The following is a 231,105-nucleotide window of genomic DNA, read 5'->3' on the forward strand; positions in this document are numbered from 1 at the left end:
GTCCCAAAAAGAAAGACTTGGCAGGGGGGGGGGGGGGGGGGGGACGGCAGAGTGGGCAGAACTTGCTGAGCGAATTTCGGCCCTTAATGTTTATTTTGTTTTAATATATATGTTTTGAATTTGTAATATTTGCTGTTTTTTTAAGTCTTTAAAACATGCGTATTCTTGAGAGCGACGCCCGGCGTGAGCGGGGGGCCCGCAGCCTGCTGGTGTGCAGTCCGCCGCGGAGCTGCGCAGGCGTCGCGCAGGCGTCGCGCAGGCGACGGGAGGACGTTTTCGTCCCCGCGGAGAGAGGCCTCGAGCGGTCACTCCGTCCCCCCGGCCTCGCGCCCCTGCGGACCCGGGGGGCGGGGGGCGCCTCCGGCCGCGCGCTGTCCAGCCAGCCTCCCAGTCAGCACGCCGTTCTCAGGCGTATACCGCCGCCTCGCACCTCTGACTGGCTAACGCTCCGTGGTATAGACATACCGCCTTCTACTAGTCCGTCCGTTAGTTACTGGAAATCCAGGGGGTTCTTAGTTGGGCATTATGGGTAATGTTGTAAGACACGTTGCCGGAACCGTGTACTTTTTAAAACATATTTAAATGTTTTTCGTGTTTTGTTTCCATTTATGGTTTTCAGAGTCGGTGTCTTCTCACATCTCCTTGGTAAACTAGTTACATGCTAAAAATTCTCAGGGCACCTGGGTGGCTCAGTCCTTTAGCGCCTGCTGAGTCCTGGTTTGAGCTCAGGGGTTGATCTCCCAGTGTGTGAGACCGAGTCCCGCGTCGAGCTCCGTGCTGGCGCGTGAAGCCTGCTGAGGGTTCTCTCTCCCTCTCACGCCTCCCCACTCCCCCCAGAATAAATTAATAAACATCTAAAAAATAAAGTAGAAATTTCTCTGATTTCTTGCCAGCCTCTGAAAAACCATTTGGTTTTTCACTTTTGTCTCATGTATTTCTAGCTGACAGGTTTCTTCAGGTGATGGTTCTTGTTTGCTTATTCATTCATGCGTGTGTAAATTAAGGGCATGGTACATACTTGGACCACGTCTCCTCTTCAGTTCTCTCTTGCTCTGTAGAAGGTCTCTCTCCCAGTGGGCTTGTTTGACTGACACTAACGTTTTACCTGGTGCGTGCTTCTTCCTGTGTACCCACTTTTACGGTATTGCTTAATCATACTATAATTGTCTTTTTCACAGCTAGAGATTTTAAGAGCAGATGCCTTATTTCATTTTGTATATCCAGCTTCTTTTGGACACTGCTATACAAATAATAATGTTTATTGAATTTCCTATCGCATTACTTGTCATGCATTAAAACTTGTGTTTTTTTTTTTTTTTCTAGAGGCGTGGAGCGATTTCCTATGACAGTTCTGATCAGACTGCATTGTACATTCGTATGCTAGGTAAGCATTACTTATTTTGTACCAATATCAGTTATTTTGTTATCATCCGGTGTTGACTGAGATAGCTTTCATTTGGTTGCTTTTCATTACTGTTTACCATAGAAGTAATCTATTATTTTGAAGTTTAAAAGTTCAAAACCAATATTGAATGTGATACGAATAAAGAGGTATTTTAGAGTCAGAGAGATCTCTGCCTTAATAACTGAGACTTTATTTTTAGTACAAATTTTTAAATTGAATTCTAGGGGTGTGCGGGTAGCTTAGTCAGCTAAGCTTCCAACTCGATTTTGGCCCAGGCCATGACCCCACAGTTCATGAATTTGAGCCCCGTGTGGGACTTTGTGCTGAGAGCACCGAGCCTGCTTGGGATTCTCTGTCTTTCTCTCTCTGCCTTTCTCCAACATGCCTGTTCTCACCTTCTCTCAAAATAAACATTGGAAAAAAATTTGAATTCTGAGCATCCTTCATAAAAAGCATTTTAGGTTTGTAGAGTTGCCAAATACTGAAGAGATGTCCATGCTAACATGGCCAAAGAGGAGGCCATGAAACACCTGATCACAGAGTGCTGTCACTGCATGCATTTTGTTCTCACCTGGCTGGCAAGGAAGACCATTTGTCTTCGTCCAGTCTCTGTTCCTAAATTTTAATGTTTTCCTCAAGGTCCTAAGGTAAAGTGAATTTAGATTAAACATGTATAATTTTCTTTTTCTCCCTCTCTTTGCCAGAATTCTTTCCTCATCCACACCCTTGTCGATCCCTTGTACTTTAATTCAAACTATTAAAAATGTACTATTAAGATTCCAGGGGCACCTGGGTGGTGTAGTCAGTTGAGCGTCCAGCTCTTGATCTCAGGTCATGATCTCACAGTTCATGAGTTCAAGCCCTGCGTCATCATTTGCAATATCAGAGCAGAGCCTACCTGGGATTCTGTCTCTCCTCTCTGACCCTCCCCTGCTCGTGCTCTCTCTCTCTCTCTCTTTCAAAATAAATAAACAAACTTAAGATTCTAGTAGACAGAATTACTTCTCTTTTCTTAAAGGAGTCTTCTATGACTCCTTTCCTCATGCTCAGAATTCTTCCCTTAACTTCTAAGATATTGAGCCATTCATGTTCTTCACCTTTTTCTGATTCGTTTGTTTGCTTTTGCCTTTTTCACTAATTCTTTTTCCTCCGCTGAAGCCTGAGTGCTCGCCAGTGCCCCATGTTTGCCTGTCTTCCTTCTTCCTCTTCTTTACCCCGTATGCCTGCCTCCGCTCCGTTCTTCTTCGGTGCATATTTTTTTCCTCACGAGTGTGTGGCTCCATCTCTCTCTGCAGACATGTTCAGGATTCTGCTCTCCTGAAAACAGACCTTTAGACTCAGATTTTTTTTTAACTCTCTAGAACATCTCCATGTGAGTGTATTATGGGTACATCACATTTACTATGTCTATTAAAACATTTGTGTTGCCCAAGTCTGTTCATTTTTCAGTCTTTCGCCATCTCAGAACATGTAACTCTATTCTTCTAGCTGTCACATCAGAAACCTTCAAATCCTTTTTGACTCTTATTTCTTACCTACTCCATGTCTACTTTATCAGCAAATCCTCTTGGCTAATACCTTCAAAATATATCTAGAATTTCATAGACCAACGCTGTTACCATCCCGATCTAAGCCATAGTTATTTTTTTATTGTTAATTATAGTTGCACTGTAGTACCTTAGATCTCCAGAACTTATCATGCACATCTGACACTTGGTTCCCTCTGAACGGTATCTCTTGATGTCCACCTCCCACCAAGGCGTAGCTATGGCCTCGTTTCTTATGTTCACTCCTTACCCAGCCTCCCTGCCTCTACCTATGTGCCTCTGTTCAGTTATAGTCTGTGTGGCAAAAGTGAACATTCTGAGATAGAAGTTAAATCAGTCTCACTCCTCCCTTCAGAATCTTCTGATGGTTTTCTATCGTAGACGAATAGCCAGAGCTATTATGATGGCGCACAAAGGTCCCACGTAATCCAGGCCTGCTACCTCTCTGACCTCACCTCTCATTCACCTCACTCCGGTCATGCTGGCCTCTTTGCTTGACCTTGAACATACCCCATCTCAGGGTGTTTTATTCATTCTTTCTTGTGCCTGGAAACCTCTTCCTTCAGATAGCCGCGTGCCTCACTGCCTCCCTTCCTTCAGGCCTCTGCTCAGATCCCGCCTTTCCAGTGAGGTCTTCTTTGACCACACTAGTAAGTTCAGCCTCTGCTGCTTCTCCTCCCTGTTCATCTTTCCTTGCTTTAGTTTTCTTCAGATTAGTTATTACCATCTCCCATATGAATGAGATTATTACTTGTTATATTATTGGTCTCCTTAAAAGGATAAATTTCATGGAGACCGGGACTTGATGTGTTTTGCTCACTGGCATATTTGCAGTGCCTGACCTGTAGAGGATGCTCAGTAAGCGCTTGGCTTGTTGCAGGGTGAAGGGATCCCCACATGAGAAAGATGATTTACCATCGTGGGATGGACTCAGATGACATGAGCCTTGTAGGAAATGATGGCTTTATTTTAGAGAAACAAGTGAGCAGGAAGCCCTGCTAGGCAAGCAGAATTCAAGGGACTGAATACTTCAAGGTTATAAAGTTGGAAGTATAGTGGAATACTGTGGAAGTATAGTGGGTAAAGTGCTGCCTTTGGAGCCCACAGAGCACATTTTAAATCCTGACTCACCCTTTACACTAGCTTTGTGGCATGAGCAGGCTATTTAACTTCTCACAGTCTCAATATTGTCATCTATGAAATGGGGGCTAAGATTCCTACCTATCAGAGCTGCACAGAGAAGTAAAATATATATAAGGCACAGAGCGTCTGGTACACGATTGAAGTGGTTATTTTGCTCTTTGGACAAGTAGGTCTGAAAGTTGTATGGATTACATGTAGAAATAATACTGAATAATAAGACCCAACTAAAGGCCTTGGGTATATCCGCTGTCAATGAGAAAAGAGAAAAGATAGATCAAATTAAACATTTATGGCAAAGTCTTTAACATTTTACTTTTCTGTACGTTTATAAAATTATAAGGTGCTTGAGAATAGGTAATATATTTTCTTTCACATCTCTTATAGTCTATAGTATGGCACTAGACACTTAATATTTTTCTTTCTGGATTTTTACAGTTTCATGCTAGGATTTTTTGAACTCCTTGTGAATAGTAAGATGTTAGGTTGGATTGTCATATACTTGTCATGTTTCTAACTTTAAGTTATAGATTGTAATTAATATTATTGTAGGGGAAGATTTAAAAAAACTCCTCTAGCTTTACAACTCAATATTGAAAATTTGTAAACCACTTCAAATAAACCTGCTTTCAGCTACTTATTCCATGTATATCACTAGTAGGTCCTTACTTATGAGTATACCATGTAAACCTTTGTTGCATATGGGAGCTTCTTCCCAAGGGGCAGCCTTCTAAGCTTTTGTTTTATTCTCGATTTTGTCCAGGAGATGTACGTGTAAGGAGTCGAGCGGGATTTGAATCAGAAAGAAGAGGTTCTCATCCATATATTGATTTTCGTATTTTTCATGGTAAGTGTTGGCATATACAGCATTTCTCTTAGGCTTTCAGTAAACTACACATTTTCATTAAATTATGTAATTTTTCAAAGGGAAAACAATACAAGAGAAAAACAATATGTTTGGAATGTTTTCAAAACTTTGGGTCGTGATAAATGACACTGTATTTCTAGATAATGTTAGTAAATGCTTAGAGGCAATTAGAATTGGGAAGTATAAAATATGAAAGCTGATATAGTTTTTCTTTTTGAATTTAAATGCGAAATGACTTTGGTACATTTTTTTTCTTTCATATATATATAAGATTATATATAAATATGTATTTTTAAGTTTTTTTATTCTAAACGTATTGTCTTCACTACCGTAGATAAAATGTTTTGTGCAAATAACATTTTATAAGGTATCTTTGTAGCTAACAACGTGCATCCTGATTTATTTGAAAATACACCTCCACCTTTTAAGTTTTTTGGTAGAAGGGATATTTTGAAAACAAGTGTTGTATGGGTCAGGCCCCATAATGGAGAAAACAGAAAAACAGAACTTCTAAAACTGTTAAACATTAAACACATCTGGTTTTGGAGGAGTTCCACTTTTGGTAATATTGGGTAAATTACTTGGATTAACACTCCAGTTTGAGAAATTAGAAAGCCTGGACAAAGTATGGAAGACATGTATTTGAGTGTATCAGAATGCTAATAATGCAGAGAAGAACCTGGCATTTTAGGCTGCTTTTCCTCTTAGTAGCATCAGCTGATTCTGGGTAAGGTGGATGAGAAGCTGAGCAGAGCTTCTAATGGACACTTCAGGCTAGAAAAACAAAAACGGGGGTTACTACCCCACCGAAGTTGGGGCATCGGTCCTGGTAAACCCTCTATGCTTCCGATGGGACCTCAGAGTGCTATCGTTCAGAAATAAATTTCGCCTTTGAAAGAGTTCAATCTGTGATTAGATGAAGGTGATCTGTGACTTGAGTACCACTAGCCATCCACTTGAAGTAAATGTTAATCCTTTTTGGAGGAAGGTAGCATTTTGAGATAAATCTCAAATTCTCTAAATTTTTCATATGCAATATCAAGCACTAAATTAAAAATAAAAAGGCAAAAGGAGATAAGACTATGATCCAAAATGAAGAGGAAATGATAGAAACATCCAGAGGAAATGCTAATAGTGGAATTCTTTCACATGAGCTTCAGAATGACTGATTATGTTGATGGGAGAAAAAGGAATGAGAATTTCAGAAGCGGACTGAAAATTGTGGAAAAAAAGAATCAAATGGAAGTTTAAGACTGAAAAATAACATACCTTAAATAAGAACTCATTGAAGATAGTTTTAACAGCAAAAAAGACCCAAATGCAGGGAGAATTAGTGTACTGGAATATTAGACCAGAAGGAAATCATTCAGAATGAAACACAATAGGCAAAAGGTAGAAAATACAGAAAGACGTGGAATGTGTTCCACTTATCTATTGCTCTATATCTGTCAAGATTCGTGAGAAGTCTAAGATTTTACCTTATAAGTTAACAAACAAGTTAGCCTGTTAACGTCCTGGGTGCTGGCAGAAGACAGAAGACTCCTGGGTCAGAGACAAAGGGCTGCTTATTCAAGGCACGACGAGCAACATGAGCATCATATTGTATCAGCTCTTCTAGCCCCGCCGTAGCCCACAGTGGCCGCCTGGAGGATTTTATGTGGATGCTGTGCACACAATGAATTTGCATTACATCTGAGGAGTAATGAGCTTGGGGAAGATGCCCGTTTTACAGGAATACTTTGTCCCAGAAAAAGATGTTATTTGTTCTTCAAGGTTGCTAGCTGCAAACACAACCCAGAGAAATGGTCGTGTACAAATTGGTCAGGGCTTGGCGTTCTTGCCACAGCAAGCAGGAATGTATAGGAACACTCAGAAGTGTCCTCTGTGGAGGATTACGTCTCCCAATAGTAACCAGTGACTCCAGAACTTACCAGCATAAAACAGCTTTTTTTATGTTCATGATTCTGAGGTTCAGGAATTTAGTCAGCATTATCAGGTTTGATTTGTCTGTGATCCGCAGTGTTTTGATTTTCAGCTGGGGTAGTTCAGGCAGCTAGAGATGGCTGGGATGGCTCCACTGGGTCCGTAGTCAGGGGCCTTGCTTTTCTCCACATGTCCTCTCCTGGGGCTGGAACATCTAAGATGACTTCTGCATTCTTCTCTGTGGTGCCAGGGTAGGGTGGCTGGAATTTCTGGGGTTGGCCAGCGTTTCTTGCCATACGTGGCAGTCTCAGGGCAGTTGGCCTTCTTCCATGGCAGCTGCCTTCACCCAGAGCAAGCATTCCAAGAGAGGAGGTATGGAGGTATGGGAACCTGGTCTTGGATCTTGCGGGTATGGACACTGGGATATTTTCATATTCGATTGATCAGCTGTGTCACATAGCTTGCTCAGATTCATGCAGAGGACATAGACCCCACTTGTCAAAGGGAGTAAGGTTAAAAATTTTTAAATCTTCTATCCTTAATCTGGCACAAAACGTATTAAAAAGGTCATTAGGTTCCCAGGAGAAGAATGGGGAAATATAGCAGAAATAGTCTTTGAAAAGATAATGGCTGAAAAATCTCTAAAGCTTGATACAACAGGCTAACGTACAGCTTCAGGAAGCATTAATGAATCTTAAGAAAACCACAGTGGATTAGTTCAGTATAACTAAAAACCAAAATCAAAGAAATTATTTCATTTATATGTGAACAAAAACAAATGACCAATAGGGGAGTGAAAAGAGAGGGAGAAAGGCAAACTAAAAAACAGACTCTTAACTATAGAGAACAAACTGATGGTTACGAGGGGGGAGGTGGGTGTGAGCATAAGTGAAATAAATAGGTGATGAGGATTAAGAAGGGCACTTGTTGTGATGAGCCCTGAGTGTAGTGGGAAGTGTTGAATCACTATATCATACACCTGAAACTAATATTACACTGTGTGCTAACCAACAAATTTAAATAGAAACACACATATCTCTGTCTCTGTCTCTGTCTCTCTCTCTCTCTCTAGCATTTTAAACCTGAGAATAAACTCTTTTCAAAAATGGAAAAGAAAAGGGGCCTTGTCTGGCTCAGTCAGTAGAGCATGTAACTATTGATCTCAGGATGATGAGTTCAAGCCCCACACTGGGCATGGAGCCTACTTAAAAAAAGAAAAAAAAAGACATGCAAAATGGAAAAGTAAATCAAATAAGTAAAAGTAGTGAGAGAGAAAGAAAATTATTACCTTCAAAAGAACAGCTCTGAGATTGCCAGAAACAGATTCTGTTTCATTTTCAACAGAAACTAAGAAGCTAGAAGACAAAGGAAAGATAACTTCAAAGTGATGGAAAAAAAATAAGTAACTGTCAAACTAAAATGTCACTCACAAACTCTTCTGGAGAATAAAAGGACACACTTCACAGCTTACGCAAGGGCAGCATAATCTTGCTACTAAAAAGCGGCAGGAATATGACAAGAATAGAAAATGAAAGCCAGTATCACTCACGAATATAGATGAAACATCCTGAGTATAACATACTATCAAATTAAATATGCAGTTTTTAAGAAAAAATATATTTTGACCCAATTTTTATTTTCTCAGAAATATAAGATTGGCTTAACATTCAAAAACCAGACATTGTAATTCTCCATATTTAAAAAAAATTTTTTTTAATGTTTTATTTATTATTAAGAAAGAGAAACAGAACACGAGCAGGGGAGGGGCAGGGAGAGGGAGACACAGAATCCAAAGCAGGCTCCAGGCGCTGAGCTGTCAGCACAGAGCCTGATGTGGGGCTTGAACTCGCAAACCTCCATATTATTAGTAGAATAAAGGAGAAAAGTCACAGAAAGACCAGTGTAAAGAATGTCATTTATCACCTTTTCTATTCAGTATTATTTTGGAGTTTCTAGTTAGTACTGTAATTTAAGAAAAAGAAATAAAAAACATAAGGATTAGGAAGGAAGTATAAAGTGTCACTATTTATGGATGACATGATTATGTACTTAGAAAACTATTAGTAATAAGTGAGCTTGCAAGTTTGAAAGGTGCAAAGTCAATATGTAGTTGTATTTCTATAAAGCAGCATTGACAAAAATTGAAATAATATGTATTTACATCAACGAAAGGTCAAATATGTAGTGATCAGTCTAGCAAGAGATGTATATGGCTCTGCATAGGAAACTATAAGATATCACAGAGGAAAAGAAGACCTAAATAAACAAGTATATATTCATGGACTGGAAGATTCAATATTTTAAAGATGTTAGTTTTTCTTGAATTGACCCATAGATTTAGTGAAATCACAATAAAGATCCCAGCAGGTTTTTTCCCGTTTGGTAGAATCGATGCAGAGTGTAAAACTACAGAAAGATTTTAAAAGCCCAGGGACACCTGGCTGCCTCAGTGGGTCGAGCATGTGACTCTTGATCTCAGGGTTGTGAGTTTGAGCCCTGCATTGGGTGTAGAGGTTACTTGAAATGAATAAAATCTTAAGAAAAAATAAGAACCATGTTGCAGAAGTTCTATAGTCCTTGCAGTTCTAAAGATGTGTAATAAACTATAGTTATAATTAAGGTTGGGCGATACTGGTTCGAGGGCTGACAAATAGGGTAATGAGACACTGTAAAGTTCAGAAACAGAAGCACACATATTGGGCTGGTTTGATGACCCATGGGTTAAATATAGGGGAAAAGGTGATCTTTTTAGTAAATGGTCCTGCAGTTGGTGAGATTGGGCTCTGGGATTCTCTCTCCCTCTCTCTCTCTGCCCCTTCTCTCCTTGTGCGTACTCTTTCTCTTTCTCTCCCTCTCAAACTAAATACTTAAAAAAATTTTTAAAAATAATGATGCTGAATCAATTGGCTACTTATATGGGGGAAAAATGAATCTGGACCCTTCATTCCCATCATAATGATAAAATCAAATTTGGGTGTATTTAGTTTTCCAGATTATACTGATAAGTCAAATAAGATGAGGAATAAGAGTTGATTTAGTAAAGTGGAGGTGGTGGGAGGGGAAACCTGATAATTAAATGAGTTTAAAAGAACAGGAAGATAGATGTAGCAAGACGGACAAGTCAAGTCCTCTAGAGATTTTCACTGCAAAGAAAAGGAAAGAGAGAGAGGCAGCTGTCGAGGGAAGTAGCATCACTAAACACAGAACTTAATCATGAGGCTGGGAAATAAGAAGACCTGGCCACGTGGAAATTCTTGCAAGTTCTAAAATCAATACTTGAGTCAACGAGGAAGTAAAATCTGATTTTGCAGATTATTAAAAATGATAATTAAAGATTACACATAAAAATTGTTGAAGTTCAATTATAGCAGTGCTTATGGGAAAATTCATAGCATTAAAAATATTTACATGAATAAATAGGAAAGAATGAAGTAAGTGAATTAAATAGTCGAGTTCAAGAAGTTAGAAGAAGAGGGGCGCCTGGGTGGCTTAGTCGGTTAAGCGTCCGACTTTCGCTTAGGTCATGATCTCGCGGTTCGTGGGTTCGAGCCCCGCGTTGGGCTCTGTGCTGACTGCCAGCTCAGAGCCTGGAGCCTGTTTCAGTCTGTGACTCCCTCTCTCTCTGACCCTCCCCTGCTCACGCTGTCTCTCTCTCTCTCTCCTAGAAATAAAAAAAAAAAAAAAAAAAAAAAGAAGTTAGAAGAATAACAAAGTACACCTAAGAAAAGATGAAGATAGTAATTAGTAAAGATAAAAAACAGAAGTCAATGAGTTAAAAAACTAAAATAAAAATAAACTAAATAATAACTAGTACTTTAAACAAAATCGATAAACTACTGGCTAATTTAATCAAGGGATTATATTAAGCTGCATTGCATACTTAAAAACTAAGGGGAGGGAGGAATCCTTACAGATTCAAGGGAAATTAAGAGTAAAAATAGACTGCTTAAGAATAATTTTGATTTGGGGTGCTGGGTGGTTTAGTCAGTTGAGCATCTGACTGACTTGATTTCTGCTAAGATTGTGATCCCAGCATCGTGAGATCAAGCGCCATGCTCAGCATGGAGCCTGCTTGAGATTCTCTCTCTCCCTCTGCCTCTCTCCCCTGCTTGCTCTCTCTCTCTCTCTTTCTCTCTAAAATGAAAAAAAAAAAAAAGGAATAGTTCTGATGAAGTTTTTGTTTAGGAAAATACCTTTTTAAAATAAAAATGTTATGTTAATAGGGGTTTATTATATTTAAAAGACTTTATTTTTTTAGAACAGTTGTAGGTTAAGAGCAAAATAGAGAGGAAGTACGGAAATTTACCACATACCTCCATCCCACAAATGCATGGCCTCCTCTGCCATCAACATCAGCACCCAGTGTGATACATTGGTTAGAACTGATGAATCTATATTGACACATCGTCATCACCCAGAGTCCATCATTTACATGAAAGTTCACTCTAGGCGCTGTACATTCTGTGGGTTTGAACAAACATGTAATGACATGTATCCATTGTTAACAGTATACAGACAGTTGTTATTGTCCTAAAAATCCTTTGTGTTCCACCTATTCATCCCTCCTTTCCCAGCCGTTAGCAACTAATGATCTTTGTACTTTATCCATTGCTTTGCCTTTTCCAGAATGTCATATAGTTAGAATCATACTGTAGATGAGTAAATGAATTTAAGATAATAGGAAAATAGGTGTAATAAATAGTTTGTCTGTACTTTTCAGATTGGCTTTTTTCATATGAATAATACGCATTTTAGGTTACTCCTTACCTTTTCATGATTTGATGGCTTCTTTCTTTTTAGCACTAAATACTGTTCCATTGTCTGGATGTACCGCAGTTTATCCCTTACCTACTGAAGGACATCTTGGTTGCTTCCAGGTTTGGGCGTTTATTAATAAAGCTGCTACAGACATCCATATGCAGATGTTTGTGTGGATATAAGTTTTTACTCCTTTGGATAAATACCAAGGAGTGTGATTGCTAGATTATATGGCAAAAAGTATATTTAGTTTTGTTAGAAACTGCCAAACTGTCTTCCAGAGTGGCCGTACCACTTAGTATTTCCCTCTAGTAATGAGTGGGAATCTCTTGCTCCACATTCACATCAATATTTAGTGTTGTATTCTGAATTTTAGCCTTTCAAGTAAGTATGTAATGGTATCTTGTTTTAACTTGAAATTTCCTGTGGATCATCTTCTCATAGGCTTATTTGCCATCTGTATCTTCTTTGATGAGGTGTCTATTAAGGTTTTTGGCCCAGTTTTTAATCAAGTTGTTTGTTTTCTTGTAGAATTTTAAGACTACTATGGATAATAGTCCCTTATCAGATATGTCTTTTGCAAATGTTTTCTCCCATTATGTGGCTTGTCTTATTCTCTTGACGTTGTCTTTTGCAGAGCAGAAGTTTTTAATGTTAATCAAATCCATCTAATCAATTTCTTTCGTGGATCATGCATGTCTTTAAGTGTTGTTTCTAAAAAGGCATTTCCATACCTAAGATTGTCCACACATTTTCTTCTGTGTTGTCTTCTAGGAGTTTTAAAGTTTTGTATTTTATATTTAAGTCTACGATCCATTTGAATTAATTTTTGTGACAGGTGTAAGGTCTGTGTTATATTCGTTTTTTCTTTTTTTTTTTTTTTTTTGCATATGGTTGCCCAGTTGTTCCAGTATCATTTGCTGAAGAGACCTTTGCTCTGTTGTGTTGCTTTTACTCCTTTGTCAGAGATCAGTTGGCTATTTTATTGTGGGCTTATTTCTGGGCTTTCTAGTTTGTTCTACTAATCTATTTGCCAGTACCACACTGTCTTGATTTTTGTAGCTTTATAAGTCTGGAAGTTGGGTAGTGTCAGTCTTCTAGCTTGTTCTTTTCCTTCAATAACGAGTTGTCTAGTCTTGGTCTTTTGCCTCTCTGTGTAAACTTTAGAATCAATTTATTGATATCCAGAAAAATAACTCCCTGGGATTTTGATTGGGATCGCATTGAAACTATGGATCAAGTTGAGAGGAACTGACATCTTAACAATATTGAATCTTCCTATCCATGAGCATAAAATATTTCCATTTATTTAGTTCTTTTTTATTTATTTCCTCATGTAGATCTTGTATGTATTTTATTAGATCTATTGCTAAGTGTTTCATTTTGAGGAGTGCTAATGAAAATGTGTTTTTAATTTTAAATACCAGTTGTATATTGCTGGTACATAGGAAAGTGATGAACTTTTCTGTATTAACCTGTATCCTGCAACCTAGCTATAATAATTGCTTACTGGTTTCAGGAATTTTTTTGTTTATTCTTTCATGTACAGACAATCCTGTGAACAAAGAAAGTTTTCTTTCTTTCTTTCCAGTTCTGTATGTTTTATTTTCTTTTTTACTGCATTAGCTAGGACTTCTAATGTGATGTTAAAAAGAATGGTGAGAGGAGACATCCTTGCCTTCTACCTAATCTTAGTGGGAAAACGTCAAATTTCTTACTATTCAGTATTTTAGCTGTGGGTTTGTTTTGGTTTTGTTTTGTTTTTGATAGAGTGCGTGTGCATGCACGTGGAAGCAGGAAGGGCAGAGGGAGAGAATCTTTTTCTTTCATTTAAAAAATTTAATTTATTTATATATTTTTAGAGAAATAGTGCAATTGGGGGAGAGAGAGTGTGAAGCAACCTCCACTCTTAGCATGGAGCCTAATGTCGGGCTTGATTCCATGACCCTGGGATCATGACCCAAGCCAAAATTGAGAGTCAGATGCTCAACCTACTGAGCCATCCAGGCGCCCTTGTGGGGTTTTTACAGGTATTCTTTATCAAGTTGAGAAAATTCCCAATATTCCTAGTTTACTGCAAGTTTTTATCATGAAAGGGTATTGGATTTTGTCAAATGCTTTTTCTGCATCTGTTGGTATAATCCTGTGTTGTTGTTGTTGTTGTTTTAAGTCTGTTGATGTGATGGATTACATTAATTGATTTTTTTTTTTTTAATGTTGAGCCAGATTTGGATATGTGGTATAAATCTTACGTGGTGGTAGTCTATAGTTCTTTTAATGCTTTTTTGTATTTGATTTGTTAATATTTTGTTGAGAATTTTTGTACCTACATGCATAAGAGATACTGGTTTGCAGTTTTCTTAGATCGTCTGTGCCTGGTTTTACTGTTAGAGTAATGCTGGCCTCATAGAGTGAGTTAGAAATACTCCTTCTGTTGCAGTCTCCTGAAAGAGATCGTAGAGAATTGGTATAACTTCTTCCTTATGGGTTTAGTAGAATTCACCAGGGAACCCATCTGGGCCTGATGTTTTCTGTTTTGGAAGGTTATTAATTACTAATTCCAATATTTTAATAAATATAGGCCTATTCAGATTGTCTATTCTTGTGTGAGTTGTGGTAGACATTTACTGAGGGAATCTGGTCAGACCACTGGAGGTAAACCTCACCAAATTGTTGGGAGGCCCCATGACTGGGTTTCAGAATCGTTCACACTCAGCCTCCAGAAATTTACCAGTTATAGTTTAGATTTCCCTACCCTGGCCCGGGTTCCTAAGGAGGTTTCTGTTTGGGAGTCTGTGCTCCAGTAACTTGCCATTCTCTCTACTCCTCTCTTGGCCTCTCAGATCGTGAGGGAAGTGGTTTGCCCTGTGTCCTCTCCTCTCTTAGGGATCCTAGAAGAGTTGTTGATTTTTCAGTCTGTTCAGCTTTTTATTTATTATTAGGACAGAGTGGCAGCTTCCAAGCTTCTTACATGTGGATACAGAAACTGAAAGTACTGTTGTGTTATTTTTAAATGAAATGATAAACAAGTATTACCAATTTTGTTTTAATTTCTATCATGGTAAATATCAGTAGCTGTAACTCATATAAGCTAGAGCTCTATGGGGCAGTCAGTAATTTTAAGTGTACAAGAGTTATGAAAAGCAGCATGTTTGAGAAGGTTGCACAAGAGTTATGTCAAACCATGTCTAGAGATTGATTTTACAAGCAACTTCGTTTGGATCTTTAGAAGACTGGTGATTATTTTTAAGAAGCAAATATACTCTTACTATATGTGTCTATTAAAAACATTTTTTTGAAAAAAATTTAGCAAAAATTCCAACAGCATAAAAGAACAATAGTCTGGTCTTAGTGGGTTTGTGTTAGGGAAGAATGCAAGCATGATTCAGTATCTAGATTTTGTGGGGTTTGTTTTGTAACTGTATATTGACAACATTGGTTGCTTCCAGGAGGGAATGGGTGGCTTGAGAAAATGAAAGAAAAAAGTTTTTTGTTGTAGAGACTTTTGAATTTTGATTCATGTGAATGTATTATCATTGAAAAGTTTAAATAAAATTATTTGTAAAGATTGTAGTATTTATGAGTTAGGATATGAATAAGGATATCCATAAAAAGGTTAAGTCTAAATATTAACATTATTATAAAAAAAGGTGCAGTTATATTGAGAGTCTCTAGTATAACCCTTTATCTTTTGCTGAATTTACTCAAATAGAGGATTTGAAACATATAATTGTTATAAAGTATTGGAATTTTAAATAAGGGATGTAATGGACCTTTTGGTTGGGAGAGGGAATTTGGAAATAATCAAATTGTTGAAAGTAATCTCTAGTAGAATTAAAATAGGATGGACAGCTTCTAAATCATAACACAACCAAGAGCAAATACTAAAAATTCTAAAGAACAGGGGCACCTGGGCGGCTCAGTCAGCTAAGTGTCCAGGCCATGATCTCACAGTTTGTGAGCCTTGCACCAGGCACTGTGCTGACAGCTGGATTCTGTGTCTCCCTCTCTTCTTTCCCCGGCCCTGCTCATGCTCTGTCTCTCTGTCTCTCTCTCAAAAATAAGTAAACATTAAAAAAAATCAAAAAGAAATAAAAATTCTGAAGGAGAAAACAAGAACAGACCAAAGATATCAATGATAGTAATAAAGATAAAAGTATGAAGTATTCCTTCTAAGACATGAAGATGCTCAGATTAGGTAAAGAATGGAGCCTAATGACAAACACTGGTTAAAAAACAATATGAAGCAGTTCCAGGCTTGAAGAAGTTGCACTGGGTTTGGGGACCTATACTTGCATCCTGATCGACTGATGTAGAACGATTGTAGGATGGTGTCTCACAAGTGTATACAGCCTCATCGTGCTAGCTGTTTACAGAAGGTGAAGACTCTAGGTTGGAAATTGACTGTCACTGTAGAATCGGTCCCGTAGTTACTGCCGAACAAGACCTCTCTAAGCCAAAATGATGATATACTTTGGAGGGGTTTTTTTCATAGAGAAAAAATGAATCATTGTTTCCTACTAGTATAGTAGGTATTGTTTATCACAGAGCTCAGAATTCTTAACAGAAAAAATCTTCATCTAGTATGTTTTGTGAAAAGTGATCTAATCAGAGTGAGCACATGCTGCTGCTATGACTAAAACCTCCCATGAGCCGTCTTCAGGAGCCTTCTCTTTTTCAGACTTGGCAAAGGCACCTACCTACGCTTAAGCAGCTCTCTGGGTTGAGTTTAAACCTTCGGAGGGACTGAAGCATTTGAAAGGCTTTAGTCATGTGTCCTCTCCCTTATAAATACTTAAAAATAAGATTTTACTTTTCACAATGACATAATGTGAAATTAAAATAGTTTCTGTATGTTCGGGTTGCAAACTTCTAGATAGTTGTGTTAAGTGGATCGAAGTTAGAATATCTACAGCTCCTTAACTCAGCGCTTCTGTGCATCTCTGTGGTCGTAACTTAAAGTCACTCTTCATTTTCCTGTTGTAAAACTCCTGTCTCTTTCTGCTCTTTCACTGCTTAAATCCAGTCTGCAGTAAATTCCATGTATTTTGTAACCGAAAATTGTTGCCATACTTCTTTCCTCTCTGCCCTCCTTATCTCTTATCCTACTTGATTCAGAGCTTTATCCCCACTGTCTGGGATTATTCTGGTATTATCTTAACCGTCGTCCTTACCTTTAGGGTTTCCGTCCTGTAATATAACCTGTGCTCTGTACCCAAAGTCAGATCTTTCTAAAGAAAGGGAAAGCTTAAAATGTAGGGAAAAATGCATCACAATAGGTAAAGACATGTAATATGCTATCGGCATATTAATTAAAACTTATTTTTGGGGCGCCTGGGTGGTTCATTCGGTTAAGGGTCTGACTTTGGCTCAGGTCATGATCTTGCGGTTCGTGGGTTCAAGCCCTGTGTCGGGCTCTGTGCTGACAGCTCAGAGCCTGGAGCCTGTTTCAGATTCTGTGTCTCCCTCTCTCTCTGTCCCTCCCCTGCTCGTCTGTCTGTCTCTCAAAAATAAATAAAACATTTAAGAAATTAAAAGTAAATAAAACTACTTTTTGTCAATAATTTTGTGTTCTATGTGTTGTAGCTGCGAGGTGCTGATATTTAAGTGTTGGAATAGTTTTAACTAATTCTGGATTATGACTTTCTCCATGTTGGTATATTATCTTTACTACAATACCTGGCAACGAGACATCTACACGGTAATATTGAGCTTTTCATGCTAAGTTCTTTTGTGCATTTATCAGGTATCATCTTGGTTCTGTGGGGCAAGAAATCAAAAACTTTGCCCAGATGTCGTTTCTCACTGAAGAGATTTTTCTGAAGCAATCTTTTACCTTTATTTTTGTTCTTGTTAACTTTTATATTGTAGCACAAAAGGTAATATGTATCATACATATAAAAATGTTGGTGCTAACCCTTGTTTGAGACCCACTGAGAAATGTCAGCTTTTATCCCACTCTTAAAAGATCCCTAACCTTCAGACCTGTTCTGTCTGGGAATTACTCCCACTAAGGTACAGATTTCTGGCCCTCCGGCATTTAAAAACTGATTCTTGATGTCTTTCATTCAACTAGTTTGGACCTGTTTAGTCTCCTAGTTTTATGGTGTGAAAATTTTAAGTGACGGTAAGCAATGTACAGCACTAACAACTTGGGAGGAAAAAATAACGGGGCTGAGAAGGGAGGGAGAGAGGAATTGTTTGATTAGAGCAAGGGGCCGATGGAGACGTGGGGCTGACAGGAGGGTGGTTTGTGCTGAAAGGCGCTCCAGACCTGTGTCCCCCTCACGTGAGCTCCTGCGCTGTGGAGCGTCACTCCTTACTGTGATGGCTTTGCAGGTCTCTGCCTCGACCCCACTCTAAAGATCAGCAGGAGCCTTCTTGTGCGTAAGGTGCTTACCTTCAGTAGGCTGGGTTGAAAGCCCCAAATATTCCTACAAATATTTTTCTATACCTGGCCTGTTGAAATAGAATATTTTGAGTCTTCAGTTTACTGGACTTGATGAAATGAATTCTGTATTAACATTTTGTCAGAATTTTTTTGTTTGCTTCTAAAATTGTGTGTCCCTCAATTTAATCAATAATTATTTTAGTTACATCTTATTTTTAGCTTATATAATAACAAATCCTAATATCTTTAAAATGTAAAAGAACTATTAAGACACTGCATGTGGACTCAGAAAATTAGGTGTGTTTTTTGAAAGATTCTGGGATGATTATCAAATAGTAACAGAAACTGCCAGCTTGACAGTTACTTCTTTTCATGGAATTCACCAAAGCTTGCTGACACCATCCCGACGAAGGCACGGTCTCTTTGCCAGTATCAGACGAGAAGTAATACAAGGAATATGGGTTGTTTGTTTTCTCACAGCTTTTGTCCACGTCTACACAAATGCAGGTTTTTCCCTTTTGCTCCTGGGACATGATAATGCTTCAGTCCATGTAAATGTGTTTTACCCATTATTTTGAGCTTTTTATTCATTTTAGTACTTTACTCCACCCCGTAACAGGGCAGCAAGGGGATTTGTCAGAATATTTATATTGGAGTCTAAAAGCTCTTACATTTGTAGGATTTTAGTCTTCCTCATTTTTTAGTTCTTGGCTTCTGGCAGCTTCTGGCTCATATTAGAGATTGAATATATTTTTGTGGCAGCAAATTGACTAAAACTATATCTTCTACCAGTTAGATTTTATAGGATACTACTTATAGTTCTCTGAGTATGATCTGAACCATTAACCAAATTCAGGCTGGTTGCTGCCTTTCTTCTGAATCTAATGTCTCATGTTGTCTTTAGTGTAATGACTTGCTTGAAAAGATATAAAACTCCTGGGGCGCCTGGGTGGCTCAGTCGGGTGAGCGTCCAAGTTCGGCTCAGGTCATGATCTCATGGTTCTTGAGTTTGAGCCCCACGTCGGGCTCTGTGCTGACAGCTCAGAGCCTGGAGCTGCTTCGGATTCTGTGTCTCCCTCTCTCTCTGACCCTCCCCCGCTTTCTCTCTTTCTCAAAAATAAATGAACATTAAAAAAAAAGAACCTCCTTAAAACTCTTTTTTCTGAGAGCCTCATGTGTGTTTGATTCGGGGTTGTTTCCTGTCTTCCTAGCAGGGCTGTGTTAGACCTCAGTACTTGTTTTATACTGAGTTATATGATCAGAAAGAACATCTGTTTCTATGTGTTTTTGAGTTTAAAAGCTTATGTCTCACTGATTTTATTGTCTTAGATGATATCAGTCTTCATAGTGACTCCCATACGAGGACAGTTCCTGTTATATTTGGCGGCTTTTTCGGCTTCATCCCGTTAAGTGTAAGAGTTGTTGCTTATCGTTTCCCTCAGTGGTGACTTTGTCTTCGTTACAGAATTTATCTTCTTGTCTGTCCTTCTGTCCCACCTGACCAGTACTTTATTATTTACAAGCATATTTTCTTCAGCCATTATTTGTTTGATCTGCTACCATAGGTATTCATCGCTTGCAATTTAGTCTCATTCCAGCTTCTACGTGCAGCTGTGCTGTTGTGGACGAAGGCCGTCTTTTGCTGGGGATTCTATTTAATTATAGTTTGTTCCCAGTCTTCATCCGTCTTGAAATCATGTCTGTAATACATAATGTGAACAGCATGTCTGTGACAGTTCAGGGAGGCATCACGAGCAGCAAGAATCTGGTCTTTTTTCCCTTTTTCATCATGAATGTCCCTACTTCCAATCCCCTGTACCACATGTCTACACTTGAAAACCACTGATTTTTGTTTCTTTGTCCCAAATTGATATCTTCTCTAACTTCAAAGCATAAATTAGGGAGCCATATGATATGATATGGAATGGACATTAATCTTAATACAGTTTAGTGGTAGTTTAATTCTAATTGTGCTTGGGAGAACTGGGGGAATAGAGGCTTTAACTTTAGGCTTTATTTTGCCTGTTATGCTTTAAGTCTTTGTTCTTTTTTTCTGTCTGTCTTTCTCTTTTTCTGTCTTTCTCAGTTCACTAATAAGGTAATTAAAAATGTAATGAATATGGAGCTATCTTCAAGTCCTGAGTTTCAACATAGACGGATCCAACATATCACATATCCCATCTCTGAAGGGTGGAAATTCCTAATGCATAACAATAATGACAATAATCTTATAATCTTTTAAGAGTTTTATACCAATTATTTTATCCTATCAAAGTGAACATTGAATTCCATAAACTAAGTTTATAAGAATTGCTTAAAGAATATCGATTGTACAGCTTATTCTCATATTAACATTGATCTGATTTTAGATTATGAGTAGCTCATTTATTTCTTTGATTTACATTAAAGCTTGGACTGTTTATATATTCAGTTTAAAATAATAAAATTATAGGGGCGCCTGGGTGGCTTAGTCGGTTAAGCGTCCGACTTTCGCTTAGGTCATGACCTCGCGGTTCGTGGGTTCGGGCCCCGTGTCAGGCTCTGTGCTGACTGCCAGCTCAGAGCCTGGAGCCTCTTTCGGTCTGTGACTCCCTCTCTCTCTGACCCTCCCCTGCTCACGCTGTCTCTCTCTCTCCTAGNTGACTGCCAGCTCAGAGCCTGGAGCCTCTTTCGGTCTGTGACTCCCTCTCTCTCTGACCCTCCCCTGCTCACGCTGTCTCTCTCTCTCCTAGAAATAAATAAAACATAAAAAAAAAAATTAAAAAAAAATAATAAAATTATATGCATATTTTGAAACCTTTTAAGTGTGTGCATTTATTTCTATAGTATATAAAAGTATGCAGTGGTCTTCAGGATGAAGTATGCTATCATGAAGAATAAACTTGGCTTTTGTTAAAATAGGTAGTGTGAGGTCATGTGTTTAAAAATATTTGAACTTGAAACTAATATAGTGTCGCAGGTCAGTTATACCCTAACTAAAAAAAATTTGATATCTATGATAATTATAACCATTAAACATTAATTGTTTATTCTTTCCCCAAAAGGCACATAGCATGTATTATCTCTTAATGTTTACAACAGTCCTGTGATGACTGTTTTACAGTGAGGAAACAGTAAAGACTTTAATAAATAATTTTGCTAATGTCACAAAACTAGTAAAAGTGTTAGAACTGGGATTCAGACTCAGGTGTGTCACTGCACAGCTCATGTGTGTACCCGCCCAGCTGCGCTGCTGCTGCGGATCAGCACTGACTGCTCCACCTAAGCCATTGCTTTACGCACCTAGCTGGGTTTCTTCCCCATTTATCCGCATATGCCAAGTGTAAATATTCTTCCAAGAAAATTTGTCCCACAGACATACATAGATGTAATTATTCAGTATTTTAACAGTAACCCCTCAGATATGGCTCCTGGTGTGTGTGTGTGTTTAGGAAAATTAAAGGAGAGGTTAGAATATAGAATGCCTTCAGGTTTTTTATTCTGTTACCATGCCCCATGACTTGCCCTAGACTACAGTTAAAACTGAATTAAAAAAACATTTTTTTAAAGTCTCCAAGGGTATTTCATGATCTATGTGTTTTTTGGATTTTAAGGTGGCAGATTTCGTGGCTGCAGGGCTCCCTCTTGTGGACCATTAACGCAAGTAGCTGTCAAGTCTCCAGCTCCAAGGGCTTTTCTGTTGAGAACCTCTCTTGTGTGACAACTAAGATCCGTGACCTTATTTTGCCCTGCTACTTGCATGCTAGAGAAGAGAGTCTGGGACTGTCAGGAGTAACACTGCTCAGCATGTGTGATCTCTAGCCCTTTTGTTTCCTTAACCGATTGCCTGTATTTCCTTTCTACTTTCTAATATTAGGAGAAAACATTGTTTCTAAATTAGCCTGCTATTCCACATTCCAGGTTTTTTTTTTTTTTTTTTTTTGGCTCAGAGAATCTAAGAATGGGTGGCTAGAAGTAATCCCCATGATCATCAAGTAACAACACTCATTTAGTTTTCTGGAGGCTGATGAGTCTGTTGATGGTCACGTAGTGAGGTACTCTGGTATTTTAGAAGAGAACCAGGACAGCTACCAGCTGTCTAATAGTAACTTGATTAATCACTGAGCCCTGCTGGCGTTCTAAGCTGGTTGGAATGTAGGTAACCATGTAAACTAGAACAAGCCTGGGACTTACAATAAATAGTCCTAGCCTGGTGGAAGCTGGCCTTTAATAAAAAGACAGTTTTAATCTACTGTGTATTATGCTTTGAAATAAATAATGGCGTGCCTCATGTTACAGAATAAGCACACAGCAGTACTGGTAGCAGGGTCAGATTTTACATGGTTAGAGGGTGAGCTTTTCAGTAATTGTTTGAATGATGGAGCTAAGTTCTCACTCACCCCTCTTTCTAGTTCCCCATGTATTCTGTTTTACATATTCCTAAATGATAACTACTTATTCAACTTAAGAAATTTACTTCTAATCGTTACAGAGAATCTGTGTGTGTGTGTGTGTGTGTGTGTGTGTGTGTGTGTGTGGAAGAGGGAAGAATGGGAGGGGAGCAAACTGGAGGAAACTAAAAATTTCCATCTTAAAATGATGTCATGCTTCATCCTTGATTTATAGTTACTGATCCATTTTCTTAGATCATATTTTGGAAGCTGTTCTAGGACAGTTCTGGAAGCTTCTCTTAATTTTCTTTTAATGTTTATTTTTGAGAGAGAGAGAGAGAGAGACACAGAGACAGAGACAGAGCACGAGCAGGGGAGGGGCAGAGAGAGAGGAAGACACAGAATCTGAAGCAGGCTCCAGGGCTCTGAGCTGTCAGCACAGAGCCCGACATGAGGCTTGGACCCACAAACCACGAGATCATGACCTGAGCAGAAGTAGGATGCTTAACTGACTGAGCCGCCCAGGCGCCCCTCTAATTTTCTTTGAGAAACCATATTCTTCAGTTTATCAGTATGTTTTAGGAGTCATTGAAATGTGCTGCTGTGTGCGTGTTCTACTTCTGAGGGTATATTTCAAGAGAATCAAGTAGGATATGTGGAAAGATATAGTTATAATAATGTTTATTACAGAATTGTAAGGAAAATGAAAGAAACAGCTGGGAAGCCAAAAGAATAAGTTATTATGATAATTTCATACTTTAGAATAATGCATAGCTAGTAAAAATGATGGTACATGTAAGTGTATTTATTGACTTGAAAAAATGCTTAAAATTGTAAGGAAAAAAATTACTATGGGGCACCTGGGTGGCTCAGTCAGTTGAATGTCCTATTCTTGATTTTGGCTCAGGCCATGATCCCAGGGTCGCGGGATCTGATTAAGATTTTCTCTCTCCCTCTCTCCCTTCCCTCCCCTGCTTGCATGCTCTTTCTCTCTCTCTAAAATAAAAAGTTTTTAAATTACTGTGAATTGCTGTGGATAAAAAGAAAAACTATATTCATACATGCATATAGAAAATAATTCATAGAAAAACATCCAGACTGCTAGACTGTTAACTTTGGTTGTTTCCTAACAAATAAGTATTCCCATGCAAATTCTCTCCATTATTAAGCCTTGGTTGAGCAGAAGAGAAGGCTTAGGGCAGCTGCTCCCAGAAAAGACCAGAAAACCCCATATATTTTACTTTATTTTTAGAGTTTATCTATTTAGAGTTTGTGTGTGAACACGGGAGGGGTAGAGAGAGAGAGAGAGAGAATCCCAGAGAGGCAGACTCTGTGCTGACATAGGGCTTGATCCCATGAACAATGAGATCATGACCTGACACAAAATCAAGAGTCAGATGCTGAACTGATTGAGCCATCCAGGTGCCCCGAAGAAAAACATATCTTTTAAAGAAAAGGGACAGATGTCACTTAAAATGACAGAGTAGGATGATCGAGGGATTTATTTCTCTACTAAAACAACCACTAAGCTAGAGAAAAAGACCAGAATCTACTGTTTAAGACTCTGGATCCTGATGAGACACTCAAAACAACCAGGGGAGTACTTGATGAAGGAAGAGGCTGCTATTTGGCAGCTCATTCACAAACTGGTGATCATTCTTCATTCCTCAGCCCCTTACTCATCGGGACAGTGGTCCATTGTTTTTGGAGTGACTTTCTGAAGCCAGGGTGAGCCCTGGGATCTTTGTTCTCCAGAACGTTGGAATTGCGGGTCTAAATCAGTTTGTCAGATCCCCGAGTGATACGCACAGACCTTTGCCTTGGTGTCAGTCTTTTAGCCACAGAGGTTTCACCCAGCAGTGTGTACTGAAGATTCAGAGAATCTCTTCCTTCCCCCCGCCCCACCTTTCTGGAGCCAGACATTTAAAGAAATCTGTGTTAGGTCACTGTGTTGCCTGGTGGTAGAGATAATGGGTCAAGAACTTCAGCAAACACACAACAGGAACACACAAAAGCAAACTAGATACGCAAGATGAAGATAGTTTGGAAAAGTTAAAACCGCTGGCTTCAACCCACAGTAAGCAACAGTAAGCACTATGGTAGGAGTGGAGACGTTAGATTTCCAGTTACCCCAGTAGTAGGATTTCTACTTCTCAAGAAAAGGAAGCAAAAAACAAACTACAGAACATACAAAGAAACCAGAAGGTTTGGCCCATATATACAATTAGAGAATTTCGTAGAAGCCATCCCTGAGGAAGCCCAGACATTGGAATTGCTAGTCAAAGATGTTAAATCAACTATCTTAAATGCGTAGAGCAAACCATGGGCAAAGAACTAAAGGAAGTCAGGAAGAAATTGTATGAACAAAACCAGAATCTCAATAAGAGTTATAAGTTTTAAGTTAGAAGTTATAAAAAGGAACCAAACCAATTCTGGGGCTGAAAAGTACAGTAAATGAAAAATTCACTAGAGGGATCAGCAGCAGATTTGAGTAGGCAGAAATATCAGTGAACTTGAAGCTAAAACCATGGAAATTATCTAAACTGAGAAGCAGAAAGAAAAAAGAATGAAGAAAAGTGAACAGAGCTCAATATGTGAGTCTTAGGAGTCCCAGCAGCCAGAAGAAGAAAGAAAGGGGCAGAAAACGTATTTGAAGAAATAGTGGTGGAAAACTTCCCAAATTTGATGAAGACCTGAATATACCCATCTAACCTCAGTGAACTCCAAGCAGGTAAACTGAGAGATCCACATTGAGACATATTATAGTCAAACTGTTGAAATTCAAACTCAGAGTTTTGAAAGCAGCAGAAGAGAACTTGTCACAACAGAGGATCCTCAACAAAACTGGCAACTGATTTTTCATTATAGAAACCTTGGAGGCCAGAAGAGGGTGAGATGATGTATTTAGAGCCTGGAAGGGGTGGAAAAACCTGTTGACCAACAATTCTATATCTGGCAAAAGTTTCCTTCATGAATGAAGAAGAGTTTTCCAGACAGAAGTTGAAGGAGTTCATTTGCAATAGACCTTCTACAAGAAATGCTAAAGGCAGTCCTTCAGGATGAAATGAAAGGAGCGTAGAGAGTAACCTGAAACCTTCTTATAGAAGAAGAAATAAAGAACCCGGGTGTGGGTAACTACACAGGCAAATATAAAAGCAGTATTACTATACTTTTGGTTTGTAATTACTCTTTTGTAAATCTGTGTTAATAAAAATCTGTGTGCGTACACAGTGTATAAAGATGCAGTCCGTGACAATAACAAGGTAAGAGGGAAGAGTTGGAAATTATAGGGGTGGAGTGTTTGTACAATGAGTTGGTGTTATGCAAACTAGGTTGTTATTAATTGGAGACGTTCGTTGTAATGCCCAAGGTAACCACTATGTAACTAAAAAATATGCTGAGAAGGAAAGAAGGGGAAATCAGAGTGGTACACTACAAAAAATGAGCTAAATGCAACAAGAAGCAATAACTGAATAAGGAACAAAAAATGTATAAAGAATATCCAGAATAATAGCAAAATGGCAGAAGAAAACCCTTCTTTATCAGTAATCACCTTAAATGGAAATAGATTAAATTCTTCTACTTACAGGCAGATTGGCAGATTGGATTTAAAAAAAAAAACCTACAGAGTCCATCTATATGCTGTATAGAAGGGATTCACTTTATTTATTTATTTTTTAAATAGATTATTGTCGAGTTGGTTTCCATACAACACCCAGTGCTCATCCCCACAAGTGCCCTCCTCCCCCATGCCCATCCCCCCCCTCCCACCCCCACTAGTCCTCAGTTCTCGGCATTCAAGGGTCTTTCATGGTTTGCCTCCCTCCCTCTCCCCAACTATTTTTCCCCTTCTTCTCCCCCACGGTCCTCCGTTAAGTTCCTCCTAATCCTCCTACGCATGCAGACATACGGTATCTGTCCTTCTCTGCCTGACTTATTTCGATCAGCATAACACCCTCAAGGTCCATCCATGTTGCTACACAGGCCAGATTTCATTGTTTCTCATTGCCATGTAGTATTCCATCGTATAGATGAACCACATCTTCTTGATCCATTCGTCCATTGGTGGACACTTAGGCTCTTTCCATGTTTTGGCTATTGTTGAGAGTGCTGCTGTGAACATTGGGGTCCATGTGCCCCTATGCATCAGCACTCCTGTATCCCTGGGGTAAATTCCTAGCAGTGCTGTTCCTGGGTCATAGGGGAGTTCTCTATTTTTAATTTTTTGAGGCACCTCCACACTGTTTTCCAGAGGGGCTGCACCAGTTTACATTCCCACCAACAGTGTAGGAGGGTGCCCGTTTCTCCACATCCTCGCAAGCATCTAGAGTCTCCTGATTTGTTCATTTTAGCCACTCTGACCGGCATGAGGTGGTATCTCAGTGTGGTTTTGATGTGTATTTCCCTGATGAGGAGGGATGCTGAGCATCGTTTCATGTGTCTGCTGGCCATCTGGATGTCCTCTTTGGAGAATAATCTGTTCATGTCTTCTGCCCATTTCTTCACTGGATTATTTGTTTTTTGGGTGTGCAGTTTGGTGAGTTCCTTATAGATTTTGGATACTAGCCCTTTATCTGATAAGTCACTTGGAACTATCTTTTCCCATTCCGTCGATTGCCTATTAGTTTTACGGATTGTTTCCTTTGCTGTGCAGAAGCTTTTAATCTTGATGAAGTCCCAATAGTTCATTTTTGCTCTTGATTCGAAGGGATTCACTTTAGATATAGAGACACAAAGAGTTTGAAAGTAAAAGGATAGGAGAGCTACTCCATGCAAATAATAACCAAAAGAGAGCTGAGGTGGCCATATTATTGGTTGTACAATGTAGACTTGGAATAAAAAAAGGTTACAAGAAATAAAAGTCATTGTACATTGATAAAAGGCTCAATCCAGTAAGAAGATATAAATTATAAACATATATACATTTAATCACAAAACCCCAAAATACATGAAACACAAATTGAGAGAATTGAAGGAAGAAACAGACAGTTTTACAGTAATGGGGACTTTAATACACATTTTCAGTAACGAAAAAAGCAATGAGACTGAAGATCAGTAATGAAATAGAGGACTTGAACAACACTATAATCGAGTAAGACTTAGAACACCACCCAAGAGCAGAATACATGTTCTTCTCAAATGCACATGGAACATTCTCCAGAATAGATCATATCTTACACCACAAAAGAAGTCTTAATAAACTTTTTTTTAGAGGCTTACCCAGAAGTATAAAGTTAAATATTTTACTTGCCTCATCTGGTCTGTCATCTGGGTTGAGCAGGAGTAGGTGCCCTCCCCCTGGGCCCAATTAAAGAAATAGCAAAGGCATGTTTGTAAGAAGCAGTCTGTCCCTTTGGCAGAGACGGAGACCACCCCTGGAGTAGGGAAGCTAACCTCACTTCTGTCCCTAGTAAGATTTTCGTGTGGGGGCGCCTGGCTGGCTCACTTGGAAGAGTGAGTTAATGTGACTTAAATCTCAGGGTTGTGAGTTTGAGTCCCATATTGGGTGTAGAGATTACTTAAAAATAAAATCTTAAAAAAAGAATTTGGTGTAGAGGGTTATTCAGGAAAATTTAGTCCATTCAGTAATGACTCAAAAAAAGAATCCTTGAATTACACAAAGCAGAAGAGAGAGCAGAACTTAACAATGATTAAAGAGCACCTCACAGAAAACTGTTACTTCAAACTGATGAAAATTGTGATCGAGTTATTTTGTTTTTGTGTTTTAATTCTCAGGTTAGCTAACATACAGTGTAGTCTTGGCTTCAGGAGTGGACTCCATCACTTACTCATAACACCCAGTGTCCGTCCCCACAAGTGCCCTCCTCAGTGCCCGTCAGCCATTTCCCCGCCTCCCCATCCCCATCAGCTCTCAGTTCTCTCTGTATTTAAGAGTCTTTTCTGGTTTGCCTCCCCCTCTGTCTTTATCTTATTTTTCCTTCTCTTCCCCTATGTTCATCTGTTAAGTGTCTCAAATTCCACATATGAGTGAAATCATGTGATAATCTGTCTTTCTCTGACTAAACTTATTTTGCTTAGCATAATACCCTCCAGTTCCACCCATGGTGTTGCAAATGGCAAGATTTCATTCTTTGTCATCACTGAGTAGTCTTGTGTGTGTGTGTGTGTGTGTGTGTGTGTGTGTGTACGTGTACACATACCACATTTTCTTATTTATTTTTTTAATTAAATAGAAAAATTGTAGTGTTTATTCAGTTTTGAGAGAGCAGGAGACAAAGAATCCAAAGCAGGCTCCAGACTCTGAGCTGTCAGCACTGAACCTGATGCAGGGCTCAAATCCAGGAACCATGAGATCATGACCTGAGCTGAAGTCGGTTGCTTAACCAACTGAGCCACCCAGGCGCCCATATACACCACATTTTCTTAATCCGTTCCATCAGCTGATGGACATTTGGGCCCTTTCCATAATTTGGCTATTATTGATAGCACTGTTATAAACATTGGGGTGAATGTGCCACTTCAAACCAGCATTCCTATGTCCTTTGGATAAATTCCTTGTAGTGCAATTGCTGGGTCATGGGGTAGCTCTATTTATAATTTTTTGAGGAACCTCCATGCTCTTTTCCAGAGTGACTGCATCAGTTTGCATTCCCACCACCAGTGCAAGAGGGTTCCTCTCTCTACATACTCTCCAACATCTGTTGTTTCCCGAGTTGTTAATTTTAGCCACGCAGACTGGTGTGAGATGGTCTCACTGTGATCTTGATTTGTATTTCCCTGATGATGAGTGATGTTGAGCATCTTTTCATATGTCCGTTTGCTATCTGGATGTCTTCTTTGGAGAAGTGTCTAGTCATGTCTTCTGCCCATTTCTTCACTGGATTATTTGGTTTTGGGTGTTGAGTTTGCTCAGTTCTTTATAGATTTTTGATACTAACCCTTTATCTCATACGTCATTTGCAAATATCTTCTCCCATTCTGTCGGTTGCTTTTCAGTCTTGTTGATTATTTCCTTTGCAATGCACAGGTTTTTTAAAAAAATTTTTTAAATGTTTTATTTATTTCTAGGAGAGAGAAAGAGAGAGACAGTGTGAGCAAGGGAGGGTCAGAGAGACAGGGACTCTGAAACAGGCTCCAGGCTCTGAGCTGGTAGTCAGCACAGAGCCCGACGCGGGGCTCGAACCCACGAACCGCGAGATCACGACCTCAGCAAAAGCCGGACGCCTAACCGACTAAGCCACTCAGGTGCCCCTCCTTTGCAATGAACAGGTTTTTTTATCTTGATGAGGTCCCAATAGTTCATTTTTTGCTTCTATTTCCCTTGTCTTTGGAAACACGTCAGGAAGTTGCAGCTGAGGTCAAAGAGTTGCTGCTGCCTGTTTTGTCCTGTAGAATTTTGATGATTTCCTATGTCACACTTAGGACTTTCATCCATATGGAGTTTATTTTTCTGTATGGTGTAAGCAAGTATGACTGAATTTTCTACCACTCACTTAAAAAATTAAATGAAGTGGGGCACCGGGGCGGCTCAGTCGGTTAAGCATCTGATTTCGGCTCAGGTCACGATCTCATGGCTTGTGAGTTCAAGCCCCATGTCGGGCTCTGTGCTGACAGCTCAGAACTAGAGCTGCTTCAGATTGTTTCCCTCTCTCTGCCACTGTCCTGTGGCACTCTGTCTCTGTCTCTCTCTCTGAAATATGAATAAACATTTAAAAAAATTTTTTTAATTAAATGAAGCAATAGCCGTCAGGGAAAAAATTGAACTCAGGGAATAATAAGGCAAGACAACAAAAGTGGTGGAAACATGTACATTCAGAATCAAGAAATAGTAGAAACAAGGGGCACCTGGGTGACTCAGTCGATTAACCATCTGACTCTTGATTTTGGCTCAAGTCATGATCTCACAATTTATGAGATTGAGCTCGTGCTGACAGCACGGAGCCTGCTTGGGATTCTCTCTCTCTCCCTCTCTCTCTTCTCCCCTGCTTTTGCTCGCTCTCTCTCAAAATAAATAAATGTTTAGGAAAAAAATAGTAGAAGCAAAGATCCAAATATATTACAGAAATGAAGGCATTTGGGAGGAGCACAGGGTGTAGACTATGCAGTAACCAAGACAGTGGGCACAGGGTGTAGAAATGACCAAAGCAGTCTCCAGCCACACCACTCTGAGTGTGCCCAAGCTTGTCCGGTCTCAGAAGCCAAGCACGGTTGACCTGGTTAGTACTTGGATGGGAGAAATGGGAAAGGAAACAAAACAAATAAATGATTAAAATGAATTGGAGAGGAAGTGAGATACAGATGACAGGTAAAGGTGTTTCAATATCATATTTTAATCTCTTAATAATAAAGCTAAAATAGTGGAACACAGTAAGTAATTAGACATACAATTCAAGAAGACTCTTCACAAGTAACAGAGGAGTTAAATTGACATATTGAAGGAGCACACCATGTTTCAGGGGAAAATGACCAGAATGGTTAACAGTGGTGTATATCTTAGCAAAGTCATTGGACTTTAAATCAAGAGAGATTCTTGGGCAGCCATGCCAAAAGACCAAGTCACGAAAGGGGGAAAGTAAAGGGTTTGCCTCAGACTTTGCAAATCTCAATACCAGAAGATAATGAATCAGTACTTTCAAATACAGTCAAGGAAGGAAAATGAGAGCCAAGAATTTATATTTAGTGAAGCTGTCAAATACCAAAAAACTACCGTTCAAGGATATATTGTTTGTGAGATACATTGTTATCGTGAAAGAAAAACTAACCCAACATTGGGAAAGGGAAATAAACTAGGATATAGAGTGGTTTTCTCCTGTGTAATAACAAAATATTAAAGGATGATGTCTTAAGCTGACAAATCAAGAAGTGGAAATACAAGTATATTTTACAAAATGAAGGTATTTTTGCAAATCGTAAAGTTGTAGCAGTGCTCTTCAGGGAAGGACAGGTAGATTATGGTTCATGCATATCGTGAAATACTTGATAGCCTCATAAAAGGATGAGGAAGGTCTGTATGTACTGGTAGGGAAGGAGCGCCACGATAAAAAGCAAGGTGCAGAACATATAATGGAACATGGTACCATTTATGTAAAAGGAGTAGAAAAATAGTATATAATGATTTCACATATTTGATGGAAAAAAACTCAGGAAAGATACACAAGAATCTTTAAGAAAAAAATTATCTTGGGGGAGGGCTTGGGAAGAGGTCGGATGGATGACTGGGGAGGGGTTTAGTTTGGGTTTTTTTTTCTTAATGTTTATTATTTTGAGAGCAGGCACAGGCTTGCGTGAGCAGGGGAAGGGGCAGAGAGGGAGAGAGAGAGTCCCAAGCAGGCTCCACACTCTGAGCGCAGAGCCCTAGGTAGGCAGGGCTTGATCTCTCAAACCAGGAGATGGTGACCTGAGCCTCGGTCTGGATGCCCAGCCACCGACCCAGCTGGGCCACCCGGGCGCTCCGGGCTGGTTCTTCACTGTGCTCTCCCCTCCTTCCTTCCCTTCTTTCTGCCTTCTTTCCCTGCCTCCCTTCTTCCCTTCTTGCTTCCTTTTCATTTTTTTAAAGTTTATTTATTTATTTTGAGAGAGCGAGCGAGTGAGCGAGCGAGCACGGGGAAAAGGCAGAGAGAGAGAGAAGCCCAAGCAGTCTCCACACTGTCAGTGCAAAGCCCGATTTAGGGCTCAAACTCAAGAACCTGAGATTCGTTTCATTTTTGAAGTGTAAATGCATTACTGTTACTGACTAGACTAATGGAAATATCAAATATTCTCTTCCTCCTTCCCCCAGAATCTGGTCCCGTATTAAGTCTTAAGCAAAGTTCTGAGGTAGATTTAGCTGCTATTTCTGCAGAGTCTCATGGGATTTTCATTCTTTCCAGAATGTAATCTTCTTAAGTAATCTTCCCCAGGCCTTCTAGGTAAAGAAAACACCCTTCTGTGAGTGATTTGCTGTTTCATCTGGACAGGTTCTCTGTCCTTTCTTAGGTTGTCTGTAAAATAATCAGTACTTATTAAGGCTGGTTCTGTCATTCAATGAAACTCTGTTTCTTATCCTTTGTGTAGGTTATTTATGGGATTAGTCTTGCTGGATGGCATTGGGCTTCTGTGAGTGAGCATTTACCCTTGAGTTAGTGTCTAATATTCATTCTCAATTTAATATGGTCAAAACAGAACTCTTGATAACAAATACCAACTTTAGGATTCTACAAAACAGGAAGATAATTACGTTTAATTTTTGGTTTTCTTTTTTTCACCTAAGGAAAGTGAGACATCAAGAGGTTGTGACTTGTGAGAAATTACTCAGAAAATAGGAGTAAGGCAGGGGACAGGGAGGGTATAGCCATGACCTCGTGAATGAGGCTCTGGCCCCAGACTGCCAGACGTCTCAACCATTGTAGTGTGAGTCCTGCCATGTTGATATGAGAATTTGGCAAAGTAGACTGAGTTATTGGGATTTTCCCCTCAGTTGAGGCTCATTTGTTTTTTGGTCCTTGTGCAGTTAGGCTCCCAAAGAGATTCTCGCATTTATTTCCAGGGTACGTGAGTACAGATGTATTACTTGAAAGCAGTGACGCGGGGCGCCTGGGTGGCTTAGTTGGTTAAGCGTATGGCTTTGGCTCAGGTAATGATCTCATGGTTCGTGGGTTCAAGCCCTGTGTCAGGCTCTGTGCTGACAGCTCAGCACATGGTGATGCAGTTTATTATTTTCATTTTCTTTATTATTATTTTTACTATTATTTATTTATTTCTGAGAGAGCGAGAGAGAGAGAGAGACAACATGAACAGGGGAGGGTGAGAGAGAGAGGGAGTCACAGACTGAAACAGGCTCCAGGCTCCGAGCTGGCAGTCAGCACAGAGCCCGACGCGGGGCTCGAACCCATGAACCGCGAGATCATGACCTAAGCGAAAGTCGGACGCTTAACCGACTGAGCCACCCAGGTGCCCCATGATGCAGTTTAATTGCCAAGAATAAAACTGGTACCTTTTGTGTGTGATTTAAAATCAATTGAAAGGAATGCTCATGAAATCATGCTCATGACTTTGAACTCTTTTCCATAATGAATAGAATACATTCTGCAACATTTTCTAGAAGTGTTCTAAATGCTTTGGCTCAAATGCATTAATTGCATTTCTACTTAGTTTCTAAAGTTATATTTATAAAATGGGGGCGATAATCTTGTCATCTACACAGGATTGTCGTGATTACTAAATGGGATAGCTGATGTGAATGTGCTTTTGTAAAACTGTAAGGTGTCTTATCAAAACAGATGGTGATGCTAGTATATATTAATCTCATCTGCTCCCCATATATTCATACCATTCAATTCTGTCCCTTTCCACTTCACTCTTTTCTAAAAACAGGATTAAAAGGATCATATTAGACTTAAATTCTTGTACCTTAGCTTTTTTTCCTTCTGTGTTTCTTTTTATGCATGATTTCATTTATGTAAAGACAATTTTGAATAATGTTATACACAGAATTTTACACTCAGTAATTAATATACTGTAGAGATGTAATAAAAATTTATGTGTAACAGTGTGGACACAGGCTTTGTAAACAGTTCTGTGTTTTAAAATTCAGTTGTCCTATATTGGCTGCGTGACCATGGGAAGGTTACTTAATCCCTTGTAGATTCAATGTTCTCATGTGTAGAATGAATGATAATATTTATGTTTTTCATTGTTGAGGACTAAACGCCCTTTTGCAAAGCACGTTGGAACGTTGTTTTCACAGAACACTTAGTCTACCCTCATTTCCTCAAACATGCTAATTCTAGTTCAGGCATAATCATTTGATATTAATAGTCTTACCATTTTGGTTGTAGTCCTTTTAATGTAAGTTACTTTGATAAAGATCAGAAAATTAACTCCATAGTTGCTCTAAATACTTTGTTTTAGACTCACTGGAATGAAAAATGAGTACCTTATGAAAAATGTACATAACAGTGTACATTATTTTATTTCTGGCTATGTGAGTATGTGGGAACCTGAAAACATCAGATGTTTCAAAAATAGGATGCATGTGTTCATTATATTTTACACATACCTATTTGGTGCTATTATTAGGCTTTGGGGTAAAGAGATGAAAAAAAAGTAGTTCTTGGCTACATTGGAGGTTGTCCTTCATTAAAGGAGACAGATAAATAAGTGGTGATAATCCAGTACAGAAGTAGTCCGATAGAGATCTGCACGGGGAGCCTGGAGAACCCAGAGGAAGCATCTCCCATGTCTCCTACATGGGGAGTGTGCGTGCAGGGGCTCACACGTACCTCCCAGGGAACGTGACACCTGAAACACGAAGCGTTTTCTTCCAGGCTAAGGAGATGGAGTTCATTTTAAGATGATGTGAAGCCAATGAATGCTTTTATTTAGAGCAACACCAATGGGTTGGGGATTTAGGATAACCACATGGAAGCATGGTTGGAGAAGCAGTGGCATCATATCAATTTCATCATCTTCTACGTTGCAACCAATTACTTAATACCTATTATGTATCCAGCTCATGGATGCATTCTCTCACTTAATTCAGCACCCTTTGAATTGGATATTATTGCCATTACTCTATAGATGTGAAAACACAGGGAAATAGAGGTCAACAGAGGAGTTAGGGACTGGACGCTCAGGGGAGAATATGTTTGTTCACCTGCCGTTCATCCTGGTGGTTTTAAGAAGAGAGGTGATAATTGTTGATCCTTAGTCTCCATTGTCATGTGTTCTATATTATGAGCATTTCACTGAATTTGGTTTGATTCTAGAGTTTAAAGATAATGTGTACCCTGGAAGATGTCTTTTAACCCAAGTCCGTTACTTCATCTGTTACTTAGGAAATTTAGGTTTGTTCTAACAGTAGAGGGAAAAAATGGCTCTTTTCTAGAGATTTTCATCTGACAGGATTTTTGTCTCTATTCTTTAGAATTCTTATAGAGTATGTTACATAATTTTCCAGTCCATCTCCTTTTCTTCGAAATAAAATTATCTTAATATTTGAAATGATATCTCATTGGGATTTGAGATGTTGTAGTTGTGTAATTGTTAAATTCTCATATGTCACTTGGGACCAGGCTTCTCAGTATAGTATGAAGGGTAATTTGAAACTAGATTTTTCTCTTTCTGCTCCATAATGTGTATCCAGTATATTCAAGCAATAGAATGAGAGGTGACAATTCTTCAGAGTTAAGCAAAAACAAAATCCTCATTAATCCAGCCACATTCCTCATTAACTTTCTAAGTCCTGTCAGAATTGACTGTTCATTCTTAGTTCCTTCAGCTCTTAGTTCCTTAGGTGAAAATACAAATGAAGTGCTCCTTCTCTCCTAGAAATGTGCTATAATGATTCATTTTTAAAAAATATTTGTATGTAGGGGCACCTGGGTGATTCAGTCAGTTAAGAGTCCGACTTCGGCTCAGGTCGTGATCTCACAGTCTGTGGGTTCGAGCCCCGCGTCGGGCTCTGTGCTGACAGCTCAGAGCCTGGAGCTGCTTCGGATTCTGTCTCCCTCTCCCTCTGCCCCTCCCCCGCTCGCCCTCTGTCTCTGTCTCTCAAAATAAAGACAAAAAATTTAAAAAAACAATAAAAATATTTGTATATAGCTAGAAAGGGGTATAACAAAGGTTGTGTGTTCACAGTTTTGACTTGCTATACTCTCACCTTTTTCGTCTTTTATTTCAGCTCAATCTGAAATTGAAGTTTCTGTGTCTGCAAGGAATATCAGAAGGTTACTAAGTTTCCAGCGGTATCTTAGATCTTCTCGCTTTTTTCGTGGTACTACCGTTTCAAATTCTCTAAACATTTTAGATGATGATTATAATGGACAAGCCAAGGTGTGTATAACTATTTCAAGAAAACATTAATTTTTGATAAGTTTCATGAAGCCCTTTTTTGCCCATATGGGATTGATTTATTAGAACCTGTTTTTGTATGCAAAACTCAGGGCCATTTTTCAGTTTTTCTTTTAGAGCACGTGTTCATTTTATAATCAGGTATAACAGCAAGGGAAATCTCTGAAGTAACTAAAAGAGTGAAAATATTTTTGTTTATTACAACATTAAGCAACAAGTAGATCAGTAGAACATTAAACTATAAGGTAACACAGAAGCTCAACTCTGGGAAGAGTATTGTGGCAATTCTGATCTAATCTGTATGCTCTGCCTGAAGAATCTGTGGCCTAAGGGGTATCGAGGACTTGTTTGAGCCCACCCGCTGGTTAGCAGTGAGCCCAGCACAGGGCGTTAGGTCTCATAACTTACAGTCAGATGATTTTTTATAGTGTCTTGTGTCACTGAGATATTTTGAAGATTTATACATTTTCTAATTAAACCCAGTGATTGTGAGCATTATTTATATGGTTGAAAAGAAATGTCTTAATGAACATGGAGCTCAGATGACCTTGTTTTTGACCAAATGAGAGTTTTTAATGATCTTATGTTTCTGATATTTTTAAAATTATTTTTTACTTAGTATTTATAGGCCAGATTTTGTAAGTGTGTGTACATGGGGCTAAGGTACCGTCTTTCAAATTACATTAAAGTGAAAAAAAATTACTTTCCTGTTTGATGAAAGAAATCTATAGAAAAGTATTCATGCTTTCTTTAAATTATAAAAAGTTTACAAGTCTTCTTTTTAAAATGAGAATATTGGGGCACCTGAGTGGCTCAGTCAGTTAAACGTCTGACTTCGGCTCAGGTCATGATCTCGTGGTTTGTGAGTTCAAGCCTTGCATTGGGCTCTCTGCTGATAGCCCAGTCTTCTTCAGATTCTGTGTCTCCCTCTCTCTCTGCCCTCCCCTGCTCACACTCTGTCTCTCTCTCAAAAATAAACATTAAAATTTTTTTTAAATAAATAAATAAAATGAGACTATTGTTCTGTGTATGAGTGGTTGTTAGTACTATCATAAATAATCTCTATTAGTAAGAGTATTTATGTTAATTTATTGATAAATGTATACAATAGTGAACTTTCCACAAAAGTTTCACGTTACAATACATGGTGTAAAAATATTATCAGTTTGGCTCAGTTGTTGTGAGATTTATTTGCTCAACTGAAATACACATCAACTTAAGTGTATTAAATGTAATAAATGCTGTTGATTATTGTATAATGATATTTAAAGAATATAAATAAATACCTGTAAGTTGAGAGTTTTTTTTTTTAAGAAAATGAATAACAAATAACTTAAGCATGATGAAGTATAGATTCAAGTGCTTAGGTTCCAGAATTAGACCACCTGATTTAATTACTATCCCAGCTCTGTTACTTTCTAGTTGAGCAAGTTAGTTTCGTTTAGCCCGTTTTCCCATCTATGAATGAGGGTTGAAGACAATGCCTACTTCATAGTCTTGGTATGAATAGTAAGAGTAAGCAAAGCACTTTCAACATTATCTGGAATATAGTAAGTACTCAGCTATTATAAATTATTTTTAAAATCTAGTTTCTAGACCATGCAGTGTATGAACCATGCATGGTTCATGGTGTTAAATTATATTAGAATTCTTGAAAAGTTCATGGGAGTATAGGAATGAATTGAAAGAAGCAACCTTACCTATACATTCATTAACTGGAAAACAAAATAAGATTTTGTTTTCTAAATGGAGATTACCCTTTGGACACTTTTGGAGCCAATTGGAAAGGTCATGATTGAAAGGAGAATGATACTTTGCATTTCTTAAAGTAAATCACTTTGCATTTTCACTAATTTCTCTATGGACTTTCTATAAAAGACAGACTGTTATTGAACTTAAATTACAGTAGGAATGTTTGGTTTTCTTTTCAGTGTATGCTGGAAAAAGTTGGAAATTGGAATTTTGATATCTTTCTATTTGATAGACTAACAAATGGTAAGTGAAGAATTTGACTTACTCAAATTAATGTGTACTCTAGATCGCTGCGTTGATGGTACAGTCACGCGGGAGGCTATAGCTCTCGCTTACGTAGGTCACGAGCCCTCTGCTGCCAACAGAACATCGTTTTGTCCTTTCTTTAGGGACTGATCTATAAGCTCAGAGAATCACTTTCCCAATTCTGTTTTTTCATTACTCTTAGCATTAATCAAAAGTTACCATCATCATCATCACTTGGCCATCTGTCCCTAAGTAACGCTACTATTACAGATAACCCAAAGTGAAATTGTTACCTCATTATTTTATTTTTCTCTTTTGGTTTCTTTTGGATTGTGGTGATTTACACTGACATCTTCTGATACTGTGTTCCAGCTTTAATAGCCACAGATATGTGGTAGATGAATGACATTATAGAGATATCCTTTCTCTTAAATTTATGGCTCTTAGGCTTTTCTTTCTCTGTGCACTTGAGAGATGTGACATGACATGATGTGACATGATCATGGTTCCCTGTGACCCTGCTTCTTCATGGTTGGATGGAGATGAGCTTCTGGCTTCTTTAGGAGAATCTACACAGTATGAGTGGTTTGAAAACACCATTTGATTCTAATCTGTTTACCCCTTCCTGTGTTTTGTTTGGTTTTAGGGGTAAAGGTCTTGCATCGTTATTCTCTTTGGGAACAGGAAAAGGATTCCCTTTGGGAATCATTTTTATCTAAAGAAAAATTTTTGACATAAAAATGGCACATGTAGTTCAACTAGACCTTACTTGTCTAAATATCTTTTTAGTAAGTAAAACAGGGGGCTCCTGGGTAGCTCAGTTGGTTAAGCATCTGACTTGATTTCTATTCAGGTCATGATCTCACAGTTTGTGAGACTGAGCCCTGCATCAGGCTCTGTGCTGACAGTGTGGAGTCTACTTGGGATTCTTTCCCCTTCTTGCTTCCCTTCCTGCACATGCATGCTCTCTCTCTGTCTCTGTCTCTGTCTCTCTCTCTCTCAAAATAAGTACATAAACCTTAAAAAATAAGTGAAGCAGATTGGAAAGTATGCTAAGAGGAAGCCACTTGGGAGTGTTTAGAATGAAGTGGGCTGCCTGGGTGGCTCAGTTGATTGAGCATCCAACTCTTGATTCCAGCTCAGGTCATGATCCCAGGGTTGTGGGATTGAGCCCTGCATGGGCTCTGCTCTGAGCATGGAACCTTCCTGAGATTCTTTCTCTCCCTCTGTCCCTCCTCTCCCCTGCTCATGCTCTCTCTCTTGCTCGCTTGCTCTCAAAAAATATTTAGAATGAAGTAAATACGTAGTTCACTGCTGTGCACTTTGAAATTACCTTTTTGTTTTCTTTTTTTTCTTTGGAATGAAGCTCCTTTCATAAGAAAGCTAAATGTGGGAAATGGAGAAGCAGATACAACTTAATTCATCCTGAGAATCAATGTGGGTCTAGCTTTTTTGTATTACTACATTATTCCCTGTAAGCTGTGTGGCCATGTAAAGTGAAAATAGTTTTGGAATCACCTTCTATTTGTCTGTACCCTGTTGACAGAAAGTAAAGGGGCCAGTCCTAGGCAGAACTGAAAGACAGTGAACTGTTTTCATCAGCACAGCCCCCTCCCACTTCCCTGATGTTTTTTTGTTTTGTTTTGTTTTGTTTTTCTTTTCTCTTTTTCTCCCACCTCTCCTTCGCCCTGGACGGACTGTTCTGCGCCTCTCTCTGACCTGACTTGGGCATGTCCACACGGAAAATGCTCTAGTATCATTTACACAGTTGTCTTTCCCTTCAGCCTTCCTTTTTTTTTTTTTTTTTTTAATGTTTTTATTTATTATTTGCGGGGCTCGAACCCATGAACCGTGAGGTCATGACCTGAGCCGAAGTCGGACGCTTAACCGACTGAGCCCCCAGGCGCCCCAGCCTTCCCTTTTTAAAACATGTAGATAGTAAAGTATCAGGTGACTCATCTTCTAGAACTGGGAAATCCGTTTTATCTAACTTAATGTGAATATTACTTAGTTGTTATCCCAAGATACATGGAGGTGAAACACGCCGCCCTTCGCACCTTCCACGTGTTTCCCGTCTATAAACTCTCGTAGCTCCTCACCTGTTAATCATCTGCTGGGACACTTTCACTCCCTGAAATAGCTCATTGTCCTCTAACTTCCATTTTTAAACAGCACATATCCTGGTAGTCAGGGGTCTTGCTGGTGAAAGTACAGGGTGGGGGGTGGGCAGAATAGCCACTATTTATGTTAGTTAATTTAGCACTTCACATTCATGTTTATCACCTCATTACTTTTTGTGAAGATGAGCGCGAATGGTTTCTTCTTAGGTTTGGTTGTTAGGAGGTAGCTACACACCTGTGATTTTACAGATGGTGATACACATGTTCATTTAACTATAGCCACCTAAAAGTTACAGGAATTCTATACATGAAGAGCAAATGGGCAGAAGAAAATTTTTTTAATTTTTATTATTTGATTAGAAGTGCTTTCCTTTTAAAACTGCTTAACCAGAAATGAATTCTGGATAACATGTGTATATGGCATCCAAGTGTAGAGTTTTCCTTTCTTGCTTATTGATCCAGTGCTTTCTGAATTCCTTACTCTGGTAATTCACCAGATAACATAGTAGGGGGGAGGGCAGGGAAGAGGTAAACTCAGTGATTCCCACCAAGACAAAGGGTCCCAGCTTGTCCACTGCAAGGGGGAAAACTACATATCATCCGGTATAAATATATTTGACATTCCTTTTATAGGAATGAGAGGTTATGTGTAAAACAGCAAGATAGGGTTTGTCACCCCTGAACTCTACCTGGCGTGTGAGGACCCTCGCTGCCAGGTCTGTGTCCTGGCGGCAGCCTTGTCCTCCTAGCTGCCGTCTGTAAGGACCCGTACCTACACCCTGAGCGGTTCTGTCACTGGATACATTTGTATGAAGGTAGCTCTTCTGTAAGCACAATTTTGTTTTCCAAGAAAGTGCACCATTTTTATATAAAATAAGTTCTTCTATGCAAGAAGAATGGGTAAGCGCTACTTGTTTTGAAATGTTTCATTGACTTGTTTTCTTATTTACTGGTATTAAAATAGTCTATTGTTATCTTAAAAACTAGAAATAAGAAACAATATTACATGCAGTTTTCCAGTTAGATATGGGTAGTACACTTTGATAGACTGTTTTCTTTCCGATTCCTTTAAAGTTCTTGGTGGAAGACATTACATGTATTGCAGATTGCCTGAATTCCAGAAGATATTTTGCCATTAGATTGCAGCTTTCTTAATACTTATCCAAGACCTAGAAATTGGTAATTTGTTTCATTAGGTTTGGAAAACAGGTTTGGGAGAATGCTGTGATAACCTAAACACATAGAATGAATAGACATTGTTTTTTATTACTGAGATACAATTGAGTCTCAGATGTACAACATAAAGATTTGACACTTATATACATTACAAAAGATCATCACAGAACTAGTTACCATCCATCACCATAAAAAGTTATTATTATTGCCTATATTCCCTATGCTGTACTTTATTACATCTCTGTAACATATTTATTTTATAACTGGAATTTTGTACCTCTTAATCCCCTTCACCTGTTTCGCCCATTCCTCCACCTTCTTGGCAATCACGTTCTCTGTATCTGTAAGTCTGTTTCTGTTGTTTTGTTTGTTCATTTGTTTTTTAGATTCCAGATATAAGAGAAATCATATGGTATTGGTCTTTATTTGTCTGAATTATTTTACTTAGCATAATACCCTCTAGATCCATCCGTGTTATCACAAATGGCTGAGTAATGTTCTATTACAGTAATATTCCATTGTGCTTTCAGCTCTTACATTAGGTCTTGAGTCCATATACTTTGTTTATTTTTGCACATGGTGTAGGAAAGTAGTCAAGTTTTATTTCTTTCATTCCTTTCATTTCCACTACCCTGAATTCCAGATCACTGACCTGTGCTTCTGCATCATCTAATCTGCTGTTGATTCTCACTACTGTGTTTTTCATTTTAGTAAATGTATTCTTCAGCTCTGATACATTCTTTTTTATATTTTCTATCTCTGTTGAAGTTCTCACTGAGTTTATCTAATCTTCTCTCAAGTCTGGAGAGCATCTTTACGACCATTACTTTGGTAACTCTTCATAAGGTAGATTGCTTATTTCCATTTCATTTAGTTCTTTTTTTTTTTTTAAGCTCCGTCTTGTTCTTTCATTTGAAACATGCTCCTCTGTCTCCTCCTTTCCCCGCCTATTTTTGTTTGTGTATATTAGGCAGATCAGCTGTGCCTCTTGGTCTTGAACATGTAGCCTTATGTAGAGGCATCCTGTGGGGCCCAGAAGCGCCCCCCCCACCCCCACCCCGTCACTCTGCCCGGCACTCCAGGGACTTCCCTGTGTGGGCTGCACGTGCCCTTCTCTGTGGCTGGACCACAGCTTCTGTGGGTGCACTGTTAGGCAGGCCTGCGATCCCCACCAGGTTGGAAGCCGGGCCCAGCCGAGGTGACTCAGTATGGTGGGACAGTAGCCACTTCAGGGAGACACGCGCTGGTCCCCACCGGGGCCGCATGCTGTGTACACGGGGAGACGGGCGCTGGGGGCTGCTTTGGAAGGGTCCCCACCAGGGTGGGAAGGTTGGGTTGAACAGGCCCACAGGGGCATCTGGTCAGGGTAAGCGGCGCCGGCAAGGTGGATGGATGTGTCAGAACTGGTGGCCGCCAGCATCGGGCCAGTTAGGCAGAAGGAAGGCAAGGAAAATGTGCCATTCAGTGCTTCCTTCCTGGAGAAAGTTCCTGCATCCCTGACTCTACTGCACAAGCGCTACAATTGAGTCAGTGAATCTCCTTCAGTTATGGCCAAGGTGCTCTTTAGATTATTGCCTCTGTGCTGGTCTCAGGCAAGTGAGTTTGTGTGCGGGCCCTTGAGGAGTGGAATCCCGGCTTCCCACAGCCCTCCAGCTCTCCTGGACTCAAGCTTCCCTGATTCTCCAGGCTTCTAGACAGACATAAGCTGTGCCGATTTCCAAAGCCAGTTGTAACGGAGGCTTTTCTTCCTGGCGCAGATCCTCAGGGCTGGGGGTGCGCTGTGGGGCTTGACCCCTTCACTTCCCAGGGAGGCTCTTTATTCCTGTGACATTTCTCCTGCTTGTGGGTCGCCGAGCTGGCTGTGTGGGTCCTCACCAGACCACGCCTCTGCTTTTTCTGCCTTTCTTGATGAGGCTTTTTCTTTACATCTTTAGCTGTGGAAGAGCCGTTCTGCTACTCTTCAGGTCATTCTCAGTGAGTTACTCCATGTGGACTTGTGGTTTGGGCCTGTTCCTTGCAGGGCAAGAGCTCAGGACCCTCCTCCATTTTCAGCACTTCTCACCCATTTTCTTTAGATTGAGGTATAATTGACATATTATATTAGCTTTAGGTGTACAGAGTGAGGATTTAATACATGTATGTGTTTAAAACAAGCACAAAAAGTCTGTTTAACATCCATCACTATACATAGTTACATTTTTTTCTTGTGGTGAGAACTTTTAAGATCTATTCTCTCATCAGCTTTCAAATATGTAATACGGTATTATTAATTATAGTCACCATGCTGTACATTACATCCCCCAGACTTAATTTATAATTAGAAATTTGTACCTTTTGAGTCCTTTCACTCATTTTGTCAACACCCCCAACCCCTACCTTTGACGATCACCAGTTTGTTCTCTGGATCTGTGAGATTGGTTTTTTTGTTTAAGAGTCTGCATAAAAGTTAGGCCATGGCATTTATCTTTCTCCCTCTGACTTATTTCGCTTAGCATAATGCCCTCAAAATTCATCCATGTAGTTGTAAATGGCAAGATTTCCTTCATTGTTATGGCAGAATAATACTCCATTGTATGTACCACACCCTCTTTATTCACCTGTCTCTAGCCACTTAGGTTGCTTGAATTGCAAACAATGCTGCACTGAGCAGAGGAATCCTTATATCTTTTTGACTTAGTGTTTCCTTTTCTTTGGGTAAATACCCAGAGATGGAATTGCTCTTTTTAAAATTTTTTTTAAAAAATTAAAAAATTCTTTCCATTCTGTTTTCTATAGTGGCTGCATCAATTTACATTCCCACCAACAGTGCATTTTTCTTCACATCCTCAGCAACACTTGCTATATTTTGTCTTCTTGATAACCATTCTGACAGGTGTAGGGTGGTATCTCATTATGGTTTTGATTTGTATTTCCCTGATGGTTAGTGATGTTGAGCATCTTTTCATCTGCCTCTTGGACATCTGTGTGTCTTCTTCGGAAAAATGTCTACTCATATCCTCTGCCTATATTTTAGCTGGGTTGTTTGTTTGAACTTACATTGTGAAATGTCTATGTATATAACCAAGGAAAAGTGGGTTACAGCAATAATAACAGAAAACAGTTCACTTCTTAACAAATGGTTTTAAACCAGGTGGCCTTCTGTTTGTATCAATAGAGTGTTATCAGGATTCAAATACATTTTAACATTTAATTTTTTTTAATTTTACTTTATTTTATTTATAATAGTTTATTGTCAAGTTGGTTTCCATATAACCCCAGTGCTCATCACCACAAGTGCCTCCTCCATGCCCATCTCCCCCCTTCCCCTCCCCCACCCCATCTGCCCTCAGTTTGACTCGGCATTCAGGAGTCTCTCATGGTTTGCCTCCCCCCGTCCCCCACTATTTCCCCCCTTCTTCTCCCCCATGGTCCTTCATTAAGTTCCTCCTAATCCTCCTATACGTGCAAACATATGGTATCTGTCCTTCTCTGCCTGACTTATTTCGATCAGCATAACACCCTCAAGGTCCATCCATGTTGCTACACATGGCCAGATTTCATTCTTCTCATTGCCTGTAGTATTCCATCGTATAGATAAACCACATCTTCTTGATCCATTCGTCCGTTGATGGACACTTAGGCTTTTTCCATGTTTTGGTTCTTGTTGCGAGTGCTGCTATGAACATTGGGGTCCATGTGCCCCTGTGCGTCAGCACTCCTGTATCCCTTGAGTAAATTCCTAGCAGTGCTATTGCTGGGTCCTAGGGGAGTTCTATTGTTAATTTTTTGAGGAACCTCCACACTGTTTTCCAGAGGGGCTGCACCAGTTTACATTCCCACCAACAGTGTAGGAGGGTGCCCGTTTCTCCACATCCTCGCCAGCATCTAGAGTCCTCTGATTTGCTCATTTTAGCCATTCTGACCGGCGTGAGATGGTATCTCAGTGTGGTTTTGATGTGTATTTCCCTGATGAGGAGGGATGCTGAGCATCGTTTCATGTGTCTGTTGGCCATCTGGATGTCCTCTTTGGAGAATAATCTGTTCATGTCTTCTGCCCATTTCTTCACTGGATTATTTGTTTTTTGGGTGTGGAGTTTGGTGAGTTCCTTATAGATTTTGGATACTAGCCCTTTATCCAATACGTCATTTGCAACTATCTTTTCCCATTCTGTCAGTTGCCTATTAGTTTTATGGATTGTTTCCTTTGCTGTGCAGAAGCTTTTAATCTTGATGAAGTCCCAATAGTTCATTTTGTTCTTGATTCCCTTGCCCTTGGGGATGTGTCAAGTAAGAAATTGCTGTGGTTGAGGTCAAGGAGGTTGTTTCCAGCTTTCTCCTCTAGGGTTTTGATGATTTCCTGTCTCATATTCAGGTTCTTTATCCATTTTGAGTTTATTTTTGTGTATGGTGTGAGAAAATGATCTAGTTTCATTCTTCTGCAAGTTGCTGTCCATCTTCTTCAGTATTACTTTGACTATTCGGGGTCTTTTGTGGTTCCATACAAATTTTAGGATAGTTTGTTATAGTTTTGAGAAGTATGCTGGTGCAATTTTGACTGGAATTGCATTGAATGTGTAGATTGCTTTGGGTAGTAATGACATTTTAACTATATTTATTCTTCCAATCCATGAGCATGGAATGTTTTTCCATTTCTTTGTGTCTTCTTCAATTTCCTTCATAAGTTTTCTATACTTTTCATCATACAGATCTCTTGTATCCTTGGTTAGGTTTATTCCTAGGTATTTTAATGGTTTTTTTGTGTAATTGTGAATGGGATCAGTTTCTTGATTTCTCTTTCTGTTGCTTCATTGTTGGTGTATAAAAATGCAACCGAGTTCTCTATGTTGATTCGTATCCTGCAACTTTGCTGAATTCATGGATCAGTTAGTAGGCTTTTGGTGGAGTATGTCGGGTTTTCTATGTAGAGTATCTTGTCGTCTGCAAAAAGTGAAAGTTTCACTTTCTCTTTGCCAATTCTGATGCCTTTGATTTCCTTTTGTTGTCTGATGGCTGATGCGAGGACTTCCAGCACTTTGTTAAACAACAGTGGTGAGAGTGGACATCCCTGTCGTGTTCCTGATCTCAGGGGGAAAGCTCTCAGTTTTTCCCCGTTGAGGATGATGTTAGCTGAGGGCCTCTCATAGATGGCTTTTGTGATGTTTAAGTAAGTTCCTTCTATCCCGACTTTCTCGAGGGTCTTTATTAAGAAGGGATGCTGTATTTTGTCAAATGCTTTTTCTGCATCTATCGACAGGATCCTATGGTTTTTATCTTTTCTTTTTGTTGATGTGATGTATCACATTGATTGATTTGCGAATATTGAACCAGCCCTGTAACCCAGGAATGAATCCCACTTGATCTTGGTGGATAATTCTTTTTACGTGCTGCTGGATTCGATTTGCAAGTATCTTGTTGAGGATTTTGCATCCGTATTCATCAAGGATAATGGACTGTAGTTCTCTTTCTTTGCTGGGTTTCTGTCTGGCTTGGGAATCAAAGTGATGCTGGCTTCATAAAATGAGTCTGGAAGTTTTCCTTCGATTTCTATTTTTTGGAATAGCTTGAGAAGAATGGGTATTAATTGTGTTTTAAATGTCTGGTAGAATTCCCCAGGGAAGCCATCTGGCCCAGGGCTCTTATTTGTTGGGAGATTTTTGATAACTGATGCGATTTCCTCAATTGTTATGGTTCTCTTCAGGTTTTTTATCTCTTCCCGTGTGAATTTTGGTAGTGTGTGTTTAGGAATGTGTCCATTTCTTCTAAGTTGTCCAATTTGTTGGCATATAGTTTTTTATAGTATTCCCTGATAATTGCTTATATTTCTGAGGGGTTGGTTGTAATAAGTCCATTTTCATTCATGATTTTGTCTATTTGAGTGCTGTGTCTTTTCTTTTTGAGAAGCCTGGCTAGACGTTTGTCAGTTTTGTTTATTTTTTCAAAAAACCAACTCTTCATTTCATTGATCTGTTCAATTATTTCTTTGGTCTCTATGCTGTTTATTTCTGCTCTAATTTTTATTTCTCTTCTCCTACTGGGTTTGGGATGCTCTTATTGCTCTGCCTTTAGTTCCTTTAGGCGAGCTGTTAGATTTTGCACCTGCATTTTTTCTAATTTCTTGAAATAGGCCTGGAATGCAGTGTACTTTCCTCTTAGGACTGCCTTTGCTGCATCCCGTAGAGTTTGGATTGTTGTATTCTCATTTTCATTTCTTTCCATATATTTTTAAATTTCTTCTCTAATTGCCTGATTGGCCCATTCGTTCTTTAGTAGGCTGTTCCCTAACCTCCATGTTTTTGGGGGTTTTCCAGACTTCTTCCTTTGATTGATTTCAAGTTTCACAGCATTGTGATCTGAAAGTGTGCATGTTATGATCTCGATTCTTTTATATTTATTGAGGGCTGCTTTATGTCCCAGTATGTGATCTATCTTGGAGAATGTGCCATGCACACTTGAGGAGAAAGTGAATTCCATGGCCTCAGGATGTAGACTTCTAAATATATCTGTCAAGTCCCTCTGGTCCAATGTGTCATTCAAGTCCATTGTGTCTTTAGTGATTTTCTGTCTGGTCGCTCTAGCCATTGCTATAAGTGGAGTATTAAAGTCCCCTGCTATTAGCACATTCTTATCCATAAGAGTGTTTCTGTTTGTGATTGTTTTAGGTGCTCCCATATTCGGTGCGTTGACATTTATAATTGTTAGTTCTTCCTGATGGATAGACCCTGTAATTATTATATAATGCCCTTCTTCATCCCTTGTTATTGTCTTTACTTTAAAGTCTAGTTTGTCTCATGTAAGTATAGCTACTCCAGCTTTCTTTTGACTTCCAGTAGCATGATAGATATTTCTCCATCCCCTTACTTACAATTTGAAGGTGTCCTCCAGTGTAAAATGAGTTTCTTTTAGACAGCAAATATATGGATTTTGTTTTTTTATCCATGTTGCTGCCCTGTGTCTTTTGACTGGAGCATTCAGCCCATTTACATTCCATGTTATTACCGAAAAATGTGGGTTTAGAGTCATTGTGTCCTTTGTGGGATTCATGCTTGTGGTGGTGTCTCTAGCATCTTGCGTTCCCTACAACATTTCCCTCAGAGAGTCCCCCTCAGGATTTCTTGTAGGGCTGGTTTAGTGATGATGAATTCTTTCAATTTTTGTTTATTTTGAAAGCCTTTTATCTCTCCTTCTATTCTGAGTGACAGGCTTGCTGGATAGAGGATTCTTGGCAGCATATTTTTTCTGTTTATCACATTGCAGATTTCCTGCCATTCCTTTCTGGCCTGCCAAGTTTCAGTAGATAGGTCTCCCTTTGTATGTTAGGGCCCTTTTCTCCCTAGCTGCTTTCACAGTTCTCTCTTTGTCCTTGTATGTTGCCAGTTTCGCTGGGACGCACCCAGCTCTGGCTCAGGTCAGGGCCTCGTGGCTCATGGGGCAAGCTGCACCTCAGGGCTGCGGCTGTCATCGTGGAGCTGGCTTTGAACCCCTGCCCCTCGGTGTGCACTCTGCATGCGCGTGCACACAGGCGTGCGCGCTGCCTCTGTCAAAAGTGAATAAAGATTAAAAAGAGAGAGAACCATTTCACTAGAAAACCATACTGAGATTGCTGTGTAATTGTTGGCTGTGAACTTCGAGTGACAGGATAGAGTTCTGCCTCGTCTGTGCCCACCGCCCCTCCAGCTACTCCGATTTCCTGCTGCGGCGTGGGGTAGGTGAGCGGTTGTCTCGCGGGCATCGATCCCTCCTCCTGGCTCTGTACCTGGAAGAGCAAACACAGCCTCCACTGAACAAGGTGCAGCTACCACCGTTGACTTTGACTGGACATCCTCATACAGCTGAAGTGATGTGGTAGAGGGGTGTCTAGCTGGAGCTTGCTGTACAGTTTTCTAGTGATTCTAAATATTTTGGTGTCTTTCAAAAAACTCATCTATTTGAAAATGCTTATCTTTCAGTTACCTTACTGTAGGAAAATGAAACAAAGCCATATTTCCCCTTAGAATGGAAAAGAGATGTGAGATTTAGAGTTCACAGCTGGTAAATAAAAGCATGTACATTTTAGATCTTCGTGTTTTATATTCAAAACCCATATTTGGAAGCACAGTGAAATTATGCTAGGTTATTATTTCCTACTAATATCTTTTCTTCTTTCATTTTAGGAAATAGTCTAGTAAGTTTAACCTTTCATTTATTTAGTCTTCATGGATTAATTGAGTACTTCCATTTAGATATGATGAAGCTTCGTAGATTTTTAGGTAAGTGATTGTAACCCATTTAACAGTATACATTTGAACAAATATCTGCTTCAGTTTTCACCAGTTTTATCAGTGAGCTCTTGCTCTAAAACAGACTACCTCAAATTTAGTGGCTTGGAATGACACACACTTATTTAGCTTCTGGGCCTCTGGGGCTGCTGAATGCTGCTTGTAGTCTAGCTGAGCTCAGTTACGTACCCGCACTTGACAGCACACAGCTGCTCTGTGGGCCTGGGCTGGGGCCTCAGCTCTGCATGGTCTCCCATTACATTCAAATGGGAGGCAGAGGGAGTTGGCACCTTAATAAATTCACATTAAAAACAAAAAAATGAAGGAAATCTATTTTACGATGAACCGAGCTTGTTCAGAGAGTGACGGGCAGTCTCCAGGAGAGCCCTGGTGTGCCCTGCGTCGCTCCCAGCGCGTGCTGTCGGCCAAAGCAAGTGTGACAGGGCTGAATGACCCCTGTTGGCCAGGAAGCTTTGAGGTTCGAAGCCACAGTGAAGGGCATGGCGAAGAAGGGACTCTTTTACAGTCAGTCTCTTAGGTTGACCACAGCTTTGTCACAAAGATGACACAATTTCTGTCCTTTTTCAAAACTTTGAAGGCTCAGACTTTAAAAGATAAGGCGCATTGCACTTAGGCATTCTCTTTTCCTGATCCCAGAAATCTCTTTACAGTAAACTTTAAATATTATTTTTAATATGTTTAAATATGCAGGGTGATACTTGTTTAAGACCACTCTGCTAAGAAAAAAGTTGAAGTTTTTACTAAATAAATGTTAGAAGAAAATCAGCATGAGGATTATTTACTTTTTTTAAAGAAGAAAGTAATATTTTCTTTACTCTTAAATGCTGAATGAAGATAATTTTATTACCTAGGACTTTTGAGAAACTTCATGCATATTTATTTCTAATTTGTATGCCTATAATACTCCACTAATTGTGTAAATTATAAAACATATATGAAAATAGATATTAAGGAGTAAATAGAAGGCTATTTGAAAAGGTGGATTAAAATAAAAACAGAGTTAATGCTCCCTCCTTCTCACCTGTGAGTCGTGGCTCACCACTGTGGGACTGGCTCACTTTACTGGTGACCAGAAAATTACAGTGTTACACTCTTGGGACTGCTGCAGGCCTGATGGCAGCAGGGATAATCCCCTAACCCTCGTCGCCTCATCACGAGAGCCTAACAGACACGGAGCACATGGTCCGTGGGTTAAGAGGAGGTCCGTCCCTACGTATGAGAACTAATTCCAGATCTGAGACGTACCTCACTGATGATGCACCCATAGGATCATCTTCTTCTACCCCAATAACTGTAATATTTTAGTTTCATAAAGATTTTTGATTATTGATAAATTTCTAGAATCTAACACAGTGCTTGGCACAATAAGTGTTTGTTGAATGAATTGTAATGTCTTAATGAATCGAGAAACCCTATTTAAATTACATTTTAAAGAGGGGAGTTTGGCACAATGATAGACTCACATTTTAAAAGAGAAAAAGAGGGGCACCTGGTGGCTCAGTCAGTTAAGTGTCTGACTTTGGCTCAAGTCATGGTCTCATGGCTCATGGGTTTGAGCCCCGCATCGGGACTATGACAGCTCATGGCCTGGAGCCTGTTTCAGATTCTGTGTGTCACCCTCTCTCTCTGCCCCTGCCCTGCTAGCACTCTGTCTCTCTCAAAAATAAGTAAACCTTAAAATTATGTTTTTTTTTAATAAAAGAAAAAGAAATAAAATATTGTCTTGACATGAAAACCTTCTGATGATTTCAAACAAGTTAGCAGTCACAATGGTATTGATTCTTTGGGCATACATATGAGTTCTGAGGTGATTGTCATCTGAATCTGAATAATTAGCTGATGCCGCATGAAAATTGTCAGGGAAAACTCATAATTATCACAATTGTACTTTGCACAGGCTCCCCACGTACAATTAAATTTGAGATCTTTTTTCTTTGGTGCAGTTATGATTCAAGAAGATTACCACAGTCAGAACCCTTACCACAATGCGGTCCATGCTGCAGATGTCACTCAGGCCATGCACTGTTACTTAAAAGAACCTAAGGTAAGATGCTGACATTTACAGAGGGTGAGAATCCTAAGAAAATTCCTTTGACTTACTTTCAAATCCTTTGCCTTAAATGAGTGATTTGACTCAAAATGAGAGGCTTCTTTCACAAAACGAGACCTGTCTGGCTCACGTTTCCCGTCGTGGTTACAGTCGTTTGTGCAGCAGCTGTAGAACCGGGCGGTTGTTGAGAGAGAAGCCAGAAAGTCCAGGCGAGGTCTTGATCCAGAGCAACTCCCGGCTCTGTGTGAAGACACTTCACTTCCACGGAGCTCCTGTGAGCTCCCGAGGGCTGGACAGCATGAGTCCAGGGCCGTGAGTGAAGGGGGAGCTGCAGAAGGGAAGCAGGAGACTTTCCGACACCCGTCAGAAGCTCTTTCACTTCGGTGCACCGTGAAAGAGCCTCGTGGCCCGAGCCAGGCGAGGAGCCTTGGGGAGAGAGAGAGGTGAACGGTCTGTAAGATCTCTTGGGAGTTAGAGTGTCTGGGCTATGAAATAGGGAGAAGAGTCAATGAAGGCTGTGTGGGGGCAGCTTAGTAGAGTGTGGAATTCTGTGAGAGAAATAATGTAGAAAAGGGAGCAAGTTTTGGAGGTAAGGCTGGTAGATGATGAGCTCCACTCTGGATACGTAGAATTAAATGTACTTGCGTGGTATCCAAACGGAGATGTTGAATAGAGAGTTGGATAAAAGAGTCTGGCCAGAGAAAATCTGTTGGAGATCTAGATGTGGGAATCATCCACTGTAGATGATAATGGAAAGCTGTGTTTGTCCATGGATGTTTCTTACCCCTGAGGGTCCAGAAATTACATTTGCTTACCCTCAGCTTTGTTTCTAAACTCTTCTCCCTCTGGGATCTGAGTTCTGGCTAGATGTTAGAAGGGAAAGCAGGCTGACTAAACCATTTTGTGCTAGCTGATGCCAGTTCTGAGAATATAGCCATGTGGTTGCCAGTCTTAGTATTCAAGAGATGGTGGAATTTTTAAAGTATATACGTCATGGCTTTGTTTAACCACTTCGTTGTGGTATCACTTCTATGCCACAATAAAATATATACATTTTAAGGGTACAATTTTAACAAATGTATATTCCCAAGTGCCCCAATTTTCTAATTGAGCTTTAAAAAAAAAAAAAAAAAAAAAAAACATGGGCCAAGCCTGAAGCCTCTGTTGAGAGTTTTTGGGAGGAATTGATAATCACCATACAGCCAGTAAGTGGAATAATGAAGGTAAGTGTCATGTTCTGTGAGACACAGAGGAGGTTAATTAACCTGGTGCACAGGTAGGTGAAGGCAGCTCCCCTCCATCTTCCACTGGCCACACTGAACCAGAGCCGGGGGCGCGGAAGTAGGGGTTGATGCCAGGCACTGGGCAGTGTGAGAGTGGGGAGGGTGTGGTAAAAAAAATGAATAAAAATGCTGCCTTACCTGTGCAGCTCTGGCAGCACTGATTTTAAACTTTTTTTTTTTTTTTGCCTCTTAGCTCTGATAATTTTTTTTTTTAAGCTTTTCTTTTTTTAATGTTTTATTTATTTCTAGGAGAGAGAGAGACAGCGTGAGCAGGGGAGGGTCAGAGAGAGAGGGAGTCACAGACTCTGAAACAGGCTCCAGGCTCTGAGCCGGCAGTCAGCACAGAGCCCGACGCGGGGCTCGAACCCACGAACAGCGAGATCATGACCTAAGCGAAAGTCGGACGCTCAACCGACTAAGCCACCCAGGCGCCCCGATAATTCTTATTTTAAATACCTTTTGCCCTATGCAGCTTTGATTACACTTATTTAAAATACTTCAGGGCACCTGGGTGGCTCAGTCAAGCGTCTGACTCTAGATTTTGGCTCACGGTCATGAACGTACGGTTCAGTTCTGTGCTGTTAGCACAGAGCCTCCTTGGGATTCCCTCTTCCTCTCTCTCTCTGCCTCTTCCCCACTTTTGAGTGTGTGCGCATGCTTTCTCTCTCTCCCCCCTCCCCTTTCCCTCCCCCTCCCTGTCTGTTTCTCAAATATTAAAAAAAAAAAAAATTTCGTGGTTAACATAGTGAATTTAGTCAAAGCTTCAGTGAAGGAGATAGATAAAATCACTAAGCTCTAAAATGCAAAACTTCCTTTCTCCTTTATTATAGTTTACATTTTAAAATAGAATCACTCAGTTTTAAAAGCCCTAAGATTGTATCTCTTACTTCCTGGGCTTTCACATGGCTTCACACTTTCAAGTGCTTTCATTCAGTACGTTTTCCTGGTGCAGGAATCCAGTGGAAGCAGTCATTAAACAAATAAATAGAATGTTGACACATATTGTAGTAATTACTCCTGTGGAGAAACCTAAATCTAGGAATGTGCTGGAGAGTGACCAGAGGATGGCAAGCATTTACAGGTGTAGATAAAGTGGTCAGAAGCTACGTAGACTGAAAGGGGAAATTTGAGAAGTCACCTGTAGAAAAATGCAGGTACAGAAGGAGTCAGATAGAAAGGTTTAAATCTAGTATTTAGTGGGAAACCTGCTTTTGGGGCATCTGAGTGGCTCAGTGGGTTAGGCGTCTGACTTCAGCTCAAGTCAGGATCTCACAGTTTGTGAGTTCGAGCCCCGAGTCAGGCTCTGTGCTGACAGCTTGCAGTTGGAAGCCTGCTTTGGGTTCTGTGCCTCCCTCTCTCTCTGCCCCTGCCCCACTCGTGCTCGGTCTCTCGGTCTCTTGGTCTCTCAGAAATGAATAAATGTTTAAAAAAATGAAATCTGCCTCCAGTTTTTAGGTATGATTTCTGTCTAAGAGCTAATTCCTGGACTCTAAAGTGCAAAAAGAAATACTCCAAGCCCCCAGAATTGCTAGAAAAGTTAAGGCAAAGTTCCTTCTTTCTGTACTTGACATCAGCTCTAACTTTAGTGTTTACTTTTTGTGTTCTCATAGCTAAGCTTATGTAGATTATAATTTTGTTTCAGTTGAGCCTGTTAGCACCTAATAGCAACAATAAAAACCGTGAAGTTTTTTGTTGAACACGGGAAAACTCACCGTTACTAGTTTGCGATTTGAGAACGGAACTTGATGATGGCTTTGCAGACGTCATGGTCACATGATTGGCAGTTTCTTCTTCGTGCGGCACGTCGTTACTATCTGGCCTTGTCAGATACAGTCCTAGAGATGGACATGACGTTTGCCTTGTTTTTAGTTCACTTTAAAAATTGTCTTAATGCCATTGACTCCTTTGTCTTTATTATAAAGGTGATCATTAATTTTTTACCACTGACAGTTTGTTAATTATCATTGACAGTTTCAGTCAGGTAATTAATTTACTTCTTGTGATTATTTTATTGTATCAACTAAGATCTGCAGTAATTATCGAGAGTAACATTACAATTGCTAGCTTACGTGATCACTTTTTCTTGGGTGAGTGTATTGTGAACACTGTTCTGAATATATCCGTTGTTGGGAGAGGGTTTTCTTACAGAGTGGAGACTGTTCGGGGATTACTCAGTAGCTTGCTTCAACATTAAAGACCTCAGAAATAATGTTACATTTTGGATTCTTAATTGAAGTCCAGTAACCAGTTTGTTGATGGATAAGTACCCTCAGACAAAGGTCTTCTGTAATAGTACACTTAAAACCCTGATAAGAGAGTAGATCTCACATACGTGTTCTTATTGCAAAAAGAATAATAAGTCTTCCGTTGGTAGCAACTACAGTAATAAACCTACAAAAACCTGTGTTTCTTTTAAACCCATTTCTCAAAAAGAAGATTTATACTTGAGCTGTCATTTTAAGTAAACCTTTCTACAACGAACACAGTGTAAGGTGAAGCTCTGTAAACTCTATGTGGATGGGAACGCGCATCCTATCCCACCTCTCTCCCCGGTGCCGTGGTGAGGCCAGCACCTTGCGGGTGCCCAGTGACCCTAATCAACAGTCCGAACCATGAAGGGGAGGAGAGTCGACACTACTATTTGGGGCGAATTCAAAACCACGGCAAGGGTACAGAGTTTATTTCAGGTGTGTCTGTAATTACTTCTTTTGTCCCACGCAGCTTGCCAGCTCTGTAACCCCTTGGGATGTCTTGCTGAGCTTAATTGCGGCTGCCACTCATGATCTGGATCATCCAGGTGTCAATCAACCTTTCCTTATTAAAACTAACCATTATTTGGCAACTTTATACAAGGTCAGTGTGAATTTATCATGCATTCTAATATTCTTGCATTCTGGAAAATGTTTTAATGGAGTCAGAAGTAGTAAACAGATTGTCCATGAACATTAGAATTTTAACCAGATTAATATTACCTACAGATAATTCTTTATGTTCAGAAAGAGACTTGCTATTAAATAACTCCGATATGCCCCTTTTTGTAGAATACCTCAGTACTGGAAAATCACCACTGGAGATCTGCAGTGGGATTATTGAGAGAATCTGGTTTATTCTCACATATGCCATCAGAAAGCAGGTAGGTTGGGCTAAGACACATTTAATTGGTAATAAACTATGGAAATTAAGTTGGCAAAACAGTTTTATAAAGGTTTAAAAGTTATTCAGGTGTGCCACAGTTTTCAGTTTTTGTTTAATGGCTAAATTATTTTATCTTACAAATTTACATCAGAATTCTAGTAATTTAATCCTATTCAGTATAGACAGCAGTATTTTTTTAGTGAATTCTTATGGCTCAGTCTGTAGATTTGGGTATTACAAAATTCACTCCAAATACATAGTGCCTCATAGTTTACTACTTATTTATGTAAATAGTGTTACATATTTCCATTTTATGCTCATTTGAATAAAACCTTATGTTGTTGTAGGTGTAAAGAAATTAGTCATTCTGTATTATAAATACACTCATTAAAAGTTTCAGGAAGGTTTCAAAACTGATTATAAGTAGAAAGAATGCTTTATATCTCAGTAGCATAGCCCTGGAGTCCCTTCTGGAGCTGGAGGCTAAAATGATGATGGAAAGAACAGGAAATAGATTTGTTTAAGAAAAGACCACTTAATGTTAAGCAGGCGATATGAAAGCCTAATAAGCATCAAGTGCAAATGAGCCCATATGATGGTGATTAACAAAATCTCATTGATCCACAAACAAAAGCTTTTAATAATGCCTCACTGAGAGAAGATGCTCTTAAGAAAACCATGTTAAGTGGATATAAGCCATCTAATTCTAGAAACAAGGTGAGGCATAAAAACAGGTTTGGGTACTAAAATTTCAGTCACTCTCATTGTTCTTTCCTTTTTCCCCTTTCATAACTTAAAACAACTTTATTTTTAAAACTTAAGTATTTTGTGTAATGACCATAGCAAAAAGCTGGACTTCATTTTTTATTTTTTTAAATCTTTATTCATGGATACCATTTGGAGTTATGACAATACTTCTGGTAAGTAAAATTGTTTCTTGCTGTAGTAGAAATAGAAAAATTGCTTAAACCATAGTTTTTGTATATATGTTATCCTTTTCTTGATTAAAGCAGATTAAAGTGTTTGCTTTCTTCTTTTTGTCATGTTTTACAGTTGATGATTAACCTTGCTGATAAAAACTGAAAATAAGGAACACTGCGTAATAGCATTCTTTTATGTGTCCTTTATTTAGGATTTGTTTTTTTTTCATATTCAGTATTGTGAGCCTTTTAATATGTTGACCGCTCTTTACTGCTACTTATACAAGGATAATGTTTGCTACCGCCCATTGAGGGGAAAAATGGCAGGGATTTTTTTTTTTTAAGTTTATTTCTCTTGTTACTTGAGACAGTTTTATTTATTTTTTTACTTGAGACAGTTTTAAAAATGATATAAGGTATTTGCATTAACATGTTACCTTTTCCTTTCCAGAAAAGTTGGATATTCATATAGATAATTGGTTCTAGAACTTGACCCTGAAAATACAGTTGCATCTAAACTTTATCAGATTGTTTGGTGGGGTTTCATCAGTATATAATAAGGCATCTTAGGCAAAATATCCACCAGACTTAGTTGTTGAATGGGCTGCTCTTTCTCCATTTGAGCCAACCTTCCGACTTCCAGATACCGGACACCCAAAAAAGAAACCAAATTTGTTTCCCCCTCAGCATATCCCAGTCAAAAAATTTATAAAATAAGATACGAGGCTCATATGGATTCTTTTTAGGCAAATAATTCCTCCTTGGCTGGCAGAATAAAGGCATTCTTTTTGGAATGTACGCATATTTGTACTTTCCTACAAACTCTTTTGGTTTTAGTTTTGATGATTTTATTTTATTTTTTTTAATGTTTTATTTATTTCTGAGAGAGAGAGAGACAGCGTGAGCAGAGGAGGGAGAGAGAGGGAGACACAGAATCTGAAACAGGCTCCAGGCTCTGAGCTGTCAGCACAGAGCCCAGTGTGGGGCTTGAGCCCACAAACTGTGACATCATGACCTGAGCTGAAGTTGGACACTCAACTGACTGAGCCACCCAGGTGCCCCTAGTTTTGATGATTTTAATAGGATTTTTTAATGCATTCCTTAAAATTCATTGTTTTTTTGATAGGTTAAAAGTTGAATGGCAGAGCAGTAAGTTTAAGAAGAAAATGAAGAAGTAACTATTTAATTGAAAGTCTTTTTTCTCTTTATATTTCTCTAATTCCAGGCAACAAATGGAGACTCAGATAGGTGCTTTGATACTAGCCACAGACATCAGTCGCCAAAATGAGTATCTGTCATTGTTCAGGTCCCATTTGGACAGAGGTGACTTATGCCTTGAAGATGCCAGGCACAGGCATTTGGTTTTACAGGTAAAGTGGGGCTGGGAAAGATCTCGTTCTAGGGTAAATCACGTGACTATTAGAATAAAAATGAAGTAGTCTAGTGTAGCTTTCAGAGTGGCTAAATTTTGAGGGAAAGCCGTGAGATTTCCTTCCATTAGTAAAACACTTTACAGAAGGTGACTCTCCTCCTTAGGAAAGCACCATTGTTTCTGTAGTTTCCATACTCAAGATTTCTTTTTTTTTTTAATTTTTTAAATGTTTTTATTTATTTCTGAGAGAGAGAGAGAGAGAGTGCGAGCAGGGAAGAGTCATAGAGAGGGAGACAGAATCCGAAGCAGCTCCAGGCTCTGAGCTGTCAGCACAGAGCCCGACACGGGGCTCGAACCCACGAACCGAACTGAGAGACCATGACCTGATCCAAAGTCAGATGTTTAATCAAATGAGCCACCCAGGCGCCCTTATTTTATTATTTTTTAATGATTTTTTTTTTCAAAATTTTACGTAAATTGTATTAAGTTAACATACAGTGCAATATTGGTTTCAGGAGTAGAATTCAGTGATTTATCACTTGTGTACAACACCCAGTGCTCATCACCCATCCAGCCCAATCCCCACCCACGTCTCGCCATCAACCCTCATTTCTCCTTTGTTAAGAGTCTCTCAGGGTGGGGCACCTGGGTGGCTGAGTAGGTTAAATGTCTGACTTTAGCTCAGGTCATGATCTCATGTTTGTGGTTTTGAGCCCCGTGTTGGGCTCTGTGCTGACAGCTAAGAGCCTGGAGCCAGCTTTGGGGCTTTGGATTCTGTCTCCGTCTCTCTCTGCCCCTCCCATACTCATGCACGTGTTCTCTCTCTCTCTCTCTCTCTCTCTCCCCCCCTCTCCCTCTCTCTCCCTCTCCCTCTCCCTCTCCCTCTCTCTCTCTCTCTCTCTCTCTCTCTCTCTCTCCCCCTCTCCCTCTCTCCCCCGGACCCCCCCCCGTCTCTCTCTAAAAGTGAATAAACATTAAAACAATTTTTTAAAGAGTCTCTTATGGTTTGTTTCCCTCTCTTCTTACCCCTTCCCATATGTTCATCTCTTTCATTTCTTAAATCTCACATATGAGAGAAATCGTATGGTATTTGTCTTTCCCTGATTGACTTATTTTGCTTAGAATAATACAGCCTAGTTCCATCCACGTCATTGCAAATAGCAAGGTTTTATTCCTTTTGATGGCTGAGTAATATTCGTGTGTGTGTGCGCGCGCGTGTGTGTGTATACACAAACCCATATCTTCTTTATCCATTATCAGTCGATGGACTCTGGGGCTTTCTCCATAGTTTGGCTGTTGTTGATAATGCTGCTATAAACATCAGAGTGCATGTACCCCTTCGAATCTGTATTTTTGTATCCTTTGGGTAAATACCTAGTAGTGCAAATGCTGGATTCTAGGCTACTTCTATTTTTAACTTTTTGAGGAACCCCACACTGTTTTCCAGAGGGGCTGCACCAGTTTGCGTTCCCAGCAGCAGAGCAGGAGGGTGCCCATGTCTCCACATCGTCACCAACACCTGTTGTTTCTTGTGTTAATTTTAGCTATTCTGACGGGTGAGGTGGTATCTCGTCATGGTTTTGATATGTATTTCCCTGATGTTGAGTGATGTTGAGCATCTTTTAGCCATCTTTAGTGATGATGTTTAGTGATGTTGAGTATTTTAAGAAATTAGTTCTTGGATCTAAAAATGGGCAAGATTGGGGCGCCTGGGTGGCTTAGTCGGTTAAGCGTCCGACGTTCGCTCAGGTCATGATCTCGCGGTTCGTGGGTTCGAGCCCCGTGTCGGGCTCTGTGCTGCCAGCTCAGAGCCCGGAGCCTGTTTCAGTCTGTGACTCCCTCTCTCTCTGACCCTCCCCTGCTCACGCTGTCTCTCTCTCTCTGTCTCCTAGAAATAAAACATTAAATAAATAAATAAAAATAAAAATGGGCAAGAATAGGATGATTTGTTTGTAGCTTTATGTTTAGTCCAGTCCTGCAGACTTGACTGATAGACGTCATAGCATCATAAAGTTAATATAAAAGACAATGAATTTTCTGTTGCAGTATTTTTTTTATTAAAGTGTCATTTTCCCCATTGTTGGAGTATATTTAAGTTTAATACAATTGGAACTTTATCTTTTTCTTAAAAGAATTTTAATATTTTGCTTGCTAGATGGCTTTGAAATGTGCTGATATTTGTAACCCGTGTCGGACCTGGGAACTAAGCAAGCAGTGGAGTGAAAAAGTAACAGAGGAATTCTTCCATCAAGGCAAGTTACAGTTTTGAGTGATGAGTAGTCTGTTCAGTTCATTTTTTAGCATCATATGAATAAACTAACCCATTTACAGGAGTTGGGCAATAGATGCTTGGTATTTTTAGTGACAGCTAATAGTAGATGTACATGTAGGCAATAATGTACAAATTGAGCATATTTTGGAAATCAGCAGTTCTCGTTTGAAACAATGAGATGTCAGTATTTGCATTTCTAAATAGAAGTCAGGTTGGAAGATTTGCTGTGCAGAAAGATTTCCCTGACTTTGTACCATCCCCCTTCCTGTGGGGGGCACGGCCCTGCACATGCAAGGTATTTTCAGTGATTTAAAGCCAGGAACCAAAGATCTTCATTTCATGCACCTTCCTTGTAGAAATCTAAATTTTAAATTAAAATGCTGACAGAATTATAGTCTTGGGATAACACCTAGTAAAATTTTCCATCTCCTACATTTAAAATAGGATATCAGCTTGGCAATCTTTTCTATGTGTGAATAACTTAAAAATTTTAAAAAGAACTAATTGAGAAGCCATCCTCCCTTGAGGATTAAGTATGTCGTGTTTTTCCTCAGGAATGTGCAGGTGAGATGAAGACTATATCTACTTAAGCAATAGTCATACTCCACGTGAATAATTCTATCTTGCTTTTACAATTTTAGGAGACGTAGAAAAGAAGTATCATTTGGGTGTGAGTCCGCTTTGTGATCGTCAGACGGAATCTATTGCCAACATCCAGATCGGTAACTGTATATACTTCTAGCTCGTTAGAAAAATTTTAGTTTTGCCAAGAGGAGATCTACATTTGAAATATAAATTATTAAAATTGTGCTCATTTCTATTTTTTAATTTGAGAAATTTTACCCATTTTTCCTTTTTTGGGCTCTATTTATAATGTGCTCTCATTTGATCTTAGGTTATGAAAACCATAATTTTTGCAAAGCAGGGAGCAGTGACTTTGTCCTAAAACTGACAGAGTGTATGGTGTGCCCATGTGGAAGCTGTTTTTGCATAATTCTGGGGTTGCCGTTCTAAAGTGAAAAGGGCATCACTGAGCACGATTGTGACGTGCAGCCCGTCGTTGCTTTTCCGTGCCCCTGCCTGTGGGCTAATTCTTCAGCGTCCTGTGCAGGCGTCTTGCGAGCTGCCCTCAAGTGGTCTCCCCAGTTCTCTCCCCAGCGGCTTCCCCTCACAGACCTGGGACTCCGAGTGGTCCCCAAATCCACGGCGCCCCTTCACGCTGTCCGCCTCGCCGCTCCTTCCCACCTGTCTGACGGGCTGACTCGTGTTTCTTAAAGGCCCGGCTCCCCTAGATGCCACTTTGCACTGTCCCCAGGCAGAGCCCATCGCCCCTTTCCCTGCCTCCGAAGCTAGAGGGCTGCCGCCTGGCCCCTGCGGCCTTGCCCGCACCAGGAGGCAGGCGGCGCTTGAGAGCTCTTCGTGCAGTGAGACAGCGCCGAACAGGGACATGTGCTGAGTGAAACGGGGCAGCTTGGTGTGAGAGCGTAAGAGCGGGTGGGGGGTGGGGGGTTTGGAGCATAAGCCAGGGTGGGGACGGCGCGTCAGCAGGGTGTTGCAGGACAGTGTGACCCTGGTGGCTGGTGTGGAGTAGGACTTGAGGATTAGGTCGAACGTAAAGAAATGTGTCCACAAACTTCAGAAAGATAAAGTTTCTAGAAGTCCAGAAGATAGTGCACTTCTGTGGCATAGAGCTCTGAAAAGAGGCCAGTAGGTCAGAGACTCAGAGATCTAATTCTCACACAGCAATTGCAGGGGATCGTTGTGTGGAAGGCAGTGGGTAGTAATGACTTGACTGCAGATGAACGGGGAGGAAAGACAGAGTCAGGCCCAGGGGAGGGGGTGCTGGGCCTCAAGCAGCCGGAAGCCTGAGAAGCTTTGCAGGGACGGGGCTTTCTTTGGAGGAGATGAAAAGACACTTCCGCGGCAGATCTGCGGTGCCCTGAGTCTCAAGTACATAGACCTTCAGATGCTCAAGACTAGGTGAAATCACTCCAGCCCACTCGTTTTTTGTCAGGTACTTACGACCTGAAAGAATGAGGTTAATCTAGAGCCGCAGGTAATGCTAATTTGTTGGCTGTTACAGGCAAGATGCAAACGCTCTCAACCGGTTGGAATAATGAGTGAATCAAATAAGATGAAACTCCCACAAAATCAGGGTAGCCAGGTTCTGCGTGTGGGTATAAAGCCCGTGGCTCACCACGTACCTGGGGCACCAGAGGGGGCAGGGCTGAGTGACGGCTCCAGCCTGGCGCCGTGGCGTGAGGAGGGCTGCCAACGAGCCACCGTCTTCTTTGACCGCAGAGATGCCGTTTTCCTCTGTTGGTTACGTCTTTCTCTTCACCAGAACAGAACTCCTTGAGGGCACATCTCGTCTGTCCTTCACTGCTGCACTCCTGCGGGCCCCCCCCCCCAGAACAGTGCCCATAACTGTGCTCCGTACACCCGTGGAGACAATGGAAGAAATGAAAGGCGTTATTTCCAATATTAACTACTATTTCAGATACCATAATTTGTATACTTTTCTAATTAGAAATACTGGGTGCTAATTGCTTTAACTCCAGAATTTTCTGTTGCCTAAATGAAACCTCTGTGGCCTCTGGTACACATGGTCTTTTGCTGAAAAGAAGACATTTTAGAGATGAAGAAGATGTTAAAACTGTTACATAGCAGTGAACATCACACATCGCATTTGAACATAGAAGCCCCCGTCGGTAGCAGACCAGACGTTGAGGAAATAATGCCAAGTGCCTCTCCAGGATGTGTGATGTGGCTGATGGGGGATTTCCTAGGAGTATGAGACCCACTGTAGTATGAACTCGGGCATAATGTAGGTGTGAGCTGTACAGCGTAGAGATGCACACAACCCGGGAATTCCCCGTCTTCCCTTCCTGACTACGAATTAAGGGAGATCAGTTATAGGAGTTGTTTATAAAGTAGGGCCCTTCACACTTTGAGTGTTCATTTTAATAGCTGAAACTAGTATGTTCTGTTCTTTTTACACTCAGACCTTCAAAACTCATGAGTTTTGGTTCTGTAAATTCTGACTTAAATAAAGTGGCCAAGTGTAACCATGGCCGGGTGTGGGGGCGCATCCCCGAGGGGACGAAGCCCAGCACCGGCCCCCAGGCCCGGCGGAGACCCCCCCCCCCAGCCTGCAGCCGCTGCCTGCTCTCCGCAGTCGAGGGCCGCTGAGTGCTTGCCCGCGTGGGGCGGCCGGTGCAGCTGGAGGGAAGCGTCGGGAAAAATTTGACGTGTTTGTCTGTTCACCTTCACCTAAAGTTCCGTGAGCTGCTGGATAGGTTCTTCAGAGAAGTTACGTACATTTACACATACACACACACACTGAAAACTTAGGTAAAATACTGGAATAAGACTTGAGAATAACCATTGGATAGATGTCCTGAGGATAAAGTTTCAGAATATATGTTAATACGTATTTTTTTGTTTTCTCGAGGTTTCATGACTTACCTAGCGGAGCCTTTGTTCGCAGAATGGGCCAGGTTTTCCAACACCAGGCTCTCCCAGACGATGCTCGGACACATGGGGCTGAATAAAGCCAGTTGGAAGGGGCTGCAGAGAGAACAGTCCGCCAGTGAGGACGCAGATGCTGCGTTCGAGGACTTGAGCTCACAGTTAGGACCTCAGGAGAGCCGGCTGTCGTAGCCCCGGGCCGGGTGCAGGCCGCCTCCTGCAGGCTTTTAGAAATGTGAACCGGGCCGTGCGGCGGGGCTGCGGCCAGACCGCCGCGGTTTCCGGGGCATCGAGGCCAGCGCCGTCCGTCCCAGGGCGTCCCCCACGGGGCCGTGCGACCCCGCCTTTTAATTACAGACCTGAACACACAGCAATATGCATTTGGCTTTCGTGTGAACCTCGAATATGCAAAGCCCGGCAGGAGCGAGTCCGAAAGGAGTGACAGAGGAAGCGAGCGGCGCCGCGAGGTTTTCAGAGCGCTGCTCCTCCAACCGTGAAGCTTGAACTCCGCCCTCAGCAGAAGTCTCTTGGAATGTAACCGGCCTGCTGCAACATTGTGTCCGTACCTTCCACTCAGCTCTCTCTGAGAAAAAGGAAATGTGAAGTGCCCAGCCTCTGCTGCCTCCTGCAAGACTCGATGTTTACAAATCAACTCTGAAATACCGGTTCTAAATTGCCTTGGAGCATGATTGTGAAGGAACCACTAAGAATTTTCAAGATCAAACTTATCTGCAGCTCTTTCCCCTGGTTTGCCTTTTTCTTCTTTGGATGCCACCAAAGCCTCCCGTTTGCTGTCGTTTTGTTTTGCGCACTGGAAACTGAGCGTTTCTCCCAGAGCGCCGCCACGCTTTCACTCCGGTGCCGCTCGGCAATGCAGTTTTTTTTTACCTGCTAGTTTCTGATTTGGGGCGGGCGGGGAAGAACACCAATGTCCTAGCTGTATTATGATTCTGCAGTGAAGACATTGCATGTTGTTTTCACTACTGTACACTTGACCTGCACATGCCAGAAAAAGGTGGAATGTTTAAAACACCACAATCAGCTCAGGGTACTTGCCAGTCTGAGATAAAGTGGGATGGGGAAGTGTGTCCTTCAGAGCAAGGGTACTAAAGCCCCTTTCGCTGCCGTGCGTGCGAGGTATGTTGTGTGTGAATGTGTGGACGTGTGTTTGCGTGCATGTTTGTGCATGTGTGACTGTGCATGTGTTGTATTTATCCATGTGGGAAAGGATTTGAAATGTAAGCTTTTATTTATTATCTTAGAATGTGACAGTGCGCAGCCACACTGGGGGAGGGGAGGTAGGCGAGCTGTACCAGACGCTCCAGTTGCCTTAAACTATGCACAAAGCTAAGTGACCAAACTTCTTGTTTTGATTTGAAACCAGTGCATCGTTTCCTTGTCCCTCCCTTTGATGAAACGTTACCCTTTGATGGGCCTTTTGATGTGAACAGATGTTTTCTAGGACAAAACCTAAGGACTAATTTTAAACTTCAAACATTCCACTTTTGTAATTTGTTTTAAATTGTCTCATGTATAGTAAGCACAACTGTAATCTAGTTTTAAGAGAAACCGGTGCTTTCTTTTAGTTCAATTGTATTTCCCTTGTTACTGTAAAAGACTGTTTCTTGATTATGTTTACAGTTCGTTGCAACAGCCATTTTCTTGGGAGAAAGCTTGAGTGTAAAGCCGTTTGTAAAAGGCTTTGCCATACTCATTTTAACATGTGCCTGTTGCTGTTAACTTTTGATGAATAAAAACCTATCTTTTCACATAGTTATCTTTGATATTTACCTTATAACTCTTGTGGAAATCATAATGCTAAACTACTAGGAAATCAGAGGGTTAGCTTCTTGGTTCCAGCACTCGCTCATCATTATCTAGGCAGAGGCAGGTGCAGGCCAAGCCTTTGGGGTCATCTACCATTATCTGCACCTCACGAGTGAGGGAGCGGCCCCACTGTGGTGTGCTCGCACCTCGACATGGTACAAGTCAGCCTTGAGCCCAGGCCTCTGGACTCCACGGCCTTTTTTGTTCCCGCACTTGGGAAGTGCCTAAGATATCAGCACTCTCGCAAGTACTTACGTACTAGTTGTCATTGCTTTTCTAAAGTAAAGGAATAAGGAATGGCCACTTAATTCTGCTTGATTGATATCCGTGTCAGAAAGGCACCACCGGGCCTCTCCTGTGTCTTCCCAAGTCCAGTGTATCAGGAAGGGCATAGTACGAACTTTAAAATCGAACCTATTGTCATTATTTGCATAGAATGATGTCCGATAGAAATATAATGTGAGCCGCACATACATGAATTTTCAGTTTGCTACTCGCTACGTATAAAAAAGGAAAAACCGATTAATCAATTTTATTAGCTTTTATTCCAATATATCCAAAATATTATATCATTTCATTATGTAGTCATTCTCAGATAACAATTATTGAAATGTTTTACATTCTTTCTTTGGGGGGAGGGTCCCAAGGCTTTGAAATCTGGTGCGTATTTTACACTTACAGCACATCTCCGTTCAGACTAGCCGCATTTCAAATGCTCAGTAATATCCACATGTGGCTTGTGGCTACCATACTGGACAGAGTTGGTACAGAAGCTTGATGGTAGCAGAGTGGACTGTACCTGGGGAAGGCCAGGGACCACTTAAGGTGGCGTCACCCTGGTAGATATGATGCATCTAGTTGTCTGATTAGATCTTTATAGACCTAGTTTGTCAGCAGATGGAGAGTGGAACCATCTCATAGGAAACTCACATTAATCAAGCTCACAGTAACTGATATTTTAAAAAAATGTTAGTACTTCCATTTACAATGAGAAATATAACTATCAATCGTTCTCTCCCTTTAGGCACATCTTCTGGGGATGTCCATTTATGACCAGCCGGTTACATGGTGAGCATGGATTCTGAGCAAGGGAAGCAAGTTGCCTCATGCATCCATCTCCCTGTGGGGATGGATCTGCTGATTTTCATGTTTGTGGACCAGGGCACGCTCTTCCCCTGGATGATTGTAGAGATTCTCTGCCAGTAGTTGCTTCTCCACATCAGCTTGATTGGCACATCCCGTAGGTCTGTCCGCACGTCCCGTAGGTCTGTCCGTACCTTCAGCTTTGTCTCCGTTGAGCCTGCCTGGGCTCCGTCTGCTGGTGTATGATGGCTTAACTTCTGCTCTGATCCATGATGGTTTTTACTGTTTGATAGTCAAAGGATTATCTTCTTCTTTCTATTCTTGGGGGAGACATCTCAGTGTTTCTCCCATTTCCTGCCTACACGTAGAATAAACCCGTTGACAAATTATGTTTTGTTCCATAGATGTGGAAATCAGCATCTGTAGCCCCACTTAAATACAACCGATATTCCTTGAACATTGGTTTTCTAGAAAAATTTGAGGAAACAGTTCAGTAATTTAGATTACACTTCAAATAAGTAAATGTTATGGGACAGAAAAATTCACATGAACTTTTAAAAGGAGACTTCAAAGAATTGTTGAGCATGTCACAGCCCTTTGGGGCTCCAGACCCAATACTTGAGTAGAAGGGGGCGTCTCCTGCTCTGGGGCTAAAGGTCCTTGGAGAGAGAATTTTGACCAGCCTTAGCTTAACGAGAAACCAATCTGGTACCTGGCCAGTATTTGTAGTCTACAAATGTGATGGTTTATAATGACCCTCTTTGTACAAAAGAAGCAAATATTTTATGTCCTTTGCAAACCTGGGAAATATATTTGTACCTGAGGTACAGGTTAGAGGTGCTAGTAATTCTTTGAAGATTCCTATAACGGTTTCTTTTCCAAAATGCTTTCTCGGCTCTTAAAGCTTTCAGTTTTCTTAAAACTCTTAACTTTCACATCAGAGGTTTACAGTGTGTTCATGTGTACTTTTTTTTAATGTATAAATACAGTGTTTAAATTGTCTCCCGATCACTGTCTCCTGCTTGAGAAAATAAACAGTGACCGACAGCTAATATGCATCACTCATGTTTTTACATAAATGTGCATCGGCACACGTCTGAAACATACTGTTGTACAGTTATGTGCGAGGCTTAGTCTGAGCCATTCCTTGCTCGCTCAGGATCTGCAGACAACCTGTGTCTTTTGGAAGGCCCCCGAGGGTCCATGGTCTTTTCCTGGAGGTGAGCTGACGGGGGCGGGGGGGGGGGGCACAAAGCACGTCTCATCCAGCTTCTCGGCTATTAATTAGCACAGGGCCGGCGTCAATTGGACCATCGATAACTGTTTAAACAAGCTAATTCGGTATTAATGTGTTTCCTCTTTAGCCATCAGTCTGTAACATTGAGAAATTACATTGAAACTAATCTGTCTAAACTGAATCGCGTCAGCAGCACCTGGGTTCCCGTTGTGTGCAGACGCTGCACCGGGTGTAATAAAGGCGTTAAAAACCACAAACCCTTGGTCTCTGTTCTCAACATGCCTGAGCGACAAAATGGCGAGACGAGTGCTCTGTGACACAGCAGGCGTCTATGACACGGGCGCACGCTGTGGGGTGTGGTTTCGAACGGTTTCGTTCATGATGAAAATGACACCATTCCTAGTAATTCTTGAATTTTTTTGGTTAATATCTGTGTCTGGTAAAACCACTTGGCTCTCCCATTGGATTCTAAAGTACAGTCTCCGCATCCTCACCAGCACTTATTTTTCCTTTTTGACGACAGTCAGTTTGAGAGGTGTGGGGGGATGTCCCCGCGGGTGCCGCCGCCTGTCCCTGCCCTGCTGGCGACCTGTGTCCTCTGCGGAGAAATCGCTATTCACGTCCTCTGCCCATTTTTTTTTTTAATCAGGTGGTTGGTTTTCTTGATACTAAGTTGGTGAGTTCTTTATGTATTTTGGATATTAACCCCTTATCAAATATATGATTTGCAAATATTGCTTCCCACGTTCAGTTTTGATGGGTTTCCTTTGCTGTGCAGAACTTTTTAGCTTGATATGATGCCACGTGTTGTTAGTTTTTATTGCCCTTGCCTGAGGAGACTGATCCAAAAACAGATTTCTAATATTCTCGCCTGTGGTTTCTTCTAGGACATTATCGTTTTAGGTCTTAAAAAGTTTTAATCCATTTTGTATATGGTATAAAATAGTGGTCCAGTTTTCCAAACACCATGAAGATGTGCATCCTTGTCTCCTCTGTCATAGATTAATTAACCCTATATGCCTGGATTTATTTTTGGGCTCTTTATTCTGTTTCATTAACCTATGTCTGTTTTTATGCTGTTTTAGTTACTAGAGTTGTTTTTTTTTTAATTTTTTAAATTTATTTTTGAGACAGAGAGAGACAGTGCAAGTGGGGGACGGTCAGGGAGAGAGGGAGATACAAAATCTGAAACAGGCTCCAGGCTCTGAGCTGTCGGCACAGAGCCCGATGCGGGGCTTGAACCCATGAACCGTGAGATCATGACCTGAGCCGAAGTCAAACACTTAGCCGACTGAGCCACCCAGGCTCCCCTAGAGTTTTGTAATAAGGTTTGAAGTCCGTGTGATGCCTCCAGCTTTCTTGTTCTTAAGATTGCTTTGTGTTTCCATACAAATCTTAGGATTATTTTAGTTCTCTGAAAAATGCTGTTGGTATTTGGATAGTGATTGCTGTGGATCTGTAGATTGTTTTGGGTAGTATGGACATTTTAACAACATTAACTCTTATAATCCATAGGCATTGGGTATGTGTCATCTTCAGTTTCTTTCATCAGTGTCTTTTGGTTTTCATGGTAGGAGATTTTCACCTCTTTAAATTTGTTCCCAAGTATTTTGTGATGCAATTATAGATGGGATTATTTTCTTAATTTTTTTCTGATAACTCCTCATATAGAACTGCAACTGATTTCTGTATGTTAATTTTCTAGACTGCTTCTTGACTAAATTCATTTATAGTTGTGATATATGAATCTTGGTGGTCTTCAGGACTTTTTATGTACAGTATGTTAACTGCAAATAGTGAGTTTTGCTTTTCCTATTTGGATGCCTTTTTCTTTCCTGACTTCGATTGCTAGAATTCCCAATACTCTGTTGAATTAAAGTGGTGAGAGTGGGCATCCCTGTCTCGTTCTGGTTCTTAGAAGACTGCTGAGTTGGGGCGCCTGGGTGGCTTAGTCGGTTAAGCGTCCGACTTTCGCTTAGGTCATGATCTCGCGGTTCGTGGGTTCGGGCCCCGCGTCGGGCTCTGTGCTGACAGCCAGCTCAGAGCCTGGAGCCTGTTTCAGTCTGTGACTCCCTCTCTCTCTGACCCTCCTCTGCTCACACTCTCTCTCTCTCTCCTAGAAATAAATAAAACATAAAAAAAAAAAAAAAAAAAAGAAGACTGCTGAGTATAATGTTACCTGTCGGTGTGTCATATATGGCTTTTATTATGTTTAGATGTGTTCCTTCCACACCCACTTTGCTATCAAATTGTCAGATGGTTTTTTTCTGCCATCTGTCGAGATAATCATACAATTTTTATCATTTTTAAAAATGTTTATTTTTGAGAGAGAGCACAAACAGGAGGGGCTGAGACGGGGGGACAGAGGATCCTCAGCAGGCTCTGCACGGACAGCAACAAGCTCAATGCGGGGCTCGAACTCAGGAACCATGAGATGGTGACCTGAGCCCAACTGAGCCTCCTTGGGGCCCCCATGCTTGTTTTTGTGAAAACGGTATCACCTTGCTTGACTTCCACCTGTTAATCATCGTTGCATCCCTGGAAGAAATCCCGTTGGATGTGGTGTTTGACCTTTTAACATACTAAGTTCTGTTTGCTAACGCTTTGTTGAGGATTTTTGCATCTGTGTATTGAGGATATCGGCCTGTAATTTTCTTTTCTTGTGGTTTGTCTGCTTTTGTTATGAAGGTAATACTGGCCTCTGATCTTTATTATTTCCTTTCTTCTACTTACTTTAGATATAAAGCTAGGTTGTTTACTTGAGATTTCTCTGGTTTCTTGAGGTAGGCCTATATTGCTATGAACTTCCCTCATAGAACTTTTTGCCGCATCACATGGCGTTTGGAAAGTTGTTTTGGTTTTCATTGGTCTCAGGGTGTTTTTAATTTCCTTTGATTTCTTCATTGACTTATTATTTGTTTAGTAACATTTTTTAGTCTTCATGTGTTTGTTTTCTTCTTGTAGTTGATTTCTAGTTTTATACTGTTGTGGTCAGAAAAGAGATACCTGATATGATTTCAGTCTTCTTGAATTTATTGAGAGTTGTTTTGTGGCCTAACATGTGATCTGTCCTGGAGAATGTCCTGTGTACACTTGAAAAGAATCTGTATTCTTTATTTTGGGGGATGGAAAATTCTGTATATATCTATTATTAAGTCCATCTGGTCTAATGTGTCATTTAAAGCCAATGTTATCTGAATTTTTTGTCTGGATGACCTATCCATCGATGTGAGGTATTAATGTCCCCTACTATTAAAGTATTACTGTTAATTTCTCTATGTCTATGTCTGTTAATACTTTGCTTTATCTATTTACATGCTCCTATGTTGGCTGCCTAGACATCTAATATGTATCCTCTTCTCGGATCAGGCTTTGTCATTAGGTAATGCCCTTTGGTTACACTGTTATCTATTTTGTGATGTGTGTATTGTTACACCAGCGTTCTATTTCTATTTGTACGGAATAAGTTTTTTCATCCCCTCACTTACAGTAAATAAGTAGGCAGCATATTTATAGATGGATCTTTCTAAAATCCATTCAGCCACCCCATGTCTTTTGATTAAAACATTTAGTTCATTTACATTTTTCCAACCAAATGCAACATTTATTAATATATTTGCTACATTCTGGCAGACAGTGGGTCAGATGAACAAACATCACAAGTGAACTTCATTTCAGTTGACAGCCCCACTCAGAGGGGCTGACACTGGTTTGGAAATCGTGTGTGCTTGTAAGACTCGGCATCTCCATGCTTCTCCTCTTTAAAACTACTTCCTAACAGAATTTAGAGACTCTGGGCTGCAGCTCCTGGTAGCCAAAGTAATTAATACTCCCACTCACTTACCGGTTTTAGGTTCATTTGCACTTAAGGTGATTATCGGTGAGTACTTATTGCCATTTTGTTCATTGTTTTCTAGTTGTTTTTGTAGTTCTCCTCTGTTCCTTCTCTCGGTCTCTTCCCTTTTGGTTTGATGATTTTCTACGATGTTTGAGTTCCTTTATTTTTTGTGCATCTATTGTAGGTTTTGGTTTCTGGTTTCCAGGAGGTTCATATATATTGACCTATATACATACTGGTCTATTTTAACCTGATAATTGCTTAAGTTCAAACACATCCTAAAAGCACTAATTAAAAAAAAATTTTTTTGATGTTTTTATTTTTGAGACAGAGCGTGGGCGGGGGAGGGGCAAAGAGAGAGGGAGACACAGAATCCGAAGTAGCTCCAGGCTCTGAGCTGTCAGCACAGAGCCTGACGTGGAGCTCGAACTTGTGAACTGTGAGATCATGACCTGAGCCAGAGTCAGGCACCCAGGGGCCCCAAAAGCACTGATATTTATTCCCCGCCCCCTACATCTTGTGGTTTTGACCTTTCAACTGACATTTTTGTATATCCCTTACACTATTTTAGTTATGATTTGACTAGTTTTGTCTTCAGTCTTCATACTAATTTCTAAGTGTCCGCTTTACTGCCTTCACTATGTATTTGCCTTTACCGGTGACATTTTTTTCCTCTCATATATTTTTTATTTCCAGTTACAGACTTTTCTGTTTACCAAAGAGCCTTTAACATTTTGTAAGGCTGGTTTGGTGGTGATGAGCTTCTTTAGCTTTTAGTTGTCTGGGAAACTCTCTTTCCTTTAACTGTGACTGTTACCCTTGCAGGGTAACATATCCTTGGTTGTGAGTTTTCCCCTTTCAGCATTTTATTTAATGTTTTAAATGTTTTTATTTATTTATTTTTTTTTGAGAGAGACCGAGCATGAGCAGGGGAGGGGCAGAGAGAGACGGAGACACGGAATCTGAAGTCGGCTGCTTAACCCACCGAGCCCCCCCCCAGCATTTTAAATATTATCCTGCCACTGCTTTCTGGCCAAATTTCTGCTGCAAAATCAACTGGTAATCTTAAGGGAGTTTCCCTTTGTATGTGGCTCTGTTTCACTGCCTTTAAGATTTTCCATCTTTACCTTTTTCTATTTTAATTATAATACATTGTGGTGTAGCTCTTGCTGCACACCTTTTTCTAGGTGTCTGTTCCTTACCCAGGTTAAGAAAGTTCTCGGCTGTTATTTCCTCCAGTGAGTTTCCTTCCCTCCCCTCTTCTCCCTCTGGGACCCCGTCCCGCGCACGTCAGTACACCTGTCCCAGTGGCTCCTTAACCTCTACGCGCTGTGTAAACTCTTTCCTTGCCGTTGGCTTGGAGTCTCTGCTCCATCTACCCTCCCGGATCGCGCCCCATTCTTGTGCATCCTCGCGTCTTATTTCCCCCAGTGTGTTTTTCATTTGTTACAGTCGTCAGCTCTGACCAGTTGTTTATAATATTTCCTCTTTGCTGAAGTTCTCTGCTCTTCTCTGATGAGTGTATTTATCATTCGTTTCCAGGTAGATTTTTTTTGGTGCCTATTTCTGTACATTGGGCAGAACAGCTTCCTCTCCCAGGCTTGAAGGCATGAGTGGCCCGTGTAGGGAAGCCTGCGTAGACCGCACGTGCCTGACCACGCCGGACGGTGAGCGGGACCGCGAGCAGGCAGGGGCCAGGTGTGCCCTGTGCACACCACCCAGGCCGAGCTCGTGGGGGCCTGAGCTCGCTGAGGGGATCCCAGCAGGCTGGCTGGCGTGCCTGGACTTGCTGCAGTCTGCACGACTGAGACGGAGGGGGGCAATCACCAGTGCTCCAGCCGGAGTCGCCCCCCCCCCCCCCCCCCCCCCCCCCCCCCCCCCGTTCCTCACCATTTATCTGAGGCTGTGAGGTTAGTAAATGGGTCTCCTTCATTCATAGGCTAGATGCTCTTTATTTATTCTTAAAATGTTTTAATGTTTTGTTTATTTCTGAGAGAGAGAGACAGTGTGAGCAGGGGAGGGTCAGAGAGAGAGGGAGACACAGAATCTGGAACAGGCTCCAGGCTCTGAGCTGGCAGCACGGAGCCCGACACGGGGCTCGAACCCACAAACCGTGAGGTCATGACCTGAGCCGAAGTCAGACACTTAACCGACTGAGCCCCCCAGGCGCCCTAGATGCACTTTAAACCACTGGTGTTTTTGCTCTGCCCCAGGGCGTGCAAGTCTGCATCCCCTCGCCTCCAGGATACCCTTCCCTATGCGGTCTGTTGTGCTGGGGGTGGGCTTCCTGTCATGACTCTCTCCTTCCTCCGTGTGGTCCCATGATCCTTTGTTGTTCAGAAGCTGTCCAATCAGCCCCCGGTTTGCTTTCTATGTGGATTGTAGTTCAACGAGCTTGGCACCCTGGACAACCTCCCAAAAATTTAAACTCGTATTTGCCAGATTCTATCCCACAAAGAAAACTTTTAATTTTGGAGACCTTGTCAGAAGAATGGTTTTCTCCAAAGTATGTGTTTCTGTAGTTACCTCGTGTCGTCGTCTTCACCAGCGACACACACTCGGGAATTTAATACATCGAGGACCGGATCCTGTACAGAAGGCTCTGTGGCTGGAGAGACAACCAGAACTAAAGACTAAATTCTGCTCCGCCCCCAAGCAGTGCAGGGACGGAGGCGGGACATTAGCAGAAAGCAGCCTCCTGGAAAGTACAGTGACCTCATGTAAAATGATGTAAGGAGTCACATACTTCGCTCTCTACCACTCACAGAATCCATTCAAAAATCCTGATTTTATTTGATCCTCGGCAGTGTCTGGAGTGGAGAATGATTCCCGTTTTACAAACAGAGGTATGAGCTGTATAACTTGCACGCGCAGTGCCCTCTGACTCCTATTCAGTAGTGTATACAGTCGGTGCCTGGACTTGTCAAATCCTAGGAGACCAATCAGAGCAGCCCCTTCGCCTCTGTGCTTCAGCTCTCAAGTATGAAATGTAACTATTCTCATCACCTTCACTCCGGCTACTGTGTTCAGTGGGAGAAACTGAATGACGGTGAATAAGTGGCAACAGATGTCCGCTCTAAGAATGCAGAAAACAAAGTATTCTAAAGAAGTTACATGTACAATAGCAGAGACTCTGACCCATTAAAATAGTAACAGACAGGCTCTTATGGTCCAAGGAAAATACAAATTTGCTTTATTTCAAAATAGTAACTTCCTTCAATTGGAGCACTGGCCAAAATTCAATACTGATATAAATATAAATTTCTTAAGAGGTCAAAATACATAATTCAGACAAATTTCTGAATTTCTTTTAAAGGTGGAATTTTTAAATCGTATGAAACAGTAGAAACAATGTAAAGCCACAGTTCCAATTTAAGCTGAGTAACATTTCCTAATATTGAGAACATTGCACATATTTTCAATAACTTAAATGTCTACTCTTCCCATCTCCATTTCTTTTTACTAGATTTAAATAAATCCCCGTATTTACTCATGGCAGGAGACTCTGCGCTAACCACAGCTGAGTTTCACAGAGATAGAGGCCCAGAAAGCGTCATCAGGCACGCGCACGTGGCCGTACAGCGGCCCGCGGAAGCCCCGCTCCAGAAGGGCGCCTCTCCACCCTCTGGTAGCACCTAAGGTTTGCTGCACGACGTGACTCAGCGGAACAGCACTGGGACAGTGATAAACAACTTACAGGAAATTCTTTCGCCTACTCAGTGTTTCATTATAAAGCTACGACATCTGACCAATATTAAAAAGTCCTGAAACTCCATTATGCTACCATTTCCAGTACATATTAACTTAGCAAGAAGCCCTCTATGAGGCCCTTATGAAACTGGAAACACAAAAGATGGTACACGGTGCTTCTCACCTGTTACACGTTTGATTCGGTAATTTGATTTGTCTGAAAGCTACACTCTCTCTCTCAGCACTGGATAGCACTGACGGGAAGCAGCTTTCGTGGTCTCTGACTTTCCTTTAAACGAAAGCATTACAGGATTTTCAGCAGCGATCATCATCTGGTTCCTACTTGCGCCCCCATCTCTAAGGAAACGTGAGAGGGAGTCTAAGGTAAAAGTCCTATTCAAGGCAACAAGGTTCCTAAATGTCTCACTCCAGCAACGTGTGTTATACCCCGTTCCAGCGCCGAGTGATCAAGGGTCGCCGACCACCTCGCCGACATCATCATTACATTTTATGTACTATTTTATACCCAAAGATATGCATATAAAACATCTGCACGGATAAATTAGTGTTAAGAATTAAAACCTCACATCTACAATGTCCTTTTCTTCTGAAATCTATAGAATTATTTTTAAGACTAGAAACCTTTTAACATCCTGGCTACGCATTAAAAACATGTTACGGAAAACTTCAGAACCTTCTCACAAAAAGAAACAGAGTGCTTTTTTATTAGACTTAAAGGAGACTACTGAATACTAAATTCAGGCGTTTACTAACCAGTGTGGATTTCCAGTAGCCAAAGAGTCCTAACAAACCAACGGCTGGAACAAGGAGGGTTTTTCCTCAGCTCACTATTAGGAAGTTGAAACATTTTCAAGCAAAGCCTTCATTTTTCCTGTAGACTTCAACATGTGTGGCCCAAACTACAAAAGAAACAAAGTATAAATAAAGACAGTGGCTCAGGTAACAGTAATGACACGCCCCCGTCCTCAGCACGGATCACAGGTGGATCACAGGTCGGGTGTGTTCTGCGTAAAAACCCAAGCACCTAGATGATCCTAAAACCTTCATGAATTGACAAATTGTTGTAAACATCACACAGCAACAGAATGAAACGCAGCAAAGAGGTAACCAGATTACTTCCTAGGAAAGAAAACTATAATCCTCTTAGGACCGTGAGCTTTAGGCCATTCTTACTTGTCTGACTAAAAGAATGAGGTACAAAGCTTCCTTTTTTCGAGGTCTAAAGTTTCTGAGATGCTAGAATTTCTCAGCTACCTGATTCTCCGGGCTAGTTAGGCACATATCCCACAGGACAGTAAAGCTAACGTGAAAATTAATATCTGAAAGTCCCCATGATCTGCTCGATCTCCACCTGGGACCTGACGCATCTCGCAAGACCCAGGTCAATTCTCACCCTCTCCAGAGGACTTTCCGGGACTCCAAGGGAAAATAATCTCCCTTTATTTTGAATTTCTCAATCACCGAAATTTTATTATAGTGAATTTATAAGCTTCATCGTGCTTATGTATAAACAAAACACAGCACGAACGATTTAACACCGCAGATGCCAGGCAGTGAAGCCAGGGGTGGCTTCTGCTTCCTTTTTCATGTTCTTCCATAACCTCCTTGTGGAGAGGGGCTCATTCCTGCGGAGGCCGCAGCCGAAGGCCTTACAAGATGCAGCGGGGTCTCAGCAGCGGGGTCGCTGCCACGCTGCACCAGGAGACAAGTGTGGCCTAGTACTCACCAGCACTGGCTCCGAGGTGGCCTCTCGTTCAGACTTTGGAATTCCTTTTTCAACTTCCCCTGGACTATCACTTCGGTATCGAAAGGCAAACTTCCTCTTCAGAGCCTCTGCTATGAGGGCGGCAGGGTCAGCAGCGTCCACCGGCCTGCGCTTCGGCTCCTGCTCGGACCTTGGAGAAATTAACAGAAACCGAGGGGACTTTCAATGTGCCGACCGCCCTCCGACGCACCGCTCGGCATCACCGGCCCCCGGCAGGTGCCTGACACGCGGAGAGATGCGAGACAGAAAGCCGACACGTGAGGCTCAGTAGGAGAACGCGACGATGCCCAGAGAAGAGCCGCTCCGTTCTACTCAAGAGCATCGTCGTCGGGGCGCCTGCAGCCCCGGCCTCCTCCCGAGCCTGGCGGCCAGTCGCGGCAGGCGCGCGGCACAGCTGACCGAACGACTGGACAGTAGCAGTAAAGACGTCACACCAGGGCTTTACGTGCAGTAGAAACACCTGAAAATGTCTGCTAACTTCTTAGTTATCTAGGAGACACTGGAGCTCATCTTTTTTAAACTAAAAACTGGAACTATTCATGGTAATCAGGTTATAAAACAAAGCTCTGGGGCGCCTGGGGGGCTCAGTCGGTTGAGCGTCCGACTTCGGCTCAGGTCACGATCTCGCGGTTCCGGGGTTCGAGCCCCGCGTCAGGCTCTGTGCTGACGGCCTGGAGCCTGGAGCCTCTGCTGCGGATTCGGTGTCTCCCTCTCTGCCCCGCCCCTGCTGGCGCTCGCGCTATCTGTCTCTCTCAAAAGTAAACACTTAAAAAAAGTAATAAAAAAAAAGCAAAATTCTCAAGAAGCCTAGTACTTTATTTTACAAGACATAAAAAAGCAAAGGAAGTATGAACTAAGGTAAATGTGTCCTCACCGTTTTACTGAGCGGAGTTTTACGCTGCTCATATCTCTGAGGATCTCTAGCATATTTGGCATATCTGGCTTCGGGGGACTGTTCTTAACCAGAGTCTTTCCAGCACAGGCTTTTCTCTCTCTTCGCTCTTTTATCAGCTCGATGGCAGATACACTTTGGTGAAGCCCTGGTGGGGGGAGGGGCGGGGGGGGTGGGGGCGGGGGGGGTGGGGGGACGGAGGGTGGGGCTGTGGGGACACATGTGGTAGAATCTAAATCACCTACAGAAATAAAGAAAAATCCATTCAATCTTGATGGTAACAGGCAAGTAACTTTTAGCAGCGAAATTATGTTACGGACTCTCATATACCTGAAATCAAGACGCTTAAAACAAACAAACTCCGTTATGTAAGTAAAGGAAGTTTCAGTTACTTGGTTAGAATCTTAAGTGCCTGCACCTAATTCCAAACGTCCCAGCCAGACCCCCGCGCAGTCTGCAGCCGCTTTTACAGGGGAAGTGTGTGCTACATAAACCCCTTCAATAGTCTGACGGTTCAGGACTATAATAACGATTTGAAAAAACTGATAAATTTGTGGTTCACCTTAAGAATTTTTACATAAAGGACTTATTAAGCATTACAAGTTTTAGATGTATTACTCAACAAATTTCTGAAAGAGAAAGAAAGGGGTTATACTTAATTTCCAAAACGTGAAGTAACCAAGCGTTAGAGTGGCTACGAAATAAGGACCTAACAACCCTTCCTTCTGCGCGACTAGAACAGCTGTCCACTGGTTGGACCGTACTGATTGGGGGGCTCGATGAACCAGTTCTACTCAAGGGATTTTCACTATAAATAAAACATCTAACATAAATCTCCAATTTATCTACTCCCAGCAGTTTTCCTAGTCTGCCAGAAGAGGGAGGTAAAGCAAAGGAGAAATGCCGATTTAGAAGTTGAAAGAAAAAAATAAAAGTTAGAAGAAAAGGCAGGACTTCTGGTTTTTAAAGTCACGTGCAAATTTCCTTTAGGTAACAGTCACTTCCCAAGCACTGGGTGCCGAAGGCGTTCGGCCCCGGCCGTCCCGGCCGTCCCCAGGCTGCCGGAGGTTTCCGAGCCGGGGGACATTGAACTCTGGGCGCACGAGAGGCCCAGGGGCAGAGGACGGTGCTCCTCCTCAACCTTCGGGGCGGGCGGATTCCGAGTCTGGCCAGGACTCAGCACGAACACGAGGTTACCGGGCCAGGGCTTCCAGGCTACCCGTGCGCACGAGTAAGGGCGAAGAGGAGCGGGCCAGGAGTCTCGGGACCCGGATCGGCGTCCACTCCGGGCCGGAGGAAGACGGGTGACTGCGAAGGGGCTGCCTCGTGCTGAAGCATCTTACAGAGTGTCCACACTTACTCCCAGAGTGACTCGAAGATAGGGTTACTATTACCCGTTTCAGAGCAGGAAACGGAGCCAGCAAGGCCAAGGACCCAACCCCGTCAGCACCGGGGTGAGAGGGCTCCACGCTGAGGAATCTGGGGCCATTGTCACAAGGTTTCCCGGTGCGTCCGTACGGGCACTCATTCAGCCGTATGACTTCCGGTATTTTCCAAATCCATCCCTTCTGACAGCACCAAGATTGTTTAACAAAGCCCACGTGGGCCTGGCTGGGTGCTGCCCCGCCTACGGAGAGGGCGGCCCTCTGGTTTTCTAACAACCCCACGAATGCTACTTGCTGATACGTTTTAAAAGCAGTGCCATCTCCTCACTCCCAGCCCAGCGGTGAAAGCAAGTGTAGGATTTACAGACCTGCAATGAGACTCTGCTGCTCTTGCAGGGTCACAATCTTGGCAATCTGAGCCCTGAGGGCAGCGAGTTCATTTTCAAGGGCACAGATCTTCTGCAGTGCTTCCTCACTGGCCAGCGCGGTCTTCCGCGGAGGCTCTTCTGGAGACGCGTCTGGTGAGGGACCGTCCCGAAGGGGCTGCCCTGATCTGACCTCTGTCCTGCAACACAACAGAGGGCTGGCTGTCACAGGCTTCGCGAGGGATGCGGAAAGCCGTGGCTGCCCGTTAATCAGAACACAGGAGCTGAGAAACACTCTTCCCACAAGTTCCAAAACAGCAAAGCACGAGTCAACCTGATGTGGGTACAGACCAACGCAGGGTTCTCACTGCCGCCGCTCTTCGTCTCTGTAAGACGCACAAGCCCGCGCCCTCAGGAGGCATCAGATTCAGCGTTTTCGATGACGCATGTTTTGGTTTGAACGAAGGTAAAATAACTTCACCCTCACTGAGCATGAAGCCTGCGTGGGATTTCCTCTCCCCCTCGCTGCCCCTCCCCTGCTCACTCAGGGCCCTCTCTCTCCCTTTATCAAAAATAAGCTTTATCTTAAAAAATGGCAGACTGATTACTGGTTACATTTGACAACAAAATCAAATCGGTAACACATTAGCCTTTCGCCAGGGCCTTGGCCTCCACAAACAATACGGGCCAAACACAGCGGCAGAAACTGAAGAGGCGGGGGAAGAATGCACTGGACCCGCGCAGTGAACCGCGCACGGTGGCTCGTTCTCTCCTGATGTAAAGGTCTTAATACGCACTTCTCCACAGTTTCGGATGTTAAGTCTTTTGAGGCTGAGAATAAAATTCAGATGTCTTTTCAACTGTCAATTATACACTTCGCTATAGCCCCCTATTTCCTCCACTTAGGGTTCCGGGCCTGCAAGCCCCTTCCCAGCTTTACTGAGGGAAAACGGACAGCTGGACTTACGAGCGGCGCGCAGCACGGCCACCTGGGCACACACCGCAATAATCGCCACCGTCAACCTGACGGACACACCCCCGTTCCCCTCCGTCTCGCGTGCTCGTGGCCGAGTTCTGCGGGCCAGACGAGGCAGGCGTGGGAGGCACGCAGGAAGGCTGCGTAAGAGGGGGGCCCCGCGAGGAAGCCCTTCCGCCTGCACCTCCACCCGGTGTGTCCTCCTGAGCCTGGGCTACAGGCGACGGCTGCGCCTGAGAGCCACACAACGAAACGCCGCCCTGAGCGTGGCAGCCCGCGCTGACGGCAGGGCCTGGCTGGGTCCCTGGGGACCCTGTGCAGCCACGGTCAGCGGTGGCTTCCACGGTGTGTCGCTCGCTATCTGCTCCAGAGGTTTCTGATTTGAGAGAAACAAACCCCATCTGGTGGAAGTCCCCATTCTGGGGGCCACTCTGCTACACGTAGCTGAAACTAATCCTGTTAGAAAACCACCATCGAACTCCATTTTGATTTCTACTTTAACTGGACTCTGGGATTTTACTTTTGCTTGAGAGCTGTTACAGTTCTTCATTCTACCTTATGTTCTAAATGAAGGCGTTCTTGGGGTGCCCGGGTAGCTCGGTCAGTTAAGTGACTGATCGTGACCTGAGCCGAAATCAAGGCTCTCTGCTGACCCCCTCTCTGCCACTCCCCCACTTGCTCTCTCTCAAAATAAATAACTAAAAAAACAAACAAACACCCAAAAAGATAGATGAAGGAATTCTTGGAACTTTAGCTTTTAGTATTCACTGAATTCTGTTGTTTTCATCTAATTTTGCTTATGCTCTATTAATTTATTATATAAAGAGGATGCTTGTAAATTGTTTACCTGAATACTATTTTTTTTAAACTATCCAGGACTGACCGTGTTTTTTTGGGTTTTTTATGTTTATTATTTATTTAGAGAGAGCGCAAGAGAGCAGAGGAGGGAAATAGAGAGAGGGAGACAGAATCTCAAGCAGGCTCCACACTGTCAGCACAGAGCCTGAGGCGGAGCTCAGACCCACAAACCACGGCATCGTGACCTGAACTGAAATCAAGAGTCGGACGCTTAACTGACTGAGACACCCAGGTGCCCTTACTTGTAACAGAACTAAAGAAAAATATTTGGAGAATAAATGCCCCAGTTGTTACTTAGCCTTGGCTTAGCTGGCAAGAAACTTTAACCTTCTGTCAGGAACAGTACCTATGTTCTGATTAAACAGACTAATATGCTCTTTCAAAGATTATATAAGTTACAGATTAGATGCATGAGCTCTAATCACCGGGAATAAAGAAAATTATTTTAGTAAGACATTGAAATTTTCAAAAATCACTGTGGCCTTCTGTTGATACCACAGGCTAAATTCTGATTTCTACTTATCTTTCATAGGGTAGATCAAATAATTTTGTTAAACAGCTCCATACATAAATACACAGGGTTACAAGGATAGAAATTAATCTTCTGAATGAAGTTGTTGTTTGGGGGTACATTTACATGGAGGAATTATTTTAATATCAATACAATGTCCAGGATTCTCATTTAACTTGTTTCAACTATATTCCTGATTACATAGTTTTTAATAAAAAAGAGCATGATAATGAATTTTTTCAAAACTATTCCTTGAAAGAACTAGGCAAACTGCTGACAGGTAAGATAGTGGTACTGACAGAATTCACCTGGACAAAATACAGAAATCTCAAATGTCGGGGCGCCTGGGGGGCTCAGTCGGTTAATCGTCCGACTTCGGCTCAGGTCATGATCTCACGGTTCATGGGTTCGAGCCCCGCGTCGGGCTCTGTGCTGACAGCTCAGAGCCTGAAGCCTGTCTCGGATTCTGTGTCTCCCACTCTCTCTCTGACCCTCCACTGCTCGCATTCTGTCTGGCTCTCTCAAAAATAAATAAAACACTAAAAAAAATTTTTTTAATAAAAGACATCTCAAATGTAGAATTCAGTTATACTACTTGTTCAAAACAAGAGTGTAGAAAGATGGAAGAGTAGTAGTGACAGCCTGAGTTTTGAGGAAGGCGTGTTCTCAGGGAGAAAAGGAGAAAGGCGCTGCTCTGGGCGTCAAGGGGGGGGCCTCTAAAGGGTGACACTCACTGCAAGTGGAACTGAGAATAGACGGGAAGAAACTCAGAGCCTGTGGATACTCCCCTCCATCCCCACATCTTCCATTTTCTATCAAAGATCAGCTTTGCTTTAATAAAATGAGCCTGAAAAATGAATATATTCATATCTGGGCGTGGAAGTGAGAATGATGATGCTTTGTTTTCCTGTTATGTATGAGTGCAAACGTTTCATCAAGTCGATACTATAACAGCAAATAAAGTAAAATTTTGGATAGCAGAATATTTAGTGCTACTACTCAAAAATGACATTATAATACTGTTTATTCAAGAACTAGTGGTGGGCGCCTGGGTGGCTCAGCTGTCTAAGCATCAGACTCACGGTTTTGGCTCCGGTCATGATCTCACAGTTCGTTAGGATTGAGCCCCACGTCAGGCTCTGCACGGACAGTGTGGAGCCTGATTCAGATTCTCTCCCTCCCCCTCTCTCTGCCCTTCTCCCTGTTTGTGCACGCTTTCTCTCTCTTTCTCTATCAAAAATAAACATTAAAAAAAGAAGGAGAAGAACTAGTGGTTATTTTTTTTTTTTTTAAGTTTTATTTAAGTAATCTCTACACCCAACCTGAGTCTCAAATTCATGACCCCGAGAATAAGTCACACGCCCTTCCGACTGAGCCAGCCAGGTGCCCCACTAGTGGCCACTTTAGTAGAGAATATATTCCCCCACAGGAATCCACCCCAAAAACCAAGAGCACACTTTACACACTGTATGTTAGTCAATTTGACAATAAATTATTTAAAAAAAAAAAAAAAGTCTTGGCAGATAAAATAAGAGAGAGAATATATTCTCACCTCAAATTCCCCTATCCATCTCAGGATCCAAAAGTATTAAATTGTAAGTTTGTCTTTAAATGTTATCATTCAAGTAAGGCAAAGTTCAAATCCCATGAACATTTACTCTTCAATACCCAGAATTAGACCAAGAAAATATGCAATTTGGATTAAGAGATCAAATCAACTAAAAGTCCTGTTGGAACAGGTTACTTTCTTCAAAATATTTTCTTGTCAAAATAAACTGTAAGAGCGAATGAATGAATGTTGAACAGCAACTACAATGTTGACAAAGAGAATTAAGTTATTAGTACATCTCCCCATAACTCCTAGAGATGAATTTTCCCATTTTTGATTTTCCATCTACTGAAAATTATGGACAAAGCCTTATTATTAATCTTGAAAATCAGTGTGCCAGAATAAAAGAAAAAAGTCTAGGCCTTTAGCAAAATGATTTAAAAGTAACAGTGTCAGATGATCTGTATTTTATGTCTATCCTATTTTTATAAATTTGATGATACAGAGTTTGCATTTTCTTATGTGAAATACTGTTAACAGTATTCACAAAGTTCAAACAAAGTAATTATAGGAAATGTGGAGTTTAAATGTGGATTTTTAGAAGCTGAAGAAGGAGAGTAATCCTGAGGTCATCATGTCTTCTCAAAGACACAGGGTCTACGGCCATATCACCCTGAACGTGCTGGATCTCGTCAGACACAGAAAGACTGGACATTTACAGAAGCTTAAGAACCAAAAACAAAAACAAGTTCTCTGTAATATTCTTGCGTGTGCAAAATACTTACTTACATTTTATGAAATTCCCAGACACATCCCTTCCTTTAAAAATACACACACAGCCTTTTCCCACAGAAATTTCTATAAGACATTACACAGATCATTCTCAGAACCACTGTTTTACCATTATTCAGAAGGCTATTAAAAGCTAGAATGCAGAGGCAGAATTAATCCAAATGACGAGAATTGATCTTTTACAAAATCTGTATGTATAATTCTGAGATACTTTCAAGAAACAAAAGCAAAAGAAAGGGCGCCTGGGTGGCTTAGTCGGTTAAGCGTCCGACTTTCGCTTAGGTCGTGATCTCGCGGTTCGTGGGTTCGAGCCCCCCGTCGGGCTCTGTGCTGACAGCTAGCTCAGAGCCTGGAGCCTGTTTCACAGTCTGTGTCTCCCTCTCTCTCTGACCCTCCCCTGCTCANACTGCCAGCTCGGAGCCTGGAGCCTGTTTCAGTCTGTGACTCCCTCTCTCTCTGACCCTCCCCTGCTCACGCTGTCTCTCTCTCTCTCTCTCAAAAGTAAACAAACTTCAACAACAACAACAAAAAACAAAGTGACAGATGAAAAGAAAAAAACCAAACTGCCTGGTGAAGGTACTAGTATTAATTCAAAATAAAGCAAAATTCCATCAACTCTCATTCTTCTACTTTGTCCTCTTTAATACACATGGTAAATTCACTACCTCACCAGTCTGACAATACGCTTTATCTGGTATATGAAAATGACAAGGCCTTCTCAAAACTCCCTTGCATGATGAGCTGGGAAGATGATGAGATTTATTTTGTCAGCCTATTTATCAGGATGTCGGCCACAGGAAAATACTGAGAATACCCTCCCCAACTATCTACATTACGTACATCTACAACCTGTCAAATCAATGTAGAGTAATACAGCACCACACTACAAAAGAAAAACTCTGCCAGATTTCCCTGGTCACGTGGCGCACATCCCTAGCCCCGGAACTATGAGGCACTCCACTGCCGGCCAACTTCCTGATTCTGGAGCACCACTCGAATTCAACTGGGTTTCCCGTTTCCTTTCCACGGTGTTCAAGTTCAGATCATCTCTACCTAGAGTACTTCCAGACACTCTTTCACAGACCCTTTAAGCAATTATTTTCAACATCGCAAACCAAATCCATTATGTCAAGTCACTTAGTATCATCGCAATCCCCGTAATAATAGCTACCTCAGGTCATATCCTCTGCAAACGCGGCATTTGCTCTACAAGTCCTTGAAGGCTTCTCATTCCAGGAAGATAAGGCAGACTAGTTTTCCCTCTTCTTCCTCTTAACTAGAACTAAAACCCCAACACTATACGTACAGCAAATGTCAGATGACTCTGAAAGGTGGGGAGACAAGACAGAATGGCTGGAACGGTGGGATCCGAAGGGATGACACAGGAGTGGGTTTCCTGAGGGGTTTTTGCTTCATATACCTCAGCCTGGTTGCTGGAGTAATGGGTAAAACTCAAACATGTCAAAAAATGCAGGGGGGGGGGGAGCCCCAACAAAAGTCAGTTCTCCCAGCCAAAAAGCACCAGGAAGAGGGCCGGCTCCCAACACGGAGAACTTCTGTAAAGCACCGCAGACAGCGTGCTGGCCCCGCTTTCACCGCACGCGGCCAAGACGAACTCCCATCCTTATTCGGCTACAAAGAGGGGCCTCACTCTGACGGCTGGGAGGAGGGACTGACAAGGACCCCAGCGTGGGGAGCCTCACGCTACACCCCGCCCGGCAGCGAGGGGGCTCGCAGACCCGCTGCTGGGATCAGGGTCACAAGAGGCCTCATGGGAAGCCGGAGCTCCCACCACTACCCGCCCTCGGGGGGGGGAATGGAGGCGGAGTGAAAAACCTGGATTTCTGCCCCCGCCCACCCGGCAGAAACAAGGTGGCACCCACTCTTCCCCTGCTTCAGTGCTATTAGTGAAAAGTGGCTAAAAGAAAAGGTTTAGATCCAGAATCTCCTATGCCAAAAATACCTAAGTTTTAGTGAAAAATCACTCCTCATACCAAGAACCTGAAAGAACATAAACCGAATGCAAAAAGTTAACAGATGCAAGCTCTGAGAAGACAGAGATGTTAAAAATTATCTGACATATTTGAAAGAGGCTATGGTGAGGCTTCAGGGAACAATTACCAGCACTCTTGAAAGAAATGAACAAATAAGTCTCAGCAAAGAAACAGAAAATATAAAGGAGAACCTCAAATGAAAAGTTTTGAACTAAAAAGTAAAATAACTGAAAAACATAGTGTATAGGATCAAAACACGAATGGAGAAGACAGAGGAAAGGATCAGTGAATTCAGAAACGGAACAGAAATTATTCAGTCTGAAAAACAAAAAGCAAACAGACTAGGAAAAAAAATGAATAGTCTCAGTAGCCTGTATGACTATAAAAGATATCACTTTTTTGTTATCAGGGTCCAGAATGAGAGGGGAAAGAGAGCCATGCTGAAAAGTACTTAAAGAAATAATAGCAGACAAGTTACTTAAAGAAAATACTTACAGAAATAATGATAAAAGACATAAACCTGAAGATTCAAAGAAACTAAGTAAACCCCAAACAGGATAAACCCAAAGATGGCTTTCTTGTGTAAGAAACATCTTACACAAACTTCTGAAAACCAAAGGCAAAGGAGAAATTTTCAAAGTACTTAGAGAAAGAATACTGTACCTATAGGGGAAAAACTCACTCAATGACAGGATTTCTCATCTGAAACCATGGAGGCTTGAAGACACGGCACATTTTTCAAGTGTTAAAAGAACAGAACTAATGGGGGTCTGGGTGGCTTGGTCAGGTAAGTGTCTGACTCTTGGTTTTGGCTCAGGTTGTGATCTCACAGTTGATGAGTCAGGGCCCCACATCAGCTCCATGCTGTCAGCATGGAGTCTGCTTGGGATTCTTTCTCACTCTCTCTCAAAATAAATAAATAAACTTTAAAAAATAATAACAATTAAAAAAATAATAAAAGACTATGAACTCATAACCTCATGTCTAGCAAATACATGCATTTCCCTCAAAACTGGGGAAATCAAGAATTCTCAAATGAAAACAAAAAGCAAACAATTTACAACAAGCACACGTACACTAAAAGAATGGCTGACAGAGTTCTCCAAATATAAAGAAAGCAATAAAAAGAGAAACTGCATCAGGCAGAAAGAAAAACACAGCAAAAATGTGGGTAAATAGATTTATTTTCTCATCATGTGTTTCTAAATTATGCTTGATGTTTGAAGGATATATACTGATGCGATTCCAAATGTCTGTAGAGAAACTTTTTAAGAAAATTATACACAGGGAGGGTACTGGGGCACAAAGAAGTTCAACTGGCAAAATGACACCCCCAGTAAGGTGTGGGAAACTACAGGTACGCAGTGTGACGCCTCGATCAACCACGAAAGGGACTTCACAAAGAGAGACACTCAAAAACATAGATAAATCAAAAAGGAAATAAAAAGGATTAAGTCATCCACAGTAAAGTAGGAAAAAGAAAACAGAGAATGGGGTGGGGGGGAAGGGTAGACTTAAACTCTAATATATTAATAATTACATAAATGTAAATGATTTATAGGCACCAAGTAAAAGACCAATTCGCAGAGTGGGTTAAAAAATTATGATCCAACAATATGCTATCGGTAAGAAACTCACTTTAAACATAATGACATAGGCAGTGAAGAACAGAAAAAGATATATTATGCAAACATTAACAAAAAAGCAAACAAACAAAAAGTCATGACTATATTAATATTAAAGTAGACTTAAGACCAAAGAAAATTATCTGGGACAGAGTAGGACACTATATATTAGTGAAATGATAAGACATAATAATTCTAAATGTGAATGAACCAAATAGACTTCAAAATATGAAAACCAAAACCTATTAAAACAAAGAGAAATACACAAACCCATAAATATAGTTGGAGATCTCAACACCCCCTTTTCAACAGCTGTTAGAATAGACAATCAGGAAGGATGGAGAAAAATTCAACAATGGGACCTCTTTGACATTTTCAGGATATTCCATTCACAATAGAATACAATTTATTTATTTTTAATGACCACAGAATATAAGCCAAAATGGTCCATATATCCAGGACCATTAAAATAACTCAACAAGTTGAAAAGAAGAAAAGTAGATAGCATCTGTTCTCTGACCATAACAGAATCAAACCAGAACTCAATAATGCAAAGCTAACAAAATTCCCAAATATTTGGAAACTGAACAAACTTCTAAATAATCCACAGATCAAAGAAGATACCTCAAGGGAAATAAAAAAATATAGTGAACTGGATTTTTAAAAAACACAGTATATTGAAACATGCAGACTGCAGGCTAAAGCAGTGTTGAGGGGGAAATTTATAGCACTAAAAATGGTTTTACAGTAGTCTCCCCTTACCCATGGGGGGGTCAATGCCAAGACTTCCGGTGGATGCCTGCAACTTTGGATGATCCTGAACACTATGTGTGCTGTGTTCCTGCCTACACCTACCTGTCGATAATAAAGTTTAAGTTATAAATTAGGCACAGTGAGATTAATGATAACTAATAATAAAACAGAGCAATTATAACAATCTACTGTTAAAAATTATGTGAATGTGTTTTCTCTCAAAATGTCTTACTGTACTATACTCATCCTTCTGTGACAACACATAACAAAATGCCTACATGATGAGATGAAGTGAGGTGAGTGACACGGGCACCGTAACACAGAATTAGGTTAGTAGGGACCTTCTGACGATACGTCGGGAGGAGGATCATCTGCTCCTGGACTGCAGTTGGTGGTGGGTAACTGAAGTCGTGGAAGGAGAAACTGCAGATAAGGGTGGGGGGCGCGGGGGACTACCGTATTAGAAGAAAAAGGAAAAGTCTAAAATTGGTAAGGTAAGCTCCTACTTTAAAAACCTAGAAAAATAAGAGCAAAATAAAATCAAAGCGAGTAGAAGAAAATCATTGGAGTAATCAATAAAACTGAAAACAGGAAAAAAATCAACAAAAGAGTGCTGGTTTTTTGAAAAGATTAATAAAATTGACAAGTCTCAAAAAAGAAGATACAAGTGACTAATATCATGAATGAAATGGGTATCACTACAGACCTTATAAACATCAAGAGAAATAGGAACTACTACAAACAACACTACACACATAAATTCAACCATGTAGATGAAACAGACCAATTCCTTGAGAAGCACAAGCTACTACGTCTCATCCAACGTGAAATCGATAAAACAGTCCTATAACTTTATTAAGTAAACTGAATTCACAATTTTAAAACGCACCAAAAAGAAATCTCCAGGCCCAGATGGTTTCACTAGAGAAAACTACAAAATATTTAAAGAACAATTAACACCAGTTCTGTACAATCTCTTCAGAACACAGGAGACACTCTCCAATTCATTTTATGAAGTAGTATTACCTTGATACCAAAACCAGACAAAGGATAAGAGATTTAAATGTAAAACAAAACTATAACATTTTCGTAAAAAGCCACATCCCAACAGCATTAAGAAATCGAACAGGATCTATCAGTGTTCTCCTCCATACAGAGTCTCCTCCAATAAAACTGAGATAATGAAAGAAATCACGCAAAATGGCCCAGTTCAAGCCCTAATGCAAGTCAGTGAAGATTTCTTCCATTATAAGACAGAGGTATGTAGACACATTACCAGAACAAATGAAGAACCTGAAAACTATCAAAGCCTTCAGACACAGGCCATCAAACTCACGGGATGGGGACCTGGAGAGGGGGGCAGGAGGGCAGAAGGAACAATTCTGGACCGCTGCCAATTCCCGGGAAAAGTCATGGGGAGAGAATGGCTATTTCAGGATTCTTTGAGGAGTAAATGATCTGACATTGAGAAGCTGATTATCGCAACTTGGGGCCAACTGACAAGTTCAGATGAAATATAACATATTTAATTTCCATAAAGCCATGAATTTAAGTGACCCCTTAAACTGAAATTAAGCAACATAAGGTTCTCAATGACAATGGAATCTTTATCTTTCACCTAGTTACCATCATGTGCCTCTTGTTTTCTCGTTTCACCCTAGGCTGCAAGCTTCTACTTCCTTTGTATCACTGAGCATATAAAAACACTAACAGAGAACAGCAGAGTAGCTTAATGCCTTTAAAGTTCTCCAGGTGTTTTTATTTTTCTTTCATGATAATGCCCTTTTGACTCTGACATTTCACAAAAGTGTGACAGTGCTTATCTTAAAAGTTCATGGTATTACTTTGTAGAAATGAAGTAGTTTCTGTATTTAACCAATTAGATTTCGGACAAAAAAAAAGTAATGGAAACAAAAATTTATCATCTTTATGACTTTTTTCAAATAATACTTAATTCAGACCTTAAGGTTTGCCAAAAGCAATGGAAATAGATTATAGTTTCTCTCGATAAGCTAACATTTTTTTTTTCATTTGTCTTAACCTAACTTGTAATCTGAACTCAAAAAAGAAAGTAACTCTCCACAAGAAATGACTACTCTTTATGGTGGTTTTCTCTTTCTACTCTGCAGTGGCCTGTGCTGTAAAGAAGATGGCGTCCAGGAGGGAACACTTCCCACCACCCCTCCTGGTTCTTTCGGTCTAATAATTAACAAAGGACAGGTTTAAAAAAAGAGCATGAAAATCTGCAGGCTGTAACTCTAAGCCCAGGGCTCCTACACTGACAGCACAAGCAATCTGTAAAAGAAAAAAATGGATACACTGGATTTCATCAGAATTAAAAGCTTTTACTTTCCGAAAGACTTAAATGAAAGCACAAGCTTTCACTTGCCCTGTTATATGTGGGAGGAAAGATCTTACATACTACATACTGATAAGGACTCCTGTCTAAAATACGTAAGAACTCTTGAAAATATCTCCAATTAGAAAACGGGCACAAGGGGCGCCTGGGTGGCTCACACGGTTAACTTCATGATCTCACGGTTCATGGGTTCGAGCCCCACGCTGAGCTCTGTGCTGACAGCTCAGAGCCTGGAGCCTGTCTTCGGATTCTGTTGTCTCCCTCTGTCTCTGACCCTCCCCTGCTCATGCTCTCTCTCTCTCTCAGAAATAAATAAAACATTAAAAAGAAAGAAAGAGAAAGAAAACGGGTGCAAGACATGAATAGACACTTTATCCAAAAGACAGCAAATAAGGGGTGTCTGAGAGGCTCAGTAGGTTGAGCATCCAACTCTTGATTTCAGTTCAGGTCACGATCTTGCAGTTTGTGAGTCCAAGTCCCATATCAGCACAGCATGGAGGCTGCTTGGGATTCTCCCCCCACCCCCTCCCTGCCTTTCTCAAAATAAATAAATAAAACTTAAGAAGAATAATTTTTTCAAAGAATGGTTAAAAAAAAAAGAGATGGCAAATAAGCTCTTGAAAAGATGTTCAACATCATTAGCCATTAAGGAAACGCAAAGTAAAAACCACAGTATCACTACACAGCTACTAGAATGGCAAGAAAAGAAAAAAAAGATGCTGACACCAAATACTGGCCAAGACAGAGCTAGTACGCCATACATTACTCGTGGGAATGCAAGCTAGTACAGCCACTCTGGAAAATAGTTTGCCAGTTTCTTAAAACATAAACGTGCAACTATCTCATGACTGAGATGATCCAGCAATTGTTCTTATGGGCATTTATCCCAGAGAAATAAAAACTTATGCTCACTCAAAATCCAGTACACAAATGTTTATAGCCAACTTTATTCACAATAGCCAAAAACTGGAATCAATCCAGATGCCCATCAATTGGTGCATGGTTATACAAAATGGTCCATCCACACCAAGGACTACCACCTGAGCTCTAAAAACGAAAAAACTACAGATACATATAACAATCTGGACAAATCACTAGAGAATTGTGCTTGGTGAAAAGAGTCTGTCCCAAAAGGCTGCATACTGTATGATTCAATTTATCTAACATTTTTGAAATGATGAAATTGTGAAAATGGAATAACAGCTAAGTGCCCGGCACTGATTAAGGAGAGACTGGACAGGGAGGAGAAGTGGGTGTAGCCAAGAGAGAACAACATGAGGGTAACTGTCATAGAGAAACGTTCTGTGCCTTGACTTTGAGCAGCACCAACATCCTGGTTGTACTACTTACCAGTTTTACAAGATGTTACCATTGAAGAAAATGGGGTACAGGGTACAGGAAATGTTTCTGTATTATTTCTTACAACTGTACGAAATTATTACCTCAAAATTAAAAAGTTTAATTTAAAAAATAAAACGAACATCTTTTAAAAAGGCTCTTCACCTGCTAATCTGCAACACATGATCTGTGCTCAACTACCACTATGTCTTCACTTCTACGCGTCACTCAAATCATCCATACGCAATGGATTTGCCAAAAGCAATGGAAACAGATTATTGTTTCTTGGATTACTTGATTCCTATTTTGTCCAGTTAATACCACCCAAATGAAATTACTCTTGCTAAAAGTCAATGATAATCTTCCAACTGCAAAACAAAATTGAAACTTGGTATTTTTTTTTATTTTACCTAGCCTCGAAGCATTTGACACTGATGATTAGTTCACTCCCCTTCCAGAAACTCCCCTGCCTCTGCTGGTTGTCTTCCTTCAGCTCTAGCACACTCTCCTCTCGGAAGCCAAACCCCTCTCATCCCACAGTGGCCTTCTGGGTTTATTTAGGAAACTTTATAATATCAACATCACTGATTTTCTTTTCAATCTCCTCTAGCACACCAAATATGCCTAGAAAGCAGGGTCTTATTTTTATCTCCGTATTTCTGAGGCCTAATACGAATGAAGAATTGAACAACAACAACAACAACAAAAAAAAAACGAAAAAAAAGTAAAAGGGGCGCCTGGGTGGCTTAGTCGGTTAAGCGTCCGACTTTCGCTCAGGTCATGATCTCGCGGTTCGTGGGTTTGAGCCCCGCGTCGGGCTCTGTGCTGACGGCCAGCTCAGAGACTGGAGCCTGTTTCAGTCTGTGACTCCTCTCTCTCTGACCTTCCCCTGCTCTGCTGTCTCTCTCTGCTAGAAATAAATAAAACATTAAAAAAAAAAAAAAAAAAAGAATGAAGAGTTGAATATGCTGCATGGCTGTTTATCAGACTGAAGTATAGTCAATAATTTATTCAGGCTCTTTCAAATAAATAAAAGTGCCTCTCCAACTCTTACACATTATACCTTTTTTTTTTTTTTTTAATTTTTTTTTAATGTTTTATTTATTTCTAGGAGAGAGAGAGAGAGACAGCGTGAGCAGGGGAGCGTCAGAGAGAGGGAGTCACAGACTGAAACAGGCTCCAGGCTCCGAGCTGGCAGTCAGCACAGAGCCCGACGCGGGGCTCGAACCCACGAACCGCGAGATCACGACCTAAGCGAAAGTCGGACGCTTAACCGACTAAGCCACCCAGGCGCCCCATATACCCTTTGAAACAAACTCATCTTGACACAGTTTTTAGGAAGCATTCTCCAGTGATTAAACAAAGTCCCTAATATGACCCACACTGATTCCTCTGCCCCAATAAATTCATCTTAATTACTTATCTAATCAAATTTGTGATAGTTGTTTCTGGTTTCATATTAAAATTCTGAAGGGCAGGCAATTCTATAACTCAGAAGGACTTGAGACAGAGTTATAGGTCTCTAGGAACTTTATACCACTAGTTGAGTCTTTAAAATGGACAGAAAAGAAGGCCACCTAAGAAAAATAAGTGGGTTAGTTACTAGACATCCAATTAGGCTACTAAAATGAAATACTGCAAATGTATCACCTTTTAAAATAATAAATACTGCATCTCAGCTCTGAGAGCCTTTCAGACTAACCTTTGTCTTGTTGAACACTCTTCTTCTTCTTCTTCTTTGGCTACCCATCCAACATCAGCAAAAGACACCACTGCATCCTCTCCTGGAGGACTAGGGCTCCATTCTGTTGTGGGGCTGGTAAGCTGTAAGTTACAAACAGTAAAGTTGTTTGTCACCAAAGTGTTAGAATAAAACTTTTTAATCACCTAAAGGAAAATCAGCAGCTCTGGTGTTACAAACACATGAACAGTTTCTAACATTTCCATGGAATGTTCCCACAAAAGGGAACATCAGTTATGTTGTATTGTTGCCTAATAGGCTTATGACAATCCCTGAATTATAATTTAACTTCAGTCAATTTTTATTTTATAGATCAAATGAGACTGGCTTTAAAAACAAACCAAGAGGGCACATGGGTGGCTCTGTCGGTTTAGCATCTGACTCGTGATTTTGGTTCAGGTCATGATCTCGTGGTTTGTGGGTTTAAGCCCCGACATAGGGCTCTGTGCTGACAGTGTGGAACTTGTTTGGGATTCCTTCTCTCCCTCTCTATGTTCTCCCCAGCTTGTGTGCGTACTCTGTCCCTCAAAATAAATTATAAAAAAAATAAAAAGTCTTAAAAAAAAAGCCAACAAAAACCTGCATTCATACTAAAATATTATGAAAATTTTTATAATTTAAGCATTAAAAAATCAATTTTTCTAAATCTATTTAGTCAAAACAAGTATAATAACAAGAAAAAAGCAAGTGACGATCTGTGCTAAATCTGAGAATGTTTTAAAATGGATTAACAGGGGCGCCTGGGTGGCTTAGTCAGTTAAGCGTCCGACTTTCGCTTAGGTCATGATCTCGCGGTTCGTGGGTTCGAGCCCCGCGTCGGGCTCTGTGCTGACGGCCAGCTCAGAGTCTGGAGCCTGTTTCAGTCTGTGACTCCCTCTCTCTCTGACCCTCCCCTGCTCAAGCTGTCTCTCTCTCTCTCCTAGAAATAAATAAAACATTAAAAATTTAAAAAAAAAAAAAAATAAATAAATAAAATGGATTAACATATAGATATGCTGTTAAAATGCTGAAGATACATTTTTTAAAGAATTCTATAAATGTTTATTTTTGAGAGACAGAGCATAAGCAAGGGAGGGGCAGAGAGAAAGAGACACAGAATCCGAAGCAGGCTCCAGGCTCTGAGCTTTCAGCACAGAGCCTGATGTGGGGCTCAAACGCATGAATTGTGAGATCCTGACCTGAGCTGAAGTAAGATGCTAACCCAACTGAGCCACCCAGGCGCCCCTGAAAGTACTTTTAAAATCATTATTTTTAAAGACAAGTACTATTTATATTAAAGAACAAAAAAACAAAAATAGCAGAACAGAATTCTCCATTTAAAGCTTAACCACATAAATGAACAGAATATTCTGAAATACAAAGAAAAAGCATGCAAGTTCTGATATTTACTTTGAAAAGTAGATGGAAAGATAATTTAATTGAATTAAATTTTTCTTATAAGTGTAATGCTTCAGAGCCAGATGGCCAATGACTAATCATTTTAAAATAAAGTTATCAGATTAATACTTCTTAAAGTTAGTAACACTGAAGTTTAAATAAAAAAGAAAATGCAGACTTTTTAATTGAAGAAAAAATTAAAAAGGCCAAAGAGATTTATTTATTGACATTTATTATCAGAAAGGTTGTGCTGTATATAAAAAAAATGCTCAACATCACTCATCATCAGGGAAATACAAATCACAACCACACTGAGATACTACCTCACACCTGTGAGATGACTAACAGGAACAACTCAGGCACCAACAGATGTTGGTGAGGATGCAGATAAAGAGGATCTCTTTGCACTGCTGGTGGGGATGCACACTGGTGCAGCTGCTCTGGAAAACAGCAGGGATGTTCCTCAAAACATTAAAAATAGAACTACCCTACAACCCAGCAATTGCACTACTAGGTATTTATCTAAGGGATACAGGTGTGATGTTCCAAAGGGGCACATGCACCCCGATGTTTACAGCAGCTCTATCAACAACAGCCCAAGTATGGAAAGAGCCCAAATGTCCATCTACAGATGAATGGATAAAGATGTGGTATATACACAACGGATTATTACTCGGCAATGAAAAAGAATGAAATCTTGCCATTTGCAACTATGTGGATGGAACTAGAGGATATTAGGCTAAGCAAAATTAGAGAAAGACAAATATCATAGGACTTCACTCATATGAGGACTTTCAGATACAAAACAGAAGAACCTAAGGGAAGGGAAGCAAAAATAACATAAAACAGGAAGGGGGAAAAACATTGGAGACTCTTAAATATGGAGAACAAACAGAGGATTACTGGAGGGCTGTGGGAGGGGGGATGGGCTAAATGGGTGAGGGGCAGTAACGTATCTACTCCTGAAATCACTGTTGCACTATATGCTAACTAACTTGGGTGTAAATTTAAAAATAAATTATTAAAAAAAAAAAAAGGTTGTAAGCTGACCTATGCTCTTGTTTGAACCTTCTCAATACTATCATTGACAGATCAGGCTTTTGGAAGCTACACTTAAATAATGCTTCTTCCTCAAAGGTAAAATATAACATGCAAACACATAATACTGAAACAGTTAAATATCTTTAATATTATGAATAAAATTTTAATTGAACATACTGGCTACTAGCATGTACACCCATTCTGGTACTATAATTATCTAACATTATCAACTTGATAAAGTAGCATTAGAAAACTTTTATTTTAATAAAATACTAAGAATTTCAAGTATTTACAATGCCTTAAATTATGGCTTCTGGGGAAGACAAAGGTACAGGCACCAGGGAAAACAAGCTGTATTAAAGGAGTAAATATTTAAGGATCTAATCCCAGGCAAGAACAAAAAATAAACAAAAACTAATAATGGAATTAAGATGAAAAGACTTTCAAAATACAAATGTTTTAGGGGCACCTGGGTGGCTCAGTCAGTTATGCGTCCAACTTTGGCTCAGGTCATTATTTCACAGTCAGGAGTTCGATCCCCATGTTGGGGTCTGTACTGACAGCTTGGAGCCTGGAGCCTGTTTTGGATTCTGTCTCTCCTCTCTCTGCCCCTCCCCACTCATACTGTCTGTCTGTCTGTCTCTCAAAAGTAAATAAATATATTTTTTAAAAGTTGGGGGGGGGGTAATAGCACTGCTATTGCTGGGCTCTAGGATCATTTTCTTTTTAAGTTTTTGAAGAACCCCCACACTGTCTCCAGAGCAGCTGCACCAGTTTGCATTCCCACCAACAGTGCAAGAGGGTTACTTTTTCTCCACATCCTTGACACAGGAGAGCTGATGCACAGGGGCACCTGCACCCCAATGTTCATAGCAGCACTTTCAACAACAGCCAAATCATGGAAAGAACCTAAATGTCCATCAATAGATGAATGGATAAAGAAGATGTGGTTTATACGGACAATGGAATACTACTTGGCAATGAGAAAGAATGAAATCCTGTCATCTGTAACACCGTGGATGGGTATTATGCTAAGTGAAATTAGTCAGGCAGTGAAAGACAGGTATCATATGTTTTCACTCACATGTGGATCTTGGGAAAGTTAACAGAAGACCATGAGGGGAAAGGAAGAGGGGAGAAAAATCATTACAGAGAGGGAGGGAGACAAACCATAAGACACTTAAAAACAGAGAACAAGCTGAGGGTTGATGAGGGGTGGGAGGGTGGGGAAAGTGGGTGATGGGCACTGAGGAGGGCACTTGTTGGGATGAACACTGGGTGTTGAATGGAAGCCAATTTGACAATAAATCATAAAAAAAGAAAGTAGGAAAAATTTTTTAAGACAAATGTTTCAAAAATTTTTTAATGTTTTGTTTTTTTTGAGAGAGAGAGAGAGAGCACGAGCGAGCGAGCATGAGTGGGAGAGGGTCAGAGAGAGAGGGAGACACAGAATCTGAAGCAGGCTCTAGGCTCTGAGCTGTCAGCACAGAGCCCAACACGGGGCTTAACTCATGAACCATGAGCTCACGACCTGGCTGAAGCTGGACACTTAACCAACTGAGCCACCCAAGCACCCCAATACAAATGTTTTAAAGCATGTAGGTGAATAACTGGCCATAAAAGAAAAAAGAGTAAACACTTTAGGAAGTACACTGTCAAGGCATACGATCAAAGAAAAATCAAAAACATTTTTCTACTTCTCTCCCATAACATTTTAGAAATTTATCCAAATAAGTCAATAAACACACTGCTATTTAGTCAATGGGTATCTTACAAAACTTAAATTAACATAACTCAAAAAGGCATCACATCTGATCTTAAGAGCCAGAGAAATCTGGCAATATTAGTCGTATCCACTATTGAAAACAGAATGATGGGGGTGCCTGGGTGACTCAGTACGTTGAGAATCCAACTTTGGCTCAGGTCATGATCTTACAGTTCATGTGAGTTTGAGCCCCACATTGGGTTCACTGCTGTTAGCCTGTCAGTGCAGAGTCTTGCTTCAGATCCTTTGGCCCCCTCTCACAAAAATAAATAAATATTATAAAAAATTTTTAAAAAGTAAAGAAAAAACAGAATCATGTATTAACATTCCCATAACACTGTAATAGGGAGACTCCAAGTGGGTTACATGGAAATCCTTAAACAGAAGGTCTCCAAGTCCTGTGGAAACTCCTAGAAGGAACAGTAGTTAATGGGGTATTTTGCACAAGTGAAAGATCAAAGAAGTAAAAACTGAATGATGCCTTCCTAAGATGCTAGCTCAAGAGGATCAATCGGTTTAGAACTACTTTAGATAACAAAATTGTAGGCTCAGTTGGTTAAGCGTTCCACTCTTGATTTTCTCTCAAGGTCATGATAATCTCATGGTTGTGAGATCAAGCCATGTCAGGCTCTGCACTGGGCATGGAGCCTGCTTGGGATTCTCTCTTTCTCCCTCTGCCCCTCTCCCCTGCTCATGTTCTCTCTTAAATCAATTTTTTTTTAAATGGTAGTAAATAAAATGTTATTTCAATACAATTACTAATTTGTAGGAAAAGGGGTATATTTAAGACAAATAAAATGAAGTTTTGGCCTCAAGACTTCTTACTTTCCCACCAAAGTTACAAAAATTACAGTTCTCTTCCTAGATATTTTATAAAAGGAGCAAAATGATACTTTTCTAAAAATGTTTTTTTTTTATTATTTTTTTTAATGTTTTTTATTTATTTTTAGGAGAGAGAGAGAGACAGCGTCAGCAGAGGAGGGTCAGAGAGAGAGGGAGTCACAGACTCTGAAACAGGCTCCAGGCTCTGAGCTGGCAGTCAGCACAGAGCCCGACGCGGGGCTCGAACCCACGAACCGCAAGATCATGACCTAAGCGAAAGTCAGACGCTTAACCGACTAAGCCACCCAGGCGCCCCTAAAAATGAGTATTTAAAAATATAAATCAACCCATTTTTGTAAAGATCAAACAATGTATCTCAATTTTACATCTGTAGTACCTTCAACATATTAAACATGAAATGGTGCTTTCTGCATAGACTTAAAAAAACAAAAAACCAAAATTTTCTGTGACTTGTTTACAATATTACTTAGAAATGATTGTATGTAGTCACCAAAATAAAACCATGTCTATATAACATGTGTTCAATGAGATGAAAATACTGATACTGTCAATAACCAATTCCAGAATTGATCATATCTGTATTATTTCTAATGGACCTCCTGTCCCACAAAACCGTCATCTTAGTATTTACGTCAAGTATGTATAGAACAGTGATTTATGCTATTAAGTAACAAGCAAACAAACAAAAAGGCTAACAAAGTCCCCGGGGAAACGAAACTCATCCAAAAGACAAAATAAAACTGAAAACACTCATATTTTTCTAAAAGGCCATTTCAGTTGTTGAAATGTGCACTGAGTAACAAGAATGGAACAGGAAAGACAATTCACTTAATGAAGCACCAGTTAAGGTAGCATCAATGCAGGCAGGGGGCTGACGGCGTACGGACTGTGGGAAATATAATTTAAACGCCACGGCTGACATGCACGGGTGACCAACGGGAAGTCTGGAAAAGACAAAGCCAACTTACTGAAAGTTCCAGCAAGGTCCTGTTCTATCAGAGCTATTGTTGTGAAGAGGGGGAAAAAAAAAACCCACAGTGAAGAGAGAATAGAAATTTTTTTTTTTCAAAATCAAGGGCATCATAAGATTTAAAAGTAAAATTAGTACTGACTGATTTGTAAGCATCCAATTCCTTCCAGAAAGTATGAAAAATATTTCATTCAGAGCAAAAATTCAGTAGTATTGTATTTTTACTGTTTTTAAGAAGTTTAACTCAACATCTGGTACAACTTAAATTATCCAAAATTCAATTATGTTTCAAAGATTTTACTACAGTAACTTTAGATAATTTTAAATATTCTGATAACCTAAAAATATACCAAAACAACTAATTTAACAAAATGCATGAAAGAAAAATACAAAGCTTGTATAAAAGTTGAAATACTTAGAACAAAATATTAGAAGAGCTAATTTTGTCCTAATGTGACTTTTCATAAAATAAATATACTGGTACTAGGAATTAGGATTATCTCAGTTTCTTGCCAAGAAGGGTATACTAGTAAATAGACTCAGTCTATTTTCCCATCATTTGTTTATATTCCAATGCAAAACATGTAGTCTTAAAAGCGACACAGCAAAATAATAATCTTTAAGAAGTTAACATAAAAATCTCTACACTTGTCCTAAGAGATTTAATTCTTTTTCTACCAGTTCCTCTCATAGAAAAACTGAAAGCAAAATTTCTGTATTTTAATGAAATGACATACAGTGAGCCCAAGAGGACAAGCAGTAAAGCTGCGTAAAGAACACTACATGCAGTATTCCAGCCAAGACTCAGCCACTCATGTCTCTGAGTAGAACGGTCACATTTGAAAAATCGAGCATTTATTAAAGCTTTCTATTCATCATGTGCCTAGAATGAAGGAGGATAGGAAGAGAAGGTGAGGAGGAACAGGGACAGGAAAGACAGCAGAGAGACAAAGGGAGAGGAATGTGTCTCTCTCTCAAAATAACCTAAGGTAAGTAACAGGATCCCCAGGAGAAACTAGTCTTTAGGAAGTAAATTACTGAGAATGAATAAAACATCACCATCATTCATTGTTTACAGACTTAGGCTTCAAATTACGGTGCCACACTACCATATTTATAAAACATAATATTGTATCTGAATCTCGTTCTTAAGAACGACCATTTTAGAGCTAAAATTACCTAGAAGTGAACATCACAGAGTATGACATCACATGCTAGCATATTCCAGAATATTAAAGAGTAACTGAAAAAAAAGTGTTAAGTTTAACAGTTATTTTTAGTACTAATCCAGGCACTTACCTTCACATGGCTCAGGCCCCAAAGACCACCATACCCATGAAGCCCCACCAGCCCTCTCAGCTCCTCAAACAGTAACTTCTGTCTTGCTGGTTCCAGAACTTACGTACATATTCTCTCTTCCACCAACTCCACCCCTCGCCCCAACTCTGAAGAGCTGGCTCTTTCTAATCTTACCTATCATTCCTCCAAATGGGCCTTCCAGAGAAACCATCATTATTACCCTATCCCACGCTATACTACGTTTTCCTTCACTGCAGTTAGTATAACTTGCAATTAGATGTCTATTAGAATATTTCCTTGTTAAATCTCTCTCCCACTGAATCAAATCCCAATAAGGGCAGAGATCATGCCTTTTTGGCCCAGCACTGATTAACAGTACCTAGAATAATGTACAGATTTCAAGATTATTTGCTAAAGACAGGGTGTGACAAGTGGCTATTTTACTTCCAGGTTTCGTCATAGTGGGTGAACTTTAGTAAGAATTTCATTCATTACTTTTTTGTTTACAGAACATTCCCTCCACAGTTCCAACAACCCCTAGCAGCCCCAGGAACTAGGCTGGGGCAGGGTTTCAACAGGGAAGGAAGAAAGTCCAGGTTAAATCACCCAGAGGCCAGTTACAAAGTAGGAAGGCCAACTTCTACACCACGGCCAAGGGGCCCACCCCACTTTTTCTGGTAGTATTCAAGACCACCTTTATTTAATTCTTTTTGCCTTACGGTTCTTTCTTTTTTTAAATTTTTTAAAATGTTTATTTAGTTTTGAGAGTGAAAGCAAGAGCAAGAGAGAGTATGAGTAGGGGAGGGGCAGAGAGAGAGGGAGACACAGAATCTGAAGCAGCTCCAGGCTCTGAGCTGTCAGCACAGAGCCCGATAAAGGGCTCAAACCCATGAATTGTGAGATTATGACCTGAACCAAGGTGGGAGGCTTAACCGACTGAGCCACCCAGGCACCCAAAGGATTTTTCATAAGTAATATTTATCACTCCAATAAGCTGCTTCTGGTCCCACATTTTTTCTTTAACTCATACAATTTAAAATTTATAAAAATGCACCCCCAAAGTGCTTTTATAATGATTACTTTTGTAACCATCAGATAATTATGTTACTGCTTTAAGGAAAACATTCTGTGGCAAAATGCTAAAATACAATGTGTACCTCAAGTCTTCACCTCAGGTGCACAAGAAGCTCCTCAAGAGGTTAAAAAAACAACAACAAAAACCCAGATAAACAAACAAACCACACACACACACACACACACGTATGAAATTGATTTAGTGAGCTTTGAGTGGGACCCATACTCTTTAAAAGCTCTGTGATTTTGCAAGGGAGGTGAGCATATAAAACTACTTGGCAAGGTGAGGCCTGGGCACAAATACTTTTTAAAGCTCCTGGTGATTTAAATATGCAAACAGCACTGAGAACCACTGCGAACGATAACTTCAGCACCCATTCCTCTCAATCTCCCAGAGCTCACTGCTTTTTCCAGTTCTTCCATGATCTGAGTTTTTCTTTTGGTTTCATGAAGCTGGAAAAAGTACTAGGAGAGGAAAAGAAAAAACAAAAAGCATCTACTCTCTCACTTTGTCTTAACCTGGGTTCCTACTCCCAAGGGGGCCGTAACAGTCAAATACACAAAATGCTTGTGGCCAGATGTGTAACTGTGACTCAAGGTTGAAATGTACATGTCTGAAAGCTATAGAAAGGCCAAGGAAGTTTATTTTTCTCTAATTAAAGCAAATGTGAAGGGTCTACTACAACAATATAAAAGATTCTGCACAGCAAAGGAAACAAACAGAACTAAAAAGGCAACCCACTGAATGGGAGATTTGCTAATGACATACCCAATAAAGGGTGAGTAATCAAAATATATAAAGAGCTGATACAACTCAATAACCAAAAAACAAATACTCCAATTAAAAATGGGCAGAAGACATAAACAGACATTTCTCCAAAGAAGATATACAGATGGCCAACAGATGCATGCAAAGATGCTCAATATCATTCATCACCAGGGAAATGAAAATCAAAACTACAATGACAGGGTACCTGGGTGGCTCAGTTGGTTAAGCATCTGACCTTGCTCAGGTCATGTCACCACTGTTCGTGAATCCAAGACCCACATCGGGCTCTGCGCTGATGGCTCTGAGCCTGGAGACTGCTTTAGATTGTGTGGCTCCCTTTCTCTCTGTCCCTTCCCCCACAGAGTGCGTATGCTCCCCCTCTCTCTCAAAAATAAATAAACATTAAAAAAAAAAAAAAACTACAATGAGCTATCAACTCACACCTGTCAGAATGACTGAAATCAAAAACATTTTGGGGCCCCTACATGGCTTAGTCGGTTAAGCATTTGACTCTTGGATTCAGCTCAGGCCATTATCTCAAGGTTAATGAGTTCAAGCCCCACATCGGGCTCTGTGCTGACAGCGCAGAGCCTGCTTGGGATTTTCTCTCTCCCTCTCTTTCCACCCCTGCTCTGCTCATGCTCTCTCAAACAAAAACCAAAAAAGCATTTTAACAAACAGTAAGTGTTGGTGAGGATGTGGGAAAAAAGGAAACCTTGTGTCCTATTTGTGGGAATGCAAACTGGTACAGTTTACCACGGAAAACAGTATGACGGATCTTCAAAACATTAAAAAAAGAACTATTTTATAATCCAGAAATCACACTACTGGGTATCTACCCATAAAATACAAAATCACTAATTCAGAGGGACACATGCACCCCATGTTTATAGCAGAATTATTTACATCAGCTAAATTACGGAAGCTGCCCAAATGTCCGTGAGCAGATGAACATACACACACACACACACACACACTGGAATATTACTTAGCCATAACAAAGAATGAAATCTTGCCATTTGCAAGGACATGGAAGGAGCTAGAGAGTATATAATGCTAAGTGAAATGAGTCAGTCAGAATAAGATAAATGCCATATGATTTCACGTACATGTGGAATTTAGGAAACAAAACAAGCAAGCAAAGGGGAAAAAAAGAGACAAACCAAAAAACAGACTCTTAACTATTGAAAACAAACTGATGCTTACTAGAGGAGAGGTGGGGAGGGGGATGGGTGAAAGACATAATGGGGATTAAAGAGTACACTCACCATGATAAGCACTGAGTAACGTATAGAACTGCTAAATCACTTTATCTGAAACTAATATAATACTGTATGTTAACTATACTGGAATTAAAATTAAATACTTGGGGCACCTGGGTGGCTCAGCTGGTTAAGGATCCAACTTCAGCTCAGATCACGATTTTGCAGCTTGTGAGTACGAGCCCTCCATCAGGTTCTATGCTGACAGCTCAGAGCCTGGAGCCTGCTTTGGATTGTGTCTCCCTCTCTCTCCCCTCCCCGGCGTATGCTCGCTTTCAAAAAACATTTTTTTTTAAATATAAAAACTTAATTTAAATAAGTAAATTATGAAGGTCCTAGAGATCCTTTTTGAGTCTAAAGTAGACAACCAATTTCTAGCACTCACAAAATGAAGTACTAGAAAAGGCTATGGTGTTATTGGCAAGTCTTCTTCAAATAACAAAGCAAAGAAATACTTCGCCTTTTACACTTATTGCCATATTTTATTCCCAGTCCAAAATTTATTGTGCCCATTAACTGGATTAAGTGGATTAAGGTGTAAATAAACGTGTTGGTCTATGTTCTGACTGGTGACTCTTATAAATCTAATTTGTAAAATCAGGGAGTTGAATCACCTGAGTAGCAAGCAAGTAAGTTAATGTCCAACCGTCAGGTGGCAATAATAATGTACTCATGCTGGACTCCTAGACAGTCCAAATACATTCCCTATCAATCAAATCCCCAAATGAGCCAGAAAAATAGCAAAAATGGATTTTTAAGTTTATTACTCTAATTGCATGTTTTTTAAAATCCCACATATTTACATTTTTGATAGATGTAGTTAAAGAAAAAGAGAAGATACGAAGGAATAATAGCCAAATTAAAATATCTAATTAGCAGATAAAATACTCACTTTAATATTGACCTTGAATTTGAAGAGACTCAGATGCTAAATAAAACCACCTGGAAGTTAAAATCTCATTATAAACAAATGTCTTCTGTCTCCCACTATATTCTCAAGTAGGCCACCAGTATTTCTCCGATCCTACTCCTCTATTTATCCATCTTTATTCAAATGCAGCTCCTGTACTAAATCTAGTATTCTCAATCCCGCTCATACTCTTTTAATAACATTGAGAATGAGACTCTCCCCAAGAAACTATACTTGGCTCTAGTATTTCAGCCCATTAACTGTCAAGGCAGATTTGGGCTTTTACTAAAAAATACTAGATTATCTTCATGTCCTTCTACATATCTCTAGCTACATGAACACAAATGTTGCAACAAGTTCTCCTGCAACTAGGTTAAGTAGATACATAAATATACGAAAAGAAAATTTTATAGGAACTGAGCAATCAGAAAAAAGTTAATAAGCCTCAGTTAACACAGTAGTTATTTGAAAGAAGTTGGCAAATGAAGCAATCAGCAATTTGTGTCTAACTGAATCCTCAGAGATTGTGCCTGAGAGAATTACCACTACAGATTTCTACATTTTGATTATTTTTTTAAAGCCTATAAATTGATTTTAAAAAATTATTTCTTGGGAAGTTCCAATCTGTCAATTTCTAGACTGATGCATAAGAGTTTTTCAGTCAATATGCAAGCAGGTTTATGAATGCGCACAGCAATGAACAACCTTGTTAGTCAACTTGAACAAATGCTAATTTCTACCACTTACTTAGGAACAGATTTTTACCTCTACCTACGAGGAGTGCTGACTTATGAGAAAGACAATATCTAATAAGCTTTCAGGGGCACTTCTGAGCCATGATTATGAATTAAATGCATCTCCCACATTTCACATGCTAATCTATTATTTAAAATTGGTATACATATCTGCTGAACTTTATATTCTTAAATGTTGCATTGAAAGGTTTTGTAGTATTACTGTTGTAAAGAATTACTTAAAAACAAGAACATGTCAGGGACGCCTGGGTGGCTCAGTCGGTTAAGCATCTGACTTCGGCTCAGGTCATGATCTCACGGTTCATGGGTTCGAGCCCTGCATCGGGCTCTGTGCTGACGGCTAGCTCAGAGCCTGGAGCCTGCTTGCAATTCTGTATCTCCCTCTCTCTGACGCTCCCCTGCTCACACACTCTCTCTCTCAGAAATAAATAAAAGAATAAAAACAAAAAAACAAGAACATGTCTAACACTATTACAACAAAAAGCCCAAATCAAGAAAATAACAATTTGTCTGTAAGCAAAGAGCAGAGTTGCTCTCAGTTACGGGCCCTAAGAGAATACTAAGACCTAAGCATTCAGAAATATCTCAATTAGGGTTCACTGAACTCATTCTGAGAACCACAATTACCTCTTTATCTTGACACTGTTGTTGCCCAAGCAATGGTTCCTACAATTAATGCTAAGCTTTAAACCACGGATGGAGAAAGCAACTTAGGAGGCATCCAGAGATACATCTAAAAATAAACTAGGGGAACAAAGCGGCTGTCCAGATAAGAAGGTATAATAACTTAAGAAAACAATGGTGGTACCTAAAACCCCCTAAAGTCACATAAGGCCATGTCCAAGGTCACCTGGGAATTAACAACTGCTTGGCTTATGATATGCTTCTAAATCTTTGTATATGTATTCATTCTTAAGAAGGATAAATGTCTTAAAGAGCTTTAAAAAGCTTGAATAATCACTACACAGAGGAAGTAAAATTAGACTTTACTATAGTTTTATTGTCTTCTATTGATAGTAGCATCAATGGGGGAAAGGTTCTAAAATACTTCTAAAGCTGTCTTGACTATTTGTATTTCTAATGCACATGTTAAGTTGAAACATATAAAATATAGTACCTGAAACTGAACTCTTGGACACTGGATCAGAGATAAATTAGTACCAATTTTCCTTACGATACTTCGAGATGAACCATATGGCTTCCCAGACCAAAGTACCTGAGGAAATAGGAAAAACCAAAAGTTTAATTATAAGGGTTATAAAACTATCACTACAAAGAACTGGACAATTAATTGTACATTACTGACACATTAATTATGGATCAGAATGCCTTGTTATGGGAAATGAGCTAATATTTCTCAAGTAAAATTTAAAATATATATATTTAGCTGGTTATGATTAATACAATAAGGTTTAATTTAAGGCATTATATAATAAAGAATAATAGTTGTGAAACAATTACATTTGGAGTAGAAACTTTGCATTTGCATTTGCACTATGTTTTCATACTATTCTGCAAAGGAACACTTTTTATTGCCTCTGCTATAATTTTTAAAGTTTTAGAATTTTAAATACACATACATTTTTTTTTAAAACTATGAGCTTCTGTTATAACGAACTTTTCAAAACAAATCCAAATCAGTACAAAGTTTGGAATCTGAATTTGTACTATTTGGGGTGCTTCATTTTTTGCTACACAAAAATGTCTGCTTAAGGGGAGTGTGGGCCAAAATCCAGCTATACTGCGTCTTATTGTGAGGCCTTATCCCCAGGAAAAAGGTGGTCTTTTCCTAATTTACACAAAAGTACTACGTGGGCTTTTAGTGATCCTAATGAGCAGAATTTTTCAGATGAAATCACAGTACACACAGGACATCATGCCATGCTTAAAGCAAAAAACCCCCAAAAGCAGAAAGCAAAGAAAAAAACCCCACATATGTAGAATGTTAAATCATTATAAAGTACCTGGAAACTTCTCCCCAAGTATATGATTTTTCCTTAAAGAGAAAAACTATCCATCTGTTTTGAGTGCTACACTTGAAAGCCTGGGCAGAGAGGCAAAGAGAGCTGGTATGCTATTAAAAGCAATTTAGAAAGAAAAGAATGAGAATGATATGACTTAATTCATTAAATTTTAACATTCAATCACTTCCTAAAACTAAATAATACCAAATCAGCTGGCATGTATTCTGAGCAACAGACAGTGACCCCTTTTTAAGTCACTCCATGGCCATTCTAATTTAAAGAATGAAATTACCTTACCATATGCAGAATGACCAAGGAATAAATAAATAGCAGTGGCTCCAACACATAACCCAAATTAGACATTTAAACCATTCTAAAAGCATGCACAACTTGTAAAATGAGCATATAAGTAATCTGTTTTCTTAGATTTTAGCAACCAAATCCAATTACAGATAACAGTATGTCTCAATGTGACGATCCTGGGGATATATATGCCTCCAGAATATGCCTCAGCTTTTATATAATTCACCACTTATATGCTCAAAGTTTCACTATTACCCGAGAGAGTTCTAGGAAGTACTGGAACCTATTCTGGCTACTACAAGCAACAAAAACTATAACTTGCTTTGGAAATATAAATTTAGAAGATGGTACACACTGGAAAATAGATCAGTAGAAAGATGACATCGATACTGAAATATGAATATTAAACAAAGAATATAAGAGGCAAAGCTACTGTGAAGCTTAGAAGGGAATTACCTCTAATTCAGGAATGCAAATCATTCACACCAATGATCATACAGAGGATTATCACACAAATAGTGTTAATAACACAAGAGGACTAAGAGAAGAAAAATCTCTTGACTAGCTAGAGAAAAATGGGAAGCATCAGTGTTACCAATTCAGCGTAAGGCCAAGAAAAAATAAGTTCATGGGCAAGTAATTCTAAAGCCATATTTAAGCAAATTCTACCTTATACATGTTCATAGGTCTTCATCTTTTAAAAAGAAATCACAAGGCAATAGCAAGTATACCATTCAATCATTCTCTTCTTGAATCTTGTATTTAGCCAGAAGTCAAAACTCTCCTATGATGTAGAAGTAGTGAAACACTACACATCACACAGTGTGATAGTTACAGAGTCTACAGCTAACCTCCCACATCCCTCCAGTAAGCAAAGAGCTTAACTGGAGTTGGAGAGGACAGAAAGTTCACAAAGAAAAATGTGAAAAGGATTTGCCAAGGTCAGGAACTAATGTTTCTGCCAACTTTTAGCATTTGCTGCTATGCATGCTTCAGGGCTAAGTTTCAACTATTATCTTCCCATCTGTTTAATATCAGAAGGAAAGAAAACCAGGTGACTTCTATAAGAGAAGGTGGCCAAAGATTCAGCTTTTACCTATAAGGACTAAGTAGAATACTCAGGATTCTTATACAAAGTTAAAGGACAGAAAATCTGATTGCTTTATGTTATTCTTTCCAGTACATGCAGTAGACTAACAATGTTCTTCTGTCACCTGTGAATTGCACAACACCTAGCACCAGAGATACGAAGGAAGGCCTATGTAAGGTAATGACTGGAATACTGAGAAACAAGTCATAAAACCTTCACTCAACTGTAGGAAACAGTAAGGGAAAGAGCAGCTAACTTCCAGGAACTCTAAAACTAGGTCCTACTTTATTTTTTCTACTTAGTTCTCACAGAATGGGAGAAATTATAAATGGCTGTGAAGAAATAATGAACAGATGGCACTGAAAAGTCACCGTCTGTGCACTGGGGGACAGCAGGGCCCAAGTGTATCTCCTTCCCTAGGTGGCGGCTGAACTGCTGTCTTGTCAGCATACTGCAGAAGGGAAGACTTCCTCTAACGATAAACTGTCATTAGTGTTTTTTCAGATTTAAGAAAGGGGGCAGGAGAAAACCGCCACTGCTAGACACTTTAAGAAATAAGAATTCAATTCCATTAGAACATAATTAGTTATTAAACAGAGAAACTCCGCTTTGCTTTATTTATAATGACTACTGACAATTTAATCACGGATCTGTGTGCATGTGTGTTTGCGTGTCTGGGTCTAGTAATGACAGTCCGTAACATTTAGCAACAGTGTTTGAAAGTGATGACAGCAAGGAGGAGATGACAACAAGAAAGCAATTTGTTCTTTTTTAACACTGTGAAACGCTATTGTAGAAGTGCTGAAGTGTGAGCTTGGAATCTGAAGCTATCATCTGTCTCATCGCTATGACTGTACTCGAGTTTTATGTGGTGATTCATCTGTTATAGTCTAGTTTAATCTATATTACTATTTGAGAGGTACCATTTAGCAGGAAAAGTACAAACTTAATTCTAAACAAACATATTTTTCTCAAGATAAGCTATTTAATGTTAATACAAAGGTCCTTATTCTGGGGTCCACATATCCTTGAAATTACATGCAAAACTGTGTGTATATACAATATTTTTCTGGAAGAAAGTCTGTATCATTAATCAAAATTTCAAGGAGTCTAGGACCCAACAAAGTACAAATCCTGAACTCCAAGGGAGCCAGGGGAAAATCCACAGCGTGTGTTGGGGAGGGGGGCAGAGATAAGAAGATGAAACTCTGTAACAATTTCAAAATCCCCAATTAAAGATAACACTTCCCTCAGGTCTCGTTTCCTTACTCTAAACTCCTAGCCACATTCACCTTCTTCCTCCGCAGCACAAAAGGTTACAATTCTTAAGTATTACTGGAAATATATTACTAATACAAATTAGATATCTGCTAAAACCGTGGTTATACCTATAAAACAAAAAAATGTTTAGTGAACATACATAATTTATGCAAAAGAACTGAGTACAGTAAACCAATCAGTGACAGCTATTACATCCAGTGGTGCTGATATGTACAGAGAAATACAAAGAGCTAATCATCGTGGTTGTTCTAATGGCAAACAAAACCCTAATCTCAAAGCTTGTATTTTTTCTGTTTAAGAAGATAAAACATGTAAAGGATGAAGGTAGTCTCTGCTCTTGGAATCTTTGATTAGTATCAAGTTCATTAGCAAACCAATGGGAAAATATGTATTTATCACTAAAAGAGAGAACTAAAAAGTTTTATTTCTGCCCAGAAGTAAAATCTTGGTAGACTATATACTTATTTACATTTAGTCAGCACACTGAGATCTAAGAAACTAAATAACTCCCAAGGATCAAATTCCTTCCTTAGAAGAAAACTTGTTTTTATATAGATTTTTAATTAACTCATTGAAGCTGATGATTATACACTACATAAAAAAACAATCTTGCAGTCTCTGGGGTGGCTCAGTCAGTTAAGCGACTGACTTGATTTCAGCTCAGGTCATGATCTCATGGTTTGTGAGATCAAGCCCCACATCGGGCTGTGCGCTGACAGCACTGAGCTTGCTGGAGATCTCTCTTCCAAAGTAAACAAACAAACATTTAAAAAATAAAATCTTAAAAAAAAAAAAAATAAAATATTGTTCCGTTGCTAATACGAAGGGCCCTTAACTGTGATTACAATACAGGGAATAAGTTAATGCTCTGTTACCCGGTCCATTTTTTGATGGATGCATTTTACCACTCAAAACGAACAAAGCTAAATTAAATGAACAAGCTAAAGAATGTGTTATCTGTTCCTGAAACAAAAGCCTGCACTTTTGCCTCAACCATCATTAGTTACATTTGCCTGACTTGGCCCAGGGATGGGGGTGAGTGACAGAGCAAACCACGGAAAATTAAGCATTACTGAATGCAGCTATACTAAGTACAAGCCACTGGAGTAGCTGTTTGACACACAGTCCTTTAATCCACAGGCTAACTCTGCAGTATCGGTTCTTACCTGTAATCCGTAGATGAAGAAAGTAACTGGCAGAGACCAATTTCACACCCAGAGTTGTTTGAATCAAGGACCTATGATCTTTCCACTAAAACTACACTTTCTGTTTTTTTAAAGTAATCTCTATGCCCAACATAGTGCTTGAACTCATGACCCTGAGATCAAGAGCTGCATGCTCTTCTGACTGAGCCAGTCTGGCAACCCTCCACTAAACTGAATTCTTACTAAAATTGGAAATAAATAGGAATCATAAATTGTAAGGCTTGGCTCCTCGGGAATTTTAGGTTGCAAAAGCTTCCCCATCTTTCTGAAACCAACAGAAATTATTTTGCTGTCAGTACTGAAATGTAAATCTACTCTATACAGCCAAATGGTGGTAAATGACAAATGAGAAACACAGTACATAGCTGCCTTAAGTGAAGTCCAAAACAGAGCAAGATGTAACTGAAAAAATGAAAATAGTATTAACTTCACAAATCATTTTCCTACTGCTTCTTCTCAAACTAATAATCTCAAAATTATGCAGATATTTAAATAGGTATTTTTATGTGGTTCTTTGCTTTTTATCTCCAAAGAAAATAGATGTAATTTTGAGGGGGTGGAGGATTTAAAGTTTAACTTTCTCTTAATAAGACATGAAAAGGCAGAAAATAAAAATAAGAGCCAAAGTAGTGTATTAAAAAGTATACCCATATTCAATTTATGTAACCGGCCTGTATCTTTAACAGATAAAATTTAATCCCACTATACAGATGCAAAACATTGAATCTGAAACTGAAAAACAAACATTGCACAAAATACATCTAGCACCACTGCTGCTCTAATAACTTTACACTGGATCTAAAAGTAAAAAATATGCATCAGTAGAAAATACTTCAAATATCAATATTAGAACATCTTTGGCAAAGAGTATTATACTAATTTTCTCTTTATATCTATAGTTGTTATATTTTCAGAGACGTGACTTACCTTAAACAGCTGTATGATAAACCACATTGTAACAGCATTCAATATTAATAGTTCAACATTGAACATTCAGAGTTGTCAAGTGTTAGTCAAACATTTTATTCAGTGATTTCTATATACATTTTTTTCCCTCACTGCTAACAAATGCATTGCTCTGAACAGTCACATGAATGTTGGTGCATTTTCAATGTCCCTCCAGTACTTAGGATGCTAGGTAAAGATTCACTTCTATGACTTAAATAAACATACTGAATTTAAAATGTTGGTCATATATAGATTTATTTCACTTTCTCAGAAAAAAGTCTTAAAACATATAAATGTCTGGATTTAAAAAATTAATTTGGAGCACTCACCGATTGCATGCTTACTCCAACCTGTTGAAAAACCATCCTAATTAGGCGCTTAATCCAGCCAAGCATTTAGACGGCAAAGTCTCTCCAAATTTGCATTTCAAGTACTTCAGGCATACATAGCAGCACATGGTCCAATAAGCACACTAAAATTTTAAAATGCAAATACTAAAATGAAATAATTGTTATTTAGAATCTTTACTGTCTGCAACATGTCTCACAAAGTTCTAGTCTAAAACATTTTAAAACTTAGCATGTAGTTTACTTAAGAGAAAACAAATTTTATTTGTGATCAGTTTTAAATAAATAGTACAATATTTTTTCAACAATTTTTTTTCTGGCCAGGTTTCTTAGTTGGAAGCAATAAAATAAAAACTCACTGTGGCTAATTTAAGTAGAAAATATTTTTATGAAAAGATGTCTGGTAGATAACAACGTTTATAACAGATAACTGATATAGAGGCTACACAAAGCCAGGAAAGACACCCCCCGCCCCCACCCCCCACAGAACAGTCTTCCAGTTCCCACGTTTCTGCCTCACTGGCTCCTGAGTTGCTGTCCATACCGATGGCATTTGCTCGGCCAAATCTACCTGACTATAGTTACAAGCAGATTCTGCCTCTACCAAAGCCATAAAGGAATTCCGGAAATATGGAACAGGAACTCAGATGCTACAAGGTCAAAAATGACAAAAGTCCTTCCACACTACTGGCACTAGAACCTCTGCCCTCACCTCCTTCTTCCCATCAATATACTGTATATCTGATAGAATTAATTTTTCAGAGAGCATGGGAGGGGGGGAGAGGGGCAGAAGAAGAGAGAAAATCTTAAGAAGATTCCACGCTGGCGTGGGGCTTGATCCCATGACCCTGGGATCATGACCTGAATCAAAATCAAGAATCCGGGGCGCCTGGGTGGCTTAGTCGGTTGAGCGTCCGACTTTCGCTTAGGTCATGATCTCGCGGTTCGTGGGTTCGAGCCCCGCGTCGGGCTCTGTGCTGACTGCCAGCTCAGAGCCTGGAGCCTGTTTCAGTCTGTGACTCCCTCTCTCTCTGACCCTCCCCTGCTCACGCTGTCTCTCTCTCTCTCTCTCTCCTAGAAATAAATAAAACATTAAAAAAAATTTAAAAAAAAAATCAAGAATCCGATGCTCAACTGACTGAACCACCCAGGCACCCCTGTACCTGATAGAATTAAATTGTTAACTTGTTACACAGCTTAAACCAGTTTGCTGAAAGCGCTGGTCTCCAATGAAACAAAGAGTTTGAACAAAACTATGTCGATGTGTTGCTTCCTCATCAAAGCAGTCTTGATAAAACCAAACAAAACTGTTGAACAAAATAGTTCAGTGCACTTAAGTATTCAATATTACTAAATGTACTTAGTAATATATTTGATTTACATTCTGATGCAAGCTCATTCCATTATGGACCACAAAAAAAAAAAAAAGGGTTTATGTTCTACACTTAGAGGAAAACTTTATGAACAATTGGGGGAGGGGGAGATAAAAGGTGCCACAAAATACCAGACATTGGGTGAAACATGAACTACAAAGAGCCAAGTCCTAATGACAGATGAAAGTCTGTAACAATTCTTAGCACTGGCAAAAATGTATAATTTACCGATAACCCTGAAATGGTCATGACTAGAATTTTGGTGAGACAGAGATACAGATAAATTTTAATGTCAGCAATATCTATTACTGCTTATAAAAATGCATACTCTGAGAGTTAATGGGAAAAAAATAGAAAAGGTCCAAAAATAATATCAAAGCTGACCAAAAAAAAAAAAAAAATTGGTTGGGAGGAAATAAAGATGGTTTTATGTAGGATTTGAAAACCTATCACTTTTATATATACATATTTTTTTTTTAACCCTTTTCTTTAAGTAGGCCTAATGCCCAAAGTGGAGCTTGAACTCACAACCTTGAGATGAAGAGTCACATGCGCTACCAAGTAAGCCAGCCAGATGTCTCCAAGATGAAATTTATTTTTAAGTTTTATTTATTGGGGCGCGCAGCTGGCTCAGTTAGTTAAGTGTCAGTCTCAATTTCAACTCCGGTCACGCTCTCCCGGCTCGTAAGACTGAGCCTCACTGTCAGCGCAGAGCCTGCTTGGGCTTCCTCCTCTCTCTCTCCCTCTCTGTCCCTCCCGAGCTCACACGTGTGCATCTTCTCTCTAAAAATAAACAAACTTTTAAAAAATTCTATTAAAGTTTTACTTATTTAAGTAATCTCTACACTCCATGTGGGGCTCAAACCCATAACCCCAAGATTAAGAATCACATACTCTTTCAACTGAGCCAGTTAAGCACCCCAGCCTATCACTTTATTTAAATGTAACTTATACAGAAAAGTACACAGATTTTAAGTGTCCGGCTTGATGAATTTTCATATATGTACAGACCTATGTAGCCACCACCCAGATCAAGATACAAAACATTTCCGAAACCCCAAAAGGCCCCTATCTAAGCACTGTTCTAACTTTTAATTTATTTTAATGTTTTATTTTTGAGAGAGACAGAGAGAGAGAGACAGCATGAGCAGGGGAGGGTCAGAGAAAGAGGGAGACACAGAATCCAAAGACAGGCTCCAGACTCTGAGCTGTCAGCACAGAGCCTGATGCAGGGCTCGAACCCACGAACCGTGAGATCATTACCTGAGCCCAAGCCGGATGCTCAACCAACTGAGCCACCCAGGCGCCCCCACTATTCTAACTTTTAAAAAAAATGTTTGTTTATTTTGAGAGAGAGATGGGGGTGCCTGGGTGGCTCAGTCAGTTAAGCATCCAACTTCAGCTCAGGTCATGATCTCCAGGTTCACGGATTTGATCCCTGCATCAGGCTCTGTGCTGACACCTCTGAGACCGGAGCCTGCTTCAGATTCTGTGACTCCCTCTCTCTCTGACCCTCCCCCACTCACACACACAAGGTAGAGAGAGAAACCCAAGCAGGCTCCACCTTGTCAGCACAGAGCCCATTGCAGGGCTCAGTCTCACAAATCTCAGGATCATAACCTGAGCCTAAATCAAGAGTCAGACACCCAGCTGACTGAGTCACTCAGGCACCTCTACCACTATTTTAACTTTTATGAGCATTTATTAGTTTTGCCCACTCTATGTATTCTTTTGTGTCTGACTTCTTTCATTTAACAATGTCTGTGAGATTAATTCAAACGTTTGTAAATCATAGTAACTTTTTGTTGCTGTGAAGTACAACACAATTCACTTACCCAATTTACTGTTCATGAATATTTGGGTTGTTTCCATTTTTTATCTATTACAAATAAAGGTGCTAAAATAATTCTTGCACATATCATAGAAAGGTACACATAAAAACTCATTTCTCTAGAGAATGTGCTCAGAAGTAAAGCTGCTACATCACGAGATATACATACAGACAGTCCCAACTCACAAATGGTTCAACTCAATTTTGTCTTTACAATGGTGTGAAAGCAAATACACATTCAGTAGAAACCATACTTCAGATGTTGCATTTTTATCTTTTCCTGGGCTTTCAACACACGGTAGACAGTCCCACGTGACGCTGGGTGGCAGTGCTACAGCTCCCAGGCAGCCACGGGATCCCAAGGGGGATCAGAATAGACTTCTGGCCTTTCTGAAACCATACAACCATTCTGTTCTTCACTTTTAGAATGGTATTCAACAAATTGCATGAGATATCCAACACTTTAGTATAAAATAGGCTGTTGGATGATTTTGCCCATTTGCAGGCTATTGTTCTCGGCACATTTAAGGTAGGCTAGGGCAAGCTATGATATTCAGTAAATCCAGTGTACTAAATAAACGCATTTTAGACTTATGGTATCTTCAATTTACAATGGGCTTATGGGGACAGAACATCATCATCAGTCCAGGAAGACCTGTATTAAAAAGATATATGGCTCCATCTTTAATGGAAACTAACATCTTTCCAAAGGATGCTCTGATAAGCAAGTAAATGAGAGAGTTCTAGCTGTTCTACAGTCTTTGTCAATACTAGCTTAGTATTGTTGGGGTTTTAAATTTTGGCCATTCTACTAGGCTCTTTACATGTTTTGGGGGCATTTTGGTATCTTCTCCAAAGTATCTTTTTTTAAAAAATTTTTTTAACATTGGTTTATTTTTGAAAGACAGCATGAGTGAAGAAAGAGAGAGAGAGGGAGACACAGAATCTGAAGCAGGCTCTGGGCTCCGTGCTGTCAGCACAGAGCCAGACGCGGGGCTTGAACCCACAAACAGTGGGATCACGACCTGAGCCAAAGTCGGATACTCAACCGACTGAGGCACCCAGGCGCACCTCCAAAGTATCTTTTGCTCATGGATAGGTCAACCAGACAGAAAATCACTAAAGAAATAATGGACTTGAAAGAAACTTTGGACCAGATGGATCTGACAGATATATTTAGAACTACATCCTGAGGCCAAGGAATTTACTTTCTTCTCAAGTGCACATGGCACATACTCCAAGATAGATCACATACTGGGACATAAAGCAGCCCTCAATAAATATAAAAGAATCGAGATCATACCATGCACACTCTCAGATCATAATGCTTTGAAACTTGAAATCAATCACAGGAAGAAGCCTGGAAAACCCCCAAAAACATGGAGGTTAAAGACCACCTGACTAAAGAATGAATGGGCCAATCAGGCAATTAGGGATGAAATTAAAAAACATATGGAAACAAACGAAAATGAAAACACAACAATCCAAAATCTATGAGATGCAGCAAAGGCAGTCCTAAGAGGAAAGTACACGGCACTCCAGGCCTATTTCAAGAAACTAGAAAAAGCACAAGTCCAAAACCTAACAGCTCACCTAAAGGAACTAGAGGCAGAGCAACAAGAACGCCCCAAATCCAGTAGAAGAAGAGAAATAGTAAAAATCAGGGCAGAAATAAACAACATAGAGACCAAAGAAATAATTGAACAGATCAATGAAGCCAAGAGTTGGTTTTTTGAAAAAATAAACAAAATTGACAAACCTCTAGCCAGGCTTCTCAAAAAGAAAAGAGAGAGCACCCAAATAGACAAAATCATGAATGAAAATGGAATTATTATAACCAACCCCTCAGAAATACAGGCAATTATCAGGGAATACTATGAAAAATTATATGCCAACAAATTGGACAACTTAGAAGAAATGGACAAATTCCTAAACGCACACCCACTACCAAAATTCACACGGGAAGAGGTAGGAAATCTGAATAGACCCATAACGAGTGAGGAAATCGAATCAGTGATCAAAAATCTCCCAACAAATAAGAGCCCAGGACCAGATGGCTTCCCCGGGGAATTCTACCAGACGTTTAAAACAGAATTAATACCCATTCCTCTCAAGCTATTCCAAAAAACAGAAAGTGAAGGAAAACTCCCAGACTCACTCTGATTCCCAAGCCAGACAAAGACCCAGCAAAAAAAGAGAACTACAGGCCAATATCCTTGATGAATACGGATGCAAAAATTCTCAACAAGATACTTGCAAATCGAATTCAACAGCACATAAAAAGAATTATCCACCAAGATCAAGTGGGATTCATTCCTGGGTTACAGGGCTGGTTCAACATTCGCAAATCAATCAATGTGATACATCACATCAACAAAAGAAAAGATAAAAACCATATGATCCTGTCGATAGATGCAGAAAAAGCATTTGACAAAATACAGCATCCCTTCTTAATAAAGACTCTCGAGAAAGTTGGGATAGAAGGAACCTACTTAAACATCATCAAAGCCATCTATGAGAAGCCTTCAGCTAACATCATCCTCAACGGGGAAAAACTGAGAGCTTTCCCCCTGAGATCAGGAACACGACAGGGATGTCCACTCTCACCACTGTTGTTTAACATAGTGCTGGAAGTCCTAGCATCAGCCATCAGACAACAAAAGGAAATCAAAGGCATCAGAATTGGCAAAGAGGAAGTCAAACTTTCACTCTTCGCAGATGACATGATACTCTACATAGAAAACCCGACAGACTCCACCAGAAGCCTACTAGAACTGATCCAAGAATTCAGCCAAGTTGCAGGGTACAAAATCAACGTACAGAAATCGGTTGCATTTTTATACACCAATAATGAAGCAACAGAAAGAGAAATCAAGAAACTGATCCCATTCACAATTGCACAAAAAACCATAAAATACCTCGGAATAAACCTAACCAAGGATACAAGAGATCTGTATGATGAAAACTATAGAAAACTTATGAAGGAAATTGAAGAAGACACAAAGAAATGGAAAAACATTCCATGCTCATGGATAGGAAGAATAAATATAGTTAAGATGTCATTACTACCTAAAGCACTCTACACATTCAATGCAATTCCAATCAAAATTGCACCAGCATACTTCTCAAAACTAGAACAAACTATCCAAAAATTTGTATGGAACCACAAAAGACCCCGAATAGCCAAAGTAATACTGAAAAATAAAACCAAAACGGGAGGTATCACCATCCCAGACTTCAGCCTCTACTACAAAGCTGTCATCCTCAAGACAGTATGGTATTGGCACAAAAACAGACACATAGACCAATGGAACAGAATTGAGAACTCAGAAGTGGACCCAAAAGTATACAGCCAACTGATCTTTGACAAAGCAGGAAAGAATATCCAATGGAAAAAAGACAGCCTTTTTAACAGATGGTGTTGGGAGAACTGGACAGCAACATGCAGAAGAATGAAACTAGATCATTTTCTCACACCATGCACAAAAATCAACTCAAAATGGATAAAGGACCTGAACGTGAGACAGGAAACTATCAACACCCTAGAGGAGAAAGCAGGAAACAACCTCCTTGACCTCCACCGCAGCAACTTCTTACTTGACACATCCCCAAAAGCAAGGGAATCAAGAGCAAAAATAAACTGTTGGGACCTCATCAAGATTAAAAGCTTCTGCACAGCCAAGGAAACAACCCAGAAAATTAATAGGCAACCAACGGAATGGGAAAAGATAGTTGCAAATGACATATCAGATAAAGGGTTAATATCCAGAATCTATAAGGAACTCACCAAACTACACGCCCGAAAAACAAACAACCCAGTGAAGAAATGGGCAGAAGACATGAACAGACACTTCTCCAAAGAGGACATCCAGATGGCCAACAGACACATGAAACGATGCTCAGCATCCCTCCTCATCAGGGAAATACAAATCAAAACCACACTGAGATACCACCTCACGCCAGTCAGAGTGGCTAAAATGAGCAAATCAGAGAACTCTAGATGCTGGCGAGGATGTGGAGAAACGGGCACCCTCCTACACTGTTGGTGGGAATGTAAACTGGTACAGCCCCTCTGGAAAACAGTGTGGAGGTTCCTCAGGAAACTAACAATAGAACTCCCTTATGACCCAGCAATAGCACTGCTAGGAATTTACCCAAGGGATACAGAAATGCTGAGGCATAGGAGCACATGTACCCCAATGTTCATAGCAGCACTCTCCACAATAGCTAAAACATGGAAAGAGCCTAAGTGTCCATCAACAGATGAATGGATCAAGAAGATGTGGTTTATCTATACCATGGAATACTACATGGCAATGAGAAACAATGAAATCTGGCCATGTGTAGCAACATGGATGGACCTTGAGGGTGTTATGCTGAGCGAAATAAGTCAGGCAGAGAAGGACAAATATCATATGTTTGCACGTATAGGAGGATTAGGAGGAACTTGACGGAGGAACAAGGGGGAGAAGAAGGGCGGAAATGGTGGGGGAAAGGGAGAGAGGCAAACCATGAGAGACTCTTGAATGCTGACAAAAACTGAGGACTGATGGATGTGGGGGGGAGGGGGGATGGGCATGGAGGAGGGCACTTGTGGGGATGAGCACTGAGTGTTATGTGGAAACTAATTGGACAATAAACTATTTGTAAAAAAAAAACAAAGTATCTTTTGCTCATTTTTAATTTTTTAATCAAAAAAAATTTTTTGCTCATTATTTAAACAGATAGGATTTTTAAAAATATTTTAAAATTATTTTTTGCCAGGAAGAAATGTTTTGCCATCTAAGCTAAGGATTAGAGAGCACAGGCTTAGATAAAGGAGATGAAATCTAACAGTGAATAACTAAGAAAAGAAGCCAGAAGAGAAACCTCAGGAAATACTTAAGGAACTAGCAGTAATAATAAAAATCCCTGGGGGAAAATGATCAAAGGGTAGTAGAAAAATATTAAGAGAAGTGTTGTCAGCAAAGAAACAGAAAGGAAATTTCAAGAAAGGAAATGGTCCTTGTTAAACAGAAACACAGAGAAAAGGTCACATAGTCAGTTGGTGGCCTCCTATGGCTAACAGTCCCTCCAAGCCTCTCCACTGCACTCTCCAGAACCCTCCTTAAAGATAAATGTCCCTTCCTTTCCTGAACTGAAACTGGGCTCTCCCTTTACGATGCTGCTTCAAAGCCTTCCCAAAGCGTTCCTGCTTGCTTACTCTCACACTTTATATCAAAGCTATTTGTAATCAACAACTTCTCTGCATTTTGGCCCCAACAGCACTAGTAAATCAATAAATACATCTATCTGCCAGTGTTCGGTGATTTCAATATTCATAGAGCTGACACATCCCACGGAGTACCGTGTAAGTCCATTCATGTAAAGAACCAAAACAGGTAAAATTAAAAGTAAGCTAATCATAGATTAGATTTTTTCCCCTCAAGTTTTGTTTTGCTCTGTTTTACTGTTGGAGACAGGGGTCTTGACCGGCAGGAGGCCTGGGATGGAGTTCTAAGGGTGCTGGCAGTACTCTCTCTTAACACACTTAGGTGTGTTTATTCTATGAAACTACAGGAGAGTTGAAGATACTGACTCTAGCTTTATTAGCCTTCCATCTACTCATGTCTGCTAGCTCAGTGACCTCCCTGGGGGCTATGTGTGCCTGACCCCTGGGGGATTACCATACATCCCTCAGAAACGCCCGCCAAGGAGGCCTGGCTTGGCCTCCCCTGAATCTGTGAGAGAGACGGGTGTCTCCCTCTCCTGAGGCTCAGATGGCACCACAGGTCTGTTAAAGGTTAGTTAGCTGACGATTAAGTGCCTGCAAGCCCACTGATGCCACGACAACGCCCCCCCGCACACGCCCTCACTCCATAAAACATGTAGGCTAGGATCTGGACTTTTCAGAGAAGAGCTGCACAGATGTCCAGATTGTCATCCAACCGAGCCTGTCAGCAAGTTTTCCTGAATAAAGCTCTGTGCAAACTGCATGGAGTTAGTTGCCTATTGTGTTTTCCAGTCCTAAGTGTCTTCTCAGTTTGGAGGATACTTTATAGTCCTTCCTCCACCTTCCAACAGAAACTTATCAAGATGTACCTTTACATACTTTTCATAATGTAAGTTTTGCCTCAAAAGCTTTAAAAACATACATGGCCTTTGACCAAGTTATGCGACTTTCAGAAATTTCTCTCAAATAAAATCATTTTACATAAAAACACGTGTGTAAAGATACTGTCTACAGTGCTTTTTCTAACCACTAAACTGGGGTCAACCTTAAATGTTCATCAATAAAACAACTGTTAAATTACAGTACTCATATTAGAAAATGCTATGCATTTATTGAGTGAAACCCAGATCGTAATCACACCTGTGATGAGCATAACAATGTATAAACTTATTAAATCACTATGTTGTATACTTAAAAGTAATGTAACACTGTGCGTTAACTATTCCTACATATTTTTTTTTTTAAAGTCACAGTCGGAGTGCCTGGATGGTTCAGTCGGTTAAGCGTCTGACTTCAGCTTAGGTCATGATCTCGCGGTTCGTGGGTTCGAGCCCCGCATCGGGCTCTGTGCTGACTGCCAGGTCGGAGCCTAGAGCACGTTTCGGATTCTGTAACTCCCTCTGTGTCGGACCCTCCCCTGCTCACACTGTCTCTCTCTCTCTCTCTCTCAGAAATAAACATTTAAAAAAAATTTTTTTAAAAAGCGACAGTCTATATAGTGACTTGATGGCATATACATGATACAGGAAGAAAAAAAATTTTTTTAAGGAAGAATAATATGTTAAGTATGATATCATTTCTGTAAAAAATAAAAATTCTCAACCTCCTTTTTCTTTTATGTTTATTTTTGAGACAGCTCAAGTGAGGGAGGGGCAGAGAGAGGGGGACAGAGGATCTGAGGCAGGCTCTGTGCCAACAGCAGTGAGTCTGATGCGGGGCTCAAACTCCCTAACTGTGAGATCTTACCTGAGCTGAAGTCAGACGCTCTACAAACTGAGCCCCCCAGGCGCCCCAAGCCTCAACCTTTTTATTTATGGAAAGATACACATCAAACTCTTAGAACTGGCAAGAGCAGGTAGAAGTGGACTTTTCTTTGTTTGGTTTACTTTTCATTTAAAAACAAAATCTAGGAGTACGTGACTGGCTCGGTCAGAAGAGCATGCAACTCTTCATCCCCAGGTTGTGAGTTCGAGCCCCACCTTAGGTATAGAGATTACTTAAATAAACTTAAAAAAAAAAAAAACCTAGTAAAAACAATCTCACCTTCTGGCTTTCCCTCAGATACTCCTCTGACCTGCTCTGTCCATACTGAGACCTTCAGTCTACTCGCCCCTGCAATTTTCATCAACCTAATCAACCCCTTCCCACCTTCACTTTCTTCTACCCCCATGCAGCCAAAAATCACTTGAGCCACTCTCTGTCAGTATTTTCAACTCCTTATTCTACTGTTCTATTTAGTCTACAAACCAGAACTTGACTAATCCAGCAGACTGCATTTCCTACAGTTGGGCCTTAGAAAAATTACTAAATCTCACATTTTGATGTTGCTACAAAAACATATCCTACCTGTCTTCAAATAGGTCCTTGCTGCTGTCTAGCATTGTAGGAGGCATTCCCCCTGCTATCCAAATCTCTCCAACCCTTCCTCCATCATTTCTCAGCAGAAAAGAAACACACTACTTCAAGTAACAGAGAAGTCATCGAACAGGAAATCCCCAACATCCTGCCACACTCCACACTCTTACCTACATTCCCACCTATTCTGTTCCCCCTTCTCCCGGGTCCCTCCTTTCAACTAAGTGCTCAGGATCACACTCCGCAACTCCCAGGCCTCATCACATCAGATCCACTCTGCACATAAATTCTCTTTCCTGTCCCACGTCAACTTTAATCACATGCCAATTTCCGGTTTCTCCCATCTGCTCTCAAACCAAACTCCTTAATTTTCTTCCTAAATCTGCCGCTGATGTGTTCCCTACCTCAGAAAATGGCACCCATACCATTCAGTTATTCCTTCTTTTTCTTTCATTTTCTACAATCAAGATGTAGGTTTCCTCCTAAGTAGATCAGATTCCATTTCCATTGCTATTCTATTCCATTCCAGCTCTCCAAAGCCTATACTATCATACAAATCTAGTAACTAGACTGTTAGTCACCCCCCACCAATTTCGCTCTCCCCTATCTATTCATTCTTAATACCAAAGTAAGACCTTTATGATCTGGTCTCTGTACTTTCCTATCCTCTGTATCTTTCATAGTCTACTCTTTGATCCAGTCATACAGATAATTCTAGAAATTCAACAGGCTCTCTAGACTTTTCCTTTATTCAGTATTCCACCTCCCTATAGTATCCCTATATCAAGCTAGCTCCTACAATTCCTTTATTTCAGCTTGGCTATCACTTGCTCCAAGAGGTTTTTCCTGATGGACCAGGATTAGGGCCCTCCTGTAAATATTCTCCTATATACCACAGTAAAACAATGTACCTAAACTGCTGATCTCTACGGCACTTTAATAACCTTAAGAGCAAAAACTATCTTATTCACCACAATGACCTCAGTACTCAGATAGTATATGGAATATAAAAGTTGCTAAGTTAATATTAAAATATTAAATGAAGGACATCTAAGCCCCAAGCCAGTGTCTTTTCTACACTACTTCAAATGTAAAAAGATATGTAAGAATTTTGCTTCTATTTAAAGGTGAACTAGGTAATTTCAGACAAACCATCCTCCCAAGAGGAAAAATAAACTGGACAAAATATAAAAATCATCTATTTAAAAGCATAACTGTCAAGGCAGAGAGGTATAACCAGGTCAAGAGTTATTTCCTTAGGGGAAGAAAACAAATAAAAAATAAGAATCAAAAAATAAAAAAGACTGACTTCTATGAAATTTACTGAGAGACAGAAGGTACCTATAAACAAGTATGATGAATGAAAAAGGGAACATCACTATAGATCACAAAGGCGTTAAAAAATAATAAAGGGAGGGGTACTTGGGTGGCTCAGCTGTTTAAGCATCTGACTCTTGGTTTAGGCTCAGGTCATGATCTCCCAGTTCATGAGTTTGAGTCCTGGGTTGGGCTTGACACTGACAGCTTGGAGTCTGCTAGGGATTTTTTCTTCTCTCTCTGGCCCTCCTCTGCTCATGCTCTCTCTCTTTCTCAAATAAATAAATACAAGTCTTAAAAAAAAAAGTAATAATAAAAAGGGGACGCCTCGCCGGCAGTCGGTTAAGCGTCCGACTTTGGCTCAAGTCACGATCTTGTGGTTCACAGGTTCGAGTGCCACGCTGGGCTCTGGGCTGACAGCTCAGAACCGAGAGGCTGCTTCTGGACTGTGTCTCCCTCTCTCTGCCCTTCCCCTGCTCATACACCATCTCTCTCTCTCTCTCTCTCAAAAACAAATAAAAGCATTTCAAATAAAAAATAGAGATTACTTAAAATTTAAATCTTAGAAAAGAAAGAATAAGAGCAAAACAAAGCTATGTGAGAAGTTACAATGGTGGTTACCTTTGGATGGGAGTGGGTCATAGTTTGTAGACAGCATAAAGGAGCTTTCTAGAGTGCAAACAACTTTCTATTTCTTAATGAGGGCACTGATTACATGGACATTTGCTCTTTAATAATTTATTATGTATTCATGTTTGTGCATTTTTTATATTACAGTTTGTGTGTCATACTTAAAAATTTAAAAAAAAAAAAGGCTTAGGGGCGCCTGGGTGGCTTAGTCGGTTAAGCGCCCGACTTTCGCTTAGGTCATGATCTCGCGGTTCGTGGGTTCGGGCCCCGCGTCGGGCTCTGTGCTGACTGCCAGCTCAGAGCCTGGAGCCTGTTTCAGTCTGTGACTCCCTCTCTCTCTGACCCTCCCCTGCTCATGCTGTCTCTCTCTCTCTCCTAGAAATAAATAAATCATTAAAAAAAAAAAAAAAGGCTTAAAAACGATGGCTAAGAATCAGACTGCATTTTGTTTTCTAGGCTCTGTATGAATATGTATATAATTTAACTTCAAGAATTTTATGATGATATAAACTTATAGTCTAGTCTACTCTGACATAGACTGTAAGAAATAGCAAACTATTTGGGGGGAGGGGAGCAGGTCGCTGGCAAAGCAGTAGACAAGACTAAATGAAAACAGAGAAACCTTGAAAACAGACTTTCTCTTCCCTCTACAAATACTATGAAAATATACAATAGTGTATAGTTACACCAATTCAAGCATACAGAAATCAAAGATAACACTAATACTGCTTTCAACAAATGCAGTGTATACTTTTGAGATAGTTATAAAAAACTTTTTGAAAAAGGCAAAAAAAAAATTCATTAGCAGTAAATAGTTTCACAATAACCCTGTTAGTAATAATAAAGTTGTCATTAAATTTAAAATGCCAAAACCTTTAAAAGCTACAACAGTACATTGGAGCTAATTTTGATAAGGTCTTTGGGAACTATTCAAGAAAATGACCATTTAATTATCTTTACATTATGAGAGAGGAGTATGACCATTTTATAGCAGAGGTGGAGGGAGTCTAAAATGATTAAAAGGACATTCTTATTCAATTGGCTAACTTATTAGAATAAGTTTCCTATTCTCAGAATACTAAAAGATTAGATAAATCTATCAATGCACCCCAAATGACAGTCTACATTATAGTGCCAAACAATGATGCAAAAGAAAAATAAGGATCATGAAGTAAAAAATATATATATATATATATATTTTTTTTTCAATTTGAAGTTACTGTTTTTTTATTTGAAAATATATCCTTCTTGCATTTTGGTGAAAAATGCCTTTTCTGTTTGAATATGGGGACAGTATATAGATCTTATTTGATTTTTTTAAAATGTCCCTAATGTCCTTACTCATGACAATGAGAAGCTGTCAATCCTATGTCAATGCCTGCCCTACTTTCTGGAAATTAAAGTTGAAATTAAAACCTAGTGACCACTGCTATACTTCAGTCTGTTGAGGCTTTAAGTCAGAACAGTTTCCCGTACTATAAAACAATGATATAGTATTCAATCCTTGGGTACAATTTAATGGCAATTATTTAGTATTAATATTCTATACTGTTCACGCAAAATTAACTACACTGCTATATTCCCAGTGCCTAGCACAGAATCTAAAGAATAGGAAGTCACAAACACTTGTTTCAGTCCACAAATGAACAAATCTCATGACCACATCTCTCAACAACCAAAAAAAATTTTTTTCCAGATAAAAAGTTTATTAAGACAAATTAATAAAACTTGATGAAATTTCTTTCAAGTAAATGGGTTTTATATATGAATTTACATTAAAAAAATTTTTTAATGTTGTTATTTATTTTTGAGAGAGACAGAGACAGCATGAGCGGGGGAGGGTCAGAGAGAGAGAGGGAGACACAGAATCCAAAGACAGGCTCCAGGCTTTAAGCTGTCAGCACAGATCCCGACATGTGGCTCGAACCCACAAACCATGAGATCATGACCTGAGCTGAAGTTGGACGCTCAACCGACTGAGCCACCCAGGTGCCTCTGAAATTACATTTCTGAAGGGCATTTTTTGTAACATTTTTAAAGGTCTACTTTTCTCTCTGAATAATAGAGATTAGAGGTAGTCTTGTATTTTCCTTTGAACTAAGAGTATACTATTTTCACGTGAGGATCTAGGAAATATAATACTACAATGAATGACATAATTACATATATTTTTCTTGAACTATTTTTAAGTACTTGCAAATAAATTAAGTACTCTGAAATTAATTTTATTTTGATTTTGAAATGTTTAATTTTTGAGTGAGAGAGAGCGCACAGAGAGAGGGAGGGAGTGATCGGGGGAGGTGCAGAGAGGGAGGGGACAGAGGATCTGAAGCTCACTTCAAGCAGACACCAGAAAGCCCAACACAGGGCTCAAACCCAGGAGCTGTGAAATCATGATCTGAGCCAAAGTTGGATGCTCAACCAACTGAGCCACCCAGACATCCCTTCTGGCATTAATTTAAAAACGATCTTTTGAAAAAACTGTTCAGGGGGCACCTGTGTGGCTCAGTCGGTTAAGCATCTGACTTAGGCTCGGTCACAATCTCACACACAGTCTGTGTGTTCGAGCCCCATGTCGGGCTCTGTGCTGACAGCTCAGAGCCTGGGGCCTGGTTCAGATTCTGTGTCTCCCTCCCTCTCTGACCCTCCCCTGCTCACTCTCTGTCTCTCTCTCAAAAGAAAATAAAAACATAAAATTTTTTTTTTTTTTTTTTTTTTTTAAAGAAAAAACTGGTCAGGGGCACCTGGGTGGCTCAGTTGGTTAAGCATCTGATTTCGGCTCAGATCATGATCTCACAGTTCATGGGTCTGAGCCCTGCATTAGACTCTGTGCTGACAGCTCAGAGCCTGGAGCCTGCTTCAGATTCTGTGTCTCCTTCTCCCCCTGCCCTTCCCCTGCTTGTACTCTGTTTCTGTCTCTCAAAAAATAAAATAAATAAAAGGTGATTTTGGTTAAGTTATATAACAGTTAATGTCCCCTGCATATTATGTGTATAAAAAATTAACTTAGGGGCAAAATTCAGTAAATTACACCTTTGTAAATAAATATTATTAGTTTATAAAAGTTAGAAAAGGTATTTACTGAGCATTAGTTAAAAAGAGAAAATTTAGAAGCAAATTAAATGTCCATCAATAGAAAAATAGAATAATAACATACTGATTCTGAGTTTATGGCCATTAAAACAAAAAAGAGTTATACACAAAAATGTTCATAATAAAAAGATACATGAAAGAAGTGAATCCTTTTTCAGTGTGAGATTCCATTAAAAAAAATAAGATAAAGCATACAGGGGCATCTGGCTGGCTCAGTCAGTAGAACATGTGATGCTTGATCTCATGGTGTAAGTTCAAATCCCACATGGGGTGTAGAGATTACTTAAAAATAAAATCTTTTTTTTTTTTTTTTTTAAGTATAGCAATAATGGTAGAATAGATACTAGTTTAAATCAACTAAAAAAGAAAATAAAATAAATTTTAATTTCATCCCAACCAATAATATGTATGCAATCAGTGCTTGTTACTCTAGGATATTTTTCCGAATTCACTTCAAAAACTTCACCATAGGGGCGCCTGGGTGGCTCAGCTGGTTAAGCATTGGACTCTTGGTTTCAGCCCAGGTCACGACCTAGTGGTTTGTAGGCTTAAGCCCCTGCTTGGAATTCTCTCCCCTCCCTTGTTCATGCTGTCTCTCAAATAAATAAATAAATAGATGATTTCACTGTAGGTTCCCCGTCCTATAAGAACCCAAACAGATTGGGATAAAGAGATATCTTGCCTTGGGTGCCTGGATGGCTCAGTCAGTTAAGCATCTGACTCTTCTTTTTTTTTTTTTTATGTTTTATTTATTTCTGAGAGAGAGAGAGAGAGAGGGAGGGAGAGAGAGAGACAGCGTGAGCAGGGGAGGGGCAGAGAGAGAGGGAGACACAGAATCGGAAGCAGCTCCAGGCTCCGAGCCGTCCGCACAGAGCCCGACGCGGGGCTTGAACCCACGAACCGCGAGATCGTGACCTGAGCCGAAGTCAGCCGCTGAACCGACTGAGCCCCCAGGCGCCCCATAAGCCTCTGACACTTGATTTCGGCTCAAGTCATGATCTCACGGTTTGTAAAGTTTGAGCCCCACATCAGGGTCTGCACTGACAATGTGAAGCCTCCTTGGAATTCTCTCTCTGCACCCCCCCCAAAATAAATAAACTAAAAAAAATAAATAAAAGTCCATTAAAAAAAAAAGACACTTATTTACCTGCAACTTGTATATGACGGGCGATTACTCTCCCAAATGTATATACAGTGTTTGTAAATCAAGACGTAAAAGATGAGAAGCCTAATGGAAAAACAGGAAAAGGACGTGTGTAAGCATCCTGCACGTAGAAATGCAAATGGACAGTAAACATGGGAAAATACTGTTGATCTGACAGTCAAATAAACCTTCACTAAAATACCATCTCTTTTTCCCTACCAAATTGGCAAAAATGAAAACGGGGACAACCAATACTGGTAGAGACACAGGCTGCCCAATATTTCTGATGGGCAACCTGGCAATATGTACATACTGGCAATTTCACTTCCAGAAATTTATCCTGTAGAAATAATCTGAGAGCGACAAAAGTCTGAATAGAAAAGCTGTCCTAAGTGCTGTAATAGTTTAAAAAACTGGAAATCAAAACATCTAACAAAAGAGAGTTGTTTAAATACACAAAGGTACCTCATGCACACCTTGAAAGACTAAGCAGACATAAAAAGATGGAATTTTAAGTCTCGTGAGCTGGACTCCAGTAAGAGGAGGCTCCTCACCCTCCCATCCTTGCAGGGTGCATTCCAAGTGCGTCCCCTCCTCCCCGAAGTTGCCCTAAAGACAAAGCCTTGAGATAGTGATAGGGTGTTGAGACCATGTGGGGGTATATGTGACTGAACCCAGTTGAGGCCCCTATATGAAACTTTTAAGATCTGGCAGGCAGGTGTGGGGATCTACGGTCTTGTGGCTTCTCAAGATAAGCCTAGTGAATTCCCTTGTTTATTAAACCCGCTACCTACCAATCCAGAATGGCTTGCTTCTTTCTTCAAGTCTCTCCCTCTCATCCAAGTACTATGTCAGGTTTCAGAACAACCAAGAAGCTCCCTGGAGCTTGTGAACCAACAGTCACAAAACAGTCCACTTAAAATTTATTTCTAACTCCTTACAAATGTAAAAACCACTCTTTGCTCACATACAAAAACAGGCCTCAGGCCAGTTTATGCTGTTGGGCCATAGTTTGCCAACCTCTTGTCTGGGACTTGGGCTAAAACCTCACCAGTGGTTTACCTAATCTGTGTAATTTGGTCGGGGGGGGGGGGGGCCTGGGTGGCTGAGTCAGTTAAATGTCCGACTTCAGCTCAGGTCATGGTCTCATGGTTTGTGGGTTCAAGCCCCACATAGGGCTCTGCACTGACAGTGAAGAGCCTGCTTGGGATTCTCTCTTATTCCCTATCTCTTTGCCCCTCCCCAACTTGCACTTTCTCTCTCTCTCTCAAAATAAATAAACTTTAATTTTTTTCACTAGTGTTTATCTATTTCTGAGACAGAGAGACAGAGCATGAGTGGGGGAGGGGCAGGGAGACAGGGACACAGAATCTGAAGCAGGCTCTAGGCACTGAGCCATCAGCACAGAGCCCGATGTGGGGCTCAACCCCACAAGCCTTGAGATCATGACCTGAGCCCAAGTTGGATGCTTAACCAACTGAGACACCCAGGTGCCCCAAAATAAACTTAAAAAAAAAAAATAATAAACTGTAATTTGTGCCAAAGGCACACAACAAACACACAAAAGAATAGTTGAATAGCTGACAGCAATTAACATTTTAAAGAGCATCGAAGTATATAAAGCAAATATTAACAGATGTAAAAGAAGAAAGTGGACAGAAACACAGTAGCAGGGGACTTTAACACCCATTTACATCAATAGATAGATCATCCAGACAGCAAATCAATAAGGAAACAGTAAATGACATATTAAGCCAGATGGACCTAACACAGAACATATAGAATATTGCATCCATGAACAGAATACATATTCCTATCAAGTGCCCATGGAACATTCTCCAAAACCCCACATTAAACCACAAAGTTTGTCTCAATAAACGTAAGGAGACTGAAATCATATCAAGCATCTTTTCCAAACACAACAGTATGAAATTCAAACTCAATTACAAGAAAAAAAAAAAGTAGAAAAAAAACAAAAACACATGGAGGCTAAGCAACATGCTACTGAAAAACAAATGGGTCAATAAAGAAATCAAAAGAGAAATAAAAAAAATACCTTGTAACAAATGAGAATGAAAACAAAATATTCCAAAATATATGGGGCAGAGAAAAAGCAGGTTTTTTAAAAAAATATTTTATGTTTTATTTATTCCTAAGAGAAAAAGAGAGACAGCATGAACAGGGGAGGGTCAGAGAGAGAGGGAGATACAGAATCTGAAACAGGCTCCAGGCTCTGAGCTGGAAGCACAGAGCCCGATGCGGGGCTCAAACCCATGAACCGTGAGATCATGACCTAAGCCGAAGTCGGATGCTTAACCGACTGAGCCTTCCAGGCGCCCCAGAAAAAGCAGTTCTAGCAGGCAAGTTTATAGCAAGATAGGCCAATCTCAGGAAATAAGAAAAATCTCAAATAAACAATATAATCTTATACCTAAAGGAAATAAAATAAGGAAAAACAAAGCCCATAGTAGGAAAAAAAAAAATACAACTGACACTTGAAGAACATGGGTTTGAACTGTGCAGGTTTACTTATACATGAATTTTTTTCAATATGTCCAGCACAGTACTGCATATTTATTTCCTCTTATAATTTTTTAAGTGTTTATTTTTGAGAGAGAAAGGCGGAGCACGAGCAGGGGAGGAGCAGAGAGAGGGAGACACAGAATCCTAAACAGGCTCCAGGCTCTGAGCTGTCAGGACAGAACCTGACGTGGGGCTCAAACCCACAAGCCATGAAATCATGACCTGAGCCAAAGTTGGACACTTAACCAACTGAGGCACCCAGGAGCCAGGTGTCCCTCTCTCATAATTTTCTTAATAACAGTTTCTTTTTCTAGCTTGGTAGTTACGTTTTTGGGGAGTCAAAAGTTATAGGAAAATTTTCAACTGCATGGAGGGATATCAGGACCCCAACTACCTCCCTTTGTTCAAGAGTCAATGATAATGAGGGGCGCCTGGGTGGCTTAGTTGGTTAAGCGTCCAACTTTCACTTAGGTCATGATCTTGCGGTCCGTGGGTTCAAGCCCCGCGTCGGGCTCTGTGCTGACTGCCAGCTCAGAGCCTGGAGCCTGTTTCAGTCTGTGACTCCCTCTGTCTTTGACCCTCCCCTGCTCACACTGTCTCTCTCTCTTAGAAATAAATAAAACATAAAAAAATAAAATAAAAAAAAAGAGTCAATGATAATGAACATCAGAGCAAAAATAAATGAAATACATTTAAAAAAAAACTGTAGAAAAGATCAATGAAACTCAGAGCTGTTTTTTTTAAAAGATAAACAAAATTGATAAACCCTTAGCCACATTCATCAAGAAAAAAAATTAGAAAGATGTCAAAGAAATATAATCAGAAAGAGAAGTTAAAACCAATAATACCAGAAATACAAAGCATTATGAGATTACTAGAACAATTATAAGCTGCCAAATTGCACAACACAGAAGAGATGGATAAATTCCTAGAAACATACACTCTTTCAAGACTAACTCAGGAAGAAATAGAAAATCTGAACAGACTGATTACTATTCATTTGCAACGGTAATCAAAAAACTCCAAACAAAAGTGCAGGACCAGATGACTTCACAAGTGAATTCTACCAAACATTTTAAAGTTAATACCTATCCTTAAACTATTCTAAAAAATAAAACAGAAAGAAAAACTTCCAAATTCATCCTTCAAGTCCAGCACTGCCTTGTTATCAAAACTAGGCAAAGACACTACCAAAAAAGAAAACTCAAGCCAATATGCCTTAGGAACATAGATGCAAAAAACGTCAACAAAGTATCAGCAAACTAAATTCAACAATACATTAAAAGGATCTTACACCATGATCAAGTGGGATTTATTCAAGGGATGCAGAATGGTTCAACATCTGCAAATAAACGAGTGCAGTACAGCACATTAACAAAATGAAAGATGAAAATCATATGATCATCTTAATAGATGTAGAAAAACCATTTGACAAAAATCAATATTAATGATAAAAAAAATCTCAACAAAATGGTTATAGAGAGAATGTACCTCAACATAATAAAGGTCATACATGATAATCCCACAACTAACATCATACTTAACAGTGAAAAGCTGAAAGCTTTTCCTCAAATATGAGGAAAAAGACAAAGGATGCCTACTCCAGCCTTTTATTCAACACAGTACTGCAAATCTAGCCACAGCAATCAGAAAAGAAATAAAAGACACCCATGTTGGTAAGGAAGAAATAAAAAACTGTCACTACTTGCAGATGACTTGATATTACATATTGAACACCAAAAAACTATTACAACTAATAAATTAATTCAGTAAAGATGCAGGATACAAAATTAATATACAGAAATCTGTTGGGTTTCCAGACATGAATACAAACTATCAGAAAAAGAAATTATATAATCCCATCTACAATCGCATTAAAAAGAAGAAAATACCTAGGAATAAATTTAACCAAGGAGTAAATGATCTGTGCTTGCAAAACTATAAGACACTGATAAAAGGAAACTGAAGATGACACAAAAAAATGGAAAGATACATTATGCTCATGGGTTAGTGGAATTAATATTGTTACAATTTTACCAAATTACCTATTACCCAAAGCAATCTATAAATTAAATCCAATCCCTATCAAAATTCCAATAGCATTTTTCATACAAAAACAAATAATCCTAAAATTTGTACAGAACCACAAATGATCTTCCAATTGCCAAAGCAATCTTGAAGAAAAAAAAAAAAAAAAAGCTGGAGATTTCATGCTCCCAGATATCTTTTTTTTTTTAATGTTTTATTTATTTCTGAGAGAGAGAGAGAGACAGTGGGAGCAGGGAAGGGTCAGAGAGAGAGGGAGACACAGAATCTGAAGCAGCTCCAGGCCCTGAGCTGTCAGCACAGAGCCCGATGCGGGGCTCGAACCCACAAACTGTGAGATTATGACCTGAGCTGAAGTCGGACGCTTAACCGACCGAGCCACCCAGGCGCCCCTATGCTCCCAGATTTCAAATTATACTACAAAGCTATAGAAATCAAAACTAGATGGTATTGGCATAAAAACAAAGAGATCAATGGAACAGAATAGACAGCCTAGAAATAAACCATATGTTGTTAATTAATCTACAACAAAAGAGGCAAGAAAATACAATGGGGAAGAGACAGTTTCTTCAATAAACTGTGTTAGGAAAACTGGACATGTACATGCATAAGAATGAAACTGTACTACTTTCTTACACTATAAACAAAAAATAAGCTCAAAATAGAATAAAGGTCTTAAATGTAAGACCTGAAACCATAAAGCTCCTGAAAGAAAGAGCAGGCAGTAAACTCTTGGACATCAGTCTGAGTAGTATTTTTTGGTACAGCTACCTGTCTCCTCAGGCAAAGGCAACAAAAGCAAAAATAAACTACTGGAACTACTTCAAACTAAAAAGCTTTTGCACAAGAAAGGAAAGCATCAAAGGTGATCTGCAGAATGGTAGAAGGTACCTGCACATGATATAAGGGGTTAAGACCCAAAATATATACATACAACACCACACCAAGAAAACACAATCTGATTTAAAAATGGGCAGAGGACCAGAATAGACATTTTTCCAAAGAAGACATAGAGTTGACCAACAGACATATGAAAAGATGCTCAACATCATTAAATCATCAGGGAAATGCAAATCAAAGCATCAATATCAACCTTACACCAGTCAGAATAGCTAGTATCAAGAAGACAAGCGATAGCTAATGTTTGGCAAGAATGCAGAGAAAAAGGAACCCTCATGCACTGTTGGTGGAAATGTAAATTGGTACAGAGCGGGCCCTCAAAAAATTAAAAATAGAGTTACCATATGATCCATTTCAAGCACCATATTGGGTATAGAGATTACTTAACATCTTAAGGGGCATCTGGGTGGCTCCCTCGGTTAAGTGTCTGGCTCTTGGCTTCGGCTCATGTCATGATCTCACGGAGTTTGAGCCCCACATTGGGCTATGCACTGACAGCACAGACTCTGCTTGGAATTCTCTCTCTGCTCTGCCCCTTCCGCATGCTTTTTTAGTGTATTTTGTGTCCTTAGCAAATCGATCTCTATCAATACCATGATCATGCAGATATTCTCCTATATCTTTTTCAGAAAGTTTTGTTTCACGTTGCATAGTTAGCTCTAGGTACACCAGAAATTCATTTTTATGATTAGCATGAAGTTGGTTGTTTTCTATATGGATATTCAGTTGCCTCAGCACAGGTTACTGAAAGCACCATCAGAATCAAATTCTGAATACTTTGTTCTGTAACACTGTTCCATTTAATTATAGCTCTGTATTGTTTTGCTATCCAGTAGTGTAAGTTCTTTGGCTTTGTTCTTCTTTAGAACATTATTGCTTCTGGTCTTCTGGTCTTACATACTCTGGTCTTATTTGGGAAACTGCCACATCTCTCAATTGCTACAAAACCAAATCTATGCTTAATGAGAATCACAGTAAATTTACAGATAAATCTGGGGAGAATTGACAAATTGGGGAGAATGAGACCTTAACAATATTCAAACCCAATTTACAAAATTTCCACAACCCTCATTTAAGTCTACTTTAATTTTTATCACATTTTGTAGTTTTCCATGTTGAGGGTTTGCAAATATTTAATTACATTTATTCTTCAATATTAGGGGCTTTTTAAAGCTACTACAAGTTTTATGGTTTGTATAATTTTATTAATTTTCAATATGTACTAATTAGTTCTAATAAAGTATATTTTCAAATTTTTATGACAACCATATCATGTTTCCAAATTTTGTACTTCCTTGTCTTTTTCCTGGCTTTACTGAACTGTTCAGAAGTGTTGACAGCAGTCATTTTTGTCTCATTTCTTAACTCATGGAGGGAAATAAATATTTCATCATTAAGCATAACTAGGGATGCCTGGGTGGCTCAGTCAATTGAGCATCCACCTTCAGCTGGGGTCATGATCTTGCAGTCCTTGGGGTGGATCCCAGCATTGGGCTCTGTGCTTACAGCTCAGAGCCTGGAGCCTGCATCGGATTCTGTGTCTCTGTCTGTCTGTCTGTCTCTGTCTCTCTCAGAAATAAACATTTAAAAAAAAAATTTTAAGTATGTAACTATACTGTAACTTTTATAGAAATCCTCATGAGATCAAAATTTCCCGTGACATCTGAGTATGCCTGCTAATGTGATAAAACTTTAAACAAATTATTAATGATCATTAAAAAAAGAAAGAACAAGTGTTGGCAAGAATGTGGAGAAAAGGGGGCCCTTGTGACTATTGGTGGTAATGTAAATATGTACAGCCACTAAGGAAAAGAGTATGCAAGTTGCTCAAAAAATTAAAAATAGAAATACCGTATCATCCAGCAACTCTACTTCTGGGTATTTATCGGAACAAAACAAGAACACTAATTCAAAAAGATATATACACCCCTGTGTTCATTACAGCATTATTTACGATAGCCAAGATATGGAAGCAACCTAAGTGTCCACTGATAAATGCATGGATAAAGTTGTGGTATGTATATACAGCAGAATATTGCTCAGCCATAAAAAGAATGGCATTTTTGCCATTTGCAATCACATGGATGAACCTAGAGTGTAGGCTAAGTGAAATAAGTCAGAGAATGTATGATTTCACCTATATGTGGAATCTAAAAAAAACAAAAACAAACAAACCAAGCAAAGCAAAACAGACTCATAGATAGAACAACTCCTCCGGGTTGCCAGAGGAGGTGAAATAAGGAATACAAGAGGTACAAACTTCCAGTTATAAAATTAGTAAGTCATGGGGATGTAAAGTATAGCACAGAGAATATAGTCAATAAAACTGCAATAGCTTTGTTTGGTGACAATACCTAATCTTACTTGGTGATCATTTTCTAATAGATATAAATCTCAAATCACTTATGTTGTACACCTAAAACTAATACAAAATCGCACATCAACTACAGTTCAGTAAGAAAAATTCTTAAAAACTGCCTAGGGAAATAAACTTGTCAAAACTGAAGTTTACCAGCACTTCAGAACCATGCTATCTTTCCATCCCTCTTATTCAGGCTATTTTTCCCCCCTCTATTTCCTGCCTTATACGTGTAAATTCAACCATTCCCCTCCATTTTTTTCCTATATATTCACCGGGTCAAGTCAATAATCTTTTCAGATCTCAGGTGAAGCCGTCCTTGAGAGTGCCAATTCACTCTTCCTAAGGGATGCTTGCAATCAGTGAGTCACTGTTTTGTTCAAGTTCAAACTCCTTAAACTTGGCACTCAAATTACGTCACATGTGAATCTAACTTTACTTCTAGACTTCTGAATTAATCCCTTACAGTAGGGATCCTAAACTTCAATTTAACTGGTCTACCCTGCTGTCTTCTCAAAGTCCAGCTGTCTCTTCCTAGTTTCTTACTCCTCTAACATGATTTGAAAAAAGATACTGTCTTAGAAATACTGTAAGATTGAGGGGCTGGGCGGCTCAGTTGGTTAAGCGTCTGACTTTGGCTCAGGTTCGTGAGTTCAAGCCCCATATCGGGCTCTCTGCTGTCAGAGCCCACATCAGAGCCTCTGTCCCCCTCTCTCTCTGCGCTCCCCCCTCTTGTGTGCTCTCTCTCTCAAAAATAAACATTTAAAAAAAAGAAATAGCAGAAGATTGAGAAGATAAAAGATATAAAATATTCAATATAAATATCTGGTACATTCTAAATGCCAAAGGAGGTAGAGACTATTCATTGGGGTGTATTTTTCCTGGTTTCCTTTCCCCTTTAACTGAGTTCCCTTTCCTTTCTATATATTATAGAAATTTTAAACACTTGTATATATTGATCTACATTTACATACTTTGATTTTAAAATCAATTCCATTAACCCTTTACCATCTGAGACAAAAATAAAAATACCTATCTTACTATCATACTCCTAAATTCCAGGGTTTTCCCCCCCTTATGTATTTATAGCTCAACAGTAATAATCCACAGCAGTTACATTTATTTCACAATTCTTCAATTACGGTTGAGAGAGCAAGAATTTGGCAGTGACCAGGGTTGACATCCCGAACCCCAGCCCCTCAGCCTTCCCCCCTTACTACATCTGTGCGACCTTGGCCAAACTGCTTAGCGTCTCTTTTCTCTCACTTATAAAATGGGATAATACCTACTTCACGCAGCTTTTGTAAAAACGAAATGACTAGGTGGGAACACTTTCCAGCGCTTCATACATACCAAGTGCTACACGGAAAGAAATGATCAATACTAACATTACTGCCCCAAAGCCATATGTTACTGCCAAGACCAGACTGGCTGGGCCCTCTGTTTTCAGCTATCCTGGAACCGGACTTGGGGGAGTGAAAGTGCTCGGAGACACGACCACACTCCGGCAGCGCTGTCTACACTCTCAAGGGAGCCCGGTTTTACTCCATCCCTCCAGGAAGCGACTGATTAGCAATGACCATGACAAAGCCGAAGACATTTCTAGGAGAGATTAAAAGTCTGGGATTTACTTGCAAATAATCCGGGGCGGGGCGGGGGGGGGGGGGGGCGGGTGGCAAGCCCGACCCCGTGTGACAACTGTTAAAACCGGGTGAGGGGTTCGCCCAGCTCGTCACACACTCCCCTCGACCTCCGTGTTTGAAGATTTCCACGATAAAAAGCGTTTTTAGCGTCCCGAGGACGATGCCTTCTTTGGGGCTTAACGCAAGCCCGGCGCGGGAGGAGGCCCCGCGGGGCGGGCCGGGCGAGCTCCCGGGCGGCTCCCAGCACCCCGGGGCGCCCGCAGCCGCGCCGCCCGCCGCTCCAGTCCCAGGAGGCAGCGCGACGCACCGGGAGCCGCCGCACCGGACAGCCTTCCGGGACCCGCGGCGGACGCTCGCACCGCGGGCCCCGGAGGGCGCGCCCAAAGGCGGCGGGCAGGAGCAGAAGTGCTCGCGTTGGGTCCGAGGTCCGGGGCGAGTCGGCCGCGGCGCAGGCTCCCAGCCGGCCCACGGAGCCCGGGGCTCCTCCACCGCCACCCCGTTACCGGCGCTCCCCGCCGCCCGCAGGCCCACGAGCGCCGCCTCCGCGCCACGCCAACCGCTCTCCTCAGCCCCGGCCCCACTCACCTGGGCCGCGCGGCCGCCCGCAGCCTTCCCGAGCTTGGCTCTCCCGGGGCGCTACTGCCAGTCACCCAGTCCCCGCCCCGAGCCCGGCCCGCACTGGCCAATCAGCTGCTTCCTCCGGCGCAGGGGCGGGCTTGCAGAGCAGGGAGGGGAGGAGAGGCCGCCGCCCCGCGCGCCGGCCGCCGCCGCTCCGTCAGCGTGCGCATGCGCGGGGCGGGCGCTTCCGCGTGGACCTGCTTCTCGTCCTCCCCGCTCTGACCTGGAAGGCGCTTTGTTCCTAAACCCGCTTCTGTAAATGCGTAGCAAGACCCACCTTCTGATTGTAGCCGTGTGTATTACCCTGAAAGACGGTGGGAATCTTAAGCCCTTGTTAAGCCGACTTACGTTGAGACCTTTCTTCCCACGCTGTTGGGACTCGTGTTCACCCGGCAGAGTTTCCACGTGACCCTCGTCTCGGGCGGGGCTTGTTTAAGGGGGTTGAGGGTGCGCGGTGTACAAAGCACGGATGGGGGTGTTACTGTCTTCAGCTACGCCATCCGTTTAGTCGGCTTCGTGGGGACACGTGCTTTTTAATAGTCGAATGTCCTGGGACACTAGGTTTCGAGCAGTTCTGCCGTGAGGAGCGTTACGTGTCACAGCTGAGGGAAACGGCGGTGACGCGGGGGCCGCGCACGAGCGCGTGTGTAGACCCGCGTTTCTTTACGGCCCTCCGAGGGGCGCTGCTGCCCGGCTGTGTCTCGCCTTCCCTGGTCCCGCGGGTCGCGGGCGGCGCCGGGCCGTTGCGGGTCCCCGGTGCCCACGCCCTCGCCGCGAGGCTTCCCAGCTTCAGGAGCCTCGCGCCGTTGAGTCGGCCCGGGCTTGGTGGCCCATTGTGACAGTAGAGTTTATAAAAGCCGCGAGCCACGCCCTGGGTGTGCCTGCGTGCTAACAGGAAGATGGAAACACACTCTTTTAGCCAAATGCTGGCACGGAGGGGTGCAGGGAGCCTGGGAGACCTGCCTCGGCCGGCCCAGCGGCTCGGGAACGCTTTCCAGGGGCTGCTTCAGCTGACGTTTGACGAAAGTGGGTGCTTCTGAGCCGAAGGACTGGAGGCAAAGGGTCCTGGCCTTTCTGGCAAAGTTTAATGGTTTCCTGTGAGGTCTTTAAAGGGTAGATTTACTGAGAGCCAAGTAAAATTTGTGCTCAGGCCCCCTGGCTTGGAGCAGCCCTTCTAAGACCCAAGATGCTAGCACTGAGTTCGAGGTCATCTGTGGTTTTCTACTCTGTAGTAGGAAGATGTCTTAGGAAACCTTCACACAGGTTGGTTCAGACCTACCTTTGTCTTCCCTTCCAGCTTCCTTGTCTTCACACTTCTCTGCGTGCTCCGTGCCCACTAGTAACCCTGGGCTTTTGGGGGATCTGCGTGAACTAGGCTACGTTAGTGACAAGTTAGGCCAAGTCACATGTTGGAACGGCTTCCCAGAATACTGCTAGCCCGGTCGTCTGCCGTCTCGCTCACAAAAGGCCGGTCGTTGTGTCTCCTGGCACTTGGCGCCAGAAGTATGTGGCTGGTGGATGAGAAAGCGTGCAAAATGTGCTGAGCCAGAAAGTAGAGGAGAATCTTCTAGTCATCACACTTGAAATTATGAGCAGGTTGCTTCACTTTTTGCTTTTAATAAACTTTATTTTAGAATAATTTTAGATTTACAGAAGAGTTGCAAAGATAGTTAACAGGTCCCTACTGCTCACCCAGTTTCCCCTGATGCGGACATCTTACATTACTGTGATGCATTTATAAAATTATGGAGCCAACATTCATACTTCACTATTTACTAAATTCCAGGCTTTATTCAGGTTTTATTAATGTCCTTTTTTCTGTTCCAGGATCCAATCCAAGATGCCACATTGCATTCAGTCATCATGCCTCCTTACTTAGATTCCTGGTCTATTACAGTTTCTACATTTTTCCTTTTCATAATCTTGATATGGCTATGACAATTTTGAGCAGTATGGTCAGATATATCATAAAATATGCCTTGATTTGAATATGTCTGCTGTTTTTCTCATAATTAGACCGGGGTTATAAGGTTTGAGAGAAATTTCACACGTTGAGATGTCCTTCTCATCACATCATATCATAGGGTACATGATACTAGCATGATTTATTTCTGCTGATGTTAACTGTGATCATCTGACCAGGTTAGTATTTACTAGCTTCTCCACTATAAAGCTGCACTTAAAAAAAATTTTTTTTAATGTTTTATTTATATTTGAGAAAGAGAGACAGCGTGAGCAGGGGAGGGTCAGAGAGTGGGAGACACAAAATTGGAAGATAGGCTCCAGGCTCTGAGCTGTCAGCACAGAGCTCGACGCGGGGCTTGAACCCATGAACTGTGAGATCATGACCGGAGCCGAAGCCGGACGCTTAAGCGACTAAGCCACCCAGGCGCCCCTAGAGTTGCATTTTTTACCCTCTTTCCATAGTCTCTTCTTTGGAAGCAAGTCACTATACCTACCCACCCAAGGGGTCATAAGAGATTAAGCTTTATCTCCTGGAGTGAAATATGTACATAATTTAGAATTCTTCTCTAAGTATGATTTGTTTATTTTGCCTCTTTATTACATTCAATCATTTATTTCTAACGAGTCGTGTGTATTTTATATTTTGTTTATATTTTATATTATGATTTTTATTTTGTTGCTCAAACTGTTCCAGCTTTAGCCACTGAGAACTCTTTTCGGTCGATTCCTGTGTCTTTTTTGGTTTTTGGTCACATTCTGTTTTCTTGAACTACAAAAGTCTCCAAGCTGATCTTGTATTTTTCCTGCCCCAGTATTAGAGTCAGCCACTTCCCCAAGGAGCACTGGAATGATTCTTAGAAACCAAGACCTGGGCCAATATTAGGTCTATTGGCAATCCCATTTGGTGAGATAGGTTGAATAATTTGCAAGTCTTCAATATACCTTCCTTGAAAATCAAGACTCTTTCTCTCTAGTCTTGCATTTTCTCCAGCTCCCATTGCCTGTCTATAGAAAATACAACATGTTGAAACGTGCCTTAGGAGATTCTGAGTTAGAATCTAGAAAAACCTAACTGGCAAAAGACCATTGGGTAGGACAGTGAAGGGCCCATGTAAGGGGCATTTTAAGTCAAGGTGAGGCTGTATGTGTCATTTATTAGCTGGTTACCTTGAGGCACATTTGTAAGGAAAAGCAAATTGAATTCTTGTTCTTTAATATTTACCAGTTTTCAGAATAATTAACATATATCAACTATTTTGTTACCCTGAAATATAAGAAAGGCAGGTTGGGGCACCTAGGTGCCTCAGTCAATTAAGCGTCCGACTTCAGCTCAGGTCATGATCTCACGTGGGTTCAAGCCCCACGTCTGGCTCTGTACTGACAGCTCAGAGCCTGGAGCCTGTTTCAGATTCTGTATCTCTCTCTCTCTGACCCTCCCCTGCTCATGCTGTCTCTATCAGAAATAAATAAAACATAAAAAAAAAAAAAAGGCAGGTTTATTGCTTGCTTTGATTCTCTTCATTATTAGTTTTCAGAAAAATGAGTTGGTTTCTTCATATTCTCTGAAGGTGACCAGTGATGTTTCTTTTGTAAATTTTGCTAGTATCAGTAAACACTCAAGAATTTTACCATTACAAATTAGCTCTTATCAGGAGAGCAGGTTTTTATACAGAGAGAATTGGGACTAAATGTACATTTATGAAACATCTTTTAGACAGTGGGCTAGGCGTTCTCACACTATTGTTGATTTCTAAAGCAATCTTGGAAGGCAGGTTCTACGATCTGTTTTTTTAGAGGAGATTGAGGTCCTTGTAGCCAAGTGACTAATACAAAGGCATAGAACCAGCATGTGGTCAAAAAGATTTGTTTGACCCAAATGGCACTATGTAGCTTTCCTGAATGAGATCCTATAGACACTGAGTCACTGGGTAAGTCTTTCTGTAACTTCACCAGCCTCCCATCTTACCTCTTAACAATATATACTCCTGCCTCAAGTTTATCACTCTCATACTTGCAAAAGTAGTTCCTTGAAACTACAAAATACCATCTAGATTTTTGTTGATTACATTTCATTTCACTTACATACGATTTTACTTAATGGACATTTATCATATTATGTATAAAATTATATTTACACCCCCCCAATAAAGCTAGTTAATTTATTTTTAATTTTTTTGCATATGATGAGCACCTAGTGTCCCAGATGCTATCCTACCCGTTCAGGTAATATATGCTGAAAACCTAGAGTGTATCTTTCTCTATGTCTTCCATGCTCATAGAATAACGTATAATGATACACACTTACATAAACATGTATAGGATATGATTTGTTAGTCTACAGCCATACCACCCTGAACACACCTGATCTCGTCTGATCTCAAAAGCTAAGCATGGTCAGGCCCGGTTAGTAGTTGGATGGGAGGATATGATTTGTTATTGTTTCCAAAAACAAGACCATAGTATGTATATATACTTTGAAGTAACTTTTATCACTTAACAATCTGGAAATTTCTCTGTATCTCTTCCTCTAGCTCTCATTTCCTTAAATGTTTTCCAATATATTTTTCATAATGGTCCATGGCCTGTAGATATACCATCATTTACTAAAACATTTCACAATTGGTATGTATTCATTTGATGTTGGTTTTTTTTTTTTTTTTTTTGGTGGGGTTTTTTCCCCAATATAAACAATATTGCAATAAACATCTTTGTTCTTACGTCTTTCTTTTTTATTTTAGCCTTTTTTTTTTTTTTTTAGTAGGGTCCACACCCAATATAGGACTTGAACTTACTACCCTGAGATTAACAGTCCCATGTTCTACTGACTAAGCTATCCAAGTGCCCCTGTTCTTATGTCTCTTTATACTGATGATTTTTATGCTTTAGATTCTTGAGAAGATTTGCTGGGTCAAAAAATTTATTATTTTTTAGGATAGATTTTGCTGGGAGGGGGTTGGGGGGTGCCAGGGTGGCTTAGCTGGTTAGGCGTCCGACTTTGGCTCAGGTCATAATCTCACGGTTTGTGGGTTCGAGCCCCGCATCAGGCTCTGTGCTGACAGCTCAGAGCCTGGAGCCTGTTTCAGATTCTGTGTCCCCCTCTCTCTCTGCCCCTCCCGTGCTCACACTCTGTCTCTCTCTCTAAAAAATAAAGAAATGTTAAAAAAAATAAAAAAACAGATTTTACTAGACTGCTCTTTAAAAGTTTATAATTTACATTTTCACAGCAAAACCTGAGAGTTCTCTTCATACCCATCAGTCCCTGACATCAGCTTTGTCATTTTGAGTTTTTGCCATTCTGATCAGCATTGCCATTATTCTCATTGTCACATTAATTTGCATTCCCTTATTATAGGTGAGTTTAAATATCTTTGCATGTTTATTGGCCACATGGATTTTCTCTTGATTCATACTAATTTTTGTTCTTTACCCAATTTCTATAGGGTTGTTTATTCCTTCCTTGACAATTTAGAATCCAATTTTGATTGATTAACCTCTGTCAAGTGAGTTACAAATTTACCCTCATATCTATTGTCTGTTAACATTGCTCATGTATTTTTTTGCCATACAAAAAAATTGGTTTTTAAAACAAATGAAATATGTTCATTTCTTTCTTTTTTAACTTTTGAGTTTCTAGCCTTGTTTAAGGTTTCCTCTACTTCTATATTGTTGTATGCAGTCACCAAGATTTTCTTAAAGGATTTTTGATATTTTTTACACTTGTGTTTTTAATCCATCTGGAATTTCAGGTTTTTGTAAATGTTTATTTTTGAGAGGTGGGAGGAGCAGAGAGAGAGAGAAAGGCACACACATACACAGAATCTGAAGAGGCTCCAGGCTTCTAGCTGTCAGCCCAGAGCCTGATGCAGGGACTGCGAGATTGTGACCTGCGTTGATATCGGAAGCTTAACTGACTGAGCCACCCAGACGCCCCTGGAATTTCAGTTTTTGATAAGTAATGTAAATGGACACAATTTTATTTTCATCCAGATACATACAAGTACGTTTATAATTATTTCTCATCCTTTAAAATTTTCTATTTTGTTATGTTTTAAGTCTACATATTAGTTTGATAGTATGTGTATAAGAATTAAAAAAAATTTTTTTTAATGCTTATTTATTCTTGAGACAGAGAGAAACAGAGTATGAGTTGGGGCGGGGCAAAGAGAGAGGGAGACAGAGAATCTGAAGCTGGCTCCAGGCTCTGAGCTAGCTGTCAGCCCAGAGCCCGACGTGCGGTTCAAACCCACGAACTGTGAGATCATGACCTGAGCCAAAGTCAGATGCTTAACCGACTGAGCCACCCAGGCGCCCCTGTGTATAGAATTTTTAAATAAATAATATACATATAACAGAACTGTGTGCTCAAAAAATTTTTTTAACCTGAAATAACAACTTGGTCAAAAACCACAATATTTGGAAACCACAATACCAGACCACAAACTTAAGGGCAGTGATTATGTTTTCTTGTATTTCTGAATCCATTGCTAAGACTGTCTCTAGCACATTGTATGTGTTCTGAAAATATTTCTAAGATAAGTGAATGGGGTGCCTGGGTGGCTCAGTCGGTTAAGTGTCTGACTCGTGGTTTTGACCCAGGTCACCATCTCAAGGTTTTATGAGATAGATCAAGCCCTGCATCTGGCTCTGTGTTGACAGCACAGGGCTGGCTTGGGAATATCTGTCTTTGCTCCCTGCTGCTCCCCTGCTTGTGCACGTGCACATGCTCTCTCTCTCTCTCAAAATAAATAAACACTTTAAAATAAGTAAATAAATAACTGAAGAAATGAAACTGCCTTTACCTGATTCCTGGTCTTAAGCAACACAGTCATTGAGAAACCACATTCCAGCTGCGTGCTGTGGCAAGCTCTCTGAGGCTCAGAACTACCAATGACTCATAACGGCAGATCGTATAACTTTACTGGTGTCAAGTTCATAGATTTTTAATATAGGAATATAAATTCTTAAAATCTTAAACTTCCCGAGGCTTGTAGTCCATTGGTGATTATGAAATTGTTAATTATATTTTTGTGACCACATCCCCTGTCTTTTAATGCCAGTCATCTAACTCTCTGTAATAGCAGTTTGCGAAGAATTAGTCTTCTCAATACTTTAATGTCAGAGGCATGATTATATTTAACTTTAGATTTTGAACTTCTAAAAGAGAAGGACTCTGTGGAATATATATTCTGAACAGTGCCAAAAATCTGTCATCAGTTGTTAGTTGGGAAAAATCCCAATTGTCTTCTCCCTTTTTGATAAATTGATTTTAGAAAAAATAGCAGGTTTACTTTCCTGGGCTATTGCATTGTTTTTAATAACAATACTGAACAAAATATCATTTACTCAATCAAATGGATTATGTTTAACCTGTCTATGACCTTTGGATTTCCTATATTTTTTACAGCCTTTTTTCTTACTGTAAATGTATCACAATCTCCTGAAAAAATTTTTTTAACATTTTATTTCTGAGAGAGGGCGACAGCGGGAGCAGCAGAGGGTCAGAGAGGGAGACACAGAATCGGAAACGGGCTCCAGGCTCTGAGCTGTCAGCACAGAGCCCGACGCGGGGCTTGAACCCACGAACCTTGAGATCATGACCTGAGCCGAAGTCGGCTGCCCGACCAATTGAGCCCCCCAGGCGCCCCCACAATCTCCTTTTTAACTTTTCCTTTTTTCCCCTAAGTTCCAGCAGTTGGTTGATCTGGCAGATTACTAAAAATCAGGCTGGTGCTTCTACTACTAGAAATTATGCATCACTTCTCACTCGTTTTTGCTGTAGGTGAAATGGTGGGAAAGGGACATTTTTCTATTCTACTTCGCTCCTGTTCTTGAGCTTGTTAGAAGAAAGAGAATAATTAAGAAGAAAGGCAAAGTAGTTTGAGACGTAACTGGATTTTAAATTCGCTTAGAAATCGAAGTATTGGAGACAATTATGTAGAACACAGCCCGAGAGGTTTTTTGGTTTTGTTTTGTTTTTTTTTTTAATTGTTTTTAAACTAAGTTCTATGCTGACTTAACCTGGGGCTTGAACCCGGGACACGGAGATCGAGACCAGCAGGCTCCATGGATCGAGCCGGCCACGCGCCCTGGAGCTATCATTCTGAACCACACTTTCCCCGTTAGAAGGTTTTCGAATTCCCTGAGACTTTAACCCACGAGCTATGTGGCAGAAGCAAATCGTGAAAGACTCTGGAGTCCTCTCGGTGAAGGTATTGCGCGCGGCGGATGCGTCGTTCCCGGACCGGCCTGTGGAACGTAGATGCACGTAAACTCAGAAAGCTTCGCAAGCAGCATCTACACGGGCACAAAACCCGTGACTCTCGCCGATAAAAGTCTGTAAATCTTTACAATGATAAACAAAATAGAAGACAGGATTTTAAAAGTACGTCATGAGAAATTTGAGCAAGTATTGATTAGAAGTCCTTTTCCCTTAAAAAAAAAATCCTTCAAAAAAGACGTTATTTTTTTAAAAATCTTTGAAAATGTTTTTTATTTATTTCTAGGAGAGAGAGAGAGAGAGAGAGACAGCGTGAGCAGAGGAGAGTCAGAGAGAGAGGGAGTCACAGACTGAAACAGGCTCCAGGCTCCGAGCTGGCAGTCAGCACAGAGCCCGACGCGGGGCTCGAACCCACGAACCGCGAGATCGTGACCTAAGTGAAAGTCGGACGCTTAACCGACTAAGCCACCCGGGCGCCCCAAGACGTTGTTATTTAAAACAAAAAACTGTACTTGGCAGCTTTCCCGAGGTTAGGAAGACAGTGGACACTAACAGACGAACGGAACGCCTAGTTTACTGCTAATGTTCTTACCAAAAACGGAAGAAACGTCAAAGACTGTGAATGAAGAGCCACAGAAGCGCACGAAAATCCTGTATTCGAACTGAGCGGCGGTCCGAACAGCAGGCGCGCCCGAGCTCCGGACGCAGCGCACAGGGCCGCCCCCGGCGCCGCACCGCCGGCCGCTGTGGCTGGGAGGCCGCGGCCGCCGCACCCGGAAGCGCGCTGCCCGGCCCAGTGCTTCGTGGACGGAGCGTCGTTTGGTCCAATTCCAGCGTTCTTGGCCTTTCATTGCACTCTTCCGTTTAACACCGGGGGCACCTCCCCAAGTCGCCAATGAGCGCGTTCGCCTAAGAAGGCCTTCGCGTACTGGGCGTCTCACCCTCACGTTGGCGCGGCCTCCGCCAATGAGAGGGCGGGACTAGCGGACGTGGCGGGGTCACGGGGGAGGCCGCGGAGTCCCCGCCAGCGTCTCGCTCTCCGGCCCCCAGGCTTCCCTGCTCGTTTGCCGTCGGCGAGGCCGGGCTGCGAACGGAGGGGCCCGCTCCGCGCCTCCCGGGCCCGTCTCCTCCGTTCGTGCTGCGGCCCCGATGGTGCGGCCGGCCCTGGACTCCTGAAGCTCCGGCGCGGCGCGTAAGTGTCCAGGGGCGGCGGGCGGAGCGGGGCGCCCGGAAGGCCCCGAGGCGCTCGGCCGGCCTCTCCCGGCGCGGCCCCGCGGCGCGTGCCCGCCAGCCCGGGGCGAACGTTAGCTGCGTCCCGTTCCTCGCCGTCCCCACACGCCCGAGGCTCACAAACCCTCCTACTGTTAACGGGCGTCGTCTTCGTCTCTCCAGTTGTTCTCTGGAAACTTGGTGTTTTGTGCCCCTGCACCTACTGCTGAGAATGGAAGGGCGTCGTGTCTGTCCCCATTCAGGGGAAACCGGCGTTCACATCTCTGTATGTCCTAAGGTCTTGGAGGCCTTCGTGCGGTGTGCAGCCCTTTGGTGAGAGTGTACTGATGTGTTAGGGCAGGTACTGGCCGAGTGGAGGTACCCACGAGATTAAGTAGTGTTTGTGTTTGGCAATTGCTGGTGCTGCGCTCTGTGGTTTCAAGTCTTTTTTTTTGGATCCTGACCATCACTCAAGATTATTAGGGGATTCTAACGGGGTAACCCCCAACTTCTCGAACATTTAGTTGCTAATTAAGGGAGAGCCAGATATGAACTCCATGCTTATGATATTTTTTGAAAACTTGCTTAACTGAATATGGTTTTAGGTTGTGGGTGTGTACCCTCTGCAGCTCTTAGTTGTCAGAGACCTCACCTGTTCTTTGAGTTAAATGGTAAGTTTTGGCTGAAAGAAAAGAAAACCTTTCAAGCATCTGCTTAATGACAGTCTCACCTCGGTCACCTACGTTCCGACTTCCAGCAGGATAGGCCTCACCTGGGAGCGCGTTGGAAATGTCGAATCTCAGGCCTCACTCCATCTGCTGAATCGGGTCTGCTTGTTAACAAGATCCCTTAGATAATCGGAGCTCAGTAAAGTTTGGGGAGGATACAGTATTGTCTTAGAATGATCAGTCCAAATTGAACAAAACAAATGAAAAAAAAGTGCATTGTATCTATTTGTTCCAATAGACTAGGAAATATTTTCACAGTTTTCTCATTTGCTAGTGAGACTGATTTTCTTTACGTATGTCTGTATCGTCAAGCTTGGCTTACTTAGAAAAGAGTGTTTAAAAAGCAATTAAAGACTAACTTGTAGCAGGGACTGGCCAAAAAAAAATAAAATGATTGAGACAAGAAAGATGTTAAATACTACTGCTAACAAAGTTTCAAGAACCTTTTGTTTACTCACATACCGTCAGTTCACAAATTCCCCACCATAATTTCCCCCCACAGTTTTGTTCCTTTGATCAGGGGCTTCCAGTCATTTTCTTTGGAAGGAGCCAGTAGGTTTGCTGTTGTTAGTGGTTTTTTGAGTGTATTCATTTGCTTATATGGCAGTAAAACTAAAACATAGTGCCCAAATCACAGGGATGTTGCCAAGAAATTAAAGTATCTTGTAGAATTTTAACGTTCAAGGTTTCATTCATGTGTCTCTAACCATATTAAAAAGAAATGTACTTATCAACCACTGTGAAGTTTTAATTGCTCATATTTGCACCAGGAATCACCTGGTGTGCTTATGAAAATGATGCTTTGGGCCCTGCCTCCAAGAATTCCTAGTGAGGGCTAGGTATGGGCCTTAGAATCTGCATTTTAATAATAATCCCAGTTTAGTCTGATGTAGGTTATCCAAATCCACATTTCTTGGCATTAGTATTTTAAATGAAAAATGCAATTAGAAAGCAAGCTTATTTTCTCTTGAACCTAATGTAGTACTCCTTGTAGAAGAAAGGAAGAGTTTTTAACTTATATTATGGTTCATAGGTTGCTATAAAATTGTTCAGATCAGTATACTTATTTATTTTAATGTTTATTTTTGAGAGAGAGAGATACAAAGTGCAAGCTGGGAGGGGTAGAGAGAGAGGGAGACACAGAATCCGAAGCAGCTCCAGGCTCTGAGCTGTCAGCACAGAGCTGAATGCAGGTCTTGAACCCATGAAGCGGGAGATCATGACCTGAACCGAAGTCAGACATTTAACTGAGCCACCCAGGCTCCCCAGATCAGTATATTTAAAAGATTATTTAAAAATTATCTTGAGATCTGCCAAATTTAGGAATAAGAGAGGGTAGGATAGAATAAATACCGAAATAATGTCATTTAAACAACATTTTTTCCGGCCTATGAAGGCTAACATTTTTATCAAACAACCTGAGTGTGTGAAAATGATACAGTTAATACAGAAAGACTAATTGTATCTAATACATGAATCTAACTTTTACTTATCTGTTTCCATTTTCTCAACTGTTAATAGCTATCTTATAAAAGCTGCTTGTGAATTGTTGTACAGGAATATTGATCATTTAGCAGGATTCAGGCAATTCTCAGAGCAACTTGATATTGGCAAGAATATTAGATAAGGAAAGAAGAATGAACCCTACCTAACCCTGAGGAATTCTCTCTTGGAGGTTTTACAGAAACCCATCTAAGTTGGGGGAGAAATCATAGCTCTGTCTACCTTTCTTTCCTTCAGTTAAGTGCCGAAGGAAATGCAGCGCTTGGCTCCAGCGTCTGCCTGTGTTGGGTTAGGGTTTGGGTGCTTTGTGGTATTCCTGCCCCCTTCCTTGGCAGGTCCGGATTTGAGCCCTCTCCTGGTCTACGGGCTTTGAAGATGGAAAGTTTTAAATGTTTTGACTCATATTCATCTCAAAGGAACAGGAAAGGCCATAACCTTTTCAGTTTCATTCCCACTAAATAGTTACTAACACCTTTTTAAAAAATGTTTAATTTTGAGAGGTATACGGAACACAAGTAGGGAAAGAACAGAGAGAGAGGGGGAGACACAGAATCTGAAGCAGCTCCAGGCTCTGAGCTGTCAGCACAGAGCCCGACGCGGGGCTCGAACCCACAAACCGTGAGATCGTGACCTGAGCCAAAGTCGGACGCTTAACCGACTGAGCCACCAGGCGCCCCTCTAACAAGTTAAGAATGGGGCGCTCCAGTTGTAAGGCCCTGCAAAAGGGACATCATCCAGAGCACTTGGTTCTTAAATGGGATTGGCTCTTCTGCCTTTCAGCCAGTAATTGGCTCTTCAGGTTCCAGTTTTGGATAAGATTCCTGCTGGTGCCAGCACGTAAACTCCTGGTAAGCTAGTTTGTAAACAGGGATGTTCAGGATGCCGATCTGTAGGCACCTAAGAGGCAGCATGCCCCCCAACCTGTCAGTCTTAGCTAGCTGCGTGTTCAGTCTATTGCTTTCTTCTAAATCCTTTTTTAAATTGCTCTAGTAACAGTAATATTTTCATCTTTTGAAAATAACCTGCCAAATACTATCTTGCTAAAGCCCTGTTTTCTCTGAGTCCTTCAGTTTTGCATTTGTTTCCATACTTAGATAATTTAATGTATATTTAATGATTTCTTTTTGCTATGTGGTATGAATTAAATTTGCTTAGCGTGGTTTTAAATTGCTTACAAATCATTCCAATACCATTTATTGAGTAATCTTACAATTTTTTTTTATTGATTTTTGGCTCCATGCAACTTAAAACTGTTACTTATTGAGCATTTACAATGTGTCAGGCACCAGTCTAAACCCTTTTTTACAGGTATTCTCATTTTACTTAGTATACCATTTGGTAGCTGCTGTAATTAGCCCTATTTTACAGATGAAGAAACTGAGACAGAGTAAGGGATTTGCCAGAAATCACATTTAACAAGTAGTGTAGCCTTAGTCTGACTCACTGCTTTCTTTTTTTAAAAAATTTTTTTAAAATGTTTAATTTATTTCTGAGAGAGAGAGAGAGAGAGACAGTGTGAGCAGGGGAGGGTCAGAGAGAGAGGGAGACACAGAATCCGAAATAGGTTCCAGGCTCCGAGCTGGTAGTCAGCACAGAGCCCGACACAGGGCTCGAACCCAGGAACCAGGAGATCATGACCTGAGCCCAAGTTGGACACTTAACCAGCTGAGCCACCCAAGTGCCCCTGACTCACTGCTTTCTTATGTTGAATGTATAGGAATAGCTTTCCAGGGAGAAGTATTTCTCTACTGTCCTGTGCTCCCCCCCCCCCCCCCCCCCCCGCTTTACTGTTTATAGCTTTGTATGTTTCAATACCTGGTAAGGCCAGTTCTGCTTTATTATCCCACCCCCCCAGCCCCCGCTCCCAAATAGTCTTTAATAATAGCCTTTCTGAGTTAGAGAAACATTTTGTCCCTCCTCTCCTTCCCTACTTGTTGTTGTTTATGAAATTGGAATCAAACATCTGATTGGGATGCATGGATGGCTCAGTTGTTTAAGCATCTGACTTCGCTTAGGTCATGATCTTGTGATTCATGGATTCAAGCCCCCATTGGGCTCTCTGCTGTCAGCACAGAGCCCACTTTGGGTAGTCTGTCCACCTCTCTCGCTGTGTCTCCCTGGCTCTAGCTCTCTCTTTCTCTCAAAAATAAATACTAAAAAAATAAATAAACATACTGATTGATTTGTGAAAAGTATTTACACCTTAATATTCTTACTGATAAGGAATAGGCTGTGTCACTTGGTTAATGGAAGTTATTTTTAACTTTCTACATATATGATGATTATTCCTTGATATTTTTTCCTTTGGCTTTTGTATGTCTAGCATGTTATATTTTCTAAAATACCCTGTTTACTTTTGTGGGAAAAAGATATTTGAATTTAAAAGGACTGTATGGAAAAGTGGAAATACTTTAGGAATAAGATTTTAGCCCACTTCTATACAAACAAGCTTTTGTCACCTGGGGCAAGTTATTTAACTTCTGACTGTTTCCTTATCTGTCAAATAAATTACCTCAAGTTCTGTTTCATTCTTCCGAATATGGGGCAGGTGTACTTAGCTTCGGTTCAGATTCACCATGATCTCCCCAACTCCCTGGGCCTCAGACACGGGGTGAGGCTGTTTTGTTCACAGCCTTCTTTGACTCCCTCCTTTATTCTAGGGGAGTTTATCTTTTGTAAATCCAGTATGCTGGGTTTGTTCATAGATGAATAAGAGAAAGGCTTTCAGCTAGCCACCTTTCCCTGAGGCACTTGTTTTAGGCTCCAGAAATGTTCTAGAGGAAAAAAGTTCTGGCAGTGGTGTGATTTGAGAAGTACAGTGAAGGTCATGAGCTTGAACTGTAAAGATCTTGTTTATTGTGACTTTAGTGTTAAAATATGTATTGCTAAACCTGAATTTATTGGAATATTGAAGATGACATATGTTCTTTAAACATTGTGCACACACAAATAACTTCATTTTTTTTTTTTAGTCAGTACTCTTATGTTCATTTTACTTAAACTGTGGAATTGCCAATTCTCAAGTTTTTGTGTGATTTAGATTCATCTGTTTCTTTCTAAGGGTGTTGTAATCCTGAATATTTAACAAATGCCATAATATACCTCAGCAGCCTAGAGCTAATTTTGCAAACCATTTCTACAGAATTTAAGAAGATTTTGTTCATGTGTATGGCATAGAAGATGAACTCTTCCTCCTCCACCATGAATGAAGAACCTGATGCTCTCTCGGTGGTTAACCAGCTACGCGATCTAGCAGCAGATCCATTAAATAGAAGAGCCATTGTTCAGGATCAGGGATGCCTGCCGGGCCTTATTTTATTTATGGACCATCCCAACCCCCCTGTCGTCCACTCGGCTTTGCTCGTAAGTTGCCTTTAGTAATTTCAGTCTCGGTGTTATGGTTTTGCATTTCGGGAGAATTTGAAAATGTTAGATGACCTGGTGAAAAATTAAAGTTGACTATAGAGCAAATAGCAGTGAGTCTGTATTTCTATATGTGCAAACACATACGTACCTTTGACACAAATGGTAGCATATTATATGCGTGGAATGTTCTGCAGCTTCCTTCTTTCACTTAACAAGAAATATTTAGGGTTATATTTGTATGGATAGACACATTAAAAAGAGATTTATTGTTTTGTTTTTATTTTGTAATACCTTCATTAAGGTCTGAATCACATGCCATACAAGTCACTTCTGTAGAGTGTACCGCTCATTGGTTGTTGGTGTACGCACAGCGTTGCACAGCCGTCACTACAGCCCCGCGTTGGAACATCTTCATCACCTCAGGAAGGAAGTCCCCTTCCTGTTGCCCCCCGGCCCCCCGGCCCCTTCCCTAAGTAGCCACTTTCTTTCTGTGTGTTTGCCTGTTTGGGGAAAAATGCCTATATATTTTTTACGTAAATAGAATCATAGAATATGTGGTTTTTGTGACTGGTTTCTTTGAGCATAATGTTTCCAGGGTTCATCTACTTTGTAGCATATATCAGTACTGTGTTCCTTTTTATGGCCAAGTAAGACTCCATTGTAGGGAAATGCCGCATTCTCCTCTGCTTTTCAGCAGATGGACATAGCACTTATTTTAGTGTAAGATGGGAGGGAAGGATAAGGAAAGGAGAAGAACGGAGAAAAACATACAGGATCATAGCTAATAGTGTAGAAGGAACTACCGTGTTATGAGAAATGCAGGAACTAGAGAAATATGAAAGAACACTGCAATCAGGCCAATCTAGAAAGTGATCATTTCTCGAGGACAGATAATCAGGTTGTGTGAACAGTAAATGGCAGTAAAAAGAAAGGCAGCTGGGTGGAAGAGAGGAATAGTAACTGTCAAAGATTAAAGGTGATTTAAGAGAGGCGCCTGGGTGACTTAGTCGGTTAAATGTCTGACTCTTGGTTTCGGCTCAGGTCATGATCTCACTGTTGGATAGAGCCCCCTTTAGGATCCTTTCTCTCCTCTCTGTCCCTCCCTCGCTCTCTGGCTTTCTCGCTTTAAATTAATTAATTAATTAATTAATACACATTTTTTAAGTGACTTAAGAGACATAGCAGCAGCCAAGGATATGTGGACCTGACTTTTGGATACTGATTTGAACAAATCAGCGATAAACATATGATGGCATGGAGCCTGCTTGGGATTCTGTCTCCCTCTGTCCCTCCCCTGCTTGCTCTCTTTCTTTCTCAAAATAAATTAAAATAAACTTAAAAATTTTTTTTAAATAAAATCATAATAAAAATGTTTAAAAAAATTATTTTAAAATAAATCTTAAACTCCTTGGCCTTTTTCTGTTTATTTATTTTTTGAGAGAGAGCAGGGGAGGGGCAGAGAGAGAGAGAGACAGAATCCCAAGTAGGCCCACATTGTCAGTGCAGAGCTGGACATGGGGCTCAAACTCACGAACTGTGAGATCATGACCTGAGCCGAAACCAAGAGTCATACGCTTAACCAATTGAGCCACCCAGGTGCCCCACAAACTCCTTGCCCTTTACCTAGAGACTCATGAAGAATCCCCATTTGGTATAATTTTACAAGTTTGTACAGAGCAATAATAAATGCATTTTCCCTTTCAAAAATCAAACTTCATAATACAGATTTTCTATTTTACCTTCATAGAGTGAAGTTTAACAGAGACAAGTGAATAGAACAAACGGGAAACTTTCCATGGCCCCTGGTTTGGTTTTCTTTCGGTGTGAATCACAGTGAGGATAAGAGAGAGAGAGTTGGTCTCATAGGTATTGGGGTAGAAGGAAGAAGGTGTGGGGTTTGTTTTGTTTTGTTTTTTGGTGGACTGGACTTGGCCCTATTTAAATTCAGAAGGCTAGGGGCTGCCAGAGTGGAGGCAGTTTGAAGAGGAGGCGCTTACAATTGCTACGGAAAATGGGACAGGTTGCGAACTGAAGAGAGAAAGGGGAGATTGTTCAGCAGGTTTGAGGGCCTGACTAGCTGGGTAACACTGGATTCACAGGGTGCCTACAGCTCACAAAACCCTTTTTTCACCTCCTTCAGGCCGCTGTAGGCCCTGGGAGGCAGATAGTTGGATTTGTTCAGGATGGATCCTTGGCCAGGTAAGTTACACAGAAGGCTAGGAAGGGGCATTTAGGATTTTGGTAAGAGAGTGGTGAAAATGACAGACTGTAGATGCCAGGCTGACCAGGAAGGGAAGTCAAGTCATGGAGGGACAGCGAGAGACAAAGTGGGGGGTGCGCAGGTGCAGGTTCCCACTGGGGTGGAAGAGCAGCAGGGCTGTTTTTAAAGTTTGTCTTCACGATTGGCTTATTAGCTATACTCTTTCTTTTTTCTTTTTTTTTTTTTTTTAATTTCTGAGAGAAAGAGTGTGTGCAGGGAGGGGCAGAGAGAGAGGGAGACACAGAATCTGAAGCAGCTCCAGCCTCTGAGCTGTCAGCACAGAGCCCGACGTGGGGCTCGAACCCACAGACCGAACTGTGAGACCATGACCTGAGCCAAAGTCGGACGCTTAACCGACGGAGTCACCCAGGCGCCCCCCAATACTCTTATGTTTCGTATGATTTCTAATAAGACTGCTGTGCTTCTTTGTTCCTCTCTACATAATTCCTTTTTCTGACTGCTTTTGTGACTTTATCACAGCTTTTCAGCAAATTATCATCATGTGCTTGGTATGGATGGTTTCCTTTGTGCGTTGGTTTTGTTCTCAGTCTGGGATATGTTGAGTTGCTTGGTTGGGTCTGTGGTTTTATAGTTTTTATTAATTTGGGGAGACTGTCATCCGTTATCATTTCAGGTTCTTTTTAATGCCTCCTCACTCCCCTCCTGGGACTCCAACTACATGCATGCTAGGCATTTCATGTCGTCCGAAGGGACATTGTTGTGCTGCTTTTTTTGTTTTTTCCTTTTAAGTCTTTTCCCTCTCTGTGCTTCATTTTGGATGGTTTCTATTGCTACATTGTATTTATTTTATTTAAAAATATTTTTTATATAGGAGCAGGGCATTTTTTTTAATGTTCGGTTTTTGAGAGAGAGAGACAGACAGAATGTGAGCGGGGGAGGGTCAGAGAGAGAGGGAGACACAGAATCTGAAGCAGCTCCAGGCTCTGAGCTGTCGGCACAGAGCCCCACACGGGGCTTGAACTCACGAACCACGAGATCATGACTTGACCAAAGTCAGATGCTTAACCAAAGTCAGACACTTAACCAACTGAGCCATGCGTGTGCCTCTCTATTGATACGCTTTAAGTTCACTGATCTTATTTTCTTTAGTGTCTAATCTCTTAACCCATTAAAGGTTGTTTTCATTTCAGGTATTATGTTTTCATCCTCTAGAAGTTACATTTGGGGATTTTTAACATCTTCCATTTCTTTCCTCACCATGCTCATGTTTTCCTACTCATCCTTGAGCATATGGAGCATATTTCTAATAGCTGTTTTAATGCCCTTATTTTCTAATTTTATCTCTGTCACATCTTGGTCTGTTTCTACTGCTTTTTCTTCCCTCCTGGTCAGGTCCTTCCTCTCCCCTACTCTGTTCTGCACATTCTAGCCGCCGGGGGTATGTCCTTACACCAGCCAGTTCTCACTTTCTGTGTGGACACCAGCTCGGTGTCCAGCAATTCAATTCGATTCTGAAACTACCCAGCTGGAGTTAAGTGTCAGACTCCCCCAATTTAAGGCTCATTCCCATGGGAGTGTTCACTTCAAAGGCCAGTCGCCGGTATCAGGTCCCCTGTATTTCTGACTGAGCAGCTATAAATTGGGTGTTCCAGGCTCTACCTCCTCAAGTTTGATAATTTATAGAATGTCTCCAGAGCTCAGGAAGCCACTTGACTTAACATTTACCAGTTATTGTAAAGAGCACAAATGAGTAGGTACACAGGGCAGGTCTGGAAGTGCCCTGAGGACAGTAGTGCTTGTCCCTGTGGGGTTGGGGTGTGCCTGGCGGGTGGATGTCGTCGCCGGTTCAGAAACTCTGGACCTCCTTGGTCAAGAGTTAACAAAAAAAATTTTTTTAAAGTTTACTTACTTATTTTGAGAGAGAGAGTATGTGAGCAGGGGGAGGTGGAGAAGGGGAGAATCTCACGCAGGCACTGTGCAGTCCGCACAGACCTTGTGCAGGGCTGGAACTCCCGGAACTGAGATCCTGACCTGAGCAGAAAAACCAAGAGTCAAACCGATGGAGCCAGGTGCCCCTGTTCAAGAGTTTTTAAAGAGCTTAATCTTCAGCACCTCCCTACCCCAGTCAGTGGGTGGGGTTGAAAGTTCCCACCCTCTAATCTCTTGGTCTTACTAGTGACCAGCCCTATTCTGAGGCTATCTTGGAGCCTCAGCCTACCTCAGTTCTTTTACATAAACCCAGGTGTCATCAAAAGGGCTGCCTTACGAATAACAAAAGAAACTGCTGTCACTCAGAAAATTCCAGGGGTTTTAGCTGCTTTGCACCAGGGACTGGAGAAAGACCAAATATTGGTTTTTATTTCTACTGCACCACCCTAACCTCCCACCTCTGATCTCTGCATCCTTAACTCAGCAAGACCACTGGGCTCCATTTGGGTTCCCCCTCCCTGTGCTAGTCTGAAAACCGCCTCCAGAGCAGTAAGATGGGGCACTTATAAGGCCCCCTCATATTTCTCTTCTCTCAGAAATTACAGTCCTTTGCTGCCTCTTCTTAAGTGTGTTTAACAGATGTTGACCTGTTGGCTTTTTGTGGGTGGAGTGCGGTTCCCCATGGCAGTTAATCTTTTATGGACTGAAGTGAATGAACGTCAAGGTTGGGAGGAGATGCAGAAAGGATAGATTTCATAGATGGTACCATTTTCAGTAATTACCAGGCACTTGGGAAAGGTAGTCCAGACGACCAGTAGAAAATGTGAAGGTCAGCAGGCTGAAATGGCAGAGTTGTGGGTGTATTCCTGAGAATCTGGTACCAAAGTATTTGGTAAATGATTGAGATTAGGAGATCTGTAGAACAGCTAAATGAAATCCTTAGAGAATCAGCACGTGAGGAAATACTTGCAAAAATATACTTTGTTTTAAGAGAAAAGCATCCTAGAAAAGTTAAACTCACAAAGTAGAAATTTGTGTGAGTTCATCTTTTGTTTTTCAATAAAAAAGGACATTAAAATTTTTATGTTTTATTTATTGCTGGGAGAGAGAGAGAGCATGAACAGGGGAGGGTCAGAGAGAGAAGGAGATACAGAATCCGAAACAGGCTCCAGGCTCTGAGCTGTCAGCACAGAGCCCGATGCGGGGCTCGAACCCATGAACTGTGAGATCATGACCTGAGCCGAAGTCAGACGCTTAACCTACTGAGCTACCCAGGCTCAGTTTTAATATGTCCAAAAAAGGATATGTTAAAGGTGAATTATAAAACTAGAGACAGTTTATTCTGTAAAGGTGTTTGTATGTTTTGTCTCACTCAGCAGTTTAGTTAATATGTAAAAAGCATCTAGGAGGAAATGGTGGCTATTGAGACTACTCCCTAAAAATATTAAATGGAATGTGGTTCCTTCTCTCTCTGTCGAGATGAAGTGGTGAAAATAAAGGCGGAGCAACCCAGTTTTGACCTTGCAGGTAAGTTAGGGACCATTATTTCAAAGAGCAGATTCAGATACTTTAGCTTGAAGGATCATTTCTTCCCTAGGGGACTGCTGGGATTATTGCGTTTAAAGAAGAGTTTCTAAATACTTCAAAACCATTGATTCTAAAAACAAAAACCTATTTTTCATCTTCTTTCCTCTTGTGGTAAGTTAGTAATGACTTTAGTTTTGAACAGTCCGGAGTTGTAAATTAACCTGCCACTGCTTTCGCGCAGGCGCTTCGGTACTTGGCAGAATGCCGAGCCAACAGAGAGAAGATGAAGGGGGAGCTGGGGATGATGTTAAGCTTGCAGAGCGTCGTGCAGAAGTAAGTACGGTGGGCGGCATCTTCCTGTTCCCCGAGTGCTGGCTGTTAGTTACCACTTCGCTGAAGTTTTCATTCTAATATGAAGGCACATTTTGTGGGTTATATGTCCAGAAATGTTCAGATCGTCAGTGTCTGATTCTTTTTTTTTTTTAATTTTTAATGTTTTATTTATTTCTGAGAGAGAGACAGTGTGAGCAGGGGAGGGTCAGAGAGAGGGGAAGACACAGAATCTGAAGCAGCTCCAGGCTCTGAGCTGTCAGCACAGAGCCCGACATGGGGCTCGAACCCACGAACCGTGGGGTCATGACCTGAGCTTAACCGACTGAGCCACCCAGGTGCCCTGTGTGTTCTGATTATTCTTAAACATTGATATTAATAGTATTTATCAAAATGTTCAAATTTTTATTTAAAATGTTGATAAACATGGTTCTTATGAATCATATTTTTATAAAGAGAAAATTTTACCTTGAAGTTTTGTGAGACATACATAAACAGAGCAACGCAGGTTACTAATCACATTTGAAAGTAAGCAGTTACCACAGTACCTTACGAAGTTCTTTTGCTACTTCATCCCTGTCTTACTCAAAAGGACCGTCAGGAATGGATAATGAAGATGTGGTGTACACACACACACACACACACACACACACACACTGGAATATCACTCAGCCATCAGAAAGAATGAAATCTTGCCATTTTGCAACAGTATGGATGGAGCTAAACTATATTATGCTAAGTGAAGTAAGTCCATCAGAAAGACAAAAACCATATGATTTCACTCGTGGGAAGGTGGGGAAAAGAGGGGAGGGCAGCAAACCGTAAGAGACTTAACTGTGGAGAGCAAGCAGGGGTGATGGGGGTGGTGGGGGGGCTGGAAGGGGACAGGTATTAGGGGGAACTGCTGAGGAGCACTGGCTGTCGCATGTGAGTGATGAATCACTGAATCCTACTCCTGAAAACAATATCGCACTGTATGTAAGCTCAAATTTAAATTAAAAAAAAAAAGCTTCATCAGTATCATGGCAAAAAAGTGCTTTTTATAAGATTTTCCGGAGCATTATTAAGACATTTCTTAGAGACTTGGAGCTATTTAATTTGAATATTAGCAGGTGGGTGGTTTTTAAGTGTACCTTTCAGCTTACTAAGCTTTTCGCATTCATTGTCTTGTTTTGTTACAACTGCTGAGGTGGCTTGGCAGATAACAGTGTTATGGGGGAGGAAGACACAGGGCGTCCCGTGACTCGTCTGCAGGCCGTCGGGGGCGCCCGGTTTTGTTCCTCTTAGTCCTGGCTCCACCCACCGGCCCAGCTGGGTCTTCTGTTTTTCATACTGCTGCTTAAAAAATTTCTGTTTATTTTAAAAGGTTCTTGGGTGGCATTTCAGAGTCTCTATTCCCCTTCAGTGTCTTGCAAGTGTGATGCAGCTCCCACGTCACCGTCCGTCACAGCTAGTGTCTGAGCTACGGCAGTGGGACGCCCAGTCCATTCACGACCCCACCTCGCCTTGGAGGGTTCAGCTTGTCAGCTGCTCGCCTCGCTCCAGGCCACACCTAATCTCACCTCAGTCTCTGACGCGCGGGTGCTGCCGCTTCCGCACAGATTCCGCATGGGAACCTCACAGCACGCGAGGGCATAAAAGGGTCACGAATAATAAATACCCACGTAGTGGCCACTTTGCAGTTTCTTTGATTTGAGTGCTCACAGAAGTTCTTCTGTACTTCTGCTAAACGGTAAAAGTGTATCAGTGAAGAATCATGTAAACAGATTTCCAGGGCAGTGTGCTTTTTTTCTTGGTGTTCTTGGCTTCTGGACACATTTTGTTTTATTAATCTTATTTTTCACAAATCTCTAAAATCTTTGTTCTTATGGGGTCAGCTGCCTGATAGGATAGTGCTGGGGTACCTTGATCTTTGATAATGACCAGATAAAGACTGAAGGTTTTTTTCTTGTTTTTATTCAAGTGATCAGTTAGGAATAACAGAAAATATTAACTGCCATCAGTTCTGTTAATTACTCCCTGTGGTTTGAGGTCAGTTCCACCAGTAAAAATCTGGATTCTAGTTCTTTTTTTTTTTTTAATGTTTTATTTATTTCTAGGAGAGAGAGACAGCGTGAGCAGGGGAGGGTCAGAGAGAGAGGGAGTCACAGACTGAAACAGGCCCCAGGCTCCGAGCTGACAGTCAGCACAGAGCCCGACGCGGGGCTCGAACCCACGAACCGCGAGATCATGACCTAAGCGAAAGTCGGAAAGTTGGACGCTTAACCGACTAAGCCACCCAGGCGCCCCTGGATTCTAGTTCTTACTTGAGACAAAGAATCTCTTTGACCCTAAGTTTCCTTATCTAAAGCCTATGGTAACACCTGCAGAGTGATCGAAGATCCCGTGGGATAATATCTGTAGAAACGTTTTGTATATTCTAAAATGTTGCATAAAATAAAAAGGTTTCATGATTCTTGTTTCTAGTATGCTTTAATGCCATGTAGTTAACTATTTTTTTCAATGTATATTTTTGAGAGAGAGAGAGCGTGCACACAAGCAAGCGCACAAATGGGGAAGGGGCAGAGAGGATGGGGAGCAGGGAGCCCGAAGCGACTCTGAGCTGTCAGCACAGAGCCCCGTGCACGGCTTGAGCTCTCGAACCACAAGATCATGACCTGAGCCAAAGTTGGACACTCAGCCAACGGAGTCACCCAGGCGCCCCCGTACAAATTAACTATTTTTAGCTGGCATATTAGCTCTTTTGGAAACAGTAAAAGATTTAAGCATAATATGGATGCTTCTGTAGTGCAGTTTTATTCAATGACGAATTTAAGATTGTGTATTCCTTTAACAGGAATCGTTATTGAAGTTGAAAATATGTGGTAAAAATTATTTAAGTGTAAGGTATTAGATAAAAAATTAATGTTAATATGTTAAAGTGTACATTAAATTCAAACTTTAAAGATTTAGAGCAAGTTTTAGAGGTTCCGTAGATTAAACCTGTAAAATAATTGTTTTGATTGGCTAAAGTTCGTGTGTGTGTGTGTGTGTGTGTGTGTGAGAAACGTTTATAAATAGACTAAATATTTTTGTAAGAGAAGTGGTATGTCAATTCAGGTCTTGATCTTGGCATATCATCTGGAAAAGATCAGTTCAGGTCATTATCTTGGCATAGCATCTGGTAAAGAGGTCTTGAAATGGAGTAGAAATGGAAGAGGTTTGCTGTGGGGTAAGGCCTGTAAAGCTGTAGGAGGACGAAGCAGCATTAGGTGACGGGCTTTAGACTTGGATGCAGATCTGTCGTCTGTAAAAGGATAGTGGACAGGAGACTGAGGGAGGCGAGGAGTCCCAGGCTGCCGTGCAGATCTGAGATCAGCTCAGTGGGGAGCTCCAGAGCAAGGGTTCCCCTGCGAATGAGTCTAGGACGGGGCAGAAGTGGCCAGGCCCGGGTGTCCCCACTGCTCAGTCCTTGGCTGGGGGCTGCCTGGGAAGAGCCAGGCCTTGATATAAAGGCTTGGATGATGTGATGGATCTCAAAGCAGCAGCTGGTGGCTCTGCTACTCCACTCTCTGCAGCCAAAGGGCAAGCTTCTTTCTTAAACGGTGATCCATGCAGTGTATCTCCTTGGCTGCAACAAGTGACTCTGCTTTTTAGTTCAAAGTATAGTTTTTAGGACAGTGTGGTGATCATCTTAGAAATTTGTTGCTATATTTAAATGTTTTTAGAAGGTTAATAAAACTATATTTTGACTTGAAACATTAATACTATGAAGTATTAGAGAAGTATTAGATCAGATTTCGGTTCAGCATGTTTAACTTTGTGTTGTGAACTGTCACATGGCTTGGACTTGATTTTCTTTTAAGAAATTAGGTTGCGCTGGCATTTTTCTTATCTTTTCATCTACTTGGTTCTTTTGGGTACCTTTATTAAAATCAGAACATGGGGCACCTGGGTGACTTAGGTAGTTAAACATCTGACTTTGGCTCAGGTCATGATTTGGTGGCCTGTGGGTTTGAGGCCCGTGTCAGGCTCTTTGCTGACAGCTCAGAGCCTGGAGCCTGCTCTGGATTTTGTGTCTCCCTCTCTCTCTGCCCCTCCACAGCTCATACTCTGTCTCTCTCTTTCTTTCTCAAAAATAAATAAACATTGAAAATAATTTTTTTAATCAGAATGAAAAATTCTCATATAGGGCAGGATGAGTTTCATATATGCATAACTGATTTGGTAAATATGTGTTCTTTAGACATTATTTTGCATTGTGTCTTCTGTATTACTAAATACAGATTACTGATTTATTGATGTCCTAACCTAACTAGTTTGTGAATGACTGGCACCCCTTTATTATCTAGACCCCTTGGTTAGCCAGAGCACAGGAGATCTGTATTATACACCCTAGTTGCTTCCTTTGACGTGTTTATGACAGCCAGCCAGTCAGGATGGAATTCCAATCAGTATTTCCGTTTCGGAGTACTGAGCTGAGGAGAGTGTTAGCTCTGATTCCATGGAACTAACTCTGCAACTAAGGAAGCATAAAAATCTCCCCATACTCCAGAAGGACCCACGGAACATGATACTATGTTGTGGAGGGATGCTGCTCTCTCGACTGAAGGGAAACCTTCCATTTGGCAGTGATTGAAGGGGAAGCCAAAGAGCAGAAATAGGTATGGAAAGCAGACTTTGGTCTTCACATGGGAAGCCAAGAAAAATAGTTTATAAACCAGGAGAAATTCTGCATACTACAATTTTCACCCTTAATCACTATCTTATGTTTTGTTACAGAATTTTGCTGAGATTTTAACATTTATTCAACAGCAGGTTTTACTTGTATTGAGGTCAAATTGATGCTTATGGATTGATAGTTGAATTGACTTCAAAGTCACTATTACTTTCAGTTCTCTGTCATTGAGAATAAATCTGGCATTATGTTCTAATTTTTAAATTTTTTTTAATGTTTTTATTTATTTCTAGGAGAGAGAGAGAGAGAGTGAGCAGGGGAGGGTCAGAGAGAGAGGGAATCACAGACTCTGAAACAGGCTCCAGGCTCTGAGCTTGCAGTCAGCACAGAGCCCGACGCAGGGCTCGAACCCATGAACCGCGAGATCATGACCCAAGCAAAAGTCGGACGCTTAACCGACTAAGCCACCCAGGCGCCCCTAATTTTTTAATTTTTTAAAAATGTTTTTTTAAAATTTATTTCTGAGAGAGCATGAGCAGGGGAGGGTCAGAAAGAGAGGGAGACACAGAATCCGAAGCAGCCTCCAGGCTCTGAGCTAGCTGTCAGCACAGCCTGATGCGGGGCTCGAACCCATGAACCGTGAGATCATGACCTGAGCCGAAGTCAGACACTTAACCGACTGAGCCACCCAAGCACCCCCATTATGTTATAATTTTTTTTTTAAATTTTTTAAAATTTATTTCTGAGAGAGAGAGACAGCGTGAGCAGGGGAGGGTCAGAGAAAGAGGGAGACACAGAATCTGAAACAGGCTCCAGGCTCCGAGCTAGCTGTCAACACAGAGCCCGACGCGGGGCTGAAACCCACGAACCGCGAGATCATGACCTGAGCTGAAGTCGGACGCTCAACCGACTGAGCCACACAGGCGCCCCTGTTCTAACTTTAATTTCTTTCATAAATAACAATTCATTAGATGTTAGAACCTTTTTACATTTTATTTTTTAGTTTTGGATTCCTTTTTGGAGGTAATTTGTAAAATGTCAACTTAGGGGAACATCTAAATCTGGTTTCGACAACTTGTATTGGTATTTATAAGACATTGTAATTTATATTTTAGGAATAATAGTTCTGGTATAAGATGCATTTTAGAAAAGTATTTGTGAATATCTAGTATGAAATATAAGTAAAAGCTACTTCAATAAGATGTCGCATCTCAACTTTATCTCATTTCACCTGGAGAACTCAGAATCCTAGATTTTGAAACAGTGCCATAGTAAACAGTAGTATTCTTGATAAAATCTTGGATGAAAAGTTTGTGCTTTATTTCTTTGTGTCCTTAATTTCCTTACATGTTTTTTATTTCTTGTTTGTTCTTTTTTAAAAGTAATTAAAATTTCTTTGAATCCACTTATTATTTATTTAATGTACATTTTATTTTACAGAGAGAGTGCAAGTGGGGGAGAGAGAGAAAAGGAGAGAGAATGAATCTTAAGCAGGCTCCATGCTCAGTCCGGAGCCCAATACAGGGCTTGATCGCATGACCTGAGCTGAAATTAAGAGTCAGACACTCAACCAGCTGAACCACCTCTGCGCCCCCTAACTTTGGTCAGCACACAAGCCGTGTTCTCATTGTTTCTATTTGCCTGGTCAGCGTTTGCCCATTCCTTTATATCTGAGTCACTTTGTTTTAGTTGTGTCTTGTTTTGTGAGCCAGATGGAAGATCTTTTTATTTTACTTGGTGGCCAAGTCCATTTATATTTTTTAGCGACTGATATGTTTAATCTTAATTCATTTTTGTTATAGTTACCATGCATGCTGTGTTGTAGTAGTTGCATTTCTTTCTCTGCATGTGGTTTTCTTCTTTTACTTTGAAATTTTCTTTTCTTTTTTTAAAGTTTATTTTGAGAGAGAGCACACAAGCAGGGAAAGGGTGGGGGTGGGGGGGGCGAGAGAGCCCCAAGCAGGCTCCACATTCAGCGTGTAGCGCAACGCAGGGCTTGATCCCACGCACCATGAGATCATGACCGGAGCCGAAATCAAGAGTTGGATGCTTACGGTGTCCCTTACTTTGAAATTTTCTTCTGATACTTAAAAAGGTTTCTCTTATTGTTGCTTTTGTACTTACACTTTCAAAAAATATTCTGAGTTATTTTTCTTATTTAAACTTCCACTCTCTTGATTGTTCGTTTTAATGGTAATCTTTTGATTCCCACCTGTTACGTGTTCCATAGTCACTGAGCTTTTTCTACTTTAGTCTTTTCCCTTGTCCTTTTTCTTAAAATTGTTTGAGTGTAGTTAACACACAATGTTACATTAGTTTCCGGTGACTTCTTTTTGTTAAGTTCGGTTATCTCTGCTTTATCAGACACTTGATAGGTTCTTTCGTTCTCTTGTACTTTTGTTTTAAACTGATATCCACATTAAATACAGAAAATTGTCCTTTTGCAAAAGTTTTTCTGGTTATTTCTTGGTTGGTTGAAACTCATTGTCTTTGTGTTTGCTCAAGTAGGGCTCAAACACTCCTTGACTTTCATGTTTAAAACTCTTTTTCTATAACCTTAATACTTGAAGGACAGCTGGACTAGATCCATGGCTTCCCTTTTGTTTTCTTGAGGTTCTTGAAAATGTTGCTCTGTTTTGCCTTGATTTTTATTTTGCTTTTGAGAAATCTGATGCCAGTATATTTTATAAAAAGTAAGGACAGTAGTAGTGGTTACTATATCAGGAGCATTCTTCCATATAACCATTTTCCTGCAACAGCATTCTTTTTTTTTTTTAATGTTTATTTTTGAGATGGGGGAGAGGGAGGGGGAGAGAGAGAGGGAGGGAGAGACATAGTACACGCGGGGGCGGGGTAGAGAGAGGGGGAGACACAGAATCTGAAGAGGGCTCCAGGCTCTGAACTGTCAGCACCGATACCTACGGGGCTCGAAGTCACAAATCGTGAGATTATGACCTGAGCCGAAGTCGGACACTTAACTTACTGAGCCACCCTGACGCCCTTTGCAACATTTGTGATACATAATAAAGATCAAGGTTCTTTTAGTTGTGTTTTATGAATAATATGAACGATTTCAGTATAGATGACTAATTAGAAAATGTGGTGAGGACTCAATATACTTCATTATGGGAGAGTAAATTACTGAGAACAAAATTCCAGTTACTTAGATGAAAGAACTTTTCAAGACGGTCTTTTTTTCTGATGTCTGATTTTAAAGACTGAACTAAATCCAGGGCATTAATCAGCTCTTCAATTTGTACTTGCCTAAGAAGATTAGGGCAATTTGTACCTGTTTAATTATACAGTCTTTCTTACATTTATGGCCAAATACATCATAAAACTCTAGACTTTTCTTTTTGAATGTTTTGAATGGTAGTATTTGAAGAGTATTTTTTTTTTTTTTAAAGACTAGCTTCCAAATCTGTAGATGGCTCTTGGATTTTTCTTTTTGATTTAAAAGCATTTTTTAAAAGTAAGGGAATAATTATTTATAATTGATTTGTTGAATGAGTACTTCATAGTGCCCTGATCACGAAGTAAGTGTAATTTAATTTGCTTATATGCTTTTGTAAATTTAATTTTGTCTAAGACAAAATGTTACTTAGTTTTGAGAGGGATCTGGGTCTGAAAATAGATCCCTTAACTATAGGGAGGGTAGCAGTAAAATTAGCCCTATGAAGTACACCTGAAGACCATACTTAACAGTGAGAACATCATGGTGATTTGATAATGTTATTCTTTTAAAATCTTTCGGTTTTAAGTAGGCAGAAGTTAAAACTCTTCCAAAAGGGAATTTATTACTGTGTAAAAATGATGAGAGTTTGGAATTATGAAACAAGTTAAAAATGGTGGTCATAGGAGTATTTATTAGCTAAAACCATTTTTGTAATTTTTAAAAAAAATTTTTAAGTGTTTTTTATTTATTTCTGAGAGACAGACAGCGTGAGCAGGGGAGGATCAGAGAGAGAGGGAGACACAGAATCCGAAACAGGCTCCAGACGCGGGACTTGAAGCCATGAACCGCAAGATCATGACCTGACCTGAAGTGGGACGGACGTTTAACTGACTGAGCCACCCAGGCGCTCCCCATTTTTCTAATTATCTGTAATTGTTTTGTTTAGGCTGTGTGACTCAATAGGTATAGTTTTGTTGTAAATCCTTAGTTTTCTTTTTGTGTTGTTTTTTGTAAATCCTTAATTTTTTTTAAGATTTTATTTTTAAGCAATCTTAGCACCCAATCTGGGTGTCAAACTCAAACCTAAGATCAAGACTTGTGTGCTCTACCGCCTGAGCCAGCCAGGTGCCCCAAACCCTTAATTTTCTAGTTTTTTTTTTTTTTTTTTTAATTTAGTGTCTTTATTTTATTTAGAGAGAGAGAGGGGCACCTAAGTGGCTCAGTCGGTTAAGTGTCCAGCTTCGGCTCAGGTCATGATCTCACGGTTCATGGGTCTGAGCCCTGCATCAGCCTCTGCGCTGGCAGCTCAGAGCCTGGAGCTGCTTCAGGTTCTGTGTCTCCCTCCCTCTCTGCTCCTCTCCTACTCGCTCTCTGTCTCTGTCTCTCTTTCAAAAAAAATTTTTTTTAATGTTTTCTTTATTTTTGAGAGAGCGAGACAGAGACAGCGTGAGCAGGGGAAGATCAGAGGGAGAGGGAGATACAGAACCTGAAACAGGCTCCAGGCTCTGAGCTGTCAGCACAGAGCCCGATGCGGGGCTCGAACCCACGAACCGTAAGATCATGATCTGAGCCACCCAGACGCCCCCAAATCCTTAATTTTCTTAAATGAAAGTTAGTGTGAGTAATCTCTGTAGTCACATAGGCAATTGTAAATGCACACGTTATCACCTTTACAAATTGTTCTTATGAATGAATGGAATTTTCTTTCCTCACTCTGTTGCTAATGTGGAAACCGGTAATACAGGTTTATGAGAGAATTAAGCTGCAAAGCCCTAAGGAATCCAGTAGATATACAGATCATCTTCTTCCCTGTGAATTTAGAACGGTTCTGGCTCTATGCCATCCTTTGGAGAATTTAGAAAATCGTCACTTATAGTTTTTGTAGAGATAATTTCTTTAACAGGACCTCAATCAAAAAAGGTGTTAGAGAAATGGTTTGTCAGACTTACGGGAGGAATAATCAGGAAAAGGAGTTAGCTTAAAGAAGTTGGCAGCAGAGGTAATCTTCCCTTTATTTGTAAAACTTCTGTCTAGCATAGTAGGCATTAGCCACAGGTGGCAATTTAAATTAAAATTAAATTTAAAAACCATTTTCTTACTTGCATCAGCCATATTCCAAGTATTTAACAGCCATTTGACTAGTTTACTACATTTCCATCATCTCAGAGAGTTAATGCTGTTCAGCACTGTTCTAAAGCTTGTTTGTTTCAGAGAGCACAAGTAAGCGAGGGCAGGGAGAGAGAGAAGGGGCCTCCCCTAGTGCGGGGCTTGTGTTCACCCGGAGTGGGGCTCGAGCTCATAAACTGTGAGATCATGACCTGAACCAAAGTCAGATGCTTCACTAACTAAGCTACCTAGACGTCGTAAAACTTCTGTTTTAAATTTTGATTTAGGGGTGTCTGGGTGACTCAGTTGGTTAGACATCTGACTCTTGATTTTGGCTTAGGTCATGATCTTCTAGTTTGTCAGTTCAAGCCCTGCATTGGGCTCTGTGCTTATAGCAGGGCGCCTGCCTGGGATTCTCTCTCTGCCCCTCCCTAATGCTCTCTTTCTCAAAATAAATATTATTTTAAAAATTCATTTTTTTATTTTAGAGAGAGCAAGTGAGAATGAGGCAGGGAGATGGGGAGAGGGTGAGAGAGAGAATCCCAAGCAGGCTCCATGCTTAGTATGGAGGCCCCATCCCATGACCCTAGGATTATGACCGGATCCAGCATCAAGAGTCAGAGGCTCAACCAACTGAGCCACCCAGGCGCCCCTAACACTTCTTTGCCTAACTATATAAAAGGCTTTTTTTGTGTTTTGCATTACTTTTATTTACAAGTAACAAGTTCCAATAGAATTTACAGAGTCAAAGAATATAGATATTTTTGTGTCTTTTTATTTCTTCCAAATATTACCAGTTGTATTCTCACCAGTAATTTCCATTTTATTGAAATTTTTCAAACATTGGATGGATCATTACATTGCTGTTCTCCTATTCTACCCTCTCCAATTTCAGATCATTTTTCAAAATATATATATTTTTATTTATTTCTGAGAGAGAGAGGCAGCGTTAGCAGGGGAGAGTCAGAGAGAGAGGGAGACACAGAATTCAAAACAGGCTCTAGGCTCTGAGCTGTCAGCACAGAGCCCAATGCGGGGCTTGAACCCACAAATCATGAGATCATGACCTGAGCTGAAGTCAGACGCTTAACTGACTGAGCCACCCAGGCGCCCCTAGATCAGCTTTAAAAGAAAATGTTAAGCCATCTCTGTTCTTGATGTAAGATGGGTATCTTGGGTGGGTATATAAACTCACTGAAATTGATGTAGAAAATGTTTATATTTGCATTTTTTGTGAAACGTTCTCTAATTTTACACCAGATTGTCAAAGGGGTGAGTAACCCCATGTGGTTTAGAACTATTTTTACAGTTGTTATTCTGTAAAACAGGAAGATAATAATTTGATGTTATTGTGTTTTAATATTTTATGTCACTGTTGGTTCATCTGGAAACAAAGTTTTTGAGATAATGTTTACGTGTTGCAAAATTTTTATAGTAAGATCATTAGCTGAATCTTCTGTTTGATGATTCTTTTTTTATTTGATGCAAACATTTAAAAACAATATTGGTGGTGGAAAGGGGTAGCAAAAACATTGTTGTTGTTTTTTTCCTCTTATATTCATGAGTATCTAACCACTGTCCTCATATTCTACAACTTTTGGTTGGCTAGTATTTTAAATATCTCAGAACTGTAGTGACCTTTTCAGGACTCTGAAACAGTTATCAGAAAAGTGCTGAGGCATTTCCCCCCTTCAAAATAGTCTTTTTGATGGCTTCTTGCAATACACACCCAAAATCATTCAAAGTAATTGATCTCTGTGGTCAACGGTAGCCCAGAAAAGCACCTGGTATAGTAAATTGAGTGCCTGGAAAATTGCCAGATTAGTACCCCTGGAATTGAAGCTCTGTATAGCTAGATGGTTTATAGTCTGAATTTTGGAAATTGAAGTGATCTTGCTCATTGAGTAAACAGATGGCAAAAAGTTTTGTGAGGCTCTGTGGAAGGTACAGAAAGAATAATACATCCGTATTCTTGAAGAGAAAAAATCAGAAAATTGAAATCAATAGTATAAGTATAATCAAAGTACTTTAAATATAGGAGGAGGAATGGATTGTTGGGGTGAGGAAGCTTCACAGAGAAGATGGTGGTTGAGGTTGAGCCTTCAAGGAAGGAAGAAGAATTAAAAAGCTTACGATCTAGGGAAACATCTGTTGGTTGAGGAAAAGGCATCTATAAAAGGTATTCATAAAAAGACAAAATGAGCTGATATTGGCAGAACTAAATGGGGACAGATTTAAAGGCCTTGAGTGTATGTTATAAGGTTTGGACTTAATTGAGCTTATCTATAAGTGAAATGAGGGTCATTTCTTACAGTTCTGTGTACGGACTGTTTATTCAGCTAATTAATAAGTGTTAGATCTGAGCTGTCCTGTATGGTACTCACTTGCCACACATGGAGATTTCAATTTGATTCAAAGTAAATAATCATTTTTTAAATTTTGGTTGGTCAGTAGCCACATGTGGTGAGTGGACAGTGTTCTTTCAGTGCAGCAGGTGTTTTGGACAGCATGGCACAGGATGTTTACTTGAGGACCTATAGTAGGATTTGAAAGTGTATGAATGGAGGGGCACCTGGGTGGCTCGGTCAGTTAGCATCGACTTTGGCTCAGGTCGTGATCTCACGATTCGGGAGTTCGAGCCCCCCATCTTCGAGTTCTTTGCATTCTCTCTCCCCTCCTCCCCTGACTCCTCCCCTGTGTGCCTGCATTTTCTCTCTTTCAAAAAGAAACGTTAAAAATAAATAAAAGTTAGCTTCTGCACAGCCAAGGAAACCACCCAGAAAATTAATAGGCAACCAACGGAATGGGAAAAGATAGTTGCAAATGACATATCAGATAAAGGGTTAATATCCAGAATCTATAGGGAACTCACCAAACTACACGCCCGAAAAAACAAACAACCCAGTGAAGAAATGGGCAGAAGACATGAACAGACACTTCTCCAAAGAGGACATCCAGATGGCCAACAGACACATGAAACGATGCTCAGCATCCCTCCTCATCAGGGAAATACAAATCAAAACCACACTGAGATACCACCTCACGCCAGTCAGAGTGGCTAAAATGAGCAAATCAGAGAACTCTAGATGCTGGCGAGGATGTGGAGAAACGGGCACCCTCCTACACTGTTGGTGGGAATGTAAACTGGTACAGCCCCTCTGGAAAACAGTGTGGAGGTTCCTCAGGAAACTAACAATAGAACTCCCCTATGACCCAGCAATAGCACTGCTAGGAATTTACCCAAGGGATACAGAAATGCTGAGGCATAGGAGCACATGTACCCCAATGTTCATAGCAGCACTCTCCACAATAGCTAAAACATGGAAAGAGCCTAAGTGTCCATCAACAGATGAATGGATCAAGAAGATGTGGTTTATCTATACCATGGAATACTACATGGCAATGAGAAACAATGAAATCTGGCCATGTGTAGCAACATGGATGGACCTTGAGGGTGTTATGCTGAGCGAAATAAGTCAGGCAGAGAAGGACAAATATCATATGTTTGCACGTATAGGAGGATTAGGAGGAACTTGACGGAGGAACAAGGGGGAGAATAAGGGCGGAAATGGTGGGGGAAAGGGAGAGAGGCAAACCATGAGAGACTCTTGAATGCTGACAAAAACTGAGGACTGATGGATGTGGGGGGGAGGTGGGGATGGGCATGGAGGAGGGCACTTTGGGGATGAGCACTGAGTGTTATGTAGAAACTAATTTGACAATAAACTATTTGTAAAAAAAAAAAAAAAAAAAACATTAAAAAAAAATAAAAATAAATAAAAGTTTAAGAATAAAAACTTTTGTTTTTACTTGTGGTCTTATATTCATGTTTTGTAAAAGATATGTAGAAAATGTAAATTAAGAAGCAGTTTGAATTTCTTAAATCTCTTTTTTGTAATAACTCATATGAATGATCGTTTCCTAATTTGTTTGCTCTTTTTGTTTGTTTATGTGTTTTACTTTCTTGAAGGTCAGAGGACCTTCAGATTATATTAGTATTAATCCAGGGACAGGTTCTATCCTAGTCTTTTTAGTTGATTTCCTGCTTAATGATTTTGATTAAATGTGCTTTTAGTTTTTTATTTGAAAAATTTTTATTTATTATTTTAACTTTTTTTATTAAAATGTTTAATGTTTTATTTACTTCTGAGCGAGAAAGAGAGAGAGAGAGAGTGTGAGCAGGGGAGGGTGAGAGAGAGGGAGACACAGAATCTGAAGCAGGCTCCAGGCTCTGAGCTGTCAGCAGAGAGCCCGACGTGGGGCTCGAACTCACAAACTGTGAGATCATGACCTGAGCTGAAGTTGGACGCTCAACAAACTGAACCACCCAGGTGCCCCTGAATGTGCTTTTTATACTATTATAGTGATGAGTTTTGAATCTCAGTAAACCATGGATTTAAAACAAAATTAAAAGGTCTTATTATCAACTAAATGCTTTTTCAATGTTGTTGATTATTCTAGGATTCACAGATATTTCCTTTACATTGAATGAAACGTCAGAATGAAGAAAACAGGCCTCTGCAACGTTGAATAAAGTTACAGAATCGATAGAAGTGATGGAACTGGTTTATTAATTTACATGCGTTTCTTTTCAAGGACCACAACTCCGGGAGAGACAAAACTGCTGGCTTCTGAAATCTATGACCTTCTCCAGTCTTCCAGTGTGGCAGGTGGCGATAGCTGCAGCGACATGAATTCACGTAGAAGGAAAGCGCAGTTTTTTCTGGGAACTACAAACAAACGTGCCAAAACAGTGGTTTTGCACATAGATGGTCTTGATGATACGGTAAGACTTTTATAAACACACGGTTCATAAGATGATCCTCCTCCTGCCATATCATGAGGTCGGCAGTGGCCTGAGGCCGTGTCACAGTCCCGATGTCATTAACTTCCCTCCATCTCATCCCGTGGGCATTTTATTACCTCTCATCGTTACAAGATGAGGGTGAGTGTAATGACACCAGATGTTTAGAGAGAGATCACATTCAGATACCTTTTATTATATTGTGTTGTTATAGTTGTTCTGTTATTGTTAATCTCTTACTGTGCCTGATTTATTTCTTTTTTAAATGTTTATTTTTGAGAGAGAGCGAGCGAGCAAGTGAGCATGAGTAGGGGAGGGGCAGAGATAGAAGGGACAGAGGATCTGAAGTGGTCTCTGCACTGACAGCAGAGTCCAGTGTGGGACCCAACTCAGGAACTGCAAGATCATGACTTGAGCCAGTTAGACACTCAACTGACTGAGCTGCCCAGCGCCCCATGTCTAATTTATAAGTAAACTTACCGTATGAATAAACAGGAGAAAAACGCAGTATATATATAGGCTTTGGTTTTTTCTGCGGTTTCAGTATCCCCTGAGGGTCTTGGAACAGATCTCCTGAGGATAAGGTGGGGGAACTACTGTAAATAGTTTCTTCACTGACACCTGCCAGCGATCTTTTTATCATTTATTTATTTATTTACTTCCTTATTTTTTCAGCCATCTTGAAGAATAAGTTCTAGAGGGCCATTGTGTTCTAAAGGAGTCAGTTAATCAGAGGAAGTAACAAGAAGAAATAGATACATCCACAAGATGGTATCCATACTATCCACAAGATAATATCTATATTCTTTTCACATACACATGGAACATTTACCGAGGTAGACCTTATTGTGGGCCATAAAACAAGTATTAATAAATTTAAAAGAACTATGCAAAGTATGTTTTCTGAACACAATGAAAAGCAAATTAGAAATTAGTAAGAGAAAGGTATTTGGGAAATCCCCGAAATATTTTGGAAACTAAATAATTTCTTTTTTTTTTTTAAATAAGTTTTTTAATGTTTTATTTATTTTTGAGAGAGAGAAAGACAGCATGAGCAGGGAGGGTCAGAGAGAAAGGGAGTCACAGAATCCAAAGACAGGCTCCAGGCTCTGATCCACCTGTCAGCACAGAGCCTGACACGGGGCTCGAACCCACAAACTGTGAGATCATGACCTGAGCCAAAGTCAGAGGCTTAACCAACTGAGCCACTCAGGCGCCCCTAAATAATTTATTTCTAAAGTAATCCATGAGTCAATGAGGAAATCAAAAGAGAAATTACAAAACATTTTGAACTGAATAAAAAAGGAAAATGTAATACCAAAATTTGTGGGAAGCCACCAAAGCATTGTTTAGAGTGTAATTCATTAGCACCAAATGTCTAATTATTTATATATAAGAGAGAAAAGGTCCCAGTGACTTAAGTTTCTACCTTAAGAATCTAGAAAAAAAGAAAAAGCAAATTAAATCTGAATTAAGCAGAAGAGAAGAAACAAATCAGTGAAATGAAAAATAGAGAAAAACTAATGAAATCTAAAGTTGATTCTTTGACATGATCAGTAAACTTTGATAAAATGTAGCCAAACTGATCAGGAATAAAAGAAGTCACAAATCATTGATACCAGAAATAAGAGAGAGAAAACATCAATACAGATCCTGTAGACATTAAAAAGAAAATAAATGGAGCACCTGGGTAGCTCAGGCAGTTAAACATTTCACTTTTTTTTTTTTTTTTTTAACATTTTATTTATTTTTGAGAGAGACAGCATGAGCAGGGGAGGGTCAGAGAGAGAGGGAGACCCAGAATTCAAAGACAGGCTTCAGGCTCTGAGCTGTCAGCACAGAACCCAATGCGCGGCTCAAACCCAAGAACCACGAGATTATGACCTGAGCCGAAGTCGGACACTTAACCGACTGAGCCACCCAGGTGCCCCTCTAATTAAATAAACATTAAAAAAATACTTAATACTGGGGCGCCTGGGTGGCTTAGTCGGTTAAGCATCCGACTTTCGCTTAGGTCATGATCTTGCGGTTCGTGGGTTCGAGCCCCACGTCGCGCTCTGTGCTGACTGCCAGCTCAGAGCCTGGAGCCAATTTCAGAGTCTGTATCTCCCTCTCTCTCTGACCCTCCCCTGCTCACGCTGTCTCTCTCTCTCGCCTAGAAATAAATAAAAAATATTTTTAAAAAAATACTTAATAAAATGAGTTGGGAAGTGTTTGGTTTTTTTTTTTAATGTTTTATTTATTTCTGAGAGAGAGACAGAGACAGAGACAGCATGAGCAGGGGAGGGTCAGAGAGAGAGGGAGACACAGAATCTGAAACAGGCTCCAGGCTCTGACCTAGCTGTCCGCACAGAGCCCGACGTGGGGCTCGAACCCACAAACCGTGAGATTATGACCTGAGCCGAAGGGGGAGGCTCAACTGATTGAGCCCCCCAGGCGCCCCAGTTGGGAAGTGTTTTGATGACTTTGTTGAAAGATTGCTATTCATTCTTCATTAAACAGTTGGTAGAGTTAGCCAGTGAAGCCATTTGTCCGGAGCTTTTCTTTGTGGGCTATTTTCTGGTGATTAATTTAATCCCTTATTATAGGTCTGCTCAAACTTCCATTATTGTCTTGGGTCAGTTTTGGTAATTTTATTTTTCTAGGGATTTCCCCATTTCTTTGAGGTTATCTAATGTGTTGACATACAGTTGTTCATAGTATTTGCTTATACTCCTTTTGTTTCAGATTGATCATAATGTCCTGTCTTTTATTCCTGATTTTTGTAATTTGAGTTTTCTTTCTCTTTTTTTCTTGGTCAGTCTAGCTAAAAGGTTCATCGGTTTTGTTGATTTTTTTTCAAAGAACCAATTTTAGCTTCATCAGTTTTTTTTTTTTTTTTCTATATCTCCCCCTTGTTTCTGTTTCTCTTTTCCCTGCTCTAATATTTATTGTTTCTTTCCATCTGCTTGCTTTGGGCTTTCTTAGAATGGAAATTTAGGTTATTGATTTAAAACTTTCTTCTATTTTAATGTAGTTATTACAGCTAGAAATTTTTGTCCATTCACTGTTTTTTCTCTATCCCATAAGATTTTATATGTGATGTTTTATTTTATTCATCTCAAAAGTATTTTTTGTGTGATTTTTTTCTTTGAGACATTGGTAATTTAGGAGTTTGTTACTTAATTTCCATATATTTCTGAATTTTCCAAATTTACTTCAGTTACTGATTTCTAATTTGATTTCATGTGATTTGATCATATTGTATGATCTCAATCTTTTTCGACCTACTGAGTCTTGTTTCATGGTCTGTCGTGGGGAATGTTCCATATGCACCAACATACTGTTGTTGGGAGTATTCTAAGTGTCTATTACATTTAATTGGTTTATACTGTTGATTAAGTCTTCTTTTCCTTGCTCATTTTCTGTCCAGCTATGCTGTTTTTTTAAGATTTGTTTGTTTATTTATTTACTTGAGAGAGAGAGAGAGGAGGAAGTGGCAGAGAGAGGGAGAGAGAGAATCCCAAGCAGGCTCTGTTTTCAGCACAGAACCTGATGCTGGGCCCGATCCCACAAACTGTGAGATCATGACCTGAGCCAAAATCAAGACAAGAGTTGGTTGCTTAACCCACTGAACCACTCAGGTGCCCCAGCTATTCTGTTCATTTTTGAAAGTCAGGTCTTAAACCACTTCACACCTGTCAGAATGTCTGACATGAACACCTCAGGCACTGACAGATGTTGGCGAGGATGCGGAGAAAGAGGCTCTCTTTGCACTGCTGGTGGGAATGCACACTGGAGCAACTGCTCTGGAAAACAGTAGGGAGGTTCCTTAAAAAATTAAAAATAGAACTACCCTACGACCTAGCAATGGCACTACTACGTATTTATCCAAGGGATACAGGAGCGCTGTGCCAGAGGGGCCCATGCACCCCAGTGTTTACAGCAGCTCTATCAACAATAAACAGTAGCCCATGGGGGCGCCTGGGTGGCTTAGTCGGTTAAGTGTCCGACTTTCACTTAGGTCATGATGTCGCGGTTCGTGGGTTCGAGCCCCGCGTCAGGCTCTGTGCTGACTGCCAGCTCGGAGCCTGGGGCCTGTTTCAGTCTGTGACTCCCTCTCTCTCTGACCCTCCCCTGTGCACACTGTCTCCCTCTCTCTCTCCTAGAAATAAATAAAACATTAAAAAAAAAAAATTAAAAAAAAAAAGTTTAAAAAAAAACAAAAAACAATAGCCCACGTATGGAAAGGGCCCAAATGCCCATCGACGGATGAATGGATAAAGAAGATGTGGTGCACACACAATGGAGGATTACTCGGCAATCAGAAAGAATGAAATCTTGCCATTTGCCACTACGTGGATGGAACTAGAGGGTGTCATGCTAAGTGAAGTTAGTCAGAGAAAGACAAATATCACATGACTTCACTCATATGAGGACTTTAAGATACAAAACAGATGAACACAAGGGAAGGGAAGCAAAAATATAAAAGGGAAGGAGACAAAACATAAGCTCTTAAGTATGGAGGACAAACGGAGGCTTACTGGAGGGCTGTGGGAGGGGGGATGGGCTACATGGGCAAGGGGCAGTAAGGAATCTGCTCCTGAAATCGCTGTTGCACTATATGCTAACTAACTTGGGTGTAAATTTAAAAAAATAAATGAAAAAAAAAAGAAAGTCAGATCTTGGGAATCCAACTCCTTCAGGTTTTTTTTGTTTTTATTTGTTTTTGAGAGAGACAGAGCATGAGTGGGAGAGGAACAGAGAGAGACAGATAGACAGAATCAGAAGCAGCTCCAGGCTCTGAACTGTCAGCACAGAGCCTGACATGGGGCTTGAACTCATGAACTGCGAGATCATGACCCAAGCCGAAGTCAGATGCTCAATCGACTGAGTCATTCAGGTGCCCCTTACTCCTTCAGTTGTGTATGTCTGTGAGAGTCCTTATTTTATTATTATTTTTTTGAAAGATATTTTCAGTGGTTGTGAAATTCTAGGTGACAGGATTTCTTCTTCTTTTTCTTTCTTCAACTGCACTTCAAGGCATTGCTCCACTGTCTTCCTCCTTGCGTTGTTTCTATTTAGGATTCTATTATTTGTGTTCTCCTGTATGTCATAGATATTTTTTCCACTCTTTCTGCTTCTAAGAGTTTCTCTTTTATCGCTGTTTTTGATCAGTTTGTTTATAACGTGCCTTGGTATAATTTTCTTCATGTTTATTTAGCTTCTTGGATGTCTGGGTTTTGTATGCAGCAGATTTGGACAATTTTTTCCATTATTTCTTCAAATATTTTTTTCTATCCCCTTTTCCCCTAGGTCTTTCAAGGATTCCTGTTACACATATTCAACCATGTGAAGTCTCGTAGGTTACTGATACTCTGCTCATTTTGTTTTTAATTCCTTTTTCCCCCCTCTGTTTCATTTTGGATAGTTTCTGTTGCTGTATTTGCTAAGATTTATTTTAACAGACAAATTTCGAGAAATTTGATTTGGGTCTTTTTTATATCTCCATAGCATGTTTATACTTTATCTACTTGAATATAAAAGAGGGGTGGAATGTCCTTATGTCCTTAGGTACTAATTTAATCATCTGTGCATTCTGAGTGTGTTTTATAGATTGATTTTTGTAATTATATATTGACTCTTCTAAACATAGGTTACAATTTTTTGCTTCTTTGCATTCTTGGTCATTTTTGATTGGGTGCCACGTATTGCAAATTTTACTTTGTTGGGTACAGCATATATTTATTTGTATGCACATCCTTTAAAAATATTCTGGAGATTTGTTTTAGATCAGAGTTATTTATAAACAGATCTTTTGAGGCTTGCCTTTTTAAGCTTTGTTAGGTAGGACCGTAGCTCCCTTTATCCTAGGGATAATTTTGCTATACTTCTGAGGCAGTACTCTTCTGGGCTCTTTGTTCATACTCCATGTATATAAAAGGTTTTGTACTCTCTGATGGGAACATGAAATGTTTCCAGCATGGTCTGAGCCTGCAGAACTGTTCCTTCTATTCCTTGTGAGCCTGGTTCTTTATTCAGCCTCAGGTTTATGTTCATCTGCGTGTACAGATCGTCGTTCAGCAGAAACCTGAGGGGAGCCCACTGCAGATGTCGAGTGCATGCTTCTCTCGGTGGACCCTCTCTGCACATCTCCACTCTCTCCTCTGCTTTGTCCTGTGAATTATTGTTGCCTTGACCTCCCTGAATTTTCAGCTGTGTCCTTAACTGAAGGGGCCAATGGTGCTCCCGGAGTTGTCCTTCCTACGTTAGAGCCCGGAGACTTTCTAGGCGATACGTGATGTCTTGTGGAGTTCACTGCATTTATTTTCCTTCTTTCAGGGATGTTTGTTTTCCACTGTCTGGAAATCATTGTTCCATTCGTTTTATTTTGTCTCTTTGTAGTTGTTTAACCCTGAAGGCTAATTCCAGTCCCTGTTTCTCCATCTTGACTGGATTTAGAAGTCTTCCTGAAGTTATTTTGAGCAGTGATAAGTCATACAACTTGACATATTTAGTGGTAGCAACTGGTAGATTACCACTTATCTCTCTAGCTATGGCTGGTAGGTTACAGTAGATATTCCGCAGCTTTTTCTAGTTGTGCTGTTGCAGCATTTAGGCCTCAGGATTTAGGATTCAGTAAATAAGACTCAGGGAAGTTCTCCATATGCGTATTATCCATAGCATTGCCAAATAAGATAGGTCACAACTATCTTACTGAAACTGGGACCACAAGATCCTGAAAAGTTTCTAGAAAGCAAGCTCAGTAAATGTAAATTGATTAAATGTAAGATACCAAGATATATAAAATACTACCACTCCAATCTGTTTAATTTTGTTATTTTTTAAAAAATGTTTCTTTTTATTTTTGAGAGAGAGAGAACACAAGTTGGGGAGGGGGAGAGAGGGAGACACAGCATCTGAAGCAGGCTCCAAGCTGTCCGCACAGAGCCCAGCGTGGGGCTTGAACTCAGGACCTGTGAGATCAGGACATGAGCTGAAGTCAGACACTTAACCGACTGAGCCATCCAGGTGCCCAACCATCTGTTTAATATTAGTGACTAAGGATAGTATAGTTGCTTTTGAAAGCTAGCACAGACCAAATAATAGAACTCAACACAGCACACCCAAAAATATAGGCCAATATATTGTATGAAAGTGATGGCTAAAATCTAAAATGAAATAGTAGCACGTTGGCTTACGCACCCTCCTGTATTGCTAGGAGAGAGGTAAGCAATGGTAGGAGTTCTCGTGAAGGATTGTGGGAATAAGGTTGAAGACTGATTATATCCAGTGAAGAAAAGAGTGAATCAAGTAATTTGAAGACAGTGTTTCTCAGGGTGAGCCAGAGACTTTGGGTCAGTTGCAGATTCTTGTCCCCTCAGAAGTACTGAATCAGAACCTGGTCTCAGTACAGACACAGGAAAATGTAGAGACGGTGATAATGATATGTGAACCAGAGGTGGAGGGAGGGATATAGTGAAACTGTAGTTACTTTTTAACCCATTTTTGCTTTGGATCTTGTGTTTGAGATGACCACTTGATATCCAACTGGATATATCTGATAACAAATGAAAATAAAGTCATATTGGAGATATACATCCCTTTTATCCATGGTAATGATGACTGAGGTGATGAAAATAGTCTACTGAGGGATGAAGTACAAAGAAAATCACTTAGTTTTAGGCACTGGACCTAGGAGGTAAGATGAGACAGATGGAATAATCAATGGTGTAAGTAGTGTATTATTAATAGTGTATTAAATGTAAAGTGTAATAGTGTATTATTACTAGTTTATTAAAGTAGTGTATTATTAATAGTGTATTGAAGGGTATGTTGTGTTGTGTTGTCAGAGGAAAATGAGACCTAAGAAGAGTATATTAACAACCCTGAGAACGTAGTGGTGACCACTGACAATGCCGTAAGGGAAGGGTGCAGTGATGTTTATAAATACCGGGTGCTTTAAGAAGTGGTCACTCAGGGGGCACCTGGGTGGCTTAGTCGGTTAAGCGTCCGACTTTTGCTTAGGTCATGATCTCACGGTTCGTGGGTTCGAGCCCCGCGTCGTGCTCTGTGATGACTGCCAGCTCAGAGCCTGGAGCCGGTTTCAGTCTCTGCATCCCTCTCTCTATCTGACCCTCCCCTGCTCACGTTGTCTCTCTCTCTCCTAGAAATAAATAAAAAATATTAAAAAAAAAAAAAAAAAAAAAGAAGTGGTCACTCAGGTACTGAACAGTCACTAATTGTGGCATCAGTCCATTAGAATTTATCCTTTAAGAGCAGGGGTCAGCAAATCTTTTCGTTAAAGGGCCAGATAGTAAATATTTTAGGTTTGGTAGTGCATATGGTCTCTGTTATAACTACTGACTCTGCTATAGTATGAAACTAGCCTCATTTATGTAAAAAATGTATGTGGCTGTGTCCCAGTAAAACTTTATTTGTAAAAACAGCTGGCTGACTGTAATTTGCTTACCTTTGAGCTAGAGGAACCTCTGCTTTTCAGCATTTTTTTCTTTTTCTTTTTTTTCTCTCATAGTTTATTATCAAGTTGGTTTCCATATAACACCTAGTGCCCATCCCAACAAGTGCCTTCCTCCATGCCCATCACCCCCCTTCCCCTCTTCCTCACCCCTAGCAATTTTTTTTCTGTACTGTTCTTCCATTCCATTTGAATTAAGATAGAAGTTAAGACTGGCTAACTTATTTCTGATAAAAAGGATTAAAACTAAGTATTAGTAATGAAGCTTAAAAAATTCCAGCAGAAATTACTATTCTGTTGATCTTATAAAAGTTAGTAAGCTTGACTAAACAGCACCCCCAGCATGCCCTCATGTATGAGATGGTAAAACTGAAATCGGAACATTTGCTCCCCCTTCTACCCCCAATAATGACTAATTCAGTGTGGTTTGAGTTGATTTATTTAACATTCTATCAATTGTAATAATAATTTGCTTTTACCTTTTCAGTCTCGGAGAAATCTCTGTGAAGAAGCTTTGTTAAAAATTAAAGGTGTTATTAGCTTTACTTTTCAAATGGCTGTTCAGAGATGCGTGGTGCGGATCCGTTCAGATTTGAAAGCGGAGGTTAGTATTTTAAATAAATGGCTGAATGTGCTTGAGGTTAATAGGTGAACAAATCACGTGTTCAAATTTGTTCCCTTTCATTCTGGCCTAGGCTTTGGCATCAGCAATAGCATCAACCAAGGTTATGAAGGCTCAGCAAGTTGTGAAAAGTGAAAGTGGAGAAGAGGTAAATGCTTTATTTAGTTTTCTTTATACCTGATTCTTGATTATTCCTTATGGCTGGCAAATTGCTAGTATTTTCAGGCTGTTAGTTGCCAAATATATAGGAATGTGATTGGGTCAAATTATTTTACTGTTTCTTGGCTAATAGCTCTTTCATAGAGATCTGTTGTAGACTTCAAGCTCTGTTCTTACGTTTTATGGATTTCAGAGTCTATCTCAGTGGATAGGTCTTCCTAATTTTATATAGAAATAAGGGATATAGAGGCTCCTCGTGTTGGTTTTATTTTAGGTATGTTATATTATTTTAGAGGGAGTGAGTGGGGAGAGGGACAAAGAGAGAGAGAGAATCTTCATCAGGCTCCATACTCAGCACATGATCCCAAGACCCTGGGATCATGACCTGAGCCAGAATCAAGAGTCAGATGCTCACCCAGGAGCCCCTTTCTAACCTTAATTAGTTTTGTCAGTCCAAAGTATAAATGTCTATTTCCACCATTGGGTAGGTAAATACAGTGAAAATTTTTGCGTCTTGATACTTTGACCACCATCTTTGTGATAGGGAGAACAAATCTGTATCCCCTTAGCTTATTTGTGTTTCTATAGAAAGGTTCAGTGGCCCTGCGGGGCCCACAGTAGCCAGATACTGTGAAGAGCTCCTGTTTTCTTTATTTTTTTTTTTAATGTTTTTTTTATTTATTTCTAGGAGAGAGAGAGAGAGACAGCGTGAGCAGGGGAGGGTCAGAGAGAGAGGGAATCACAGACTGAAACAGGCTCCAGGCTCTGAGCTGGCNAGAGAGAGACAGCGTGAGCAGGAGAGGGTCAGAGAGAGAGGGAGTCACAGACTGAAACAGGCTCCAGGCTCTGAGCTGGCAGTCCGCACAGAGCCCGACGCGGGGCTCGAACCCACGAACCGCGAGATCATGACCTAAGCGAAAGTCAGACGCTTAACCGACTAAGCCACCCAGGCGCCCCAAAGAGCTCCTGTTTTCTTTAAATACACAGGTTGCACATTTATTCCTAGAGCCTCAGGAGAAGAGCATCTTAATTTTCAAGTATATTTCTGCCTAATGCCGTGCTCAGCCGTTGGGCCTTTCTTCATGTAAGAGGGGCATTTTTAAAGGAATACAGCCACTGAGAATAGTTACAACGATTAGAATGAGGAGTGTAGTTGACCTTTAACTTAGGACATGGATCTGTGTCGGTCAGGTTGATTTTGTAACTCTTGCCATGTTCTCTTTATCAGATGCTGGTCCCATTCCAGGACACGCCTGTGGAAGTAGAACAGAACACAGAACTGCCTGACTACCTGCCTGAGGATGAGAGCCCCACAAAAGAACAGGACAAAGCAGTGTCCCGGGTCGGCTCGCACCCGGAGGGTGGGGCCAGCTGGCTGAGCACAGCCGCAAACTTCCTGTCCAGATCTTTTTACTGGTGACTTCAGTGTGCGTCTCAAAGACTGTGTGCACCAACAAGGGGCCAGTTTTCCATTGTGGTGAACTGTCAAGTGCAATTTACAATAAGTTATCATGAAAAGTTTTTAGATTACCTGATTGCGTTTGCTGCCTTCTACATTTTATTGGGCGTTTTGCCCCACTCGGAGGTAAAAAGGACAGAGGCTACAGCTGCAGTTGCTGTGTTTAGGAAGGTGCTTTGGTTTTGTTTTCCTTCAGTTGCCTCACTTTTTGAAAAAACATGGGTCCACCGTTAAACCAAACATGTATACGTGCAGCTTTACATTTTATCTTACGTGAAGCACATGATTAGGAAAACTTGTTTTCTCCTCAAGCCTCAGGACCTATCTGAAGAGAAGGTTTTTGTTTTTTGGTTTTTTTTGTTGTTTAGCTCAAGTTGTGCATGAATCACTGAATATTTTTCGCTGCTTTTCCTCATGAAACATACTTGCTTTGGTACTCTTCACTGAAAGTTGAACATGCTTCCCGTTATCCCCCGCTTGTGCCTTTTTTATTTTGCCAACCATGTTTATAGAAAGAACATTACTATGAAGACATTTGGTGAATTAAGGTATATTCATATGAAAGTAGCAGTCCTCTAAAAATACAAGTCGACAAAAGCTTTGCGATCTTATTTGTGGTAGTTTTAATAAGACTAACACAAAATCAGTCAAGAAGGAGGAAACCTGTGTATTAGCAAAGTGCTGTTGGAGACTGAATGTGACCAGCTGTGGTTCCAGTTAACTACTGTTTAGTTTGGTTTATATCAGCTCTTTACGAGTTCCGTCCGGCATACTATTGGGAGCAACTGTGAATGGTCTCTCGGCCTGACTTTGTGGTCATATACCGTCCCTTGCTAGGGGAAAAAAAAAAAAAAAAAGTAAAGAACTGACTTGAAAAAAGAAAACAAAAGTTGGATGCGGATAATGCCGCAGTCCCACTGGGTAGATAAGAGTCTAACCTTGACACCTGACTTGCTTGGCCGATGCCTGTTCAGTAGGTGTGTCCTTGTATTGCCTTTTGTGAATTTATTATGAACATGCAGTCGTACTGAATGAAAAACTCAAGTTATTGCTTATAAAGACATAAAGCCAGCATTGGTCCACTTAATCTTGTTTCTCATGTCCAGCCAGAAAAAAAGAACTTCAGTGAAGGTAAGAGAAATAAATATAAATATTTATACATATATATATTTTTTAGTAGATAAGAGCTAATTACATACATAATGCTTTATTAAATTCCTGAAATATTTGGCACCTAAAATTTTCTTTTTGGAAATATAGATAAATTTTAGGGCTCATATGATTAAGAAACTAATGTGGAGAAATTGAAATTCATTTTCATCAACATGTAGAGCTGCTATTTTACTACTTGGGGAGAATGTGAAGTGAAGATTGGACCCTGGAGGGTTTCCTTGCATTTTCATTGCTTCTCTTTTAGAGAAAATGAAAAGCATCCAGTTTCACTGGAAAAAAAAAATTATTGTAAAATACTTCAACAGGAATCTTGAGTTCACGACCTTCTGGAGGGAGGGGTATCGAGGGTATTAAGAATGATCTTTTCATGTGTCTGGGCTCGGATTCAGATGACGCGCACAACTGCAAATAGAAGCTTTCAGGGCATGAATTGCTTTCAGTGCATAATACAGCTTGCTGCCAGAACCAGATGTGTTGAAAAACGAAAACAAAACCACCTCCTTTCTATAGCCATTAAAACAAAGTTTACTGTTCTGTTTTGACAAGTTTGTATTTTATTTTGCATTGCCACACATCTGCCTATTTAAAAAACTCCATCTCTTTGGTAGCAGTGGTTCAGTACAAGTAGGTATTAACAGCTTGATGTCTGTGTGTTCTAAGTATTCTTTTATTCCAGGTCTTATAGAGCAGTTAAGGCAACTGTAACGGCATTTTTTGTTTTTTGAAATACAGTGTAAAATAATAAAAGGTAACACAATTAAAATTGAATGGATATTGCATTTTTGTGATGGAAGCATTATTGGTTACTCTTGAGCCTGGCACCGCCCGACTAATTCCCACGCATCTTCCGTTCCTGTCCTTCCCAGGGCCGCACCTGCCTCTCCTGGGTCTGGATCAGCCGCTCCTGTACATGCCCTCAGTGTAGCGTTTATCACATTAGGTCGAAATTATATTTACCAGTGTTTCTCCTCAGCTTAGCTCTGAGAACTGAGAAAGTCCCTAGCTGTACCTGGCTAGTAGTAAGTGCTCAAGTATATTATTAGGAGGATGAATAAGACATTTTTTTGAATCGTAAAAATTAATGAAAGATACTGATTAACCTGTTGGGCAAATAGGAAAAATGTCAGGTTGTTTATTTTTCCTTTTCTGGCATGTTTCTGATTTTTTGGTTACGATTAGCAAGTTTCTTCATTTGGTTTTTATTTTTCACAAAAGTGGGAGAGAAGCATAATATTTACTCTGTTCAGTGAAGTTAAGGTCAGCTTATCCTGATTCTTATAGAATTGTCATAGGAGAAAGTTATTTATTCATTTATTGTTTTGATTTCCTGTTTTATAACTTACTGTAGTTTATGTAATAATTTGAGTTTTTTCTTCATTGGTGGAATGGAGATAATTCTACTATTTATAGAGTCATTATTTGAATGCAGTGAGATCATCAGGAGTAACTTGAAACTAAAATCTTAAAATTGTGAGATGGAGTTATTGATTCTGGAAGTTTGACACGGTTCTCTTCTTGTCCTGAACCCCAGGTGAGACACTGTACCTTTCCAGACACACTCTGGCTCCTCATCTTCATGTAATCAGAGGGTAGCTTTTGAGGGTTAGTTCACAGCTCTGTGATTTTTATCTAAATGTCCCTTGAAGAATTCATCTGTTGCCAGGATTTCTGTTACCTTTGTGTGGATAACTTCTAAATCTCCATTGTACCGTCATCTTTGAGAACTCCCCTTCCCTCTACTATCCCTATCAGATGTAAAGTCTGTGAATTTTTGTTTCTCTTAGAACCAGGCTCATGGTAGCCATGCAGTAGATTTGAAACCTAATTCTGTGTCCGCCACTGTGCTAAGTGCTTTATAATAAATATTTAGTCCTTTAACCCTTAACAATTAGGAGGGAGGTGCTTGGGTGTCATCCTGTTACAGATGGGGAAAGTGAAGCAGAGAGAGAGTAGCTCACTCATCCCAGGTGACAGCGCTGGTCAGTGGTGAGGCCAGGACTCCAACCCAGAAAGTGTGGCTCCCGAGGCTATACCCCCACCGGGCAGCCTGCCTCTTGGGTCCTGCTCTCCCGCCATCATTCGCTTCCATACTCTCGTGCCTGAGTCACGTCAGGGGACTTGGACGCCTGTTAGCAGTCGGAAACGCTGGACGCCAGAAAAGTGAGGTGCATGACAGCCATGAGAGAGGCCGCAACAAAGGGAACATGCAGAGCAGCTGGTGTCTACAGAGGGAATCTCTGTTTGTCATGTGGATTGTGGGCCTTTCACAGTGAATGCCCAACTTCTGGACTTTGTGTAGTGGCTGTTCCAGACCTTAAAATACTACTTGTGCCACAGAAAACATGTTTGGGCCAGAAATTGGCTACTTTTACTTCTAGAGTAGCCATCTTCTAACCTATCAGATTAATCTTAACAGTATTTTTGTCATTTTCTGCTGTAATGTCAACAGAGGCCCCTGGCTTGGTTTAGACTGTTTGGCCTAGCACCAAAAATGCCATGGCAGTTGAGCTACCAACCTAGTCTTTCATACGTTCTATAGCGTTATTACAGATTTTCTGTATGTGAGGCATAGTTGTTTATCTCACTGTTAGAAAACGTCTGCTTTTGTTAGTCTTGCTTCTTTATTAAAATCTAAGTATTTTGTATTCATCCTACCCCCTAGATCTTTGCTTAGACTCTTTCTTATTTGGAATTTCCTCCTTTTTCTTTTTTTTTCTTTTTCTTTTTATTTTATTAAAAAAAATTTTTTTTAATGTTTTTATTTCTAGGGGAGAGAGAGAGAGACAGCGTGAGCAGAGGAGGGTCAGAGAGAGAGGGAGTCACAGACTCTGAAACGGGCTCCAGGCTCTGAGCTGTCAGCACAGAGCCCGACGCGGGGCCCGAACCCACGAACCGCGAGATCATGACCTGAGCGAAAGTCGGACGCTCAACCGACTAAGCCACCCAGGCGCCCCTCTTTTTCTTTTTTTTTTTTTTTTATTAAGTTTTTATTTATTTTGAGAGAGACAGAGACAGCATGAGCTGGGGAGAGAGAGAATCCCAAGCAGGCTTTGTCAGCATAGAGCCTGTTGTGGGGCTCAAACTCATGAACCATGAGATCATGACCTGAGCCAAAACCAGGAGTTGGAGCCTTAACCAACTCATCCACCCAGGCGCCCCATGGAATTTTCCCCTTTATACTACCATCTCCTTTAAAATATTTATTACAAAAAAGCTCAATATGCATAAAGAAATACATAAAGAAAACAAGTCCACTGTCATCTTGCAACATAAGTAGTACCAATAACTAAACATTTCGATTTATTCTTACTTGTTTTTAACCTGTTTCAGTTGGTAACTAGTATACACTTTAATTTTTATCCTTTTTTTTTTTTTTTTAAAGTAAGCTTCATGACCCTGAGATGAAGAGTCATATGTTCTACCAACTGAGCCAGCCAGGGACTGCTACCTTTTGAAATTTTGCTTTTTACTTTAAAAAATATTTTTCTGTTAATTTATTTTGGGTGGGGTGGGCGGCAGAGAGAGAGGGAGACCGAGGGTCCCAAGCAGGCTCCAGGCAGACCGTGGCGAGCCTGATGCAGTGCTCGAGGTTACGAACCGTGAGACCATGACCTGAGCTGAAGTTGTATGCTCAACCTGCTGAGCCACCCAGGCGCCCCAACACTTTAAATTTTTCTTTTTAATGTTCATTTAATTTTGAGAGACAGAGCATGAGCCAGGGAGGGGCAAAGAGAGAGGGAGACTGAATTGGAAGGCTCTGGGCTCTGAGCTGTGAGCGCAGAGCCCAAGGTGGGGCTTGAACTCACAGACTGTGAGATTATGACCTGAGCCAAAGTTGGACACTCAGCCTACTGAACAAGCCAGGTGCTCCAACACTGTAAATTTTTAAAGTGTTCAAAATAGGTATCTAAGTGAAAAGTGACTCTCTTGCTTTGAACCACCGTCTTCTGGTTCCCACCAGGGATAGCCATTGTTACTTAATCTCTGTGCCCTCCAAGCATATTCTGTAAGTTTACCAACTTTTTCAATTTTTTCCCCATACATGTAATAAAATGCCATGCACCTTAGATTTTTCTTTTGAAGTGTGTCTTAGAAATTATTCTATATCCTCATATAAAGCAGCTTTCTTTTTTCACAGCTTCATATTAATGTTCCATCATTTACTTAACCATTGTTTTGATTGTAATCCTTTGCTATTACTGACAGTGCTGTATTTAGTATATCTGTAGAGTGGATTTCTAGATGTAGAATTGCTACATTACAGCCTGTAGAGTGCCTTTAATTTTTATAGCTCCTGCCTCCTTAGAGATTATTCTAGTTTCTTCTCTCACCAGAATGATAGGAGTACCTGTTTCCCTTTAGCCTCTCCAGCTGTATTATGCTATAGTTAGCCCTTTGTGGTCTAAAAAAAGGGGGTAGCTTCTGAATAAGAGCTTTTTTATATATGTAAGAGCTATTTGAGCATTTTTTCCTCGAACTGCCCTTTTTTCATATGTCGGCAGAGGAGAGAGGAGATTTGAGTGTTGTTGTTTTTTTACCTGATTTATAAAAGTCCTTTAACATAGTAAAGAGATTTGTCCATTTCCTTAATGAAAATATTTGCAGTTCACACATTGCAACAGTATTTCCCACAGTACTGCACAGTGTAGTTTGTGCAAACAAATATTTTGAGTTATCCAGTAGAAGCAAAAATTGGGCAAAAAAAAAAATACTTTCAGAGGAAGAAGTGATTTCGCAATTGGTAGAAAAAAGGAATTTTGGCTTAAGTGAATTAGAAGACTGATAGGTAAGAAAGTACCATCGAATGAGTCAAAAATGGTACTAGGAAATGAATGGAGATGGAAGAAGGGAGGAAATACATGAAAAATCAGCCATACCGACCTTTCCAATGGATAAAATAAATAGGGCTAAAGCAAATGTAGATGAAAACCCGAAGGCAGCCTGTGAAAGTGTTGAGCCAGAAGTCAGGACTCAGTTTTAAGAGAGAAACTTCAAGGGAAAAAGGAATAATTACCTCTCAGTGCAGAATGTCAGAGGAAATGCATAGTATTTTAAGAAAAATTTAATTTATCACGTTCCTCCAAGCAACAGAAATCTTGTTTTTTTTTAATGTTTATTTATTTATTTTTGAGAGAGAGAGAGACAGACAGCGTGAGCAGGGGAAGGTGAGAGAGAGAGAGGGGGATACAGGATCTGAAGCAGCTCCAGGCTCTGAGCTGTCAGCACAGAGCCCGACGCGGGGCTCGAACCCACGAGCCGCGAGATCGTGACCTGAGCCAAAGTCGGACGCTCAACTGACTGAGCCACCCATGTGCCCCAGAAATCTGTTTTTTAAAAATTCATGTAGGGACGCCTGGGTGGCTCAGTCGGTTAAACATCCGACTTTGGCTCAGGTCACGATCTCATGGTTCGTGGGTTCGAGCCCCGCGTCGGGCTCTGTGCCGACAGCTCAGATCCTGGAGCTGCTTCAGATTCTATGTCTCCCTCTCTGACCCTCCCCTGCTCATGCTGTCTCTCTCTCTCTCTCTCTCTCTCTCTCTCTCTCTCTCTCTCTCAGAAATAAATGAAACATTAAAAAAATTTAATTTATGTAAAAAAAAGATTAGATTCATGTGACCCATCGCATTAAAGCAAGATGTATCTAGTGGGAACAAAACCAAGTCTTTCTGGTCCCACTGAGAAAAGAGAACTAGTTTAAGTTAAATTCAGTAGAAAACTAGCTCAAGGAGATTAAACAATGTTTCAAGACACTTGTGAAGATCTTTATGGTGCCAAGCAGCTGTTGTTAACCTCCACAGAAGTTACATTAGACATCTAGCTTTTATATTCAAAAAGTCATATTAGAAATAAAAACTGAAGGTACATTCCTTACTCTTTATGGTGCAGTGTTTCTGGTTGGTGAAGCTCAAAGGAGACCAAGCAAATGCCAGCAATCACCCACTCCTGATGAAGGGAGCCCCGGGCCTCTATCAGAGTGGGGCACTTGCGGGTGTTATCCAGTTATGTCATTAAATTCAGTTACTAAGTATTTGGAAACCGATATTCTGCCAGTCATGGTGCTTATTCGGGGGACCACAGACCCCCTTCGTGAGGCACGCAGGCTAGTGGGAAGGAAGGTCGTGGAACACATAATGACAAATGTGATGTCTGACAAGCCAGGTTTGGGAGACCTGACGCTGTGGGGAAGGGAGGTGGGGGAATCAGGTTTCTTGAAGAAATTAAGATTTATGTCAAAACGTGAATGATGAGCAGGAGTTCGCTGGCCAAGCGGGGCAAGGAAAGCGTTCCAGACACAGGGAACTTTACGAGGCTGGTGTGTGGAGTCTAAAGTGAGCCTCGAATGTTGGTGGGGGCAAGATGAACATGACTCCATAGGCCTTTTGATTTAGTCCCTGAATATTATATTTCCTCCCCTAAAGTAAGTAGTTGACTTGCTGTTAAGTATTTGTACATTCATAAATATAATAGCTACCCTGTGTGTCTTGCGGTTGCTAACTGCTCTTGTCTAGTGTTCATTTGATCTTTACAATAATCCCGCAAAGTCTGCGGGGGAAAATGGATGTTACATGTGACGAAACTGAAGCTTGGGTTTGGTAATTTGCCAAAGTGAGCTGACTTTGGCTATCATGCTGAGAAGGGATCTGGGAGGAGAAGAGTGACTCTGAGAACACCGGGTTATGAGGCTGTTCCATACCTGCATACAGGGCCAAAGGAGGCTTGGAATTGGGGAAGTGTCAGTAGGCATGCAGAGAGGCGACCTGTCTGAGAGACTGTTTTAGGCAGTTCCAAAGAAGGACCTGGCGACTTCGTTGTGAGAGGAGATGCCCAGGACTTAGCAGCTGCCTTGATGAGCGGTGCTGAGGGCTCACGGGCAAGAATGTCAGGGATCCAGGCGTGTGTTTTAAGACGGAAGAGTCTAAAATGTTCAAATATTAGTGGGATGGATTCAAGAGAGAGCTGAGATACAGAAGAGAGAACATTCCGTGTAGAATAGGCTCAGGGGCAAGTAGATCCAGGTTAGGGGTGGGAGGACTGGCCTTCGAGAGGTGAGCTCCTCCGAGTCCTTCTGTACAGCCGAATGGAGGCTTCCTCGGCTGGCCGGTAAGGCACTCTATATATTACGCTTCTTACATTGCTCGTGGATTAAAAAGGCAGGAGGAATGGTTTTCTCTTGTCTATTTAAAATTCAATCGGAATGAGAATGTGCTCAGTCTTAATAAAGTAGTCACTTGTATTTTTTATATTGGCATGGGTGAGCTTATTTCCATGACAGATCGTCAGACTCCAAGATTACTGTCAGGTTTCGCTGATTCCTTCATTTGATTTTTGCTCTAGTTGAGTGGGTCTCAGCCCTGTCTGTACATTAGGGTCACCTGCATGCTTGTAATAAATAGGGTTGTTTGTGTCCCCACTCCAAACACTTGAACCAGAGTCTCTGGGGACAGAGCAAGGGCACGGGTGGATTTTTTTTTGGGGGGGGGAGGGGTTGTTTGTTTAAACAACTTTGTAGTAATGCTAATATGCAGTCAAGACTGAGAGTCAGGACTTTGTTTTGTACTTTTAAGATCTAAGGATCTCGGGGCGCCTGGGTGGCTTAGTCCGTTAAGCGTCCGACTTCAGCTCAGGTCATGATCTCACGGTTCATGGGTTCGAGCCCCACATCGGGCTCTGTGATGACAGCTCAGAGCCTGGAGCCTGTTTCAGAGTCTGTGTCTCCCTCTCTCTCTGACCCTCCCCTACTCACGCTGCCTCTCTCTCTCTCTCCTAGAAATAAATAAAAAATATTAAAAAAAAAATAATAAAATGAGTTGGGAAGTGTTTGGTTTTTTATTTAAAAACAAAAAAGATCTAAGGATCTCACGAGAGCTGTTATCTTAAGCTTTTGCTCAGTTTAGGAAAGCCCCCTTTCTCCAACCAATTGGTTTCAGAAACTACACACAGTGATATTGACAGTGAAAGCCTTTATACAAAAATTTTAATTGTTAGTTGAATATCGTTGGTATTCTACCAGTTACGTGGCCTTTTATGGTTTTTAGTGTGCTCATTTTGCGCTTGCACTTACATTTCGTGTGTTTCCTGTTATAAATGTCAGGAAACTTTGGCCTCCCTAAATAACATCAGGCATCATGCCACCTATTTGATCGCAGATATTTTTTACAGATTTGGAGTTTCTTGACCTTGAAATTTTCCTTTATTTTAGCCCCAAATAGTATCACCTGTTTTGAAATATTTCAACAATACATATACCCCAAAATGTTTGGATTTTTCAGATATCTACAATCTAGACCATGATCAAAGTAAAAAGATATTAAAAAGTCAAGAATATAGTTTGAAAATTTCTTAGGGTGCTGCTGGGCAGAAAGCTTAGATTTAAGCAAATGAATACTTAAAATGGATATAAACATTTTAGAGCTAGCAGCAATTCAGAGCATAAATGCTTTAGGATGAAGAAGCCTTTGATAGTTGTAATAAGCTTGCATTGTATTTGGTATCTGTTGTAAATCACAACTCGGACTATTATATAGACATGGAATTATGTTAGTCTACGAGTCACACATTTCCTGTATATTTCTAAATTCTCCACATTAAAAATATTAATCCAAAACTAGAAGCAAGAATGGCAGCTATTTTATATGACTTTTTAAGCAAGTTGTGGCTATTATTTTTCTTCACCTGATTCAGAGGAATGCATAGGATGTATTCATGTATAACACACCTGTTAGTGCTTACTATAGAGGAATGGTATTGACAATTTAATTTCAGTTGCCTACATTTTCAAAACAATGAAGACCTATCACTGACCATAAAATAGAAATCAACCATTCAAAACAGTTGAACATTTATTGTATCATTTACTCTATAGAGGCAATCTCATTATTACAGTAAATATAGCCAGTTTATGTGCATATGTAGACAGGGATCTATAATGTACATGGCAGCTTATAACAAATACACAAATGTAATGGATATTTTGGGTTATTTTCAAAACAAGCTTATATAAAACAGATTCTGTGGCTGTGTGCTAAGGAGTGGTTTCGATTGGAAGACTTGAAAAATTTTTAATGAAAATTTGCCTCCCTCCCCCTTTTTTTTTTTGGCAGATGAATTACTGAAGAAAAAGTGTGAAAGCAGATTGATTCTGTACCCACTTTTTAGATTTCAGGTTCACATGCATCGTAATAAAGTTTCCTCCGTGTGGTCTTAATTCAGTGAAGGCTTTCTGGTTTGGCGTTCATATACATAATTGTGCAAAGGCTTTATAGTGTAATATCTTTGTGATATGTAGAGGCATAACAAAAGTAAGTCTGAAACTGATATATAAATGTGCTCTATAAAATCCATAATATTAATAAATCTGAATTGCTTTAAAGAAAAATCTTGGATGGTATGTGAAATTAATAAATAGAGATACCCTGATTTTCCATTATATTTTACTCTTTCAGGTTAAAAAGAGGACAAAGTACCTATGGTACTTAGGGGTAGGTAGCAGCCAAGGAAGGAAGAAAGCAGTACAGTTCCTGAGTTTAGAGTTCTGACTCAGAACCCTTCTTTGGCCTAAACGAACACAAGTGTCTAGTTGAATAAACAGTATTCATTATTTATAATATCATATGGATGTATCATTCCAGAATCAAATCTAGCTCAGTAATAAATTAGTCAACAAGTCACGTTATGAGTTATTTTAGGAAAATTTCCCAGCTAAATCTTACATTGAACCTATCTAGTTTCGTAAAACTCTGTTCCAAAGAACTGACTAGCTTTGCCAGACCTCATCCCCGTCTGCTGTAATGCCCATCACCATGGTTCCTGAAGGGGATGAAGGGAGTGGTGGTGTTTCCACACTATCTGGGGACACATTCACGGATCATGCCCACACGCTGCTGTGGTTGTAGTGAACTATTTATTGGCACTTAGTGTGCTGGAGGCGAAGATGCTATGTGTCCTCCAGCGCTCAGGACAGTCCTAAAGGTTGACAGTTGTTCTGTCCAAACTGCAAGCAGAGAATCATGGATAATAAATATATTGAATTCAGACAACCAATACTACCATAATTTTGCTGACTAATAAAATACGTATGCTTAGATATTACACAACTTTTTTTTAGTATGAATCAGTAGTGGGCTCAGATTTTAAAACAAATTGAGGTAGAAGATTTTTTTATGTTATATGTTCATTAAATCTCAAAGTGAAATTATGGTAGCTATTAGGAGATCATGAAGTCCTACATCCTTAATGAGGAGATGTTTCTTTAATCATTGACTGATGTTCTGATGGAAGGTGGGTTGGTCAGTCTAAACAATCTCCACTCATAAGCACTAAATTTAAGAAACAATTACATTTTACTAAACTGAATCAAATGAATAGTGATTTATGAGTAAGTATACTGAATTTCTTACATTAATTCTGAAAAGTTTAAGCCATCCATTTTTTCTAATGAACCCAAGCGTCCTTAAACTATATTTCTGATTTTTTATACAAAACAGGAAGAGGGTACAGTTCGTTCACTTGACCAGAGATGAATAATATGCTACGGGAAAGGTAGCATTACTAGGAATAAGAACCTCTTAAACTTTCGTTATCCTATTTCAGCAAGATAGCGATGGCATTCCTCATTTTCACTAGCCCTGTAATACAAATTGCTGAAAATTTACATTTCCTGAGGCTGTTACTCCTGTCACAGACTGTTTTACCTTTTCCTATTTTGGACTTCTACATTCAACAGCTAAAATTATTGTATAGTAATTAATTTATATTCTTTTCATGTTCCCATTACGATTATACCAACATTAGCTCTTGATTTACCTATTAAGAAACCTACTAAGTCAGCTCCTTAGAATCCCAGGAAACCTCAGGTCAGGGTCCAGCTCTAGCTTAAAACCTGTGTGACTTATTTGTGCTCTTCAGTTTCTCATATGCAAAATAAGGTTAATATCTAGCTTCACGTGATTTGTATGAGGCTCAGCTTATGTAGCATTTTAATTTTATTTGGAATGTGAGTAAACTTGGACTTAAGAATCTTTAAAAATTTTTAACCAAGGATTTGTCTTTCTAAAAATAATCTCGTGAACTTACCGTGAAAATATGAATAATGCCTTCAAATGATCTTGGTGATCATTTGGAAGGGCTTGGTATTTGGTATTTGTACTAAATAAGGATGGAGCCTTAAAGTGACAGCCTGTAAGTTGCCTTTGTCAGAGGAAAGTAGCCCAAAGCAACTTTGTCTGTGTGTTTTCATTTCGCTATGGTTTTGACTCAGCCATGACCATGATTCTTTGGGGTCAGAGATGATGGATAGTGATGAAATGACCCAGTCAACTTTCAGCTTGGATTTTTTGGAGTTAACAAGCCCTGACATAAACAGAGACAACAATGTCAAAGTACTAGTTATTGATGCTGATATATCTTAAATCTTTCTCCTTTAAATTTACCTAGGATGTTTCTTATTTCGAGCAGAGCAATACAGAAATTGGTATCAAGAGTGGGATATGAACCACCATTACAAGACCTTTATTTCATTATCAGTATCTTCATGGACATAGGTGAGTCCCATACATTCAAATTTTATGACTCCAACTGAGTCCAGAGAGGAGTAATAGAGAAGGGCTGAGAATTTAAGTCATGCAGTCACTTCCACCTACCATTTCTCTCGAGCATTCCCACAGACTAAGTGTTAAAAGGGAGATGTTAATCTATAGCTCCCTCAATTGGTCATAGATTCTCTAAGCCCTGTGGTGTGAGCTTCTCACTGTGCAGGGTGTGATTCTAGTGTTTAAAGATAAGTTTTTTTTATACAAGATGGCCTCAGATACAAGCCAACTACTTCATCTGGTGCTCACCCAAAGAATGAGCCATCTGTTTGAATGCTGAAGGAGAAATTGGCTGTGTTGGACATATTGAGAGTCTGCCTCCAACATGGTCTGTAAATGTTGTATACTGTATTTTAAAGGTGACTTAGATTTCCAAGCATAATTTTGACTTTATGAGATTTTTTTCCTTGTATGTATATCTCTGTATGAGAAGTAAACTCCACTATAGTAAATGCTGCCTCCTTCCAGTTTCCCTCATTACTGGATAACACAGATAATTGCAACAGTTGTTTATCTTCCAAGGTGTATGGAGACATTTATTTATTTTTTTTTCATTAAAGGAATTAAAATAATGACCTGAATATAAAGCAAGGTTTTGAGCAAATATTTTTTAAAGTTTGAATATAGCTACAAATGACCCATACAGACTCAAAGCCATTATACAATTTAATCAAATTGCATAATTAATGAAATAAGCCCTAGTTGTGGTAGCAGCTACACTTGTATGTTTACCTTCTATAATCCTTTGCCCGGTCGAGAAGGCTGTGTGGCAGAGTTGGCTTTGCTCTAGAAGATGATACTCTAGACCAGAGATCAGCAAACTTTTCCTATAAAGGACCAAATTCACCAACAGTGAATATTCTGGAAGGGATAAAAAAGAAAAGAAAAGAAAGGCTTTGCAGGCCATAAAGTTTGTTGCAGCTATCCAACTCTGCAGTTGTACCAAGAAAGCAGCCATAGACAATCTGTAGACAAATGAGTGTATATGTTACAATAAAACTGTATAAAGAAAGGCTGGGTTGGGCCCCTGGGCTGCCCTGAGCTAGAAAATGATGTGCTAGGCAGTGGTTCTCTTAAGTTTGATCCCCAGACCAGAAGCATTGATATCACTGGGGACTTGTTAGCAATGCAGGTTCTCAGACACCACCCAATAGGGTCAGAAATGGGCTAGTTGGGTCCAGCAATTAGGGTTTTAATAAGCCTACCAGGGGCCTCCAATGCATGCAGACTGAAGTTTAAGAACCACTGCTATAAAGATCTAGACCCCTCTGAGGCCAACCCTAAACCTACACAAGATGATATTTTTGGTAGTGTCACCTTTGTGGACAATAAAGTAATTTGAATACTGAAGTAACAATAAGCACTGTATTGAGTCAGACAACAGTTTTATAGTAAGGAAATTTTCTGTTTTCCCGATTTCTGAAGTTGTTTTTTCTGTTTAATATGTTTGAATGTATTATAAATTTCTCTTGAAAAAAAGCTTCCCTTAAAATTGAGACCAGCTTTTGTTTGTGCTATCATCATATATACTAAAGCCTATGAAAATAGTACAAAGTTTCCCATTGTGGGATTTATTTTAGAATGGAACGTAACAGTGTTGCAAAGTTGTTGCATGTGATCGTTTCCAAAGTGTTTAAAAGACCCATATCCTACTGGGTGCCTGGCTGGCTCAGTCAGTAGAGCATGTGACTCGATCTTCAGGTTGTAAGTTTGAGCCCGATGTTGGGTGTAGAGATTACTTTAAAAAGACCCATGTCTTATGAATGAGGGTGTGATATTCAGTAAGGATTTTCCTGTTATTCTGGAATTGCTGGCAAGGCCCAAAGCTGAGAACAAAGGGTACTAAATTCTCCCATATTCTACTGACCAACACTGCCAAATTCTGGATTTATTGTATCAACCACTTTCTTCACCCACAAGTTTATGTAAAAAGTCTGAGGAAGGGGGAGTGAAATTTTGACCTTAAGGGGAAACAGTGTAGCAGGGGACTTCTTCCTCTTCTCCTGGTGGTTTCTCCCAGGCTTGGGGGAATGGAATGGGTGGCTTCAACACAATCAATCTGAGACCAAGAGTCTTAATAGGTCCTTCTGGTATTGTTACTTCAGTGGAGTATGAACAAAGCCTAGAGAGAGCAGGAAATAGATCCCATAGAATTTGGGGCAGTCTGTGTACGTAGAAACTACTATCTGCTTCTGTCTACAGGTCTCTGAAGTCAAGAGGTCAGCAAGAGAAGCCTGTGTCAGCAGAGGATGAAGGGACCTCGATGTGGATGTGGAGTGGGTGCCTGCATAGAAGAGGGTCAGAGCTGCCACGCTGCTCTAGGTTTGCAAACCCTCAGGCTACGGAAGAGTTCCATAGAGATTCTTTGGGCTCCTTGAGAAGGAACGTGAAGTTGAAGGAAGGACAGGAACTGTACAGTTACCTCGGTCAAGTGAGAAGACGGCCCACCTCCAGAGGGGCTTTGAGGACATTTATCACATATGGGTCAAAGGAATAAGCTCCTCCTCCGGTAGGGGGCTGAGGTGAAGCTGACAGTAGCCCAAGAAAACCACCAGCACGAGACAGAACCAAGTCCAGTCAATAGAAATGAGGGGCCCTTGCCACCACCACCTACTTGTCTCTACCTCCCTCACCCGCCCTCCTTGCTCCCAACACCAGACTTGCAGATGGAAAGGGAGAGAGTATTGATGCTGCTACAAGTCCTGGAGCTGCCATCCGGCCATGAGGGAGCTGGGTCTCGGGGCAGGGGCGCAGAAACGGGGCTCTGCATCCGGCCATGACGGAGCTGGGTCTCGGGGCAGGGGCGCAGAAACGGGGCTCTGCATCACATGTGAATGTCAAGAACTATTGGAGGGTCTGGCTTTACCTTGCGAGCTAACAAGTTAGCCTCCATGTCCGATGGCAGAAGACATTAGACTCCTGGGTCAGAAAAAATCGCATATGTTACTCACCACACCATAAGAGCATGAGCCTCAGCATTTTGGCTGGTTTGCCTTGCCCCAAAGTCCCGTTGAGGGTAGGAGTGATTCGTGGGCTGAGATGATATGAACATACGAAGTGAGTTATGCTCCAGGAGAAGCCAGGAACAAGAGCCCAGTGCTTTCTGAGCAAACAGCAAACGTAGAAACGAGTAAGCGAGCCAGTTCCCTCTTTTATTTAAGAGTGAGCAGTTAGTGGTCGTCTACGCTGGGAGAAGGACGAGACAAGGGATGGCGTCCAGGGTGCAAAGTTCAGGGAAGCACACAGTCCTAGGTTTGTACAGTGCAGCATTAGCACCTAAGCATGAGAAGCTCCTTGGCTTGTGTGTCCTGGACACCTTGCTCGCCCCACCCTGCTGCTGGCTGTGGTAGTCACGCTGGACTACCTCGACTTCCTTAGTTGTCTGTGTGAGCAGTTCCAGAATTTGCTTGGTGTCAGAGGGCGCACCCTGGCCGCCCAGCACACTCAGTAGGCATGTGCCTCCTGACAGTGAGACTGAAGCTCAAAACTGAACTGTTTTCAATAATTCATGGGTCAAATCCAACCCCAGTCCATGGTTTTGACATATTTTTTAAAAAGGATTCCAAAATAAACAAGAATATGTAACAGAGATCACATGTGACCCACAAAGCCTAAACTATTTACTATCTGGTTCTTTTAAAAAAAAAAAAGTCTGCTGACTCACACAAAAACTGAAAGGAATTTAATTTGTGCGTATCTTTAAAAGATGAGAGAGGGAGACTAAAAGTGGTATAGCTTCGGGCAGTGATTAAAAAAAATGTTTTACATTTATTCCCCTAAAGAGCGGTGTTTCTTCAATAAGCTATTTACTCAGATGATAGACAGTAATTCAAGTGACAAAAACCCAACTTTAATTAAAGCTAAAAGAATGCGTTGGTTCATATAGACACCTATATGAAGACATAGGGGAGAAATAGAGTCAGCCGCAGGGCCGGCTGTGTCTGGGGATTTGGATGTCACTGGAACCTGCGTACACGCTGACTTCATTTTTGCCTCTGCAGACCGCCACGGAAGTGCTTTCCCTGAACGGCAGGGAACAAAGCTCAAGCCACTCGAGAACCCTCCCCATGCCTCTCTGAGAGGCAATATGGAGTCTGCATCCCAGCTACAGGATGGGCCAGTGTCCAACGCTGGAGCAGCATCGTGGCCGGGCTGGGAGACGAACTACGTTTGTAGGCCAGCCCCGTGCTACCTCTGGGGCCAGCGGGCGGCCAGAGCTGTTAGAGAGCCAGGAAGGGCAGATGCGACCCTGGGGATCGCTGGCAGCTGCCTCAATTTGTGTCTAACTGTGTCCTTTAGTTTGGAATAACGTGTGAGATTTTAAGGCCCTGTCAATGTCTGCAGTTGAAGCTCTTAGCCTATAAAATTTTCATGTGTTTAAAATTAGCTGCTCTGTTTCTGATTGATGTATCGGATTGGCCTCTCTGCCCTTGTTTCTACAGTTTTACCACGTTGTTCGGAGCTGTGTTCTACTGTGACGATGCCTTGCAGCTCCTCTTTTATTGTGGGCTTACCATGGAAGAGTTGCTTAGGGAACTTTGATTAATCGTCCCATTATGGGCAGGCAGTCCGGTCTTTCTGGCCTTTCTAGCCAGATAGTTCTATGGCAAACATTACATTCCCGACTCTAGACTCTCTGTGTCCTATAATTGCAGTGATGAATCTGTTTTGCTAATTAATTTTTAGTGTGGCTTGTAGATGATGCTCATGAAACGAGTGGAATGTGACCGGCTTACAATCCATAAAGAAGCCTGAGTGAAAGCAACCGTTCTCTAGATGGTGTTAACTCTGTTTGGGACTTAATGCCAGATTGATCCCAGGGCCCTAACAGACTTCTTAGGCTAACTCAGTTTTCTTTTGTTTTGTCTGACACTTTGTGGCAGCTTGGGTAATTCCTGCTTTCCATATTGGGTCAAATATTGTATGAAAAATATTTCCCAGGTGTCTACTTTCCCACCCTAAATTTTGAAAGCAACTGCCTCGGGGCACCTGGGTGGCTCAGTAGGTTAAGCGTCCAACTTCAGCTCAGGTCATGATCTCACAGTTCATGGGTTTGAGCCCCGCGTCGGGCTCTGTGCTGACAGCTAGCATTGCTGCTTCAGATTCTGTATCCCCCTCTCTCTGAGACCCTCCCCTGCTCACACTGTCTCTTTCTCTCAGAAATAAATAAAACATTAAAAAAGAAAAGAAGAGAAAGCAACTGCCTCCCTATTACACCTCCATGTCAGTGCCAGGGTGTTCTCTGTGGAGTGAGGTCCAGTAAGCCGGCTGCTCTATTATCCTGTTCACTCTTCTCTCACCCAAGAAATTAACTCACCAGGTTAATTTTAGTTAAAGATCTGTTTGACAGAGAAATTTCTATTGGGTGATATACTTTCATTGGTTTTCTGCAATCAACTAGTTTCTATTTCTGGAAGCTTCTTATTCAGGCCCTAAAATGGTCAATAGCCCCTAGCACCACAAGCTTAAGAATCTAATCTTTCACTAAAAGTTTTTATTTTCAACTGCATCTTAGGACTTGTGAAACATGGAAAAGGATGTTTCTTAAAGTGTGTGTGAATTTGTGGAAAGTAGGCAAATTCTTAACTTCTAAAATCCTAGTAAGAGTTGTTTTACCCTAGGACGTCAAAAAGTCCAAACAAGTTTACTGTTTGCACAATGCTTTGTTTGACAGTATTAAAAGCTGTATTAAGCGTATGTCAGTGTAACCACTTAGCTATGGGGCAGTGAACGTATTTTAAGATTCTTGAACCTCAGCATACGGTTTCTGGGTTAATCCCAGCATGTGCAGCATAGAAAACCATGCATATGTTCTGAAGATAAAATTATACTTTGTAAGTCACTATTATTAAATAAACGTACACATAGTTTTAAGAAATAGATTGGTATCAAATTGTTTTAAATAAGTGAAAATCTTCTATGCTATTTTTTTTAAAATTTTTTAATGTTTTACTTATTTCTGAGAGACAGAGAGAGACAGCGTGGGCAGGGGAGGGGCAGAGAGAGAGGGAGACACAGAATCCGAAGCAGCTCCAGGCTCTGAGCTGTCAGCACAGACTGACAACTCAAGAGCTGTGAGACTACAGCCTCGGCTGAAGTCGGACACCCAACCAACTGAGCCACCCAGATGCCCCTATTTTTAATTCTAAAGATGGCTATCATCAGAGTAAATAGTACTCATATTTCTCCATTTTTTAAAATGTTTATTTTTGAGAGAGAGAGAGAGAGAGAGAGAGAATCCCAAGCAGGCTCCATGCTGTCAGCTCCATGCGTGGGATCATTACCTAAGCTGAAATCAAGGGTCTGAGGGGCTCAACTGCCTGAGTCACCCAGGCACCTCTTCTCTGTTTCTTGATGTATCGACGTTAGGCTATATTAATCAATGTCCTCATGGGGCAGATGACTCCCACCTTCTCCCCATCCCCACCTCTTCCCTTGAGTTTGTTAGTTATATTATTTCGTGTTCTTTTGGAGGCAGTTACTTTAAATAATATACTCAAACATCTTTATTTCAACAACCTTAGAAAGAATCTATTCATACTCTGTAGAACCAGCCATTTCTTGCTTTTCGTGGTTCTCACCTCCTTGTATTCATGGACTCTCTCACATTGAATAGGGTTGACCTGTGTAACCAAAAGCATGCTGCCGAAAAGATGGTGTGTGACTCCCAAGATTAGGTCAGAGTAGATGTTGCAACTTATGCCTTACTGTCTTTTGGATCATTTACTCTGGGGGAAGTCAGTTATCCTGTCATGAGGGCATGCAAGCAGCCCTAAGTAGAAGAGCATGTGGCAAAGAGCTGAGACTTCCTGACAAAAGTCAGCACCAATTTTGCAAGCTATGTGAATGAGCCATCTTGAAAGCTGATCATCGGGCCTTCATCAGGCCTTGATCTGACCGCAGATTGAAGCCAACTTCTCCACCTCAACCTCAAGAGAAACCTAAGTCAGAACCACTCAACCAATCTGTTCATAGACATTCTGTATATTGGTCTTTAGGCCACTAAATTTTGAGGGGGGATGTTTCTTTTTAAAAAAAAATTTTTTTTAGTTTATTCATTTTTTTGAGACAGAGAGAGAGACAGCATGAGTGGGGCAGGGGCAGAGAGAGAGGGAGACACGGAATCTGAAGCAGCTCCAGGCTCTGAGCTGTCAGCACAGAGCCCGACATGGGGCTCGAACTTACAAACTGTGAGATCATGACCTGAGCCGAAGTTGTATGTTTAACTGAGCCACCCAGGCGCCCCCCAACAATAAGGTTTGTTAGCCCATCCATCACCTCACATAATTTCCTTTCTTTTTCTTTTTCTCTCTTTTTTTTTTTTAGTGAGAGTGTTTCAGATTTACCTCCTTAGCAACTTTCAAGTATGTAATACAGTGTTGTTAACAATAGTCACCATGCTGTACATTACAGCTCCAAAATTTACACATCATATAACTGGAAGTTTGTGCCATTTGACCACGTTCATCCATATCCCCCCCTAAACCGTGGTTCTGGTAACCACCAATTTACTCTCTGTTTCTATGAGTTCAGTTTTTTTAAGATTTCATGTATAAGTGAGATCATATAGTATTCATCTCTCTGACTTATTTCACATAGCATAATGCCCCTAAGGTCCATTCATGTTGTCAAAAGGCACACAAATAGCAGGATTTCCTTCCTTTTCATGACTGAATAACATTTCACTGCATATATATACTACAGTTTCTTTATCCATTCATCCACCAATGCATACTCGGGTTGTTTCTATATCTTGGCTATTGTGAATAGTGCTGCAGTGAACATGGGAATATTTCTTCAATATATCTCTTCAAGATAGTGACTTCATTTCCTCTGGATACGTACCCAAGAGGGGAATTGCGGGATCATATGGTATTTCTATTTTTAAGTTTTTGAGGAACCTCCATACTATTTTCCATAGTGATTGAACCAATTTACATTCCCACTAACAGTGTGCAAGTGTTCCTTTTTCTCAACATCCTCACCAGTATTTATTATTTTTCATCTTTTTGATAACAGCCATCCTAACGGGTTTGAGGTGATTAGTGATGATTAGTGAGCACCTTTTAATGAACCTGTTGGCCATTTGTATATCTTCTTTGGAAAAAATGTCTATTCAAGTCCTTTGCCCACTTTTTAATATTTATTTATTTATTTATTTAAAGTTTTTATTTATTTATTTTAAAGTAATCTCTACACCCAATGTGGAACTTGAACTCACAACCCTGGGATCAAGAATTGCATGCTCTTCCAACTGAATTACATGCTCTTCCAACTGAGCCAGCCAGATGCCCCCTTTGCCCACTTTTTTTTTTTTTAATATTTTTTATTTATTTCTAGGAGAGAGAGAGACAGCGTGAGCAGGGGAGGGTCAGAGAGAGAGGGAGACACAGACTGAAACAGGCTCCAGGCTCTGAGCTGGCAGTCAGCACAGAGCCCGACGCGGGGCTCGAACCCACGAACCGCGAGATCATGACCTAAGTGAAAGTTGGACGCTTAACCGACTAAGCCACCCAGGCGCCCCTGCCCACTTTTAAATTGGATTTATTTTTAATTTTTGTTGCTGTTGAGTTGTATGAGTTCCTTACATATTTTGGGATATTAAACCCTTACCATATTTATGGTTTGCAAATATTTTCTTCCATTCCATAGGTTCCCTTTGCATTTTGCTGATTGCTTCTTTTGCTGCGTAAAAGCTTTTTACTTTGATGTAGTCTCACTTGTCTTTGCTTTCGTTGCTTGTACTTTTGATGTCATATCCAAAAAAATCATTGCCCAGACCAATGTTAAGCAGGTGTTCCCCTATATTTTCTTCTAGGTGTTACGATGATTTTAGGTCTTACCTTTAAGTCTTTAATCCATTTCGAGTTCATTTTTGTGAGTGGTACATGTAATATTATTTAACATGAGCCAGTAGGATTGGAACAATAAAGAAACATACGTATACCAAATCAAATCTTCGCCACTTGAAAAAAGATCCTTCCTATTTGTCCCGTGATTTTTTTTTTTTTTTGTAGGTTTCTAAAATGTTTCTCAGGGATTCCAAAGTTGCTTCTACTTAAGTTTTGTTGAGAGAAAAAAATATACGGTTCTTTGCCATATCAGTACGTTCTTTCAGGCTCTTACTCATATGATTTGCTGAATAAAATCCATTCCAAAATTCTTTTTTGGAGACATTTTTCTTTATATCTTCTTTTTTAAAATTATTTTTTAACATTTATTTTTGAGAGACAAGGAGAGACACAGCATGAGTGGGAGAGTGGGGGAGGGAGACGCAGAATCTGAAGCAGCTCCAGGCTCTGAGCTGTCAGCACAGAACCCAGTGCAGGGTTCAAACTCATGAGCAGTGAGATCATGAGATGAGAGATCATGACCGGAGCTGAAGTCGGACACTTAGCCGACTGAGCCACCCAGGCGCCCCTCTTTATACCTTCTAATGTCTTGTTTAGCTTTATACCTTCTAATGGCTTGAGATTTCTTTTCATAGTACTCTGGGTTAATTTCATTGTTTTCAGATTCTATGGAATTTTTTTTTTTTTTTTTTTTTTGCAGAAGGGTGTGTCCAAGGAGTCCTTGCATATATATAAAACTTTTTATTTTTCTTCACATTTGGCTTTGTCGCTGCTCTGAATGGTATCTTAGTTTCAATTATATTTTCTAATTGGTGAGTGTAGAATAATGCCACTGATAAGTTAATCTTTTCCCTGGGAAATTTGCTCAACTCATTATTTCTAGGAGTTGACTGACAATCAGTTTTATCTTTTTTCTTCCAATCCTTATTTTTTTTTAAATCTTATTTCCTTGATCAGGATGTCTGGTACTATGTAATATAGAATTATAGATCCATACAATTTTTTTCTTCCAAAGTTTTAAGATATTATCTTATATCATTTGGGCACTCTGTTGAAAAGTTTAATATTACTTTGAATTCCATTTTTTTTTTTTTGGTAGGGAACCTGTTTTTACTCTCTAGAAGCTTTATGGTCATTAGTTTTTCCTTAAAATTTTGCAGTTTTATAAGACTATACCTTGGCATAAGGTATACCTCAGTGTGTGTAAATATATATGTGTATATTTATACCTTGGTATAAATCCTTTTTATTTACCTTGCATGGCATTTCATCTTGTAGACTTTTGTCTTTTCAGCTCTAGGAATTATTTTCCTTTAATTGTCTCTCTATTCCTATTTGACTAATATCGGACTTCCTCAATTGATTCTCCATTCTCCAACCTTTTTCTTAATATTTTCACTACTTCATTTTTTGGTGTGCATTGTGGAATCTTTTCAACTTTGTCTTCCAGGACTTCCATTGAAATTTTTACTTAAGATATCTTATTTTTGATTTTAAGACTTTCTGGTTTTCTACCCCTTTTTTTAAAAAAAAAGTAGGATCCCTCATTTATTGTTTCAGATATTCCTAAGTGCACTAATTATATTCAGTTCTTTTGATTAAAAGTGATAGAAAATCTAAACTGCATAAGGAAGGAGCTAACTTATTGTTCACAAAGGTTCAGTAGTAGTGCTTACTTCGGGTGCACTTTAGTTTTATACAGGAGCTCACGTGGTAACACCAGCACCTGGCTTCTGTCTTTCTCAACAGTACCTCTGTTAACTCTAGGTCCATTCTCGGAGTCTCGGCTCGTGGTGGGGAGAGGCAGCAGCAGCTCAGCCTATTTAAGTTAAAGTTGCATGAGAATGAGTGAGGGCCTCTTTCCTGGAGTCCCCAGCAGGTGTCTCATGGTTCCGACTGGGCACTTTCCTAAACATACTCCAATGGCCATAGGAGTAGAATCTAGAAATTTTGCACTAGGGAAGCTATAGCCTTCTTTCTCCCACATGGTCTGACCATAGAATTCAGGCCTAGATTGTGGAGTGAACTCAAACGCATTTGAAACATAAGAGCTGAGTGTAGTGGGGTGTGGATCAACAGAACACAATGGGGTAACCACAAGGAGGAGGGGTATTAGGCACAAAATACAACAAATATTTTCTGCAATCACATGACTTGGAAAAATAAAGAAGTTTTGGGTATGTAGGGCCAAAGGTAGATGAGTGTTGGGCATTTTACTGAAATGGAGGGCAAGAAGACTGGCCAGTATGAGGCACACTCTAGAGTATCTGTCTAGAGATATTTATGGCCCATTGTTATGGGGGGCGTAGGGGGCAGAGAAGGAAAACCATAATGAGTAAAAATATCTCTGTGTTTATGCCTGAAGTTTCATCAATTTTGTTAGAACAGGGAAATATTGGGTGGATTGGGAAATTAGAAATATGAATGTAATATTATTACATTTTAATGAGCATTGTCCTAATCAGTTTTCCTATTTCTAGAAGAGATCACCCTATACTTACATGTATAGGAACATAGACTATTTCTAGGGGGATGGAGACAAAGATTCCCCACACAACATCAAGGGCTCTGAGAGGAAGATGCCTTAAATAAAGGAGTATTTAAAGAAAGGGAAGTTAGAGGAAAAGGAAGGCAAGTACTCCATCATGCTGATGTCATTTCACCCTGTTCTCTTAGAGATGGAATCTCAGCTCTATTCCTTCTCCTGCCTCCTTTCTCCTTATTCTTTTAAGTAAAAGTGACAAGTAGAGGAAAGAAGGCAATAAATACTGCATCAGCAATCCATAAGTCAATTTCTATACTCTCTTTGCTCTGTGATCCAGTTGTCAACACAGCGTGAATTTTCCTAACCAGTTTGTTTCAGTTAAGTCCAGAGATAAGCCCTATGCCTCAACCTCGTGAGAACGAAGAATGGAATGAGTAGATTTTATCTGCTGAATTAGCTGGAAGCATCACATTTGACTTTAATAACTTTCTGTTTTCCTTCCTAAACCCAACGTGCACTTTGCTCTGATTGGAGTATTACTGTGTGTGGCAGCGGGCACTCTTGTAATTCTTTTTTTTTTTTTTTTAATTTTCGTCTTGAAGTTTTATTTTATTTTTTAATAGTGTATTGTCAAGTTGGTTTCCATTTAACACCCTCCTCCATGCCCATCACCCCCCTCCCCTCTCCCCCACCGCCATCAGCCCTCAGTTTGTTCTCAGCATTCAGGAGTCTCTCGTGGTTTGCCTCCCTCTCTCTCCCTAACTACTTTTCCCTTCTTCTCCCCCATGGTCCTCTGTTAAGTTCCTCTTAATTCTCCTATACGTGCAAACATATGGCATCTGTCCTTCTCTGCCTGACTTATTTCGCTCAGCATAACACCCGCAAGGTCCATCCATGTTGCTACACAGGCCAGATTTCATTCTTTCTCATTGCCATGTAGTATTCCATGGTATAGATGAACCACATCTTCTTGATCCATTCGTCCGTTGATGGACACTTAGGCTCTTTCCATGTTTTGGCTCTTGTTGAGAGTGCTGCTGTGAACATTGGGGTCCATGTGCCCCTGTGCATCAGCACTCCTGGATCCCTTGGGTAAATTCCTAGCAGTGCTATTGCTAGGTCATAGGGGATAAAAGGCATCAGAATTGGCAAAGATGAAGTCAAACTCTCACTTTTCACAGAGGACATGATACTCTACACAGAAAACCTGACAGACTCTACCAGAAGCCTACTAGAGCTGATCCATGTATTCAGCAAAGTTGCAGGGTACAAAATCAATGTACAGAAATCGGTTGCATTTTTATACGCCAAAAATTAAGCAACAGAAAGAGAAATCAAGAAACTGATCCCATTCACAACTGCACAAAAAACCCTAAAATACCTAGGAATAACCCTAACCAAGGATACAAGAGATCTGTATGATGAAAACTATAGAAAACTTATGAAGGAAATTGAAGAAGACACAAAGAAATGGAAAAACATTCCATGCTCATGGATTGGAAGAATAAATATAGTTGAAATGTCATTACTACCCAAAGCACTCTACACATTCAATGCAATTCCAATCAAAGTTGCACCAGCATTCTTCCCAAAACCAGAACAAACTATCCTAAAATTTGCATGGAACCACAAAAGACCCCGAATAGCCAAAGTAATATTGAAGAAGAAAACCAAATGGGAGGCATCACCATCCCAGACTTTAGCCTCTCCTACAAAGCTGTCATCCTCAAGACAGTATGGTATTGGCACAAAAACAGACACATAGACCAATGGGATAGAATAGAGAACTCAGAGCTGGACCCCAAGGTGTACAGCCAACTGATCTTTGACAAAGCGGGAAAGAGTATCCAATAGAAAAAAGCCAGCCTCCTTAACAGATGGTGCTGGGAGAACTGGACAGCAACATGCAGAAGAATGAAACTAGACCACTTTCTCACACCATGCACAAAAAGTCTTTTTAAAATCACCTCTCTTTGACAGCTTTGGCATCTGGAAGCACAAATTTATTTGTCATTTGGAACGTGAGATATGGATCACTCTGTCCTCATGGCCAGACCTCACCTGAAGAAGCAGCGGCCAGGACAAGACTCTGGACAGAGTCTGCAGCTTAGGGGACAGCTGCTCTGATGGTCACAGATACGGGGCTGTAGACTCTGTTTTGTCAAACAGATATGCTGGATGAGATCTCTAAGGTTATTTCCAGCTTTGACATTTTATCATCTGACAATGTGCAGGTTTTGATATTAACCAAGAATCAGACAGTTCTGCACTACTTGTTTAAAATACATCTCTTCACAAGCTGAGGGCTGATGGGGGTGGGGGGGAGGGGAAGGGGGGGATGGGCACGGGGGAGGGCACGTGTGGGGATGAGCACTGGGTGTTATATGGAAACCAACTTGACAACAAACTATTAAAAAACAAAAATAAAGTAACAAAAAAAAAATACATCTCTTCACCTGTTAGTCACACTTCATCAGTGATGAGACCAGGTTCTACGGAGGGCAGAAGAGAGGGTGAAATCTGCAGCTCCTCTAGATTCCTTTCTACATTCACATGCGTATCAACTCTGCTTTCTCTTCCTTCTACTAGACCATGACTTGTTTGGGGGACAGGAGCTGTGTCCCGTTCATTTTGCTCTTCCCAATGTGTAGCATGGCGCCTGCATCCAGGGGTGCTTACTCAGTGTCTGAACTACTTACTCTGTGTAATCTTATGCTACTTTATCTTAATAATAATTTTAGCTTTCTATTAAAAAGGAATTACTCGGGGCGCCTGGGTGGCTCAGTCAGTTAAGCGGCCGACTTTCGCTTGGGTCATGATCTCACGGTTCGTGGGTTCGAGCCCCGCGTCGGGCTCTGTGCTGACTGCCAGCTCGGAGCCTGGAGCCTGTTTCAGTCTGTGACTCCCTCTCTCTCTCACCCTCCCCTGCTCACGCTGTCTCTCTCTCTCTCTCCTAGAAATAAATAAAACATAAAAAAAAAATTTAAAAAGGAATTACTCGTTTCTTTTTTCCTAGTTGATATTCCAATTTTGGTTAGTATTCCTTTGGGAAGGGGGAAGATTAGGGTTGGTAAGATAAGATTCAGGATGCCAGTTGGAATTTGAATTTCAGATAAACAATGAATAAGTTTTTAATATAAACATGTCCCAATTCCTTTTTTAAATCTGAAATTTTAATCTAACGGGGTGTCCTCTTTTACTTTTCTTTCCTAAATTTAGCAGCCGAGGCTCTCCTCCTGGCCAGTGATAATATTCTATCTCGAAGTTCCCCAACATAGATTCCACAGAGTCTAATGGAGAAGTGGCATTTTAGAGCCAGGATCTGACTCAGAGGATACGGTCTATCAGGTCAGAAACTTTCTGGTTTTTTTTTTTTTTTTCTTTTTCTTTTTTTTTTTTTTTATGGGATTATCCAGATTACAGCCAGAGGTAAAAAACACCAACTGAGAACACATATTAGTACCTGCTCTCCCACCTTTCCTTAAAACTGACTTACTATATATATTGTGCCCAAAGTACCAGCCTGCTGCAAGGTGGTGATCTGACAATGAGTGCAGAAATACAAGTCCTCCTTGTGCGTGGGATTCTAAAGAACAAATTTGAAAGGTCTCATAAATGTTCTGCTAGCACATTCTTCTAAGTCCTCAAGGGGGAAAATGCTATACTTTCTCAGGTGCCTCAGGGGGAGGAAGCCAGGGAGAGCCAGGCAGCAGGATCCTCTCCAGTTTCTTCTTCAGGTCTTCAGTACCTACGTTATGACTAACAAGAGTTTCTATTACGTCCCCTACAGGCCTTTCTGGATTTACTGCTGGCCCTAGAACTTGGGCGCCCCAACGAACACCCGCAAGTGCAGAAACTGCCGGCGTTGCACGCGCAGCACCCGCAGTAAGACGGCCGGTGACAGCAAGCGCGGCGGGGCCTGCGGCCGCAGAAGTGCCCCCACATATCACATTGGCGTCCACCCTCGGGGCTGCACCCCGAGTCTGGCGGGGGACGTTCGCACCCCCGCCGCGACACCGACCCCACTGTGCGTGCCCCCAGGCTGCTGTCCCGCGGCGGCTGCGAGCCCACCTGGGGCGGCGCCCCCCGCGCTTCGGGCGACTCGCCGCGTCCCACCGGCACCAGTGTTCTCCGACCGACCCCTTCCTTGGGTGCGATTGACTCGCTAGAGCGGCCCATAGAACCCAGATGGACACTTTAATAACCACATTACTGGTTTAATATAAAAGGGTGTCACCCAGGAACAATTAGATGGAGGCGTTGCACAGGGCGGGGGGGGGCTTCCATGCTCTTTCCAGGGCTCCCGCTCTCCCTGGAAACTCCCTGAACCCCGTGTGCGAGTGTGTGTGTGTGTGTGTGTGTGTGAGTGTGTGTTAGAGAGAGAGCATGAGGAGGGGGAGGCACGGAGGGAGAGCCTTAAGCAAGCTCCGTGCTTGGGACAGAGCCTGACGTGGGGCTGGATCCCACGACCCTGGGATCACAACCTGCGCCGAAGTTAAGAGTCTGATGCTCAACTGACCGAGCCGCCCGGGTGCTCCTCTTCCTGGGCTTTCAGGGGGTTTCTTAAGTTGCTTCGTTAACCTAACAGCACATACCTTTATTTGCTTTCACCACGTAGGAAATTCCAAGAGGTTTATGAGCTCCGTGATGGGAAGGGGACAAAGGCCGTGTGTATATGTCTTACCGTAGTCACAACGTCACGTTCCCATTCCCCCTTCCCTGGCGCCTCTCCTTGCTCTCGGCCTCGTGGAGGGGGCACCCTGGGGTTACCCTGCTCCTCGCTGGCCTGCTCAGAGCCCGGCCGGCGGCTCTTGCCTGGAGCCCGCAGGAGACCCCGAGGGCAAGGCATCCCTTGATGGGACCCCGGGCAGTAAGGACTCCCTGCCTGTGATGGAGCCCAAGACAGCGATCTGTTGGGTGTCCACTGCCTGTCTGAAGGAACCTTAGATAAACCTGGGAGTATTTTTGGCACTTTGGAGGCAGTTTTTGAAACGATAGTCCGCTGTCTTCTCAGCGTTAGCCACACTGAAATTCCTGTCTTCGTCCACCGCCACTTGTTTCTCTGTCTTTGGATTTTGTCCGTGGTGAGTGGCTGAACCTGGCCTGTTGCAATCCCGAGAGCCAGGTGCTCTGGCACTGTTGTGGCCCACCTATGATAACCCAGGCATGTGGCTTTGCAGGGACTAGGTTTGGAGTTAGGCCAAAATGCCACGTATATTATCTTTTAGAGAGGGATTTTAAAGTGTGCTCTCTCTCTCTCTCAGTTTATTTATTTAAATAATCTCTACATCCAGTGTGGGGCTCGAACTCCTAACTGCGAGATCAAGAGTCGCGTGTTCCATTTACCAAGCCAGCCAGGCACCCTCAGATTTTAACTTTCTTTTATAAATTTTAGCATGAGGTGGTAGAGATGATGCCAAGGGTATATATTAAAAAATTAGGTTTTTAAAGTGACCAATGTCTTAATATAGTATATTTTGACTTTCTTTTATAATAACTATTGCCTAAGCAGTGACAGAAGCATTTGTTTCCCTCTCAAGGTAACATTTGAAAGCTAAAAGATCTTAAACCTAAAAATAAATTTTATTCTAGGAATTTATATGCATAGGAAGATGTTTAACATAATATGTTAGAAATAGTATGCCGTATAAATTAGGTTATATTTTGTCCTGTCAAATAAATGCCCATAAACGATAAGTTCATACCGGGCATAACTTTGGGCGGAAGGACTTCAGAGTCTCCCGTTCCTGAGCTTTGACTGAATTTCCTCAATAATCCACGAGATGGCAGCAGAGAAATGTTCATTTAAATTTATCATCCACAGAGAGGTTGTCCTAAGTTCACTTTAACAAAAAATAGACTAACCTTTGTAACGTGGTTCTTTCTGAGGATAGGGTAGCCAGCGAGGGCTTCCAAACGACTGGGCGGGTATTACGTGAGAGCTGCAGCGAGGCTTTTGTTTTCTTTATTCATCTCAAAGTTGTTTTCCACGCCTGACACATTCTGCAGCGTCAGGTCTGAACGTGGTGCGGTGCACATGACAGACTCTGTGCTTCCGTCACAGCGTTCTCCTAAGTAATCTTAGAGAATCTGGGGACAATGTATTTTTGAATCTTGCTGTGTTCTTTGTGGTGATTAACGACCCACTGTCACGAGAACAAGGACAATGAAAAAACAGTGGCGTCCGGGTCTGGGGCCTGAGCTTTACCTCGGGGAGTTTGTGTGGGAGGGACATGAGGGGACAGTACTTTGGGGAAAGCAGGTATTTCTGTCCAGGCTGCAGCTTTCATCTGAATTTATCTTTACGTTACTGGCTTCATTTTCACTTACTTGCTTGAGTGGGTGTTTGGAGTTAACAAGAGATGGTTGCAGGAGCTTCTGAGTCAGAAGAAAAGAAATTGTTTTCCTGTGAATGACCTCTGTTTTCTCATTTGAGAATCACGCATTTCTTATGAAGGGATAAAAGGCATAATGTGAGTCTGCTCTATAGGTGTGATTAATAACAAATTAATTGTTATTACTCTGTACCATTTATTACTTTGGATTTTATTATGTGCAAAGCTTGGAGAACTTAATTACATGTACACATGCACACACACACACACACACACACACACTTCCGAATGTGTTTTTTGTTTGTAGTAATAATAAATGCTTGCTGCAAACTTTCAAAACATAGAGGAATATGTGAAATAGAAAATGAAGTCTCCCATAATCCCCTCAGGTGGTTTGTTAATATCCTTGTAGGTATTTCTTTATGTAAAAGCAAGCATTTACATTTTTAATGAAATGAGATTGTGCAACAATAGTACTGTTTTGTAGCTTACATTTTACATTTACTTTATCATGGACGTTTTTCTATGTTTAATTTTTACAGGCCATACATTATTCAAAAGGCATATTGGTGATGTAATTTCTTTTCAAAAACAATTTTTTTAACGTTTACTTATTTGAGAGACAGACAGACACACACACACACACACACACACACACACAAGCACACAGCATGAGCAGGGGAGGGGCAGAGAGAGGGAGACACAGAATCCGAAGCAGGCTCCAGGCTCCAAGCTGTCAGCACAAGGCCCGACGTGGGGCTTGAACTCATTAACCGTGAGATCATGACCTGAGCCAAAGTCAGACGCTTAACCGACTGAGCCACCCAGGTGCCCCTGTACCTTCTTAAACTACCTCAATTGATGAATATTATTTCCCATGTTATTCTTGTTCCTACAATGACAATTTTATATGTTTATCTTTGTGTACTTAAGATCTAAACTTTTGACCAAACAACAGTTTCACAACTGGGTCACCACCTTTGAAATTAGTAAAAAAATCCTACAGTTACCTTGTAGCCAGAATGGGCAGAGCCTGTGCAATAAACAAAGGAACAGGTTGATAAGGTCTCCTTTTTTAAAAAAATTTTAAGATGAAGCCCACGCTTGAACACTGGCGGCAAAGTACAGGAGAGGTGCTTTCCCAAGTTTTTAAACGTATTATGTCGCAGTGGTGTTTATAAAAGGCCTCCTCTTCCCGTGAAATGTCTCCACACCTGTGTCGCCCTGACGTTACAGGCTCCCGTGTCACTGGTCCACCAGGTGCCGGCTTTTATCTAGACGCCAGGTGGGATGGAAGCGTGCTCTCCCCCGGGGCCCTCCTGTCTGTGATTCCTCCATGGAGCCGAAGGCTTGAGGTCTGGGAGCCCAGGGGCAGGGGATTCTCCAGGAGAGAGACAGGACCCTGGAATGCACCCCCCCCCCCCCCCCCCCCCCGGTCCAGCAGAGCCGGGTCCTCGGGGCACAGCGGAAGACCCATGTTTACTCAGCGATGTTTCTGAGGGGTCGCCTGACGGTGGCTCCCTCACCCCCCAGCCCGGGGAGCAGCAGCATCCCACGGACGGGCTAGTGCTGGCGAAGATGGTCCACACTAGGGCTTCTCTGCCAGAGGATTCAGACTCGTATTTATTCCACGTGGCATTTGATCAACATTGTATACAAATGGTAGGAATTAAAATCAAAGATGCCGATGTGTAACAAAGCCCGATGGTGGTTTTATTACTTATTGAATCTTTTATCTCACTAGTTCTCTAAGGTGAGGATCTCGGGCCATAAAAAAAAAAAATCTCTGGTTTTGTATGAATGGGGGAAAAAGACCTTAAGACTAGACAGTTCTAAGATTTGCAAGTAAGACCATTAGAAACAACTTTTTCTTCGCATGTAAGGCAACGTCTTGTCTTGCACAATATCTTCTTTTTTTTCCCCTTCTTGTTCCCCCTTTGAACTGCGTCTAGTTCTGTAGTCTGGACTGCTCACTGTGTGTCTCGTGTCTCAGAGCCCCTTTTAGGTTCTGAACACACCGGATACACTGCTGTTTGTGACTTTACAAACAAAATAGCAGAGCTCTGCTGCTTATGAGTAAAAGGTATGAAAAAGGCAGTGGGGCGCCCGGGTGGCTCGGGCGGTTCACCGCCTGACTTTGGCTCAGGTCGTGATCTCACGGTTCATGAACCCGAGCCCTGCGTGGGATTCTGTGTCGGCACGGAGCCTGGAGCTGCTTCGGAGTCTGCTTCTCTCTCTGCTCGCTCCCCCGGCTTGTGCTCTGTCCTCCCCTCTCTCTCAGAAATAAACATTTACAAAAAAGCAAAAAATCCATGTACGTATACTTCTGCACCATACAGCCTGTGTTTTATATATCCTGTATCTCTGTGAAGTTTTAATAGTAACCAGGGCAAAATATAAAGCTTGTAGTGCATTAATGCTTTGATTTCATTCATTCAACAAACTTGCTTTGAGTGCCTGCTATGGGCCAGGCACTCAACTGTTCTAGGCACTGTTTTGTGAAAAAAAGTAGAGAAAAATTCTTGCCCTCAGGGTACTGAATTAAAAAAAATTTTTTTTAATGTTTATTTATTTTTAAGAGAGAGAGTGAGCATGAGCAGGGAAGGGCAGAGGGAGAAGGAGACACAGAATCCAAAGCAGGCTCCAGTCTCTGAGCCGTCAGCACAGAGCCCGACGCGGGGCTCAAACCCACGGACAGTGAGATCATGACCTGAACAAAATGGGATGCCTAACTGACTGAGCCACCCAGGTGCCATCAAGTACTGAATTTTCAGAGACAGCTAGTAAGCAAATAAACCAGTCTTAGTATACTAGACAGTGATCGGTGCCAGGGAGAAAAATAAAGCCGGAAAAGGGAATGAGTTGTGTTTTTAAGTCAGGGTATGCCTTACTAATCGGATGAAAAAGGTGGCATTTGAACAATGACTCGAAGGAGAGGACAAACGGGCAAAAGAGGGCTCCAATGCAGGGGGCGACCTTGCGAATCTGTGGCTGGAGAGCGGCAAGGGGGGGAGAACATGAGATGAGGTTAGCGGGGGAAGGCGCAGACCGTCGTCTAGGCTCTGGGGGACTTTGCGTTTACTGTGCGTGACTTGGGGAGCTGCTTAGGGTTTTAAACAGAGGAGAGAAGTGCTTTGATTATATCTGTATTTTTATTTATTTATAAATGTTTGTTTTTATTTTGGAGAGAGAGCGAGCAAGCAAGCGTGAGTGGGGAAAGTGCAGAGAGAGAGAGGGAGACAGAAGCCCAAGCGGGCTCCACGCTGACAGCACAGAGCCCCACGTGAGGCTCAGACTCGAAATTGTGACCCGAGCTGAAGTCGGACAATTAACTAACGGAGCCACCCAGGCCCCCCCATTTGATTATATTTTTTTAAAGGATCAGAGGAACTCCTGGTTGAGAACAGAGTGCAGCGGGGCAGCTGAGACCCTGGGGTGACTGCCGCGGCCTGAGAAAGACGGGGTGCTGGCCCAACCCACTCAGTGGCAGTAGACACGGAGATTCAGTACCTACTGTGAGGGTCATGCAGACAGGACTTCCCCAGAGGAAGGCATCTATCTAATAAGGCTCTATTTGCGTAAATGGATAAACAAGGAAAAGAACCTGAAAGGGCAGAGTAGAGAGAGATCAGTAAGGAGATCAGCCTGGCGAGAGGGGGAGACTTTAGAAGGAAGCTAAAGAATTCAGGTAATTCGCAGCATCTCGATCAAGTGTACATTGAAGACTTGCGACGGAATCCAAAGGCCTGTGAGATTGTTCTAGGGCTTAGAGAGTGAAATTGCCCCATTTAAAGCAAAACACACAGAAAATACCTTTGTCAGTAGTAATGTGGATAATCTAAAGCCAGAGAATGTTGAGAAAAATGTAATAAATTCAACAAGCCTGTAGTGAGTGGGAAGTAGAAGGCATGGGCATGAAAAATTTGGTACAGAAGACATTGGCAAAACTTGGTGATTTAAGTGTTGAGAGTATGGGATAGAAGATAAATTCAGTACTTCTCCAAGGTTCCTAGTTTGTAGTTTTGAAGAAATGTTAGCAGTTTTTCCAATACTCAGAAATTAGAACAGGGAAGGGTCATGAGTGAAGAGTAAATAACGTGTCTTTTAAGAAACATTTAATGAAACAGACCTTGTAGAAAAAGTAGGAGGCAAAGTAAAGAAACTCAGGATGAAAATACAGGGTCAAAGTAGATCGGGGGTTTACCAAGGTCCGGTAGAATAGTAAGCGAAGAGCAAATGATCCTCTCTTGTTGTAACTGAAAAAGGAGAGAAAGGATCACCAGAATGCCTCTGATGACAAAATGTTCCAGGAACGGGCACCCTGGGTGGCTCAGTCGGTTAAGTGTCCGACTCTTGATTTTGACTCGGGTCATGTTTTCAGGGTGATGAGATCAAGTTTAAGGCGGGCTCCCCGCTGGGTGTGGAAGCTGCTTGAGATTGTCTCTCTCCCTCTCCATCTGCCCCTCCCCAGCTTGCACACGCACACATGCACTTTAAAAAAAAAAAAAAAGCTCTAGGAGAGAGAGAGAAAAAAGGCAAAACTCTCCTGGAAGCCAATTCAAATAGGATGCTGAGAAGCCCTGTGATATCACAAGTTATATAGAGGTTTTAGGTGGAGTCTCTGGACCGTGTGAGATAAAAACCCAATTGACAAGGATGCTAGAATATCATCTTCAAGGATGATGCCAGTATAAATTGGAGATGGTGTTTTTCAATACTCCTGGGAATAAGTTTTGGACAGAATAGGGGAAGGGAAAGGCGCAAGCATAAATTAGGGCGAGGGAAGGGATATCCGTGAAGCCCATACCTATTTTTAAAAATTATTATAAATACCCAGCTGATGAATAAAGTCCGCCAAACGTTTGCTGTAGCAAGGCCCGCAGTGAACATCACCGCTACGTGGAAAAACATTTCACCTCCACACGGAAAGGAACACCTTGCCTCAATAACTGCTTGCCTAAAATTCATTTATTCACTCATTCAGCAGAAATTACATAGAGCCCACTGTGCATCTCTGATTGAATTAGGTTCTGAGAATACAAAATTGAGTGAGGTGGGAACCTTATCCATAAGATGTTTGGAGTTTCACGGGGGACAGAGACATTGAATAATCAATAATCTAAGTAAGTAAATGACTTGGGCTTTGAAGTCAGACAAACAATTATTTTTTATCTTTATTAAAATTTTTTTAAAAAATATTTTTGAGAGAGAGAGGCAGAGTGTGAGCAGGAGAGGTACAGAGATTGAGAGACAGACAGACAGACAGACAGAATCCAAAGCAGCTCCAGGCTCCGAGCTGTCAGCACAGAACCTGACGCGGAATCCAAACCCACGAACTGCGAGATCATGACCTGAGCGAAAGTCGGACGCTCGGCCGACTGAGCCACCCAGGCGCCCCTATTTTCACGTAATCTTTATTTCAGCCAGACTGTTAATACTGTCCCTCTACATACTCTGCTCTTTCTACCTTCTGAGCTTTCACTAGGTTCTTCCCACATGAATGTTTTCTTCTTTTTTTAAAAAAATGTTTATTTGTTTATTTTGAAAGAGACAGAGAGGGTGAGTGGAGTAGGGGAAAGAGAGAGAGGGAGAGAGAGAATCCTAAGCAGACCCTGTGGAGCCTGATGCGGGGCCTGAACTCATGAATCATGAGCTGAAATCGAGGGTTGGGCGCTTACCTCACTGAGCCACCAGGCGCCCCGTCTATGATATTTGCATCCCCTCAGAACTTACTCCGAGTCTTAGGTGCCTTAGGCACAGTGGGTGACACCTATTGGGGAAGTTGACTGTTGAGTCAAGCCGTTTCTTGTCTTACAGCTACGAACACGAGGTGATCTGTAGTTGTGAGGGTTCTGGATCGTTGAATGAAAGCTACTCTTTCAGCAGATCATAATTGTGCAAAGCTGTTAAGTGTATACTTTTGAAGAACAGGTTTTGCTGTGTTACTGAGTTCATGTTGCCATGACAACCTTAACTTTTGGCACTTTCTGAATTTAGTGTCCTACTTAATTTCCTGTGTTTGGCTCTGAGAGACCATATTGTTCTGTCCCTTTTGCTTGCCTTTACAAATCCTTGAACTGAAAATCACTTCTAAATTTATTTTATTTGCCCTTCTAGATCCTTAATAGGATCCGAAGATTAGGGACTTGCTCTGTTATCTTTAGGATCCCTGATAGCACCCAGGAGAGCCCTATACTTTTTAAACATTGTGTTTGTCAATATACATTTTAGATGAAGTGAGAAATCATTGGTGCAGCAGCTCAGAACAATGTTTGTCCCGAGGATGTTTAAATCCTAACCCTTGGAACCTGTGAATATGTGAACATTGAAATACCTTACAAAGTAAAAGGGGCTTTGCAGAGGTGATTACAAATTTTGAGGGGCCCTTGGGTGGCTCAGTTGGTTAAGTGTCCAACTTCACTTTGGCTCAGGTCATGATTTCGGGGTTTGTACGTTTGAGCCCTACGTTGGGCTCTCTGGCTGTCAGTGCAGAGCCCCTTTGGGATCCTCCGTCTCCCTCTCTGTCTGCTCCTCCCCTACTTGCCCTCTCTCTCTCAAAATAAGTAAACATTAAAAAAAAAAAAAGAATTTTGAGACAGGGAGGTTATCATCAAGGTGGGGCAATGTAATCATAAGGGGCTCTGTAAGACGGAGGCGGGGAGGTGGGGCCAGTAGCAGGATACTGACGATGGAAGGAAGGGGCTGGAGTGGTGTGAAGGGGCCATGAGTCAAGGAATGTGGGGTTTCTAGAAGCTGAAAAAGTCAAGGAAATAAATTCTCCCCTGAAGTCTCCAGAAGGAATGTAGTCCTGTGTCCACTTTGATTTTAGACTCCTGACCTCCAGAACTGTAGGGTAGTGAATATGTTGTTGTAAGCCACTTAGTTTGTGGTACTTTGCCACAATGGCAATAGGGATCCAGTACAGTTGGGTTCTGCTTTTATTTTATTTTATTTTTAATATTTTTATTTATTTCTAGGAGAGAGAGAGAGAGAGAGAGACAGTGTGAGCAGGGGAGGGTCAGAGAGAGGGGGAGTCACAGACTGAAACAGGCTCCAGGCTCCGAGCTGGCAGTCAGCACAGAGCCCGACGCGGGGCTCGAATCCACCAACCGCGAGATCATGACCTAAGCGAAAGTCGGACGCTCAACCGACTACGCCACCCAGGCGCCCCGGGTTACTGCTTGTAACAAGTTTCCAAGACCACTTAGTGGAGTGAAGTGCAAGTCCAACTGGATATAGTTTTTTGGCTCATTTACAGACAACACTGCTTCTAGTAGTACCAAAGGCTGAAGTGGGAAGGAAACATGGAGATGATCTTGTTATTTACAATGGAGTTAGTATCAGAATTCTAATAATAGTTGGATATAGAGTTATCTTTAATCCACTGAGTTTAAACCTGCCATTCACTTGAAAAACTTCCATTGGGTCTTGGGGCTCAGTTGGTTGGGCAGCCGACTTTGGCTCAGGTCATGATCTCGCAGTCTGTGAGTTTGAGCCCCACATTGGGATCTGTGCTGACAGCTCAGAGTCTGGACCCTGCTTCAGATTTTGTGTTTCCCTCTCTCTCTCTGCCCCTCTCTGCTCATGTTCTGTCTCTGTCTCTTTCTCTGTCTCTCTCTCTCAAAAATAAATAAAACGTTAAAAAAATTTTTTTAAAAACTTGCATAGGGTGTCAGTGACTGCTAAGCATTGTGCTACATGCTGGGCCCTGGGTCAGACCTCACAGGGGTCGTAATAAGACCTCCTGTGGTTAGCAAGGCCTCGGACCACTGAGTGTGGAGTGTGGAGGGTCTCAGGGAGGACTGATATGACTCCGTTTATTGTGAAGCGGGAATTTGCATGTCAAGCCATGTGTCAGGATCCAGAATGGATGGTGCAAACCTTCCACAACAGTTGTTTTCAGCGTCAACCGGGCATTACACCCTTCCGTGGAGCTGTTTACAGACACAGATTCCAGTGCCTCATCCTTGGAGATTTTGACTCCCTAGGTCTGGGGTAAGGCCTGGGAATCTATGTCTTAAGTCAATGACGTCCCAAAGTGTTAAACATGGCTTAGGTGTCGGCAATGAAAACTACTCAGTGCTGAATGGACAACACAGTAGTGATCATACAGTGAGCCGCATCTGTAATGTGCGTTCCTAAGAACACATGTTCTCTAGCATGGTGGGCCCACGCCAGTTTGATGAGCCTTGCAGAACAATGCATAGTACATTACTTTTCTGGAGGGTCATGATGCATATTTGCACATTAAAAGCTCTAAGTTGGGGCGCCTGAATGGCTCAGTTAGTTAACTGCCTGACTTTGGTTCAGGTCGTGATCTCACAGGTTTGTGAGTTCAAGCCCCACATCAGGTCTGGCCTGGCAATGCGAAGCCTGCTTGGGATTCTCGCTCTTTCCTCTCTCTCTACCCCTCCTCAGCTCATGCTTTCTCTCTCTCAAAACAAATAAACTAACTTAAAAAAAAATGTTTTTAATCTCTAGATTATCCTAGGTTAAAAGAAACTGTTTAACTCCTTTTCACCCATATTCTCCAATCTCATTTGACCATTGAACCGCCTCATCATGTACTTTTAATTAAATAGACTGTGCCATGAATGCTCTCCAGGGCACACTTGAGAAAACACTGATCTAGAAAGACGGAGGTAATAATGGCATTTGCCTTATTTAGAAAGTACCAGTTTATGGGTGGGAATCTCGACAATTCTCATAAACACACATATGATGCATCAATTCACAAGACAAACAATGGCCACAGAACTTCCTAACGTAGAGAGTCCATTAAAAGTGTATATTTTAGGGGCGCCTGGGTGGCTTAGTCGGTTAAGCGTCCGACTTTCGCTTAGGTCATGATCTTGCGGTTCGTGGGTTCGAGCCCCGCATCGGGCTCTGTGCTGACTGCCAGCTCGGAGCCTGGAGCCTGTTTCAGTCTGTGACTCCCTCTCTCTCTGACCCTCCCCTGCTCACGCTCTCTCTCTCTCTCCTAGAAATAAATAAAACATTAAAAAAAAGTGTATATTTTAAGTCACAGAATCATAAAACTTCCATCCAGATGGTCTTTCCGTATTGATCACGGGTGGGAGGTTGATGTTCCCGGAGTGCTCACTGTCTCCCACATACTCCGCATGCTTTGTCTCACTTCCATTTTATTGCTGCTCTCCATATTATCACTACCATTTTAAAGATGAAAAAGCAGAGAGAAAGGAGTTAACTGGCTTGACTGAAAATAGACGCTTATTAACCCCACTCCTGTTATTTGCACAGCACTGTGTGTTTCACATGCGGCGTCTCACTTAATTCCCCTGCAGAACCTGTGGGCTGGGCATTAGTGTGAATGAACTTGTCCAGGGTCCCTCAACTCATACATGACATCGACAAGACTGTGTCCATAGTCTCCCCGCTGCGCCAGGTTGTCTTCCTAGGTCACCCCAGTTTTGTCTTCTCAGGGTGTAGCTAAAGATGTGGATGTTGACAGAGTAGGAAATCGATGAGTTAGTGCAGAAGCAAAATGTACGGTTAAGCAAAGAAGTTTAAGTCCTAATAGGGCTGAACGCCACCAGCAAGGAGAACAATAGAGATTAGACACTGAGTCTTGGGGCGCCTGGGTGGCTCAGTCGGTTAAGTGTCTGACTTCGGCTCAGGTCACGATCTCACGGTTCGTGGGTTTGAGCCCCACGTTGGGCTCTGTGCTGACAGCTCAGAGCCTGGAACCTGCTTCAGAGTCTGTGTCTCCCTCTCTCTCTGGCCCTCCCCTGCTCACTCTGTCTCTCTCTCTCTCTCTCTTAGAAATAAATAAAACATTAAAAAACAAAGAAACTGAGTCTTAGTCAGGAACAAAGGGAAAAGTAACATAACACTTAAAAAATATATTATGCCAGGAGATCCAGTTATCTGTATTTTAGTTAAAATCTTTCTATGTGTTAAAAACACTGACTTTTGTTCGAAGAGTGCTCTTTCTGAGTCATAGTTTCTCAAATTCAGTTGTTAGAGTCAACATATGAACAACTGCTAAAAACACAAGTGCTTGGTGACCACATGGAGAGTTGTCTGGAAGCGTGTCGGACGGAAGTATGGGATCTTCTTGCGACAGCAGCACTGATTCAGAGCAATGGGAACAGCCGGCACATGAGGCAGATCAATAGGAAGACTGGACGCCAAAGTGAAAAAAACGGTCTATACTAAGTTTCACAAAATTCTGGAATTCTGGAATTTTTCACAAAATGCCTTGTGTGAGGAACTAATAAATTTGTCATATAACCTTTCTCTGCCAGCCATTCACACGTGAAGTAACCACAAAAATCAGTAGCAGTGCTCAGTTAGGAAGGGTAATATTTAAGTTGGGACTGCTGGAGATTGACATAAGTGTCTTCTTTCTGCCTCCGAAATTATTCAGATGTGTTCTAGTCCTCACAACTTCCCCAATCCCCCAGATTATTTTTTGGTGTAACCTTTCTGAAGAATCATTGTGGAAAAATGATCACGACATATTAAGGCAGGTTCCTAATGTTTCCCTTCACCTGTAACTCAGGCTCACAATTGGGAAATCGTTTTCTGTCGTTAGCATTACTACCAAAGAGAAGAAAGGGAACAAGGTTTAATATTTTTTGCCTTTGTAGTAAAAGGACTGAAACTGTGAGATGCCTCCTTTCCTGATAAGAAGGGGTTTTCATACTCCTTCAGATTGGGTAACTTGAGGTTTCTCCTCACATTTATCTTTTAATGTGAGAGAAAGATCATTTCTGAAAAATGTTATCCTTAGGTGTTTCCTTAAAGAACTCCTTAGAGAATCCAGTGTGCATCTTCTTCATTGCTTTACAGATGACAGAGTGAAAACGAGCAACCCTCATGCGTCAGGTACTCTGGTGCGCAGGAGACAGACGGTAAACAGGAAATCTCACTGTGCGTTGGGCCTTGTAGGGCGAGGAAGGCAGCTTTCCTGCTCTCTCTCTCTGTCCGCCTTTCTGTCTGTAAAATGAGGCCACACCACTAATCCAGTTCACAGAGCAGTTGTGAGGGAAATGAATAAAAGCAACACTACTGTTGGGTTTTTATATGAAATGCCTGCAGCCTAGGCTTTTAGCAAGATTTATTATTATTGTCAGAAACAAATGTACATTAATATACTACCAGGCCCCTCTTACTAAAAGGTGGTAGGGAATGGGGTGCCTGGGTGGCTCAGTCGGTTAAGTGTCAGTTCAGCTCAGGTCATTATCGCGGAGTCCGTGGGTTTGAGCCCCGTGTCGGGCTCTGTGCTGACAGCTCGGAGCCTGGAGCCTGCCTTGGATTCTGTGTCTCCCTCCCCCTCTGCCCCTCCCCTGCTCATGCTCTGTTTCTTTCCATCTCTCAAAAGTGAATAATTGTTAAAAAAAATTTTTTTAAGTTGATAGGGGAACGCAAATATTTGTGTTTCAATCAATGGTGTGGAAATGCCTGGGCATCTATGTATTTAAAAAATGAATCTAGATACAGACCTTATATCCACCATAAAAATTAACTCAGAATGGACTGTGGACCTAAATGTAAATGCGAAACTATAAAACTCCTAGAACATAACAGGAGAAAAATCTAGATGACCTGGGATGATGACTTTATAGATAAAAGCACTGAAGATATGATCTAAGAATGGAAGAATGGATTTCACTAAAATTAAAAATTTCTGCTCTGCAAAAGACATTGTCAAGAAAGGGAAAAAAAAGCCACAGACTGGGAGGAAATATTTGCAAAAGACATCTGATGAAAGACTTGTCTGAAACATACAAAGAACCCTTAAAACTCAACAATAGGAAAATAAATAACCCAATTAAAAATTGGCCAAAGACCTTAATAGACACCTCACCAAAGAAGGTATATAGATGGCATTTATGCATATGAAAAGGTGCTGCATATCATATGTCATCAGTGAAATGCAGATTAACACAACAATCAGATACCACTACACACCTATTAGAATGGCCCAAATCCAGAGCACCAACAACACTAGATGATGGTGAGGACGTGGAATAATAGGAAGTCTCATTAATTACTGGTAGGGATGCAACACGGTACAGCCACTTTCGAAGACAGTTTGGTGGTTTTTTGCAAAATTAAACTCTTATCATATGATCCAGTGATTGTACTCTTTGGTATTTACCCAAAGGAGTTGAAAACTTATGTCCATAAAAAACCTGAACATGGAAGTTTATAGCACTTGTATTCATAATTGTCAAAATTTGGAAGCAACCAAGATGTCCTTCAGTAGACGACTGAATAAATATATTGTGGTACAACCATACAGTGGACTGTTCCTCAGCACTAAAAAGAAATGAGCTATCAGGCTGTGAAAAGACATGGAGGAAACTTAAAAATGCGTATCACTGGGTGAAAGCGGTCAATCTAAACAAGCTACATAGTGCATGGTTCCAACTACATGACATTCTGGAGAAAGCAAAGCTATGCAGACAGGATAAAGGTCAGAGGTTGCCAGGGCTTGGGGGGGTGAGACGGTAAGCAGAACACAGGGTTTTCAGGACAGTGAAACTGCATTTGTCCAAACCCATAAAAGGTGCAATACCAGAGAGATGAACCCTAGTATGACTACGATCTCTGGGTGGTGAGGATGTGTCAGTGTAGATTCACCCATCGTAACACACGCGTCACTCGACCGTGCGGGGTGGTGATGGGGGGAGAGGCTATGTGTGTATCAGGGAACCGAGGACCTTCTGCTTCATTTTGCTGTGACTCAAACCTGGTTTAAAACATAGTTTATTAAAACAACACCTTTTGTAAGTGACAGCTTCACGTCTTTCTTTCCTTCCTTTTTTCCTCCTCTCCTTCCCTCCCCCCTCCCCCTCCCCCTCCCCCTCCTCCCTCCTTCCCTTCTGTCCCTTCCCTTTTTCTTTCTTTCTTTCTTTCTTTCTTTCTTTCTTTCTTTCTTTCTTTCTTTCTTTCTTTCTTTCTTTCTTTCTTTCTTCCTTCCTTCCTTCCTTCCTTCCTTCCTTCCTTCCTTCCTTCCTTCCTTCCCAACATGGGGCTTGAATTCATGAGTCTGAGATTAAGAGTCACATGCTCTTCCTAAGTGTCCATCAACAGATGAATGGATCAAGAAGATGTGGTTTATCTATACCATGGAATACTACATGGCAATGAGAAACAATGAAATCTGGCCTGTGT

At 40.9% G+C, this 231,105-nt stretch overlaps 4 protein-coding genes and 1 long non-coding RNA gene across 12 annotated transcripts in view; 4 read left to right on the top strand and 1 right to left on the bottom strand.

The window, feature by feature from the left end:
* Positions 1–68,369, top strand: part of PDE7A (phosphodiesterase 7A) — a 123,203-nt gene extending 54,834 nt beyond the window's left edge. Inside the window, exons 2-14 of one of the 4 annotated variants that reach the window (XR_005530927.1) lie at positions 1,324–1,384; positions 4,856–4,939; positions 36,024–36,175; positions 38,125–38,188; positions 49,617–49,712; positions 51,686–51,786; positions 55,797–55,928; positions 56,117–56,208; positions 58,356–58,500; positions 60,658–60,754; positions 61,416–61,496; positions 64,229–65,382; positions 67,097–68,369. Coding sequence is in view for 3 of the 4 variants with exons in the window: in XM_039246961.1 (XP_039102892.1) it covers positions 1,324–1,384; positions 4,856–4,939; positions 36,024–36,175; positions 38,125–38,188; positions 49,617–49,712; positions 51,686–51,786; positions 55,797–55,928; positions 56,117–56,208; positions 58,356–58,500; positions 60,658–60,754; positions 61,416–61,496; positions 64,229–64,437 (1,314 nt within the window). In the remaining variant the exon portion in view is untranslated. Of the gene's footprint in view, positions 1–976; positions 1,109–1,323; positions 1,385–4,855; positions 4,940–36,023; positions 36,176–38,124; positions 38,189–49,616; positions 49,713–51,685; positions 51,787–55,796; positions 55,929–56,116; positions 56,209–58,355; positions 58,501–60,657; positions 60,755–61,415; positions 61,497–64,228; positions 66,019–67,096 lie in introns of those variants that run through there. The other 3 variants (XM_039246962.1, XM_039246961.1, XM_039246963.1) reach the window with 3 other exon arrangements.
* Positions 68,370–75,542: 7,173 nt separating this feature from the next.
* Positions 75,543–150,036, bottom strand: MTFR1 (mitochondrial fission regulator 1). Of its 5 annotated transcripts, XM_039246955.1 has the most exons (10): positions 149,866–150,036; positions 149,213–149,302; positions 142,498–142,602; positions 114,030–114,172; positions 108,027–108,125; positions 94,806–94,927; positions 80,352–80,548; positions 78,581–78,839; positions 77,668–77,836; positions 75,543–76,840 (listed from the first exon to the last, which is right to left on the bottom strand). In XM_039246955.1, exons 4-10 carry the CDS (start codon positions 114,093–114,095, stop codon positions 76,772–76,774), a joined length of 981 nt encoding a protein of 326 aa, XP_039102886.1. In that variant the 5' UTR covers positions 114,096–114,172; positions 142,498–142,602; positions 149,213–149,302; positions 149,866–150,036; the 3' UTR covers positions 75,543–76,771. The 5 variants fall into 5 exon arrangements, with proteins under 5 accessions (XP_039102886.1, XP_039102887.1, XP_039102891.1 ...); XM_039246956.1 differs by lacking the exons at positions 142,498–142,602; positions 149,213–149,302; positions 149,866–150,036 and adding an exon at positions 141,059–141,104; XM_039246960.1 differs by lacking the exons at positions 142,498–142,602; positions 149,213–149,302; positions 149,866–150,036 and adding an exon at positions 131,006–131,075.
* LOC120241702 (basic proline-rich protein-like) lies at positions 140,634–141,350 on the top strand. The gene has a single exon (XM_039247009.1). It carries the CDS (start codon positions 140,634–140,636, stop codon positions 141,348–141,350), a length of 717 nt encoding a protein of 238 aa, XP_039102940.1.
* A 238-nt stretch (positions 150,037–150,274) lies between the features above and the next one.
* On the top strand, positions 150,275–189,467 carry ARMC1 (armadillo repeat containing 1). Its single transcript, XM_039246996.1, has 7 exons — positions 150,275–150,465; positions 155,856–156,076; positions 161,998–162,089; positions 176,621–176,810; positions 185,774–185,890; positions 185,982–186,056; positions 187,296–189,467. Exons 2-7 carry the CDS (start codon positions 155,894–155,896, stop codon positions 187,485–187,487), a joined length of 849 nt encoding a protein of 282 aa, XP_039102927.1. The 5' UTR covers positions 150,275–150,465; positions 155,856–155,893; the 3' UTR covers positions 187,488–189,467.
* Positions 189,468–196,495: 7,028 nt separating this feature from the next.
* Positions 196,496–204,673, top strand: LOC120241697. The gene is made up of 4 exons (XR_005530931.1): positions 196,496–197,998; positions 200,154–200,239; positions 202,490–202,609; positions 204,289–204,673. It is a non-coding gene; the product is annotated as an uncharacterized LOC120241697 (long non-coding RNA).
* The last annotated feature ends 26,432 nt before the right edge of the window (positions 204,674–231,105 follow it).

The sequence above is a fragment of the Hyaena hyaena genome, unplaced genomic scaffold, assembly GCF_003009895.1.
Source record: "Hyaena hyaena isolate Hyena2069 unplaced genomic scaffold, ASM300989v1 scaffold_287, whole genome shotgun sequence".
Classification (NCBI taxonomy): domain Eukaryota; kingdom Metazoa; phylum Chordata; class Mammalia; order Carnivora; family Hyaenidae; genus Hyaena; species Hyaena hyaena.

Excerpts from the sequence above, each read along its gene's own strand:
- MTFR1 (XM_039246955.1), bottom strand. The coding sequence starts at position 114,095 with ATGCTTGGCTGGATTAAGCGCCTAATTAGGATGGTTTTTCAACAGGTT. Across the intron at positions 94,928-108,026 it reads GTCCAAGAGTTCAGTTTCAG|CTTACCAGCCCCACAACAGA; the intron begins GTACTATATTTT and ends TGTAACTTACAG. Across the intron at positions 78,840-80,351 it reads GCAGCAGAGTCTCATTGCAG|GTGATTTAGATTCTACCACA; the intron begins GTCTGTAAATCC and ends TTATTTCTGTAG.
- LOC120241702 (XM_039247009.1), top strand. The coding sequence starts at position 140,634 with ATGCCTTCTTTGGGGCTTAACGCAAGCCCGGCGCGGGAGGAGGCCCCG.
- ARMC1 (XM_039246996.1), top strand. The coding sequence starts at position 155,894 with ATGAACTCTTCCTCCTCCACCATGAATGAAGAACCTGATGCTCTCTCG. Across the intron at positions 156,077-161,997 it reads TCGTCCACTCGGCTTTGCTC|GCGCTTCGGTACTTGGCAGA; the intron begins GTAAGTTGCCTT and ends GCTTTCGCGCAG. Across the intron at positions 176,811-185,773 it reads TAGATGGTCTTGATGATACG|TCTCGGAGAAATCTCTGTGA; the intron begins GTAAGACTTTTA and ends TTACCTTTTCAG.